Source organism: Rhinolophus sinicus, linkage group LG07, assembly GCF_036562045.2.
Source record: "Rhinolophus sinicus isolate RSC01 linkage group LG07, ASM3656204v1, whole genome shotgun sequence".
NCBI lineage: Eukaryota > Metazoa > Chordata > Mammalia > Chiroptera > Rhinolophidae > Rhinolophus > Rhinolophus sinicus.
Window position 1 is genome coordinate 127,569,486 of NC_133757.1, and position 288,358 is coordinate 127,857,843.

General features: G+C 46.8%; 1 protein-coding gene, 1 long non-coding RNA gene and 1 pseudogene across 2 annotated transcripts; 1 reads left to right on the forward strand and 2 right to left on the reverse strand.

Moving 5' to 3' along the window:
* Positions 1 to 5,651: 5,651 nt before the first annotated feature.
* LOC141572866 (2-hydroxyacylsphingosine 1-beta-galactosyltransferase pseudogene) lies at positions 5,652 to 43,321 on the reverse strand (annotated as a pseudogene).
* A 17,145-nt stretch (positions 43,322 to 60,466) lies between these two features.
* LOC141572771 (uncharacterized) lies at positions 60,467 to 206,708 on the reverse strand. The gene is made up of 5 exons (XR_012498270.1): positions 206,580 to 206,708; positions 154,006 to 154,209; positions 112,328 to 112,519; positions 77,104 to 77,319; positions 60,467 to 62,570 (listed from the first exon to the last, which is right to left on the reverse strand). It is a non-coding gene; the product is annotated as an uncharacterized LOC141572771 (long non-coding RNA).
* Positions 206,709 to 206,760: 52 nt separating this feature from the next.
* Positions 206,761 to 236,784, forward strand: ARSJ (arylsulfatase family member J). Its single transcript, XM_019757032.2, has 2 exons — positions 206,761 to 207,284; positions 233,801 to 236,784. The coding sequence occupies exons 1-2, from the start codon at positions 206,902 to 206,904 to the stop codon at positions 235,197 to 235,199; spliced, it is 1,782 nt and encodes a 593-aa protein (XP_019612591.2). The 5' UTR covers positions 206,761 to 206,901; the 3' UTR covers positions 235,200 to 236,784.
* The last annotated feature ends 51,574 nt before the right edge of the window (positions 236,785 to 288,358 follow it).

Genomic DNA, 288,358 nt, shown 5'->3' on the forward strand with positions numbered 1-288,358 from the left:
CATGGCCCCAACCAAACTATGCATCTGCCCTCCAACACCTGGTCATCCCTCCGTATTTCCCATGAAGGAAATGCCAGGGTGGGGACACAGAGGGAGACAGGGTGACAGGGCGGAGGGCACAGAGAGAGACGGGTGGAGGTTGGTTCGCTCTGGTTGCTTTGTGGGGCAAAGAGAGCATAGGACAGTGGGATGCATGCTGCTGGGACAGAAGGAGGTGGCTGCTGGGAGAAGGTGGGGGGGGGGCTCCCTGAGGGACCTTGGGATCTTTCTAGAACAGATGCTCTGTTCATGGTCGACAGTGTTTACAGCGATACATCAGAATTCTCAAACCTCCTACCAGAAGAGGTTCTCCCAGCAGCACGTGCTACTTCCCGAGGATGTGCCTGGACAGACGACAAAGGCTATGGTGGTGGGTCCCCTCAGGGCCCAGCTGGTGCACCGTGGGTGGTCCTGACGCTGCAAAGGTCTCTGGGCTCCTGGAGCAGCCCCCATGCACAGGCAGCAGGCCCGTGGCCGGCACTGCCTGGTCATTCTGGTGCCCGTCCGTGCCCCTCTCTGGGCTGGGGCCTGGGGAACTTTTCTGTGTCTCTCTGATTTCAGATGGAATTAGGACTCATTCTGGATTAATGTCTTCCTCCAATGTCTGCTTCTCTGGCTGTGTGTTCTGTTTTCCCGCCACAGAAACCCTGTCATAAAGCAGCTCTCTGCCCCAGGTGACATGGGGCAGACCAGGGACCAGGCCTGTGCGTCCAGGGTTTGCAAATATACGAGGGAGATGCCTTCAGCACAGAAAGACGCAGTGGTTCTCACAGCACAAAAAGATTTCCTGAGTTAGCCAGTCAATGTAAGAATGGGACACTGAAAATAAACCCTTTCTCATTCTTTTGTACGTATCGTATGTCGCCAGGCAGTGAGCGTTTCCAGACAGCTGTGCAGTCTAGGTCACTGCACTTGCGACTAGATTGTGGTATCAGACTGTATGTGAGAACAAATAATCTCACCATGTAACTTGGAACTTCAGAAAGGAGGCATTGATGTAATAAGACTTTAAAATCACAGCCTGCTTTGATCCAATGCTGTTTAACAACCAGAGATAAAACATTTTTAGAATGTTGTGGAAAACAAAAAACAAAAATAACGTGGAGGCGGAGGAGAGCTGGGGAGAGCAGTGGAGGGTCCTGGCCCACAGCCCTGGCCTGCCGAGCGAGGCCGCACGTGGACGCTCCTCTCAGCGCCGGGCCTGAGGGTGTCGCCTCCATGCAGAGCAGGACTGTCAGGGGCTGGCTCTCCAGCTGTGCAGCGGGGCCCAGCTCTTCTCACTCTAGAAATCCACATCCCCACACACACTAACGCTGGTGCAACGTACACTGCGGATAATGAGTCTCACCCGAAACACATCACAGGACATCAGCAATTACGGATCACACAGTGTCTGAGGTTGGTCCCGGGAACTTGTCACAGACCAGTGGCCGTCCCAGGACCACAACCTGCCCTCTAGTCCCTGCTTCAGGGAGCACGTCCTGGGGCTCTGGTGGCAAGGACTCCCGGGACGGTGTAGGATTCGCGAAGGGCAGGACTGGGCTGTGACAAAGACGCAGGCTTGGGCAGGGCCAACACTCGGGCTGACCGCCCGACCTGCCCTCCAAGCCCAAAGAGGAGGAAAGCCTAACGTCCTCTGAGAGCTCCGGGTTACCGAGCCTAACGATCCAGGGCAGCAGGCCTGAGTGTGGACGAGTCTGGCTGGACGAGCCTGACACTTGTTAGCCTGGAGTGTCCCCACAGGCCCCTCAGGGAGGGGAAGCAGGGAGCGATAAGGGACAGGGTGGAGGCCTGAGAACCCACGGGTGTCGCCAGCTGCAGGGGAGCATCCCAGGTACCGGGCGCTAAGCCCCCTCAGTGCCAACCCCTCAAGCTTCTGCTCGGCTCCTGAGACACACAGGCGGCCCAACGCCCACACAGCTCACGGGCTCATCACTGTCCTCCACTTTGCGAGAAAGAGAAATAAACGTCCCCGAGGCGGCCGTGGGAGCGCCAAGCGCCCGTCCCTAAGATGCGGGCGGCAAAGCCACACACACTTCTGCATCCCGCCTACGCCTCCAACTGTCTGCTCACTGGGGAGCAGCCAGTGACCTGCTTCAGCAAATGCAGCTCATCGCCAATGACAAGCGTTACTAGTCATGAGAATAAGGCCTGGCCCCAAGCATCCTGCCCAACCCTCTGAGGGGACGTGGGCCCCCATGCTGAGTCCCAGAGCCTGAGGCTCAAGGCCAGCACCACTGGCAGGGACAGCCATGTCCCCTTCTGGTGACACAATGAGTGAGTGTGGTGGACGCGACCCTCAGTCGCCCCCAACACCACAGCACGGGGTCTCCCGGTCCCCACAGCCGCCCACAGACGGGAAGCAGCAAGCACAGAGAAGAGTTCTGAGACGTGACGTGCGAGTCATGGGGTCCCCAAAAAGGAAGCCCTGGGAGGGGTACATGTTTTGACCAAATGAGACCCATTTAAAAGCGGGTGTTTTAATCAACATGGTTCAAGGGTTATAGCCCCACGTCTAGCCTTGCACTTCCTGAGATGACGTGCCTTCTGTGTAGCGTGTTATTAAAACGACCTTGGTTTTCCACATCTGGGTGAGTGTTATGTTCCCCCAGACCTCAGCCCAGACCTGCGGTCCCTCTGCGTGACTGGGAGGACCGGTGTCTGGGGGTCAGTGAGACCTGACGGGAAGCCGATAGGCACTGCCGGGTTTTGTCCTCACGACCTCATCTGCTCGCACAGGTCAGTGAACCTGCTGCTCCGTGGCTTGCGTCCCAAGGCCTCTGTGGGGCAGGTCGGGAGATGCACAGAATGACAGGCCTGCCCAACACGTTTCTGGCCTCCTCTCTGACCTGTATCGCCTCTCCCCGTGACTAAAGTGGCCTGAATAAAAAATGTCCCTACAACTGGTGAGATGAAGACACACCTGACCCTCTGGACCTCCCAAGGCACCTATCACCTCGTAGGACAGCAGCAGCTTCTGTCCCCGCTCAGACAAACCCGTGGGATACAGGGGCACCTGTTAGCTCCACTGGGAAACAGACGGTCACCTCCTTTTCTCCACATAAGCGACACTAGGTAGTTCACTGAAACAACAGCCTGGATGCCAGGTTGCTTAATGGCTGGAATGGAATGCGACATAAACCGGGAATAAACAGGTACGGCTGTAATATTAACAGCACGGCTATACTGGCCCAATCACCTGTTTCTGGGCAGCTGTTTGTGTTTGATGCAGTTGATTTAATACTGAATATCTGAGGTGAGGACCTGCCATCCCCAGGGCCTTGGGGTGTGGATGACAGCCATGCTGTGAGGTGACGCACCCACCCACATTCTGCTGGGCAGGGCGGGGGGGGGGGGGTGCAGACTGAAACACCCCAGATCAGGGCTGCAGGGCGCAAACATGACCAAGGTCATGGCCTGGCAGGGCCAGACTGCGTCAGCTGACAGGCAACCACATAAAAGCCATCACTGAAACATGTCAATTCTAGTAACTGACAGGTACCCAGCACACGTGAGGGACACTTGGGGGCCTTACTGTCCTCACCCTCAGAAAAGCTGCCATCGAGTCCTACTAGATGTCATCACCACATCCACAGTAAAGGACCGAGTTCAACAGGGGCCTGCCTTTACGCCTCCCTGGCCCAAGCGAACCTGCTTTTAAGGTGTCTCCATGTCCCCAACTGTCCTGCTCTGACAGGACACAAGCCACTGCATGGAGGTGGCCTGGTCCTGTGTCTGCCCTTCAGCTACACCTGCACGGACGCCCAGGCAGGCAGCCCTGTGGCAGGCACGCTGCTGACGTGCGTACAAAACGACTCACTCTACACCAGCTTACATTTGGTCACCAAAAGCAGGGGTTCAAGCTGATTTCTATGACCCCAGCTCTAACGCATACGTAAGGGTCCACCTCGCTGAATGTGACTGTCGTGTTAAGCCCTCACGATCTCTGAGACCTCAAGCAACGATCAGAGGAAGTGCACGCTACCAAAAGGCAAACTGTCCACCTGGCTCTGCCCCAACGACATGTGGGCCCTGGAGGAGCCTGCTCAGACTCTGGAACCTCCGACATGACAAGTGGACCATTCTGTCTATTTTGAGGGAAAAACAGATAAAAGGAACAGAGCCGAACTGGAGATTCTTCAGAGTTTCTTCAGGCTCAGACAGTAGAAAGTTTTGAAAACGAGTCTTTTAGGAAGTTTCCGGACCCTTTCATCCCAGGCTGTGAAATCCAATCCAGTGTCATGACCAGACCTGGAAAACCCACCCACACTTGCAAGGTGCCGAGGCAACTGACACGGAGCTGCTCTTGGAGAAGCATGAGTTCCACGGCCACTTGCCAGGCCCTAGGATGTCAGTGTCACAACGAGACCACAAACAACCCAGGTGTTTGAGAAACTCCCAGGGCCCTCACATGGGACAGATGTGCTAGAGAAACCCCACCAGGAATGCGTGTGTCCCTAAGCGTACAAACCTCACTGGAATGAGACATACTGAGTGAGATGGGCATTCTTCAGAACAGCCCCTGTTGGAGGATGTAAACGGCACATGGAGGTGAAAGTGGCCCTTCACACACACGGGACACGAGCAGGCTGGCCAGTCCACATGGCACATCTGTGAGCATTGCTGTGTCCACCTGGGGACAACTGGCACGGCCAACAGTCAGCAAATGAAAGGCACATGTTCCAATGAGTCGCTATGAAAAGCCCAGCGGGAAGAAAGCAGGGAAGCCCACAGAGGGGGTGAAGCTGGAAAGGACATCGGAACAGAAACACTGCACTACCCTCCACGAGGCTCCGAAAGCCACCAGAAGGCGCGTTAAAGGACCACTGGGTGAAAGTGGTGGGGAAGCAGCCTGGATCTCAGGGAGAGGCCGGCCCCACGTGTCCGCACCACACAGACGCACTCAGGCACATTTCTGAAATGCCGTTCCGTGGCCGTGTCAGAAAAGTCCGAGCAACGAGCGAACCACACTAAACTCTGCCCAGAGCCTGTGTTGACCTGAGGCCTAGGGGAGAGAATGTGGCACCAGACAGTGAAAGCCGGAAATGACAAGTGAAGGGACACACCGCATGCTGAGGGGACAGTAGAGGCCCGGCCTGTGCCCCCGTGAGTGCCGTCAGAGGCCAACCCCAGACCCAGAGAGCTACCTGCTGGCGGACAGCTGAGCACAAACGGGGACTCGCCTGCAGCCCCACTGGCAGGAAGGGTGAGCTGTGCCCCAGCGGGGAGACCAGTTTCACCCGGGCCTACAAATGAAGCTGCCATGGGGCGGGCATCCCCAAAGCGTCACTTCAAGTCAGATGACCCCTAGTTTGGGAGTCACCACCCCACTTCACTGGTGGGCATCAACATTCCAGAGTTACGGTGCTAAGGGAACCCATTCAGGTGGGCTCTGTCTGCTGAGTTCACCTCAGCAGAGCTGGGCAGAGGCCTGTGACTGCACTTTCGGGTGGGATGGTGGGGCTGGGGTTCACTGAGGCACCATCCCTCACACTCGCCGAGGTGACCCTCGAGCTACATCTGTTCACCTGCCACAGCTACGACTTAATCACAAACCGACTTCCCGGCCATCCCCGGACCCCACGCAGTAGCCCCCGGCACTACGGACATGCTCAGAGTCCGGTCCTGGGAGTGGCCCTCCCACCAGCACAGGGACAGTGGCAGCTCTGCGCTCCCACCGCCGGCCTTTCCGGGTAGTTATCAAACAACCCAGCCAGGTCCGCTGCCAACCGCAGGCGCGGGCCCCACCCGGACAGGTCCCGCCCCTGGGTCCTTACCGGAGGCAGCGGGTGCGCGGGCCTGGTCAGGATGCCGCCCACGTACACCACGTTGGGCAGGCTGGGCCGCGGGAACTCCAGCGCCACGTCGGTGCAGAGCATCCAGAGGCTGGGGCCGCGCACCAGCTCGTGCATGGACGTGGCGGGCCGCAGGCCGTGCTTGCGCAGCAGCCGGTCGTACTTGGGCAGCACGAGCAGGCTGACGCCCAGCCGCGACACCAGGTACACGCCCGCGTTCTTCATGCGCTGCAGCAGCCCCATGCGATCCGTGAGCAGCGAGTTGAACTCGGGCACGTAGGCCAGCGGCGCGGGCGCGCCCACCTCGGCGGGGTACCACAGGCCGGTGGAGAACACGGCGTACTGCACGCGCAGCAGGTGCGCCAGCACGAAGCCGCACATGTCGTTGGGGTCCACGAGCAGCAGGTCGAAGCGCTGCCTGCGCAGGGCGCGCACCAGGCCGCGGTTGCCCAGCACCAGGTCGCAGTTGCGCACGTAGTGGTCCAGGATGTCGAACAGCTCGATGGCCGTCAGCGTCCCCGAGAAGATGCTGCGCATCTTGGCCTGCAGGAAGGCGTCTGCCGCCGAGCCGTTGAAGACGCCGGGGTAGCGCTGCAGCCCGTAGTGCGGCGACGGCGCCAGCTCGCGGCCCTCCGACAGCAGCAGCACCGGCCGGTGGCCCCTCTCGTGCAGGGCGGCCGCCAGCGTCTGGAAGATGTACATGTGGCTCTCAAACATGATGGGCGGTACGATGACGATGTGGGCGGCCCTGGCCACGCCCAGGGCGCTGCACAGCAGCACGAGGTACGGCGCGCAGGACGTCATAGCTGCAGCGACAGACGACACCTTTACAGCACCCCACGCTGCTCCTACCCCTCCACCCCCGGAAGGCCTCAGCGGGGCGGCCGGGCTGGCACAGGCTGAACGTATGTACAGTGTGTCAGCTTTGCAGCACAGCGGCATCTAACCTGCAGTGTCGCTGCACTCAAGGACCTAGGACAGCTCCCCTCTGAAGGACAGCTGTGATATCTATGACTCATCTGCCCATCTTTTCTCTGCACCTGAAAGTTAGTCCCAGGAAGCAGAGCGAGTTGCTCGGTTTCCAGGCACACAGCATGTGTGTCTCTCATTTAAATCTTTTTATCTCAGCTGCAGCATTCCCAGTTAGGACCAAAGAAAGACCGTTTTAGAGAATAATCCTGCTGTAGGACTTGTACAGCAGAGACATTTTCCACAGGAAAACCCATCTTTAATGTGTATTTGCCCTTTATCCAAGTGCCACTAAGTCCCCTGGTGGCCTCTTGTAATTTATACCAATCTGCTGGCTCATTTCAAGGCATTATCTAAGAGAGACTTTTAACTGACACCTTCAGAAGGGTAACTGATCTCAGCCAATGCTTGTGGAAGAAGCGACTGATGAGTACGTCCCAGACCCACCTCCCGGTTTTACCCACAGCTCAGGTGCAGGGGGCAAGTCCGGGGACAGCTGCACACCTGACGGGTAACTCTCTCCAAACCCCCATGTTAACAGGTGATGTACCCCAACCTGTGGGGGCCGCACAGGCGCAAACTGCCCCCACCTAAGATCATGTAAGCTAATTTCACATAACAGAGAGGAGACCTAAATAACAACTGCCCTTGCGACTGGACACCTTCACCTCAAGGAGCAACTCAGAACAGGTGTATAAGCACATCACCCAGTCGACAGCTGCTTTTACTCACTGTCCCACATTCACCATCCTATTCGTACAAATTCCCACCGTGTAAAAATGCAGTTTTAATGACTGTACCTTCTCAACATTCAAACACTGCAAGCAACCTAAAAGAAAAAAGAAAAACAAGGAATCAACAGCAGGTAAATGAGACATGAAACTAAAAAGCACATTATATTTCCAGGTGCTTCTTCCCTCTCTCACTCCAAGGAAATTTTCAAACTATTTCTAGATGAGTTGACACTGTACCATTACGAGCAAACAGAAGTAACGCACATTATAAACATATTTTTAAAAAGCTTGTGTTAAATGTCGCTTGAATTAATATGAGGGCTTTAAAAACTAAACTTGGAGAAAACCCTGTTCCTACAGCAATGAAGTGAGTTTCTGCTTGGAGTCCAAGGCCAGGGGCAGGCGGCAGCAGGCCAGTCTCAGAGGGGACTTTACAGGCTGTCACCCCACACGGCACAGCTGCCCCCACAGCTCTGAGATCGCCTTTGTCAGATGCCAAGGGAGAAAAATTGGGGATTTTAAATAGACAGGTACGGATTCCAGGAGTGAGGTTCATGCAGAAACAGTTCTTCCAGCAGTCCTGTCCCCTGTGTGACCGACACTGTCTGCATGTCCCAGAAGACACACTGGCTAAGCGCCGAGGTCGTCAGTGGCCGTCTTCACTGGGTGTGCGAGGAGCTGAGCAGACGGGGGCGTTGAGTTCATTCAGCTACAGCTAAACGGTTACTCTATGTCACAAGCAACTAAGAACCAAAACCGAAAGCAATAGCAGGGAAGCAAATCCTTTCTGTGATTCTTATTTTATTGTTCCTTTTTTTATTTCATGTTGTATTTCATTGATTACTACAAGATAAAAAGAAATCACTCAAAATGTTTCGTGTTTTGTTTTTAATGAAGCCCCTTCCATTCTGGAAGAGCACCATCCAACAGAACTTTCTGTGACGACGAAGTGGCCGCACCCTGGGTATCCAGCAAGGGAGCCTCCCCTACGTATGGCTCCTGAGCAGCTAACACACCTGATGTAACTGAGGAAGTGACATGGACATCTTACTTATCAGCCACGTACTGTGGTGGCTACTGTATTAGAATAAGGTACAAAAGGGGGGGCACAGATTCTGTGCATAGATTCTGACAGTAACTATGTACAAACACCAATATTCAGGTGGCAAAATTTCCTCTAAAAATGTCTACCAGATCTTCATTTGTGCTCAGGAAAAAGTACTGACCACCCACAAGCACCATGTGCGATCCGGTCCCCACAGGAAACCAGTCCTGAAAGATGACGACGTCACGGTGCCAGATCGGAGAGCAGCAACACGGCCCACAACCCCAATGCCCAGGTGCGGCCGGTCCAGGCCTGGGCGCGTGTGTCTCCTGATAGCTGCACTTCACTACTTCACTAAACTAAAACCTGCTCTGAGAAAGCTCAGGTCAAGAGAATGAGACGGGGGCCGGCACGGTGACTCAGGCAGTTAGAGCTCCGTGCTCCTAACTCCGAAGGTTGCTGGTTCGATTCCCACATGGGCCAGTGGGCTCTCAACCACAAGGTTGCCAGTTCAACTCCTCGAGTCCCGCAAGGGATGGTGGGCTGCGCCCCCTGCAACTAGCAACGGCAACTGGACCTGGAGCTGAACTGCGCCCTCCACAACTAAGACTGAAAGGACAACTTGACTTGGGAAAAAAAAAAGTCCTGGAAGTACATACTGTTCCCCAATAAAGCCCTGCTCCCCTTCCCCAATAAAATCTTTAAAAAAAAAAAAAAAAAAGAATGAGACAGCACCCCACAGACGGGGAGAAAATATTTACAAAAGACACATCTGATCAAGGCCTATTTTCTATGATGTATAACAAACTCTTAAAACTCAACAACAAAAAAACAGCCTGATTTTAAAATGAGCCAAAGAACTGACCTGACACCTCACCAAAGAAGACACACAGATGGCAAATAAGCACGTGAAAGAACACCCCACACCAGGTCACCAGGGAAACGCAAATTAAACCAACCATGAGACACCACCGCACACTCGTCAGAGGTCAGAGCCTCCCAAGTCCAGAGCACAAGACACCACGTGCTGGGAGGACGTGGGGCAGCGGGAACCTCGGTCACTGGGGGGCTGGGGGGGGGCGCAGATGGTGCACCCACTGTGGAAGGCACCAGCGGTTCCTACAAAACTGACATGCTCTCCCCAGATGGCCCAGCGATCACACTCCCTGGCACTCACCCAAAGGAGTGGAGAACTTATGTCCACACAAAACCTGCACACGGACGTTGCAGCAGCTTTGTTCGTAAGTGCCAAACGTGAAAGCCCCCAAGATGTCCCTCAGGAGGTGATGGATAAAACAGCGGTCCATCCAGATGGTGGAATATTATCCTGTCCTAAAAAGAGTGAGCTGCCAGCCATGAAAAGATGTGGAGAGGCCTTACGTGCTTGTCACTAAGTGAAGGAGCCCATCCGAAAAGGCCGCATGTGTGTGATCCCAACTGTGTGCCATTCTGGAAAACTATGGGACAGCGACGGTCCATGGGTGCCATGGTTTAGGGGGACGGAGGGGTGAACGGGGGAGCACAGAGGGTCCTAGGGCAGTGAAAACACTCCGTGTGACCCCAGGATGGTGGACATGTCATCAGACATTTGTCCAAACCCACAGAATGCACAGCACCAAGGGGGAGCCTGATGTCAACTGTGGACTCTGGGTGACGACGACGTGTCATGTAGGTTCATCAGTTGTAACGAAGGTCCCATCTGTGGGGACGTTGGCAGTGGGGGTGGCCGTGCGTGTGGGGGGTGAAGGGTGTATGGAAACTGTCTATTTTCTTCTCAATTTTGTTGGAAAAATCAAGTGTTTTTCAAAATTTAATAAAAATACTTTTCTCTACCCTTCACTCTCATTTTTCTATGAATTTACTTCTATGGTTAACCTCCCATTTTATGAATCAGGAAATAGCTCAGTATCCTTAGAGTTTTAATGCCATTGTAACCAGTCACGAAATGTATTTGAATCCATCTGTGCCTAACATGCAGTGAAGACTATGGACACCAAACTTTTTTTTTTCTTTTCTTTTCTAACTACCATCATGAAAAAAATTCTGGATCTAATATTTTAGATAATGACATAACTTTCTCACCATTTGCATGAGCTTTTGTTGTCAGAATAGGACTCATGGGAGACTTGAAGTGTGAGTGTGGAATTGGGGCCTATTGGGACAGTCACCGGAGCAAAACCTACCAGAATCAGATCCAAGTGCTGCTTTGTTGATAGAAACAGATACGAAGTGAGGTAGCGTGGTGACGGTCACACCTCTGACACGGAAGGAGTGACGATACTGTATTTCAGGTGACACTTATCTGTGAAGGCAGCAGTGCCACCAACAGTGAGGCACCTGTGGCTCCTTTACAACAACTGACTAGCAGTTGGCAAAGATTAATTACAAATTATTGACGCGAACTTCATCCTTAGCCTTTCTAGAAGCTACTGATTTTAAGTATTAAATTTGGATTTTGCCTGTCAGGTTTATGAACACAGAGACATTCAAAAGTTTAGCAGAATTTCTCCACAGAAATGACTCTAAGATTGACAACAACAATTAAAGTGACACAAAAGTCAGGGTGTCACGCTCAGGGTGAGACTATCCCGTCCTCCTGGTGATACTTTCTAGGACGGGTCCTTGAGTTAAACAAAATCCAGGACCCAGTCACGTAGGACCCGAGCACACAGTATCCACATTTTTGAACTTAATACTATTTATTTGGATGGCAGCTTGTGTTTCCTGGATCCAACAGCTATAAACTCATCCCACCTGAAGAATATTACACAAGTGGGACCCGCAGGGGTATCTGTCTTCTGGGAAAATTCCCGAGGAACTTTCTTACACCTCTTCACAGGTAAACTGCCGACCTATGGCCTCGTCACCATGAGACATGAACACCAGGCAAGCGCTTGAGCTCCGAGCACCGTCATGGCCACCACGGCTCAGCGCCCGCCGGAGGTCCCCTCTCCTCCCCACCAGCCGTCAGAAAGGCCCAGGGTCAGGCCTGGGACACAGGCCCTTCCGGGGAGGGCACGGCACTGAGAAGGCCTGACCCAAACCAGCATTTGCTGACATAACTGGTGGGTGGACGATGGTGGATGAAGTCTGACTAAGAGGGTGCAGGGGCCACGGACAGCGTCCGATGTCTGCACGCGGGCTGGGACCTCCGAGGGCTGTGAGACCTACAGGTTGCAGGGAGGTCCTGCAGAGCTTCAGGAACTGCGTCCCCAGCACCGACGGGGACCGGGCACATAGTAGGCCTGCTCCCACACTGCCCAATGAGCAAAGGAATGAGGGAGCCTGGCCCGTCTGATGGAGAAGCTTTGATGCCCGCACGGGGCACAAAAAAGGCTGCTGCAGTCGGCAGCAAACTGTGTCACCCTGGGCACTTCCTTGTACGACACCCAGGCCCACGGTGGATGGAGCTGCTGGCGAGGGCTGCGCACTTCTTCCTGGTCACGCAGACAACGAGCTACGGGCACTTAAGTGTTTTTGTGTCAGCGCAACAGTGAGGCACTCGGTGGCCGAGTTGTTCTGAAGGTCTCCTCTTGTCAGGCCATTGCACGGTCACTCTGCACCAGTTCAGCATGCCTGCCTGGGAAGCGCATCTGCTGATTCAGTGCTCCACGGGCCTGACAACGACAGCCCGCGCTGTGGGACACACAGGCAGACTGGACTGACCTGCAGGGGTGGCCTTGGCGGTGCCGGCACGTTCCGTCTCCTCTTCCAGCTTCCCCGAGGCCTCTTCCACTGGCTTCTCGGCTCTCGGCCGTCCTCCAGACAAGTGCGGCTGCCAGAGAAGGCTGTTTGTTGTTGGAATGAGTGGGACAAATGTCACCACAACCCAGATCCCATTAAATGCGGTCCTAAAACACAGCTCATCTTAGATTGATTGCGTGGTAGAAATTGAAACTTCAATTGAATGCTCAGTGATCTAACTGCATGCGCGGCTCTTACAGGATGTAAACGTTCCGTGCACAGCCTCGTTTCTGGACGCGGCACCTGTCAGTCTACTTACCCTCCGACCAGAGGGGCTGAGACTTAGGAGATTGCGCCTCAGCACCACGACGGTCCCGCTCAGAGGCCATCCGCTGCTGTGTGACCACGCAGACACAGCCTGGACCTTCAAAGTGACAATGTGACAGGGCGATGGGACCCTGTGTGTCTGGAGCCGTGCCCTTGCCACACCAGCTGTGCCACTATGGACTCCCGGCCTTGCGTCTTGCTGCCCCAGGCCTCCAATTTCAGGGTCAAATGGTCACCACTCCTGGAAACGCCATCGTGCTCACACTGTCAGCCACACGTGGGCACCTACGGGCTCCCAAGTCTGCAGCTCAGCCCGTTCAGGGCACCGGGAGCTTCTGCACAGGTGCAGCCTGGGGCACAGGCCCGGGGTCCAGCAAGGCAGTGTGTGTGGGTCCAGCTGGGGTGTGGGAGGGGGCGGGGCGGGAGGACAGCAGGCGAATGGAAAGGTCGCGTGCGAACTGGCCAGTCCTGACTGCAGCCGGCCAGGTGTCAGAGGGCACACGCATCCTGTGAGAGGCTGGGCTGGGAAGGGCTGGGACGTGGTCCCCAACGGTCCAGGCATTCTGTCAGAGATGGTCTGCCTCACCTACTGGCACACATGCTCATTAACGAAACCTCTAATGTGAAGAGATTAGTTATTTATGTTCCGCAGACAAACATGGCATTGTGTGCCCTGCACTGGGCAGGCTTTGTGCTGTGTGACCTGCTAATTAGCAATTCCCAGCTCGATGAAATGCAGACGCACAGCTGTGACAGCCTTCAGCTGGCAGGAGCCGGCAGTGCCTGATACCGGCTCTTTAAAGAGAAAAACAAAAGGCCCTAAAGCTGCATAGAAAACTCCTGAGGCCCCGCTCAGCTGAAAGCAGCAAAGCTAGCAATGTACACAGGACGGTACCCACGCAGGTCAGCTAGCAGCTACGGTGCATCCGTCCCCGCTGGGATGGAGAGAGAGCAGCCCCATCTTGGTCAGTTTAGCTGAACTCACATGACACAACGTTTTACATACAATTCCCATCAAATCATCAAAATTTATAAAAACTTTATTACTGAGTCCAGAGAGGTCAACTAAACTATCCATATTAGACACAACTCAGGAAGCCTGTGTACTTTTTGAAAAATGGAACTTTTCTGCATCCAGGTTGCACATATAACCTAGCACACCAATCACCCCCTGCTGTCCTTCCCTAACTTTCTCCCTGGTAACACCAAACAGGTAACACCAACGGCTGAAGTCAATGGGAGTTTTCTAGCTTCACAATAGAAAAGTGAAAAGTGGCCACATTCCGCCATCAGAATAAATGTCTACCCTTTAAATCATAAAGTCAGTAAATGAGTCTCATACAAAGTTTTATTTATGAAGCAAGTTACTTAAGACTTAACTGAAATAACTGTAAGTTGCAAAAAAAGAAATAAAAAGGAAATCAAGTATGTTGTTTGGTGGGCACGGTGGGTGGAGGACAGGTGAGTGAGAGGGTCCCGAGGACTGACTACCCTCTTAGGGGTTTATTTCTTTCTGTAACTGAGCCAAGCATTCGTGAGTCTAAGCTTCGCAGCAGCGTGGGGACATTTCCTACTTTTTCGTTACTCTATAAAGTTTTCAACTAAGCATGAACTTTACCTAAACGAAATCAAATTTGCAAAGGCTTTTAAGCATTTTCCTATAATTTCAATTTTTGCCTTTTGGAAGAATTACATTTTACAAAATCTATTCAAAAATTCTCTACCACCAAATGCTGAAAGATACAATTTTTAAATTGAGAAGAAAGCAAATTCTGCATGTGGCTTGGTGTGTTTTAAGATTGTTTTAAGATTACAGTTCAAGGAAAAAAGTCCTTCAATAAAATGGCAATTCAATAACATTCTCTGAAAAAAGATGCATTTTCTGTATTGCGCAAAATACAACCAAATGACGGTTTGAATTTTTAACTATGTTTTTTATAAATCAAACACTATTTCAACAGTATTTCTAATTATTATTGATGACTTACTAGAAAGTTGAGCTCCCTACCTATAAACTGTAAATCGATCCTTCCCCACACCCACCCGTTCCTGCCCTCCCCAAGCTCCTGGCTTTATGAAAACATCGTGCAAACGCACCCACAGACACACCTGCCTGAGCTGGTTCTGTGGCCACAACCAGACCAGAATCACTGTTTGCACAGAAGAACATGAGTCTGTATTTTAATGTATGTGTGGCGCTCAGAATGCTCTAGTTCACACCATCACTGAAGTGGGAGAAACCTTAAAAACCAGTCCAATCCCACCCACTGAACCCACAATTTAGGGACAAGGAAAACGAGACTTGCCCCCCGCCCCAATCCGCTGCACCCGTGACTGACACAGCCCATGGGAAAGACTGTCAAAGGGGCAGTGTGAATTGTCTTGTTGCAACAATTACAATCATCCAGTGACACAGGGCCCCATGTATGTGTCCCCAGCTAACAGTCCAGAGATCAGCCGCGATGACAGCTGCACTGTCCCCTCTTCACCTCCATTCTTGGACTGCATCCCTAGCTGTCCCCTCCTCTTAGGTGCTCACTTCTCAGCTCTTGGGCCCCCCGTTCTGCCTGCAAGAGGGTGCTGTAGGCTCTGAGCCAAGCTCTCCCCTACTCCCAGCTTTAGCTCAGTCCCTGGGCAGCCGACCCCTCGTCTGAACACCCGGCCCCTTTCCTGTCAACTCCACGCTCACACACTCACAGGTCAACGTGACATCGGTACGCATGAACCCACAGGTTTCTCAAATCTAACATGGCCCCAACCAAACTATGCATCTGCCCTCCAACACCTGGTCATCCCTCCGTATTTCCCATGAAGGAAATGCCAGGGTGGGGACACAGAGGGAGACAGGGTGACAGGGCGGAGGGCACAGAGAGAGACGGGTGGAGGTTGGTTCGCTCTGGTTGCTTTGTGGGGCAAAGAGAGCATAGGACAGTGGGATGCATGCTGCTGGGACAGAAGGAGGTGGCTGCTGGGAGAAGGTGGGGGAGGGGCTCCCTGAGGGACCTTGGGATCTTTCTAGAACAGATGCTCTGTTCACGGTCGACAGTGTTTACAGCGATACATCAGAATTCTCAAACCTCCTACCAGAAGAGGTTCTCCCAGCAGCACGTGCTACTTCCCGAGGATGTGCCTGGACAGACGACAAAGGCTATGGTGGTGGGTCCCCTCAGGGCCCAGCTGGTGCACCGTGGGTGGTCCTGACGCTGCAAAGGTCTCTGGGCTCCTGGAGCAGCCCCCATGCACAGGCAGCAGGCCCGTGGCCGGCACTGCCTGGTCATTCTGGTGCCCGGTCCGTGCCCCTCTCTGGGCTGGGGCCTGGGGGAACTTTTCTGTGTCTCTCTGATTTCAGATGGAATTAGGACTCATTCTGGATTAATGTCTTCCTCCAATGTCTGCTTCTCTGGCTGTGTGTTCTGTTTTCCCGCCACAGAAACCCTGTCATAAAGCAGCTCTCTGCCCCAGGTGACATGGGGCAGACCAGGGACCAGGCCTGTGCGTCCAGGGTTTGCAAATATACGAGGGAGATGCCTTCAGCACAGAAAGACGCAGTGGTTCTCACAGCACAAAAAGATTTCCTGAGTTAGCCAGTCAATGTAAGAATGGGACACTGAAAATAAACCCTTTCTCATTCTTTTGTACGTATCGTATGTCGCCAGGCAGTGAGCGTTTCCAGACAGCTGTGCAGTCTAGGTCACTGCACTTGCGACTAGATTGTGGTATCAGACTGTATGTGAGAACAAATAATCTCACCATGTAACTTGGAACTTCAGAAAGGAGGCATTGATGTAATAAGACTTTAAAATCACAGCCTGCTTTGATCCAATGCTGTTTAACAACCAGAGATAAAACATTTTTAGAATGTTGTGGAAAACAAAAAACAAAAATAACGTGGAGGCGGAGGAGAGCTGGGGAGAGCAGTGGAGGGTCCTGGCCCACAGCCCTGGCCTGCCGAGCGAGGCCGCACGTGGACGCTCCTCTCAGGGCCGGGCCTGAGGGTGTCGCCTCCATGCACAGCAGGACTGTCAGGGGCTGGCTCTCCAGCTGTGCAGCGGGGCCCAGCTCTTCTCACTCTAGAAATCCACATCCCCACACACACTAACGCTGGTGCAACGTACACTGCGGATAATGAGTCTCACCCGAAACACATCACAGGACATCAACAATTACGGATCACACAGTGTCTGAGGTTGGTCCCGGGAACTTGTCACAGACCAGTGGCCGTCCCAGGACCACAACCTGCCCTCTAGTCCCTGCTTCAGGGAGCACGTCCTGGGGCTCTGGTGGCAAGGACTCCCGGGACGGTGTAGGATTCGCGAAGGGCAGGACTGGGCTGTGACAAAGACGCAGGCTTGGGCAGGGCCAACACTGGGGCTGACCGCCCGACCTGCCCTCCAAGCCCAAAGAGGAGGAAAGCCTAACGTCCTCTGAGAGCTCCGGGTTACCGAGCCTAACGATCCAGGGCAGCAGGCCTGAGTGTGGACGAGTCTGGCTGGACGAGCCCGACACTTGTTTGCCTGGAGTGTCCCCACAGGCCCCTCAGGGAGGGGAAGCAGGGAGCGATAAGGGACAAGGGTGGAGGCCTGAGAACCCACGGGTGTCGCCAGCTGCAGGGGAGCATCCCAGGTACCGGGCGCTAAGCCCCCTCAGTGCCAACCCCTCAAGCTTCTGCTCGGCTCCTGAGACACACAGGCGGCCCAACGCCCACACAGCTCACGGGCTCATCACTGTCCTCCACTTTGCGAGAAAGAGAAATAAACGTCCCCGAGGCGGCCGTGGGAGCGGCAAAGCCACACACACTTCTGCATCCCGCCTACGCCTCCAACTGTCTGCTCACTGGGGAGCAGCCAGTGACCTGCTTCAGCAAATGCAGCTCATCGCCAATGACAAGCGTTACTAGTCATGAGAATAAGGCCTGGCCCCAAGCATCCTGCCCAACCCTCTGAGGGGACGTGGGCCCCCATGCTGAGTCCCAGAGCCTGAGGCTCAAGGCCAGCACCACTGGCAGGGACAGCCATGTCCCCTTCTGGTGACACAATGAGTGAGTGTGGTGGACGCGACCCTCAGTCGCCCCCAACACCACAGCACGGGGTCTCCCGGTCCCCACAGCCGCCCACAGACGGGAAGCAGCAAGCACAGAGAAGAGTTCTGAGACGTGACGTGCGAGTCATGGGGTCCCCAAAAAGGAAGCCCTGGGAGGGGTACATGTTTTGACCAAATGAGACCCATTTAAAAGCGGGTGTTTTAATCAACATGGTTCAAGGGTTATAGCCCCACGTCTAGCCTTGCACTTCCTGAGATGACGTGCCTTCTGTGTAGCGTGTTATTAAAACGACCTTGGTTTTCCACATCTGGGTGAGTGTTATGTTCCCCCAGACCTCAGCCCAGACCTGCGGTCCCTCTGCGTGACTGGGAGGACCGGTGTCTGGGGGTCAGTGAGACCTGCCGGGAAGCCGATAGGCACTGCCGGGTTTTGTCCTCACGACCTCATCTGCTCGCACAGGTCAGTGAACCTGCTGCTCCGTGGCTTGCGTCCCAAGGCCTCTGTGGGGCAGGTCGGGAGATGCACAGAATGACAGGCCTCCCCAACACGTTTCTGGCCTCCTCTCTGACCTGTATCGCCTCTCCCCATGACTAAAGTGGCCTGAATAAAAAATGTCCCTACAACTGGTGAGATGAAGACACACCTGACCCTCTGGACCTCCCAAGGCACCTATCACCTCGTAGGACAGCAGCAGCTTCTGTCCCCGCTCAGACAAACCCGTGGGATACAGGGGCACCTGTTAGCTCCACTGGGAAACAGACGGTCACCTCCTTTTCTCCACATAAGCGACACTAGGTAGTTCACTGAAACAACAGCCTGGATGCCAGGTTGCTTAATGGCTGGAATGGAATGCGACATAAACTGGGAATAAACAGGTACGGCTGTAATATTAACAGCACGGCTATACTGGCCCAATCACCTGTTTCTGGGCAGCTGTTTGTGTTTGATGCAGTTGATTTAATACTGAATATCTGAGGGCCTGCCATCCCCAGGGCCTTGGGGTGTGGATGACAGCCATGCTGAGGTGACGCACCCACCCACATTCTGCTGGGCAGGGCGGGGGGGGGGGGGTGCAGACTGAAACACCCCAGATCAGAGCTGCAGGGTGCAAACATGACCAAGGTCATGGCCTGGCAGGGCCAGACTGCGTCAGCTGACAGGCAACCACATAAAAGCCGTCACTGAAACATGTCAATTCTAGTAACTGACAGGTACCCAGAACACGTGAGGGACACTTGGGGGCCTTACTGTCCTCACCCTCAGAAAAGCTGCCATTGCGTCCTACTAGATGTCATCACTGCATCCACAGCAAAGGACCGGGTTCAACAGGGGCCTGCCTATACGCCTCCCTGGCCCAAGCGAACCTGCTTCTAAGGTGTCTCCATGTCCCCAACTGTCCTGCTCTGACAGGACACAAGCCACTGCATGGAGGTGGCCTGGTCCTGTGTCTGCCCTTCAGCTACACCTGCACGGACGCCCAGGCAGGCAGCCCTGTGGCAGGCACGCTGCTGACGTGCGTACAAAACGACTCACTCTACACCAGCTTACATTTGGTCACCAAAAGCAGGGGTTCAAGCTGATTTCTATGACCCCAGCTCTAACGCATACGTAAGGGTCCACCTCGCTGAATGTGACTGTCGTGTTAAGCCCTCACGATCTCTGAGACCTCAAGCAACGATCAGAGGAAGTGCACGCTACCAAAAGGCAAACTGTCCACCTGGCTCTGCCCCAATGACATGTGGGCCCTGGAGGAGCCTGCTCAGACTCTGGAACCTCCGACATGACAAGTGGACCATTCTGTCTATTTTGAGGGAAAAACAGATAAAAGGAACAGAGCCGAACTGAAGATTCTTCAGAGTTTCTTCAGGCTCAGACAGTAGAAAGTTTTGAAAACGAGTCTTTTAGGAAGTTTCCGGACCCTTTCATCCCAGGCTGTGAAATCCAATCCAGTGTCATGACCAGACCTGGAAAACCCACCCACACTTGCAAGGTGCCGAGGCAACTGACATGGGGCTGCTCTTGGAGAAGCATGAGTTCCACGGCCACTTGCCAGGCCCTAGGATGTCAGTGTCACAACGAGACCACAAACAACCCAGGTGTTTGAGAAACTCCCAGGGCCCTCACATGGGACAGATGTGCTAGAGAAACCCCACCAGGAATGCGTGTGTCCCTAAGCGTACAAACCTCACTGGAATGAGACATACTGAGTGAGATGGGCATTCTTCAGAACAGCCCCTGTTGGAGGATGTAAACGGCACATGGAGGTGAAAGTGGCCCTTCACACACACGGGACACGAGCAGGCTGGCCAGTCCACATGGCACATCTGTGAGCATTGCTGTGTCCACCTGGGGACAACTGGCACGGCCAACAGTCAGCAAATGAAAGGCACATGTTCCAATGAGTCGCTATGAAAAGCCCAGCGGGAAGAAAGCAGGGAAGCCCACAGAGGGGGTGAAGCTGGAAAGGACATCGGAACAGAAACACTGCACTACCCTCCACGAGGCTCCGAAAGCCACCAGAAGGCGCGTTAAAGGACCACTGGGTGAAAGTGGTGGGGAAGCAGCCTGGATCTCAGGGAGAGGCCGGCCCCACGTGTCCGCACCACACAGACGCACTCAGGCACATTTCTGAAATGCCGTTCCCGTTCCGTGGCCGTGTCAGAAAAGTCCGAGCAACGAGCGAACCACACTAAACTCTGCCCAGAGCCTGTGTTGACCTGAGGCCTAGGGGAGAGAATGTGGCACCAGACAGTGAAAGCCGGAAATGACAAGTGAAGGGACACACCGCATGCTGAGGGGACAGTAGAGGCCCGGCCTGTGCCCCCGTGAGTGCCGTCAGAGGCCAACCCCAGACCCAGAGAGCTACCTGCTGGCGGACAGCTGAGCACAAACGGGGACTCGCCTGCAGCCCCACTGGCAGGAAGGGTGAGCTGTGCCCCAGCGGGGAGACCAGTTTCACCCGGGCCTACAAATGAAGCTGCCATGGGGCGGGCATCCCCAAACCGTCACTTCAAGTCAGATGACCCCTAGTTTGGGAGTCACCACCCCACTTCACTGGTGGGCATCAACATTCCAGAGTTACGGTGCTAAGGGAACCCATTCAGGTGGGCTCTGTCTGCTGAGTTCACCTCAGCAGAGCTGGGCAGAGGCCTGTGACTGCACTTCCGGGTGGGATGGAGGGGCTGGGGTTCACTGAGGCACCATCCCTCACACTCGCCGAGGTGACCCTCGAGCTACATCTGTTCACCTGCCACAGCTACGACTTAACCACAAACCGACTTCCCGGCCATCCCCGGACCCCACGCAGTAGCCCCCGGCACTACGGACATGCTCAGAGTCCGGTCCTGGGAGTGGCCCTCCCACCAGCACAGGGACAGTGGCAGCTCTGCGCTCCCACTGCCGGCCTTTCCTGGTAGTTATCAAACAACCCAGCCAGGTCCGCTGCCAACCGCAGGCGCGGGCCCCACCCGGACAGGTCCCGCCCCTGGGTCCTTACCGGAGGCAGCGGGTGCGCGGGCCTGGTCAGGATGCCGCCCACGTACACCACGTTGGGCAGGCTGGGCCGCGGGAACTCCAGCGCCACGTCGGTGCAGAGCATCCAGAGGCTGGGGCCGCGCACCAGCTCGTGCATGGACGTGGCGGGCCGCAGGCCGTGCTTGCGCAGCAGCCGGTCGTACTTGGGCAGCACGAGGAGGCTGACGCCCAACCGCGACACCAGGTACACGCCCGCGTTCTTCATGCGCTGCAGCAGCCCCATGCGATCTGTGAGCAGCGAGTTGAACTCGGGCACGTAGGCCAGCGGCGCGGGCGCGCCCACCTCGGCGGGGTACCACAGGCCGGTGGAGAACACGGCGTACTGCACGCGCAGCAGGTGCGCCAGCACGAAGCCGCACATGTCGTTGGGGTCCACGAGCAGCAGGTCGAAGCGCTGCCTGCGCAGGGCGCGCACCAGGCCGCGGTTGCCCAGCACCAGGTCGCAGTTGCGCACGTAGTGGTCCAGGATGTCGAACAGCTCGATGGCCGTCAGCGTCCCCGAGAAGATGCTGCGCATCTTGGCCTGCAGGAAGGCGTCCGCCGCCGAGCCGTTGAAGACGCCGGGGTAGCGCTGCAGCCCGTAGTGCGGCGACGGCGCCAGCTCGCGGCCCTCCGACAGCAGCAGCACCGGCCGGTGGCCCCTCTCGTGCAGGGCGGCCGCCAGCGTCTGGAAGATGTACATGTGGCTCTCAAACATGATGGGCGGCACGATGACGATGTGGGCGGCCCTGGCCACGCCCAGGGCGCTGCACAGCAGCACGAGGTACGGCGCGCAGGAAGTCATAGCTGCAGCGACAGACGACACCTTTACAGCACCCCACGCTGCTCCTACCCCTCCACCCCCGGAAGGCCTCAGCGGGGCGGCCGGGCTGGCACAGGCTGAACATATGTACAGTGTGTCAGCTTTGCAGCACAGCGGCATCTAACCTGCAGTGTCGCTGCACTCAAGGACCTAGGACAGCTCCCCTCTGAAGGACAGCTGTGATATCTATGACTCATCTGCCCATCTTTTCTCTGCACCTGAAAGTTAGTCCCAGGAAGCAGAGCGAGTTGCTCGGTTTCCAGGCACACAGCATGTGTGTCTCTCATTTAAATCTTTTTATCTCAGCTGCAGCATTCCCAGTTAGGACCAAAGAAAGACCGTTTTAGAGAATAATCCTGCTGTAGGACTTGTACAGCAGAGACATTTTCCACAGGAAAACCCATCTTTAATGTGTATTTGCCCTTTATCCAAGTGCCACTAAGTCCCCTGGTGGCCTCTTGTAATTTATACCAATCTGCTGGCTCATTTCAAGGCATTATCTAAGAGAGACTTTTAACTGACACCTTCAGAAGGGTAACTGATCTCAGCCAATGCTTGTGGAAGAAGCGACTGATGAGTACGTCCCAGACCCACCTCCCGGTTTTACCCACAGCTCAGGTGCAGGGGGCAAGTCCGGGGACAGCTGCACACCTGACGGGTAACTCTCTCCAAACCCCCATGTTAACAGGTGATGTACCCCAACCTGTGGGGGCCGCACAGGCGCAAACTGCCCCCACCCTACCTAAGATCATGTAAGCTAATTTCACATAACAGAGAGGAGACCTAAATAACAACTGCCCTTGCGACTGGACACCTTCACCTCAAGGAGCAACTCAGAACAGGTGTATAAGCACATCACCCAGTCGACAGCTGCTTTTACTCACTGTCCCACATTCACCATCCTATTCGTACAAATTCCCACCGTGTAAAAATGCAGTTTTAATGACTGTACCTTCTCAACATTCAAACACTGCAAGCAACCTAAAAGAAAAAAGAAAAACAAGGAATCAACAGCAGGTAAATGAGACATGAAACTAAAAAGCACATTATATTTCCAGGTGCTTCTTCCCTCTCTCACTCCAAGGAAATTTTCAAACTATTTCTAGATGAGTTGACACTGTACCATTACGAGCAAACAGAAGTAACGCACATTATAAACATATTTTTTAAAAGCTTGTGTTAAATGTCGCTTGAATTAATATGAGGGCTTTAAAAACTAAACTTGGAGAAAACCCTGTTCCTACAGCAATGAAGTGAGTTTCTGCTTGGAGTCCAAGGCCAGGGGCAGGCGGCAGCAGGCCAGTCTCAGAGGGGACTTTACAGGCTGTCACCCCACACGGCACAGCTGCCCCCACAGCTCTGAGATCGCCTTTGTCAGATGCCAAGGGAGAAAAATTGGGGATTTTAAATAGACAGGTACGGATTCCAGGAGTGAGGTTCATGCAGAAACAGTTCTTCCAGCAGTCCTGTCCCCTGTGTGACCGACACTGTCTGCATGTCCCAGAAGACACACTGGCTAAGCGCCGAGGTCGTCAGTGGCCGTCTTCACTGGGTGTGCGAGGAGGTGAGCAGACGGGGGCATTCAGTTCATTCAGCTACAGCTAAACGGTTACTCTATGTCACAAGCAACTAAGAACCAAAACCGAAAGCAATAGCAGGGAAGCAAATCCTTTCTGTGATTCTTATTTTATTGTTCCTTTTTTTATTTCATGTTGTATTTCATTGATTACTACAAGATAAAAAGAAATCACTCAAAATGTTTCGTGTTTTGTTTTTAATGAAGCCCCTTCCATTCTGGAAGAGCACCATCCAACAGAACTTTCTGTGACGACGAAGTGGCCGCACCCTGGGTATCCAGCAAGGGAGCCTCCCCTACGTATGGCTCCTGAGCAGCTAACACACCTGATGTAACTGAGGAAGTGACATGGACATCTTACTTATCAGCCACATACTGTGGTGGCTACTGTATTAGAATAAGGTACAAAAGGAGGGGCATAGATTCTGTGCATAGATTCTGACAGTAACTATGTACAAACACCAATATTCAGGTGGCAAAATTTCCTCTAAAAATGTCTACCAGATCTTCATTTGTGCTCAGGAAAAAGTACTGACCACCCACAAGCACCATGTACGATCCGGTCCCCACAGGAAACCAGTCCTGAAAGATGACGACGTCACGGTGCCAGATCGGAGAGCAGCAACACGGCCCACAACCCCAATGCCCAGGTGCGGCCGGTCCAGGCCTGGGCGCGTGTGTCTCCTGATAGCTGCACTTCACTACTTCACTAAACTAAAACCTGCTCTGAGAAAGCTCAGGTCAAGAGAATGAGACGGGGGCCAGCCAGGTGGCTCAGGCGGTTAGAGCTCCATGCTCCTAACTCCGAAGGTTGCTGGTTCGATTCCCACATGGGCCAGTGGGCTCTCAACCACAAGGTTGCCAGTTCAACTCCTCGAGTCCCGCAAGGGATGGTGGGCTGCGCCCCCTGAAACTAGCAACGGCAACTGGACCTGGAGCTGAACTGCGCCCTCCACAACTAAGACTGAAAGGACAACTTGACTTAGGAAAAAAAAAAGTCCTGGAAGTACATACTGTTCCCCAATAAAGCCCTGCTCCCCTTCCCCAATAAAATCTTTAAAAAAAAAAAAAAAAAAAAGAATGAGACAGCACCCCACAGACGGGGAGAAAATATTTACAAAAGACACATCTGATCAAGGCCTATTTTCTATGATGTATAACAAACTCTTAAAACTCAACAACAAAAAAACAGCCTGATTTTAAAATGAGCCAAAGAACTGACCTGACACCTCACCAAAGAAGACACACAGATGGCAAATAAGCACGAGAAAGAACACCCCACACCAGGTCACCAGGGAAACGCAAATTAAACCAACCATGAGACACCACCGCACACTCGTCAGAGGTCAGAGCCTCCCAAGTCCAGAGCACGAGACACCACGTGCTGGGAGGACGTGGGGCAGCAGGAACCTCGGTCACTGGGGGGCTGGGGGGGGGCGCAGATGGTGCACCCACTGTAGAAGGCACCGGCGGTTCCTACAACACTGACATGCTCTCCCCAGATGGCCCAGCGATCACACTCCCTGGCACTCACCCAAAGGAGTGGAGAACTTATGTCCACACAAAACCTGCACACGGACGTTGCAGCAGCTTTGTTCGTAAGTGCCAAACGTGGAAGCCCCCAAGATGTCCCTCAGGAGGTGATGGATAAAACAGCGGTCCATCCAGATGGTGGAATATTATCCTGTCCTAAAAAGAGTGAGCTGCCAGCCATGAAAAGACGTGGAGAGGCCTTACGTGCTTGTCACTAAGTGAAGGAGCCCATCCGAAAAGGCCGCATGTGTGTGATCCCAACTGTGTGCCATTCTGGAAAACTATGGGACAGCGACGGTCCATGGGTGCCATGGTTTAGGGGGACGGAGGGGTGAACGGGGGAGCACAGAGGGTCCTAGGGCAGTGAAAACACTCCGTGTGACCCCAGGATGGTGGACACATCATCAGACATTTGTCCAAACCCACAGAATGCACAGCACCAAGGGGGAGCCTGATGTCAACTGTGGACTCTGGGTGATGACGACGTGTCATGTAGGTTCATCAGTTGTAACGAAGGTCCCATCTGTGGGGACGTTGGCAGTGGGGGTGGCCGTGCGTGGGGGGGTGAGGGGTGTATGGGAAATTTCTGTACCTGTCTCTCAATTTTGTGACCCTAAAACTGTTCTAAAAAATAAAATTTATTAATTTAAGAAAAAAAACTGTAAGCGACCTGAAAATAGATGCATGAATGGAATAAACTAGACTGTAAAGAAGAATGTGGATACATGGACTGCACTATAAACAGAAGGAAACGAAAAACGATATCCTGGATAAACAACATGCAAAACGACACTTAACTCCCACAAGCAGTTTCTTGAAGTCACTGTTAGGACAGCAGCTGGTTGTCCCCAACTGCAGAACTTGGGACTCCGTCAGGTCCCACATTTGTCAAACAGACTCATCCATCCTTGTAACGCAGGCACTGAAATCATCTCATGAGAGAAGACCTGGTGGCTTGGAAAGACAGTAAGTATTTCCGAGTAACTGGCCTGGGGCTGCCGGCTGTTTGACCCGCATGCGTCACCTGCACACACAGAACTACCATGTCCCAAGAGAGCAGTGGTTCCTCCTGGGCCGTGTGGTCACAGGACGCTCATCTAACTGCTTTTCACGGTGGACACGTGTTACTCTTCTCACAATGAAAATGATAAACCATTCTGAAACACTATGTGATGAAAAAGCTCTCACTCACAGTAACAGGGAAGTACATAAAACACCTCTGAAATGAACTCGAGGTATATTTGTTGATAATCTAAGTGTAGCAAGCCTGTCCCTGACGACACACGCCTGTGAACAGCACTAAATGTACAGAAACACAGCAGTATTCTAATGGGAGCCAGTGTCCCCAGTGGCCATCCTTCCCGAGTTACGGGCACACTGGACAGTCCAGTCCCGCTTGCTCAGATTGCTCTGGAAGCTTAGTTCTGCTTTGTTTGGAATGTGGCCCATGTCCGTGTGACCGAATGCAGGAAGAAGAAGTAGCATATTTCTGAAAAAGCAGCAGTAATGACTCAGGACAGTAAGGAAATAGTAGAACGTATTTTAAAAGTAATTAAAACACCAAGGAACTGGTCCAAGAATCCAAGTTAAAACGAACGGATCCGACTCGGTGGCCTGCAGGAAGCCCTCGCACAAGCACGGATAGCATATGGGATGGGGAAGGGACAGCTTCTTCCGGTGTTAAAAGCTGGCTCTGTATTTACAAAACAAAAATCATGAAATTTTTTACCTCAGACTTTCCCCAAATAAATCAGATTTTATAAAAACGTAAAGCCATTAACAGTGACATGCTTTAAATGATCTCGGAAGAGAACTCTCAACAAAGCAAAGATCACTATTACGAATATTATTAGATTTGACCAATAATTGTGAAATATTACTGGGAGTGCAATGTCCGGAGTGGGTTCTGGGCAGGATGGCCCACCCAGCACCAGTGTCCCCCTCCTTTGTTCCCAACGCTCCTTCAGGGTTACAGCGAGAGCAGAGAAGGGAAGAAACACGGGAAGATGGGCACGAGGAGCGCAGCGGGGCAGTGCTCTGGTCACCACAGAAGGCATTTCTGAGATGTTTCTAGAAAACAAGTGCAGAGAAGGGCTTTTTGAGGGGACCGTGAAGGCAGCAGTCATGGACTGGACACAGGCGCCCACAGCCGAGGGGTTACGGGGCACTGGGCTGGGACAGAGCAGAGCACTCTGGGGGCTCGCCATCCCCCCTTTACCCAGTGGGGCGGCTGCGTTTACCCTGGAAGTGACAACACAGGTCAGTTCTCCCGAGGGGATGACCCGCCTGCGGAGCGACCAGAGCTGATGACCGGAGCAGAGCCACCGACGTGGGTATGGGGGCAGCACAGTGGCTGCTGGAGAATATCTGGTTGTTGCACAGGCCACACCCACAAACCTCCCCGTCAGTCCCAAGTAAGAGGTAAGGAAGGATGTAAGAAGAGTTTAGCAAGTTCAAATCCGTGTCCTTGGGAAGATTTTGTATCCATGAAACTAAAAAAACAAAAGTCAACAAAAAACTCTTCTGAAAAAGCAAAACTAAGTAATTGAAAAATCTAAATGATTGCAAAAAAGGGGGGAGGAAATCTCTACAAAAAGAAAATATGAGAGAAAAGTTAGCAGACATGAGTGATCAGTGCACCAATGTTCCACAGGAAAAGAGAAAATAAAATGGAGAAAACAAATTATTTTTAGAAACCAGCTACCAGTAAGTTTTTGCAGGGCTGACGAAGACACGTCTGAAGGACCGGACGTGGGGAGGGCACTGAAACGAGGAGGGAAGGGGCGGCTTCCAGTAGCCACGGCTGCACCACAGCAAGAGGACGCGCGACATTTGCAGGCGGGTGCGGCACCTCCTCTCCCCCCGGGATCTGCGCCTCACACGCAAACCACCACCAGGAACGCGGGCGTCACCACAGGCCTCGCTCTGGAGTCTGGACGGCTTGGGCAACGTCGACAGCTGAGGTCCCCTCGCTGAAAACCCCACCACGCTCCCCGCGTCGGGCTCACTGCACTCGCGTCCTGCGCGCTCCCTGTGTGTCGCCCAGGGCCTGGCTCCCGCGCTCTCCCCGTTGCCCGCCGCGCGTGCCCTTGTCCCCGCTGCCCACACAGCTGCTGCCAGGCAGGACGCTGTGGCGCTCACAGCTCCTCTGTGGCCTGCAACGTGCTTTAGGTCTCTGCTTCCCTCTGTGGTTCACAACTGGCTCTGTGTCCCCAGGTGCCACGTGGGCAGATTCATTTCCACCCCTTCACATCACCGAGCCTGAGGGACCAGCGTGTCCCTCCACCAGGACAGAGCCTGACAAGGCACAGCGAATGGTCGAACAAGGAGACAAACAAGGCACAAACGGGACTAGCAGGCGGGCGCCTTCACGGTAACCCTCAAGCCCAGGTGCGGCACGGGCTTCGCAGGCGGCGAAGTGCGGACCGGTGCAGGCGTTCTGGAAATTTCTGAAAGAGCATAACTCGGCAGTGCCCACAGGTCCGCACAAAGGTGGGCGCAGGAGACACCAGCCGGCAGCAGCGGGCTGAGGAACCCACAGTCTCCCACAGACGCTGCAGGGCCACGGAAACCGCGCCGTGAGGACAAGCTGCGAAAACAAGAGGCAAACTGTGTGCACAACGCACGGGCATCGGTGACCAGGGGACACAGGCCACGGTCGGCGGTACAGCTGTGCACCGTCAACGCGAGTGATTTGTTTTCTTCGCCTTTCTTCGTACGCTTTCCAGATGTTGGACATTTTCTTGCAGAAGCTGTGACATCACTCACTCCGGGCCCACAGCCCTGAAGCCCTCACAATGTGACTGTCTGTTTGCCCGGCCTCACTCACTCCCCAGGGGACAGCAGCGTGTCCCTGAGGCCACCACAGCTGCCCCAACAGTCACCGGCAGGGCCTAAGTGCCCGCACACGCCCTCTTCCCCGAACTCGTGTGACCGGGCCTCTAACAGCGGACACCGCTGACCACCGCCCCCCTTCCATGCCCCCCAAGGGCCCCTGCGTCCTGGCGCCACCCCTCGGCCAGGGAGCGTCACAAACCCAAGCGTCACGGACCAGCCCACCCGTCCTCTCCCTTACAGGTGACGCCTGTGCCTGCGCTGGGGTCAGCCCCGTGGTGCCGGCCGTGGGTCGGCGTCACACCTGCACGGGCACGCGGCAGGACCTGGGACTCGCCGGATGGCACACGCGGGCACGGCATGTACTCCTTCCGGGCGACGGCACCGTCACTGAGCTCGTTCACAGCCAAAGCGACCAGCCTCCGTCCCCCAGCCTCCGGCCACACACGTGCGCCCCGCACGGGACCGGATGGGCGGCGCCGAGGCCGCGTGCGCACGCGCGTCTGCGCCGAGGCCCCGCCCCTCAGCCTCCTTCCCGGGGCAGCGCCCGGACGTGCAGGTGATGCCGTCACCCGACGTGGCTCGAGCCCGAAAGGCGCAGCACACGCCCGCCCGCACCCCGGCCCTGCGCCCCGGCCCCGCGGCCGTCTGCGTCTCGCCCACCGTTGGGCTTGCCCAGAACTCAGGGCGGCGGGACGGGGACGTCAGCGGGAAAGTGGGGGAGCCTGGGCACCGCGGGTGAGCTGGTCCTCCCGTGGCTCCGACCGGTGTGCTGACACTGGCCCCTGCGGGCACACGCCACACGTCCCTGCACACGAGTCACACAAAGGACAGACAGCTGCTCCCACCTGTGGAAGGGACACAGGGCTGGGGTGGGGGTGGCTGAGGACACGGCAGCTTCAGCCCACCCTCGGTCCAGCTGCGTGCACCAGGTGACACGTGCGGCCTGGGCAGACTGAGGGAGCTCGGCCTGACTGCTAGACACGGTGCACAGCCCGGTTCTACGCGTTTCGAGTGCAGGCACCAGCTCCGTGTCTGCAGCGAATCACCAGTCTATCTGCAAGGCAAGTACTGAAAGCCAGGGGAACCTTGATTTCACACTGAACTGGGAACCCCAGCTTGGAGACAGAACATTAGGAGAGTAAGGCCACCTAGCAGTCAGTGCTCCCTCCACCTGGAAAAAGTGTGGGTCTGGCAGTAGTCTGGCCCCTTCAACCAATTAGGGGCACGGGCCTGCTGAAAACCCTTCCCGGGCTGCTGGCAGTGAGAAAACAAAGACAGTAACTCCGGTTTTCCAAGTCTGTCACCTCAGCACGCGGACAGTTTCGAATCAGTTAAGAAGCGCAAGAGGCTGGTGAGCACGTGCCCAGCTCCCTGCAGAAACAACTGTAATGTGCTGGGCACCAGGAAGGACGCCAGTTACTGCACAAATCTCAGAATAAATTACGCAAAGCCACCTGTCCGCTGTTACTCAAAACGTCTAACAGTCACTTTTGCTTTTTCAATATTGTGGGTTTTCTGTCGAATAACAAAATGGTTTGAAAGGGCCGATGGAAAATGTTAGTAGTATTACACTGCTTACAGTGACATGCCACCATCAGGGACACCAGGGTGACAGGAGCTTCTAAAAGCTCTGCACAAACAGAACTGTGCTTACACAGTACCCTGACAGGAGTAAGCCATCAGCAGTGTCACTGCAAACTGCACTCAGCACGGGGACGCTAACGGCACCAGGGTCACAGACCCTCCCCCCCCCCAGGACAGGAGAGCGGCACCCAGCATGTCCCCACACGACTGGTGTCTGTGCAGGGGTCCAGGTGCAGGTGATGAGGCCATGTGAGAGGTCAACACTTGTCACCAAGAGCTGGCCCAGGAAGCCATCAGGTGGGGGACGGGACAGAAACAGGAAAAGGGGTACGGGGATCCCAGCAGATGCCGCATGCAGTACCATGTGCATGACACACGCCCAAGTGATGCTCGATGACGGTGACTAACGCCAATGCCATAAAACACAGATGGTGGAGCCTGAAACCCCCGTGCTGCGTCCAGGCAGCCTCCAGAGTCTCTACAGAGACCCCAATGTGCCAGGTCACAAGCAGCTGGACTTCTGATGCAATTTCACCCAGGCTGAGGGGCCGGGTCTGCACCGAACCCTTCCAAGTGTGGGTCTGAAGCTCAGGGGTCCTGGGGACTCAGAGGAGCGGGGTACCTGTGCCCGCCGGGGACAGGGCACCCACAGTGAACAGCCCCAAAGGCTGCATGAAGGCCCTGCTACAAGAACCCTGCACGCCTCAGGGACACGTGTGGTGTGCAAGGACATGGCAGCATCTTCCCGTTTCTGTCCAGGTTAATGTTACACACCCAACGCTCCCATCGTCACTTAACTTAATTACATAAATTATACACCAATTTGGAAATGAGTGTATTTGTAATGTATGATCAGCATCACTTTAGAGAGATAATTAAAGTAAGTGTCAATGTATTTAAAATTGTGGAGTTTGGATATGTGTCATATTTGGGTAACCCGACACTGTTCAGGTAGCTCCCATTTCAAGCTGTTTAAATTATGAAAACAGTACCATCTTAAGTGGCCCTAGAATGAAGTCCCTGTAATGAAAGGAAAAATAAAAATGTGTGTGGCTTGCAGCCCCTGTGGGTCCCCAAATCAGTAGCCTCCCCAATCTGGGCGACGTCAATTAATTCCTCTGACCTAATCTCCTTTCACCAGCCAGGGGAGGACATTAAATTAGGGGGTCTTGAAGATCCCTTCCATTTCTACAACTCACTGAAACTGGGTGTAAGAGTAACTTCAAGGTAGTTAAGACTCAAAATATGGATGCTAAAAAAAACAAACTTAAGAAAAAGAAATTCACCTCAATTTTAAACTGTACATTGTAGACTCTTTCCTGTGAAGACAAAATTCATAGGGACACTGTGGAAATGCAAATTCCGACTCAGTGTGCCTGGGGTGGGGCCCCAGTTATTCCCTCTGGCGATGTGGTGTGGTAAGGAGGATTCAGAAGGAAACCATGAAATCCAGAGGTGGGGTGGGGAGGCATAAAATGATCTGTAACCTGACAACCAGCCAACAGAACCCATAACCGACCGCAAAACCAAGTGTTTTTAACCACACACAGGACAATTTGCTTCAAATAAGGATAGGACTTCACATAGGATTTGTAGGGCCCGAAATCTGGCAGGTGTACCCATCCTCCAGCACAGGCTCCAACCCCAGCTCTGGGTGCCAGCTGCACATGCCAATCACCGGGAGCCTGTCACCATCAGAGGGGCCCAAACACCTGCCACCAACGGGACGAGACTCATGAAGTTGGGACGACCAGAGGTGAGGCCCACGTCCTCGCCAGGTGGCGATAACATGGCACACTCACAGCAATCCAACTTTTTGTTTTTGGTTTCTGTACATTGAGGACCTTGGGCGTGTGTGTGTTTTTAACTAAGCTGAGAATGCCTGAAGTCTCCTAAACAACCAGTTAGCAAATAAAATGCACTATTGTAAGTTTAGGTTATAAAAACTAACCAGGAGAGTGTTAACCAGGAAAGCATTTTGAAATCTAAACTGAGTCTTCTTTGGTCCCTAAGACGATGGACACTTGTTCATCACATGGGAGAACTGAACTGTCTGGATTGAGTGTGACAGGTCAGTGGCTCTCAAACCCTAGCGTCAGAACCACCTGCAGAGCTCATTAAAATTAAAGCACACACGGTTGGGCCTGACCGAGCTCCTGTCTGGACCTGGATGGGCCTGCGAATCTGCATTTCTAACAAATCCCACGTCGCACCAATGCAGCTGGTCGGGGGCCATTCGGAGCCTCACTGGTAGGGATGAGAGCGCGCAGTTTTCAGACTCGCCGTTTTCCTTGTTGACAAAGAAAACTGGCATTAAACACTTTCAACCTTTACTACATACGTAGCTTTAGAATATATATGCATTTCAGATCTAGACAGATATTAGACCGATGGAGACAGAATGGATGAGAAGCATGTGGGGCCACCTTTGTTGCCCCCCACCCCCCGGGCCACCTGGGTACCACTTGTGTCCAGGCAGCCACATCCTGCAACTGGCACGCAGCAAACAAGAAGGAAACTCTTTGTTTGGACTCCAACCTCCTCCTTAAACAAATGAGAAGTGTCATAAATCACACAGCTGGGGCTGCATGAGGCTTTAAGTTCTGATAGCTGTATGCTTTCTTTAAATCAACACCACCACAAAAACCAACGCTTCACCAATGTTTTAAAATGACTTATTAGGACTTCTCCTAACTCTCTGTTATTGGGGTTCTAACTGCAGACTGAGTCCTCCCTCCTCCCACAGCGAGACGAGTTCAGGGACGCACCACGACGCAGGACCCGGGGCTTCAGAACCATGCCAGGTCACAGGGGACCAGGACCGTGATGCGTCGTCACCAGTAATATCCTTTCCTTACTCTCCATTTAAGTGAATTTCCAATATCATCTACATTAATGTTATTGAGTCACAAAATAAATTTCCTGTGATGTCTCCAACACGTGTTCAGACCAAAACTGTCCAGCCAAATGTAACCAAGAAACAGAATCAAACTTGTGGCTACTTCCATATTCAATGCTCCCGAGTGAACGGACTTCCCGCTGCTGTCTCACGGTCACCCAGGGATGAAGGAGGTCACATTACCCCAGAGGAAGGCCATCCTTCAGGGACACTGCACCTGTCCCAGCTCCCTGGCTGGCAGGCACCACAGTGCCGTGTGGCGACGTCCGGGCACCAGGCTCGCACACCGTGGGGCAAGTCCCGAGTAATGTCGGGTGGCACTGCCATCTCCTTATCTTGCAAACATTGTAAATGTACTTCAGCATTGCTAGGTCATATACTTGTTACAAAATGATCCCTGATATATTTTGTTAATGTGTATTTCCATTTGGATGATAAATCAGAGCCCCAACTTAAAACCTCAAGGTACTGAGCTCAAACCCGCTGGTTTGCAGCAAGGGACCGGTCTCTAGGGCGGCTGCCTGGTGTCACACAGCTACTCCGAGTCACTCAGGGGTCCTCTCTGGTAGGACATCCTGCTGGGACCACAAGAAGCCCTCCACCCCGCCCCCGCAGAGCTGTCCCTGCAGAAGGGACACATGGGCTTTTGAACCCAGGACTCAGGAGCCACAACAGCCATCTTAGAAACGCCTGAGTGACGCTCTCAGACCTCTGTGCAGGTTTCAGGCTGTGAGCTGGGCTCTCGGGCAGAGTCCGACCACGTCAGGGCTGCTTGCTGACTGCCTGGCTGGCGTGATTCTTACACGTTGCAGACGCCGCCGTGCAGACCTCCAGGACACCCACATACTGCTCCCCAACGTCCCTTCCTGCGACCCTTCTGGACAGAGCAGTTCCTGCAGCGTCCAGAGCCCACGCTCCCGGTGGCCAGTTTGGAGTCACCAGGAGGCGTCTTCTGAGGTCCCTCCCTATTTATCTCCAGAAGGCAGACCAGGAAAGGCAGGCTAGGCTGCAGAGGGGGACGCAAGGCGGGCAGAGCACCTTGTTTCTGGGTATTGTGCGTATAAAACACAGAGCCCATTTGAAGCTTAGGCTCAGATACAGTCTCGCTAATGAAAATAACACAGCTAGCTCTCAGTGCCCTCAAGAATTATTTAAAACTGGCAAAAAACAGTCAGACGTCGCTTCTTAACAGTCTCACCTAATCTGTTTCCTTCCTTTTCGTTTCTGAAGTGATTTCTTAAAATGTGTTTAACCCTACACCCACTGCCGAGAGGTAGAGGAGATGTGTGAGCCCCACACGTGGTCAGCGCCCACGGGAGGGGAAGGGGCCCCGCGCGGGCTGGGGCTGCCAGTGCACCTGCAGAAGGTCTGGGCGACGCCCAGGCCAGGGCCTCAAACGCATGCAGGCACCCTCTTCTCCAACCAGTGTCTCCTGGCAGTGGGCACTGTGGAGTCAAGTACACACACAGAAGAAAGGCTGAACACACTTAGTTCTGTCACCATCTCCTTCCGTCAGCCTTACCCAGAATCGCCTGGACTCTGTCTGTTAGGAGCCCAGGAACAGTTCAGAAGAAAGCTTACTCAGTCTTTGTAATTTTGTAGTAAGAGCTCAGAGCACTTACAATATGACCTTTGTCGGATTAAACTTGTTCTCTGTGTGGCTAAGTGACGCAGCAGTCTCTGCTAGACGTCCTGCTCCAACAAGGGACGTTTCCTTTAAAACAAAATGAGGAAACCTTTCCAGTTTGAATGATCCGTTCTGGAACAAACGTAGGGCCGAATCACCACGCACATACAGAACATTCCGGAGCCTAGCTGCCTGCTGCCTCGGGGGACTGGGCGCATCATGCCTGTTGGGCGCTGTGAGGACACAAGCCTGAGACCCAGCTGACACTCTCTCCAGCCTTAATGTTCAACAAACATTAAAGCTTCAGCAATAAGCACAGAAGTGAAAGTCAGAGAAAAATGAGGCACTGGGAGCAGCAGTCTGCGGTGGGAGTGGAGTGACGAAAGCACGAAGGGCGAGGACGTGAGGGACAGCAGGCCAGCGGCACTGGGGGTCCTCGCAGCCCTGTAAGGGACGGGCGGAGCTGCGGCGGCAGCGGGACACGGGCAGCCCCGAACGCAGGCTGAGCATCCTGGATTCCCCAGGTGGAGGCGAGGCAGCCGGCAGGGCAGGAAGGACAGCAGAGGGACCAAAGGACAGGGGTGTGAGGAAGGGCACTGGTGTGGCTGTGAAGTGACAGGGCCGCCCACACACAGCAGTGAGAGGACAGCACGTTCCAGCGTGTGAGCGGTGCTCAGGACGACCGCAATGGGCCCAGGACCAGACTCCATCTAAGAGGTCCGGGGCAGGCTGGACTCCCAACAGCAAAGTCGTCCGGAGGCGGGTGCCAATGAGGGGTCAGACCCCATCTGGAGGGTCTCGAGGCAGCACTGAGGCCTCGGCCAGAGTCATCCATTTATAAATAAAATTTAGCCCACAAGCATGAGTCAGGAGACTAAGAACAAAGGCAGGAGAGCAGAGGTTTGGGGACAAGAACGCCAGGAAAGCTGCCGCCAGGGCCCACAGCAGCGGAAGGAGAGCGTGGTGGGGCCAGAGCAACTGTCAACACGGCCACGGTCAGGCTTCCAGCGGCGGACAGCGGCTGGTCCCCGCACAGCGCTCGGTGGGAACCTGGCTCTGTGGAGAACCCCCAGACTGTCCTGGGGACCTGTGGAGGGGACCGAAGGGCTCTGAACCCCCAGGCATGTGGGGATGCGTGAGCACACAGACGACACTCAGGGCAGGACGAGGACCAAAGGGCAGACTGTCTGAGCAAGAGCCCTGCAAACTGCTGAAGCTGGGTGTGCTGCTTCCTGTTCTTTTGGGGAAACTGAGTATTTAAAGTTAGGAACCACCGCATTTTCCCACCGCCATTCCCAGGGAGGCTCAGCCCTGCTGGAGAGTGGCCTGCAGTTTGGAGGGTGAAGTCCACAGGAGTCTGTGTTTTAATTAAGCGCATTTTCAGCCAACACAATGGTTTCCTGCTGGAGTGCGCTCAGCTCCCGGGAAGCCCACTGGGCCCCGGAACGGAACGCGGTCCTTCATCTTGTTTTTTCTCCCCACTGTGGTTTCCGGTCCTTCTCTTCACTTTCCCATCCCCATTTCTTACTTCTCCAGTCAGTTTCCTTCACTCTCACTCTAACCCATTAACATATATTCTCACAAGTGCCAGGAGAAAAACAGAGTCCATGATTAGCATCAGTATTCCCTAAAATAGTTCCACCCTTGACCTTATCCACAAGTTCCTTTTAAAGGGACAGGCAAACCCGTCTGACTAGTTCTCCAAGCCATGCGCCTCCTGGCTGTGTGCACAGCTGGGCCCAGCAGGGACACGATGCAAACCTATGGAAAGCACCAGCTCCCCAGGCAGGGCCCAGGAAGGGCTGGGGCTAGAGGGTAGGCAGCCCGCAGCCACAGAGCCGCTCACCACACTGGAGTGGCGCCCTGCCCAGGCCTTGTCTGCTCAACAAGGGACAAGAGGAGGGGATGGCATCAGACATCAGAGGAAGCCTTCATGGCAAAGGCGGAGGTTGGGCAAATTCTGGTGGGTGCCACTGCATTCCAAACGAGCCCAAGTCTGGAGGTGGTGAGCTGTGTGTCTGTTAAACAGACTAGGAAAATTTGAATTTGCAAACCAGATTCATCAAAACAGGATTCTTTTCACAGCAAGATCTCCTGTGACACTGCTTTAAGTAGCTAACTCTGTGGGTACATTTAAAATATGATATGCTATACAATAATTATCCACCTTTTTTAACCATAAAATATATCAAATACACACAAAAGTATAAATATTAATATAATAGGCATCTGTATCACCACGATCTATATTTATAAAGTGTTAACATTTTGCCCTTTTTCTCTTTTGAAAATTTAAATATGATTCTAAAACATGATTCGATTTACAAAAACTGAATTTTTATACAATTTTTCAGGAACATATTATAGTACACTTAATTCAAGTTTCTTTTTTTTTTACTTTTTAAATTTAAACTAAAACCTGGAGGAAGACCAGCCCCAAGGTTCTTAAAGCAAGTCACAGCCAATGTAACACCTGAAAAATTGGGACTTGGTGTCTTTAAAATATTTCAAGTATTAAATGTCTTCTGAATGAAATTGAAAAGTACAAAATAATTCATTTTACACATATTTTGTATAATACTTCCAAATCAAGCAAAACTTTATCAGATCAGTGATAATGTAACTTTATTCAGTGACCAGGACGCCTGCAGGCACATTGCTGTAGCTAAGTCAGGGCCAGGAAAGCTGATTTTACCTCCAAGTAAACCAACACAGGGATTACTTCAGGTAGCAATGCAGTTAAACAGCAGAAAGCTACGGGCGAAACACTCTGAAGCCTGCGGCCCACGCGTGCTTTCTGCCTGGTCTGTATGTCGAACTCCTGACACGTTTGTGGCCACAGGCAGGCGCTGGCCCAGCCATACTGGGTGCCCTCAGCACAGAAGCCCCCAGGGCCCGTTTGGGTTGGGGTCTGCACTCCTGAACATTCACCTAAGGAAGGCACTCACATCTAGTAGAGTCTGCTTGGCATCTGTCACCTCTGTAGGGGGTGACAAGCAGGGCAGCATGCAGTCTGAAATTGTGGTAGTGGACATAGAGCCCAGGCCCATGGGAAGTTACTCTGAAATGTCCCGCACAGCCCAGAGCTCTGGGGGAAAGGCCAGGGCCCACCCTCCGGAGGGAGTCGGCACAGGGGGCAAAAGCGCAAGACAACTCCCCCCCAGAGAAGTCCAGACTTCAGGAGCCAGGTTACAGAACTGCCCGTGAAGAACACCATCGAAGGTTGAAAACTACATACATAATGTCTTCAGTTTACATTAAAAATACAGGACATCTCATCCCATTTTACTCAGAAAATATTACTGGGTGTCCTAAAAACGATGCAGTACTCTAAATGCTACGCAAACAATGGTCAGTATGACTGAAACAGACAAACCAATTTGCACTAAAGGAATCCCAGCTGCTATCATCACCCATTCGTCACCAACGTTCCTCACAACCACTCAGTAAGCAGCACGCAGTGTGCAGTTGCTGACTGCCTTCCAAACTGTGTATACGTAAACATTTTCTCAAATGCCCACTAATGAGACAAAAATCATATGCATATTAAAATGGACAGCTAATTTTAGATGTTTATCTCTAACCCAAAGCACGGCTTCATTCAGATAGAAAAAATCCTAAGGAAGAAAGGAGTGTTTTTAAATGTTACTATGGTAGGTTCAGCAGAGAGAAAAAATGTACCAATCACTCTTCCCTTTTACAGGATAATAACTGCTTTCCATGGTGTTGATTTCTGAGGCCCCATAAGACAAGGAAGTACCTCCTCAATCACCAAATGGTAAATTCTATTTTGTTCAGTTTTAATATCATCTGTCTTGTTTTGCTTTTTTCAGATTCTTTTAAAGTGAATAATCTTTGTCCTCATTAGACTATCCGAGAAACTACTCGGAGAACTCACGACACCAAGAATATTTTCAGCAAGATGTTGAAAATGTCTATGATTTGATTACCAGATGCTGTAAATAAACGATGTAGGTGCGAATAGCCCTTGGGGCTGGCGGAAGGCGGCCTGTCCTGAGGAACGGACAGCTCCCCCGAGCCCCCAGGTGCCGCCCACCCTCTCCTCCAGGAGTGTGTTCCTGAAGCTGCCTGTGCCCCCTGCAAAACCTGCCGCTGCCCTATTCTACTGGCTTCTTCCCCAGAGGCCACGGGTAAGATCATCTTTTCACCTTAAATGCATCTTTTAATCACTGTCCCCAGACCCTGAGATCGAGCCCTGCTAAAGCGATCTTCTCTTCCAATGTCCCAATGCCAAGTCCAAGCGCCGATTGTCACGAAGCAGCTGGCACATACTGGCCACAGACTAGTGGCCTTCCAGCACGGAGCCGGACAGTATGTGGTCCTCCCAGCAGCCCCTAGATGAGGAAAGGGAACCAAGTGCCGAGTTCCAGGTCACAGACTCATCAGCGGCAGAACCCGGGCAGCCTGCTGTGCTCCCCTGCGTGCTCAGCTGTCACTCCCTATGAAGCTCCCTTCCAAGGGCTGGACAGCTGCTCTCCCGACTCCCCTCCTGCCCTTGGCCGGGCCCTTCTCCTCCTTTCCTGGCCTCAGGCTCACTGTCTGGGGTCCCCAGGCCGCTGGCCCTCTCACCCTTCGTGCCTGCCCTGGAAGACCTACCGACTGCCTTCCTTTACAACCACCTATATGCTGAAAACTGCTAACTTCTGTCCACCTGTCCATCTGTCCACCTGCCTAGCCCGACCTCTCTGCTCAGAACCTCTGTGCAGTGATCCATCGGGCACTCGTCTCCCGATGACTTACTGTAACACTTCATACTCCCAAGTCCAGAACTGAAGTGTCATCGTGTAGTCCCTGTCCCATGCTCCTGTGCCACCCACCACACATGGTCATTTGGTCCTAGTCTGTGACCAAACCCGTGGCCACTCCCTGCCAGCACCCTTGGGGGGGGTCTCACCCTGTCTGGACCAGCCTGCCTTCCAGACTGCTGGGCCCGTGTCACCCGCCTCAGATCCAGCCTGGACCTAGGCTGCCAGGAGGGGCGTCCGCCCACTGCATCGCACCTTAAAACGACCTGAACAGAAGACGAGGCACAGGCCCTGGGATGGCAAAGCACTGGTACAGAACCGTCTTCCGCGTCACCCTCTCCAGGAAGCCTGCGGGTCTGCGCAGCTCCGTCAGCACTCAGCTGGTCTGCCCAGAGCCCTTCCGGGTCTGTGTCTGCACACCCCCAGCACAGCACAGCAGCCCAGCACCCGACACACAGTGTGCTTTCAATCAGTATTCAGTGAAGGAAAGAATGAATGTTTGTCAAATGCTTCAGATTAGGAAGATAAGGCTGCCAGTGCCCAAGACTAAATTAAACTGCTTTATTCAAACTGCTGTGGTTGTGCAGCTCCTCCGTAGGCAGAATGCAAAGCAGCACTGACAGGAGTGACCTCACCTCCAGTAAGGTCAGCAGGACTATCAAATCACACTGAGTCCTAGCTTGCAGAGTGGGAAACGCCACCGGCTTTACAAACGGCTAATGGCTGCCAGGGGCCGAGAGGGCTGTAAAATACCACAGTACACACATTCCCAGAGTCCCGGCCTGCCAAGGGAAAAGGAACACTTTTCAGGATTGCTTCAATTTCTCAGAAGAACAAAGATTTTCCAGAAGACTGAACTGCCTGAAAATAAAACATCCTTCTAGAGAGCTCTCACACAAAGTTTTCTATTAAAAACAAAAACAAACAACCAAAACAAAACAGCTTAAAACCATTTATATAGAGACCACTCTTCTGGAACCTCGGCCCTTCGGCTCACTATCCAGCCCAGAAAGAAAGCATGAGAACAGCAGCATCTCTCACACAATCCCCAGTTCTTTCTGCAGGCAATAGCGCACAGCATTTCATAGAAAAAAGTCAACAGATAATATAGCAGCAGAGCCGCTCGCAACCTGACAGCAGCAGAAAGCGATAGCTGATCACAGAAAGAGGGCCCAGAAAAACCATAAAAAGGAGAATAGTACTTCTGTCTCCATTCTAGTGTTTCACTCAGCGGGCTCGGACCATTTACTACAGACAAAGCAGCTCTATACACCTCAGCGAATAGCACGATTCAATTATCTATGAATTCATGTTCGTAAGGACGACCCAACAAAAAACTCACTTATTATCCGGGTTACAAGTAAGAGTGTGAGATTTAGAAACGCCTTATCTGTTTTAACAGCTAATTTGTTTTAAGTTTCAGTAATTACTGGTGTGAGGAGTCAGCTACTTGGAAAACATGCTTATGTGAATAAGCGACAACCCAGATGGTGTCAAATAAAACAGATATTTTGCATATTGAAAACCAATCAAAAGCCCATACTCTCCTGGTGTACTCTGGAAATCTCATGTGAATTAAACAATGACAAATCAGTATTATTTGATTAATGGGCACATAAAAACTTTGAAAAGGAGTTTCGGGTTTGAGAGCAGTTCTTTCTTCCTTTATCAGCAACGTTTAAGTGGTAATAAAGCTGATGGCTATTGACAAGGTACCAAGAAATGTTGTAAGTAATTGAAATTCAGTGTGAACTGTCAAACACAAAACAATAGGTTTTTACCAAAAAAAAGCTTGTTATAAAATATGTTTCCTCTCATTAGTTTACTTATTCTGACATGTGCATTAACACAACAAGCATGGAGCTCTGGAAACTTGAGATTTAAACCCAGAAAAAGTCAGAAGTACGGTTTCTACTCAGGCGCGCCTGAGCTACTCACACACAAGCCAGCTTTTCCTGACCGTCAGGGACCCGAGTTGCACTACAAGATGAAGTCACACAACAGTGCATGTCAACCCCCTTCTGGGTGGCAGGCAACTCGAACAATACTCGAGTACTTCCCCCTGGAATTATCTGGAACAGTTGCTGCACAGAGACACAGCCTGAAAAGCAAAGTGCAGCCTGCACGAGGCGGTTTCCCGGGAGGGGAGCGAGCCCCAGTGCCCGCAGGCGGACAACGGCTGAGGACGGTTCCCTTGGTTAACACCGTCCTGGGCCGGGTCAGGGGCCTGACTCGCCAGTTAACTGCAATCCCCCGGGACAAAGTGTGACGCTGCGGAGGTACCGGGGAAGAAGCACTTTCTCGGTGTCCTTCCAGGGGCAGGGAAGCCGCCGGGCCCTCGTGCAGACTGCCAGACACGACACGACAAACAGAAAGCAGCACGCGCGACGCGGGGCGCGGCGCACCTGGGCGGCAGAACCGGGGAAGGCACCGCGGGCGGCGCGTTTTCACCGTGTGCGGGTGGAACCCTGGCGCGCAAGGCTGTTACACTGAGCACGAGGGAGGCGACGCTCGCTCACCACTGGGGAACGTCTTCCGCCGCGGTCCCCTCACGGTCCCATCCTCGCCACATCGCTGGGGGCCCTGAGGTGCGGGCCGGCGGCGGCACGGCCCCCGCACTAAGTTCACCGCGCCCCTCACGCCAGTACCCGCGTGCCCGGCCCGCACACGCACGGTCTCCGCACGCCCAGGGTATCTGGCCGGGTCCGCGGTGCCGTCCCCGCAGGCTGCGGGCGGGGTCCCGCTCCCCGCGCCGCACACTCGCGGCCCGTGCGGGGTACGGGGAAGGGGCACGGCCTGGGTGCGTGCACGGCCCCGCCCGGACAGGCCCCGTAGCCCCCCTGCCCCGCTAGACCTCCCGCCGGCTCACCTGGCCCTCGCTCGCCCGCTGTCCGGTCCGATCCGCGGAGCAGGTGTCGCCGCCCGCGGCCGGGCGGGGCGAGGAGGCCGCACGGTCAGCGTGTCGGCGCCGGACGAATCCGGGCTCGCGGTCGACGGCGTGGCCCCACGGTGCCCCGGCCGCGCGCCCCGCGAGCCCGAGCGACTGTGCTCCGCGCCGCAGGGATCAGCGGGCACGGATCAGCGGGCACGACGCACCGGCCCGGAGCGCACGTGGCCCCGCCCCGTCCCCGCCGTCCCCCCGGGAAAGCTGATCTCGGGCCGGTGGGGGAGGGGTGCGGGTGCGGGGCGGGGGAGGCGGCGGCAGGCGAGTGGGGGTCCGGGAAGTAACTGGGGAGCGGTCCGGCCGCAGCCCCGCGGCCCGCGCAGAGGCGCCCGCGCTGCCCGACTCACCTGAGCGCGCGGCAGACCCTCCCTGCGAGCCGCCGGCATGGCCCTCGGCACCCGGCGCTGGGACGGCGCTGGCCCCTGCGCCGCCACCTCCGGAGAAGCGCGTCGGGCGGCACGCGCTCCGCGGCGGACAGGCCCCACTGCGCCCACGTCACGCGTCTGACCCTGCGGTCAGCACCTCCGGGCCCGCCCTGCTGCCCGGCTCCTGCCGGCTCAGGAATAGGGTGGGACTTTGTGCCCTTAGATGAGAAAATGGAAAGTATGTTTTACTGTGCGTGTTCATACGTGATGCTAAGTGGGAAACGCCAATGTACACCTTTTGTCCTCATTTTACTATGTGGCCATTTTAAGTGCAGGGCTCATGAAGGGGGATGCTTTAGATAAGAATGTGCCCTCTGTAGATTAGGAATTTGAAATGTTATTAAAAAAAAAAAAGTGGAATATTCCCAGCCTTTGTACCTGACCTAAGCAGGGTACTGTCGCCCATATTTATCTCATTTAATTGCATTAGAAAACCCTAAAGATCATAAACATTACACATATCAATAACAGTCCTACATGAGAACTCACTCACTTTAGAAGCTGCTGCCCAGTTCTCAGGCTTCAAGCCATTGCTCAAGCTACTGTTTTGACGATGGGTATGTAAATTCTTTAAAAAATCTCTAGAAATTAAGCAAAACCTTAACTCTTATTTTACGAAAATATCTTAAACTGTCACATCCTTTTGCTTAATAAAAGTAACGTACGCTTTTAACAGCTTTGATTACATGACGGTAGACCGCATCAGCTTATTCTGTGTCCTTGTGAAGCCATATTTACCTTCAGGATTAGAAACGTCATCAATGAAACTGTGCTCCCTAACCTCGTACCCAATAAGTTGTCTTTTAAAATAATGTCCAAAGCGTGCTGATGGACCTGCTCAGAGGTAAGTGCAGAAAACCTGGGCACAGCCCACCTGACTCAGGGTCTTTGGCCTTTCCCAGATGAAGTCTGCTGCAGTAGGTTCTCATAGCTGTGTTGACTCTCCTCAGTGACACCAGCCCAGCCGAGGTGTTAAAGGAGAGTCAGGGGGAATTCAAAGCAAGGGACCTGTCTGTCCCCAGCAGCAGCTTCCTCCCCTCCATTTGCAGGTGTCATGTATCACAGCCCCCCGTCCCCCAGCTATATCTGGCCTGCTGTGCTCCTGGGAAGCACACAGAGCTTCATCATGTGTTACAATTATGGCTCCGTAACTTACCTGAATACACTGCAAGCTCCAGGCAAGACCAACCTAGTTGCAATGGGCTAGCAAAACGAGGTCCCTCTCACCACGTTCGTGTTATACTTCTAATGACACTCACCTTCACCCATATCCTTATATTACTCACCCTGCTCCAACAGCTCGGGGTCCTCTGCACATTCTCTAAAATAGCAGACTTCCTGATGTGTATTACATCCGGGGTGCCATGGGCTCTGTGCTCCTCAAAGTAACCATTAACTTACCTGTGTTTATCAGGAAGGCTAAAGAAGATCCTGGACCCACGGTTCTTGTTTAGGATGATACCCTCTGTCTTTCAACACAACCAACTCAAACCATGCCCTGGCAGATTGTCATGAGCAGTATTTGGTGACCGTAATTTCATGCGGTCATCTAAAATCTGGTCCTTAAGTAGTCACTGTGTCAGGTCAGGCTCTGGCTCCCAGATGAAACTGTTAAACACACGTTTGTTCATAATTGTCAGCCTGATGCCCAACCCTTCCTGGTCTGCGAAGAAAGTCGATTTCTGTGCAAATGAAACACAATAAGCACCAAGGACTTTACCCCCTGTCAGACTTAGCATTGTGTTCCCTGTGCGTGTTTTCCTTGTGGCTGCAATCCTGTTGTGTCTCTACTGTCGCCTTGTTTTTCATTCATCGCCTCCGGTACTTTTAATAAAGAGCTATGGTACAGTACCATGTTTCCCCAAAAATAAGACCTAGCCGGACCATCCGCTCTAATGCATCTTTGGAGCAAAAATTAATATAAGACCCGGTCTTACATTATATTATATTATATTATATTATATTATATTATATTATATTATATTATATTATATTATATGAGGTCCTATAATAAAATAAGACTGGGTCTTATATTAATTTTTGCTCCAAAAGACACATGAGAGCTAATGGTCTGGCTAGGTCTTATTTTCAGGGAAACATGGTATATAAACTGTCTGAAAGAATCCTATGGAAAGGGTATACCAGGTAGAAACACAGCAAGGTAGCAACAGCATATTTCTTTAATGTGGTGACATCAAGATTGTGTGGGTCTTTCTGGGGCAGAATTAGAAGGTGAGGCCCTTACCTAAAGCAGATAGACTACTTTTAAAATTGTGTCTAAAATTACAACGGCTAATGAAAAGATGCCCCTAGTTACACTCACCATTCCCGTCCTTTCTTACCAAAGCTAACCCTCTCTGCCAGACCATCTCAGCTAAACACACCCAGGGATTCAGGAGCCTGTGCTAGCCGTGATCAAGTAGAAATTCTTGAAAAACACAGGTGGAGTAAATGGTGTCATGAGGCTATCCTTTTACATCACCTCTGTTTTGAACAAAAATGAATGATAAAATATAAAAGGGGAAAAAGCACACCAATCAGATGGAAAGGAATCAGGAAACAAGACAAGCATCTTCCTGAACTAGAAAAGGAACAGAAGTGCCGAGCAGGGAGCCAGGCTGGAGCCAAGGGCTGTGACTTCAGGACACAGCAGTCTTGGGACAAACGGCTCTCATAGCAGACACTAGGTAACCCATGACTGTCACCTCCTGGCATTGTGGCTCTGTGATGCCCGCCCTTTGTGTGCAGGCACTGGCTGCTTCAGCCTCTAGAATACAGCAGCAGTAAGGGGATTTCCTATGTTGTTAGCGCCCTAGGTCTGCTGACCTTGTCCATCACAGGGACAGTACCCTGGATGGGTCTGGCTCCCAGGTCTCAGCAGGAAGCCCTGAGAAGAGGCTGTCTGTGCAGGCCTGCTGAAACAGGCACCAGGTCGGGTATGCCCTCAGAACTGGGGCCTGAGGGGGTCCCCCACCACAGCCGTGGGAAGGTGGGATCCTCAGTCACACAGCTGCAGGAAGACGGTTCTGCCAATAACTGAATGAGCTCAGAGCACACTCTTCCTCAGTCAGAAGGCTGCCTGGCCGACACCTTGCTGGCAGCCTGGAGAAAAGCCTGGTGACAGGACGCAGGCAGCCCAGGTTCAGACTCTGGCCCCACCAACCGTGAGAATGTAAATGTGGGTTACTCCAGTCTGCTGAGTTTGTGACACAGAGTCACACAGCATCAGATAACTAAGTCAGCCCTGCACACAGGACAAGGGAAGGCCAGGCTCGCTGCCTGCCACAGGGGCCCGGCCAGGACTCCCACACGTGGGATGGAGTCTGAAAAGGCTGGAGACACGGTGGCTTCAGGGAGATGTGAGGACCTACCACTGGGAATCAGAACAGGTGCTGGCTGACCAGGGGCTGGGCCTTGGCTAGCCCACACCTCCCAGAGCTGGAGCCTCAAGATGCCATGATCAAACTTGGTTCTGGATTGGTGCCAGGGAAGGCAACTACAGGCACCTAAATACAATGAGACAGGAAAGAGGAGACCAGAAGCATCCTCCCCCAGCCCAAATAAAATGTGCACTGATGTCAAAGACACATGGGGAACACAACGGTAGGAAGGCAGAGCCGCAGAAGCACAGCGTTCCACGCAAGCGCTCTCTGTCCATGAAGCGGATTTCATGGGGCCACCTGACTACAAAACACCCTTAATGAAGGAACAGCATCCATTAGAAGTCAGAATAACAAATTCCCTTTGAATCTGTAAAGTAAAAACATATCCCAAGAAAAGTTTGAACATGAAAAAGGAAATCTAAATCTTAAAAATTTATTGTATGGAATAAATTCATCATGTTTGTGAAGAGAACTTATTAAATCTGAATATTGTTCTGAGAAATTCAGGATGGAGGAGAAAGTAAAAGAGAGAGAGAGAGAGAGAGAAGCAATTCAATGATTCATGTAACTGGAGTTTCAGAAGTAAAGAAAGGAGGGAACATCTTAACAAGTAAGAAATAAAAGCTAAGGACATCCCAGAATCAGAGCTTAGACCCTCTGATCTGAACCCTTAGCCGTGTCTGGTTGTTCCCAGACAGAAGAGATGGTGTAATCAACAATCAAACCCTGGGGAGATTTTGAAAAATTTAAATCCTGAGGCCCCACCCCAGATTTGCCACATTAGAAATAGACGCAGAAATGTGTATTTCAGGAAAAGTCCACTCTTCCTCCCCAAAAGTCACAACCCCAGTCTAATCGGGGAAAAAGCATCAGCTAACCTCCCGTAGAGACATTTTATAACTCCCGGCCAGTGTTGCTCAAAACTGTGAAGGTCATCAAAAATAAGCACAGTGTAAGAAAAACTATGACCGCAGAGGGAGGCCTGAGGAAACCCGACACTGAATGTGTCCTGGACAGAAGACGTTCGATAAAAAATAAGACAATGTGAATAAGGTAAGGACGTTAGTTAATAGTCACATGTCAGTGCTGCTTCATTAATTGTCACAAATGTACCATGCTAATTTGAGATGTTGATAAGGGGAAATGGATGTTGGACGTATGGGACCTCTCTACTATTTTAGCAAGTTTTCTGTAAGTCTAAAACTATACCAACATTTTAAGATTAGTAAATATGAAAGCTCCCAATTTCGTATTTAATCATCAGCCAGAGTTCATAATTACTTTACTCCCTCGTGTTACAGATGAGAGAACTGAAGCACTTTGATTGTAAGCACTTGTCTAGTTCTAATAATTTTTAGTGATAAAAGAAGTTATTAAATTATGATTGCAGAGGCTACCTGGAAATATGTTCTCCATGGAATGAAAATAGCTTCTGGAAAACTATTTTTACATTGTTTTGTTTGTCTGCTCCTGGTAAATAAATTTAATCCTCTAAACATTAACAAAAACTAGCAATTTAAACCATTATGGTGTCCAAGACATGGAAACAACCAAAGTGTCCTTCGATAGATGATTGGATAAAGAAGTTGTGAGACATATATATATATATATATATATATATATATATATATATTACTCTTCCATAAGTAAAGTTGAAATACTGCCATTGCTGATGACTTAGATCTTCAGATCATTATACTAAGTGAAATAAATCAGACAGAAAAAGTCAAGAACTATTTGACTTCACTCATGTGGGATGAAAAACTGAAGACAACGAAGGAACAAGACAAAGCAAATAAACAAAAACTCAAAGACATGGTGAGCACATAATACATCTACACGCAATGTATAGATGTATTACAGAAACGTACACTTGAAACCTATGTAGTTATGTTGACCATTGTCACTGCAATAAATTTTAATAAAAAATAAATTCTCTATAATAAAGGAACATAAGTTTTTAAGAAGTTATAAACCCTTTGTTATATAAACCAGACATTTTTAGGAAGAAATCATGTATGTATTTTATGTTTGTATGAATTATCAGATTTAAAATCAAAAAATGAATATAAGGAATGCAAGGATAAACATCTATATGTAATAGTTGATTATAATGATGTAACACACTTTTTGTTTCCCAATGCTGAATTCAGTAAAAATAAAGCTAATGTCATAGAGATTTTTTTTAAAAATTATGATTGCAGTAAGTTGTGATTACAAGTTTCTTTGAAATATTTTAGAATTAACCCTGATTAGGATTCTGTAGCTATATCTGGACAACAGCAATATAATGATTGTAATTACAACAGATGCTGGTTTTGAAAACCCTTAAAACCGTGTTGAGAAATGGGGTGGATTGCAAAGCAGCCCCACTCCCATTAAATCATTAGTTTGCTGACATGCTTTTGTGCACACCAGCCCCATGCGTGCGTGTAAAGCTGAAGGGAACACTCTTGAAAGCACAGGAAGGGCTTCCTGCCCCTCTCCCCCCCTTTAGGGATGAGAGCGTTTTCTCCTTCCTCACACCTGCTTTCTGGCAGTTTCACAGAAGACAGTCACCTGCAGTCACGGTCCCACGCAGCCCTGTCAGCGTCGTGCTGTCAGAACTGACTCGCTATTTGCTCATCCTCTGAGATGCCTCCGTCGTGTCCCCGTCCTCACGGAGGCTGCTATGTCTTGATTTTGACCCGGGCGCGCCTCGTAGGTGTGTGAAAACCGACATACACCTCAGCTCAGCAAAGGCGCGTTCCCCAACGTGCAGAATGGCAGCATGCTGCTACAGGACGGCGTTGTTGCAAGATTCCATGTGGCAACACAGAAGGAATTTCAGAGTCTCCAGCATTTGATAAATAGAAGTCACCAAACGCCACTTCCAGGACATCTTTGAAGTAAGATGCTCAGTTATTAAAACTAGTTAGACTAAGTGTTTAGGACCTGAGGAGCGCCTGATAAGTGGCGTTGGGTGCCCTAGTGGTTCCGTCCATCGCAGCAACAGACTGAAGCGCGCTTGCTGGGAAATGATAACTTGTAAGCTATGTTTATCAAATGGTACATGTATTTGGGAACTCAGCTTATTTCAAAGGAGTCGCCCACCTGTGTGTATAATAGAACTCAAATTTTCCACTCAACCTGCTGTTGTCACATTCAGAGACATATGGTGGCCTGATGACAAATATCACATGTATTTTATAAGGAAGTAATCGTCGAGGCCAATTAGCTCAGAGAGTAAGAGCTCATGAAAGGCAGATCCGCAGTTCAGCTGAGGGATCCAGGTTTCCCGGCCAAGGATGTTACACAATAAATAACACCGTGTGTGAGAACAAGTACAAACACTTATCCTTCACAATTAAGTCACTGCAATTGTGAAAGGACACTGGGGATGTGTACAGTCCTTTCACATGGAAGCGACAGCTCTGCCGAGGTACCTGATCTGTAGCGCAGAGATGTGCGTCAAGACCCAAGGGCCCAGGGGGAAAAAAGCGAGGCTCCCGCCTTGGAGCACATCCCATGACCCATAACGGCTGTGTGTAGGAGCACAGAGCTGTTCACGCGTGTCACAGGACCCTGCACAGACGTCTCACACACACGCACGCGCACTGGTGCACACACGCACCCACATGCATGCACACACGTGTGCACACACACACACAAGCTGGACTACTGTGAACTGGATTCATAACACAGTCTGCTTCCTTTCCCACTCTGCTGTCTCTGCTCCCACAGGGCGGGTGTTCAGCTGACACCCCAGACCTGGACGTATGACAGATGCTCATGTCCCAGACGTAGGCAAAGCCGTCACAGTGTAGAGCTACAAACGTCCTTTTCCACAGTGTGCATTGGACTTGACTGTCCTCACTGCCTTCAGTTCCTCGTCCGTTCAGATGGCAGGACTGCACATGCTCAGTGCACTCCTGAAGATCTTTATAGGGACAGTCCTTGGATGCTAGCTTTCCCATCGTCACCGAAACTTCTGTATGTAAACTACTTAGCATTCTGTAAGGTGCCTGGAGTGCCTGTGGGCTCTGCAAACAGGCCTGGCTGACCTTCTCAGGTTTACAGTTTCGCTTCCTGGGAAAACCCCCCTGAGGCCTCGCCAGGTTGGCCAACTCCCCTCCCCCCCACCTGTCTGGCCTTTTGATGACTTCACTGTAATTATTCAGTGGGCTCTGCCTCCTGCTGAGCTGTAGGCTCCACGGTGGCTGGCACATGGGACACAAGGGGAAACTGATGCCTTAATGAGGGACAACAGCTCTGCTTTCAGAGTCCTGTTGCTTGAAATGTGCATATTAACTTCCAGGTTCATTACTGTAACTCCAAAGCCCCTCTAGGGCACGGAGACGCATAGTCGAAAACTACTAAGCGGCAACACAGCCTGAAGTTTTTACATAAAGAAAGCCCGGTGCCAGCTTGCAGTAGAATGCAGCTGCGAATCCTAACAGCTGCCATCTGGCACACTATCGGTGCCTGTATGCCAAACGGTCCCCCCACCACTCAGTTTACTTCTCACAACACCTTCAAGACGTGAGCATGTCCCCAAGCTAGGGCAAACCCAGTCACCAAGCATCAGTCACTGAGATCACACAGCTACTAAGGGACACGGCAGGAACCAAGCTGGGGAGGCCCACCAGACCCCTCTTACCAGCCCGCAGCACGGAGCTTCTGTGCCAGTCGCTAGCTCGCCTGTCTGCCCAAACCGCTGTCTGCCCAGTGCTTTGTGGTCAGAGGCTGCGGAGCTACATTTTGGCGTCGGCCACGAGGTGGGAGGCAGAGACTTGCCCTCTTGCGGCTGCTGCCTGGGGCTCCCGGCTTCTGGTCCCTGCGCGTCCCATGACATCAGCCCTGCCGTCCCTCCTCGAGCTGCAGGAGAGGCCAATGTGCCTGGCGACACTGGGACACCCAGCTTCACTGAGACCCTCTCCTGGGAGTCAGGACCCCATATCCACGGCCTAAGGGTCAACAACTCCATCTGTCGCCCCAGCAGCGGACACGTGTGAGAGGATGGAGACATCTAGCCTTCTGCCTCAGTTACCTAAATCTGTTCACACCGAGGTAAGATGTGGGCCTCCAGGGCGCCTTCTCCTTACTGCACCTCAACTCACACGAGGCCGGACAAACAACCACTGAGGGGCAGGCAGGACACGGTGTGGCCCAGTCCTGTGGCCACTGCTGGTGTCTGTGGGGAAATGCTCTTCTCACCATGCCAGCCAACAGGAATTGTCATTAACGTGTCAACATTTCCTAAAGCATAATAAAACAACAGCCAAGGAATTAATGGACAAAAGCAAATTAAGTTTAAAGCTTAGAAATTGTCAAATTTATATCTACTATTGGGCATGTGATCACATGGAACTCTAAATAATTTTGTCACTTTTAATATAACCATGAAACCTTGCACAGGGCTATATACGGTCATCTATGTAGATACAGGTGATTATTTAGCTGCAAAAGCTACGTCTCTATATGTATCATCTATCTATCTGTCTACCTGTCTGTCATCTATCTATCATCTACCTATCTATCCGTCCATGTATCTATCATCTATCATCTATCATCTGTCTATCTTATCTCTCTCTCTCATCCATCCATCCACCCATCGCATCCTAGACATACAGACACAGACACAGACACGCACACAGCTACGTATCATCGCTAGAATTAATCAGGTACAGGCAACATGAATAGAAAACCCCACCAGTCCAGCTCCTAATTCCAATCTGGGCTTTGAGGGGTTGCATGAGAGGGTGCAGAATTGTCACTTTTCACATGGAAAGTGCATAATTAGGAAGTGTGTACTTCTTCCCGTGCAGACTCAGGGCCATAAGGACACCTGAGTCTGCAGGACCATAAGCGCTGCTGCTGCTGCCGTTGTTGCCACAGCGGTGAGCAGTAAATCTAGGCGGAAATGTTTTCATGGCTTCACATCGGGAGGATTTCAACAAGTGCTCTCTATGGGCTGCTCCGCTCCTGGCAGGCTGGTCCAGGGCCAACGGTCTGTCACACAAACACCACGGAACAGACGGCTCCTGCGTGGCCCGGTCCACAGGGCAGCCAGACGCTCAACCAACAGGGATTTCACAAAGAGCATTTAATTGTAGGTCACTGCTTTCTGAGTTTCGGGGGTCTTTGTGAAAATAAGAAACCACCTCTTAGTAAACAACTGGACGATAGTGATCAAATCTTCTGTTATTTTAGAGAATGAATGCATTCTCTCCCTCAGGTCTGTGAGCTACAGACTGAGGAGCTGTGGAGCAATGGTGTGTTGACAGCCCTGCCTCCCCCCGTTCTAGGCCATGTCCCAAACTCCTAAGTCTACACAGAGTCCACCATAGTTGTGGGTAACAGGAGTGATTCAGTGACAAGGTCAGTGTCACATCCACACACGGGACAGGACGTCCAGCGCTTTCTCAGTGTTAGCACACAGGGGCTTGGCCCACTCTGGGAGGGGAGGGGGGCCGGCGCTGCCAGCTGCCTCCAGGCTCCCACCCTTCACTGTCTGCCTCCTGGCCTGCCAGGTTGTCAAGCTGCGGTTTCCAACTTCTGCTGTTCCCAGGAGTCACCCAGGAGGTTGGTTAGAAATGCAAATTTCTCAGCTCCACCCTCTGAATTCCCACTGCAGGTTGGGGCTGAGGCTCAAAGATCTACAAGTGCTGGTGGTTTTTTATCAGCAGCAGTTACTGGTTGGACGCTCTAATGAGGCAGAATCACTGCTTTGAAGACCGGCCAATGCTCCAGAGTGGCCGTGACCTGGGACACTGGAGGAGTGGGGTTGGGCTCCAAAGCAGAGGGATGCAACTTGTAACCTGTATAAACTGTGCAGTGATCAGCACAGGGAGTCCAGCTGTCATCTGTCACCACACATAGTCACAGAAGTTCTTGAATGAGAGCTTCTGAGGTCTACTCTGTTAGCAGCTTTCAAATACACACACAGCGTGATTAGCTGTGATCAGCGTGCTGTACCTCTCGCCCCCAGGACTCGTTTATTTTATGGCTGGAAGTTTGGACCATCTGACCCCGTCAGCCACTTCTCCCTCAGCAGGCTGACCCCCCGCCCACAACCACCAGTGTCCTCTGGGTCTCTGAGTACAGGTTCATCACTGGTTCTGTAGATCCCACACAAAAGTGACGTCATATGGTATGTGTCTTTCTTCTGTCCAACTTATTTCACAGGCGTGAGTATTTTTAAATCTCCCCTGTGATTTCAATGGTCAACCAAGGTTTGAGTGACTGCGAGATGGACCCCAGAAGCCAGGGGTGTGACCAGGAGCCAGCATGTCTGGCAAGGGCTCCATCCAGACGACTCTTGGAGCGTAGAAAAGGAAGAAGCATCCACATGTGACTAACATATACACAACAAAAGCTGGGTCAGTCTCTCTTATTTGGGGTTGATCATTCAGACTTTTAGCTCAAACGGCCTACTTTTAGTGGTGACAGACAACTGCAGTAAATAAATTATGTGTGCACATATGTGCACACACACCATAGCGTCTTTGTCCTTATATTGTGAAATAATGACCACAAGCACCAAGAACAGGTAGTTGTCCTAACAAGATTTACTGCCAGTTGACGATGTGATGAAATACTGCTTCCCTGAAAGGTGACTCCGGAGTGGGGGGTTAAAATTGCCTTTCCTGCCTTAAACTTACTATTCACCTCCATCTAGTCCTTTCAAAATCAAATACTTGCAAACTCCCCACTTCGGAGGCCATTCCCAAGCCCTCCCCAGCCTCTGGGGCCCTTTCTTATTGCTAACACTGCCTACTCCCTGACACACCTCTGCCGCCTTCCCTCCCCTCCCCTCCCTTCCCTGTTCCCTCCCCCTCCCTCTCCCTAATCTACCTGAGAAAACCAGCAAACCCATGTTTAGCTCTGAAACCTCTTCAGGAAGCTTTGGATAAAACCTCTGTCCTCCACCTTTTCCTCCTCTGTTCCTCTGTAAGCCTTGTGTGCTGTTGGAGGTGTAACTGGGGGCGAGAGCCAGGAGCAGATGGCTGGAGAGGGTGTGCTCACACGGACGTGTGAGTCGGAGGGTGAAGGGCAGAGGGAGCCCAGGGGTGCGACGTGAGGAAGCACACCGCCTATTAGTTAAACTGCCTTTTTGAGCACTGTTGGTTTAAGGAAACAAACACAGCACGTCCAGGGGTCACAGCCCAGTGAAATGCAAGGTCAGTGCTGAGAAGCAGCCACTGCACACAGAGGTGGGAATTTCAGGCGGGAGGAAACTGTGTGTCGAGGGTAGAGTGACGCGATTAATTTAGTATTTGGTCACAGCACCAGGACAGATCCCAGCTACCAGTGTGTCACACCCCAAAACACCCAGGCTCCGAGGGACCCACGACACTGCCTAGTCATTCCTCAACAAGCACGGGAGAGAGTGGACACTGAGCTGGACTGCAGGAACCTGCTGAGCCGCTGCCGCTTGGTGGCTGTCTGATCATATCGGCCTTTATGAAAAAACTGTGTTTCCCTAGTCACAAGCCTTCCTGCGTGATCACTTCTGTCTGGGGACAGGCTGGAGTCAGCCTGGGGACAGACCCCGAGAACGTGTCAGTGGGACCCGGTTTAGCAAGAGCCCTGCCTGCTGCATCAGCGAAAGGCAGCTTTAATTACTGTTTATCTTCCGATGGCTCACAAATCTGTCTCGAACCAACCTTTCTCTTGTTAGCTTGAGATACACAGCTGACCCCTGACTAACACAGGGCTGAGGGGCGCCCAACCCACGCAGTCGACAATCACACAGGACTCAGTCGGCCCTTTGCATCCACAGATCAAAGACCCACAGATGGACGTCCTCCTGCACACCCTTAGAGACGCCACGGGCGTTTTAGACAATATGCTCAGAGCCTTCCCCACGAACAAAGGCCAACACGGCTCTTCTTCAGACACTCAGCAGACACGTGGCCGTGCTGGTAACGCCGCTCCCTCCGTATCTCGCCAGTGCCCATCTTGTGGGTTCTCTTCCCAGCCCTCTCGAGTTCTCCCCCAGTGGGTAGGATCCTAGTTTGCTCAGGTCACACTCACGTTGCAGTCAAAGCAATCTTTCTAGAATGCAAACTCCTTTGTCGGTGGCCTCCTACCCAGCACGAAGGTATGAGCCCCTTCATATGATCAAGGAGGCCCCATTTAATGTGTCTCCTGCTGCCTCTCCAGCATCTTTTCTGCTGTCCCCTCCCTCACCTCTCAGCCATCTGCTGACTCAATGGATGCTGAGTGTCTACCGTGTACCAAGAAGTGGGAGGATAGGCTTTTTCAACATCATAGAAACACAGAAGTACCTGTGTTATGTGTCCTGTGAGGAACCTCAGGGCCGTGAAGGAGTTAGACATCGATGCCGTTCACTGGTTCTCCAGGCCCCAGTCCTGCCACTCAGTGCAGCATAGCTTTCCTGAGAAGAGCTGTTCTCACCTCTTCGGGACTCTTGTCCCAGGTGACAGACACCTGCTCACCTGCATCTCGGCCTGTATGGAGCTCCGCCTGGGACGCCAACCCTGACCTGAACCCCGGGTTTCATACCTCGCTGTCCCACACAGCTCCGTCATGTGTCACAGATGTCCTTTACTTTCTGTAGCTCAGTGACGCTGGAACTCTTTTGTCATGCTGGACTCTTTTAACTCCCAGCACAGTGGCTCTTACACAGTGGGTCTCAATAATCTTTACTTGGATCAGTAAATGGAAGAATCTTGCTGCCACTGACAGGATCTAAGAACATTCCAGGGAACTGATATTCACGAAAAGTCAGCCCTTTACGATTAAATCTTAAGATTTCCCTGCCGATGTCGGCCCAAACATCGACGCTATTCATATTAATTACTGGACACTGAAGGTGCCTGGCCACTGCAGGAGGGAGAGAGGTTGCCAGCTGTGTCGCTGGACAGATGTGAGGGAGTTACTGCTCAGGACCGAGGACCCGCTACTCTATATAAAGACAACCCTGCTCGGCGTCCAGCTTCTTACCTGCTGCAGGCACGTCAGCCCCTCCCCACCTAAGCGGGCTCAGCAGTTTAGTCCTCATTGTCTGCTTTCACAGCAATCAGCCTAAAATGTTGCAATTAAAACCCTGCAAACTTGACATGTTAGAGAAGAGGTGACTCTGAAACATTATTTGTGCACAGATGAGGAGGTGTCATGGAGACAGGTGGTGAGATGTGGGAAGGTTACTTCACAAACGGACTGATGGGTGAGGCCGATTTTTCGAAAAGAAAATAGATGATGTTCATAACTTAGGACTTCATTTCTGAATCCAGGTGTGTCCTAACTAGGTCATCTGACGTAACTCATGCTCCCTATTGAGAACAAATTAAACACACTCCTCCAAATCGGCGAGTTTCCTTTCCTCGTAATCACTCTGGGTTTACTCGGCCTGGTGGGTGCCTGGTGAGCCGCAGCCTGGGAGTCTCCTGAGCCTTGCGAAGTCTGTTCTGACGGCCCTCACCCTGTCAGCCTTTCCTGCTGCACTTGACTGCTTTAGCAGGAGACCCAGCACGGCCAGATGGTGAGGTGTGGACGAGTGACCGCCCATTGCATGTCTCCCGACTGTTCGAGCATGAGCAAGACCCGTGAGTGGTTCAGAGTGCTCACTGACATACATATGACAGAAATGTGACAAGGCCAAGTTTAAGATGGACAACGACCTGCTGAATTTTAAAACGTCAAGGTGTTTAATGAGATTTTAACAACATGCTATTATTACCTAAACAACTATGCCTACGCTTTCATTCATGCTACTTTATTTCCTAGATTGCCTTTTTGTGCTCCTTTAACATCACTGTATGTTATGTGTCTAAATCCTACCTGCCTACCTCAGCTCAGATGCCAAGTGGGCCATGAAGCCTCAGACCGGCCCAGCAGGAGGGGAGCGCTCCCGCCTGCGCGCCACCTTCCCTTCCGGCAGTAAGTGCACACACCGGAGCTTTCCCACCACTAACCACGGCGGCTTTGTGCTTGGTACACGCCGGCCCTTGGGTTGTAGTTTGCCAGCTCCTACGTAGACCATTGAAAGGCTGTGATTAGCAAACTTGAATGAGATAAGGAGTGAGTACACAGCTACTTCGGTGCCGAGCATTCTAGGCAGCAAGAACAGTCAGTGCCAGTGCGGAGCACGCCCAGCCTGCTTGAGGAGCAAACAGGAAACCAGTATGACTGGAGCTGGTGGAGGCGGGAGCCAAGGGAGTGGCACTGACGGTGAGATGGGGCAGCAGCGCCTTCACTCTGATGCAGAGGGGGGGTCACCGGAGACTGTGGGCAGAGGAGCAACACGATTTATGCACAGTGACAGGCGACCACTCTGCTGCTTCCACCCAGAAGAAAGAAACCTAAAAAGCCTGTCTCTAGTCCCAGCCTGTGGGGAGGCTCCAAGCCAGAGAGCCAACTGTGATGGGTGCTCGGGGCCCGTCCTGGCCGGACAGGCCCCAGGACCGAGTAGCCCAGCCTGGCAGTGAGCAGGCCCTCGCCGCCCTGCCTGCGCAGGCCTCACCGAGTCTCCCCCGCGGCTGCGCCTCCCGCACACGCCGGCCTTCCCACGGGCCACGTGACTGCTGCAACGTCGTGGTGGAGCCAAGGGCAGGACCCCGTCGATGCCCAGGAGCGGACATCACTGCGCCTGGGCCTGCGCTGTGTTTCCGCACCTACTGTTCCACGCTGGCTTTCCTGGCAAAGCTGAAGGGACGCTAAGATGAGGAGCTGTGGGGTGACGGTCACCAGTGCACAGCGTTCCCACGCCTGCCTTTATCTCACACGAGCCTCAGGGTGGCCCTACGAGCCCATAATGGTCCCTCAAAACCGGGACTTCAGCAAGGAAGGGGAGGCCCCCAGACTCCTTAACTCACTGGCATGTGAGCCTGTGACTTCCGTCTACAGCTCCGTCTGTACCACGGAGCTTAGAATCACTGCCAACGCGACTGCACAGCTGGTCCCAGCCGGCTCCCAGCGCGCTTGGAGCGAAGCAGAGCAGCAGCAAAGGGCCCAGCACCGGTGACGAGCTTCCGGCCGCCACGCCTCCCGCGCGTGGGCGCGGGGAGTGGGGGGGCCGCCGTGATGGCTCAGGACACTCGTATTCTCTGCAATGAGAAAAGCTGCACAATTAGGCAGTGTTGGGCTGAAACGCCCGTTTGTCCTGACTGATTCCGGCCCGTCAATACCTCTTTGTGAGCGGCCCCCCTGAAGTTGGCCTTTGTCTGGCGTGGACCCGAGCAGAGGCGGCCGCACGGCCCCTCCGCGAGCAGCCCACGCGAACAGCGGGGCTTCAGAAAGGCCGGAGAGCAAAGGCGGACGCTCGTGGGTCACGTGCCTCTCCCCACCTGCCTGACGACACCTGACCAGCGGCCGGGAAGCGTGGCTTTCAGTGGGCTCAGGGAGGGACGCAGGGCAGGCCAAGCCTGGGGGGCCTCGTTTGCATCCTCACTACCAGTGCAAAGGGCAATAGACGCGGCTTTTGGTGTATGTTTTTGAAGGATTTCAGCTCAAAACTATGGACGGATTGAAGAGCCCACACTTCCCTAGAAATGCTTCCATTTCATGTTTTGATAAGACGTGTTCACGTTTCCCTGTTTGCACTGCAGTTACAACGAGCTGGGACCCGTTTTCATTGCTTTCTTGTTCCTGTACAAGTTCATCTCCTCTCATTAGTATTGAGTATTTAGGACGAGCCAGGAAAACGCTGGGTCTGGGTTCAATGTGACCTCAGTCACCTGGACTCACATTTGCCACGTGGCTGGAAGAACCCTGCTTTTATGAAGAATGCACACAGTTGGGGAGTGGCAGACGTGATAAAGCTTGAGGATTTACGTCACCTAGTCGATCATGGCCCTTTTCCAACGTGCCCCGCAAGCGCTAACGAAAGACATTTCACCAGAGGTGGCATTTCAGTGAGTAAAGACGTTGAGGACAAGACAGTGAGGCTCGGACAGGAGGGGACAGCAGGACAGCAGGAAGGACCCACAACTCTGCTCACCTCACTTCCACAGTTGCCGCTCCGCAGAGTGATTTCTGTGTCCTAAGAAGCTCCAGCATCCACGCCTACCATTTGCTCTGTGACCCTGACGTTGAACCCATCACGCATTTGATTAGGCTAACGTTGCGTCTGCTAGGAGAGCGTGGGGACGTCATCCCTTCTCTCTCTCGTTAATGCCGGTCAGCTCTCTACCACCATTCTAACGCCAGTGCTTTTCGAGACCTCCTGGCGAGGATCCGTGCAGAAGGGCAGGATGTGCCTTAGGAAGAGAAACGAGCAAGACCACGGAAGCAGGAGTGTATCTCATACCAGCACTGGCTAGAAGATACGTGGGGACTTGGAGACAAGGTGTCAACCCCTTGGGGGCTTTCACTGGCCAGCTATAAAATAAAGGGGTGGGTATCTTGAGCTTTACAGCTCTGCTTCAATGAGACGCTTACCAGCTAAATTTTTATAATGACTGAGAGACTAAAATGAAAGGTGCCACCAGACTGTTCGAAGGTTCTTGGGGGGATACTTGGGTAAAGAACAGAGACAGGCCAGGAGCAACACCTAAACAGAGGACCTGGAATATGAGGTCACAGGGTGAGGGCTAGGGTCTGCCAATGTCACCCATTTCCCAACTCTGCTTGAAGTGGGTACGAGAGAGAAAGGAAATTGAATGCCAGGCATACAGGCAGATGGCCCTGACAGCAGCTAGAATCCTGAAAGTTTTCTGGGCTCATACATCTGACCCACCTGGGACAATACAGAAATGAAAAACATGGAATGCACGTGGAGTTCAGATTTTATAAGTAAATCCACCAGCTCCCCGAGGTCGCAGTTACAGAAATCTGTGCCAAACAGTCGATTTTACATAAAATATAATGTTATTCTACGAATGTTCTCACTGGCTGAGAACTCCTTTAACCCTCCCCACATCCTATGAGGGACTCACTCGTTACTTTTACCTGCATTTCCAAGGGGGAAACTGACACACAGGCAGGTGAAACCATTCGCTGAAAGTAAGTGGTAAAGTGCTTCTGAGGCCAGACCGTCTGACCCCAAGTCCAAATTGAACTTTTACCCATTCAGCTCTAAAGTACCTAAACAGATACAGAAAGTTCTTTAAAGACTCAACAGTGGTTTTAAAAGTGGTGACCTAAGAACGATGTGAAGCCTGTGAAAATTCATTGCATCGCCGAGGCACCTGCCAGCTCCTTCCTGCAGCAGCCAATGGTGGCCCCTGGTCACCACGCCCAAGGGGGGGCAGGGTTTGCTCTGGGACAGCCCACCCCTCATCCCGTTCCCATCCTGTAGGCCGCTGTTCTGACCTGCTGGAGCTCCAAGCCCTCCCTGCCTGCCCTGAGGAGAGCAAGCCAGGCCCGGCCCATGGGATGCTGTGTCCACGTGTCTCCACGCTCCCCAAACTCCTGGCTCAGCGCCACACTGCACAGATCGAGCTCTGGGCCCTCGGCAGGTGACCCAGCCCCGAATGGCTAAAGACTCAGCTGGCCTCAAATATCCATTCACCTCTTTTCTTAGCTTTGTGGCAACACATTTGGTTTCCTTTTGTCAAAGGCAAGGAAATTCCAACATCAGGAGAAACACCTAATCATTACTAGAAACTGGCTGAGAATAAAACTCACAAATAAAACACATATTTAAGTTTACTCATTCACATATCACAACAAAGTACTCATTTATAAAATTCTAGGATTTCATGCGGGTACATTTTTGGGGTGCATCCCTGTATGTCATATTCACAAAATTGCAGAGTCCCAGAGCCAAAACCCCTGACACACAGGCCCCATGCAGGGACTCAGAGCCCATGGGACCTGCTCTCCACTTTGACAAAATGCCTGATAAGCCTCCTTTTCTCGGCCAAGCCAGGGCTTCCCGAGCTCTTTTGTACAGTCAGCTGTTTCTGAGTTCCTCTGTGTAAACCCTCCCATTTCCCCCACAAGCAGGCACCCGCCGCCACCCCCACGTGCCAGATGGTGGGTATGCATCTGAGACCCAGCACCTGCCTCGTTAGGCGGCCACTGCCTGTGTCGGCATGACCCGACACCACCCCCCACAAACGTACCAGGTGAGCTCTCAGCCACAGGACCCTCTGCACAGAGCTTCAGGAAGAGGTTTCAGAGATGAGTGGAGTCCCCAAGTCCCTGCAGCTTACACTACCTACTTCAGTGACGACACAGGGGTGACAGGAGGTGCCGCCACATCCCAGGGCGTCGGGCAGCTCTGCAGCAGAGCCCACTCTTGGCTGGATGGAGCCAGAGTCTGTGTACGTGGCTGGGCTTACGGGCCAAGGAGCTGCTTGTCCTTCTGCTTAAAATCCCATTTCTAAGCGTCATGATTCCAGGCTTGGCCATAGGTCCGTGTTCTCACCGCCACTTTAGAACGCGTAGCAGCAAATGGTGCGGCCGTTACCATTAGCCATCTCGTTTGCTACTCAAATTGCCTCTGACAGGTGACCTTTGATGAGGCAGCTGAGGGAGAACCCTGGGAGTTAATGCGATGGAAGAAGGAATGAAGACAGGTGGGGATGGAAAAGGCCGCAGGTGCTTCTCACCCTGCAGCTCTGCTGAGCAGCAGCTGCTTCCCATGGAAGCTGGATGGCGGCTCTCAGCAGGAGGGCCTGAGCTTCAGAAGCCAGGCCACACCATGACCTCCCTCTGGTCCCTTCCCCAGGGAGCAGTCCAAATGTCTGTGTGCCCCCTGAAGGCCAGCTGACACTCTGTGGGTCCTCACGGGCTTTATGCAGCGGACGAACGTGGCCACAGTGCAGACAGAGGAGCGGACTGTGATGTCGGGCAGGAAAGGCGGGTTCTGCCTGGTGGCCTGCGAACACAGTGGGTACGTGTGGCTCCCAGGAAGGTGGACGGCACAGCTGGGCACAGCCACCCTGGAGGCACAACAGGAGGAGACAGGGCCGGGCCCAGGGCTGCATGGGGGCCACACCTCAGATGCCAGGGGCAGGTGCAGGTCCCTTCCTGGCGCCTGACAGCGTAGGACTCACAAGGACGACACTGCAAACCATCCTCTGGAAAGGGCGTTCACCACCTCCCATTTTTAATCACCGTTGAGCTTCCAAACTGCAAAGATAAGAAGAGTTTCCTAGGATTTTGTAATGAGGTAACAACCTGTTTTGTCAATGAAGTGGTATGAGCAGAGTACAGGGTCATGAAAACATACAGTGTGTGTGTTTGGTTTTTGCACGCCTTCCAGCTAAACATACAGGCAGGGAATTGCTGCCAGAGGCCCGACACACCCTGGATAACCTCTGAGTTGCGACAGGACTCAGGCAGCTCTGCTAGGACAGTCCCTGCCACCCTTCCCTCTCAATTCAGTTTTGTTCCAAGTTGAAAAGCGTTCAGCTAACTAGAATGGTGTCTGAATCCCCAAGAAATAGTCTCATTCATGCCGGGGGTCGGGGCGTCCCTCCTTGATCCTACTGACACCCTCACACACCTACCCCTTCTCCAATCAAATTTGAATTCAAATGGAATTTTCCAGTCAATATACTTTCCTTATTTCATCTTCTTTGTTTAGTGCATCTTTTTATGGAAGACAAGCATCTTCTGTGGTTTACGTTTGAATTACAAATTCAATAAAAGGTGTTTTCACAGATGTAATATTTTAAATGTCTAAACTAAATTACCTCTGAGGAACAGGGAAGCACAAAGCAGTGAGCTGGGAGAAACAGGAAACCCGAAATGGTCTGTGCACCCAGAGTATTTGCCTAGAAGCGACCAGCACACCTGGGTGGGCCACACTCGTGATGGGAGCAGTGAGGGGGCGGCGAGGCTGGGCAGCTTACTCATGGGCTCTGCCCAGAGCTGGGAGGCCATCTTGACACTAAAGGAAAACATGAATTATTTCTCAACAAATACTGTTAGTTCCCTTCCTCAGAAGTCACATTCACCAAAGGACACTATTACAGCTAAAAAAAAAAAAAAAAGATCAATAAATTAACAATAGCCTAGTACTGAATTCACTTTTTGTTTCAAAAGTATTGTGGGGACAGAGTCCCAGAGAGCAGTTTCCAGCCTCTCAGCCTCACATGGAAAGGTGATGGCTCGGGTAGTAGATGGCCGTCAGCTGTGACTGGTTGGCTGTCAGCTGTTACCAGTGAGCCATTAGCCACTGATATAACTGCCGTGGCTGAGCTAGCAAGGGGCGGATTGTGGGCTGCGGATTGCAGAGAGGCGGATTGCAGTTAACACATGAGGTTGGTTGACAGAGAAGTGGACAGCAGGTTGAGGATCGTGTGGCTCCTGCTTCCTGTGTCTCCAACCCAGCCACCAGCGAGACTATAGTGTTATGACTCCCCTACCTATGGGTCCGTGGGCGTTCCTTTTTGGCCTCACCATATCCTGCGTTCTTATGTGGGGAGCGGGAGCAGAGACCCCACATGACACCCTGCATGACACGTATAAAAGTCAAATCGGTCTGCTTTGTCACATTCAGATACATGACAGAATGATGCCCGATGTCAATGTTCAATGTTCGCAGGAGTGTCAGAGGCCTGGAACCAGTTCTGTTCCTCGGCCACAGGAGCAAAGAACTAAAATCATAGCTGGTTACCCAGCCACAGCTACTCTTCCTCACCTGCTCCCGCAGCCAAAGCAAGCACGTGACCGTGACCTGGCCCTCACTGATGGCCTGCGACCAGGAGGGACCTGTGCCAGCTCCTCGCTGGGCCTTGTCACATGACCGGAGTGCTCCTCCCCCTGGATGTGAGTGTGCAGAGGACACGCCCGGACACAGTGGGGCAGCCCCACTCACCAGGGTCTCGGGTGATGCCATGGGGTCAAGTCCAACTGCCCGCCCTGGACTTCCGTGTGTGACACAGAAACGAGCTCCTCTGTCTGTCTGAGCCATTGCCTTCCTGGGCCTCTTTGCTGCAGTCTTCACCATAAGCTAACACAGACGGAGGCCTGAGACAAATTTATTGGAGGAGTTTGTGTCCCAGAGTAGGACATTTTATGTTACAAGAACTGGATATAACTCAGTCGATTAAATTGAGGGAGCCCTAGTCATTATTTGTTTAATACGCTGAATAGTACAAATAAGGCTCATGAGACAAACACAGAGAAATGAGAATGTCAATTTTATTAACATACAATGATAAATATAAATGCTAAGAGAATTAGACACTGCAGTCATGTACCTGTAAACAAGTTCCAGGAAAGGCAACACACAAACAGAATTTCTGCATTTTGCAAGCAAAATCACAACAGGGAAAACTGGTTACTTAGAATGGATTCTTAAAAGTTTCAGGCTGATGCATCTTTGTCCACAGGAGACATATCTGCCAGCAGACTGGATAACTCACGTCCTAACTTCATGGAACTGTCTGCACATTAATATACGAGAAGCACGCATGGCCCAGAATCTCCTAACTACTGACTTTACCTTAAAAGTGAAAGGTTGGGGAAAGATGTCGCAGTGTGTACACTGTTCGTGAACCTGGTGGCGTGGACTTACTAACATCAGAAAAGCAGGCTGCAGGCCAGGTGACAGCAGAGAGGGAGTAGGACATTCCATCACAACAGAAAGGCCAGTTGTTTAGAAAGACGCCAGAACCCTCACACCAGACCCCTCACCCACGAAACCAACACTGACAGAAAAAAAGGCAGAGCTAGGCAGTCCCATAAACTTAGGCAGAGATGTCACTATCCTTCTCTCAGCAACTGATGGAATGAATGGACAGATCACGAGTAAGGGTATAGAAGACATGACCCATATTAGCAGTTGATGAGATTGATTTAACATGTATGGAGGCGCACACTATAGATGCAGAGCACACATGCTTTGGGCTTCTACATGGAACGTCCACTAAGCTGCACAATAGGCTGAGCATTAAATTTCAAAGGATCAAAACCTTAGAGAGCATGTTTCCAAACTCCCAAAGGAATTAAATGAAAAATCAGTAACAAGAAGAGGTATATGCTCAAAGGGAAATGTGTAGCTCTGAATGAGAGAGAAATTCTTAACAACCAGTGAAAACAGTGACATCAGCCAAAATGGCAGAGAAGGTGGTTCCATGTGCCTGTCCCTCCACTGAACACACTGAAAAAGTGAACAGAAACGGCCAGAATCAACTGGAAGCACTGGGAACCAGACAAAGGTTTTAAAGCAACAAAGGAAATGCTGATCAAGAAAAGGCAATTATAAAATGACAGGAAAGCTCTGTGGCAGTTTCCCGTGACCTTGCCCCATTCCGTCCCCAGCTCAGTGACAGTCTTGAAGATAATAACCCATGCTCCCTGTTGGGGGCCCTGCCCCTGGCTCCAGCATGATCAGAGCAGACCTTATTCTCAAAGGACAGTCTTCATTTCTACCTGCCTTGGTGCTACCTGCGGGCTGACATGAGACACTCAGGATTCTCAAGGCAGAAAAGTGTCTTCAGAGAAGGCATTCCTGGAATGCACGTTGAGGCAAATGGACACTCACTGCCACCACTGCAGGGTCAAAAGCTTACACTTGAGGCAAACAGCAGACATGCGTGGGAGGAAAAGCTGGGAAGAGAATTTCTCTGGGAAACCAGGACACTGAAAAGCACTTGCATACATGAGGAACTTAGACAGCCACACACAAGGGTACGATTCCCAGGAAAAGACCTAAGAGGACCCACATTTGACCTCTAGCTAACTGTCATCCTCAGCACACGCAAGAACTGAAGGCTAAGGCAGAGCAGTAACGGCCTGGCTGGGTGCTGGGGGACTTGAGAGTGCCTCCAGGTACGGCCTCCAGGTACGGCCTCCAGGTACGGCCTCCAGGCACGGCCTCCAGGTACGGCCTCCAGGTACGGCCTCCAGGTACGGCCTCCAGGTACGGCCTCCAGGCACGGCCTCCAGGTACGGCCTCCAGGCACGGCCTCCAGGTACGGCCTCCAGGTGTGGCCTCCAGGTACGGCCTCCAGGTACGGCCTCCAGGCGTGGCCTCCAGGCACAGCCTCCAGGTACGGCCTCCAGGTACGGCCTCCAGGTACAGCCACCAGGTATGGCCTCCAGGTGGCCTCTGTGTACAGCCACCCTGCTGAGACTACAGCTCTTGTAATTCCTTTCCTTTTCTTTATTTTATTTTAATCCTTCTTTCCTTCTTTCTTTCTTTCCTTCCCTCCTTCCCTCCTTCCCTCCTTCCCTCCTTCCTTCCTTCCTTCCTTCCTTCCTTCCTTCCTTCCTTCCTTCCTTCCTTCTTTTTTTCCTTCCTTTCTGTGGATGTGGAAATCCAGGAATTCAAGGACATTTCTGTCAAGACACTAGCTGACCACAAGCTTAAGGAGTATAGACTTCAGAGACCACAGGTGACAAAAAAAAAATTTACAAAAAAAACTATTTTACAAAAATAGTTTAGAAAAGTCACTAAACAAACAACTACAACCCACAGCAAACAATGAAAACAAACCATGAGAAGGGTGAAGAACATGAATTCCAGATTTACCACATTATAATATTCAAATGTCTAGTTTTCAGCAAAAAACTTGTGAAGCATGCAAAGAAACGAGGAACCATAGCCCATCCATAAGAGAAATTCACAGAAGCTATCACTGAGGAAGCACAGAATTAGAATTACTAGATAATACTTTAAACTAACTATCGTAAATATGCACAAACAGCTGAAAGAAACTGTGGCAAAGAGATAAATGAAACTGAAAAATGAAGCAACAAAAAAGAAAATATCAATAAAGAGAGATGATAAAAATGAACCAAACAGAATTCTGGAGCTTAAAAATACAATAACTGAAATGACAAATTTACCATTATATTAATAGCAGATTGAATAGGCGGGGGGGGGGGAACTTGAAGGTAAGGCAACTGAAGTTATACAGTTTGAATAATAGAAAGAAAGAAAAAAAAGAATAGAGAAAAGCACAGAGCCTAAGAGCATTGTGGGACATCAAGCTTACAACATCAAGCACGTGAATATCCAGAGCAGCACTGTTCACAATAGTTGGAAGGTGGAGACAACCCCAACGTCCGTTAGCTGGTGAATGGATACGTACAATGTGGTGACACATGCAATGGAGCGTTATTCAGCCTTAAAAGGGACAAAACACTAATGTGTGCTAAGATGTGCATGAAACTCAAACTAGTGTGCCGACTGAAAGAAGCCAGACACCAAAACGACACACATGTCGCAGGTTTTCTGCACGTGAAAGGCCCACAACACGTACATCTAGAGGCAGAAAGCAGGGTGGTGGTAGCCAGGCCTTGGGGCGGAGTGTGACTGCGCTGTAGGGCCAGGAGCTCCTAGTGGAGAGAACACGGTTTTAACTGCATAGATGTGTTCACACACATGGGTAACGTGCTCAATGCCACTGACTACACTTCAAAATGGCTCATTTTATGGTCCCGACATTTTACCTCAGTAAAAAAGTTTAAAAATAATGAAATACATTTTTATCTAACAAAGTTATAGAACTAGAAAACCAACCATAAGCAGAGTAAATTAAAGCCACAAATAGTTTCTTGAAATGATTAATAACACCAACAATCTCCTATGAGGACTGATAAAGAAATAAAAACATTAGCAAACGGCCCACACAGGGATGAGGGACTTATTACGGAGACCACAGACAGGAGGAATGTACGGGAGCATAAGGAAGAACTTTTTGCCAATAAATTTAATGATTTTGTGGAGTAAAGAAGTCACTTGACGCACACAATTTTAAAAACCTGACAAAAGAAGAAACAGACACTTTGAATAGCTCTGTACCTTTGTAAGAAAATGGAATCCATTACCAAAACCTGCCCAGGAAGAGAACACTGGCCTACATGCTTTCATTGCTGAAATCTATGGATCATTTAAGCAATAATGTCTGATGCAACCCTTTTCAGGAAGCAGACGTGAAGATAACATAGCCCAACTCGATTTATGTAGATGGCACAACCCTAATACAAACACAGCAGCTGTTACAGGACCAAGTACTGACCAACTTACTGCTGTGTAAAGTACGGGGCAGCAGCGCCCCGCCTGAGGACATGTGCAGATGTTGAGGACGAACGTGACAGACCCCCCCTGTGATCTGAAGCATCTCCCACCACACATCGCAGGACTCAGCAGTGCCTGGAAGGGGACACACCGAGGAGAAAGGCAAGCTTGTCTGTCGGCCACACTGACCCACCGCTGTTACCGAGAAGGAAGAATTGCAGGGGCAGAGCGCAGGCAGGGAATGCCATGATTTCCATACAGATTGTAACTTAACTTAATCATAGGATCCCAGGACCATCTGTGTCGCAACCCTGAGCAGGCAACCCTGAGCAGGCGCCCCTGGCCTGGGCAAGGCTCCACAGCCAGGTGTGGCCGCAGGCGCGAGGCTGGGGGCGCCACGAGGTGTCACCAGCAGGGTTGTGACTGGGAAAGAACTACACTCGCTCAGCACAGGAGCGGTAGCGTCTCCTGCTGACCTCTCCTTGACGAAGGCTTTTAAGAGCCACGAACAGAATTCCGTGAAGACACACCTACTGCCAGTAATTCTCCCCTTGTGCAGCTGTAAACAGTGATGTTTTCTTAATGATATCTTATTAATTTTTATTACACGGCTGAGTACATTTGATGAGTAAAGAGAGAATGGAATTATTGTGTATGCCTCTTACGGAGAGGGCTACTTCTTTTTCTTTGAATCAGCGCTTAGTTTAATCCCTTAGTTATTAAACAACTCTTTTCAGGGTACACCCTCCTGGTGTCTATTACTTTTACTTATGAAGACGTTTGTACAAATCTTTCCAGTGTGTCTCCACTTTCTTCATCCTCCACATGCTGTCACAGAGGATGCAGGTGAGCTGCACACGTAAGAAACTATCTCACTCCCTCGCAGTTTGTCCTCCTGTGTGGCCAGAGCAAGGCCTCTCTGCGGGGTGTCCTTAGCATGTTGCTCCTGGATGGGAAAAGGAATAACTGTCTCTCTGTGCCGACCAGACAGCGGGTCTTACAGTCACCGGCCAGGGTGAAAAGGCGGTCAGAGAGCGGCCATTCCAGCAAGTCTGTTAAAACTCCAGGCTCTATGAAAACACAGCCCAGCATATCGCCCAGACGGGGATGCCAGCTGCCAGCTCCTTCGCAGCCAGCAGACGAAGCCATGTCTGCTCTAGTGTTAATCGCTTAAATAATATTATTTTTCCTGCCTACTGTTGCCACATGCAGAAATCACCCAATATGCCAGCCGGCTCTTGCCACTCTGCTTCTTGCCACATAACTTCTGTGTTAAGCACGTCAAATGGAGCACCATGAAGCTGCTGGTTTACAGGCTCACTTACAATGTTTTCACTCTTACATCCGATGCCCGTGTCCCTGCCCTTTCCTGGCACACAGCGGCCTGTCTGCTTTCCCACACTTACGCACTCACGCGTGATGTCTACACGACTGTGAACACCTGCAAATACACGTGCACCAGGCACAACACCAGTCCCGTCTATTGTCATCTCTACATTTTTTCTAGTTTTACCTGTTTCAGTTCAAGCCAGACATTTCACTTAGATATTCTGGTCAAAAGCCAGGCAACTGTAGTCTCTGGGTTATTCTTTTCCTCTGTGTCATCCCTCCCCTCGACTACATGCTTATTGGACCTCTTTGGGGTTGGGGGGTCCTCACCCCTCCAACAAGCAGTTCTCAGAACACCAGCTGGGTGGCCAAGAAGTCAACTCACTTCTGACACTACCCACCCACAGACAGCACCAGACCCCACGGGTTAAGGGTCCGGTCTGACCAGACCGCTCCTCACCCCCAAACACACACTTTGGACTCCAGCCACCAGCCCAGGCTCTTACCTGTGCTTCTGACCACCTGGGTACACATGGGAGGTTCCAACGACCCCTCCCACTCAGATGCTAATCCCAAGTCCAGAGTGTCACCTGCACTCTTGTCCCACTGACTGTCAATCAGGGTCCCCACGTCCCCCTCCTTGGGCTCCCTTCACTTCCTAGAGCAGCTCATGGAACTCAGAGAAAACATCACCTACGGTCACCGGCTTATTGTGAAAGGATGTAACTCAGGACAGCCAGATGGAAGAGACCGGTACATTGGACCAGGTGTGTGGGAAGGGGCACGTGGCCTCAGTGCCCTCTCCAGACACCACTCTCCCATCTCCACACGGTCACCAACCTGGAACCCCCCGGAACCCGTCCTTTTGGGTTTCTCTGGCGGCTTCATCACACAGGCAGCCCTGATGAACTTAGATGGTGACTCATTCAGCCTCCAGCCCCCCCCCCCCGCCGCCGGAGCTCAGGGTTGGGAGGGAAAATCCCAACCCTTTAATCACGTGGTGGGTTCCCCTGGCATCCAGCCCCCATCCTTACCTGTGTCCAAAAGTCACCTCATTCACAGGACCAAAGGCAGTTTTACCACTCTCTCTTTGGGGAAACTGCCAGAAATGGGACAAAGACCAAGTATATATTCTTATTACAAATCATAGTATCAGAGCACCCTTCCAAAAACATCACTGCATCACGCTGTCTTCTGCAATTTTTCTAGATGCTTTTTCATTGTCACTTTAATTCTGCGCCTCAGGACTGCCCTTTCCCCTTTGCATCCCAGCCCCAAGAAAGCCCACAGGAATTTTGTCCAGGGGGGCTAGTTCAGGGTCATTAAACCAGGGCCCGGGTCTCCAGTCCCTTCTGTAGACTGCTTTTGTACAGCCCATGAGCCAGAAAAGATATTCACATTTTTAAATGACTGGAAAGAATAACAGAAAAATAACAGTTCATGACATGTGAAAATTATATGAAATTCTAATTTCAATGTCCCCAAATGCAGGCCCACCCACGTGTTTGTCAGACAGACATCAGCAGAGTTGAGATGCTGTGACAGGGACCCGATGGTCTTCAAAGCCTGGAACGTTAGTGACCACTTACAGGAAAAGGTTCCCTGCCAATCAGACCCCCGAGTGTTACAAAGATATAAGTGTTGTTCACAGAGGCTAAAGAACCCTCCCAAGGTCACGGGGACTGATTGGTGAGCAGAAGTAGCCTGTGGTCCTTCATTGACTAACCGGCCCCTCCCACTCTGTCACAGGCCACCGCCACCGTCTCCCTGGCAAGTACGCAGTTAACCCCAAAGCTGCAAAGCTCGCAGATGCAGCCTCTCCTGAGCTCGCCTACGTTTCCAACGCGAGTCAGTCACAAGGACACTCGCAGGAGATGACATTTAGATGAGCACAGAAACAAGGATGGTCACACAGCAAACAGCGCTGGTGACAACTCTTACCACGAGCAAAGGTACATTCCTCAGGGGAGAGGTAAGAGTCCCGTGAGCCTGAGGGTCCCCACTGCCTTCAGCGATAAATAACCCTCGTGGCAAAGGGAGCCTGGGGAGCCTGTCCTGAACCCCTTCCCTGCAATCTGGCTCCACACCCCAGAACTATCCTCCTGCATCAGACACTCAGAGAACACATTTTCCTGTCACTTAAAATCATCTTTAACTTTGATAATTTATTGAAGGGAGATATATTTAAGTTAAATTTAATGATTGGATACTACATACTATTTTAATTTCAGTAAAGTGAGAACAAGAATGTTAAGGTAAAAGTTCATAGTGATTTTAGTAAGCAGAAGCTGTTCATTCATTCACTCATTCATTCATTCATTCGTAGATTTACTTATTTCCTATTTCCTAGTAGACAGACACTAGGGCAGGCACAGGAGCTTTAACAAATGGCGAGAATGATACAATGACTTTTCTGGTAACTCTCAGCCAAGGAAACACCGACCACAGACCTGTAGCTGGTCCCACATGGGGGCCTAGCCACGCCCACGCAGCTGTGGGGGAAGAGCCCCCCCCCCCATGTGGAGTCTTCATCCCGTTACGGCGTGGCCACCTGCTCCTGCAGGCACCCGACGCTCTGAAAACACCACAACTGCCTGCAAGAGCTGCATTACTGCCCCAGTTTTAAGGATAAGGTGTTAGGGACGCCAGAGGCAGCTCAACCAGCCTGGCCTCATCCAGAACCCAGATCTTCCTGGCTGGATCTCCCGAGGACAGAGTCCAGACTTCAGGCAGGAGGCATCAGTAAGTTACTCAAGGAGCTGAAGCTGGAGGATGAGAAAATAAAAGCAAAATTGAGGAGCAGCGATGTGAGCAGCACAGAGCAGAAGCAGAGGGTAAAGGGGTGGCTGAGAGCCGACATGGAGGGGCCTCAGCTTGGATGGTGACAGCCCCCAAAGCGTCACCTTAACCATGCAATTACTGTGCACCATGACCTGTGTTGGCCACTCTACATGGATGCTCTCACTTGGTCCTCAGGACACACGTATGAGGTCTGTGGAGTTCTCTGTCGAGAGGACCCAGCCCAGGTCACACTGCCCATCAACAGACAAGTTAAAGTTCAAACCCACACTTTCCTGACACCACAAGCCCTGAAATCGTATCAGTGCTGCCATGGTGAGATGAGAGCAGAAAGGGCACATGTAAGCAGTATTGTGAAGCGTCACATGGTGATAAAAGAGGTGAAGAGAATGTGCGTAAGAGATTAGGCCAGGACCTGCCCGTATGTACAGGGACCCGCCTGAGACCAGGAGCTGGGACCTAACACAGGACACCCGCCTCCCGCGGGCACTTCACGCCACGGCCACGGCCACCGGCCAGCACTTCCTGCCTGCTCGCCCCATGCTGCTTTCAGTCAACTGCTGCTTGGCCCCGTCTGTCAGCACTGCCCTCCCTCTGACACCCCTCTCCTGAGTGCTGTGGACCCCCTGGCCATGACAGCATAACTGTCTGGGGACAGTGTGGTGAGTTTGTGTCTCTCTCCCAGAGTGATGCTGCCGTTCCAGAAACTACAAATGTTAGCAGTTTCTTGACAAGGCCACTGCAGACTGATGCCTGCAGCCCTATTTCACCCTCTCTCCCACCTCCCTGTCCAAACGCTCTGAATCAGTTCCGTGATCAGCAGTGCCCGTACATCGCCGGTCTCCCCTCGAAGCTCCTGCAGCAACTCTGCCCTGATTGAGCTGTGCCTTCCTTCCGAGGACGGCCTCCCTGGCCGCCTCCTCCAGCACAGACTCCTCTCACTGTTCCACCCGCCCAACCCCTCACTGCAGACCTCATTCCCCGGCCAGCAGCCTTGCTTTCTACAGCTCCACTCCGCTCCACGGTTTCATTGAGTTCAAAATCCAGGTGGAACACACATGTCCGACATGCTGGTCGTGCATTGTGTGACCTCCTATTTTAAATGACCTTGACCGCCATCTCCATCTTAGCAAATCAGCACCATTGTTAAACGCCAGATGCTCCTTCTCTAGAAACTACAGAATCTCATGGCAACCATTTCCTTTGCCATGACCCTCTTTCACTTCTCCATCTCATTTGAAATGTGCAATCATCACAGGAAGTCTTCGGCTTTGCTGAGGACCAGCGGCTCTCCAAGGTGGTTTACTGGTTACCAAAGCGGTGCCCCAAGTTCATTTTCCTCCTGGCCCAGACTGGATCAGATGGCCCGTCACTACAGTCACGCATTACAAAAACCGCTTTGCAAATACACCCCATTTCTCCCCACTCCCTTCCCCCCTCTGGCGACTGTCTGACAAAGTCAAACTGTTAAGAAACATTCACCTTCTAACGTGAAGGCAGAGAACTGTGGCCAGACAGAATCCCACAGGTGTGCTGAGTGGTCCTGACTTACAGGGATCACGGGCATTAAGTGGACGTGCTACGTGGGCGCCATGTTGCACTGAGGAAATGCAAACCAGCAGAGAGGGACTTTCTCATTCCCTCCCAAACAAATCTACCAAATGGCCTTATCTGCGATCGTCTGTAACTTTTCTGCAGAGCATTTTCTGTACTAATCCAGCAGAGATGTTCTTGAATTTTTCTACAGTGCTTCAAAAACTGTGAAATCATGCCAAACACTAGGAGGCAGGCCTACACGTTCTGAAACCTCACACCAGTATGTGGTTCCAGACATGCCCGATGCCTGGAATGAGAGGCCCCTGCAGCTGTGTGCGGCCATGTGACTAACCGTGTTCCGTGAAATGTAAATGCGGGGTAGCATTTCCCGCAAGTCCCCACTTTGTTTTTCTTCTTTTCAGTCTTAGTTTTTGGCTGCCCTACATGTGACACCAGGAGCTTTGGGGCATGTTGTGGACCGTGAAGGGACCTTGGAAAGACACATGCACTGAGCACGGGAGACGAGAGAGAAGCGTGGGCCCCGATGACCCTGTGGCATGCTGCTGCTGCCTGGACCCAGACTGGCCGCACGGAGACGAAAATGAGCTTCCACTGGTTCAAGCCTCTGCTTTATTTTGTTGGTTGGTTGTTTGGGTTTTACTTTTTCCGTTACGTGAAGCAGAACAAAATTTATAAATGATGCTGTTTGGCTGGTAAAATCAAGGACATGCAACACAAGGTTGATACTTATCTGGTAACATGAGATAATCACATAATATAATATGACTTGTTATGCAAATAAACCATTAGTTTCCTTTGCAATTCCCTGATCAAAAATAAGAAAATAAACCCCCAAACTGGCAATTCTCCTGCTTCTTGCCTTTCTTTCCTGTCCCACGCTGCCCGCCTGGACCCCTCTCCTCTACTTTGGCTTCTGGTGCAGCTGCTACTTTCCCTGCCGGTGGGAGCTGGTGGCTCTCGGCCTGGCCGACAGCGCTGTTCAGCACGTGGCCATTTCATGTGGGTGTAGCTTCCACAGGACTCCCAGGTCTCCCAGTGGACTCTTTTTCAGGACTGTGATGAACCTGGGGCGTGGTGCCAGGACAGCTTTTGGGGTCTCTGGGCTTTTCACGATTCTGCTCAGGTCTGTACTGGGCATCTTCTGACCGGAAGGTTGTGGTGACTCTTGAGGGAGGCAGCTTTATGCCAAGTCCAAACAGATCACCTAACTTGCGGAAAGTGCTGCGGGTCTGATACAGAAACGCCCCCGTGCCCACCAGGAGCAAGTTCCAAAAGGTCCGTTTTGCTCATGCAAAGCAGTGACCCCAGGGCTGCTTCCAAAGCTTTGGTGATGTGGTGCCCTCAGTAACAGGTGACGCAAGGTCCCGCTGGGTACGAGGGCAGTTCTTGCAGCTCTCACCACCAAGAGGTTACACCTTTCGGATGTCATTCCAGGCTAAACAGCCTCTTCGGGCTTCTTATAGCCTTAAACTTTATCTTCAGCCACCAAAGGAAGCTCAGGAACTTCCGCGACCCGATGACCTTTAGACGTGCCCAGGAAGCCGAGGCAGGGCAAGTAGTGTATTCCCTCTGCCGTGCCGACGCGCCAGGCTGTGGTTGGTGCAGACTGTGGCCCCACGACACACACGTCCAGGAGCACCCCGGCCAGAACGCTGTGTGCCGCCACCTGGAACCCTGGGACCCCCAGCCACGGCCCTGCCAGGACCCAGGCTCAGCGCCCGACCTGCCCACTTGCTGACAGCATATGTCACGTGGACAAAGTGCCGTATCTGTCGGATGGGAGCCTGGGACACAGCAGCCGAGGGGCATTTCTGCCAGGGTTCCCCTTCCTGAGGACGCCGACATCAGTGACAGGCACGGTCACGCGGGAGAGGAGCAGGCCACACTCCTCTCTCCCCTGTGGCCCCTCCCACCCAGGAAAAGGAAAAGCCACACCTCACATCAACATGATGGCACCTCATTTTGAGGTTTGCTTCTTCTCGGAATTTAAAATCCAGTGAAAGCAAGCCTTTTCTTTTCTTTTGTAATAAATCTTGTATAGGAAAATGGAAAAAAGGCGTCAATGAACATACAATATTTCAGTCCGAACAATTTATCATTTGGGGAAGCAGGTGAGGAAGCTCTGGGATACAGGAAGCACACTGACACCCACTTTGTCACTCGTCTGAGTGTTTCTAATCACGCAGAATGAGCAAAACAATAAACACACAAAATGAACAACAGCGATTGGAAAGGTGACCTGCAACTGGTTTCAATGTGTGTTGGTAAGTATCCCTTTTCCGGGAGGAATGATGCTCCATCCTTGAGATATTTACATCATTTACTGAACTGGAATCTTTCTTGAGGAAATTGTTCATTTCTGTAACCTCGAAAAGAATTCCATTGCAAAGAAAAAAGCCCAATGTTGCAGATTTTTAAAAGCACCTGTGTGCTTTTCTCTACCTGTTTAGTAGCCTTTGTTGTGATTTAGCAGCATTGATGCAAAGTAGCTGAAACAGACAGCGAGTCCCATGGAAGCAACATCGGGTAAGCCATTCGAGCTTGTTATGAATTGTTAATGGTCTTCTGATCCTTAAACCAGATGCCTAAACTGAATAGACCACTATCAGCAGACATGCAAATTACATGAGCGCCGTGGTGCCCAACCACATGTGGGCCGCTGACCACTTCGCTGCTTTCCTCAGTGTCCCTGAGAACCCGCAGTTTTCCGCATACTCTAAAAGAGGTAGTGTCAAAATATGTGTCCTATGACAAGTAATCAGAACTTATTATCTCAAAATGAACACAATTTTCCTGAGGCTTTGTCTCAGGAAATTAGCCAGAGATGGCATTTCATGTATTCTCTTTACATAGATGAGCACGGGGAAAAACACATCATTCTATTTTATGTCTGATGACAAGACATCAAGCATCTTCCATTCCAGTGCTTTCCATGATGTGCGCATTTCATATCTAAGAGCAATGGGACAATGCACCCCTTCCTCTAAGCACCCAGCACTCTACCTTGTGTATGTGCCACGTCCTCACTGCGTGCTGTCCCAATGTCCACGTGCCTGACGAAGCCTGCCCCTCCGCCACAGCCGTCCTCTCCTGGGAGGCCCGCCCTGATCTGCAGACAGAAACGACGCTCCCTTGTATGACTGAATGATGCTTTTGGCACTGCTCCCACACGTCCCATTCTGTCTGTGACGTAAGCAGCATCCCAGAGCTCACGGTCACCTGAGTAAACGAAAGAACAACTCAAAATGAAACCCAGCAGGTGAAATGCAAGGTACTTCAATTAGAACAAGAAGCACAAGAAGCACTTATAATCATTCACTTGTAATAATTATGAGACAGACAATATGATGGGAAGTAGCCAGGCTGTCACGCCTGGTTGTGACTTTATCTTATAATCGAAGAAGACGATTAAGAAATGGCCATTCTGGGAAGGTGGCCCAAGGTACAAAGTCCCAGTTATAAAATCCTTAGTCCTGGGGACAGAATGAAAGCATGGCAGCTGCAGTCAACCGTTCTGCACTGTATACTTCAAAGTCACTGAGAGAGGAGGTCTCAAAGCTCTCGTCACAAGAAAACAGAAATTTGTGACTATGTGTGGAGGTGGATGGTAACTAGACTACCCTGGTGATCCTTTCTGAATATGTGTAAATATCAAACCATTATGGTCGTCAGCTGAAGTGTAATGTTACATGTCAACTATATTGCAATTAAAACCAAACACCCATGATGGGAGCTGGAACCTTTGAGGACAAAGGGAGCGTAAAAGGACTCTCCTGTCCTAAGATGTGAGCGGTCTTGTGCATCCAATGACGATGCCTCCACTGAATGTAGAGGAATGAAGCATTTCCCTGAGAATGGAGCTTTGAAACACGGTGACCATTTGTTAGTGGTGGAAACCCTGGTGTCTTCTTACACAGAAATGTGTAGTACGTACAGAACCCTGTTTCTCGGAAGCCTTTAGATGATTTCTGCCTGAGGGGAGGGGAGAAGAAGGACCCTGGACGGTGAACTTCGCAGGTGCAGTCATGTCAACTCGTGGGTTCTACTGACCCTTCCCACGCCTCCGACCAGCATCACCGAACCTGACAAGGACAGTCACACCTTCTATAACTGAAAGCCAGGAAAAGACAGTGTCACCGTAGTTGTTTGGGTAACTGAGGGTAAAGCAGAGTCTTCGTTCTGGAGGCGGCTCTCTTCATCATTGACACTTTTTATAAAACCTACCGGCGGAATTTGTCTCACCGAGTATGGCACTGGAGAGAGTTTCCTTGTCACTGCAGCCTCCGGGGCTGGCGGTGCGTCGGGCTGCTTAATTCTAGTTTGGAGTCCTGCATTTGGTTCTCCCTACCCGGAGAGGTTGGAGGCTGCGTGACCATCTCATGGGGCTTCCCTCCCATTACCTCTCCTTCCATCGCTGCCTGCCACACACTCTTCGACAGAAATCCGTAAAGCGAGAGGTGCTGCAGGAGGCCAGGGGGTGTCCTCCAGTCGGAGGTGCCGTCTGCAAATGGGGTCCTGTTGACCCGCCTCAGTGGCGAGTGTGAGCAGGCGCGAACCTGCTGACAGGCACAGCCTCTCACTCAGTGAGGGGACACTGAGCCAACAGAGGCGAATTCAAAGCGCTGCCTGACTGCCTGCACGCTGGGCCCTTCAGGGTCACCTCTGTCCTCCTGGGCTTAGGCAACTATTTTAGGACAGTGAGCCTCTTAGCCATGAAACTAGAAGTGGCCAATCTGCAGAGGAAAACCCGGATTGAACCTAAAACAGTGCATCACATTTGAAAACTTCTGTATCTGTTTCACTTTTATTTCTTGGCATACTTGTGTAAATTAAACCTTGGCTGGAATGTGATCATTTTATTGCAATATTATTATTATTATTATTTTATTTTTTTTTAATTTTATTTTACTGTAGGTGATTTCAGTCGGTAGTGGGCCTCTTCGTCTTGCCTGTCTGCTGTGCAGGGAGTCCTTTGTGGAGTTTTTGTTGTTCGATTCTTTGTAAATTCCAGGGGAGCTTTACAGAGGCTCATCTCACGCCGCCATTTTTCCGGAAATTCTGCAAAATATTATTTTGATCACGACATCTGACTCCTCTTGTTAGTCTCGTTCTCTCACAAACATCACAAAGGTTTTGCAAATTGCTCTCATCTCCCCATTTGCAACTCACAACCTGAAATGCGGTAGGAAAATAGAACTCTGAGGAACTGGCAGCCAATTCAGCGTGCAGTCGTCATCCATCGTTCAAGGGCAGCTGCCAAAGGTGGGCGTGAGAGCATCTGAGGAAGTGGCCGCCATCGTTGACCTTGCCTGGGCCAAAGGTGTCAGCCTTCACGGACACACATAGTTCCCATGTCTGAAAATTGTCCTGGAACGAGTCAATTTCAAAATTGTGGGGTTAGACTCTACTCCAGCTTTGATTTTACCTATGAGAAAACGCGGGGAATGACTTTGTAAGAGAGTGGTGAGTAATTAGCAAGGTGAGATTTTAGGGCATCTTAGAAAGCTGGGAAGTCCCCTCACATGATCACAACACCTTCCCCGTGACAGATTTTAGGAGTCCACAGGAATAACACACCTTTTCTGGGGTGGTCTACTCACTCATGCTAACGCGACCCAAGCACCTGCCATTATGTAGCCACCATGCCCGCCAGGAAAACCACAATTTTGACAAAACACGATTCCTGCATGACAAGGGATGTGGACAAACAGGAGACAGAAACCGGACCGTCAGAGCTCCCTGAGGTGGAGTGACCACACAGACAGGGTGCCGAGAAGCCTTCCAGACACAGCCAAGGCCCCAGAGGAAACGGGGACTGTGGGTACACAGTCCGTTCTTGGGAGACAAGAAGTGAATGATCTGTGATGGGCGGAAGCGACTGTATGTAAATGATGCTTTCAAGAAATTTGCTTAAGCAAACCAAAACCAAAACCAAGAGAAAAGAAAAAAGAATTTGTGCTATGCTGATGCATGTCAAGGAGGGAGTCCCGCCCCTGATGCGGGTTTACAGGCTCTGTGAAAGAGCCCAACAGAGAAGGAGGGAATGCACAGCACGGAGTGCTTTGGGGATGGGGCGCGTTCCTTCCATCCAGGTTACTGGCTTCTCTTTGTGTAGAGGAGACAATAACGTAATGCCGGTAAGCAGCACACACCTGACCCCCAGGTTCAAAGCAGGAAGCCGGGCCAGGAAGAGGTAAGAGCAGGGGGTGGAGGGCTGCACTGGGACTTGTGGGAGTCGGAAGAGGGAGACAAGAAATGGGAGAAGCAGCTGAGCAAGGATGCTGACTCTTTACTTGTGTCAAAGCACCAGCTGAGATTCGAGAGCGTGCTTTTAGTGCCAGCCGTCGTGGGGCTGTGCCCTTCCTGCTCCACAGCAGTGTGGGGCTCATGGGTGAAGGACATCAGCAGGTGTGTGGAGAAGAAACAGTGGGGTGAAGGTCTTGGGAGGGCTGAGGAAGACGTGTGGGAAGTGACGGCATCACATGTCCAAAGCATAGAGAAAAAAGCCAGTACACGGGGAGACGGGGCCGAAGGTCTCAATGCAGTCAAAGACCGAGGATTCCTGGGAGCAGGAGACTGCGGAAGCCAGAGGGAAGGGGCAGATGAGGGAAGGGCTTGCTGGGTATCAAAATTCCTGGGCTGGGAACTGTCCCATGCACACCCAGCGTGCTGCCTTGGGAGAGTACATGGAACCACAGCAGCAGTGACAATGACCGCATGTAACAGTCACATCCATATATGTGACCAGGGGTCAGTTAGGCCCTCCACTTGCCTATAGAGACTTCCAGAAGAATGGAGGCAAATGACAGGGGAAGAAGAGTGCAAGCTGGGGGCCAAACCCTCAGTGAATATGGAAGACGATTCACCAGAAACATCTGATGCTGGCGGCTTTGGGCACCGGAAACAAGAGGCTGGAGGGGTTTTCTTGCCTGAAGAGAGAAGAACGGGGTCTGTGACGTGAGAAGGGGAGACTGCTGCTGGGGTCAGAGACCCGGAGAGGCCAGGCGTGTGGCAGCCAGCCCGGTGCCGCTGCAGCTTGGACGAGAAACGGACAGAGAACGTACCATGTGCTCCGCCTGGGCCTCACATATGTGCTCAGAGTCCGGCAGGAAACCAGCAGACACTGCCGGCGCCCTTTCAAGGGTCCTCCTGTGGACAGGAAGTGGGCACGCCTCTGCCTCATATCTCTCAGCTGGAGCCCGCTGGCATCTGTGCTCCCCAGACCCCTTGGGAGAAGCGGCTGGGCCTATGCACTGTGTCTCAGCAGCTCGGACACAGCTGAGGAAACAACAGGCTGTTAATAAATGCCGGTGCCCGCCTGGCACCGCAGGGGCCCACACAAGCCTGTGGGACGGCCGACAGTGCAGGACCGAGCAAATGCCTGTTCAAGTTGGCTTCTTGTTTGTTTCCTCTGAAGCATCCAGGAGCAAAACAAAGGAGTCCGAAGTGTGGCTCTTTCCCCAGCTCGTGTGTCCAGAAAACTGGTTGGAGACCTGCTCTTCAAACAAATTTCCATGAAGCAAGACACTTTTCCCCACTTGACACAGGTAGCCATTGTCCTACCTTACGAGGACGTTCCATTTCTTCTTATATTATGACGTAATTCATGGATTTGTACTTTGGTGACAATAAATACAGTCAGAAAATTGTCATTGCTTTTTCAAGCCTTGTTTCAGTAGGTGCCTGACTCCCGCGGTGTCACAGTGGACGCCTGTATTTTTCTCTTATGCTGATAGCCACTGGGTGCTGACAGGGGACACAATTCAAAGGTGAGCAGAACCGTGCTGTGAAACTCCCCGAGACAGCCTTACAATCCACACGTCACCATCACTGTCTGTGACAACCCTAACAAACCACACCGTCGTACCTGAGGCATTCTGCAGCTGGTAGTTTCACGTGTGCAGAATAATAGTGAAAAACTGAGCTACTGGACACTCCCCCCACGACTAGGCTGTGAAACGTTCCTCACTTTGCTCTAACTCATGTATACACTTAGCTTCGCAAAGCGTATCAATGGTATCATTTATGTTATTCCAATTTCTTACGTAAATATTAGCCCTACTAATACAGTGCCTGCTTCCTTAGACTCTTTCTGAGTTCAGGTGTTAATTTGCAGACATTCAACAAATATTTATAGAGTGCCTATAATGCCCAACACAGTGAGCTGGATTCGTGCTAGGACACTGGGTTTAAATTGACTTCAGATACAGAAAGTTCAGTTCCTATATGAGACATGCCATTTATTTATAAAACTGCAGAGGCACATGACAGAATGCTTCCATGAGGCAGATAGATGATTGATTGATTGATAGATAGATAGATAGATAGATAGATAGATAGATAGATAGATAGACAATTTTTTAAATCACCACAAACAATTCTGAGAACTATATATAGAAATATTGTTTCCTTTGAGTACTGACCAAGTTTGTTTTTGACAAGGTTCGTTCTTTTGGATTTCTTCAATTCTCTTACTTCACTAAGTTGCGTTCTATGATGCTGTTGTATTCACTTGAACTTGGCAGGAGGCATGATGCCGATTATGCCTGCTTCTTATGTATCAGGAAGTGAGATCTCTGAGCTGCTCACTGAAGTTAAACCCCAGCCTAGCAAGAGAGCACACTCAGCTCACTGCAGGACGCAAGGCCCAGGCGCGTTTCGTATGCTTTCGTACAGCGTTCCCATTGTCACTGTGACAGAATGAAAATGGTGGATGCTACCATGATGAAACACTGGAAGCTTGAATCTGCGTTTTCCAACAGAAAGCTTCTTAGACAAACCCACTGACCTCATGGAGACTGACCATGAGGAGCGGCATCTATTGCCACCAACAGTCACGATGCCTAAGGACAGTGTTAGGAAGCCAAGGAGTTGACTCATACGTCTCCAGGCCACACCCCGAAGGCAAAAAATTCTACACCATGTCGTGTGATTGATGGAAGGCGTGTAGGCTGCAGATTGGGGCTGATGTGAGCCCAGTGGGTTCAATGGCTTGCAGGTGACAACAGGACTTTCTGCAGACTGCACTGGCTCTCCTGGAAAGTGCATAGATATAGTGGTATCTACTTACAGCTTTATGCTACTTTCCTTTCTGTTTCCGGTGTTTTGAATGTCCATTAATTCAAAATGAATTTGGTAAGATGATATTTGTGGTGGGCAGGATGACACCCACCAGAGAGACAAAGTCCTAAACCCTGGAACCTGTGACTATGTGGTGTTACATGGCAGACAGCAAAGGGCTGCTAATCGGCAACCTGTGAAATGGGGGGATTATTCTGGGGTCTCCAGGGAGACCTCATGTAACCAGCAGGGTCCTCTAAGTGCAAGCAGGAGGCAGAAGACAAGCATCAAAGACACATATGGAAGCAAGATCAGAATGACGGGACGTGAGCAGGAAATGACCGCGTGACTCTGAGGTTGGGAGGGGTCAATGAGCCAGGGAGCGGGGTGACCCTGGCAGCTCCGAATGCGAGGACAGAGATTGTCCCCGCAGAAGGGCCGCAGCCCAGCCGGCACCCTCACTTCCCCCAGTGTGAACTGTGTAGATGTCTGTCCTGCAGAGCTCTGAGACAGCCGTTCTGTGTTGTTTCAGTGTGACTTTGGTAAGTTGTTACAGCGCAATAAGAAACTAGGAGAAGGCTGTCATTTTGAGACTGGTTTTGAAACTAAGAAAGCCAGCACTGTGGGTGAAGACTTCAGCTTTGCTTCACCCCTGAAGCATCCACTTGGGGTGTTTTGGGAAATGGGTAAACAGCTAGAACTTCATAGACTGGACACTGAGTGTGAAACTTACTTTTGAAGATTGTTGCAAATTATGTTTGAAACCATCAGCTATCAAAAATGACTTTACTGCGTGAAAAAGCAAGACATGGTTGATGGTATCGCACACATCTGCAGTGTGAGCTGCGGCATTAGTCCTCAGGTAATAACCGGGTCAGAACCCCTTCATGCGTGGATCCACTGAGCTCACCTCTCAGACTGTCCTGAAAAGCACAGGCAACGCAGAGGAACAAATGCAGCCTCCACTGGCGTCTGGAGTGAGTTAAGTGCGCCCAGGACAAACAGAAGCCAGAGGTTTGTGGCTGGCTCTCCACCAGCTACTCTATGATCTCCAGCTTGTCCCCATATGCAGATGCCCCTCCGGGTGCCTGCTGCACCAGAGACAATGTCTCAGCAGCAGTTCTGAATCTGTCACCTGAGCTGCTTTGTGCACGGCTTCCTGTCCCAGGAGGCGAGCCTGGGCCTCACTTTACAAGTTTCTTTAAAACCACACTCAATTTTGGGGGGATTGTTATCATTGAAATCTTTAAGGAATATTCTCATCTATTTAATTGCTATAGTTTCTAATTGATACTGGCTGCTTCATTTTCATGTCTTATATTTTAATGGTTGTGTTCTCACTCATAGTGGCTTGTTGTTTGTTAAAATTTGTTAATTTAAATCAATTTATTTTTTGTATGTTTTCAGTGTGGTACAAACATGTTTATAGTACACATTTAAACAAACAATGGCTGAGATGACCAAGTTACATAGATGTGGGAGAAGAGAAATGATACCTCAGTTACTGGACAAAGTCCTAATGTAATTTAGTTCACTTAGTGTAAGATGGCCTTAAGCTAAAAAGTACTCCTAGAAAACAAAGAGGTGGGAGCAGGCGGGCTACCCAGGGGAATATTCCACCGCGTCCAATCAGTGGAATGTTTCTTCAGATACCTGAGGATATGTATGTGTCACAGTCACTGTAATGAAACATTTCTGGGATTAGCTTTACAAAACTGTTCTCCTGCTAGTTTAGGGTCATATCAAGAATAACTTAAATGGAATGAAAATGTGATTGTCTGGCATCTAACAGAACATTCCTCAGACGCCCACAGGGATAGCATTCATAGCACAGCCTACACAGACAGCCAAGAGTCATTGAACAGTGAATAGATCAGAAATAAACTGTACACTTCCCCAAATCTACTTTCTAGCACACACTGATTTTTACCACACTCTAGGAAGGTTTCATTGAAACAAACAAAAACCAACACACTTGTGAAGCTCAAAGTTTAAAAGGAAAAAGTACTCATTTTTATACATTTTCCTCGGTGGAAATGAAAAGGGCACTCACCCTACACTAGATTCCAGCCAAGAACAAAATCTGTAGTTTCACAGATATTCCATTATTTTTAAACAACTGTGTGTCACATTAGAAGAAATTCTTTCTCGATCAAAATTGTTCAGAAACAGAGAAGCCATTTTTAAAGCTATGGCTTTTCATATTTGTATAGTTTTCTTAATGCTCTGCTTGCCCTGATTATAATATTTGAATGGGATTATTTACATTGAAAATGTCCTTAATCCCCAAAGAGGAAAGAATGAAATCAGGGTTAAGTCTGGCTTCACCCATTTGCTGTTTGTATGTTGGAAGTTTTGTGTAGTCTCAGTGTCCCCTGCCCCCTCCATCCCTAAGCTGGGCCGCTCTCAGGACACTGACCCCCAGGCAGGGAGGCCACCGGGCAGGGAGGCCACCGGGCAGGGAGGCCACGGGGCAGGGAGGCCACCGGGCAGGGAGGCCACCGGGCAGGGAGGCCACGGGGCAGGGAGGCCACCGGGCAGGGAGGCCACCGGGCAGGGAGGCCACGGGGCAGGGAGGCCACGGGGCAGGGAGGCCACCGGGCAGGGAGGCCACCGGGCAGGGAGGCCACGGGGCAGGGAGGCCACCGGGCAGGGAGGCCACGGGGCAGGGAGGCCACCGGGCAGGGAGGCCACCGGGCAGGGAGGCCACCGGGCAGGGAGGCCCTCTGAGGCTCTCCTCAGGCTGCCTGAGCCGAGGTGGCTGAACTGCCGCCTGCCGCCCAGGGCGAGGCTCCTGCTCACGCGGCCCAGGGCTCACGCGGCCCAGCTCAGAGGCTCAGGTAAGCGCCTGCCTCCTGTGCCCAGTGTCCTCAGCTCGCAGACGGACGCTCACTGTCTGCTGGGGGAACCTCACACAAGCTCCGTGCTGAAACCTCGGGCTTTCTTCGCTGTTGTCTCCACACTCACAGTCCCCAAAATTGTCCTAGAAGCTTCTCTTCCCTGTACAACTGCGACAACGGCACACTGCCCACAGAACTTGCGCCTGGCAAGTCACACAGACAGAGCGCCTGCTCTCACACAGGTCACGGGTGGATGGAATGTTGGCGTTGCCCCAGCACACGCGGAGCCCTGACTCCCCCCGCGACGGCATGAGGAGGCGCCCGGGTCTGCACGGAAACGCGCGCTCGCTCAGATGCTTCACTTAGTCACCAGACCCTGGATTCCAAACACCTGCATCACAGACGTTCTTATCTATAAACGTCACATGGTCGAGATTTTTCTTATGCAGCCCATTTAATTAGATGACATATTGTAATGTAGACTCCAGATTTACTCTGTATTCCCACCCCCCACCCCTGCAGTGACTAATGCTGCTCCACGCATGCTTGTCTGCGACGGAGACCTCAGGCCACCTTCAAGTGTGTCTTCCTCACATGTGGGTTTCTTGTCATACAAGCAGATTTAAGAAATGCGTGAGGGGATTTTAACATATTGTTTAACAATTACTCAGAAATCGTTTAATTGCATTAGTGTATCTCTCCTAAACTCTGAGAAAAGTAACTCTCCTTCTGTGGAATACAAATTTCATACTAAATTGGAAAGGCTAATGATTCTTTGGCCCTTCCATTTTTATCAAATATCTCTGATTGTCCTCCCCACATTCAGGTCCCCCCACCCACGCTCAGCGTCCCCCAACGCTCACCGTCCCCCCCACGCTCACCGTCCCCCCCACGCTCACCATCCTCCCCACATTCGTTCTTTAAATATTTCACTCTTTAGACTCATGATACTGCTTAGAGATGGGAAAGGATAGAAAATAGGACTGACGGTGGTAGTAATAAAATCTGAGCTGGAGAATGGGCGAGTACAGATTGTACTCCTACAGACTATGTTCAAATATGTACCCTCCCAGCTATTTTGAGCAACTGGATGGCTATTGTTCTTAATTAAAAATTGGTTTGTCATCTTTCAGTATGGGAGAGAATAAAAAATAGTTACTATGTAATTTAAATTCACAGGAGTATTAATCTATAAATTACAAAAAAATACAGAACATATGAGACCCAAAAGGAAATTGTTTACATAATAGAAGTACCTATAATTTTTAAAAATCTTCTATATTCCAGATATTTTACATATCCTTTCCTTATTTCGTACAACCGAGTCAGGTAATTACACTTGTGTGTCCCTTTTTCTTTCAAAGAAACTGCAAATGGAGAGTATCCACTTTCCCAGGATACACAGGCCCTGACGGGAGCCACATGGGGACGTGAGTGGCCGGTCCATGGCCCTACACTGTCTTTACCCCGGACATCTCACTTCTAAGGTTAACTTTACAGACATAATTGTTCCACTTCATTCACGTAACTCATGTCAATCTAACACATGTCCTGAGTGCTTACTGGATGTTAGGGGGGAAAAGAATCTCTACAGATTAATTCAATTTTTAAAAATATTCAAATATTTTGTGTATTTCTTAGATATTTTGTCACTATTTTATAGACTTCTCAAAATTAGTCTAGGGCTTCTTTCCCAGATAAATAGGCAAATAAAAAAACAAACAGGGAACATTTTTTAGGAGTTAAAGCAATGCCTTAGGTAAATAACAATAAGGACCGACCTGTCTGCTTGGCCACCTGACCTGCCCAGGATGAGATGACCCCGATGGAAAGCTCTGGGCAGTCTGTGAAATACCGCTAGTTCATGCTGCGTGTCAGAAAGAGTACAGGTCAGGCAATGCTTCCAGGGGCGACTATGTCTAAAGGGTGGTGCTGAGAGGACCCTGGGAGAAGAAAGCACGCAGCTCAAGCACACGGCACAGTCACGTCCACTTGTCGACTTTCCATCGCAGCTCATACTTTCCAAGTTGAAACATCCGAGGAATCACGGTAGTAGGTAAAAGTGTTATACTCTATGTTCAGTAAATCTATTACGAGTTAGGGAGGGGCTATTCATTTTACAAGAGGATGGTTTTAAATGGGTGGTCTTGTTCTTAGCAGTTCAATTTATAAAAACTGGTGGTTTAGGTCAAACCCTACAGACATCTTTTGAGGAGCAGTGGAAAGGTGATTGGGGATAAAGCTCCCTGGAGACTGATTAATGCTGGCTCTGCCATTCTCTAATTAGACTGTTTCACAGCCTCTGTTTTCTCAGCTAAAAAACTAAGTCACTTGTATCACTAGATGATGCAAAAAAGTGATAAAGGTAATTTGCATGCTGGGACCCACAACGCAGAGACCGCCCCAGCAGCCTGGCCCACGACACAAACCCACACCTAGGCCGACCAGCACGACAGGAAAGCCCTGGCAAGGAGACCTGACGTCCACCAGTCACAGTTCCCACCCAGCCAGCTCACCTTACAAACCCACATTGGTTCAGGAGTAGAAACCCAACTGTCACTCCCGTGAACACTGCCTCTGCGTAGTGTTTTTACGTTAAAATCGGTGAAATATTTCAAATCTGATCTTCCTCAGAATGGAGCCCTGTGAACTGGCTCAGGTTTTCATGGCTGATCAGGTTTCCGACCTTCTGGAATGAGCTTGAAACTATCTTTAAAGGCGTCTACAGACGAGCACAGACCTCCCTGGGCCCTGCAGCCTGTGTTCTCGGTGCCACCCGTGGGTCCCTGACCGCGGCCACAGCACTGGGACACCCCAGTGTGTTCACAGACATTCCCGAGGACAATGTGGCGCTAGGAAGCAGCACGGTCAGATCTCAGGGTAACTATGGAAAATGCTGGAAATACTTTCAGATGCCCACTTAGATACCAGCTGATTTGTTTTCAAATGACAGAAAACATGGAGTCAGCTTTATGGTGTAACTTTAAGAAAATGAACTCCATTTGGTTTCGAACAACTATTAACACTTAAGTTTCCGTTATGCGTGTAAGGAATAGATAAGCATTATTCACAAGTACAGAAAACAAAAGGAAAAACCAATAAAACGAAAGGAATGATGTGTGGTTGGGGATACGGCAGGGAGATAAAGCTAAGAGAGTAGAAAGTAACTAAGAAGAAATATGCCATGATCCCCAAAGTGTGAAGCACCTCAGAAATGAATATAGTCATTACAGCCTTTTTTTCTCCTAATGGTAGGGGCATCGAAATGCCACATTACCTTAGAACTTGACAGCAGGACAGGAAAAGGAATGAAGCTTGTGACTTGTTCTTGATAATGGAGTTTTATTTGTGTAAGAAAATGCAAGAGGATGACTGTACATTATGCACAGTAATTAGTGGCGGTGACTTCAAAGATTCCCCAAGAGTCCAGGGAGACCAGGTAAGAATGGTGCTTGCAATCTATGTGTTTCCAAACACACATACTGCAATGAATACCTTTTATCCTAAGAAAGGTCTTTGATTCTAGACTGGCTCACCCTGAGCCAGTTACATAACGACAACACAATATTTTTTTAAAAAATTAAATGTTCAAGACTTCTGATCTGTTATAGATAAACTGTAGGAGAGTGGAAAGGAAATTAAATCCCCTTGGGCACATGCTGGCCAGTTCTGTGACAGGTCAGCTCTTGTATCTGAGAGGATGGCAACGGCTGTCCCAGCAGCAGTCACGGGGGCCCAGGGACCCAGAGACAGAAGAAATCCATCAGCATTACATTGCCATCATGTGGTTTTCAGAGAGGAGACATTTTAAATACAGACCTCTGGTGTAGAAAAGTCCATGGATCTGTTGAAAGACGATGTTAACTTACATATAGGACCTTTGTGTTTTGGTTAGCGACACCACTTCTCTGAAAATGTAATCAATCTGTTTTTTCCAAACCTGTCTCTCTGTTCTGTGGTTTATAGTATGAGAAGAGCCCTTTAGTTTTTGTTCCTTTGTCAGGAGAAAAAAAAAGCTACAATAAATTATGATGCATGAAAATTAAATGAGAAACATTAGTAAAGCAAAACAGAAGAGGAAGATATAAGTCGCCTTAAATGCGGAAAATCCAAATCTCTATCAGAGGCGGGTGTCCCCTGACGTTCCTGCAGCCTCCGCCTAGGGACGCTCAGCCCCCACCCTTCATGCTATACTGGCCACTTTAAATTCTTTTCTTTAAAGATGGCCTCCTACCTGTATCAAGCTTCAGGCCCCGAATCTGGTCGGTGCCTTTCCTGTGTCACTGGTATCCTGTTTAGATGATAAATTCAACACACACAGGGCTGCTGCAGATGCTGGGATGGGCCATAAACATGAGCCTGCCCCCGGAAGCCCAGTCCCATAGCCCCCAGGGCTGCAACGTCGGTAATTGATCCCTAAAAGTATTATCCTTCGACAGTCAGAATTCAGGTGGCAATCACAGACGTTTCACAGATTATAAAAGAGTAGGAAACGTGGTCCTTTCTAAACGTTTCTGTAACTGCTATAAACCTTCCAAAGTTGGTAGAAGCGATACGAAATGATGGCCTGTGTCACAGACAGGCTAACTTCCTTGGCCGGGCCAGAAAAAGAAATACATGTATGTGGAGATAATTTTGTTCAGTTGAGCATTTTAAAAGTCCAGAAATTTCAAAATCATCCAATAGCTAAAAGACAAATATGCTGCCTTTTAGAATGACGGCTTTCCTTAGAAGCCCACAGAACGTCGGGCCAGGCCCGTAAGTGTCTCTCACGTGACAGCCAGTCTGAGCCCCTGTCCTTTCAGAGCTGTGGACATTTTTGCAGTTAGGTCCTGCTTCCCGCGGGAAATGTAGTGCTGGGCTAAATACCTGAAGATATGTGGGTGCAGGCCACAAATAATCAATAATTCATTAACGATTACTTCCTTGGATGATTTTGCCAGTAGTTGCCAGAAAAATAGTAGGGAATAAAATTAATTTGCTGCCTCCATTTCCCAGCTTCAATTTATTAATTATAATTTTAATTATGAGTATATTGTTAGCAATTGTCAATATATTAATGGTTAATATTAACTGTGAAATTTTAACTAAATTATGGATATTAAGTAATATTGTATTATGCATGTTATTCATAAAGATAAAGGAAAAAGTAAGACAGCTATCATGAAAACGTAAATTTTTAACACTCTGTAACTGTTTTGGTTTCTCCTCTCATTCCTTGTTATTTTTCTCTTTCTTCTTCTCAGTATCGGTATGAATTTTTATAGGAACTGGAATGTTAGATAATCACAGAAATAAGGTGAAAGAATCATAGCAAGCTCTTTGGTTTGACGTTACAGGAGGAACTCTGAGGGAGAAATGGGTTATGTCAACTGGTTTTGACCTGTAAAGCTATTAGGTTGGTGCAAAAGTGATTGTGGTTTTTGCAATTATTTTTAACCTTCTAAATCGCAATTAGTTTTTCACCAACCTAATATAAACTGGTAGGGGGCTGTGTCTGGATGTTCCCTAACCGTTAAAAAGGAAATTATGAATTTAACCCCAGATTCCATTGAAATACAGGTTATATCATTTCTTTTCAGTGGATGGAGTTGTAATAGAAATTAATTCAATTTTGTTCAGTTTCATAATGGAGGATTTTATCACATACTGTGAGCCTTGAAAAACAGATCTGACTACCCAAGAACAGCATTCTTTATATGAAAGTGTGTGTGTGTGTGTGAGAGAGAGAGAGAGAGAGAGAGAGAGAGAGAGAGAGAGAGATGGGTTAAGTGTGTGATAATACATGGCCCTGTTTTTCTGCCTCTTCTAACTTCAGAAATTGTGGTTCATAATAAAAGGCAAGAAATACAAAAACTGAAGATAGATGATGATGGCAGATTAGAGATGAAAGAGAGAGAGAGTTAGTCAGGGGTTCTGGAATGCTAAAACTATATGTGACATGCAGCCTTAAGTTTAATGTATGACACAAAGTGATACATTTCTGCAGGTACAAATATTATTAAATCTCTATTTGGAACAAACAAACAAAGCCCTATGAAAACATTCCCCCATTTTTCACGCCCACTAAGCAGTAGGTCATCCATCCCTGGAGGTGTCTTCAGCGTCTCCCTCATGTCACTGCCCCACAGCGGAGGTGCCCTGCCTCATCTTCAGAGTGACCAGGATGTCCCACTGCTACTCTGCCTTGCCTTCGAAACCCACCACCTGAATTGAACAAAATGAGTTTAACACCTCAGACACTCCAGGGGGCGGAAATCACCGCCTTCTGGGTACGCTGTGCCCTGTCACCCTGCAGAAACCTTACTGAGAGCAGAAATGTCAATGGACATACATTCTCAAACCAGAGCGCCTGCGATGCTGACTGCTCTGTGAATTGTGTCCGACCCTTGGCTGTGACCTGTTGGGCATGGCCGCTGTGGACAAACGCCTTCTCTCAGGAAACTGTTCTAAGCAGTGCACTTTATTCCTATTTCACCTTCAATTTGTAATCCATTCTCAGATGGCCACCACCCGACTGAGCCAGGTCATAACTGACCACCTGGAATAAATGCTGTGTCTTCATCTAATGGTTCTCTCTGATTTCTTTACAAGTTCAAAAATTTCTACGCAATTCCTAAGGGCCCCATGATCAAATAAAGTTTGGAAAATGATCTGCTAGTTCTGTCTTTAATACAAGTCTGTAAATAGTACAAGAAGTAGAGAAAACTATTTATTTAATGATGTCGTTCCAAACTTATTTAACCAAACGATCCCCCTTACACTACACACCCCAGATTCAACATATTAACCTCATGTGCTACAGATGTTTTAAACCACATTTTGGGAAATGATTTCTGGCTGCTGTGCCAGTTTGGATTACACATACACTTTAAAGCTCTGAAACTGGTTTGAGGAACTGTGTCTGGCTACCTGCTTTGATCAGGAGCTATGTATGGTAGAGGAGCCATGAAGTTACAGACACAGCCACACGATGGCGCTGCCCGTCGTGCCCTTCCTAGGCCTCCGGAGAACACGGGGAAAGGTCTCTGGGCCAGGACGTGGGTACAACCCTTCCGAGTTGGGCTACATGACAGCCTTGTAACGACAACGCTGACATCAAAAGCAGAAAGTGATGGAACACCACCATCGATTTATTCTTTGCTATAACGGCTCGGTTCTCTTTCTAGCATTCTCCTCTCTGTACGCAGACAGACTGGTGTACAGCATGCAAGACGACGAGTCGTTATGGTTTAATTTGTAACGTCATATTAAGGAAACAAGTTCAAGACTAGCCCTTCAGGCTGCCGGTGGGAATGCAAACTGGGGAACATTCAGACTAGTACCTGCAGCACAGCACACCCCGTTACCAGTAATGAGGTCATGAGTTTCTGGAGGGAATGACAACGTCAAGTTGTGTAGTCTGACATTTCGGGACTTGTACGTTCATATCAGGGAGGCACGCGTGGTGGGTGCCGTTCGGGTGGCCCCAGGCCCTTGGCTCCTGCTGGTCAGGCTGTGGGGTAACCCTCGCCTGGCGTGTAGCTGCCCCATTTCTAATGAGCGGAAAACACAACATCAGTGGCAGAAGGGCACTTCTGAGATTCAGTCGCCAAGACTGTGACCTCCATTTTGCTCTGCCCCCCTCACTCTCTCTCCTCTCTCTTGGATCTGTTGCTCTGAGAAAAGCAAGATGCCATGTTATGAGCTGCCCACGGGGTAAGGGACTGGCGTGTCTGGGCAAAGGCCAGAGCGGGTCTGCCGCCTGACAACAGCCATTTCCAATAGCAAATGGTAATTTAAAGATATTAAAGAATCAAAAGTAAATAGAAAAATGTGATTTCTCCAGTTTCCATACCCCCAAATCTAAATACTTCATCTCTGCCCATAATTAAAATAATTAGACTTTCCAAATTAAAAATGGCTCGTTATGCTTTGAAATAAGGAGGTATTTAATTATAAACACCGCCTTGATAGAAATTCTAGTGTTAATTAAATGAATGCTTTTGAGACTGAGAATATAACCTTGAAGCTTCATGTCACCTTTACCACTTGATGGCGCTATAACACCAGACAACACTTCAGAAACTGCACTGGTACTTGGAGTAACCTTTCTGAGAAATGGAGCCGGGACGCATAAGCCTGACAATCAGTGAGAGGTGTTTATTCCAGTAACTACTCCCCACCCTCACCAAGCAATTTCTGTAGCGTTTCAGAGAAAACTGCGCAATCCTGGGTTTATGTGTGAAACGGGGAATTTGAAGAGGACGCCCCTTGGAACACTCAGAGTCGCACTCGGTGAAATCTGACCTGATGAAACTAAAGACGGACGCGCGTCAGGCCCCCCAGGGGCTCTTCGTCCCGGCACCGGGACGCGAGGAGGACGGTGACGCTCCCGGGACCAGGCCCCGCGGACGCCAGGCAGCGGCTCAGGAAGGAGGAGAGGACACGGTTCCCAGTCCAAGCCCAAGGCCGCGCCTCCATTTCAAGCTGTTGTCTTTGGTAAACGGGGGTCCCCAGTCCCGTGCCTTTGTGGCCACTACACTTGAGAATTCAAACGTTCTCAGACTTTAAAATGGCAAACTTCCTGCAACAGCCCACCTTCGTCCTCAGCACAGGACGTCCTTTCGTCTCCCGGGACACGTGTCCCAGTAGTAACGAGCAGCCCGCGTTCACCTGATGAAAACCGGGGCGAGGGCGGCGTTTAGGGGGCCCCTGAGGCCAAGCGCCCCGGGAGGGGGGACCCACGGGCCAGCCCGCAGGACGCATCACGCAAGTGCACCGACGTGGGGGCTCCTTCGCGGTCCCGCGTGGGCGGTCTCCAGGAGCAGTGGGTGGTCCTCCCGTGGGGGTGGGCTTCGGCCCACACAGCTCAGTGCAGAAGGAGTCTCCTCTCGCGTCTCCTGTGGGCGCAGCCCCTCGGCCTCCTGTCGCTGCCTGTCCTGCAGACCTTTGACCCTGAGTATCACTGTTTGTTGCCAACCGCGATGTCGGATGCACTCAATGTCCCATTTTTTGCTCCAAGCTTCAAAGGATCTTCAAGCGTTTTCTTCACCAGCTTCTGCTTTGTGGCGGAATCCTTGAAGCTTCTGAGAGCTCCTGCTTGGATGTGATGACACGGGGGCTTGAGGACCGCGTGCTGGTCCCGGAGCTGTCCTGCAGCCCCGTGTCCCCCAGGTGGGGAGGTGGGCTGCTCCCCATGCCTCGCCCGGTCTCGTTCCTCCTCGGAGCTCTCAGGACTTTCTGCATCGCGTGGTTTCCCCTCTAGTTCTTCCTCCTCTTCTTTTTCATCCTGTTCCCCTGAGAGTCAGTTTCTATCCATTTCTCACTAGTTTTTGAAACAAGCGATTCAAAAGCCTGAATTCTTCAGACCTTGTAGGAAGTCAGGTTCGCAAACAACTTCAAATGGATCGCTGGTGGGACTGTCGTGTCGGGCGTGTCCCTTGTAGATTTGAGCTGCTCTTCCTCTTTCTCAATTAATTTCGGAGCCAGCCCTTCCTGAACTCGTGGCAATTTATTTAATTGAACTCTGTGCACATTTCTTCTCTTGTCAAATCATATGTTTCCTGTATGCTTCATAAGCAAATGCTTTGCCATCACTTTCACTTTGTGAAAATCTTATCCATGAAAAGTCCGTGCACAGAGGTCTGCTGACATGCTGATCCATTGAGATGTGTGCACCTGCATTTTCAGGGTGTCTCTTGGTGACAAATTCGTAATCATCATCAACTGTGCTTTCCGGGATTCTCCTCCAATCCCTGTGTACGCTGTGTAAGAAGGGACAGCGTGTGGGAGCAGGACCCGGCCAGGGCTCCAGTGTATTATCACAGGATGTGACTCAGGGACAGCCAGACGGAGCCATCCACAGGCATGGCATGGGCAGCGTGCCGCCTGCCATGTCCTCTCCTAGCATGTCCCTCCCAGAATCGCCGTGTGCCACCAACCCAGAGGCTCCAAGGATAATGTGTGTTTGTGAACAACATATGGAGCACAAGTGTCACAGGTGTCACAGGCCAAAGTATACTTCTGGGGACAAGGAATAAGCACATTTTTAATTGGAGTCACCGCTGACAACCTGGGGCATATGACTTCAGAGACATCTTCAGAAAGTGGTAGACAAATGCTTTTCTCATGTTCATTACCACCCCAGGCTTTCAGAAACAATTAGAAAAATGGGATCAAGCAGTGCTTAAGAATTTCAGGACATCATGACCAAAAAAATAAATAATAAAGTATTTTTTAAAAGAAGCAAATTTATCAACATTGTCAAAATGAAATCATAGCGCTGAAAATGATGTGACCTTTTAAACATGCATACCATAGGCTCGGTGCCTTCCTATTTACTAGTTTTTGAAGCTGCATCCCTATTCTGTGGGCTATATATAGAAAAAATTTCATCTAGCTACTTTAGCTGAAGTACGAACGGAAACCAAACATCTCCTAGAGTCTCCAGGAGAGCTGGGGGAGAACCAGACCTGGAAGCTGCACTGACATGAACATACAGAGAGGAAAAACTCCCAAATAGGCCTTCGGCATGAAAATTATTCCCTCCGTTTACTTAATTCCGACTAATCGAGTAGTGTTGGGGAAGAAGACCCCCTAGTCTGCAACCGCACCTGTCATCCTAGGATTGAGTGACTGACTGACTAAACTGGTGAGAAAGCAAGACAAAACTTTACTGCAGACTTCTCGGTGGCGTTCTTGGACGTGACTTCACAACTGCAGATGTTGGATTGTAAACAAGCTTTCTCAAGTTACTTCAAGAGCAAAGCAGACGTGACCATGTTGGGGAGATCATGAAGTGTGCACACAGGACCATACAAAAAAGAAGTGTATGAATGTTCCCTCAGGATAAACTTCCTAGTGACAACACCAGTCTCAGACTCAAAGTGTGTTTTAGCTCAAAAAACACAGACCAACCAAATGATATTCTCTCGACAAAGGCGTGAGAGGGTTCAACAGCGACTCTGAGGATGATGGGACTACATCAGGCACACCAGGAGAACTGGAATAAAATGCTTCCAAGAAATGTGCAGAAGCGTACTGCGATGTTAATGAGATAATTATATAACAAGATATGATTTTGCATATCTTGTAAGTAATAAATTACATGTCAAAAGTTGATTTTACAATTTTATATCTATAATTAAACGTTAATATGGTACAGCTATTTAAAAAAAAAAGACCTTCTTTTGGATCTTCTTGAGAAAATGGGAATGGGAGATGGTTGTGTGTTTGGGGCGAACATACTGTGTTTCCCCGAAAATTAGACCTAGCCAGACCATCATCTCTAATGTGTCTTTTGGAGCAAAAATTAATATAAGACCCAGTATTATATTATATTATATTATATTATATTATATTATATTATATTATATTATATTATATTATATTATAGACCCGGTCTTATATTATAGTAAGACCGGGTCTTATATTAATTTTTGCTCCAAAAGACGTATTAGAGCTGATGGTCCAGCTGGGTCTTATTTTCGGGGAAACACAGTAGCAGGAGTGCATGTACCTAACGCCATTCGGAACCATTTCCCTTTCACATTTACTAGCTGCTATCAATCGATCTCTCCCCACTTCTGTCCCAAGATCAGCCCACTTATTTACTAATGGTTAAGTCTAGAAGGTCATTTATAAGAGAACATGCCATGTCTTCACTCCAGAAGCCTAAAGATCTGATGGAAAGGTCTTACTCAGTCATTCTAATGTGTGATTATTTTTGTTTGATTAATGAAGAAGCAGTGAGAATTCAGGGTAAGCTGTCACCTCAGGCTCAGATCAACGCTTTGGTAACTTGGAAATGGCTGAGCCCAATCAGACAAGTGACGATTCGATTCCGGTCAGAAGTCACATGTAACGTATGCCTTTTTCGCTACTAACTATAGCACAGAAAGGTAACCCTTAACAGGAAAAGTCACAAGTTACAATCTGAATTATAATGAACAGACTTTATGACTGTTTATTTTATTAATTTCGTTTATGGTGTTTTCCTGATTTGTTCAAGATCAGTTCAGAAGTCTGAGGTTGCTGTAAAGCTCTTATTTTTTGTGTGGTCACTTTAAGCACCAATATAGTCATACAAGTTTGTCAGAGCCTGGGTGCTCCGAAAGGAAGGGTCTGTGCCTGGGACCCACACAGTTAGTAAACACCAGCGAGAGACAGAGACAGAGAGAGAGAGAGAGAGAGAGAGAGAGAGAGAGAGAGAGAGAGAGAGAGAGAGACTTCGGAAGAATATGCAGTCTGTCCTGTCAATCATTTCCCTATTTTTATAACATGCACATTTAGGTATCTTACTGGTCTAAATTATCTTTTTCTGTTAAAGGCACACATAATGTTCTTCTTAAGCAAATTGCTGTAGTAAATATTGAAATGTCTCAAGTGGGTTGCAGAACATTAGAAGTATGTTTTAAGACCAAAGGTTCCTCTCTGGGAGCTTTCCAGTCTCACTGAAGTAGAGCCCGGGCACTACTGATCAGCTAGAATAAACTGGAGGACCACATGCAGACAGCAACCCAAGGACCAGCTCTCTACTGAGAATGAGGAAACAGTCAGAGTTGGAAACTCATCAGCCCCGACTTGGGGAGTCTCTGAGTACATACCCTTCTGAACCAACTGAAACATGGAGTGTTGTTTGTTTCTGCAGCTATGCTGTCTAATATGGTAGCCGCCAGCTACACGTGGACATTTGGATACAAATTTAAATTAAATTGCAGTTCAATGAAATTGAAATTTTGTCCCTCAGTCACCCTAACCACATTTCAAGTGCTCCACGGCCCCATCTGGCCACCGGCCACCACACGGGACAGTTTGGACATGCAGACAGAGAACACTTATCATCCCAGCCAGTTCTCCTGACCAGCTGGTGTCTAGGACGGCTTTCCCGACTTCGTTTCTTTCGTTTTCTTCCACGTTGCCAGGTACACACGAACACATGGCCCACCGCTGCAGCCTTGGAGGATGGCATGTTCCAGGATTCTGACGAGGAGAGTGGCGGACCTTCAGTGGAACGAGCAACTTCTTCTCTCCCCACCCTTTTCTGAACTCAAGGTAGAATGAGGTTCAAGTGCTTTAGAGTTAATTCCTCTACTGAACTCACGCTAGCTATGGCCGTGTCCCTACGAATAGGACCCACTCACTGCTTCTTCTCCCCATATGCCGGGACCTTATTTCTTGGATTCACAGAGTCTTGAGGAATGATAATATACAATTTAGGAAAAAAAATGGAAAGTGCATTCCATCCCCCGCCAGGGAGCAGGGTCGTGTGGCCATCTGCTCTGGAAGCACCGACAACTCTGAGTTGGCGGCCCTGCCCTGAGTTCTGGCCTCTCCCAGTGGCGGTTACCCTCCAAGGCTCCCAGCTCCTCACTGTGAGGCCATCAGGACAAACACAGGTCCTCGCTTGCATTCCTTCCTTTCTGTCCCCACGTCATCAACTGTTGGAAACATGCTCAGGATCAGGGACAACCTTCACTGCAGCAGAGACGTGATTACTTCACACAACCGAGAAGAAATGTTCTGTATCTAAAGATGAGAACTCTGTGACGTGGCCTGAGGCGTTCTCATGACCGGGAGGGACAGTGGCCTCAGGGGTTCTGGCTAGAGCCCCAGCCGACTCCACCCCAGGGCTGTTGCGACGTCCAGCGTGCCAGGGTCAGCAAAGTCCTCCGAGCCTACGAGATGCTGGAAGCTGCTAGAAAGAGAAGCACCGAGGCTGAGCTGTGGGTCCGCTGAGCCCCAGCACTCAGCATTCGGAAACAACGCCATCTGAGAGTCACTCATTAGATCCGCAGCCTCAGGGACAGTGACCAAGCTACGGACCAGTCTAGCGACCACGTGCCCTTGAGCTAGTGCTCGGCCTCCATCGGTGCCTCCTTTACTCAGATTATGTTCCCTTAACTGTTGTCAGATACCTGTTTGGTCCAAATACCACAACTTTGATGTCTCAGGTAAAGACCACAGGACCACTTGCAATTAAGATGGGACGTGTGGCTAACGTGGTTTGTGCCCGAGTTCCATGCATGTGGTCAGGACACACAGGAAGCCGTCCCTACAAATCACAATGGCTGCTCCTGCAGATGAGGGACTGCATGGCTCCATGAAGCAACCTCAGTAAACGTGGCAGAAACCCCCTCTCAGGGTCCCTCTCTCAGGCTGCCTAGCAGGCATGTGACCTCAGGACAGTGCGTGAGGTGTTACCCAGGAGAACTTCACGGGCAGAGACCTTCCCTTTTCTCTAATAGGCATCTTCTCAGAGGGTAAAGTGACCGGCCCAGTGAGCCTGTGAGAATGGACTCCAGTCCACTGCACTTGTACAAAGACCTGGCAGAACCGTGGCCGCCGTGGGGTTGTTGAACATGAAGGGCGGAAATCTGCCCGTTCACTAAGTGGCAGCAGGAGAACTTGGTTTCTTCTGTCACCCAGAAGTGGGGGTCGCTGAAAAGGGCGTACTAGGAGGTGCTGCAGGGTTGTTCTGGCTCATACCTGTGATTGAGCAAGTCCGAGACCCTGCCGTAGGTAGGGCGTCAGGGAAGACTGTCGTGGCCCCACACTGCCCACGTGCGTTAATGGCGGCCCCACACTGCCCATGTTAATCGCTTGGCCTTAAAAAGAGAGACCTAATACTGGGGAAAAGCCCTTATACACCATAGGTCATACAGTTACGGGCCTGCCATATACCACATTTTAAATACGTGAAAGTTACAAATTGGAATGACAAATTAAGTCGAACATTGCCCTCTAGACAATCTATACATAGCTTAATAGTTTAAAATTTAAAATATGCATGAAATCATTGTTTTTATACTATTGCAAGGTGGCATGCAAAAGTCAGGGACGACTAAACCTCTCATTGTCCATCTTTGGATGGGCCGTGATGCACTCAGTTAAAGCAAAGGTCGGGAAGCGGCACAGAGTGTGACGGGCTTGCACACAGGCCTCCAGTAGCAAAACAAAGCCACGCGGTGATTCCAGGAGACCACACAGCGTCCCTACTCCTGAACGGGTGCATGCAGCTCTGCTGGCTGAGCTCCTGACACAGATGACACAGAGAGGGCTGGACTACAAGCATTTCTTTCAGAACTGTAACTTTTGGGGATTTTTCCAAGAGCATTTTCTTGGTAGGTCTCAAAGAATTTGTGACATATATTTATCCACTCGATATACAAATATATGTCTATTCTTGGTCAATAACACAGCACTGACAGTCTTTAAGATGCATTTCACTGGACTTTCAAAGTAACATTAGGTTTGTGTCCATCTGACTTCACAGGTACCCATGCGTTCATTCCAGCAGCAGCAGTGAAAATGATGGAAAGTGAACCCTAAATGAGATTATGTACAACACACTGCGATGCAGGGTGCCACATACTCTGTCCCTGAGTGTCGATGCATTCCTGTGGGTGCTTACCTTTCTAAGTCCTTTTCAGAAGGTGAATTACAGGCAGCTCTCAGATGACCCAACTACGCAGACATGAATGAGACACACTAAGAGACAATTTCGTCCGTGTCTGCAGCTAAACAGGTATTGGCAACTGTATTGGACCACTCAGAGGAAAATACATCAGGAAATGGAGATAGCTCCTCTCTCTCTCTCTCTCTCTCTCTCTCTCTCTCTCTCTCTCTCTCTCTCTTTCAGCTGTTGCTATAGGAACAGGACTTGCTCATAACTTTAACAGGCAATTCAAGTCATTTATTCTATGTGTTAAAGGTTTGCATTTTTTAACCTCCATTCTTAATCCATTTAGAGTTCTTTTCTTACCGCATCCCCAAAAAGAACCCTTCATTTTAAAAAGATCATGTTTCACGTTCTTGGCCCTTTTTGACGTGCTGGATTATGGGCAGGAGGCCAGAAACTCAATGCTTCCTTCTTAAATTTCTCTTCCTTCTCAGTAGCAAAGAAATCTCAGATATATTCGCATAATTATTTTACCATGTTTCTTTTAAGGAAAATATTCGTATCCCTTTTCTACAAATATTGCTCAATAGAACTCTGGACAGGCTTTCGTGGTGGTTCTGACACCAGGTTCCTTCAAGTTTAAAAGAAAAATATTTTCCTTTAATTGCCCTCAGTGGGATTTTGTAGAGCTGACTATCTGACTTTCTGGAACATTTCAGGTACATGTTCCAAAACCAGGAGCAATTTCTGACATGGTGATTTAATTTGGCTTATGCACTATCAACTTACAAAGCATTGTATTCATTAATGTAAGATTCTGTTTTTAAATAAGCAGTTAGAGAAGTCTGTGAGCTGATGATTTCAAGGCGAAGCATAGGATTTTCCATTTTTTATTTTCTTAAAATAGAGATTCTCATCCTCCATAATTTTTGGTGGGTTAATTTTTACATTTGTGATACAGGTTTCACTTACAAGTCATGGAGCTCTTTTCATAGAGAACCTTTAAAGTTAATTTTTGTTTAAGTATTTTGAAGATGTCTTGAATTAAGGGACTATTTGAATACTTGCATATTTAATTTTATTACCTATTTTAATTGCACTGCAATACTGTAGGTTTCTTTTCTTTCGTCTTCTGGCCCCGTGTGAGAATGGCCTCCGGGCTAGGACCAGAGGACTCCTGCTCCATCCCTCCCTGCTGCTCAGCAGCTCCTCCTGGATGCCTGATATGCATCTCAAACCCGTTAAGCTCCAATCTGAACTCGGTGATGCCCAAGTCTATCCCTGCAGCCGTACCCTTCTTTTCTATTTTCGTGACTGGCTACTTCTTTCTTCCAGGTTCAGGGCAGAAAATCTCAGTCTCATCCTTGACGTTCTGTCTCACTGCCCACATTTAACCCATCGGCTACCCTTCAGAACCCACTGAGAAACCCGTCACCACTCGCAGCCCCACTGCAAAGTCCATGACGTGGGACCCCTTCTGATCGCACTGCCTCCTGGTGACGGGCAGCTGGACGGCTCTGGACAGGTGTTCACTGAAGGGCTGGGAGAAAAGACAGCACAGCACTCTGCACAGGTGCACACCGCCTGGGTGTGACAGCTGTCACGTGACAAGCACAGCCGCAGCTGAGGGTGTCCCCAGGATAACCTCTTTTTCACAGAGTATTTGAACGAAGCTCTGGTACATGCAGAACTGTCAGATTCTTAATGACCCAGTTCTTATGTCAATTTATACAGCAAAAGCCTGTATTCATCATTATTCTGCAAAAAGCCGCCTTTTTGTTCCCTCTCAGCATCACAACTAACACCGCCCACCTACTGTGTTTCAATTTAATTCATCAGCTTCATTGCTCCAGTAGCTGTACTTCCTCTCTGGACAAGAAGTGAAAACTGGAAGATTAAAAGATAAAGAAAACGCATACCAAAATATAGGAAACGATCAAAAGTATTACCAAATACTGAGATTTGATTGGTGCAGAGCAGACTCTGAAATATTTCCGGGGAGCTATTCCACCCACCAGCGGCTACTCCTTCTGCCTAATGGTTCCCCATCTGAACAATTTCCTTTGCCTCCGACCCGTTCCCAGGTGGTAGGGCTGTGGGTAAGAAAGCGGTTGCACACGGCAGACCCTCTGCTCTCCACCTGACAGCGATCTTCCCCTGGCTTCTGCCGGGCGTATGTTCCAGCTCCTACTCACCTCACACTTTGCCCTCTGATCCCTGGGTCTCCTGGCCACTCAAATATTTCATCTCACGGTAATAATGTAAAATTCAGAGATTTACAGGAAGGCTCAGTAAAGAAGTTTTTTTGTTTTTGTTTGTTTGTTTTTGTTTCATTCCCCAGTTGCCAGGTTGTCCAAATAGGGCAAAGTGGTTCCTGCAGTAAACATTGCCCACAAGTGCCCAGTTTCCACTTGAGCTGAAACAGCTATGCTTAAAAGAGGGGTCCGCCGTGAAAACACTACAGGCAAAGTGACAGCCTAAGCATCTGTCAGCCAATAGCTCGGTGAGTGATTTACAGCACAGCCACCAAGAGGCCCATTTGATGTGTCCTTTGTATTTTGCCTCAAAACGTCCTCTACACGATCTATATTATGTTAAATGTCTGCAATGATGGAATGAGCTGCTTATGTTACTACACAAATTTTGGGCATCTATAAACTTTAGGTTTCTGTAAAATTCCATTCTTAAAAAGAGCGTACCTGAGAGAATATGCCATCACAAGCAAAATATCCTATTTCCTGGAGTAAGACTTCCTTACTTGGGTATAAAATACAAAACGCCCACTTTTTGGAGTAAGGATTCTAAACATACCAGCACAGCATTAATTCCCAAACTCGTTTCATTCACTACACCTGTCACTTGTGTGACTTGAAAATAACATTGGAATCTGGTAAGGAACAGGCACCCTTCCTTAGGCACAATTATTTTTTACCCAGAACAGTCTAATTGGGCCTATAGTTACTCATTCACATGAATAAATGGATTTTGGTCCATCCATCTACAAAATGACTTCTCAACATCTGTCAATATTTGATGCCACGCTTTGCACTTATTGGTATTTACGATCTGTTCCAAAGCTAGAAGCAAATGTATTTTTGATGCATTTGAGAGCCTAAAGTTGCTTGAAGCAGTGATAGGAACATGTTTAAAATGACAGAGTGCTTTCCAATATCTCAGGCTAGAAACGTTTTTCTAGCTGTTTATGCTCCCCTCAGATCAGTCAGTGTTAACAGCTTTCATCCCTCTGGTCCAGCTATGTGCCAGCTCACCAGGGGATCAACAATACGTTTTAAAAATGGACCGTTGAGATCAGTCTAGGCAGGAGAGAAGTATTTTGCAAGCGCCCCTGCCTTTGCCACTGGAGAAGCTGTACCAGGGGTCAGGACGTTTGCCTGGCACCAGCCTGCTGCCTGGGATGAAGTTTTTAAGTTAGGACCTTGGCCCACAGGTCCGTTCCATCACTTTACACATTCTGTAGACGAAGGACCCTGTGTTCTAGAACATTCGGTGTTCTGAGACCGAGTGAGACTGGAATTATTACTAGAAGTGCTGTGGCCATGATACTGAGACTTGGCTACAGGGGCCTGAGGATGAAGTGAATGAAGGTGAACCAAGTGGACTTCAGTTTCTGTGAAACGCTGTGTGATATGGTGAAAAACCCCGGGCTCTGGAGACAGACAAGGAATGAAGCGTGTAACCAGCAATATCTGGCAGCTCAGCTCCTTGTTATCTGGGACGAGCCATGCATCACAAGTCCGTGGCTATTATCACTGCTCCTACTAGACCCGATACACTTCAGATAAGCTGCCCAACCACAGACATAACTTCGCCTCTCCAAGGGGAGACAGTGAGGAAAGCTGCTTTCTCCAGAGACATGAGGAGCTCGAGGTGACAAAGCTTTGCCGAGACTCCTGAAAGCAGCAGGCCTGCCTCCGAATGCCCAGATCACTAGGCATTCCCACTGCCGCAGGCCGCAGGCCACTGCCACACTGGTACCTGGTAAGTTAATCACATGACTTATTTTCCTCAAATGCACAAATGCAACTTCTAATTTTGAATGATTTTTTTTCTAATTTCTAAGAAGGATTTAGGATATTGTTCAAATATACAGTGCTATAACCCACATTAGAAGCCCAGAAAAAATATATAGCAAAGGAAAAACAGGGATCAATGAGAAAGGGAGTTTTCCTTTCACATTAATTTGCCTCTATTAGCAATGAGGCAAATACACAAAATAAATGCTATGAAGTGAAGACCTAGCTCACGGTAACAATGGGTAGCTGCGAAAACTCCCAGAGAAAACTGCACTCACCTGCAGCCTCAGAATCCAAAAGGTAAATGCTGGTTATCCAGAGGGAGCAGGACACTGGCTGCTCTCCCTTCAGAAAGCACTTCCCTGCACTGATATGAAGGGGACGCTGGACAAAGGACTACGTGGACCTCAGACCGCCTTACAGCACAGCCAGAACCCTCCCTAGGGGCCAAGCACGTCACAGCAGGTGGAAATGACCAGGAGACCAAGTGTCAGGTGCAGCTTCCACGCGTTAAGTTAACAGCATCTGTGAAAGGGCCTCGAGGAGGAGGAGGCCTGAGCCCTGACCGGGAATCCCTGCACGACAGTTCAAGGTCGCGGGTCGCTGACATTGTGTGCAACACTATTTGCATGTGTGCACCATTCTTGGGGGTTCAAATGGTTTTCCTCAGAAAATGGAACAGAGCAAAACACCCCAGCAAGAATGCCATAACAATTCTTGTTCCCTCACGCTGGATGCAGAGTCCACGAGAAGCCCCCCAGGGGTCTCCTTTGCTCACCCTAATGTAGGTTTGCGTAGCACTTACTTTGCGATAAGGACTCTGGAAAAATACTCGACAACAACTCTTTATGTTGCAAATTAAAAGCAGACCTTTATGGTACAAAGGATGTGTGGGTCCTGGAAGTCACCCCACCCCAGCTCGAAGCTAAAGGCAACTAGAAATATCTTCCAGAATCTGAATGAATTCTCAGCACAGAATTTGGCGTTATCTCTGAAACCTGGACTTATGCATGCTAATTTGACCATTATCTGTCCTCACTAATTTGAGGGCACAGATCACAGGTTTAGGGCCAAAACCATTGCCAAAAGCAGGTGCCCCACAAACCAAATAGTGCAGAAAAGGATAAAATAACCAAATAGTGCAGAAAAGGATAAAAAGACTTCAACAATTCTATTGAAAAAAACTCAGAGTTTTGTCTTGTAAAAAACTACTTTTTCATATGCCTTAAAATTTTGAAAGTTTTTCAATAGCAAAGGTTCAAAATGTGTATGTTTACATAAAAATATCATTCTGTTTATGTCTTTTATTATTTAAGCCCAAAATTCACTTACAGACACCAGTTGCATGAATCAAACTTTTTTGTCTACATTATAGTGAACATGTCGTATTTGATTTTAAAAAACGGCATTTAGCAAGGCATTTTTAGCCTCTTAATCTTATAATGCTATTCTTTTCTAAATAATGTGGAATAATTAAAGACATTTTTAAGCTAATAGCTTCGGAAATGAATTTAGCTCCACAAACGCCAGAACTGTTCTAAACTTTTGTAAATTCAAGGTGCTTCCCTTGATTATCGTTCTTTTTGCTTTATCAGATGTAAAATATCACTTAAACTCACTTTAGTTTTAAGGGGTAATCAGCTATGCTGATCGTCTCTGAGGAAAAACACATTTAAACTACAATCTGCAGACATTTTAAATCTTGGAAAAAAGTAATAAAATCATACATTTCATCAATTGTAGACATATAACTCACTAGGACTGCTACTGTAAAGATGAGGAATTAACATTTGATGAAATCAATACACGGGCTAAATTATTACCAACTGCAGAGCTGGTGAAATACACGCTCCGCTCTACCCAGCAGTCACCACAAGTTCAGCAGCGTCTCTGTGACTCCTCAGTGCCACAGCCCTGCAATTATGTAAGAGGCGAGGTTGCCCTTTTGTTATTTAATCACCCAGGTCAGCAGGGATGAGAAAGCACTGGGTTAGCCTCAGACCTGAAACCTATCCGTCCTCCGACAATCACTGGTCACGTTACTTGCAGGGTGTTACTCCATCTCCCTGAGTCTGTTTGCTTGTCACACTTAAGTCTTGCGACAGAAGCAGATGAGATGGTGTGGATGCCAGTACTTCCTAGGTGATGAGTTCCACTGCGTCCAGGCACATGCGCAGTTTACCTGCCTACATAGCCCTAAGGGAGCTCCAGCAGGGCACATGCTCAGATGGGGACTCAGAAAGCGCACTGGGGTTTGTACGTCATCCTGGCAGGTGCCACCCAGGATGATTCAGGAGGAAACCCTCCAAAGAGACAAGAAAGAGATAACGAATCTTTATCTTACTTCAGGATTTAGCCAACAGTGGAATTAACTTAGCCTTCTGTCTCCCCAGAATCTGGAAAGCCTGGACCCTACTTGTCCCAGGAGCCCTTCCAGCGAGCACGAATTTAGCTTCTGCCGTTGTGGACACTACAGTACCTGGGAGGAGAGGAAATCTGAGCCGGTCTGCTCTGGGTGCCACAGCCAGCTCGTGGACACCATGTGTTCGCAGGGCTTTGGGGTTCTGTGAACCTCACGTCAGCGCTGCAGGCAGCTCCCAGGTGTGCAGAAGGGCCCTGAAATCCTAAGCATTTCCTTCACCATTGCCTGCAGCTTCCACATTTCCTGAAAGTCAGTGATGGCTTTCCTGATCATTGTTTTTCCAGCTATTCTAATGCTTTCATATGCACATAATTTATTGTATTAACTATGTTTCTGTTTTATTTACAAAACCCTGACTGATACCTCTCTTTGCTTACTTATGAGAGTTCTTTATTAGTTACCCAACTGCTGCATAACACACCACCCCAAAACTTAGTGGCTTAAAGCAACAACAATGGAATTCAACTAGAAATCGTTTAAAGAAAGATATATAGGAACTCTTCAAACATTTGAAAGAAATAACACATTTTTAAATAACCCACTGGTTGTAAAAGAAATTGAAATGGAAACTAGAAAGTGTTTTCATCTCAATGAAGTAAGAACACAACATTGTAAGATACAGATAAAGCATTGTTTAACGACAAATTTATAGGACTAAATGCCAGTATTAGGGAAGAAGAAATATTTGAAATAAATGACTTCAGTTTCCATCTTGAAATGTGAGGAAAAAAAGAGCAAATTAGATCCACGGGAAGCAGGAGAGTAAATAAAAAGTTAAGAACAAAAATCAATAAAATAGAACACAAAAAAACAGTACAGAAAAATCAATGAAACAAAAAGCTGATTCTTCAAGAAAATCAACAAAATTGATAAATGTGTAGCCAGACTGAACGGAGAAAAAAAGACACAAATTACCAACATCAGGAATGTTAGAAGTGTAACTACAGGTCTTATAGATATTTAAATAATAATTAAAAACATTATGAACAACTTAATGACGATAAACTTAACGACCTAGATGTAATTCACTGACATAAACAACCAAAGCTCATCAGGAAGAAATGGTTAAAGAGAATGGCCCTATCTTTACTAAAGATACTGGATTTCTAGTTAAAATTTTCCCAAAAGGAAATTTGGGGTCTGAATGGTTTCACTGATGAATTTTAACAGATACTTAAAGAAGAAATTATACCAATTTTACATAAATTCTTCCAGAAAACTTAGGAAGAGAGACTACTCAGAACTCATCCCACAAATTCAGCGTTTCTCTGCAATCCAAGACAATGAAAGAAATGAAACTGGACACCCACATACCTCACAGAACAGACACAAATTTCTTAACATTTCAGCAAGTCTATTCCAAAGCTTTAGCTGAAGAACAAAACATGACAATCAGCGGAGGATTATCAAAGAAATACAAGTCTTGTTTAATATTTTAAAAATTAGACACTGTATTTCACTATAGTCACAGAGTAAAATATATATGACCACCTCATTAGATGCAGAAAACCCATTCCACAAATCATCAAATAAGAAACAGAAGGAACTTCCATGACCTTAGTGAGGCAAAGACCAAATATTTTCCCCAAAAATATCAGGAACAAGGCAAAAATGTCCACTCTTATGATTTCTGGTCAACATTGTACTAGAGATTCTATTCAGTGCAATAAGGCGACAAAACTATATATATGCATCCAGATTGGAAATGAAAAGTAAAACGGTATTTACAGACAATCTGATTGTTTCTGTACCAAGAGTAAGGAATCTATGAATGTACTAGTGAGCTTAGGAAGGCTGCATAATACAAGGCCAATATATAAAAATCAGTCGTTTTTCTATATACTAAAAGCAAGCAATCTGAAATTTAAATTTAAAATACCATTTAAAATAGCATCAAATCATGAAATTCTTGGGGGTAAGTTTGTCAAAACATATGCAAGATCTGAAAACCACAAAACAAATGGAGAGATGCACCACCGTGCTCAGGGATGGAAATCTCAGTATTATTTAGGTATCGATTCTCCTCCATTGGCTCTAAAAATAACTGTAATCTCCACCCACCCTCCTTCCCTGTCCCCCCCCCAAAAAAAATCTAAACATCTTTTGGTAGAAATTTACATGCTAATTATAAAATTCATATAAATGAATCTGATCTTTAAAATCCATAATTATTTTGAAAAAGAACAAATTTGGAGACTTAAAACCTAATTTCAAAATTTATTATAAGACAGCAGTAATTGAGACACTGTGCTATTGGCACGGAGATAGAGAACTAGGAGGTCTGACAATTAAGTTCGCGAACTCACCCTAGAAAAAGTGCTAATTACCTCATGGCTGAATATCACTACGGTCACTTCCCAAGTACTCCCCCCACGGGAAGCTATGCACCAATGCCAGCACCTAGTCCACCCTTCAAAGCAATTTTGGAACTCTTTTTTCTGGAATGGCCATCAGAGCTGTCATATTACCCTTGATGTCCTGAATGTCATCAAAATGTCTTCCTTCCAATATTTCCTTTATCTTTGGTAAAGAAAGAAATCATTGGGGGCCAGATCAGGTGAGTAGGGAAGATGTTCCAATACGGTTATTTGCTTGCTGGCTAAAAACTCCCTCACAGACAGTGCCGTGTGAGCTGGTGCATTGTTGTGATGCAAGAGCCATGAATTGTTGGTGAAAAGTTCAGGTTGTCTTTTTCACGCAGCCTTTTCAGCATTTCCAAATAATAAACTTGGTTAAACTGTCTAGTTGGTACAAATTCATAATGAATAATCCCTCTGATATCAAAAAAAGGTTAGCAATATTGTTGCAACAAATTTGTGAACTTAACTGACCTCGTATATCAATGGAACAGAAAAAAAATGTCAGGAAATAGACCCACACATATATGGTCAATTGACGTATGTGTGTGAACTGATCTTGACCAAAAGTGACAGGATGATTCAGTGGGGAAAGAACCCTTCCCTAAATGGTGCTGGACAACTGGTTAGACATATGCAAAGGGATAAACTTTGACCCATACCTTGTAACTATTTAATAATATATTCACTAAGCTGAATCATGGACCCAAATATAAATTATTTTTCAATTTCTAGAAGAATACAGAAAAAATATTTGTGACCTTGGACTAGACATTTATTTTTTTTTTAGCTCCAACAGTAAAAGCATAATTCCTAAATTAGTATGTAATATTCGGATGGTGAGTGGCTGAAAATTGGCCCAGGCGCCACTGGAGGTGGTGATGAGAAAAGAAATTAAGCCAAATCTTTATAACAATCTGCTTTTGATTCCCCCACTGTTGTCTTTGGCTAACTGCTGCCTGCACTTTATTACTGGAAATTGGCAGCAACTTCCCCAGCGCTGACGCTGATTCTGATGGTGTAAGAAGCAGGCAGGAAGGCCCCAGGAGGTGCTGGGACCCTGTGACGTTCTCTGGGTATCTGCCCCTTCCCCACCTCCCCTTTGGACCCAGAGCTGTGATTTATTTCTCCCTCGGGGTTTACAGTGAGCCGTGATCAGGAAATTTGCCTGATATTGAGCAAAATTAAAATACAGTAACTGAGACTTCCAGGTTGGACTCAGAAACAGCACCCACTGATACGTTCTTCACAAGCCCTTGAGCTGAGCATGGTTTTTACGTTTTTAAAGGGTTGTAAACAAACAAACAAACAAGACAAAACAAAGAATACGTGACAGAGACTGTGTGGTCTGCAGTCTGAAATATTTACTCTCTGGCCTTTTGCTGAACGAGGTTGCCAATCCTTGGTCTAAATAATACAATTAATGAACATCTCAGTCAATATAGAAAAAAAGTTTTGATATTTATGATGAAACTTCTTGGCAACACAGGAAGAGAAGGGAAATTTTTAACTTGGTAAAGATTATAATGTTAGAAATGATAGACAAAATAACGGTGTGTTCCTTTTTTGAGTTCAGGAGCTAGAGAAGAAGCCTGTTATCACTGATATAATTTGACACAATAATGGTATTATAGGTCTAAGCCATAATGAAAGAAAAAAAGAGGTGTAAGCTTTAGAAGGGAAGAGATAATTTCTTATTTACGGATTATGTAATTATATACCAGGAAAAAAATAGAATTAATAGATTACTTGAACACATACTAGTTCAACAAATTTGTTGATATAAATCAGTTACTTAGTATTTTTCTGCACACCAGCAATAACCATTAAACATAATAAAAATAAAATACTATATGTAAAAATAAGATAAAATAGTAAGAAAAACTAAGAAGTATGGAAAACATTATCTAAATCAAACATACATAAGACATGTATAGAGAAAAACTTTAATATGGAGAAGAAAATTTTACTTTCATGTTCTTGGATGAGGTAATATTATAAAATATCAATTTCTATCAATAAATTAATTCATATATTTAATGTTCTTAAGTGTAAAATCTCAGTATTTTTCCTTTTTCTTTTGAGCAGAACAATAAATGTTCTCGTATTTGTTTTCCCAAGGAAATTCTCACCTTGCACCACAGGTGACACATCGGGGACGCCCTTCGCAGCTCTGTTTGTGGAGGGGGAAAGCTGGAGGCACTCCGGTTCCATAGCGAGGAGAGAAGGCAAGCCGGGAGGGAGGGATGCTACTGTGCTGGGCCCCACGCAGGAGGCAGAGGCACCGGAGGACATTCCATCACAGAGTCACTTTAGGATACGTGCTGAGGGGGAAATAAGCAGCAAAGACGAGAAAAGACAAAATGAAGTGTGTAAGACAACAGCACGTGCATACCTTCAAATGCAAACACACAGAACAATAATACAAATTTTGCGGCAACACAAGAAACAGAAGTAATCGCGTCCTTTCTCATGCCTGTCTGCACTGGCGAGGAACCGACCTGTGACCCCCGTCAGCCTACCCGCCCCCCACTTCTGCCTCCTGTCTGTGCTGGCAGTGGTGGCTGCCACACTCTCTCTCTCTCACGTTCCATACGTGCTTATTTTCTGATCCATTCGACTGTTTCACTGGTAGTCTATATTTTAATATTTAAGTCCCTTATATAATGGCATGTGTATAACTGTTTCCTCTATCATTTTGGCCTCTAGTAATATTACCTGTGAGAAACCATGTCTTTTAATACATTCTTTTCATTGTTAAAAATGTAATGGTAATGTTACAGCAGTATCTTCCATAACAATGAAAACACCTTGATTATTTAAAGTAATCTCTACGGATAATGCTTTTTGTGTATTTAAGGAGAATGGGTTAAAGATATAAAAAGCATTGTATCAATAAATAACATGATTTATCCAGGATAACTAGATCACATTCTACATTCTACACTAAAACCTAATAGAAATGGCTTAACATCTCCATGGATCTGTTGTTTTCACTATAAATCATGATGAATTTTAGAATTCTTAAAAAATTGTTCTTAGTTGTATGTCTGCAATTCTGGCAGCTCAGCCTAGCTTTCTAATTGCAGCAGCAAGTAACTGAGATGTAGCATTCTACTACGGTCCTAAGAAAGGAATAGTGAGTATCCAAATTTAAACTTTTTCAATTATTCATGAATAGAATGAGGAGATAAAATTATTCCCAAGTCAGGAAAATATCTGAGGTTCAGGAAGGCAGAATTTCACACACAGCCATCTATATTTCAGTACTATAAGTGTAGAACTAGAAATAGAATTTGAACAACACTCCAGAGTGCCTCTATGTAAACCAAGGGATATATTCTAAGGATTTCCAGTTAATAGTTCCTTTCTTGGACCTCCAGTAAACAAGCAAGTAGTAGATGCAATCTCTTCCCTTAAGCAACTTCAAACTTAATAGTTTTATTGAGTATTTAGTGCTCCTATCAGGGAAAAAACACTATATAATCAAGTAAAAGATTACACCCAACATAAAAATAAGAAATTATTTTCGACAAAGAACAGACTTTCTAGGAAGCGAGGGGCTCATTTTTCTAACAAGAATGATTGATCTGTCTGTAGCTGCCGAATCTGGACACTGAGCCCAGCAGCTCACCACAAATCAGATAACCGTTCTACCTACTACTCATGTAGAGAGGTTACCTATAGTCGGAAGGAAATTTTTACCATATTGAAATGATTGCATAATACTAAGCAGAGTTTTCTCCAAATCCTATTACTGGACAACTGTCTGGAAGCCTTGATATTATTTTTGTAAATAATAGCAAAGAATCTTTCATTCACATGAATTGTTTTTTCAGATTGAAGGACTAAAATGCCTGATGGATGTCTAAAAAAAATTTCAGTGGAAGAACAATATATTCTGGTGTACTAAACAGATCTGAGTGACTTGAATGTGACCTTGGTTAAAAGCTGTTAAAGCAAAGGGATTGTGGTGGAGGAGATCTTAAAACTTAGTCTTAAGTAACAAAGAACACCCATTATTCAGCTCAACCAAGTGCAGGAAAATACCATTTTATTTTTATTTAGTATTCTTGAATTTCTAGCTGATGATTTAAAAAACTGAAATAAATGTATTTAGAACACTTTCCAAATATTGGTCTGATGAATGGAATTTTGACAACAACAAAAACCAATCCTTAAGCTCCATAAACCCTTGATTCATGAGCTTGTCTTGAGCTAACACGAAGAGCAGAAGGTATTGCAATCATACTGTGTGAGATGAAGCTGATTCCACTGCTGAAGTCTCCTGGTTTTCCATATGGAGATGGAAAAGTTAGAGACTGAGAAAATAAACTACAAGAAAAAGCTCTACTCAGCTGTTGGAATGTCAGTATGTCCCACTGCTGAGCTCACAGTTCAGTAATGAGATGCGGCATGTTACATTCTGCAGACCTCTGTTATAGCCATTACTTTCCTAAGACGTCGGTCTTCCTGCTCATGAACACTGCCTGGTTGAAGGAGCATAAAATGATAATTGTAGGGTAGGTGTACAGACCTGGACAAATTCTGTGTTCTGAAGGAAAGAGCTGTTGAAAAGTTGGCGACGTAAAAATCATGGTAGCTCTTTCCCTACCCTGCAGCACCCACTGATTTTCCCATTCCCGGCGTGGGAGAAGGTCAACAACGTCCCCTTTCCTCACCCACCAGGTGTTGAGAAGCCAGCCCACGATCCCACTGGGATGCCATCCAAAGCGTGTCAAGGTTCTCCTGTCCTCATTCTCCTAACTCCACACCCTGAAGTCAACCACTGTGGATGTTCCTTGGGAAAGAGATGGGCGGGTTCATTTTGGCCTCAGAAATGTGTGTGGACAGACATGAGTTGGGTTGTCTCCCAAGTTTCCGCTTATCCTGGGTCTGTCACCAGCCTGGTCATAGCACTCAGCCACACTCACTAGGGGAGGTTTTCCAGTTCAGGCCACCAGGTGGCTTGGAGCAAACACAACACAGTCAGGTGAAAAGGCCACAAGGTAGAGCCCTCTCTTCCTTATTAAGATTTTACAGGCAAAAGAAATGTAAAGTTAAATCCTCTTTCAGATTGTAATAAAAAGAAATAAAACCTAAGATATGAAAGTGTCCTCCCTTTGATTTTCTCACTCCCAGCAAAGAGATTCCAACCAGGGACTCACTCGGTTTGCACTTTGTTTCGCAGCACCCACGTCTAGAGTCACCCACCAACGTCTGGAACACCCAAGGTTGGTTTAACCCAATCTCAGCTCTCGTGCTGTCCTAGTTCACAATATTGGAAATGGTTAACAAACCATGAGACTATTGCAAAACTAGTCCTCCAGCCAAAATCTCAAAAATGCAAGTTCTCATGGGAAACTTTCAAACAAAATGATGGCACCAGCCAGAAATTCCACTTGACTGGCTTATATCAAAAGATGCATTGTCCCAATAGCAGAGCAACCTCTTATGCTCTGAGTCTGGGGCCCAACCTGTGACAAGTAGCCTCTCACCCCTTCCGTCCCCTGGGCTCCATGTAGGCTCACTCACAGGCAGGCTTCCAACATGGTGGGGCTCAAGTTCCCAACAGCCTTCAAGGGAGCATTTCCAACAGAAAGAGTTCTGTTCTTCCAAAAAGGAAAAATAAACCTTTACAATTCAGCCTCATTGTACTGGCATGTCACATGGTCATCAAAGATCAGAGCAGAAAGTGGGGGTTGGGGGTTGAGAAAAGAGAAAACTCGTCTTGCTTTCACCTTCTCGGGGGTGTCAGGCTGTGCACACGAGCTGCCCAGAATTCTAACACAAACGCAGCTGGGGCGAAGTTCTGTTCAACAATTGAACTTACTACCATGTGTGTCCACCTTGCCCTGTAGAATCTGTGCTTTCGCCGTGGAACATCACCATCTCGGCTCCTGGTGGCCCAGTAAGAATTAACATGGCCTCTGCCCTGGGCTCTGCTCCCAGATCTCGTGGTAGCCAAAGCCCTTTGCTCAGCTGTCAGCGTTTCTCAAATTCCCACAATGTGAGAAGCCAAATCTGAAGCAAGGACTTCTGTCCAAAGCTAGTCCCCCAGCATGGCCTTTCCTCTTCTCGTTGAGGACCCTCCAGAGGCACCACAGATTCCTTGCTCTCTGCTATTTCTGGCTATAGGAAGACTTGACTTTCAACAAAGAGTCAAATTGTTTTCTTAGCCTCAAGAAATGGGAGGGAGAAGGAAAGACAAGAAAAACAAAAAGAAACCCAGCTATAAACATTGAAATAAAAGAAAAAGCTATAAACTCTGAGACTTCCAATCCCATGCCACATACCAATTCCAGGAATTAACAATCCATATGCCAAAAATCTTTTCACACTTAATCTCAGTTAGAGATTTCTCTGTCCTGACAACCCTGCTTAGGAAAGCTCGTTTTTAAAAGTGTTTTGAGGTGAGTTTAACCACCAGTCACTAGCAAGAGCCTTCTCTCCTGTCTCAGGCCCATGGAGAAGATAAGTATTTATCTCTTAATCTGTGATGTTGCCTCACTTCAAGGTCGCACATACGCCGACACTTCCTGCAAACCAGACTCCGCTGTCACGTGTCTCTAAGTCTCTGCTCTCCTGATGCGTACGTTACTCCCAAATGCTGGGCCCCATGTTGCTTGTGCTTCACATTGAGAACGTAGGCACTGGGATTGGCTCAGACGTTATTCCGATGGTACTGGAATGTTCCAATCACAGTGTTTCGTGCAGGTGACAAGTGCTTCTGTGAGTGTAACTCAGAGGGTGACCAGTGTGAGATGTGGATGGAGTCTGAAAAGAGTGTGTCAGTAATAGAAGCGCCTGCTTTCAGAGGCAGCTTTCGGTGTTTAATACCCAGGCCAACTAGAGATGGGACATTACTGTCATTGGGGCCACCTTGGGACCTTATGAAAGCCTTTCTGTACCTCTGGCAATATTTTTAGATAAGTCTTAAAAATATGACTTAACTCCAGGAGTTCACTGCTAAGAAGTGTCACCAAGTTTTGCTGATTTTCAAGCAATTGCACTGCAACTTAAGCACTGGGCCAACAACAGATCCAGGTCCTCCTGAACCGACCCACATCCACAGGCCCATCAGATGACCCCACAGGGCGGCACCGGGCCAGGAGCCGAGCACCTTTGCTGGCAAAGACTGGAACTCTGTCCCATTAAACAGTGTCCCAGGCCACCTGATGGCTGGGAATCAACACATTTGTTTCTCAGTGCTGGAGGCTGGAAGCCGAGAACCGGTCCCAGCAAGGTGGGCAAGGGCCTCTTCTGTCTCAGACTCCTGGCTGTGCCCCCACGTGGCAAAGAGGAGGGGCTGTCCGTGCCATCTGTGAGGTGCTAGCCCCATCAGGAGGGCTCTGCCTCGTGGCCTCAGCACCCCTAAAGGCTCAGGGTTCAGATTCCACATATGGGAGACCAACGTTCGGACCAGCGCAGCGCCGGACTTTCCTGGAGGGAGACGGGGGAAGCACAGGGGCCGGGTGGAAGCGAGTCGTGCCCTGAGGCCACTGGGCTGAGGGAGTGTCTGGCCGGCACCCTGACTCACGTCCTTTCCCATCACTCCCGTCCTGCCACTTGAACAAATTGCCTGCAGCTGCGCAAAGGCCACATGGCCCTGACTTCAAGGCGGCAGGACCAGTTCTGGCTGGTCAGTCACCACTGCCATGCTCCCCTGGTCCTTCTGCTCCTGGTCACGGCGCTCATGAGGTGACAGCCTTGGTAGCACCCTGGCACCTGGCGGGCAGTTCCCAGTGAGGGGACAGCTTCCCACAGTGGCTGGTAAGCACATGTTCCAGCATCGCTGAAGGGCGGGCTGCGATGGCCTTTTAGCTCCCATCCAACCACGGCCGGACTGGACCCTGCGCTCGGGATACATGAAGGGACCGCCGCTCAGGTCTCCTTCCAGGTCCGCATCCCAGAACAGGCCTGGCACCGGGAAGAGGAGCGTCGCGTGCTGAGCGGGTCGTCAAGTGCATCTGTTCTGCTGGGTTTCACCCTGGAGTTATGCTAACTTTACCTCATTATTGGGAATATTTTGTCAAGTAACTAGAACTTGCAATTTAGAAAAACGTTATGGGAAACATAAAGAACAGAGGTCACAGTGGAGAGTGAACCCAGCCATCACCATGGTAACAAGTATTTCAGTGCTTCCGTGTGAACAGCAGCAGGTGGACGCTTAGATTTGAAGATGCCGACTTCTAACGCTGTCCATGCTGCGACGCCACCAGAACAAGCGCACAATAGTCAGCAGCTGTTTTCTCTTTTCCGCCTTTGGAGTCACGTCCATCTCGTGTTATTTAAAACGATCAGATGGGTGACGACAAGGACACGCTGAGGGAACAAAGCAAGTGGCTCACTCGATGGCCAACTGCACATTCCCCTAACGCGAGGGCAGGACGTGAGGAAACCTTGACAGAAGCCACCAGCTTTTTAAGTAAAATCACTCCGAGAACTAAGAGCAAACATTGTCGAGAAGCTGAAGCACCAGGCGATGCCTTCCACACGTGACGACAGTCTGTTTCCTACCAGCCCAGGGGGCGGGGGGAGTTCTGGTATCACACCTGACGTTCTACACATGGGGAAACTGAGGCTCGCAGACATGAAGCGCCAGATAATAAATGTGCATCCTGCAGAGGAGAGTGAAGAAGGAAGGGGAAACAGAGCGGCCAGAACAGGCCATGGAGGCAGCGGTCGCAAGGAGGGAGCAGGGGGCCAGGGTGAACCCTGTGAAGTCAGGGACCTCCCACATGTAGGCTGCGGAGCAAGCCACAGGAACTGTAATGACCAAGTGTGCCGCTCGGCCTCCCAGCTGTAGAAACACACTTCAAATGGAACACATGTCATCATGGCGTTTCTTTGACACACAAATTGTTCAGGCTCCAACACAATCCCAGAATCTCCTTCCCGTATGATTGGGCAACTCACAGAAAAGGTCTGGTTATCAGTTTATTTGTTGGGAAACTGAGCTGGTCAGGACGCTCGCTGCACTCTCTCACCGCCCATGACGTGGGGCTGGCTGCTCCCACAGCCACTCCCGGTCACTTTCCTAGGAAGACGCCTGTTTGCAGCCTGTTTATTCCATCAGCCTCTGGCTTTGCACCAGTCGCGAAGGAGTGTTCCTTTATTCACATTTAAACACCTGAGAGGAATGTGCAACCCTTATGAAACACAGACTCATAAAAAGTATTTACATTTTTTCTGCTTTAGAAAGTAAATATGCCAGTCTGCATTTTTTCTTTCTGCATCATTTCTCTCCTAAGCAGCTGTGAAAACCTAGAAAAACATGTCATCTCTCCAGTGTTCTTTCCCAAGAAGCTGGCGGTCAGTTTGAACAAACAAGTGACATTCTGTGCCAGCTGCAAGTACTCTGAGTCATTAAAGCCACAGTGACCTTGAGCACTTCAAACTTACAAGGACTGGGAAACACAAGAGCAAAATCCACAGCACCTAGAGTCACCACAGATATTTAGAAGTGCTTCAACAAATAATGACTGAAGAAACCGAAACGCACTGCTACTCCCGGTCCTCACTCCTGGCCATGGGAATTCTGTCAACAGGCAGTCGGGTTTCATTGTCACAGACATTTTCATATGCATTCCACGTCTGTGTTTACCATCAAACCACCGTCACTGAGTTTAGTCGTGATGGGCTTTCATCAGATGTTTAGTAAAAGCTCTAGAGCAAAGCCTTACTAGGTCCTAAAAAGCCAGACAGGGAGTGGAGCAGCCTTTTGGTGGTGTTTTTCTCTTGCTCTACAAGCAGCTCGGAAACCATTCCATTGTACCTGGGGAGCTAATGAAGGCAGAAGTGCCGTTCTCGTCTGCCCAACACCTCACACCCCTGGCCACAATTAAGCAAAGATTTACAGACAACCTAGAATGACTAAAAATATTTCAAATACTTAATTTGTGGTCATTCCGTCTTTTGATTAGAATAGCACTGTCCAAAAATGCTTAGGAGGAAAATGTATTTCCTTCCTACATTTTCAGGTGTTATCAGCGCAGATTTACTAAGGTCCAAACAGGTGAATTAAATTGTTTTTAGATATATTGGTGAAAATTTATTGCATATTACCTTACACTGTTTTGGTAGATACATTTTCCCTGAAACAAGCAAAGTGTTGCTTTATAGTCATTATAATGTTATCTATAGCTACTCCTGTTTTCCAGAGAAAGTTATTAGCACACTATAGAACTAACGTTCTCAGGATCATACTTTGGAAATTACTGGCCAAGTTACAGTGATGAGATGGCAGATCTCATCCATGGTATAAGAGGCCCACCAAGGATGTGTTTCCGGCTCTGTCCGTGGCCCCACAGCGCCCTAACTGGTAACGGCCCTGAGACAAGCCTCTCTGTACTTTACAGACACGAGAGCTCCTGCTCTGTTTGTCTGGTATAACACATGTGTCAGTCTGCTGGGGCTGCCGTAGCAAACTACCCAGCCTGGTGGCCTAAACAGAAGTCGGTTACTTCTCACAGTTCCAGAGGTTAGAAGCCGAGATCAAGGTGCGGCAGGTGGCTTTCTCCCGGGGCGTCTCTCCTGGGCTTCTGCCTGCATCCTTGCCTGGAGCTGTGCGGCGACATCCCTGAAGGCCCATCAGGAGCAGAGCTGACTGACCCGATTCCCAGGGCGGGCCCCCATTACACAATGCCGTCCCCCCAGATCACACCCAATGCTTGGCTAGATGTCGGAGTGGTGTGTGGAAAAGCTGCACACTCAATAACCAAGATAAACAACATTTTAATGCAACGTTTTTAAAACTCAAAATTATTTTTAAAAACACGATGAACAAAATAACAAAAGTTGAAATAAATACAAGGTCTGACTCTGCACACACGGGACCCTGTCTCACTCAACTCATGACTCCCAGGTCTGGTTCTAATAAAACTTTATTTGAAAATGAGGTGGGTGCCCCATAAGGTCATAGCTTGTCCATTTCATTTTTTTTTTTATAAAAATGTTATTTATCTTGATAATTGTGCTTTTTTGGTGCCCCCTTCAATAATGTGTCTGTGATGAGTGCCTCACTCCAGTCCCAGCCCTGCTGTAGACACATCAAAACCTAGTAACTGTGCACTGTAAATATCTGCGACTGATTTTGCATCAGTTACATTTCTATGAAGCTGTTAAAAATGAAAACGTCCAGATACAAAGCTGCTTTCGCTACCATCACTCACTGATCTACTCACGGGGCACAGATTTTCCTGGCTTGTATTAGAGGACAACAGGCCATCTCGATTTCCATGTTGTGTCTGTAAAGGTGTAGGTTGTGGCACAAGAGAGGGATTCGTGGTTATTTTCTGACAAAGTGGCTGCGTACTAGCTGGAGTAAGGCTTCCCTCTGTGAGTGACAGGAGAGTAGGGGAAGCTTAAGCAAGGGGAAGTTTCTTTCCCTTTCCCTCCTCTCTCTGGGCCTCAGCTTTCATTCTTTGGTGCGAGTGAGTGCCCTCTGAGCTCCTGCAACAAAATAAGGTAAAGCAAAGGAAAGGGTGATGGGAACATCCAGCCCTCCGTCCCTCTGTGCAGCGTGGGGATTCCCTGCCGCTGGCACTGCCACAATCCCTGCCATTGGCACTGCCACAATCCCTGCCACTGGCACTGCCACAATCCCTGCCACTGGCACTCCACCCACAGACTCCAGTCGCAGGCACCCGGAGCGGGGTTGCACGGCACTGGGGAGTTCTGGGCCAAGTCAGGTGGAAACATTTTATCATCACAGAGTCCGACTCATCCTCCTCCTCTCTGACCTGAGGGCACTTAATATCAGGCATTTTAGTTCAATCAGAGACAAAAGTGGGTATAATTTGGGGTCGGTGGGAAGGAGAGGGGGCACAATCATAAAACCACAGCTGACTGAAGTGGGCATTTCAAAGAGAAGCAGTTGCACTGGACGGCCAGACGCCTGTGCTAAGGTGCACGTCCATATATTCCAACCGTCTGCTACTTTGCATGTTCATCGGCTAAAGCCATGGGTTTAGAGCAAGCGCTAGCGTCCCCACATAATCATAGTTCCTATGAAATCAAGTGAAATCTTTTACAACAATGGCAGCATGATTTATCTGCTGCCTAAATTCTAATAAGAGCAAGTAGATTTATGCTGTGATTCAAAGAGAATAATTTATAGGAAGATCAAGTAAGTTAGAAACCAGGATCATGAAAATGAGGTCAATGACCAGGGCAATTCACATTACAGATTTTCGTTTCTGCTGCTCCTTCTATCATGATATATGTTTACATGAAAGGAATGATTAAGGAACAGAAAATAAATGTCACAAAGCTCAGCCTGCTGTTCTCCCGACCTCTTCCCATGGTGACATTCTACATCCCCTCCGCGGGCTGTGAGCCCTCTGACAGCCCGTCACACAGCACAGACCGGGAGAGCGTAGATAACCGTGGCCACTTTCCCAGCACGGCCAGGCAGGCGGAGGCCAGTACAGGTGTTCTGATGGGGCAGGCACGCGAGGGGCAGCATGAGTGGGAGCTTGCAGCATGCAGGGGTCCCAGCACTCGGCTGGGTTATTAACTCGGACTTGTAACCAACCTAGAACACGATTCAATGAGGAAAATAAAGGCTTCACTGGCCAGGAGGAGGGATGCTTTTACCTCCATGTGTGGAGGAATTCAATAGTTTTCAGTTACAGCTAATTTACTGGCCAGCTATTCGTTGCCTGAGGACAGAACAGAACAAGAGAACCTGGCTGAATATATGCATTTATTAGTCTTTGTGGTAAGTGGAATGTCTCCCCAAAGATGTCCATGGTCTGTCCCCCCAAACCTGTGAATATGTCACCTCACGTGGCAAAAGGGACTTCACAGATGTGATGAAGGGTAAAGACCCTGCGATGGGGAGATGATTTTGGACTGGGTCAGAGAAGTGTGACATCAGAGGGCTGGACCCTGTGCTGCTAACTTGGAGGGTGGGGAGGGGCCAGGAGACGCAGGTGGCTCTAGAAGCTGGAAAAGGCCAGGAAACGGGGCTCCTGGGTGGATACCTGGTCCTTAGCCCAGTGACACCCATGTTGGACTCCAAAGCTACAGAACTGCCAATAATATATTTGTGTTGTATGAAGCCACTAAGTTTGTGGTAATTCATTAAAGTAGTGATAGGTACATAAATAATACAAATATAAGCTACATATTATATAATCTATAGACAAAGCCATGATAAATATAAGCAACAGAAATGGAAACAATATTGACTACGTATCTTGTACAACGCCGTGGTCGATCCCAAATAAATACAGAATATGACCTTGAGACAGTAGGTAGCTCACCTTGCTAAGGGGATTGAGGCTTCCCAGGATGAAATAATTAAAGACGGTACAAATTATTACGTAACTAGGTGCTCACTTGTGTGGTTCAGAGAAAACACAGTAAGACCAGAGTGCGATGTGCTTGAATGTCAGGGTCAGCCTGTGGGCTGGGTAAGGCTTCCCCTCCAGAGGTACGTGAGTGCTCTGTGGGGCATGTGACAAAGTCTTCCATGATAGCATGACCATGAAGAGCTGGTACTAAAAGGAAATTCTGGTTTCTCATGTCTTTGCCATTCTTTCAGGTTACAGACGAAGAGCATTTTTATCTCAAAACAGACACCTTGTTTTGATTGAAGGTGGGAGTAGAGTCCGTGACCTTGTTTGGACTTAGCAGGAAGTGGCACCACGGTTAGTCAGAGATGTGTGCTAGGGTCGCAGGAAAGGGGACAGCTTTCCATGCTGAGTTCAGCCATTACTGGGGCTTATATCCAGCCAGTAGGTACCAGTGGGTAGGCTACGGAGCAGCACTGACCTGTATCAGCTATGTGGGTAAACAAAACGTGGCTCCCTAAAGCCCCAGCAGTGGCTTCTACCCGGGGCCCTGACCCGTGCCTCATCCAGCAGCTGTAGGACTGACGTGTGGTGGAGTGATCGCAGCGCGTGTTAGGGATTTGGAATATTATTCTGCATAGTCAATGCAAATAGAGTGATATACTAGATGAGTTTTCAAAGTCTGTTTGAATCGTATGTATACTCAGTACCTAGAACAAATATATTCTCACACACACACACACACACACACACACACACTTGGTTCAAAGACTATACTGATCTATGTTTCTAGATGTAATTTCTTTGGAATCCAATGGAGAAGTAGCTGTATTAAATTTACTTCTCAGGAAAAGCCAATTAATCACCAGCGTGACAAGTGCCTGGTATGAGCAATCTATAAATGCTTAGTGATGACCTCATAACAGTGGCAGGAGTCAACAGATGCAGGCCATTGAGCTCTCTTGGGCCAAAGAGCAGTTTCTTGGCATACTTTGAAAAAATTCTAAACATGGCATTTTCCATGGAGAAAGCAATGAGAATGGAATGTCTTTTCTGTTACCACCATCTGTGGAAAGAATCCAGGATTTCTTACAAACACATGTTTGTTGTGGTTGCCAGACCAACACCAACATGTGGGGGATAGAAAGCAGACAGTTTGAAATGTCCCACACAACAGAAGATTTAGAAACCATTTCCATCAGCCGTGGAGCTGGGAGAGGTGTGACTCTATGTCAGCCCCGACCACACAAAGCACTCAGCACAGGAAACTACACCACACCAGCTCCAGCTGCTGCTCTCGTCCATGCTTTTGTTCATGCCTTTGTGAGTCATGGCTGATGGGCTGGAGTAGCCAAAACTTGCCATTTTCTATGGAAAGTGGACAGGTTGCCAGAGGCCTACTTCACTTTCCAAGAATGATTTGCTCTCTGTCTCCCAAGCCTATGCAGAATTTACCTTGCGAGGTAACATGTTCACTTTTGGAGGTGATGGATATGTTTATGACATAGCTTCTGATGGTAGCTTCACAGGTATTCTCTGGAGCTTATCTCTGAACTTATCATGTTGTACATATTAAATGTGTACAGCTTTTTGTGTTAATCATGCCTCGATAAAGTGGTTTTAAAAAAGGAAGACATAGAAAATGGAAGAATAGACCACGAAAAAATTCATCAAGTTATCTTGTACAATTCAAGAAACCGATTCTAAAGTTGATATGAAAAGGCAAAAGACCCAGAATAACCAGCACGACATTGAAAGATGAACAAAGTTGGAGGACTGACCCTATTTGACGTCAAGACTTATTATAAAGCTACAGTAACCAAGACACAGTGTAGTGCTGACAAAAGAAAACACAAATAGGTCATGGAAATTGGACAGACGGCCCAGAAATAGACCCACATAAATAGAGTGAACTGATCTTTGACAAAAGAGCAAAGGCAACACAATGGAGCAAAGATAGTCTTTTCAATAAATGCTGCTGGAACAACTGGGCATCCACGTGCAGAAAATGAATCTAGAGTCAGACCTCACACCCTTCACAACAATGAACTCAAAATGGAGCATAGACCTACACATAAAATGCAAAACTATAAAATTCCCAAGACAACATAGGAGAAAATCTAGGTGACACCTAAAGCACAATTGGTGAAAGAAAGAATTGGTAAGTTCTTTAAAATTCATGAAAATTAAAAACTTCTGCTATATGAAACACTGTTTATTCACAAATTAAAAAGACAAGCCAGAAACTGGGAGAAAATATTTGCAAATGACATATCTGATAAATGACAGGTATCCTAAATATACAAAGAACTCTTAAAATTCAACAATAAGAAAATGACAACTGATTACAAAATGGGCAAAAAATACCACTCTAAAATATAAAGTGTTTTTTTTAAGTGTTTCAAGCAAAAAAAAAAACAAGACTGTCAGAATCTTGAATTCATTTAAAGAAAGAAAGAGTAACAGAGAAGGAATAAAAGTAAAATAAATTCATTTTTTTTACTCAATTGATCTAAAAGGTAACTGTCTACAGCAGTAACAGTAGCAATGTATTAGGTAATTATAGCATATGGGTAAGTGACAATGACAGCATTGTCACAGGGATGAGAGGGAGGAAATGGAAATATTCTATTATAAGTCACATATAGTAAAAGTGAAGTAATACCATGTTATTTAAAAGTGGATTTAGATTACATAAAAATGTGTAATTTAAACTCTAAGGTGACTGCTAACACTTTTTTAAAAAGAAGTATAATTGATACATTCAGAGGGGAGACAAGTGGAATCATGTAAAAATGTTCAATTAAAACTACAGAAGGCAGGAAAACAAGTGGAGAAACAAGAAAGAATACATTCCATAAATACAACACAGTTACAAACATGGTGGACAGTAATTCAATTGTATAACAATACCCACTTTAAATGTGAATGCTCTATACCTAATAATTAGAAAAGACTGTCAGAGTGAATTTAAAAAAAATCACACCCAACTATGTGTTGTCTACATGAATCTCAGTAAATAAAAAGATTCATACAGGATAAAATAAAAGCTACGAGGGCAATGTGCCACACTAACACTAATGGAAAGAAAGCCCAAGTAGCTCTACTAGCCTCCGACAAAGCAGACTTCAGAATAGGAACACCGTCAGGTATAAAGAGTGGTGTCACACAGCGATAACGGGCCGATTCTCCGGGAGGACCTAACAACACAACCGTGTACTCATCTAACAAAACAGCATCAAAATAAATGACATAAAAACAGATGAACTTAAAGGAAAAGCAAAGCCACTATTACAGGTAGAGACTGCAACATCCCTCTCTGTTATTAATAGGTAAAGGAGGGGGCAAATCACGGATGGTGAATACATGACACTCTGTATTTGTCCAAACTCATAGTATTTCACAGCAGAATGAGTAAACCTTAATGTATACAGATGTTAAAAATCATTTACAGGTCAGAGGACCCCAGAATACAATGTTATGACAAAATAAAAATCTAACTGTATTACAAATAGATGAAACAACCTCATTGAAGAGAATGGGGGAGAGTTGTTGACCTAAGTAACGTGTAAATGAATGGAATCTGTAGGCCTAACTAAAGGCCCAAGGAGCTGCACATAAGCCTGTCCTCTAGCTGATAAAGTCGTTTCCTACAGGGATACGGGTTAGCAAATCTGACCCCACCATGCCTGAGCACTGGAACTGAGAAACGTTGTGAATGGATGGCAGATGGTGGGAGCCAGGTTTCTCACTGTTGGAATCGGAGGTTTCAGACATGCAAGTGGAGAAGGCTTGAATGGTCAGAGTGGTGATGGATGACAGTCGGAGATACCAGCAGGCACTCACGTTTTAACTTAATGTAGCTGCAGATGGGCACATCAGTATAAACATTTACAGGTATGTGCACGGCACCACACATGCACATACACGGCACCACACATGCACATACACGGCACCACACATGCACATACACGGCACCACACATGCACATACACGGCACCATCCATGCACAGATTTCTTTGCAGCTGGAAGGGCCCAGAAGGAACGATATCCTCGTAGCAACGGGCACACCTAGTCCCCAGATGTGGGCTCCTGGTACCATTCTCTAATGAAAGGAACCAGGGCTCCTTGCAGAAGTGGTCGATTCTAGGGCTGGGCCAGAAAATATATAAGATAAACTTGGAGCATCTTATCGTGCCAGAAAGTAAGGGAGTACTCCAAGGAAAAAAATCCCCAAATGATGAGCGGATGTCAAACGGACACAGCAGCCAACTGAAAGAATCCGCAGGGACCAAAGCTGGAACAATTTAAGCACTAAATCAGTAAAAGTGTATTGTAAACTAAACCATAAAGCAAATATCCCCAAGTCCATGCTGATTCACATAATTGATGAAATACATAACAATGAGCGAGAACAGACGGGCCTCCCGTGCATTAGAACTGGAAGTAAGGGCTGAGCTAGTCCACCTTCGGAGAGCAGAGCACAGGAAGGCAGAAACAGCAAGCTCACAGCACAGAGACCTAGTAACAATGCCTCACGGGGTCATCCAGGTGACGACAACTGAAAGGTCATGTGGATGGTGTGGATGGACCCGTGGTATCACGCGGTGAGAATGGCCCTTCCCTCCGTCGTCTCCTTTCCCAACCTAGAACCACAGCCTCATCACAAGAGGAGCATCAGACAAACCTCAAGAGAAAAAGTCTACAAAATACCCGACCAGGACTCCTCAAAGCTGCCAATGTCATCATAACCAAGGAAAGTTTGGGCAACTGTCACAGCCAAGAGGAACCTAAGGAGACATGATGACGAAATAAAATTTGGATTTCTGGATGTATCCAAAATACAAAATACCACCAGTTAAAGTTAAGGAAATCTAACCAAAGCACGGGCTTTAGGTAATTACGTATCAATCAGTTATTAATTGTGACAAATGTACCATACAAACGTAAGAGGATACTAACAGGGTAGTAGTGTATACTCTCTTCACTTTTCTGTAAATCTCAATCTCTTCTAAACCAAAACGTTTATTAAAAAATTTAAATCTCTGCATAAAATAACTAGAATATATGTTTAGTTCTATAAGGGACCTTATGCACCGATGACTTTAAGAGCCTCATGTCACAACATGGGAAACTGACTCCCTGAGGCAGCGATTGTCACACAAGCCTAGAACCCTCGGCTACACTGCCGAGCTTTACCACTATCCCTGCTGTCACTGAGGCATTTCTTTCTTTGTTTCCTTCTTCCTTTCTTTCTTTCTTTTTCATTATTGGTACATTTACACAATGGAGTATATTCGGCTATAAAGAAGGAAAGCTTACCATTTGCAACAATGTGGATGGGCCTAGATAGAGAACATTATGCTCAGTGAAATAAGTCAGGCAGAGAAAGACATATACCATATGATCTCACTTGCATGTGAAAACAAAAGATAAATTTCTTAATTTTCTAAATTTCTTCAAAATTCAAAGTGTGAAACACATTAAGATTAATAATTATGTAAGAAGTTCCTACCATGTTTAATAAGTCCTTTCAATACAACATGTTAATTCAAATTTTTCCTAACATATGTTTTGTCAGATGCGTTGGGCTCCAGGAAAGCCATCAGTGCTTACAAATCATGAGCTCAGTGTTACTCCCGGGACAGACTATTTATTCAGAGTAACTGTAAGTCATGCTGCCCCGAGTCTGTCTGCTCCAGGAATAACTTTGCAAGGCAAGCCAAACTTTGAGAAGAGACTTCTGACTAAAGAAAAGATAGCCTGTGCTTTTTATTTTCCTGCCTAAAAGAGAAAGAGTTCTCCTAGGAAACTGGAAGCCAGAAGGGGTTCCATGAACTCCTTGCAGTAGTTCACTGTCAGCGGCATGATGCCTTGTTAGTTCCTTTAGTTTACAGATCGAAGTCTTGTGTGCCCTAATCATACTGAGCTCACGGAACGTGATTTGATGACACCACAAAGTCGAGCGCATTAGAACCCCCGGAGTGAAAAACAGCTTTACTGAGAGCCTCGCAGGAGAGCAGGGGCCTTGCCTTCGCTTCTTTCGATACTTTTTTTGTCAATGCCTATGTTCACTTCTTCTTTTTACTATTTGAAAACTTTAGCTCCAGAAACAAAGTGATAGAATGACTGCTACGCCTTCAGCCCTATAGCAATATTAACTCGCTTTTGCTCAGTTCGCCTGTAATAAATGATTCAGTACCGCTTGATCGTTTTCACCCATCTGTTCCATGTGGTGCAGTGACCTTTCCAGCCACCCCTCTCTCCAGGAAAGAAACCATGAAGAGAAAAACTCAGCAAGTCCCACAAGGGTAAATAATAAAGGAAGCAAATTATTATTTAGCCTCATGAACATTGTGTTTAACAACGTTTCTGTGTTTTGAATCTAAATGACAGAGTGCTGTGGGGGCAAATAGTGACAAAACAAAACAAAAATGTTATCTGTAAAACCCTTAAAAGAGAAAATTTATAAAGGGGCTTCAGCTTCTGTGTTTCTCACCAACACACTGACTGAAAATTGCCAGCCTGCTAGGTGACAGAAGTAAAGGAGTGCAGCCATGGGGACACACACCAGAAAGTCTTCTCTTTTCTCCCAAAACAAAGTAAATCAACAGCTGAAGATACAAAACAGCCTTCTTTTTCCCATCACTCCCTAAAGTAAAGTTTCCCAGACTAGAACCTGGTTGACTAGCTTGTTATTTAAGCCCAAATCATTCAATCATATGTTCTGCGATGTGTGTGTGTGTGTGTGTGTGTGTGTGTGTGTGTGTGTGTGTGTTGGCAATTTGGGGAAAAGTTTTAATTTAACCCTGAAAATTCACTAGAATTCAAACATGTGAAAATGGTAACAGAAATACATTTCTGGCCACTTAATAGGGCATGGAGGAATCGGTGCAAAATTAACATATATGAAAAATATTAAGGAATTCAAATTTGCCAAGAGGGTAGAAATTAAATAGAGTGATGGAAAGCAGATCTGGGAAAGCAATTCTGGGTCAGATCATTTAGGATTTTCCGTTTCTAACCAATGAGATTAAGCACTGTTCTGTGGGCCCTGAGCAGCTGAGATGCTCGCAGAACGAAGGCGTGAGCTGACCCAGCCAGCATAGGACGACAGCTCTGCCGCAGAGGGCAGTGCAGGGGAGACCGCACTGAGTACACGGTGCGGTGTGTTTCCAGTTGGCACTGAAAGGAAAATAATAATGGGCAGACACTTGACTGGAACACCAGGGGAAGATGCTGTCAACTCATATTTGGGGTGGAAGACATGAGGTCACTACGGCCCCAAGTGGATGTAAATTGGAAAGCATCACCATCCGATGCAGAGGAGAGGACACCATCACGAGAGACAGCACGAGTCCTCCCTCTCACAGGAGTCACAGCAGGCAGGTCCTGTGTGAGGGGACGCATGAGGACACTCACCATCGTGCAGTGCCTCTGATCCCCACCCCACCCCCCGCCCTGCTCTTGGGAATCTCTGGGATGCAGGGGACTGAGACTGACCCAGCACCACCTTAATGGTCTGCTAAATGTGGACCCAATCCCCATATCCTGTCCAGAATTCTGAGTGCCAGCAGCCCAGGAGAAATTTCTCATGTGACAACCATGTGTCACCAACAGATAGTGTCTTGGTCAGAGACTGTCCGATGTCACACCCAGACTATACTGAGTCCCGAGGCTGATGTGTCACTGGAGAATATGTCAGCTGGGCTTCCTCCACCACAGAGGTCAGACTGCACGTCTTAGGAGTTCAAAATGAATATTCCAAACAACTGAACTTTCCTTTACTTCCCATTTTTCCTGCATAACCTCCCCAAAACTTACTTCTTTTGAGGAACGTGGAAATCCAGTATACTATTTGATTCCAATCATTATTGCTATCTGCTGATTTTCAGCAAACTCTTCCTCTCCCTTAATGATTTTAGTGCTTAGTACAGTGGGTATAAATTTATATTCAGGAAATCATAGATGCAAAAACATAATGTTTTATTTTCCTAACTGAATTTCGTTTCCATTTTTTAATCCTCTTTCCACCTGAAACCACAAAATGTATCCATGTCACCATAATAATGACGAAACACTCAGGCGGGGCGGCCAGAGCAGTGACCACAGTGAGAGGTGGACACCTGCCTCTCCACGGAGCTACAGTCACATCCACCAGGGAGGAGAGGGAACAGCAGAAATGTCAATTTTTTGAATGAGTTGGAACTTAATTTAATCTGGAAATGACTACTGTCAACTAGTTTTTTCTCCTAAAATATCTCCTCCAATGGTCATTTTACAGCTAAACCTAAAAGATGGGATTCAGGCAACACTGGATGTCGTTCTGTCTTCCCACCACAGGAATCTACAATTTATTACTGCTGTCTTTCAAATTCTTTCCCTGGGTCCATGGTATTTGGGGAAATACATGCTCTCCAGGTATCTTATTTAACCACTCGTGACACCACTGACATTCAAGACCAAGCCCATCAGGTCAACTATCTTTCTATTTGTCTCTCACTCGATTTTAGTCCCTGTGTCAATCACAAAAGAATGAAGGACTTCGCCTTACCCCACTGCCCGGTCTGCCTTATAAATTAAATCCTACTCTCTCTCTTCACTGCCCTTCCTCCATTACTTGCATCCCAATTGAAATCACATTATCTTTAACACAGAACATGAGGTGCTAGGAGGCGGGCACTTTTTCTGGTTTGCTCACTGTTCACAGCGTAGAAAATGCCTAATATCTGGTAAGTGCTCCGTAATGAGGGTGTGTTGTCCCCTCTGGACTGTAAGATCCCCAGGGCATACGTGGAGGGCGACTACGCTCCATGGTGAGACGCCACGGTGGGACAGTGCCCCTTCCATCCTCCCAGCCACTGCTGCACACACAGTAGAGACCCCAGCCTGTTGCACCGCCCCAACCCCTCTGACACGCCATGTTCTTTCTGTACTGCATTCTTTCTCCACTAATCTCCAACTAAACCCAGTCAGTCCTTTACAGTCTTGCTCAAAGTGGGCTCAAAGCTGTTTCATCAGACACAAATCCATCAAATGTTTAATTCTCCTAACAAAGTAGTTAAAAATTCATTTTAAAATAATAGATAACATTTTCTATGCAACAGGTGAATTTCACCCCTTGAGATTTTTGCACATGTATTTGTATCTTGCATGCTTTTGAATATTTCAAAATTTCTTACTCAATTTACCTAAAGAATCTCAGCTTTGATTCTATATTAGCTGTTATTCAGTTTAATGGGTCACAATAACCCATTAAATTGTGTTTTATTTTTACTTATTTAAACATCTTTTTTGAATATTTTTTAACATTTTCACAATTTTTTAACCAAGATTCAAATTAATATTGTGTATTTAGTAAGTATTAATAAAAGTTATACTTCAGACCAGACTCATCAAATTATCCCTTTTGTGCGTCCCTAAGTAATCTAAATGACTCTTGTGCAATCATAATTTCATCTACATTTAATGAATGATAGTAACAAAAAGTTATATTAGATAATTCAGGATATTTCAGAAATACTTTGTTACATTGAACATATATTTATATCTGACTATATAAAGATATAAATATAGATATATGGATACGCTTACTACAGTATAAACTATAAATCCTATAATATTTATGTATTTCAGTATATTTTTATATAATCTGTAGCATATATATTAAAGAAAATTTAGAAAATAAAAGTGAAATGAAAAATAATAAATATAGATACACCAACCATGGAATCACTCATAACTTTTAGTTATTTTCTTCGAGTTGTTTTTCTACGCAAGGGTGTTTTTCTCAACATAATTTAAATCAGTCTATACACATATACATAGCTGTATATCATGCTTTTTCACTTATAGCATTTTTATGATTTGCACATTTTTATGACTTCCTTAAATATGAGTTGTAGTGGCAGTGTCATAATTTAATACTTATAAAAACTCATATTAAGAGATGCTCAGTAAGTGAGGCTGAAAGGCTGGCAGAGTTCCCATCTTTTTCAAGGCCCATTCTTTGTTTTCATTAGATTTCCTTCTGACCTTTAGGGGTATCTAGCCCCCCAGATGTATCAGTCATGAGTATGGAACATGATATTCACCATGAAATGACTGGAAGGCACACGGATAACAACAGAGCAGTTTGGCGTCACATGTGGCTTAAGTTGAGGCATTGCTGACATCAGACACTTGAGTGCAAGTTATAATTATACACAGTTCCAGAGTAAGTTAAAATGCATGACTAAGTAAACCATGTCACGTGACAGTTTGGGGAGAAAGGGGGTTATTCAGAAAGCTCTCGAGATCCCTCTTGAATCCACTGAAAGGAAAGGAATGATGCAAAGGCTGAGAAGACACCCTCCTTTCAGTATATGGACTTGTCTGGACACAGTCTGATTTGTGGGCCTTCAGTTTCACATGTTCTTTATGGACTCACGTCTTGAGTCATGCTTAGTTTGTCCAAGAAACCCTTCTGACCTTATTTAGAAATAGGGCAATATTAGCTAGCACTCAAAGTTACGAGCTCTCAGAGAACAAAGGATGCCAAACATAATACATTCTTCTACCAATTCACACCTGAATCAAATATTTAGTTCCAACGTTTGCTTATAAATGTTTTATTTACATTAGATACTTACACTGCTTTTCTTCTATGGTTTTCAAAGAGACATCGCCAAGAGGTTAAGAAGGTAAATAACACGCAATTGTTTAAATAAAACAATCTTTGCCAGACCACATTCCTTGGTAAGACTACAAACTTAAAATTTTGCCAGAGAATAGAGGTTCTTGTTATTCAATATTTAAGCTGGGAGGTCCGTGTTAGTCAATAGTTAAGCCACAGCAATGTTTTGAAAACCAATTAAATCTTCACAACCCACTTTTTATTCCAGCTCCATATCCAAGGAAATATCTATGTTAGAAGATAAAAACTACCAAACCAAGAAGAGCTCCTGAGGCGCCGGGGACCCCTCCCACTACAAAGACCTGCTCTGGCCTTCATTGCAAGCGAGGTCTAAACGCCTCCTCCCCAGGAGCAGGAGGCCTGCACAGCATTGCCCCACGACAGACACGCGAGTTTCATTCAGACGTCAGTTTTGTAGCTGTCAGTGGAGCACGTTTTCATAAGGAGAAAATGTAGTTCCTAAACTTTCGCCATTTATGGAGGCGTGTGCAAAAGGACACAGAAGCAAACAGCACAGCAGGGGAAACACAGTGCAGCTGAGTTTGTTTTTTCTCTATTTGATTTATGTCTATAAAGACATAGACAAACAGATGGATGGAGGTAAAACACCACAAGTTAAATGGACAGATAGAAGACAGACATAGCTATGCTCAAATGCAGACTGTGAATGAAACTCCGCCTGGAGCAGACCAGCTCCTTCTAGACCAAGAGCGCCCAGGAAAGGTCCACACATATATATGGATAGAGTTTGTGTGACAAAAATGACACCACAGGGGAAGGGAGAAATAGTCAATAATCTGTTCTGAGAGAACAGTTAACCATAAGGAACAAGAAATTAAACCTCAACCTTACAACAAATATAAAAATTAATTCGAGATAGATTAAATCCTAAAACATAAAAGGCAAAACTGTAAACTTTTTAGAAACATTTTTAAAAATCCTTTTGAAAAAGAATCCACATAAAGGATTATTTTTCTCCAAGAGAACACAAAAAAAAGCTACCTATTACATTTTTAATAAATTTGCTTAAATCAAAATTAAGAACTTCTATTTAATAAAAGGTATCCTTCTCTTCTCCCTCAAAAAATTTACAAGCTACAAACTGTATTTGTAATACATATAACTGGCTAATGTTTCATAAACCAGTATAAAGAAAATGCTCAAATGAGTTTCTTAAAAAGACCAAAATATCGAATAAAAGAATGAGTAAAAGACATGAATGGGCATTTCACAGAAAAAAAAGGAAAAAAAAAAAAAAAAAGCCCAAATGATTGATTAATAAATATATGAAAATATATTCAACTGCAAAGTTGTAAAAATGGAAATGTAAATTCATACCAAAATTATTTATGTTACTAGACCAGAACAAAATTACTCTGAGAATCCTGTGCCTGGGAGAGTTTGTAGATGAACAGAAACTCCCAAACCCTGAGGTGGGGGGAATAAAATGACACAGCCATTCTGGGAAACAGTTGGACATTATCTTGTAATAGGTTTCACATACCCTGTAACCCACCCATTCGACTCCTCAGGAAAGTCTGGCCAATGTGTATCAAAGAACAAACACAGACACAGAAGCCGTGGTGTCACTGCCCGTTACAGAAAAATACCGAAAGCAACACTGGAGTCTAAGGATAGGAGAATGGATGATAAGTCGTGATATTCACAGAGCTGCGTATCACAGAGCAACGGAAAGAATCAACGAGAGCCCCGTGCAATAAAATGGGTGACCTCAGAAACATACTTTTGAATAGAAAAAACCAAGTCAGAAAAGGTAGTGCATAGTACGATACCATTTCTACGAAGCTAAAACACAAATAAAACTAAACAATATATTGGTAGGAGATGGATACACATGTGATGAGACAATGTTAATAGTCAGAAAGCAATAAACTCAAACATCGGAACTCTGGTAATTACTCAGTGGGGGTGGGAGGGGATAGAGGAAGACGCAACAGTGGAGACGCCATGTATGTGTATGGTAACGTTCAGTCTTCATTCGTCCAAAATTGTCTAATGGTGCAAAATTGGACCAACCAACTGTCATAGTCTAATCAGGAATGGCCATCATGGAAGTGCTTACACGGGGGTCCACCAGCGTTTGCGGTGGGGAGGGTCTTAGGAGATGTGAGTCCTCGTTTTCCACAGATGGCAATCAATTCTGGCAATCCATGTGGGTTTCCTGGACCATGGGCAAGGAAGGCACAGGACTCACCACTGCTGCGGAACCTGAATGCTTCCAGAACCCGAGTGCTTGGCAGAGCTTCACTGACTCAGCATATCCAATCTGAGGTTGCCCTGTGTAATTTTACAGGATGATAGCCTAATTTTGCCAATGATTTTCTCATTGAATTTATGATGGTGAGTTTGGTTATAAACTGGTATTTCTATTTAGATGTACTACATTCAAAGGTTTTATATATAGCTGGCTCTATTTATTATATCAATCGTTATATTTTTTCAATTATTTGAAGCATAGTAAGAATTATAATTTTATTTTCTGATTAGAAATCTCAGGCCAAATTAATTTGAAACTTGAAATTGATTAAATAGGACAAGTCAGCACTTCCTGTCTTTTTTGTTCATTCTTCATCTGGGAGCTCATGCACCTGGTTGCATAATATCACGTTTTCAGCACAATTTAAGTCTCTCTTATATTTTTTTCTTTCTGAGCACACTCAGCCAAGGATGCATGACTTTTATTCTTGGAGTTTCCCTTGGGGTCCATTAAAAATCCCTGAGTACGCTTCCCATTCCCAGTTCTCCCTTTTGCTTTCTCAGTCAGGCTGGTCTGCACGTCCCCACTCATCTCAGGCTGTGGTCCTCAGCGATGAGTTCTTCTTCCTTGCAAACTGCCTGCTGGTCGTCTTCTGCACAGACCTGCTCAGGGGCCCCGGGGGCACGGAGCCAGGAACCGCAGTAGCAGAGGCTTAAGGAACACGCCTGCACACTTCAGGGCAAGACAGAGCACAGGCCCTGAATACTCAGCTCAGCCCCTTCAGAGCACCAGCACTCCTGGGCCGACCTGAGGTCAGCCCCCCAGCTGAAGACACAGGAGGGGCAGACGCTGGGCCACGCATGGCATGGTGGGCGGGTGTGGAAGCCGAGCAGAGAGCTGGATGGAATGCAGACGCTGCCCAGACCGGTTCTGACGCACTCGCCCCAGAAGGGTCGCTCACTAACAGGCGTGGGCGGCTGGGTGAACCCGCATCTTTGGGATTCATGCCATTGGTCCCAAAGGTGACAGCAATGAGGGCCGTCCGCCACGAGCAAAACAGTTCATTACCTCTAGTCATGGCCAGAGGCCACAGAAAACAGCAGAAACAGTAAGAACAGTAGCAAGTTAGCAGAATTAGTGCATCCACCATAGTAAGTGGCTGGTGAGAAGTCGCGAGGACCAGACTTCTGAGAACCTCAATCTTTCAGTTCTTTGGTTGATTTCTGCTGCCTTTTCCCCACTCACAGAGTATAAAAAACGTAAGCCCCAAATGCTCTTTACCCAAGATACCTATCAGCTATTTAAAACCATTTGGCCTATGAATTAATTTGATTTCCATTTAAATGGCCTTTCTCTGAGCTCCCACTGGACTGACAGCCCCCTCAGCTGAATTCTTCCCGATCGCAACGCCAGTGTCTGCTTGGCGTGTCTTCATGGGAACCTAATGTCTGTGGACAGAGTAACGCATCTCTGCTGCCTACCGCAGTCTCTCTCCAGTTAATGAAGTTCCTGGGACACAGTATTTGCTTAGGAAATATTTTTGAAGGATGAATAAGTGAAAGCATTCTAAAGATACTTGTACTTAAACATAAGCATGGTGACATCAATCACAATTTGTGTCTACATCGTAGGCCATACAGATTCTTGAAGCTATCTCCATCAAGCACACATAATACCATATACTCAATTTATCCAAATATTCGCTATCTCCACACTCGTCACTCTGGGATCCCTCACACATCAAAGTCTACAGAAGACGCCCTTGGATTTATGGGTCCCCAGCTGGAGTGTCCCAAAAGGCAGCCCTGATAAATGCAGACCCACAGCCCCACCTCAGACCATAATGAAAGACCTACAGTAAAAGAAACACAGTACTAACAACTCTGAATCATACTACGTGTGATCAAAGAATATGGTAAATGTTTCAATTTTAAAAATGTATTACAGTCAAAGACACATTGCCATTAATCCCCCTCAAAATACTCCCCCTCACTTCAAACACACTCATCCCCTCATTCTTCCCACTTTCTGAAGCAGCTCTGGAAGTCCTCTTTCGTGAGTGTCTTTACATCATCCTCCATCATGACAACGCTCCGTATCACATATTGTTTCTGGTATATGGCAATTTCTGTCAAATAAAAACATTACCGTGTGTCCTCATCTACCTTTTTCACCGGATCTGACGTCGCGCGACTTCTGGCTCTTCCCCAAAGTCAAAATGACCACGAAAGGAAAATGTTTTGAATCGATTCAGGACATCAAAGCAGCCATGACAGCACAACTAAAGACACTCACGAAAGAGGACTCCAGAACTGCTTCAGAAAGTGGCAAGAACAATGGGAGGAGTGTGTTCAAAATGAGGCGGAGTATTTTGAGGGGGATTAATGGCAATGTGTCTTTTACTGTAATAAATTCTTTAAATTGAAATATGCACATTTTGTGATTACATCTCGTATACTATACCAACTTTGAAAAAATAGTAATCTTTTAAAAAGAGTAACTTTCCTTAGAGGCGGTTTTGTTCCTTTTCTAATGATTTTTGAAACAAACCTTCATATAAGATGTGACTAGTTAAGATCCATCAAAACCACGCACTTTTTAAGTGTTTTCCTCTATTCATTTGAATTATTCCAACCGTTGTAGAGGACACTCAGCTTGTCGCTCAGCTTTTATCTTAGCTCCAGCTACAGACATGGCTTCTTCTTCTGAAATCACTTCAACACATGTTGTTTATGTAACTCATTGGAAAGGCATCATGACACATGAAGTGAGCTATCCTGTTACACACACATGTTCTCATTCCTGAACTTGAGGATAACGTACAACCCTGCATCTTCCTAAACACCCAGCTCTGGGATCTACGCAGAGGTGCACTGACCACTTGTGCTGAGTCTGTATGAGGCAGTACTGCTCTCGCTGCAAATGACAAAGCTGACATAAATTAGCTTGTGCAGAAAGTATTCACCCACATAAGAGGAGAGGAAGAGAGGACCTCACCTCAGGCATGGCTGGATCCAGGTGTTCCGTCATTATTCCAGAAACTTTTACTATTCCTCTGTCCAACTCATGTCTCTGCTTTTCTTCGCTTGTCTTTATTCTCAGTGCTTCCAGTATGGTGGCCAACATGATTTTTCGATAAGCCCTTATTTCCACCCTCCCTTTAAAGTGAGTACATAATATTCACATCCACACTTCAACTACTGTTAACTTCTGTTGTGTTAATGCAAAATTTCATGTGCTTATGACCACAGTGCAGTAAAGAATCCCTTGTAAGTACTTTGTTCTGAGGTGGAACAGCATTAAAATAGATTCAAATAGAACTAAACTCCTAGAAATGTCCTAATCACACAGCATCTTCTGTGTTCTGCAGAATAATTCTTCTTCTGAAGCAGTACAGTGAGTAACGCCTGTGTCATCACATTCAAGCTACGTGATGCTGGAGAATGACTCACTCACTTTCCCGCCTGAAATCAATATACACCTTTCTTTTGCTGCCTGGAAACATTTACATGAGGCTTGTTTAAAATGGAAAGTTTCTATGTGTTGCATCTCTCTGGAAACACAGATTGCCAAGGTCACTCGGAAGGAACGTAATATGCTTTCCGCTGGAACGTTCTTAGATCTCCCTGCTGGGCCCAGCATGCTCTGAGAGACACAGCGACACCTCCTATGCCAGAGCCTGGTGTGCTCTTTCAGCTTTCAAGTCTTCCCCACTAAGAAATGTAGACCATTTTCACGCTGTTCTGTCCACCCCAACACTGGGCTTATGCACTGGGACGTCCTCCCTAATTTACTAGTTCCCTAAGTTCTCAGAGTTCCACCTCTGCCTGGAAAACACACAAACAAAGCACCTTTGACACAGGGTTGAAAGCCCATATTAGCTGCATGGTTCCCTTCAATTTCTTCCAAGGAGTCTTAGGGCTGCTTGTGAAGATGGAATCTGATATGGTCCCTTACACTAGAATCCTTAGAGAGGAACACCCAATATATCTATTTTTCTGTATATATCACCCATTGTGATTCACATGTTAAGTACACGTTCAGTAAATCTGAATAGAAAAGAAAAAAGGGAGGGAGTGAGGGGGGAGGGAAGGAAGAGGGAGGGAGGAGGGTGTGGAAGGCTGGCCCAGTGCACACTTAGCACCCTATAAATGTTTAAGTAAGTATAAATGGTTCAGTACAAAGTTCATCCATTTGAAAATGTAAATTATCTTGAGATTAAACCACTTGAAAAGGATGAGATGAGTATATGAGCAGAAATTATTAAATTCCAAGTTTCGTGTTTGAGATGAATAGTTTAAAAATTAATCAAGGTAAGACAATGAAATCCAAGAAAGTGTATGAAGAAGTAAAAACGTAAATTGTGTCCTAAAGGACAGATGAGTGGTGATTTTTAATCACTCTTTATATGGCAGGGATGAGAGGTGGGGCCGGGGGAAGAAACGTTAGAACGTTTCTGTGAACAAAGGCGGGAGGAGAAGTATGCAGAGCACACCCTCCATGACGTCCCAGGGCCGCCGCCAGCTCCCTCTCCGGCTCCAATACAGAGCTCACCCATCTGGTGGACATGCGCCATTCCCCTGTTCCCTAAGCTGTGAAGTCACAGGCTTAGAAATTACATAGCCTTTTACCTGCCCCAAACCTGCCAACAGTGTCATCAATTACTGTCACCCAGCGATGACACAGTGGCTGTTCTTCAGTTCAGCTGAGAGTGATAACATACCTCCCATATTTGGAGATGAAGACATGAGAGCAATGATTTATGGAGGGAGGTTCCTGGGCATTTGTTCGAGCATCCACAGTGATGCACTGTGCATCAGTCTTCCGCTGGAACTGGGGGAAGATGTGCGGGGCCAGGCATCCGACTGAGCAGAGCAACAAGCTTTTGCTAAACGTGGACCCGTGGTCCAATTTCTGTGATAACAAGTGGCTCTCTCGCAACAATCCTCATGCGGAAAGCAAGGTGAACAGAAGGCAATTAAGTACAATAGAATCCGCCAGGAAGACTGTTCATATGCACAAGTGTGTAGAGAATAATGATGAGAGCATCTAAGTCACCTTCGTTGGATTAAAACGACAACACAGAAATCAGGAGACTAGATTTGAACAAAGGTACGAACTTGGACATACAGTTAATTAGAAACCTGTAAAATCAACACTCCAAACTCTACTGTCAGAGAAAAAATGAGGGAAAGACATACACTGCTTTAGCACAATCTCTCTGTCTATCATCTATCATCTTTTCTCTTTAATTCTGACTTACTCCTTTCTGATGTTGCTTCTCCAAGATGCCAGCCTTTATAAATCTTTGAGGAAAATTACTAATTGTAATGTTAAAAATTACCTTATTGGTTCTATTTATTTTATATTCACTCTACATCTTAGTTAAAAGAAACAAATATACAGCTTATTTGATTGAACTTTAGGCCAATATAGCTATACTTTTCCACATTTTATTGAAGTATAATATATGTACGTACAGAAAAGTGCATTTTTGTAAAGTACTCGTAGCCCTACAATTAACCTGGACAGAAATCACGAAATGGCCCAAAGTATTCTTCAATGAGTATGTCTTAATTATTCAAAAGATCAAAACGCCCAACCTTCTATCATCTATGATAGTAAACACATAGGCTCACAAAGCTGCTGAACTTGCATGGAGCCTTCACCACATTTTATCTCAGAATCGTTCCCACTAAATATATTTTTCTTTCCAGTTGCTGCAGCAAAATCAGTGAAATCTGTCCTTGTTGAAGCAGAAGAACATCACAGAACCAAACCCCCAACTGTGTCGGTTACATGCATCTGCGTACCAATGTCCCCGTGACTCTGCAGCTGGCGCTGCAGGCTCTGTTACCAGAGTATCTGTGGGCCGCCAACCCAGGTGGGGTGCAGCCAGGTCCTCTACAAGACCGCAAAGTGTCAGGCAGGGCTCACCTGGGGAGGGTCCGCTGCCAAGCTCAGGAAGCTACTGGCAGCCTTCAGCGTCTTACAGGCACCAGACTGAGTGCCTCGGTTTCTTGCTGGCTGTCAGCCTACAGCTGTTCTCAGCTCCTCGCTGTGGGTCCTGGCCACATGGCACCTGAAAACATGGCACCCTGTTCCCTCAGAGCCAGCAGAGAATGAAAGCTCCTAGCAAGACGTGCATTACAATCTGACATAACATACCCATACACATCCTGTCACCTTTGACAGATTCTCTGGTTAGAAACAAGTCCCAGTGTTTCTAATTGAGAGAAATTAAAAACTTGAACAAAAGGGCCCATGATTGAATCCTCCAAGCACGCCTATGGACATGGCTGGGAAAGACTAAACCAACTGTGGGAACTACCAGTTTCCCAAAGCTCAGTGGCTTCAAAAAAAAGCTTAGGTTTTACTTCTACCAAATGTTCATAGTGGGGTAATTAGGAATGTAATCAGAGTTAAAATTTGCTTGACAGCCACACAGTACAGAATAATACATCTGTCCAAATTCAGGAAATACAGATGTGAAAAATCATCTTTCAAGTAAGGTAATTTGTGAATAATTTAATTAAAAATAGACATCATATAAATATTAAACCTCACCTTACATTTTTCAAGTGAGTCAATTTACAAATGATTTTGAGGAATCTGCTTATTGCATAAAATTAGTCAAATACATCATGAACAGTAGCCTATTGGTAACCAACATTGAGTCATGAAAATCTCCTGAAGGTCTTTTAAGAAAGATGGATGTGAAATAAATAATTGACTTAAAAAGAGAAAGACCTGGTAAAAGAACAGAATTCTTAAGGTGATTACATTCTGTCCTGCCGTATGCAACAGGGGGGTGCTGGATGGCCACCAGATTTCATTCAATGTGAAAAGTGTGATCATGTAATTTTTAAAAAATAATGCAATTAGAATGCACTTCTAGAAATAAATATTGCTTCTCTTACACAAAAAGATGAGGCACATTTCTGTCTGACGTAAAAGAATTATGCTGTCAAACAGTCATTTGTTTGAGTAACTACATCATCATTTTGTTAAGTGACTGCCTGTCTTGGGGCAGATTACCCATACAATTTCCAAGCAGTGGATAAAATTATTTATAATAATAAATAATTATAAACTTGACAGAACGCCTCCCTAATATAAGTCTGTTCAGGCAATGTCTAAAAATAGTACTTAATACAATTTATCTAGACAGAGTAATCATATTAAAAAGTTTAAAATAGAAATGATTCTATACATTTTAAAGAAAGAATGCCAAAATTATCAAAGCTATGGAGTTATAATTTACAGGAAATACCTACATAAAATTTAATGTTTCTGAAAATATTTTAGGTTCTAACTTTATCTTTTAAAGACCTACTTGAAAGTAGTATATAGTCTGTGATTAATAGCCAGGTGGTGGTGTTCCTGGTTTATTAATTATCGCGGAGCCATTTTGTCTTGGCCAAAGTGACAAGTTTACACTCAATCTTTAGTAAAATACCATGTGATGACTAAGGTTTAATAAACGGGCAACTTTATACAAAATGTGTACCCTAGATTTTTTTTAAAAGGGTAAAACCATAGGACTTGATGGGATCTGAAGACAGAAGGGAGAGACTGAACCATAAAATTAGAGGTCATTTGAAGGAGGCTAATCTGGCAAAGAACATGATGAAAAGTATCCATAAAAAGTTGCATATTCACATGTAAAAGAATGAAACTGGGCGCTTACCTTATGCCACTCACAAACACTAGCTCAAAATGGACTAAAGACTTAAATATAAGACCTGAAACCATGGAACTCCTAGAAGAAAACACGTGGGTCTTGGTAATGATTTTTTTAGAAATGACAACTAAAGCACAAGCAACAAAATCAAAAATAAACAAGTGGGGCTACATCAGACTGAAAAGCTTCTGCTCAGCAAAGGAAACCATCAACAAAGTGAAAAGACAACCTATGGAATGGAAAAAATATTTGCAAACCATCTTCTGATGGGGGTCAATATCCAAAATACATACAGAACTTAATAGCAAAAAAACAAATAACCCCATTAAAAAGTAGGTGAAAGACCCGAACAGACATGTTTCCAAATAAGATATCTGAAAGTACAAGTACATGAAAAAATGCTCAACATCACTAACCATCAGGGAAATGGAAATCAAAACCACAATGAGGTATCACCTCCCACCTGTTAGAATGGTCATCACCAAACAGACAGGAGACAGCAAATGTTGGCATGGATAGGGAGAAAAGGGAAACTCGTGCACTGCTGATGAGAATGAAAATCAGTACAGCCACTGTGGAAAACAATATGGAGGTTCCTCAAAAATTAAAAATAGAACCACCTTATGATCCAGCAGTCCCTTTCTGGGAATATATCCAAAGGAAATGAAAACACAGACTTGAAAAGATCTGTGCACCCAATGTTGAGTGCAGCATTGTTCACAAGAGCCAAGACGTGGAAACAATCTAGGTGTCCGTGGATGGGTGAATGGATACGGAAGTTGTGGGCCATACATACGAGGGAATATTTTTCAGCCATTAAAAATGAGGAAATCCTGCTATTTGTGGCAACACGGATGGACCTAGAAGGTATTGTGCTGAGTGAAATAAGTCAAAGACAATACTATATGATCTCATTTATATGTGGAATCTAAAGCACACACACACACACACACACACAAGAACAAAAACCCCAACTCACAGAAAAAAGATCAGATTTGTGGTTAAAGGTACAAAGTTGCAGTTACGAGGTCAATAGTGCTACAGGTGTGACGCACAGCGTGACGACTACACCGACTACACTGAGGCTGCTGTATGACACGCCGGCGTTAGGCGAGTAAATCCTGCCTTCTCATCACAAGGGATCTTTCTGGTTTTGCTTTCTCTTTTTATTGTCTGTCTGAGATGATGGACGCCCACTAAACTGTCCTGCAGACACACCACGCACTCGGCGATTCTGTGCTGACAGAGGCGGACACAGCAGACAAGCACAGAGAAAATAAATCATGAAACAATCACCATGACCCCGGCTCTGTCACCCCTTTAGTGGAAGCAGGCCAAAACTGGTTGGGGTGAATACTTGGTCTTTAGAAAAAAAATCAGTTGACTTTTTTCAATAAACAAAAGCCCTTTTTATTGTTGGGAGTGGACCCCATATTATCGCACCTGTTATGAAAATGAGATGGTGAAGGAGCAAGGGAAAAAAAAAGGAGGAAGTGGAGGAGGGTGAAAAGAAGAAAAAAAAGAACGAAAAAGAAGGTGATGGCAGTTACGGGACTTTTGCAGTGAATGTGCTTTCGTATGAACCAAAGCCAATAAAAATAGTGATTAGGTGTTACTCTTTTTTTAATATATTTTAAAAATAGAAATGAATTGTTTTATACAAGTATATGTAACACTCTAAACATGCAAAAATAAATGTATTGTTAATAAATTTTACCTATAGTATATCGAATGATCAATAAGTATGTTAGAAATGGTAGGAAATTTTGAATTACATTAATATTAACTCAAATATTTCATGGCCGCAATTGTATATTTATTTTTCTAAAAATGTAGCTGAGGTCAAACACGACGCGTGAGCACATGACACTGATTAAGCTGCCTTCTCTTTCCCAAAACTCCTGTAACAAGATTACATAACCGGCCAGTTCTTCCAGAACAGTTAAGAACATGAAGTCTTCATTCCTAGGAGCATATTTTGCCGGGAAGTTCTGAAAGATGATTACAGGAGGAACTGATGAAAGAAAGAAGGTGCAGAAACGAAAAAATAGGTGTTCCCTACCTCTTACTTTAAACAGAAATGGGGGCCGGAGCTCCTAAGGGGCTGTGCATCCCTGGGCAGGCCCTGGGGCAGCGTGTAAGAGGGTGTGACCCTAAACTAAGCAGGTGACTTACGGGGAGGAGAGAGAGCTGGGCCCGGACCCACGGTTTGCCCGGAAACATCCTCAGAGGACCAGGGCTACAACTCGCGCCATCATTTGTCTTTCATGAATCTTCGCGGTCCTTTGAACACAGAGCACTTACACATCTGTTTTTGTAAAATCCTACACTGCTTTGTGACATCTCACAAGCTAGTTATCACTTAGTGTTTGTGTGAATTCGGGGTGCTATGACACCTACTGCATAAGCTTCTCCACAGCAGGACTCAGCTTGGATCCGGACACATGCCTGGGACACTGGGTACAACGACAGCGCCTCTCACCATGCCGGTCAAGGCTGCCCCACTCAGATGTTTACTGATGGAGCTGCACACGCTCGGGTCCTCACACCTGTTGGTCCACCCTGACTGCTAATTAAACAAAAGCTGGCTTTTAGCAAGCCACGCCTGCCTCCCCTCCCTTCCCTTTCCCATTCTCTTTCTTTTCGAACACTAGGGTATTTCTTGCAGGGAAAACCATTTATTCATGTAACAGGCTTATAAAGCATTTGTCATCTTTATCTTGCTACTACACTGAGCTCCAAATTTCCAGTCTCGTGACATCTAACTGCAATGATGAACAAGTAGACAGGAAAAGCTGTCGTCTTGTTTTCTACAGCTGTACGGATTCTCATTGTGAATCGTTTCTCGGGGCCATGAATACGTTAAAAAGTCTAGAAAGCATTTTCCATACTCTTCCTTTGGTAAGTTGTTTTAGACATGCAAATCTCTCTTCCTGTTCTACATTTTAATTCACAGGTACTGCATACGTTTAAAGTTTTAGGTCCTCATTTTCTTTTCTCTTACATGTTCTTATCCCAAACTCACATCCACACGGCACTTCTGAACATACTGATCAGCAAGAAGCTTTGTGACACAGGAAGGGGAAGGGCCTGGGAACCGTGGCAGCAATAAACGTGACAGAATAATTTGTGTCCTCACAAAACCAGACGCCATGTCAGGTGTTGAGTGGAAATGACGACTGGAGGGCATCCTTTCAGGAAAGCGCGTGACAGCTGCCACGGAGGGCAGGCTTTGATTTGATTAACTTCACGTTAAGTGCGTGCTCTTCCTACCCAAGTTGGCATCTTATTATGCTGTTGGTGAAGAATTCAGCTTCTTCCATCCTGTTCTAGAAGCACGTTTTCTCCACTTGAGCTCCTGTGTGGAGCAGGTGACACCGCCCGAGCCCCGCCAGGACCCAGGACCTCTGGTGATACAGAAGAGTGCCACCCTGCCCTCGGGAGCCCACAGTCCCGGAGGGAGACAGGTGACACGCAAAATGAAGAAGTGAAACATGCTGTATGTTAGCCAAAGTGCCACAGAGAGGAAGATGGAAGGGATACGAAGGGTTGAGGCTGAAATTTTAGGACAGGAGTTCAGGGAGGACTCCACTGAGAAAGGCATTTTAATAAAAAAGCGGGAAGGGGAGTACTGGGGAAAGGGATCTTTAGGTCACGTAACTGCAGGTGCAGAAGGAGACGTGTGACGTGGCCTCATAGATGGGTGACAGGTTACATTTACGAGCAGTCCCGTCCGAAGGACATGGATTGTACCAGTGAGAACACAGAAGCATGTGTTGTGCTAACTCCAAGTACAGATAACTTAGGCAAGTTTTCTTGTTGCAAGTAGCTTAAATGTTTAAACAAGCTTAAGTTTGGAAGGGAGGGAGGGAGGGAGGGAGGGAGGGAGGGAGGGAGGGAGGGAAAGAAAAAGTATCGGGAGGCCACTAGAGTATTTCGAGAAACGGGACCACAGCAAATGCCATAGGGAAGCAGAACGAACAACCAAACAGGGATATGACTGTTCACCACTGAAGGCAGGTCATTGTTTAGACACTCTGTCACCCAAAGCAGCCTCTGTTCTACCTAAGAGTGTCCTGGGCAACCTCACTCACGGCTCCCTTCTCCACAGCTGTCAGGACAGGCAGCCTCCCTCCCGGGCTCTGTGTAGTGGACAGGCCTGCATTTCGAATCGGACGCCTGGACCCGAGTGATACCCCCGCTCCCAGCTCTCTAGGGCACCAGCCAGGTGCCTCGTCTCAGTCCTGTTTATTCAATAAAATCCTGTGTCCTAATATAATGTTTTAGTGAATGGATGGGGGCTAATGTATACAGCATATAAAATATACTATAACCAAGGTTGTTAATGGACTGAAGCTTGTTTACTAGTTGTTTATAAACAAGGTTGTTTTGGGATTGAGGTTTGCAAAATAAGTTGTTTACTAGTAGGGACAGGACTATGGCCGCACATGTGTGAGACTGATTAGAGTAAAGTGAAAGTAAACATGTTTATGTTTATGTGAAACAGCATAACAAAATTGAGTGATAAACACGTTCACCTAACAGGTAAACAACTCCTGGCAAACCACTTCTGGTTGTCACCTAAGAAGTAAACAAGTCCAAGGAAAAGAGCATAAAAGCAGAACTCCAGAGCAATGCTGTGAGTGGTCCGAGTGGGCGCTCGGCTAAGACCCTCCGCGAGGCTCTGAGCGAGACACTCCATGACAATCCTCCGGGATGTCGGTCTGGGCGCTACGACAGTCCTCTGCGAGGTGCAAGCCGCGATACTCGGGGACTCTCCCAAGTTCTTCCTTGTAAGACCAGCTGGCCTCAGTCCCGTCGTGGGCCCAGTCACCTCTCCCGGACCAGGGACCTTCTCCACGTCGACTGACTCTGGGACTTGGTTATTAAATTCTATTCTACTCTGTTCAACCTTCTGTGCTGACCAGCGCACTGGCCTCTGGGGGGACATTGGCTCCCAAATAAAGCTGTGTTACTCACTCTATCTGAACCTGTGTGACGGGACTTTATTCCCCATTTGTGTCCCGAGTACCACGCAGGGACATAGGGCCCTGCCGAGGGGTTAACGTCCCCTTGGCTTTCAGGAAGAGACAGAAACACGGCCTCCCAGGTGCTCGTGATAGCTCATGACTGTATCCTGCTTGGAATTCACCCTTAACACTGAGAGCTCTCCTGACGGAAGCCAAGAGAGCACGAGAGGAGCACGGAGGGCGCCACCGTAGTGAAAACCTGTGTCAGCGGGAGGAGCGGGGCTGGGAGGGAGGAGACCCAGAAGAGGAAACGTCCTCACGGAAAGTAGCTGAAGATACTCTCACAAAAGGAGACGACATCACTTGTCCTCTAAATAGACACAGAAGTGACCATGCAAGCTGATGACAGCATTCTCTGATGACCAGTTAGGAGAACCAGGTTTGGCGTGAGAGGGAAAGGGAGGCCACTGCCAACGCTGGGAGGTGAATGGGTGACAACGCGGAAAGGGACACCCACCACTTTCTCAAAACGCGGTTTACTTCTTTATAGCCATTGTGCCACGGACCATAATCCTTCTGACAAACTCCATTGCTCTCGAACATGACTCCACTCTCATGGCAGGAAATGTACGTAGTTCATGGACAGACGCACAGCTAATCAATCCTGACACCAACGCCGCGTTACCTACGACCCCGGAGATCTCCTCTCATGAAATTCTGACTCAGAAAAACTCCTAATAAGAAGCAGATGCTCCCTCACTGGAACTTTCTGTACCTTTGAAAAGCAACCGAGGAGATTAAACAGAATCTTCCCGCTGCTCACCCTCGGTGGTCACTGCCCGACATGCTCAGGGTGCAGGTTCCCTGTCATTACCCCCAGGATGTCCTTATTTTTAAATATGAGGGACTGAAAGATGATAAGCTCCTTATTTCCCCTGAAACTTCACGGCTGCACATGATCAGAGGCTTCAGAGTCTTCAGTTATTTATTTGAAAGAGAAACGACTTTAATAACTGGATATCTGAGCTCTAACTCAAGTGCATGCATTCACTGTTTTTTCCAAACTAAACACACTTAATGGTTCATTCAAGCACAAAATGATTCCAGGGTTCATTTTTTTCCTTCTGAAATGGATGATAATTCATAACCCCATCAAGGCCCCTCTGTTTGGATCTTGGTCAGGCTAGATTTATTATTTTTCCCATTTATATATAAAGATGTAGATTTAAACTTCCTAAAAAAAAAAAAAGAAAGAAAGAAAGCTCCATAGGTTTTATGTATTTTAAATGCTAGATTTAGAAATAAATTTTTATCCAAATATCCTTGTTTAAATAAAAAGTACAGAGTCTAATCTTTTCTTGTCCTGACCTTTCTGCTCTCTGTCATCCTGGAGCTGGATGGAGTCATAATATTTTTAGAACCACAGGAGAGTTCACCGTCTGGTTGAACATTCTTATAATATTTTATGAAACCTTTTGAGAATTAGATAACATTACGAATACTGATCCCAGAAAACTACATATGTACTTTTTAGAAGCTTCTATAGTTTCGTGATTAGTTTTCAGGAATAGTCCCAAATAAGTGTTAGCAGTTAGTACATGATAAAGGTGGTTTTAATTGCCAGTCAGGGAGAAAAGATTGTTTTCAGAAATAATTCCAGACCAGATAGAACAAACATTTAAACAAACAAACAAAAACCTGTACAAGTACTTTAAAACAGGAAAATTTTAATCCAATCTAACTTTAAGAAATTCCTTTTTCAAGTAAGACACAACAAACAAACCCATAAAGAAAAGTATCAATAATTTGAACTAAAAAAGTTTTGTATGGTTACAATATAGTAAACTAAGTGCACAGTCAAAAGCAAAATGCAAAAATATATACTTATAACACATTAGTGAATGCATTAATTTACATTTCATAAAAGTTTTATTATGGTATAATTCACACACCATACTACTGACCATTTCTGAAAGTACACAATTCAATGGTTTTTGGTATATTCACAAAGTTGTGCAGCCATCACCACAATACATTTTAGAGTATTTTCATCACCACAAAAGAAACCCTGTGTCCACTGGCAGTGACCCCTCACCCATCCATAACCCAGCTCCCTCGGCCCTAGACAGACTCCTCTCTGCCCCTCCAGATTTGCCTCTTCTGAGCATTCCGTAAGAATGGTGTGTCATGTTCGCTCTTTCACGATGCGTAATGTAGCAGCGCGTGTACCAAAACGTTATTTTGTTTTCTTGATGACAATGTTCCGTTACATCATTCACCACAATTAATCCTTCCATCAGGTGATGGACCTTTGCGTCATTCCCACATTTGGGATTAAGCATGCTGCTGTTAAGGACATTTCTGTACGAATTTTTGCAAAGACGTCTGTTTTCATTTATCTTGGGTACCTGTCTAGCAATGGAATTGCTGGGTCATATGGTGATTTTATTTTTAAACATCTGAGGAATTGCCAGCCTGTTTTCCAAAGTGGCCACACCATTTTACATTCTGATCTCGCCATGTCCTTGAAAACAATTGCTGTTATCTGTGTGAAGTGTTACAGGGTTTTGATTTGCATTTCTCTAACGGCTAATGACTCCGAGACTCTTTCCATGTGCTCATTGGCCATTTGTATCTCTTCTTTGAAGACACATCTCTTCGAACTGTTTGCCCATTTTTCAATTGGATTGAGTTGTAAGAATTCTTGTATCTTCCTGATAACAGAAACGTGGTCTGCAAGTACTTTCTCCCATTCCGTGACTGTCTTCTCCCTTTCTTGATGGTGTCCTCTGAGTCTGGTCCCCCACACTTCACTTCTCCAGTCTGGAAGCCCCTTAGTGACAGGCTGGCTGAGGGCCATCACAGCCTCAGCGTCCCCAGCCTGCCATGCCTGGGGCAGACCCTCCACTCTGTGCCTGGGGAGCGAACGAGGAAAGGCGCCCCAAGCTCTTGGCACATTTTCCTCAGAATGTTTCTCTTCTCCCTGAAGTTGGAGGACTGTGAAACGCTGGAAGCCTGCCCTCCAGGTGAGACCCTGCCCCTGAGGAACCTGGAGCCCCCTCCATTCGGCCACAGTCACTCGGAAGGGGTGGGCAAGGAAGGAGTGTCTCCTGACTCAGGAGTCACAGACACTCTCCTTGTCAAGAATTGGTAGGCTTTTCTTTCACTTCTTCAAATAGATGTTTATTTGCTGTATGTGCTTAGGACAATTTCCAGAGATTTTAATTTCGTTTTTTTATAATTTTTACCAATTATGGTTGTTCCCCTGGGCATGGATCCACAGGGTCCCTAATGCCACCATTCAGGAAGTGGCCCTGTACTAATAAACTTTTAAAAGGGATTTCAGAAATTTAAAAAATGAGGTAGCAACCACTGTCTCTAATTTGGCCATTCCACCTGTTGCACCTGGACCTGACTTTAAAGACGAGGCAGCCCCTCCCCTGTGGAGGGAAAGCTGGCTCGGGGTCACACTGCCACTCAGGGCCCCAGCCTGTGAGGGTCCCGGACCACCTGATGCCCATTTTTAGTGTCACTCTGGGGGGGTAGTCTTATAACCAGCACTCTCATCTGCAGCCTGTGCATTCTTTGCACAAAGTGCCATGCGCCAGGAAGACAGGAAGCCAGTGGCACCCAGGGTGAGGCGAGGTGGGTGAGAGGGCTTGTGGACCATGCATCATACAGGCAGCACACCTGACACTGTTTGAATGGTCACTTGGACAGAGAGGAGCCACCCCTTTCTATCAAGGACATGAAGGCCATTGTCTGAGCCACACATTGGTCACGCGACACACTCTCCCACCAGCTTTTCTCCAATCCAAATTTACTCAGTGGCTTCAACGTGACCTTCAACTGAAGGTCTTTTCTGATCCACCAAAGAAATCTTAGGTTTGACCGGCAGCGCACGGGAGGTTACGGAAGCACAAGCGGGAGCAACATGCTGGGGATTGAAATGTACCTACAACTGAACATTACTTGTTAAAGGAAGTCACGTCTCTTACACAATTTCTGGCTGCAGATAAAAACGGGTGTTCACAAAACCTCCTGGAATTTCCAACCATTTCACTAGCCCACTGCCCGTGGTCTGACACTCCCTCCCACGGGCACGTCTGGGCTTCGCCTGCAGATGAGGAAGCCACAGACCCTCCCTCGTCAGACCTCTGCCTCCCTCAGCCAGCAAAACGCCACCCACCTGACTTGGCGGTCAGGCTGCACGGCCTATTGACACAAAAGAGCTCCCGAGGCTTGCAGTGGTCATAGGACACTGCTCAGCTCTGAATGGCTGCCGAGTTTTGTTTTATTTGATGCTCGATGCAACTTTTGAAAAGACATAATAAAAAGCCACTAAACATAATATAAAAGAGGTAGAATGGGATAAGAATAAATAATGGCAAAGTACATTTAAAGGAAATGCATTATTTGAAAGAAATAACAGAAGAGAAAATTGGAAATAAAAAAGATGAAAATATAACAGCGGAGAAAATGACTGAGAGCAAAATGGACAACAGGAGGGAAAGCTGGGAAGAACAGGAAACGAGTGAAACGATGGGAAAGATGGAGCGCTGCTCACGATGCAGCTTACCACTTGACTTCTCACAACTCTGTGCTAATATTTCTACTGTTATCACCAGTGCTGGGCTTCTTCTGTCTGTTCCTTTTCGGCTGGAACATAAAGCATGTCTTTGGGGAACTTTGTGCTACCCAAACCTCAGAATAACATGCATCACACACTCAGTATCAGTCACGCAAAACTTCTGTAGGTAAATAAGCAACATAACAAAGTCAGTATCAGCCTAGATGATAAACACATTGAGGAAAATTTCTGGGAAAAATGTCCAGGTTGGAGTAACTGCCTCTTTCCCCTGCACCAATTCCAATGACATCAAGGCATCGATTTGTTATTGAACCAAAGGAACATCTTTGGAAAGTCAAGTGTAAACATGACTAGAAGCACGAGACACTCACCTGTAAACACACAGGAAGTTTGGGGCACAGTCCTTCTGCGATTTCTTTTCGCATCTCAGGGAATTTTCCTGCAGAGTTGTGAGCATAACAATGTCATCGCCACACCTTCCAGATAGGAGGTGTCAGGATGTGTGAAGAGCCATCAAGCCACTCCTAGGGGTCTCCTGAAGACAGGTCAGCAGAGCTGGGGGGTCTGCACACCGCCTATGACAGATTAGGAGACTCAGATTAGAAAGCAGGGGTGACAGGGCAAAACAGACACACCTGCTCAGATATAAGCTAAGAAGAAGAGAGAAGATTCTCAGAAACTGAAAATGGGCTGAAAATCAAAAAAACAAAAAAATGTACAGAACTCCAGGAGCAGTGAAACATGGTTAAAACTTTACAGATGAGATGATGGAGACGATGGATGGATGATTGATAGATAGATAGATAGATAGATAGATAGATAGATAGATAGATAGATAGATAGATAGATAGAAGGGAAGGGAAGGGAAGGGAAGGGAAGGGAAGGGAAGGGAAGGGAAGGGAAGGGGATAGGAAGCAGGGAGAGGGGAGGGAAGAAGTGACACCTGGAGACAGCTCTGTCCCCAGTACAATAAGGAAATGCGTGTTCATACAGCTCCTGCTTGGAGTTGAGGGCTTCTCAACTACAGCGCTTTGCTGAGGCAACTCCTGCACCACTACCCCTAGCTTTGGTACCTTCCAACCCTAAACTGGAAGGTTGGGTTGGTTAGTCCTAAGGTACACTGGTGACTCTCAGGTTGCATTCTCACTGTTAAATCACTGGGGACTTAACCCTGCTTGGCCTTAGAGAACGGCCTGGCCTGGGTTCAGGGTTTCAGACAGTCTGCCTCGTTCTGTAGTCTCCCTGTGCTGGACCCCTCTGTGGTCACAACCCTCTGCTGCCACTAACACACCCCCTGGATTGCACACTACTGCTCCCTGCCCGGCCAGTGGCGCGGCTCCTCTGCCTGTCGTCCGACCGAGGTGCTCGGGGCTCACCACTGCCCCTTGCCCAGTGGCCCAGAGCTCGCTGTACTGCCAGTGTCTGGCTGCCCCATCCTGCCACCACCCAGCCTGGACTGCACCACACTGGGACACTGGGACGGGCGCAGACCTGTTCATTTCCGCAGTGTCGGAAGGTAAGGATGACAGAGCATGGATGTGAGCTGCCCGGAGTGACTAGTAAGGAGCAAGTGGAGCTGCAGCGAGGATGCTTCCAAATGTCCGGGAAGCTGCTCATGCAGAAAACCTCCTTTTGAAACAACACGAAGTACAAGTGTGTGCCGTACTGGCCCATTACTCCATTTGGCATGAAAACATCTCCGATTTCAGCCCTCAGGGCGCCACCTCCAGTAATCACAGCGCTGGGTGGGAGGCACTGAAGCCTGTCTCCCGTCAGGGGTCTGCCGGGGCGGGGGCGGGGGCTTGATTCTGCTCCCAGGAATGGGGACAGTGTCCCTTGCTCTCACCTCACAGCCACAGTCAGGCTCTGCCCCACTAAGCTCTGTCTCTCTTGAGTGCGATGCAAGGACAGTCCTTCCAGGAGAAGCCTGGCAACACTCAGGCCGTCCTGCTACTCATGGTCCTACCCTTGGGCTGTGCCCGGTTTAGGGGTCTGGCAACACCCCCGCTCACTGGACCCCGTGACTGCCCACACGGCCTGTGCCTGGCACCCGCCGACTGGGTCAAGGACGCGTGTTTCTGAGCCGTTAGCTTGTCCAGAAAGCTGCGGACACAGCCAGCGTCCCTGCCCCGTTAGCATTTCTCATTCGCGTGCAAAATGACACCTTCCATCCCTGAAGAGAACTCACGTGTCTTATGATGACACCTTCTCCTGACAGGATACTGATTACAAAACCACCAGGAGGCCGATATCAGGAAATGTCCCCCATATTTGGAAGGGCGTGTAGCAAAGGAAAGTTTTGTTGTTGTTGTTGTTTATCTTCATGGTATTGCTCTACTCACCTCGGTGGGGGGTGAGCATTAAACCTCTACTTTGTTCAGCGCCGCGGCCAGAGCAATACAGGCAGCAGTTGAGGCCTGTATCACACCACCAAGGCCACCCGCTTACGAGACGGTGAACGCGGGGCACAAACACCAAGGCGGCCTCCGCGCCCGGCCTTACCCGCCCACGCGCGCTGACCTGCTCGGGTCACGCTACACGCAGCGGCGCGGGCAGGTGCGGTCTGCGGTGTGCACCCCGCGTTCCTCCTTCGCAAACACGCGTCCTCCAGCTGCGTCTGCAGGGGCTCTTCCTCGTGCCCCCCTGTTACCTGCTGCCTGACGCCCCGCGGCACGTGAGACGCTCAGACAGCAGCTGGCAGAGCGTGACGCCCCGCGGAACTGCAGGGACAGCTGCCGAGACGTCCAGTGGCCTGGTGGCCCGGCAACTGCCTGCCTGTCTGGCTGCCCGATGGAGCTGGTGTGGCCTGATGCGGGCTCGGGCGCCGACCCCGGGGCACGTGCGGGGCAGGGCTGCCACCAGCGCCACGAGAAGGGGCGCCCTGCACAGCCCGCCAGCGGCATTTCCAGCCCTGCGCTGAGCCGTCTCCAGAGGACAAGCCGCCCTGCAGCAGGGCCGCTCGAGCCCGCTGAGCCTATGGACTGGCCGAGCACGAGCAGGACCCAAGACACTGTGCAGAGGACCAGCGCCCTGTGGCAGAGGCCGTGAGGTTTTCCTGGGTTTGCGTGACGGACGCCAGTACTCAGTGTCAGCCCTATAATTGGCCAAGTGCTGAATTAGCTGTCTTCCTACATTTCACATACAATGTTTTCCTTGTAATTCAGTCCTAAAAATTTAGAATTTTCCTACTGAGGTCTTTAATTAGACAGTTACCCACTGTCTTTTAAAAACTGTTTCTAGTCACAGAATGTTTTTATAGGTAGCCATTTGTTACTAATTTTTCGTCTTACTGCATCCTGGTGAGGGAACTAGCCTGCATGATTAATCTTTTGAGAATTACTGGCGCACTTGAGGTGGGGCTAGCATGTTGCAGTGTTTGTAAATATTCTGTGTGCCTGAATTCTGTATTTGTTGGATATAAAGATACATTTGTAAGGCACATATACATATATAATCAAGCTTATTGATCTTGCTGTTGAATTTTTCTATACCTTGACATATATTTTATTTGCATATGTCAGTTTCCGAGCAAATCCTCTGAAAATGCCCGGCTTTCACTCAGAACATACATCCTCCAAAATGGGCACAAACAGCGCCTTCCAGAACCTAGAAGCTCAACTTACAGTCAATGCTATGTTTTTCTTGTTCATATAATTTTTCCTTAATATTCTTAAATAGTGTTTATGAGATTGAGATAAACATACACACACCTGAGGATCTATTTAATTGTGCTTTTGGGGACATGGAAATTCAGCTCTTCTATTACTATTGCCACTTCTTAATAAAATAATTTTTAAATGTAGCACTTAATTAAGAAATACTCTCTGGGAAGACCCAATTACTGTGAAATAACATAACACTTTTAGATTAAAAACATTATGTGTTTTAACCGGAAAGTTGAAAGAGGAAAAATAATTGAATGATTCATTAAAATGTCTTCCAATTAATTTTTTCTTTGCATTTTCTGACCAATTTCCTATAAATTATGGTTACTTTATGGTAAAGAAATCTTCATTTCAAGTGCAAGTGCAAAAGGTCAGGATTTGGCTGACATAAGTAAACACAAATAAAAGATACTCAGTAGGAAACATGGATTCCACTTAAGGTGATGCCTGTGGAAGGCAGACGTGCTCGGCCAGCACCGTGGCTACAAGTCACAGCATTTCAGAAAAACGCATCGAGAGACCGTGGGGACCGGTTTCCATGGGTGATCAGGCCCCAAACAGCACCCACCGTGTGGGCTACAAAGGCAGAGGGAACAGAACGGGCATCAGCAGCACCACCAACAAACAGACACGTCAGGGGAGGCGCACGTGCACAGCATTGGGTAAAAGCGGTGTCGACTCTGCTTCTAAGCCAGATGGTGTGACCAGGTGTGGCTCCGCTGGCCTCTGTGTGCCCTTTGCATACACAAGAGATACGTAACAGATACGTTAACACATAAGAACTGTAAGTACGGACGGGTGCTCTGCAGCACAGATTTTGTAATATTCTAGAGGAACCTTCTCCATAACAGAAGTTGGGAGGGGGACCTGGGCAAAAGAGGCTGCACAGTGCAAGAGTCTTCCAAACGGAAAATGTCATCCTCATCAGTAGTGTTTCCCCCCAGGTGAGGAAGTCTGGGGACAGGCAAAGACAAAAATGAGGTTGTTTTCATAAGTACGATGGAAGATACAAGTGGAAATAGTCCGAGAGGTTAAGACTCAATGAAAGAGGTGTTTCTCCACCCAGTATACCTAAACAGCACCTAATTTACGGCTGAATAACTCTCAGTTCCTCTCTATGTTGGAAAATGATCAAACCACAGAAATAATTAGATAATTCGGCCTTTCACCACTTGAAAATATCACATCTGGGACTATATTTCCACCTGAGATTTCCTGCTCACCCTCTTTATAGGTCCTCTCTCAGATGCAGGTATATTTGAACAGCACTTTACATAAAAGGCAGATTCCACAGCTGGCCTCGCCTAAGGCCAGGTACGTGCTTTAGGTAACATATTTGATTCAGGACTTTGTCATCTGTATGTATCAGATCCCACATGACCAGGTAGGGTTTACTCCAGGAATGCAAGGACGGGTTAATATTAGGATGGGTTAACATGCAGTAAATAAACACTTATCATATAAATAAAAAGATGCAATAACATAGAGCATTTATTATACAAATGCCATCATTGATTATCTCAATAGAAAGAAAAAACAAGTAGAAATTTGATGCAGGCAATTTGATAAAATTTAGCTGGAATTCATGATCAAAAGTTCTAGTAACCTTGAGTTTACTTAAGGGGAGAAACACCTCAATAAATGTAAGTTACTGTCAGTCTTGTAGATCACCAGTTTGGTAGTAGGTTCATAAATGTTAACTATATTATTATAACTATAAAAATGAAATTGTAAATGTTGTCACACATGGCTCAGTGATGACAGTGTGACACTGAAAGTTGGGGTAATTAGACTATATTTACATAATTACTATACTTATCAGAATCAGAAGTTAAAAAAAAGAAAATTCAGGAGAAACACCACACAGCTGGCTGACATAACTTAGCATTATCAACTGCTATTCTGGAACAGAAGACATTTCCAGTAAGTGCCATTGCCAGTATTCTGGCACTTTCTCTTCTGTCTCCTGAGAGACTGTCCTGGTTCTCACACCTGTAGAATACACTTTAAAAGCATCCATGCAGTAGTATGGCTGGTTTATATCAGTCATAATATTGCATATGAATGGAGAATAAAGTGAAATGTAGCTGTTGTAAAAAGTCTAAGGGAAATTAGACTTGCAACTGTGAACTCAACTTTCAGTCACACTTTCTACTATTCCCAAGATCGTAGAAGCAAATCTTCAGTTAGGAATGCCAGTCCCGAATCTAAGGCCTGCTGTATGCCATTGATTCCATCCTAAATCATCGAGGCAGCCTGGGGCCTGAAGCTGGGCCAGCCCATCACACTGTCCCGCAGCCCGCCCCAGACAGCGGTGTGTCTGGCCTCTGCACAGAGTCCAAGAACCGCAGGGCCTTTGATCATAGACAACTCACTGTATTGTCTTTCTGGCATATTCCATTTCCTTCCAGGGGATCTATCACATTTGTTTACTACTCATTGATTTAATTGTATGCACTATATTATTTATCCCATTCTTTAGTTTTATGCAGATCTCAACTCTGCTATTAAAGTTTACATTATTCTGCTAAAAATGACATTATGTTTATCTTCCCATCTTCCTTTCTTATTTCCATGTTTTATATTAAATGAATAGTTCCTGCTCTGTTCATAAAGTCTGATTCCTTGAATTTCTTTACTAGCTCAATGCAGAAAGTTCTAAAAATGTATTTCAATTTCCCTGTAGCAAATCCTTTGCAAGTGTATATTTTTTCCATATCTATATTACTTTTAATGTTAAGACTGTTTCCATAGACCTCAGTTTGTTGAGGTATCTTTTCCCTGTTGACTCATCCTAGAATAGAGGGGTTTATCTGGCCCAGATGTTGACCACACACAGGACGGGGGGCTCTGCGCCCTTCCCCGACCACCCCGTTCTTCAGGTATGAAGCTGCAGCTGGAGGCTGTCGGTGGCACTGCTCCCCATCCCGCGAGCCCGGAGCCTCGGGAGGAATCTGAAGGGCAGCTGGGTCTCTCGACAGGCGCACTTCTCTTGTTGGTGAAGCTGCAGCGTGATTTCTCCTCTGCAGCCACTTCCCTGTCAAACGCGAGGCCAACTGGCTGGTCACCTGCCCTTGTCTCTAGTGGTGAGACCAGCCCAGCAGGGCAGCTGCGGCCCCTAGACTGCCTCTCACTTCACCACAGTGGCCAAAACACTTGTGCACCCTCCGCCTTTCACCTTCCCTGCCCTTCCATTCTAGGGGAATTGGTCTCTCTTCCACCAAGAGAAACAAATAACATTGCCATTAAAAAGTTTAGATAGTGTTATAAAATTTTAAAGAAGATGAAATTTATTTTTTCTCTGCATATTTTGTAAAATCTATTATTTACCCCCTTTAAAATTGTAAGTAACCTAGAGGGGACAATTAGTGTTCCTAGACAGTTTATTACCCTGTTCTGAATGTTCAAGTCCCAATGAAGAGTTGACATACGAAGGACACATGGAACATCTGCCTCTGGCACATAAGTTACCACCCTGGCCTTTCCTGGATCTGTTGGCACCAAGGTCCTTTCCTTGGGGCTTTCCTTACTGCTCTTTGTCCCCTGGGGGGAGTGGCTGCTGTGGTGGGAGGACCGCGTTCTGTCCCCTGCCGGTCAGGCTCCCACGTCTCTTGGCCTCTGGCCCATCTGTCTCAGGGACATACTGATGAGCCATTAGAAGGTGGGGAACGGGCCCAGGCGGCACTCCCATTTTCACTTTCCGTCCAACTCCCAACCCCAGCCAATGGTTTCATCGTGACTGCATCGTATCACAGGTGGTCCTATGCTCCACATTTTGGTGAACTTTCTCTACTTTTTATCCCTCCAGCCAGGGACGGTGGCTTCCTGCAGTTGTTAAATTCCAACTTGCCTCACTGTGGGGACAGAGTCCCAGAGAGCAGTTTCCAGGCTCTTGGCCTCACGTGGCAAGGTGCTGGCTCGGGTAGTAGATGGCCATCAGCTGTGGCTAGTTGGCCATCAGCTGTAACCAGTGAGCCAACTGGCCACTGATATAACTGCCGCGACTGCGCTGGTTGGTGAGTTGGTTGGGTGGCAGGCAGAGAAGCGGACGGCAGGTTGTGGGTCGTGTGGATCCCGCCTCCAGTGAGACTATAGTGGTATGACTCCCCTACCTATGGCTCTGTGGGTGTTCCTTTTTGGCCTCACCATATCCTGCGTTCTTATGTGGGGAGCGGGACCAGAGACCCCGCAGGCTGCCCTGCACGACAAATGGCGCAGTGAGCAGGGTCTCCCGCACAACACTCACCAACCTGATGGCTTAATTCTTTCATCACCTGTGTATCCAATTATGTACATTAAATTCCTTCTCTTTCAGATACTTAGTGTTTTCCAGTCAATACTCCGACTGATATCCCAGCAATTACATTAATGTGTACAGGGTCCCAAACTTACATCCATCGTAACTTGGTCCACTTCTGTGCTATGCTTTCCTTGGGCCTTTACTCCCATTAATGGTAATGATTATAATATGAAAAGAGATGCATATTTTAACTCCCTTTCTCAGACTCCTCCTCAAAGCAAGGAAAAAAAAAAAGCTTTACCTACATAGGAGTTTAAATTTCTAAGAGCTATATAACAGCAGTACAAGGCTAAAATAAATAATACTTCTGTAACTTTTGCTCTCTGTGGAGTTTTCATGTAAAGGACAGCTTTCTTTTTATTTCCTTGCATTTAACTGTGTATCAAAACACTAAGCAACTAAGCGTGCAGACCTGATTTAGGTACAGAATCTTAGGTGCTAATTATATGCCAATTAATAAACCGCTGAATTCTAATATTTGAAATAATTTAAAAATATTAAATGGTACAGTGTTACTTATTTTCTGAGCGACAATATAATTTCATATGATGTAATCTGCAAAAATTCCATTTTTTCCATAAAATTGAAATATTCTGCATTGAAAACGTGCCCAGTGGTACCTCCACACTAAGCAAGCCCATCAGCTCCCATGTTGCGGCTGGTAACAGCCATAAACCTAACGCTGCATTTCACACAAAGCATGTGCTCTGGCTGAGCACAGATAGCAGTTCATAGTCAGTAAACCCGGTAAGAACTTGCCCTCAGAGTCACTTAAACACGGCACCGAAGCCAATCGGTCCTGCCTGTAGCTACAGAACAGCCCATCCACACAGCTTCTGCTAACACAGGAAGACTCTCCAGGAGCCAAGTCTTCTGAGTTTTCACCAGCAGACTTGGAAATTTTCTGTAATTCCTACATCTGGGTATTTTCCTGGAATGATGTATGTGAAAAGGATTAGAAAAGTTTAGGGGAAAACTGATATGAAACTTGTTATGGCTTTGTTACGTTTTATCATTGTATTACAGTTTATGAGTTCAGCTGCTAATAGCCGTAGTTATTTTCTTTGCACAGGCCTTGAAATCGTTCCAGGCCAGGCCTTCTGCTCCTGCACACCACAGCCCCCAGGAAAACCATGTGCTCTGCACCCGCTGTCCTTCTCGCTGTGGACAGCACAGGTGGATACTCCAGCACAGTGAGCGAATGGCAGGCACGCCTTGCACCACCCCCGTGTTACTCTCACAGAAGCGCAGCTTTGTGCAGGTAATACCAGGGGGGCTCCATCACTGTTTGCTCGCTGCACAGCGGCATTACTCAGCCCACACCTGTGTGACAGCCAGCGAACTCTTCAGAAAGCAGTCAACCCTAAGCCAGCCCTATTTCACTCCCACACTGGGGGTTAAGACTGGCTTTCCACTAGAGTAAAACAGGTCTTTAGGAAACATTTTAACAGAAAAAAGCACGAAGAACTAACTAGAAGTAACAAGGAAAGCAGGGGATGGGAGTGTTCTGTGGGTATGGATGGAAATGAGAGCAGTCAGTGTTAGGACTCTAGAAGTTGGAAAAAGTGAATTAGGGGCAGTGAGGGGCGGGGGTCCTGTGTGAATGACAAAGGGGTAATGAGTGGTGGTCCCGTGTGAATGACAAAGGGGCAGCGAGCAGTCCCGTGTGAATGACAAAGGGGTGATGAGTGGCGGGATCCTGTGCCAGCGACTGCACTGTTGCCTTTCCATTCCAAGCCCACCTTCCCGTCTCTGAGCTCTGACATGGCGCCTGAGGCTGCCGCCACATTCCTGCTGTGCCAGCTGGATGGGCCCCTGGTGGGCAGTGCCAGTAGGGGCACCAGAGCAACCTGGGTCCCTGGGGAGGAGGAGGGATGGCACCATCCTGATGGCTTCCTTCCGGCATCCTGGCTTACTCTGGCTTCTGCATCATCCCAGAAATTCCTCTGCACCCCAACATGGGCAGTTCCTTCCCATAGAAAATACTGAATCAGGGCGTCCGTGCTTTGAAAACCAGCAGGGCCAAGTCCATCATGCAATGCTCCTCAGTAGCAGCTGGCCCGTCTGCCAAGGTCTGCTTCCCAGCCCCTGGGACCCTCCGCTGGGTTTCTAAGTTTTAATGACCGGATCTCTTCCCTACGGGTGGTGGCTGCTTCCTTACAGTTCTCTTTTTACCCTTTCAGTGACTCAGCTAACAACCTTATGCCTCATTAATCATCCATAAGAAATTCTCCCTTCAAACAGGTAATGTCGTTTCTGGTTTCCCACTGGACGATGGCTGACACTGCTCTCAAAGGCACAACCAGATTCTGAATTGTCTTTAGACAGTTGCAAAACCCACCCTACCGAGACAGAAAGGTGAAAAGGACTCAGGGTGGTGGCACTGCAAAAGCATGGAAGGGAATAGTTGCCATAAAAAGCTTGAGCAATATTCTTTCTGAAAAATACACTGTAATTACAGAGCACATCAATGAAGGTCAGTCACAGAACTGAAATGACCATGACGTTGCAGGGTGGTGATGACTTGGAGAGCATCAGAGCGCAGCCCACCTCCTGTCTATGCAAACACCATGCATGTAGGGACTCCATGATGCACTCAGCATGAATAGTGGAGCGCAGTAAAACTAATGTCCCTTTATTAAGTTTCTTTCTATAACTCAGCTAATATTCTTCTTATGGAGGGTAAGACTGCCTTTCCATTCATATGTTACTATTTCTGGAAATTCTGGGAGTATAAACCCTAGGAAGTTAGCCTTTACCAAATTAGCCATCATGAGATATAATTAAAAGGTGTGGCTTATTCAGAATCTAAAGGATATAGAGTTATATGCTTTGGTCCATTTATAATTTCCAGCAGAATAAAAATCTTAATCAAGAAATCAAAGAACTGAAAGAAAACGTAGGCGACCATGTACGAGTATATTAGTAAGAATGGAAAGTGACCTTTGAGACAAAATAATAAGGTCAACGACCATTAAAGGGGCATTTTATAGATTTAACAACATTAAAATTTGAGACATCAGTACCTCAAAAATGACAACAAATAAAAAGACAAACCGAAAATATTAATGATACAAGCCTTACTATTTTTCATAAATAAGCAGTTATAAATCAATACAAATTGATGAATACACTAATAGAAAAAAAGGAATGGTTGTTAATATGTAATTCATAAAAAAAACTAGTCAATAAAAATATCTACTACTAGTAACAATGCATTATATGAGATAGTATTTTTCAGGTACCAAACGAACAAGGTGTTTAAGGAAATGGGCACCTCACACTACGGTGGGTTGTGGGAAAGGATACCATTTAAACATTGTCATCAAACAGCTTGTCAAGACACACTTTTTTTACTTAAATGTATTGATATCTTTTAACCTAGTAATTAATTTCCTACAAATTAATCCAACATAAATGATCAGAAAAGTGGGCAATAATTTATATAATCTATAAAATATTCATCTCTGCATTGTTTACAATTCCAAAACAACTCTAATATCTGCATTAGATGATTAATTATACTGTTATAATATTACGAAAAATTAGAATATTAAACTATATTTGATGACACTGGAAAAAGTATTTTATTTGCTCAAAAACAAATATATGTACATTATGATGCTATTATTAGACTGTCTGCACTCTGTCAATATGCATATAGCCATGCATCGCTTAGCAACGGATACAGTCTGAGAAATAAGTGTTAGGCGATTTCCTCATTCTGCAAACATCACAGACAGCCTTACACAAATATAGTCATGTGCCACATGACGTTTTGGTCAACAACTAACCACATATACAAACGTGCCCCCATAAGATTATAATGGAGTTGAAATTTTCTATCACCTAGCAACGTCGCACATATCCTAACGTCATAGCTGTCATTATGTCGTAGCTCAGTGCATTACGTGTTTGTGGTGATGCTGGTGTAAAGACACTTACTGTGCTGCCAATCCCAGAAAAGTGCAGCACAAACAATTATGTACACGCAGAATACTTGACTATGACGATAAACGCAATGTTTCTGGTGACGTATTTACTATACTACACTTTTATGATTATGTTAGTGTGCTCTTACTGACAAACATAAAGGTCTGCTGTAAAGCTGGGCGCCCTGCTTTGCGGGCAGCAGCCTCACGCATCCCCTGTTTACCGTCTCTCGATTGCATCATTTCTCTTGTGCCTGATTTAACCTCGTGTTGCTTTGTACAGTAACAGGCTGTACAGGCTTGTAGCCAGGAGCATACAGCCTATCCCCACACAAGCCGAGGAGTACAGTCGGCTGTACTTGTACATCTCAGTGTGTGTATAGCTGACTCTGTGATGTTCCCACAAAGACAGAATTGCCTAAGGACGCATTTCCCAGAATGTGTCCCCGTCTTTAAGTGGCACATGACTACGCCAAAACGATGATGGTTATTTCTGGGTGGTGGAAAAATAAGTGATTTAGGAAAATTGCGCTTTTCTATTTTTTCCAAGAATATGATTTTGGCTGATTTTTTTCCATTCTCTTTGCCTTTCCAAATTTGTTCAAATGTACTAAAATTAGTGTTCCACAGTTATCTCAGTTCCTTCTCAGATTACAGTAGTTTTATAGTTGTTAATCATTTGGTTTTTAGGTTTTTGAAAAGTTAGGGAGGAGACGTGAACAAAGAAGGCTATAAGTTAAAATATTTCACAAAACTAATATTAATACATTCGTAAGTTTCATTTTTATTACGTAGCATTTGGGGAGTATCTACAAATTACCTCACCACTGATAATTTTCCATTTCCTCTCTCTGAATTAAACCTTGATTCATTCTGAACTCTAGTTCTTTCTTCTGATTAAAATTAAGGAAATACTGTGCATTATTTGAAGGATTTCCTCCTCTTTATATAAACTTACATATATTAAGTTTCCCAAATATACAAGTAGTTACTTTGAAAATAGAATTATTCCTTTACTATTTTATGATCGAATTTTAAAAGCATTGGAATTAAAATATTCAAGCTTTTTCTGAAACCAGATGAAGAAAATTCTTAAATATTTCTCTCTAATCTCAGCAGTCTACTTTAAAGGAAAAGAGAGTAAATAATTCAAAGCCCTACATAATAGTCAACTTGAATTATGTACACAGTAGTCAATAATACAAGGAAAGCATTTTCCCTAAACTTCCTGAGAGCATTAAAAACAGAGTCTGATTAAACAGATGTGTACAGTTGCTCAGAGGAACCCACAATATCAGGACATGATTTAACAAGATTGAAAAAATACTTCTCTTATTCCACCCTGTTGAAACAGAGTCACCAGTGTTTAAAATGGGGGGAAAAAATATTGAAGATGAATGGAAAGCCTTATCAAGTTAATGTCATGCTATTTCACCATAAATTCCTTTCAGTCCTCTGAGTTTTATGCCATGATATGCCCATAAAGTACGTGCTAGAAAATGGTTACACCACTGAACAGTTACTAAGGACAACATTAGACTTAACAAATGGTAACTGAAAGATGTGGCAGGTAAACGCCACTGTCTAAATAGTAAGGGACGTATGGTTTCGCTGGTTACATTTGAGGTGGTTTTAATCTAACAGATGAATTAATACAAAAAAATAACTAGTAAGTTTGAAAGGGTCACAATAAAAAATGTATATACAAAGCTTTCTTTTATTTGATGGTGCAATTGGAAAAGAATAATTGAAGAATGTCAATACAACAACTAGAAACACAAATACGGACGATTACTTTTCATTGTATATTAGCAATGAAACGCATACTCAAAAATAAAGTGTCTTTGAGTATGCACATTCTTAATTACAAATTCACCTAATATATTTTCCTCAGTAAAAAAAAAAGGTACTTGTGGAGAAAAATTGGAGCTAACAATTTTAAAACAAAAGCTCTTTGTATTGATAAATTCAATTTCACACTTTCTCTACAAAACCAAATATTCAAATTAGTTAAACTGCAATTGCTATCTAGTGCCGTCATTTTTTTACTATCATACAGTCTAGGTATATGCCATATTTATATGGTATCTGTGAAGGTATCATATGGATTTTATCTGGTCTATCAAGTAAACTCAGGTTTTTCCAGAATGAAAAACAATTTTTCTTCCAATTGCCATGCTTTTCTTTACATGGGAATAATTAACAACCTTTTACAAGTGAAGAAATGACAGCCCTTACGTGCTGTAAACTTGAAATTCTCCACGGGGATGACGACGTACAATGGAGCTTCGAGCTATAAAGAAGCGCCCACTGCCGATCTCAGTCCACGGCAAACCAACCATTTTCTTTACCATTTTCTAAAATTACTCTAAAACCAGTTCTTTCTCTACAGGGCAAGAAATACTAAACTCGAACTTTGAAACTTTGTTGCAATTTCTTTTGCTCTGAGTTTCCAGTAAGACCTTGGAGAATAATCTTTCTAGAATATTCTCAGTGTGACAGGAGGATGGACAAACTGAGCTTTCAAAGCCTGAAGACAATGACTGTTCAGTTTAAAGCCAGACCCAACCTGCAGCTAGGTCCGCGTATAAGGGGAGCTCATGCTCCTTCACAAACATCTGTTTGGGTAGTTTCTCTTGAATGTGAAATAACTGGTCTCAGAAACGTCTTCATTGTCTTTGTTGATGAAATGAGGTGGAAAATAAAAACCTCTTTAAGAAAAAAGCCTCATTAAGACCATTCTTTAAGGCATGCAATTAACCTAGTTTTTCCTCACTCTTGGCTGAAGTGCTGCCCTGGTGGGAGGTGAGGGGGGGGTCCTCTCAGTTTCCTCCCCAGGTAAAAGCAAAGGCTTAAACACTGGCTGACCTACACTCTATGTTACTGAGTGGTACCTCAGTTTTCAAACGTCTCCGTTGACGAACATTTTGGTTTATGAACACTGTAAACCTGGAAGTAAATGCTTCAGTTTTCGAACACACCTTGGAAGTCGAACATGTCCTGAGGCCTAGGTGTCGGCTGTTTTCGAATATTTCAGAACTTGAAGGGTCTTCCAGAACAGATTACATTAAAAAACTGAGGTACTGCTCTATATATAATGTACTACCTGGTGTTATGTATGAACGAACGAGAAAGAACACACAAAATACAATTCTGCTTTCAGGACATAGCCTCCCCTCATTTAGGACCCAGGGCATTTTTAAGCGCTGACTCTTCTGGACCAATCTGGTTCTTTCTCTGCGTGTCTCACAATGCTCCTGTCGTGCGGGGACCCTGCTCGCTGTGCCATTTTTCAGGCAGGGCAGCCTGCGGGGTCTCTGCTCCCGCTCCCCACATAAGAACACAGGATATGGTGAGGCCAAAAAGGAACACCCACGAGCCATAGGTAGGGGAGTCATACCACTATGGTCTCACTGGAGGCTGGGCCCACCGGACGCGCGACCTGCCGTACCGACCGACCGACTCTCCTCCACTCTCTCAACTCTGTTCCTCTCTCTCGGCTCTCCTCTTCCGCTCTCCTCGGCCCTCCTCTTCCGCTCTCCTCGGCTCTGCTCGGCTCCTCGGCAATCCTCGGCAATCCTTCGTAGCCGCAGCAGTTATACCAGTGGCAATCGGCTAACCGGCCACAGCCGACGGCCAATCAGCCACAGCTGACGGCCATCCACCACCCGAGCCAGCACCTTTCCACGTGAGGCCGAGAGCCTGTAAACTACTTTCTGGGGCTCTGTCCCCACAGCTCCCACCCGTCAGCTGAAACCGACAGCATGTTTCTTGTTCCAGGTTCCTTAATCCCACAGTTTAATCTGAGTCCTCTTTCCATGGTCTGACTGGGCTTGATATTTCACACTCGTTCACCATTCAAAAACCAAAGGTCTTGGGAAATGGGTGTTAAAATAGTTCTTGTGCAAGAGAAGCCATGCCCAGTAGACATGGAAGCTAAAAGGAGATGAAACAGTAGATGGAAACTGAGCACAACTGTATTTCTTTTGCTATAGTACGCACTGCATAGTCCTCACTTGGCATCTGGGACAGCACAGCGAAGCTTACAGACATCAATTCCTTCATGTCCAACACCATGCGGTTTACGTTCTTTCTGGACCCACTACAAATGACAGCTAAGCACCTCTGGAACTAGAAAATGCGACCACTTGTTACATTTGTCTCTACTGTACTCTTCAGGAGTAGGGCCCATAACAACCACCACCAGAGCTTCTGTTTACTGGCCTTTCACATAAAGACAGTTCTAGGTGATGGGTGTAAAAGTCTTGGACAGGTACAGATAAAACTCTGAATTATAATGTTAGAGTGGTCCAGAGGTCCAGAAAAGGAACTTTAGAGGATGTCTGGGGACCATGTTGAAAAATAGAAAAGAGTCAGTGACCATTAGCTGAGAAGAACCTTAGGGGAGAATAACCGAATAGGGAATTTATTTGTGGCATTATTTAAATAATAGTTATTATTACTGCTGCTGTTGCTGTTGCTGTTGTTATTGTTATTATTATTTGCCTACTTGATCTGAAAAAGACTCAGGTTAAAAATCTACTTTATTTCTTATAACTTCTCTTCTTCTTTTACTTTTTTTGTACTTTTAATAGTTTTTGCTTTACGTATTTTAGAACTGTGTTATTTGGAACATGAATGTCTGTGATCTTTATATTTTAATTATAGATTGGACATTTTCAAATATATATAATTCTCCTTGACGTTTTTAATGCTTTTGCCCTGAATTCTTCTATCATCTAATTCCAACACTGCTGCCCTTGATTTCTTTGTGCTCTAACTGACTGAGTCATTACAGTTTACAATATTTATTTTAAACTCTTAGTTTAATATTTTATTTTCTATCTCATAAACAACATATCATTGAATTATTTTATAATTTATTTTAATAAGATTTTGACCTCAATCATATTTATTGTAAAAATTTATAGGTTTGCTTATTTGTGATTTTATATTTCATTGTCATTTTTACGATTCTTTAATTTTGCTTTTATCTGTGTATTGAATATAGTTTCTTAGTTTTTTTTCAAATGATTCAGATGCTTCAGTTAAAAACATCTTGTTTTTAACTCTATTAATATTATTTTCATAACTTTTTAAACATGAACATGTATTTCTCTAACATTACCAATAAAGAAGCAGTAACTACCCACTCCCTTATTTTAACATAAAATCTATTCCATCCCCCATTGCCTCCTCCATACTTGTTTTTGTTGTTGTTTAGTTGGAATAATCCAAGAACTTAGCTCCAAATTTTATTATTATACTATTTACCTTTGTATTTGTATTATTACACTATGGACCTTATATAAACTATTTGACAGCTGCATTATTTTGTAATATTAAAATCCTTTATATAGGAACATTTGTGACAACACGGATGGATCTTGAGAGTGTAATGCTGAGCGAAATAAGTCAGACAGAAAAAGCAGAGAACCATGTGATTTCACTGATATGTGGTATATAAACCAAAAACAACCAAAGAACAAGACAAACAAATGAGAAACAGAAACTCATAGACACAGACAATAGTTTAGTGGTTACCAGAGGGTAAGGGGGGTGGGGGGTGGGAGATGAGGGTAAAGGGGGTCAAATATATAGTGATGGAAGGAGAACTGACTCTGGGTGGCGAACACACAATGGGATTTATAGATGATGTAATACAGAATTGTACACCTGAAATCTATGCAATTTTACTAACAATTGTCACCCCAATAAATTTAAAAAATAAATTTAAAAAAAAAACAACCTTTATACAGCAAGTTTAAGTTTCACTGGTCTCATTGTCCACTTCTTTTTATTATGTTGCACTTTTCCCAATCTTGGGTTCTTTACAATTTTTCAAGGCTTGCCTTCTGTTTTCCTTCACTCCAGGGAGACTGTGGGTGTGGTGCTCTTTGTCATTGCACACATTCCTGAGAATGCCTGTCGCCCCCACACGTGAATGATAGCTGATCTTCACAGAGTATCTTTCCCTCAAAGCTTGAGAGATTTTCTCCTAAGGAATTTCACGAAAGCCTGACACGAACTCATTTTTCTTTGTGTCGGCAATCATTCTATTGTCTGAGCGATGTGGGATTTTCTCTGCACTCTGCACTAGCTGTTTCTCCAGGCTGCCTGTACAGGTGTTCCGCACAGCTCCGCCCTGGTGGCCCTCTGGTGCCATGTTACTACCCACACCAGAATGGATTCCCCCATCTAATCACAGCTAGTTTATGAACCACTTCCTCCAATAAGCCTTCTCCTGTCACTTTACCCTGTGTCCGAGCTGACCTGAGTCTGAATCCCAGCTCTGCTAATTAGGGGTGCGACTTGGCTCCCTGCTGAACCTCTCTGTGCTGCATTTCCCTCATATGCAAAATGGGTATAACATATACATTTGGGGGTTGTTTTGAAAGATTAAATGACGTCATGGAAACGAGGTGCCTTATTCAATAATATTAAGTAAACACGGCGACTGTTTTCTTGTAAGGGGCAGTTATGTGATAATTGTTATTGTTAATGCTATCTATTATAATAATGTCTGCCTATGAAATGGATAGAGAATTAAGGAGCTGTAGCAAAGCCTGTTTAATAGAATTTAACCTATTAACATTACCTAGGTAATGTTAACGGAGGAGTTTGGCAGGCTTGAAGCAATAGTTAACAAACATACTTAGTGCTGTGTGGTATAAGGGTGCTTTGTGTTTGGTTTATTTTGAATAGGAGTCGAACCATTGTGCCTAATAATATACAATGACAACACATTTGAACCAGTGTGGACGTGAGTGCAGTGATGTAAACAGAAAGCTATTTCAGCTTAAGAGGGAGGTGATGGTTGCAAGGCCGCCTCATCTTCCCGGCCATGAGTCATTAGCAGAGCAGGACGTTTCATGTTTCCACAATAGAGCATAACATGTCCACATTACTTCTTTCCTGGCAAAAGGCCACCAGACAAATCTGTTTGCTATTCCAAAATGATATGGATAACTTCCCAGAATGGATTTCAGAGACGGGAATTAAGCATATTCTCAGGTTTTAAAGAATAATTTTCTCCAGTTTGTCACGACCAGATTTTAAGGATACTGTTATAAAAGTCTGCAGGGAAAAAAAATTCTTCTCTGAGAAATCTCAGTTTAAAATTACTTCATCTAAAAGATATCCCACTGCCATATGTTTGCTTGGCCTAGATTTCATTCAATAAAGCTTTCTTCTCATAGATTCTTCAGAGAAACGAAATCAAGAGAAGTGTAGTTGGCAGCTGGTAAGTACCTATGTCCTGTGTCACCTCTTAATCAGATCCTGTCCGTAACATGTAACGGACTCTTGCTTTATAACTTTAAATTTGTAGAGAGAGCAAAGTGATTAGAATTTATAAGTGCAAGGGATTCTTAGTGCCTACTTCTCTTTCTGTGAAAACACTGCCTTTTTCCTTCCTTGCAGAAATTCGAAGTTCCTTTCATATTCATAATCCAAGTTTGATCATCTAAAATGCACGTGGTATTTTCTTCTTTGTTTTAATGTTACTGTTGATGATTTGTTACTTCCTATACCCTTGTGAAGATTAAGAATTGTTGTGAAGAAATGAAGATACTTAATAAAACGTGTGACACCACCGTTCTTGACTCATAGTGTATATTCAGTGTTGAATGAACTTGTGTGAGAGAGGGCAGGGGAAGGGCACATAAAACTAAAGAGTCAGGTGAGTGAACTGATGCAAAATTATCACTTCTGCTTGAAACTAGATGGTGACGGAGAAATTGTAAAGATGAAGATTTAATAGCAGGGCTGTCACAAATTAATTTTAATACAACTGTTTAAAACATAATTATTGTAGATTAAGTTTTTAAAAGAACTCTGAAATTTATATTTATAAAAGCCTATTACTGTTACTGCTGGGCTTAAGTTTACAAGTAAAGCATCTTAAGTGTTTGGGTAGATGTCTTAGAATGACAGGGTATATAGCTTCTCGTGCCCATAATGATTATGTAGTAAAATTAAATCCCATCATTTATCCAAAGCCAAATTGTCACTGGCAGAATCAGAACAGAACTCAGGTCTTTATCTCCTGATCAGTGCCCTTCTCCATGACTCATATATCCTGCCAACAAGAGGTCCCATTAGTGTCTCCAGGGGAGCTTAAGATCCCTGCATGAGTCTATGTCACATTCCACCATGACCCCTCATTGCTGAAGTTCAAGTGTGTGAGGCATCAAGTCAATAAATACATTGACTAATTGTTCCAAATCAACACTGGAAGTTGTTCAAGAAGAAATGAATTGAAATTGCAGTAACGAATCATATTTTAGATCTATACATTTCAATGTAATCATCAAAGCTAAAAGTTATTCAGTGCTTTCTATGTACCAGACTGCTGTAAATGTTTTGCATCAATGCATTCCCTTGCTGCTCACAACAAACTGTAAAGTAGATAGTCTAATGTCCCCATTTTACAGATATGAAAACTGGAACAAAGATGACATGATTAAGTTATCCAAGGTCGCACAGGTAGACAGGAGCAGAGTTAGGGTTTGAACACAAGCAGGTCTTCACCAGAATACACACTCTTAACCACCCTTGAAAATTTCTAATACTTGGCCCATGTGGTGAAAAAGTGTGTCACACTGAGGGTAGAGTTGGGCACCACCATGTCATATAATCCCCAACTCCTTCTTCCTCTCTGGAGCGCACTTATGCTATCTGGTACCTGGGAACAGCCCGGACTTCTGTCAGACTCTCCCCTTCTCCTTACACAACTCAGGCCATACACATGGAGAACTTTTCACAACAGAACTGTCAACTAGAAAATTTTGCAGACAAAGATTATCTACCATCTTGACATAACATCTGATCAGCTGCTAGGAGTCAGGATCCTGCAGTTTTACGTTTCCCTTTGATTACAGGAAGGCCATCGGCAGCTTCCCTGGCATGCTCCTTTACCTGCTCACAAAGACCTCCGTGACTTTTACATTTCCTGCTTTACTTCTCACCAGGAAAATCTGCCCTAATAAAATTGACATGTCAGTAGTTAGAAGCTGCCATACCTGATACATTGTGAAGTCGCCAAATGACTCTGATGCATAGTTTGTGGAGCACTTTAAGGAAGCCTCCTGAATATTTCCATAAATCTTTCCCGCATTCTTTGGTGTACACAGGACTTAATAGTCGTGTTCCATGTACACAACCAATGCTGAAGTTTGAATACGGAGTGAACTAATCTGGTATTTTGTTAACACGTTGCGTACGGATCACGAGAATCTTCATGAGGGATTTAAACCCCACCGTACTCAACGTGTTAACTAAAAGAACCTGAAACATAATGTGTTTTTACTTTTAAAGAACCCAGGGATCAAAAGCATGCCTTTCAGCTGGGCTAATTAGTATGGCTAAACCCACCTAACAGCAAATGCAAGGGCACGATTTATTTAATGGCCCATCCATATACTATACCAAAGTGAAATACCAATAATTTGCCTAGGGACTTTCTCTTTGGCTTCTGTTCTAAATATTCTGAGTTCAAAAGCATTTTCTTGTGGTCTTTAATAAGAACTGAACAGAAAGAAGCCACTTATTGCCTGCTTTCTCACAGGAATTCTTTCTAATTACATTTTGAAATTAACGACTAATGAAACGTGAAAATGTATGCAGAGCACCAGAAACAAAGGAAAAATAAAAACTGGGAGGATTCACCTAAAGGAATAGAGAAAATATGAAATGAAGTGCACTTTGGAGGATTATAAGAATAAAATAGTACATAGAACAGTATCAAACAAGTGGTTGATGACAAAACAGTAATACTCAATGGAATTTGAACCACTGCAAAAATGGAAATGTATTTTTCTAGAAAGGATTTTTTTTCCTTATCCTTTCATTGTTCCTTTATTTATAAAGTGACAAAAAGAAGCCATCTCAAGCCCTCCTTCATGACTGAAGACAACCTGGGAGCCAGTGAGCTCACTGTGGGCTCTGGGATAATAGAGAATCACGAGGGAAGAGCCACGAGAGGTTGCGAGAAAGAGAGCAAGGAGGACGCCTGAAAGCCATGAAAAGACTGGCCCCAAACTACAACTCTCTGAAGTCAGGAACTGAAAAATTAGATGATTTCTGAGGTATGTACGTTGCAGAAGATTTCTCCAAAATCGTAGATTTAAAGAAATCACTTAAGAAAGAAGTTACCAGAATCTCCATTTGGTCTACTGAGCTTTTTTATGATTGCAACTCTAAAATGCTAGTTTACATTCAAAAACGCCCTCTTCTATTATTTCATTGATGATGCCTCCTGTTTGGTATGTGGGACAACAAAATCCTGACAAATTATCATCTGGGGGAGGGTGAATTGAGCAATAACATATTAGTGAAAAAAAACACAGCTAATTTAAAATAACTCTTATAGACAGATTTGCTTTTTGCCAATATTTCTGAAAAAGTAAGGTAACATACATCATCATAAGCAAAGACTGGATTTTGAGAACAATTTTTTTTTAATTCCATAATACCCTCCCCCAAATAAAAGCAAAACTTATTCAGTATAAAAAATAGAGCTTGTCTTTCGGGTCTTGTGACACCGGATAACTTGTTCAACCCAATTTCTTACTTGTAAACTACAGGTGATCAGTTTACCTGTCTTCATGAGGACGGAGTGGAGGGTGGGGCCCGAGGACAGCGCCCACGCGAAGGCTCAGTACGGTTGTCCCCACGCCTTGCCTGTGTGTCCTGGGGGACGCCTGTCGCACGCCTCCCACACGCTCTGCGTAGATCGCAGAGGCTATGTGAGAGCTTCTAAATTAGCGAGTATAAAAAATGGAAAACCTCCGTAAGCCCTATAGTTCGAATGTGGTATAAAAGAACGTGGTTTCCATGTGGCATTCGCGGCCGCAAACAAGATGGCGGCGGGAGGCGCATCCGTCCGCACCGGAAGAGCAACAATGAAGGGCTTCCCTCAACAACACAAACCTGCGAGACCTCGGTCCGCGGCGGAACAGGAACCTAGGAGTCCTCGTGGCCTCATCGCCTGTCCCCAAGCAGCATGCCCCTGGCAGTAGGGGGAGCGCCCTGGGCAGAGGCTGCTCCCAGAAAGGAGGGCCTCTGAGCACTCCTGAACACAAAGGCTCGCAGCATGTCCCCCACCCGGACCAGCCAAGCTGTGACACAGGTGCTAGGAACGAGGGGGAGCGGGACTACCTGCAGCAGCCTCTGCTGGGATGCAGGTTCAGGGTCACCTGCTACACACAGCGCAGGTGTCCCCACTGAGGGGACCACGGCTCACAGCGCCACGGAGCCCTGCAGGTTCCACCAGCCTTTGCCCAGATCACGAACAGGCCACCGGAGCCTCTCCAGGGGGCCAGGAACCCCCAGCCTCTGCACTGCACAGGTGCAGATGCCAGTCCAGACCCTGCTGACCCCACGGCCTGCAGTCTGACCCAGCACTGAAGCTTTGAACCTGCTGCCTCCAGCCCCACCCCTTCACTGCAGCCACTGCCCCACACCTGGCAAGACTCAGCAGCCACGGAGTACACACTGCTGCAACAGAACACTGACTTGACCAATGGGACAACTCCCACGAGGTCACATTACCCTCCGTCATTGCTGTGCAACTTGCCGAGACCCTGGGAACTCGGATACCCCTCCCAACATGACACAGGAGAGGGTGGACACTTGATTGTCCCCAACAAGTCTATACACGCTGGAGTCCCCCGTTTCTGAAGCTCCTCAGCTGCTGGACCAGGTGCATGTTGCCTCTGAAACCCCTCGTGGTCAGATGGCCCTCCGATCACCTTTGTCCTTAAGTAGCTGAGGTCAGGGATAGGGATGAGGACTCAGGTGTCTTCGCACAGGTAAGTAAGGTGTATTTGTATTCAGTTTCCAGCTGCGGTGGCTCACAGATCCATCAAACTTCCAGTGTGTCCATTCCACCCCAAACCATGTGTCAGGCACCAGGTCATCATTACTGACACCAACTATTTCAGGTGGGGGGCCCCCTGACTTTGCCTTCTGGCTGGCAAGGCTGGCTGGTGCCTTTGGCTGACCTGGGCTTGACTCAACCAACAGCAACACATGTCAGGGAGCCCACCTTAAAGCAGGACTTTGGGGGCCATTTTGTCATGCTAACATCTCTCCAGTTCTCAACTGGTTGAACATAAGGCAACAGGGAAGTCAGCAGGGCAGCAGGTCTGGCCACAGAATTGATCTAGATTCTTTTGGACCAGGTACTCATTTGTCAGTGGCTCACTTTCATCAGCTTTCTAAGCCCAATTCAAGGCAGTAGGAGCGCAAATACTACTCAGCGCCTCCTTTATGATTTCCCATGACAGTTCACACCTACCTCAAAGAAACCTTACTGAGAACACTAATGTTCCCTTATAACAGCCACAATCTACTGCCAAAAAATTCTGACAACTTCTACTAGTCTCTGAATGGACCTAAATTTGGCATGATACACTGTGTCTTAACACAGCCCAGCCTTTGCTTCTCCCTTGGCTGCCCTTGTCTCCCAGGTAAATCACCCAGTTATGATGATTTGCCAGGCTTCTGTCAATAGACGTCACAAATTTCCCTCATCTTGGATTCAGTGTAAGTATATATCTGCTAACTTGTCTCAAAGGGACTGTATTTGTCAGATTTCTCCAGAGAAATAGAATCCATAAGTACATACATATATTAATGCTGCCTCCCCCCCCATATATACAGAGGGTGCCAAAACAATGCCCCAAAATGTATACACATTTTGAGATAACATCTCTTAAAATGTGTATACAGTTTTTTGGCACCCATGGTGTATATATATGGAGAGATTTATCTTAAGGAATTGGCTCACACGATTGTGGGGGTGGCAAGTGTGGTCTGCAGGCCAGATCGGCAGGCTAGATAGAGACCTAGGGAAGAGATTAGATTGCAGTCTGGAATCCAAAGGCATCTGTAGGCAGAATTCCTTCTTCCCTGGGGGACCTTCTTTCCTCTCAAAGTCTTCAACTGACTGAATGAGTCCCACCCACATGACAGAGGGGGATCTGCTTTATTTGAAATCAACTGATTTAAATGTTAACCACATCTTAAAAAATACCTTACAGCAACATCTGAACTGGTTATTGACAAAAAGTGGGTACCAGGGCCTAGCTAAGTTGACACATAATTAATTACCCATCACAGGGGCAGAGCCTTCTGTCTACCCATGAAGAATCTCTGAACTAGTTACAGTAGGGCAGAACTGAGACTGTCCACCAGGTTGATGCAGAAGTCTTCCCACCAGAACAATGAACAACCACCAAGATACCATTTGGTCTGCAGTCAGCTGCCCCAATGTCTCCTTACTAACAGCCAATAAAGTAGAAGGTCGCCTATTGCCCAGTTGACCATACAACTTGACCAAGACATCTGCTATTGATGCCTATAGATTTCTCTAAAATCTCCTCAATCAGACCACATGACCCTCACAATTCTTCCAGAACACCATATTTCTATCAGTATCCAACCTTCATCACCAAACCGTCAAAAAGTCCGTTTTTATCCTACTTGAGATTTTATCCAACTTGCAAGCCAACAAGTTAGGTGACACAGTTTGAGAAACAAGGGGCTCTGTTACTCATGTCTTACTGAGTCCACTCAGGCAACATAACAAAAATACCATGGACTGGGAGGCTTATACACAACAGAAATTTACTTCGTGCAGTTCTGGGAGTTGGGAAGTTCAAGATCAAGGCAGATTCAGTGTCTAGCGAGGACTTGCTTCCTGTTACACAGGTGGCCTCTTCTCCGTGTCCTCACATGGTGGAAGGAATGAGAGAGCTCCGGGGGTCTTTCTGCTAAGAGCACTCATTCCACCATCAGGGCCCCACCCTCATGACCCAACTGGCCCCCCAAACCCCCCTTCTACTACCCTGACACTGGGATTAGGCTTCCACATGTGAACTTTGGAGGGACACACACATTCAGACCATAGCACACAAGTAGGCAGCATATCGGCATGTTTGGGCAGCTTCCTTGCGCCCCAATTCCCCCAGGATGGTGAGAGTAGGACCAAGTGACACCTGCATATGCAGTGGCTTGCATTATAGGAGCGAAACCTTTAGCTCAGGGAACGTGAATCTTGTACAAGTACAGTAATACCTTGGTTTTCGAACGTCTCTGTTGACGAATATTTCAGTTTACAAACGCCGTAAACCCAGAAGTAAATGCTTCGGTGTTCGAACACGCCTCAGAAGTTGAACACGCCACGCGGCTTCCACTGAATGCAAGAGCCTGAGGCCTAGCTGTCGGCTGTTTTCGAATGTTTCAGACCTCGAATTGTCTTCCGGAACGGATTACGTTCGAAAACTGAGGAACCACTGTAAACACACCTGCCTTTCACTCAAGAGGGAGACAGTATCTCTCTTTTCCAAGACTCTCAAGATGCAAAACACACAGGAGGCCCATGGAGAGCTGTCTTCCAAACCCAACAACACACCTGCACTTTACTTCTTCCCACAGGTGGACTGTTCTACCTGTGCTAAATGCCTTCATAACTCTTCCTGGGAAAGAGCACCTGTCATGGGCAAAATGACAGATGTTCTTCCACTGTGCCTACATATGTTAAGGTGTGTTCACAGTATAGTGGGCCAACTTGGAAATTGATTTGTTTTTATTGGATGCTATGAATCAAGAACAGTGAGTGAATCTCAAGCACATCAGAGGAAAAGGATGCATGAGACAGATTAGCAAGCAAATGACAGATATTATAAATTCATGAGGGAGGAAAGATCTGGACCCAAGTGTGGCAGAAATTATAGAATTTAAGTTATGACACGTAGGGTGGGCAAAGAACTCTAGCAAATACATGAGGAAAAATAGCATGCATTTAACATTAGTCATTTGAAAGAGATCAACTGTTTCTCTTTTTTAAAATGAAGCTTGTTTTCTATAGCTAAATGACACTTGACCTCTGAATTTGGCTATAATAAGACAGTTTATTAGATACTTCAGCTCAATCCTGGCTTGAGTTTCATCAAATTGAATACAGCTGCTGAAACAATAAATAAAAAATGAGATACCAAATATCCTTTCTTGTTCCACTGAAGTTTCTTTTTTAAACACACACACTCTAATATACACATCCTTAAATATAATTTACAATACTGAGGAAGAATATGAATTCAAGTTAATTTGTATTTCACTAATGTGAAACACTAATGAAATATAAATGAATATTAATGACACATTGGAAAGTTCTACCTCTCTTTTTGCCTTTGACTCTTCCTTCCACCTTATAAAGCAGAGTAAATACTATTTTTCTGAGATGATGAAACAGACCTGCCACCCAGGTCCAATTTCCCCAACAGTTAATTCAATGTTTTAACCAGTGTATTAAGAGCCTAGAACAACAGTTTATAAGTTCCTAAGTGTCAGTCACCAAACAGTAATGTCTACATCAAATCACCTTATATGGACATATGACCATCGCATTAGCCTCATGACAGCTGTGCCAAATGTACAAGAACTGTTGAAAATCTGTTCTATATTAGTGCTTTATGGGCCATGAAAATACAAACACAAATATGTTTTCAGGGATGAATACCTCATAGCAATTTCACCAGCCCACATATGAAACCTTTTTCTTTTGGGTAGTTAAATGTTTACTTCTGTATTACATGAACTAGTAAACATCTTTGCCATAAATTATGAAGTAGCATTTTCTCAAGAATTTTTAAATGAATATTTTCTATATATTTTTAAGATTTTATAAAACACACAAACATTAAATCTAAGCCTATGATCTCATTTTTTTAATTCCATGCTCAAAATATTTGCTTCTTTTTTAACTTGAGGTGTAATTGGCATATAATATTATATTAGCGTCAGACATACAATGTAATGAATTGGCACTGTGTACACTGAAATGATCGCCATACTCAATTGTTATTTCACTACCCATGTTTCACAAGTCTGTTTTTTGTCAACTCTGCTTTGTGGGTAAAAATCTAAAGAAATAATTACAAATGTCAACCTGAATTGACCTTGATTTTTAAAATTCAGCACCCCATTACTTTAGAGAGATCATATGTCTGCTAAATTCATTAGTGAGACTGATGCCACCTTCATTTATTTAATACTTCTGGACTGGTTACTACTCTGCTCTTAAACTCTGGATGGTTCACATTCATCTGCGCACACACACATGTGTGCGCACACACGCACACACACACACACATACACGCACATGCACACACACGTGCGCGCACACACGCACACTCACACACACGCACACATACAACCACACCCAGCCACCTAAGTCAGGTAATGAGCCTTTGGTGTCCAGGAAGCACCACTGATTTTCAATGAGAACAGAAACAATTTTCTCCTAAACCTGCACATGCTGTTTTCTTCTCTTGTAATACATCCCATCACCTTCCCCTTCAAACCCAAGTTTGTATCACCTCCCTCAAAACTGCTCTTTTAATGGTTGGAAATGGCCTGTGTGTTTCAGATTCCAGGAGTCGCCTCTCACTCCTGACCTTAGGGACTCATCAGAAACTCTAACCCATTGATCTCTCCTTGCTCCTGAACACCTTCTCTTGTCTTCTGAGCGAGCCGGCTCTCCTGCTCGCTTCCCATCACTGACTGCTTTCTCCCAGTCTCCTGTTCACCCCAGTCTCCCACTCTCCCCATCTCCCGGTCTCCCCAGCCTCTAAGAGTGGGAGCATCCCAGGGCTGTCCTCACCCTTGGTGACCTCACCCAGCCTCATAGCTTTATAACCACATACAAGGTGTGATCCAAAAGCACGGTGAATATTTAAATTAAAAAAAATATGTTACAGTAAAAGATACATTGCCATTAATCCCTCTCAAATACTCCCCCTTGCTTCCAACACACTCATCCCATTGTTCCTGCCACTTTCTGAAGCAGTTCTGGAAGTCCTCTTTCGTGAGTGTCTTTAGTTGTGCTGTCATGGCTGCCTCCATGTCCTGAATCATTTTGACTTTGGGGAAGAGCCAGAACTCTCAGGGTGCCAGATCCGGTGAATAAGGTGGATGAGGACACATCGTAATGTTTTTATTTGACAGAAATTACCATACCAGAAGCGATGTGTGACACAGAGCGTTGTCTTGATGATGATTTATGACACACTTTAAAACACACCTTCTCTCAACCATCGTTCATACCTGACTGACTGCACCGAACAAGTTGAAACTTGTCACACACTGTTATTAAGGTTCCACGTGCTCCTTCCCATATCGAAGGTCCCTGCCTTTCTGTTGGATGGCAGCAGCATTCACTGTATTTTGTGATCACGCCTCGTACACACCGACAGCCTCCACATTGGCATCCCAAGTCTAGGTTTATTCCCTCAGTGCCACCAGTTTACAGGAAACTGCCTCCTTGGCCCTTCTATTCGTTATCTATCACCTTCTGAACATCAGATAAGCTTCTTAAACTTAACATCTCCCAAGTCGGACCCTCGATCTTCCCATTCAAAACTGATCCCCCAAGTTTTTCTCAACTTAGTCAAATTCCCTCTTTCCAGTTTCTCAGGCCATAATCCTTAAGGTCATTCTTGACTCCTCTCTTTCTCTCACAAACTACGTCTAATCCACTGGCAAATCCCACCCACATTCCTTTATTAATGTCCAAGTCCAAGGTTCCACGCTCTGTCTCTCTCTCCTGAGTGGTAAATACTGGTCTTCCTGTTCACTCTTTCCACAGCAGCTCCTCATCTGTAACTTTCAGTTATTTTCCAAGACAGATTTAGTTTTTATGTAATGTATGTTTAAATAAATAAAATTTTTTTGTATTATATTCTATTTTGAAAGTTATAGCACAAATAGCAGCAGACAGGACCTAATTATTCCACTTTAAATAATCATACCCAGAAAATAAAACTTGCAACTGAGAACTACAGTAGACTTTTAGAGTTTCCTTAAATACTTTACAATGTAAGCTTCTTGAAGGTAAGTGATTAACATCAACTTTTTTGTTTTTCTCATTTTGTAGTTTATTTTGGTATAACACCTGGCTCATTCACATGGTCCATTAAGAATTACTTCAGCAAAGATGGATGATAACGTTGCAGGTGAAAGGACTGTTGCTCTCCATAACTTAGAACTCATGAGGGTCTTTGGCCTCCATAAAGAGTTTTGCTTGTAGCCTTTTAACTAAGAAAGCGCTGCTCTCACACGCTGATATCAGTTTCCTTCCAAGTGGGACAACACTTCACGACATTTGTCACTGATCTCCCCCAGTCATTATTAGTAAAGGGAAGAAGGAATAAAGAAAGTAGAAAGTGGACCTGGCAGATGAAAAGAAGGTCTGCTATATTGTCAAAGTAGCTTCCAGACTGTGGACCAAGGCAAGATAGAAATGTCTTCTTACACTCGCCAAGCAGGCAGAAGACCCAAGGAAGGAAATCCCCTTTAACTTTTGGCCAAGGACGCCTCCTTGTCTTGTTAGCCACTGACAAATGCCTCATCATGCCTGGACATCTGGGCATGTGTCCAGGAGTGAGCACTGCCCTCCAACAGAAGAGACTGTGCCCGCTGCCCACTGCCCTCGGATCCCCTCTCATCAGGGTGGGGTGGGGCTGGGGCTAATCAGACAGTCGAGGACATAATGGAGCAGGTGGAAGAGCTGCCTGCTCCGTAAGGAGCTCTGGTGGGCGACACGATGTGGTCGCAAGGACACCGAGGAAGGCGGGTATGATACGGCCCAAGTGCCATCAGGAGGTGCTGAAGTAGAGCGGGTATGTCTGTCTCCATCGTGACTGCGATGGGTCATGTCAACCCCAGGGTGTCGGCCAGCTCTGGTGACATGACAGACAAAAGTTACACCGTCTGATTACGAGAAAACAACCAGGTCCTAGTGAATCTAACAACTACCCATACAAATTATTCCAACAAAAAAGTGTCTAGTTTTGGCCTTCATGTAGCTTTGTTGTTTGTTTCTTTTATGATGTTACCACCTAGCCAATTTTGGTCAAAGGTACTTTTTTAAACAATATACTACCAAATAGTAGACATGATTGTTCAAAGATTTTTCTTAAAGTTAATATATAGTAGATGTTTGTAGTGGCTCTGAGTTTACCATTCATTTTAATATTTTGCAATTATTTATAACCTTTTAAATCGCAATTAACTTTTGCACCAACGTAATAACAGAAGAAACTCCTGGAAATCTAGTTTTAAACTGTAAAATATGTGCCCTGCTCAGAATGTACAATATATTTTAAATTTTCAAGTGTTTATATCACTAGAGTAAATCATTCTACTGAATTTATAATATTATGGGTATTTTAATACTTAAAGTAATAATTATCATTTTCTCCAAATACAGTTTCAATAGAAACAGTACATTTTACTTATTAGACAAAGAAGGTCCAGAGCTGACTCTGCCACTCTGTGAAGCCCTTTTCACCTCTGATTTCACTGAATTCCCATATATGTTAAAGCGAATTTCAAATGTTTATACGTTTTGTTTTGAAATCATACTTATTTTCTAGACAATGTGTTTAGAATATTTACAATATTTTAGCATATATTACATACATATTGGTTTATGCACATTTACACAAATGTGCATAGAAAAAAGTTAGACAGATGACACAGATAATAATGATACACTTTCCAAGTCTACTAGTTGCTCTCCAAGAATATAACACATTTAGAAAAGTGTTTGTGTAAAATTACAAGAGTTTTGTTCTGTATATTTGAAGAGCTCAGTTTTTAAGCAATCAAGTATTTTTAAGTGATATGTAGTCTAATATTATGGTGTTTCAGTGTACCAACTATCAATGAATGGCATCAAATTCATGTACAAAATTGGTGAATGTAGATGACTGAGGAATATTTGTGGCCTATAGAAAAAAGACAAAGGTAGGGGGAGACATGGAAGTGGCATAAAATGTGTTTTTTTTAAGTAGTACTTTGAGTCCCTTTATTTTTAATGCAACAGTGCATCACGTAGTTCCTTGGGCACCTGAAAAGAGTTAAGTCAGAGTGAAATCAAACTGTCAAAGCCTATACTACATAGTTTTTGCAAATACTCAGATATGTTTATCTCCACTCACTCAGTCCCTTGTCCAAGAAAACCCCGAGGATGGGTTTCCCACAGCTGGACCCGCCCTTCCTGTTGGTGCAGTACACCTGGGTGAAGCGCGTCCTGCACTGGAAACAGGGAAGTAAAGGAAACAGAAACAGTGTCACTGTCTTCTGTCCTCAACACCAGTGCTGATGGGAAATGCTTCAGGAGCCAAAAGAAGTCATTTTTACACTTCAATTCAGCTTGGTACGAGGTTAAGAAAAGTGGGCAAATCCGATCAAAGGAACACAAAGCCACATTCTGAACAAGTGACAGTGAGGAGCTTGTCAGTTCCCCTGAGGCAGGAACAGATGGCCAAGTGGGAACTCACAGAAGAGCAGGTGCTGACGGGGCCCTAGAAGGAGCGTCTTGACTGTGAGGCTGTGGAACAGCAGACGGAGAAACAGAGGATGCCCTGGGGCTGTCACCCCATCAAGACCATCCAAACAGCCTGGGAACTGTGTGCTGTCCCCCGTGTGCACCACACGTGCACGTCCTCTGTCCCCAGGCCACCGTGCCCTGCGGCCTCTCCGTCAGATGCCACCAGCCTGGCCTGTCCAGCTGCTCCACGGTCCAGTGGTCCACGTCCCAACCCGCTGCTGCCCGTGTCCAGTGGTGCCTAATGCCGCCGAGCCCTCCACTGAGGCCCCTGCTCTCCAGTGAAGGTGGGCTAAGCAGCACCATGCCAGGGACCTAGGGGTGGTTACTGACTGCTGCCCATGGTCCCTGAGTGGCTCAACTTTGGAAAGATAAACAGACAGATTTCTTTCTTTTGGTAAGTGTTCAGGTCTCACTGTAGATACTCTGAATCTCATTAAAATCCTGTGGTCTGATTTAAATTATTGCTGAACTACAAAAGCCTCCATTCTGAATGACACGTCACCTGTAGGCGGGTCTGTTTCTAAACCAACAAACTGTACTAGTAGCGAGATGTTTTCTGCCAAGTGACTAAATGGCAGCCGAGCCACGTTCTCTAGGTGTTCCAGGGACTCTTAGGTAAGTGAGCCAAGGTATTAGTCAAGGAAGCGCCTAAATCTAATTCACAGCCGGTGATCACACGGAAAGCAACATGTACCTTGGTACCAACAACCCAGAGAGGTGTGACCTCATTGCAAGAATTCTCATTTTAATTAATTTTCTAAGGATTAATCATTACCCAGTCTGCACCTATGTCCTAAGTTAAAATGTACTCAATATGTACTCTAACATGTACTCAATAGTATACGCATATGTGAATGTATAATACATACACACAGAAATCTTACCCAACAGAAATTTCAATGGCATTCTTAGACGATCATACTACTACTACTCGTTTATTCAGTGGTCTCCCAATTTTTGACTTAGACTAAATTTGCATTTTGAATTGGGATTCAGACATTCAGACTTCCTCCTGCCTGCCCTGTTGAGAAAAAATAAACACATTCATATTCACCAGAATGGAGAAATTTACATTAAAATGCGAGGAAGTGAAACTGACTATTCTTATACTTAAGGAGAGAGTAAGGGCTGGGTGAGCTGCCAAGTTGGGCCAGTACAGGATGTCTTGCAAAAATGCAGCAAACAAATAAATACTCTGGAGTGGATTCTCATTTGCATTCACTTCACACTCAAAATTTGAGAGAAAGAAAGAAAATCTGAGGAAAGGGAAAATCTGAACCACCATTGTGTATTGTAATTTTCACAGGAAGAATGGTGAATATCATTTTAATAAAACACGCAGACGTTATTTGCCCATTAAGTGCAGTCCAGTCAGGATGACCAGCAGACCACAGGTAACCTGGGAAGGACGCTGTCAGTTACTGTCCAAGATGGTTCTGCTCCGTCCCTGCAGTACTGACAGGCAAACAAGCGCCTCCGTCCAGCTGGCCACAGGGCCAGGCAGATCAAGGCACCGGTGGAGAAGAGCTGCCTTCGGCGTCCTCATCCTCCTCTCAGTTAGCTCACAGCTCTACCATGAAGCGGCACCAATTATAGAAACTGCAGGCTCTGAATCTGAGAGTCACTGCCTGAGTCTGCTCGGGCGGCGGTAACAGAACACCATGGAACGGGCTTGAACAACAGCCACGTGCCGTCTCCCAGTCCTGGGAGCGGAAAGGCCCAGAGGCAGCTGTGCGGTTTGGTCTCTTCTGGGGCCACTCTCCTTGGCTGGCAGCGGGCTAGGCCACCTTCCCTCACATCTGCCCATGGTCTCCCTCTTCCTCTTGCTTTGGTGCCCGAACCTTCTCTTCTCACAAGGACACCCGTCAGATAGAGCAGGGTCTGCCCCATTGGCCTCATTTAAACTTAATCGCCTCTTTCCGGGCCCATCTCCAAATCCAGTGACATTCGCAGAGCTGGAGAGCAGGAACTCAAAGTAGGAATTCTGAGGAGGACACAGTTCAGCCTGTACCAGTTACTGCCCCTGTTGTATCACGAGTATCATATTCATCTGTTTAAAAACACTTGACTTACTCTTCCGAGCTGTACTGGGAGGTAGGTATTTTCATCTCCATGTAACAAAAGGTTTTAAGACCTTGACTAAGGTTTCTTAAACAAGAAAGTGGAGACACTAGAAAGCCTCCTCTGAAGTTAAGTTTCTTCTGGGAAGCAAGCACCAAGAAGAGCCCAGTGTGGACTCACGCGCCCATCACTCTTCCCGACCTGCTGCTAGAACATTCCAGCTGGCAGCAAGGTGGGCTGCTCCCTTAGCCAGCACAGCACCCACGCAAGAGTAAACAAACACACACCGTTGGTGTAGCAGAACGCTTTCATTCTTCGTTCCAGATCTTTCCCCTCTGCTCAGAAGAATTCAGGGCTTTGACCCTGGGTAGTTGATGAGCACTGTTCCCCATCCCTGGATTTCTCACTTCAGCACTTGCCGGTACCGTTTGGGCAAGAAGAGCCGCCATCTTGAAAATGGAAAAAGAGTATCACTAAGGGCATGAGCCTGAAACACTCACACTGGTTAGAAGTGGACTGTGGTTCCATGGCAGCAGCCTTGGGGAAGGAGAGCAGCAGCTGCAGAGTTTTTAACTGTGCTTTTTTTTTTTTTTTTTTTTTAACATGAACCAGATATTCAAGTATATCATAAGGTGTTTGATTAAGCTCCACAAATATACTTTGGACCCTACCCTGTGGCCTCCGTATTGGGAATGCCTTTATTGCACTTAGACTCAGCTCTTCTCAGGAGTTCCAGCACTTTCCCAGCCCATAGAGGTCTCGCTGCAGGCTTTTCCATCACACTGTTCCCTCAGACCATGCAGATGTCTTTTTCTCGCTGCTCTGTGAACTCTCTCATTCCTTTCTCTTTTCTCTAAAGAATGAAAAGTTCTTCCTTGCATAGACTCAGGCAAAACCGAATGAGTTATTTTGTTCCAATCTGGAGGCATTTAGATGTAACCAGGCTTGCTAAGGAAATTTGTGGATAGCGTGAGTAAACGGTATATTTCATCCTCAATAACTATCGTTTGTGTTTCCCTGTTAGAAACGAGGACACATTGTAAGAGTGTCTAATGACCTAAGCTGGCTAGATATGTTTGCTTCTTTTATCACTTTCAGTTTTTACAAATTCAAACACTGCCAAAAGATTTATTGTTCTCTGATCCTAAATGCCCTGCAACAGAAAAAGATTCTGAATCAATCCCTCTTACTGGTAGTTATAGATGTTATCTGTGCCGTATGTTCTGTATTTTCCAAATGGGTGATATTTCAGCAGGTAATATCATTTCCTTTTAAAGTAAAATAAAATAAAATAAAAATTAATCACAGAAAAACACATCTGATTTTAGTCCACTACATGTAATAATGTAGGCGTGTATGCCCATTTGATCCATTACAGTCTTCCACCATCCCTTGAACTTTTTATTGGAGTATAAGAAGAGGGTGGTGCGGTCGCCTCAGGTGAGCTCGGTCCCTCCCTGCACGCGCCCTGGGTGGTCCCGTGGCCTTTCCTTCCTCTGAGTTCACTTTCACACTTCCACCCAGCTACCCAGAGGCGTGCTTAGCTACACTCCAGGTGGCACAACACCTTTCAACACTCATTTTAAACAACATATATATGAGGTTTTACAATGTTTATAAGATACCTTGTCTTTAAACTAGAAAATAACAAAGGAACTAATTACTTTGTAACAGAATTTTATTAGCAACTCTGTGAAATGGCAGGTGTTCTTTTTCTTCTTATATACCCAGGGTGCCAAAAAAACACATACACATGACTTGTATTCATCTTTTGTTATCAGTATATATTGAGTATTACAATTTTAATAGTTTTTTTCCTTTCTTAAAATGTGTGTACGTTTTTTGGCACCCTCTGTATATATTGAGTTCAATGTTGACATAGAGCTCAATAATACATGCAAAGATGTAAACTTTGAGAAGATTATTTTTAATACAAAAACCCATATGCTGACCTTTAAAAAAAAATTTGTTGGTTAGAACTTAGGAAGTCAGCAGTAAATTCTTAAGTATTGCACAGTTTATCTATTGATAACATGATTTCTGCAAGCTGGCATGAGTGGAGGAACTTCACTGTCAATGGTAAGCGGAAGTTTGGTGAACTTATTTTTAAAAATTAAAAAGGTGGTTAGCTTTAAGGAAACAATTAAGCTATAAAGTCTCACTAGGCAGAAGTCACGGGACTGAATCCTGAGGCTAGAATGAGGCCTAAAAAGGAAGGCTGTGCCTTTGAGAAGTTTACAAAATCCTAAACGAAAGAAGCCACAAAAGTGTAAAATGTTCCAACCCCCAAACTTGTCACTAAATCCTAGTATGAGAAGCAGCAGCACATTTGATGGGCCAACACACATTCTCACATACTCTTGTACGATGAGTCTGAAGACACGTGTGTTTTTTTTCTCAGAGGTTATCCTACATATAGGAAATAAACCGCACTCTTAGGCCAATTGTTTTTCCATAAATCTTTAAAAGCACTGCTTCTGGGCTTGCCAGATTTTCAAGACTCTAAAAAAGATTACTGACTCAAAAATATGAAAATTATATATTGACATTACTGTTAACTAATTACTAAATATACACAAAATAGTACATTATATCAACTATTCAACTGCATTGGAACTCAACTTAGTTAATTATGTATAATCAATGTTTCATGGACCTTAAAATACTTGATGCAACAGCAAGTCAGACCTCTAAAATGTCCTCGATTCTATGCAGACTTTTCAATGGCCATGCCCGAGCCTAAGTATTCAAATGGCGCTGCTACACGTTTTGAGTAAACAGCACTCAAACAAGAAATGAATCCTAAGTTCGGTCTAGTACTTACACAAGTAAATAGCACGATTAAACCCATATGAATAATTTCACGCACGTCAAAGGAATAGACTATCGGTACCAAACTAAAATATAAGAAGGAATACGTTTGGTTTGGTTTTAAACCCGTACTGACCCTGTGACTGGAGAGGTAGTAGAATTTCAGCGAGGTGAGCCCACAGCCGCACCGCGGGATGTGCCCACCGCCCGGGTCCCAGGCCCGACCTCCACCTGCTGCCCGCGGCTGCACAGGGTGACCAGTTTTCTCTCAATAGGACGCCCTCATTCTTACCTTCACGTCTCTGTTCAGGTTTTCCTCTCAGGGAAAGTCTTCGCCCTTCTCCCCCAGGTGCAAAGACACCCATTCTTTCTGCCCCTTGCATGGAGAGAAAACCTTCTACTCTAATTAATAAAACCGCGGTGCCATATTATGGTCACGAAAGGCACACCTGCTAATGCACGTTCTTCTCAAAGCTGAGAACAATTTCAGCGGCCTTGGCCTTCTGATCAGCGTCTTCACGCCCACAGACGGGGGCTGACACGGGGCCTGTGCCATCGCCCCCGACTGTGTGGCCCACATGCCTGCACCCACCTTGCCCCCGAGCCCTGTCCCCAGATCCACGGCCCGACCAGAAGTGGTGCCGGGCGACATGCACGCTCTGGCCAGCGGTGGCCCCTCCTGGTTCTGAGCGGCTGCCCAGGTGCTGTGCACCCACCTTGACCTGCGGTCCAGGGACCCCTCCCTGAGGGCTGACTTGGTTTCCTCCCCGGTCGGATCCCTCAACACTGTCTGACACCCATGGTTCTGACCGTCCTATTCACACCCGCCTGCCTCGGGCCTCCCTCTTCACTCTGAATCACTCATCCACGTCCTCAAGCACCATTCCCGCTTTTTGTTACACTATTGCTTAACCCTCAGCTTCTTAACGCTCAGCCGACAGACTCTTCTCTAGTCCTACTTGAGAAACCTCCTGGTTGAAAGCCTTCCTCTGCATTACCACAGGTATTACCGGTTCTAACAACAGCAGGCGTCCGCTCAGGGACGATTTGGGGCCGGTGTGTTACACACGGCTTCTCCCCCTATCACAGCGCTCAGCAGAGCAGGTCTCAGTTCCCTTCTGGAATGATGACAAACGCGAGGCCCCCCCAAAGAGACACTTCCAGTCAACTCTCTGGCCATGACAATGACGGCTGCCTAGCAGAGAGATTTTTAAAAACAGATTTCTCAGGACACAGCTTAGAGCTGTGGACTCTTGTGGCACAGAGACCACGAGGGCCCAGTGAGGAGCCAGGTTTGGAGCCCACCTTCTGCACATCGTCTTGCTGACCAACGGCCACCCCTGCTGTGGGCACCTCATCCTTGGAAGGAAGTGGGCTCATGTGTAAACTGACTGTAAGACTGTTCTTACAGATACGCGATGCATAGTTTTGCTCAGGGGAGTTCTAAGTACACGTCAGCGATGGGCAGAATATGTTACACACCCCGGATTCTGTGCGAGCCCCATTCTCCCTCCTTCTCTGCCTTTTCACACAGGCCTCAAATTGGAGTAGCCAGTAGTCCTGGCATGAGAATTTTTCTCGGCAGCCCTCGAAGACCTACACAGGGACAAAATCCTGACCATGAGGTCATAATCAGAAGGACGTGTCCATTAAGTGTTGGGAAGAAATAATAATAATAATAAGCTGCCATCGTGCTTGTGTCCAGTCATGAGCACAAAACAAGTATATGCAGTTGCACTGGATATGCAAACAGACCAAAGTTTAATCACATATTCTAAAATAGATCTTTCTACCAGAAAACAGCCATGGGTATTTTCCATAACTGGAGAATGCACTTTATTGTGTCACTATATTCCAACTAAAAACAAGAGACAAAAAATCATTAATTCTTTCCTCTGAGACCCTCTGGTGCTCTGCAGCTTCAAGCATTCATTTTTAAAAATGCAAATTGACGTACATACGACAGTTGCCATTACTTCTCACACTTGTCCTCTACATCAAATGTATCGTTAACTCCAGGAGTTTTAGAGGCGTAGTGAGTAAATCTTCACACTAGTGGGTTAAAAAACTAAGCACAGAACATGTAGACAGCTATTTTCCCAAACATGGTAGTGACCACATTGTTTCCCACATTTATACAAGGGTTGGAAGTGAGGGCTGAGCAATGGGAGGAGACTCCCTGTCATCCTCTGCGTTCATTCCAGATGTGCTGGAGTCTCAGGGAGAAAGCCTGGGCCTGGGGCAGAAGACCGCTCCCTGGACCTGAGCGTCTCACGACCTTGCACTGAGGTCGCCACAGGGCTTTCCCCATTACAGAACCCGCACAGGGGGCACTAGCATGTGTATTTCTCTTACGAGTCAATAAAATGATGTAAAAATGGACGTTTAAGTCCAAAGTAAAGAAGCACAAAGGAGTATGTTATTTTATCTGTGGCAGAGCTAAAAAGACGCGGCTCTGGGCTCCACTTGGTTAAGTCTTCACCTAAAAGGTCTGGGTTGAATATAGTTGATTTTGGGGTAGGTCCAAAGAAGGAAGAGAGGTCTGCTTCTGAGATGACAGCCCAAGAAGGCACTACTCCAGGAAAGAGTGTAGAAAGCCAGGAAATGAATCAGAATGGTTGTGAATGGAGGGAGTCACACATCACTTAACCAGGAGAACCGGGCAGACGGGAAACCAGAAAAATGCCCCCGCTCTGGAAAATGCCCATCTCCAAGCCACCGAGGCCGAATGAGCGTATGTCTCACTGGGCTGTTCAGCCGCCCACCGCTCTCTGTGCGTAACCTGCCGGGCGCCAGGGCAGTTTCCAGAGAGCAGGACGTGTCTACTCTCCCTATGCTGTGCTCCTTTACTAGAGAAACCAGCTTTGCAAATTCTGACCTGCTGTCTGAGGTGGTACCTTTGTGAACTCCAAAAACACAGGCAAAAGTAAGACCTCACAACATTAACAGAAATGGCATTTTCTTCCAAGGATGTGAGTCTAGCATTTAAGCTAGTGTTGAATGTCTGACAATTGTTCATTCACGTACACAACTAATGCATTCTCACTGCAGACAAAGCAGGATGGTGTTAAGTGCTAGCAACTCTGGGTGTCTTATTAAAGGGTCTGGAGCCTGGAGATTCGGCAAGGTCAGCCTGCAAGGACCAAGGAGGTCTCCAGTTCTGCACTCAGAAGCCATGAGAAAAAATCTCAGAATGCAAAGAAACCCGACTCATCTAATTAGTCTTGGGGGGCTCGGCAAAGGAGAATGTTTCTAATTCCATTTTGTTTCAGGAATCCATGGGCTGCACCCCTTGTCCAAAGACGGCCCACTTTGCGTCCTGACGTGGTGGATGGTGTTACAAGCCTTGCGTTTATAATGTGAAATGTGGACGAGGTATTTCAGGATTCTTGGCGAGTATTTCCGAGATCATACAAGCAGAGTTCAGTGACCTGCTCACAGTCTGTCTGCACGGCAGTAGTTAGAATCATATCCTCACTTCACTTCAACAACACTATTTTCCTACACCACAAAAATTTCCCACTTACAGAAAGTGCACTGACCATTTATCTGCTGTTTTCTCTACTGCAGGCTACTGGTGTTGACCCTTTAACCGGTGCTGGGGCAGTGGGGACAGAGGTTGTCCACAGCTCTGCCTCCTAAAGCCTTACACAAGGGGGTCTGCAGGTGGGGAAACGTTCCACTGAGGCACCTGGGAAACTCAGCCCTGGCAATGATACGTTTTCCTACCTTTACTATCAATGACTATTCCTTTCTCCAGTCATTGATAAAGGATGGCTCTAACATGGGCCTCTGAGAGCCCAACGGGTGCTCTCAAAGATGTCGGAGGACCTGGGGTTGCGTTTATTTCTGTGTTTGGGGGTGTGTTTAATTTCCTACTTCTTTAGTTTTTTCTTTATAGTTTTTTGTTTGTTTGTTTTTTAAGGAGGGCGCAGCTCATAATGGCCCATGCGGGGAGTGAACCAGCAACCTGTTCTATTAGCACCGCACTCCTACCAACTGAGCTAACTGGCCACCCTTGCTGCTTAGTATAATGCTGTTATAGAAAGTGCTTGGAATGGGAGTATATACCTATATACACACACTCTCTAGTGTCAAAGGTCCGTAACTAGCCAAAGTACAAGCAATGACTGATGTGGTGGTCAGCATGGACTTACTGTGCACACGCCACGCAGGCAGTCTGCAAGCCGCGCACTCACACCTAAGCCTGGGTGGGCTCCGGCTGTGTTGTCAGCACGCAGCTCACACAGTGAGCGAGCCGTGACGTTTAACTCCCAGTGACCAGTTATATCCAGATTGTCTTAAATGCCAGGGAATTGGTCAGTGGTTCCCTCATATCAACCTTGGGAAACAGTTCAAGTTTTGCCTACGTTTCCAGAGGCACAAGCAAGATATGATCCAGGTCAAGTTCATCTTGCAAAATAAGCTACATTAAGCTCTGTGTGCATGACTAATCTGGTTTTGTCTGCTCGCGGAATTTTCAAGGCTGGTCTCCATTTGTTTTCAATTTTAACAAAATCCTCACAATAACCCTATGAGATAATGAAGTATTCCCCTTATTTTGTGGATTAAGAAACTAAAAGCCCCAAAATGCAAATAACTTGCCATGAACATTCCTGTCTTACGTTTCAACGATGTCACTGATTGTAACTGCTCAAATATCATGAGTAACCTATTTCTGGGAGGGTTTTCATGTAATATGAAATAACAGCAAGGGGAAAGTCTCTCCCCAATTATTGTTTTTTTAAGTTAAAATATAATTCCTGATTTAATATATTCTACTTCTGTGAAGACGAACAATCAGATACAATGTGCATGAGTGTAACATGAAACCATGGTATTTTCATTAGAAATCAACAGATTCAAATATAAGACATTATTTGACAATTTTTCACCTACCACATATAAATAGCAAAGGTTTTTGTATTACATGAAAAAGGTATGGACATATTTCTTTTTCTGTCCTCTTTTCTCTCCAGACATTGATTTTTCTATTTTCCAAATACAAGTATTTTTCTAATTATATTTATTGAATTTACTTCTGTATAGAATCCAAAAGTATTGAATTGGTGCCTGTGAATACTTGTGTAACCGCCATCTTTACACTAATATTTACGTGATTGCCCTTAATCTCTCTTACACAATCAGAAAGGCTGGCCTAGGCAAGGCTTTCATTTGTCAGTTTTAAAATGACATAGTCCTACTCCAGCTGTGAGTAAGAACACACACCTCCCTCCAGCTGTGAGATGTGCAGTGTGCTCATTTCCTGAGTGGGCTTAAAGCCCATTCTTTCCAGGTGCTTCAGTAGGGTTTTGTTCTGTTTTTTGGCAGTCTGTTCTATTTGCTTCTCCACAGGAAACAGCAGAATTTCAAGCAACTCACTTGTAACTTCCAAAGTAGGTCTTCTCATTGTTTGCAAAAATACTGTGATTTTAAAAGCTACTGCCAAAGTTTGAGAATATTTACTCAAAGCCCCGGGTGATTCACAGGGAATCATTTTGAGGCCAAAGGCTGACTCTACTAATCTCACTAGGTCAGCAGGTCATGGAAATACTTTTCCCTTATTTTAAGCTAATCTTTTTCAGGGTGGGGGGGACATGCTATAACCAGATATCAACAGGATCAGTTCTTCAATCGTTTTTAAGGGCTAACTAGAGAAAAGTGACAAGTCTGTGAATTACATTTTAGAGCTTAAAAAGAAGCCACTGAAATGTTCTGATGTCTCTTTTTCTATTAGGTTAATAAAACTGTTCATAGAAGAAACTTCATTTTATGTGCACCTGTCTGCAATGCTGAAAAATAAACTTTATATTCTGTGTGGGACACAGGCAAAGTCAGTCCATTTTCATGTGCTTTCGATGTTTTATTATAGACCCTTTCCATGCATGTTTTAACTGGAGCAGGGTCTGAGTGGGTGGCAGGCACGTGTCCCCGTTAAAACTTGCTCTAATCATTTGCTCTGTAAAGGTTCAGATATGATAACCACGGGACTAGACTCAACTGTGACTCTGAACCAAAGCATTAGGTCAACAACATGGATCCTTAAAAGAAATCACAACAAAAAATACACCTTCTCATAATAGAGTCCTCCAGTTGTTTCCAGAAAATAACACTGACTCAAGCAACTCAGCTAATAGACATAAAATAGAAATGCTAAAATTAGAATAGCATAAGGGAAGTGATGCCTTTTTATTGAAAGTGATTTAAATAATCACTTATTTCAAAATGTATGAGCCAACGCTCCCATTTTTACCTTTCCATCTTTATATAACATATATTTGTATGTATATTGCGCTAAAACTTCCATTATTCTTCCATTATCCACTACAGTCTTTTCCTATCTAACCTCAAATTATTCAAAACACCATTATTTGCTGACCACTCCCCAGTCAGTTTAAAATCCAGAAGGTTTCTGACATTATAAAGAACGTACTGCCTTGCCTTGCATTTTGACCATTTCTACTTCACAGGTATAAACTAGAAATTCTCTCCTGACAAACATTATCAAGTTTACAGCAGGGTGGGGAAGAGAGCTTAAGCAAAATCAGAATTACTTTCCACCTATGAATTTATGAATTTGAAAAGCTACCATCACACTAGCTGTAGACATATTATTATTACTGGTTATTTCATGTTGAATTGAAATACATGGAAATTAATTGGATAGTTCCTATACGATTAGATGTATATTTACATGTAAATTTTTTGCTAAAACTATTAACATACCATTGTAAAGGAATTAGTTTCTTTAAGTTAATTCAAACCAAAAGAAATTTATGAATGTCGTAAAACTACATACCAGGCAGCATTAAGCGGAAAGAAAGAAAATACATACACCAGTTTATTTCCACAGGTTTCTGAGGTGGATAATTTTTACAAACTAGAGTCAGACTTTATGACTCAGCATTCTCAATATGCTAATAGAAACACCTGCAGAAACTCTGTTGTCTTTTTTTTTCACGGCCAGTAAACACGAAAGAACCATGAGGGGAAATGTCCCACAAAATCTTTTTAGGATCCAGATCTTTGCTATGAAAAGGCAGTCATACTGACTGCAGTCATGTTTGAATCAATGAATGCCTTTCTTGTGGGTTAACATGAAAACCTGACAAACAACATTGTTTAATATGAAATGCTGTTTTAAAAGTCTCATCAGCAACATTAGTCTCCCTGTTTCCCACAAGATTTACTGCAGGACCTCCGCTTTTGTTTTAGTTGACAAAAGCCGGTTTTGCTTCAGCGGCTTAAAATCAAACACTTCCTCCAGAGAAATCTAAAACGCTAATCTGAAAAAACATATGCACCCCTGTGTTTATTGCAGCACTATACACAATAGCCAAGACATGGAAACAACCGAAATGCCCATCAGTAGACGACTGTATTAAGAAACTGTGGTACATTTATACAATGGAGTATTATGCAGCCATAAAAAAGAAAGAAATCTTACCATTTGCAACATGGATGGACCTAGACATTATGTTAAGTGTAATAAGTCAGAGAAAGACAAATATCATATGATCTCACTTTTATGTGGAATCTAAAGAACAATAAGTGAGCAAACTAAACAGAAAAAAAAAATCAAACGCTCCCTAAAGAGGTTTTGGGCTGAGCGGGAAGAGAAGCAGGGGTGCCCCAAACCTTACATCATGATGTGAGCATGTGCTCCCTGACAATTGGACTTGTTTTCCGAAAACCAAATTCCTTCTGAGTAACTGAGTATAAGAACTGACCTCGTTAATGACGTACTTATAGAGAGCTATGCTCTTAAATTTTTTTCTAAATTAAAATCTACTGGCATTGAATTTATAAATAAGAAGAGACACATACTTTTCAAAATAATTTAAAAAGGCATGATGCAATGAAAAAAGAAAGCATGACAGCGGAGGCAAGAAGCCACTTCAGTCACTGAGTTGTTATGTGACCTTGGAAGTCAGGTGACAGCTCACAGCCTCCCTTCCTGTATCTGTGAAGCAGAAACAGGGACAGTCACCAGCCACTTCCAGGGCAGCTGAGTCTGGGAGCCACCATCCCGCGTGACATGAGTACACTCCTGCCAGGCCTGTCTGCTGCCAAAGGAACAGGCTGTGTCACGGCACCACACAGGACAGCACCAGGCGCTCCCTCTGGGAAGGTGTGAGACCAGCAGCAGCCAGGGCAGGAATGAGGTGGGGACAAACAGAGAGAAGACAGGACACAGATTTAGCACCTGATGTCAAATGCAGACAGCAACGGCATCATAGCTTCAGGGAGAAATTATGAGAATTAAAGGACTTGAGTTTTTTTGGAATGACCTTCTTAAAATTCCTAAAATAAGAAAGGGCTAAAAATTCCTGGTGTTAGAGAAGTGGCTTGGGAGTGAGACTACGTGGGTGCTCCAATCCATCAGCGGTGTAGCTAAGCACGTAGTTCCCCCTCCGTTCCCTTAATTATCAAACAGAGATGAAGACACTACCCACTGCCCGGCTGGGGCCAGGATCACGTGTTCACATGCGCACAGCACGGAAAGGGGCCTGACTGACCCCGAGAGCCGCCATCAGTGTCAGAGAAAGGACACGAGAAGGAAACGAGACACGGGATTTGGGGGTTGGAATTCATCTCTTTGTCTTTACGTGGGGTCACTGACGCTCAGAAAAGTGAAGTGAGCTGCCCCCACATCACAGAGCTCGGCCGTGAGCCCCCAAATCAGAGCTCGGCCGTGAGCCCCCACATCAGAGCTCGGCCGTGAGCCCCCACGTCACAGAGCTCGGCCGTGAGCCCCCACGTCACAGAGCTCGGCCGCGAGCCCCCACGTCACAGAGCTCGGCCGCGAGCCCCCACGTCACAGAGCTCGGCCGCGAGCCCCCACATCAGAGCTCGGCCGCGAGCCCCCACATCAGAGCTCGGCCGCGAGCCCCCACGTCACAGAGCTCGGCCGCGAGCCCCCACGTCACAGAGCTCGGCCGCGAGCCCCCACGTCACAGAGCTCGGCCGCGAGCCCCCACGTCACAGAGCTCGGCCGCGAGCCCCCACGTCACAGAGCTCGGCCGTGAGCCCCCATGTCACAGAGCTCGGCCGCGAGCCCCCACGTCACAGAGCTCGGCCGCGAGCCCCCACGTCACAGAGCTCGGCCGCGAGCCCCCACATCAGAGCTCGGCCGCGAGCCCACCTCTGATGCAGAACTCTGAGCTGCACCCCCTCCACGCCAGGTCAATGGTTTTCACTCCTCCAGCACATTTTATTCTTTCTCTTTAAATTTCTCATCAGCCTCTACTCTTCACGACACAGTCTGCGCCCAACTATACGTGAGGCACACATCCATGCATCTACCGCAGGTAACATATAGTCTACATACAGGGCACTTCTGGTGTACAAAGTGCTCCACACTTATTTCACTATGCACTACATTCCCAGCATATTCTGTTTTTTGTAACAGTCATGGTTATCACTGCTAATGGCCGCAGCATTGCATCACGTTGATGGCCCACCGTTTATTTAACCCATCTTCTTTAATATTCAGGCTACTTCCATGACTTTTATTATAGACAGTGGTTGATTTAATTCTTCCCCCATTTCTTCCCCGCTTCCTGCATCAGTAGCTTGTTATGGCCTCATCCTGGAAATCGCGTGCCCCCACCTTACCCCCGCTCCCAGCCCCAGGACTCTGTGTCGGTCATGAGATTTGCACTGGCCAGTGGGATGCAGGCGGATGAGCTGAGTGTTGAAAACAGGCTTGTTTGGATGGGCCGGCTCTCCCGGGCTTCAGCCATAAGAGACGTAGAACGTGCTAATTAATACGCCCAACGCAAACTGTGTGCTGTTTCATCCCTGTTTCACAGATGAGAGTCACAGAGAGGGTAAGTGACCCATTGGCTAGCGAGTGGGTGGAACGATGCAGAATGCATGCTTTCCGCCATCTTTACAATGCCTAGTCCTTGCTTTGAAAAAGTTTATTCTAAACCATTTATTCAAATATTCTCATGCCCCAATACATGTATTTTTTTCTTATAACGACTCTATGCATCTCGCCTAACTTAGTCTAACATTTACATTAGTTGATGATTGTCAGATTTTTAAATAGATTTTGGGTAAAAACCTTTTCCTTCCAAAGCAGCTGTGTTCATCCACGTCTCAGCGTGGGGCTCTATCAGTGGGTCAGCGCAGGTAAGAAACAGCTTCTGTACCGTTTGCAGGGACCTGTTGCGATGACCTAACATCTCCTGCATCCTGACTCCCTATCGTCTCCCTCTGACCACGACCTCACCCACTTCCTGGTGTGCTGCTCTCCGGCCGTGGCCATTTGTGTTCTCTTGCGACGTCCTTCTCTGGCTTCCCCACCCCCCTTTTGTACAACCACCGGCCTGACTCAACCTGCTTTCCCTCCCATGTGAAATGCTAACAGCAGCACCTACCTACAGGTGGCCGGAAGGAGCACCAAGACAGCACATGAGAAGCCCCAGGGCACAGTGCTGCCACCATGCCTACTGGTGGCACCATCTTTCCAGGTCCAGCTCTCCTGCTACTTCTACCCCGTGGCCCCGTGTCACCCTCCCTCCCCTGAAATCCTTCTGGCCTAGACCCCGTTCTCACTCCTCGTACCCACCTTTCCCTGGCAACTCCTACCCACTCACCATCTAGAGGTGGGTGAAGTTATCTGTCCTGCCGGTTCCCTGAGGTCCAGACCATTCGTCCAGCACCCATTGCACGCCTACACCAGGGTGCCTCACGGACCTGCAGTTCAGTGCCACCTGGGCCGCATTTCCTATCAACTCCCCAAACCTGCGGGGCTTCCATGACTCATGCCATGGTCAATGCCACCACCATTCAGGCAGTTTCCCCACACCAGAACTGGGTATAATTTCTCCTTATTCCTACTCTCCAGTCACCAGCTTCAACTGATTTCACCACTGAACCTCTTATACATGGTCACCATTTTTATCCTTATGATAAACGCAGACAGCCCATGACTGGGGCGTGTTCCTTCCCAGAGGCCAGATGAGGCACCTGCTCTTACTGACAGGCCTTGACCCTGGGTTTCACACCTGTCCAGCCGAGCTGGGACCACACTCCACACTTCAGTGTCAGGTCAGCTGAAAGCTTCTTCAGCCCGTGCCCCAGGGAGAAGACCAGGAGGTGGCCCAACAACGGGAGGAGGAGAAGCTTCCCTCCCACCCCTCCTCAGTGTCTGAGCCAGCAGGGCCTGCGGGCTGCTGCCCCAGCACGCACTCTGAGGCTGAAAGCCTGCCCCTCCCCGCCTACCTCCTTCTGCCACTTACTGCCCTCAGGTGTTCTGACTCTAGACCTAGCCACCTTTTCTCAGCTGTATTTCCAAATTGTGTGTGGTAGATGGCACGCCCATCCATTAAGCAATCCCATTAAAACTTTTTGATGCTTTAGGTTCTAAATCAGTGGTTTTCAAAACTCAATACACACCAAAATCACCTGGGGTGCTTTTTCTAAAATACCTATTCCCAGACTTTGGATATGTTGATTTAGGTCTTGGGTGGAGCTGGAAATGTCCTTTAAAAAAATCCCTAAGGGGTTCTAATTGGCAAGCAGGTTTAGGAATGGATATTCTAAGCAGCACACTTCTATGTAAATAATACAGAACTTTATCTATAGTATAAGCAATAAGGACAGATTTTTAAATTGTAGGAACTGCTAAGGTTTCCCATTAAGAAAATGTTGTTTAAAAGCCTTCTTTCACATAAAGGTATTTGTTGAGTTGGAGAAAGATCTCCTCTGTGACAGCTTATGTCTCCTGAGTTTCCAGCGTCCACAACCTCGTCACAAAGTATTTGGACAGCGACATTTATACACACTTGATACTTGAGTGTCTCTCACATTAGTCACCTTTTCATTATAAATTATTACAGCTTGTTTCAACAGCAACATCCCAAGAAAGGCAGTGATCTTTACTTAACAACTCATTACGAAATCGGTGAGTCAGTCATCCTACCTGGTCTATTCAAAGAGCTCTTGGGACAGTTTGATGGCTCCCAGTAGCCCTAGTCCCCTGCTCTGATAAAGGGTTAGTAATGATTAATAAGGAGTGTGTTATGGGAGCCATGTGAAGGTGACTACATTGGCACAAATGGCTGTTTTCAGACACAAGCAGAAATTGGGTTTTAAATCTTCTTACCAGTCTATAAATCCCTGGAATGACCATTTCCACATTTTTTACAGGGGAGTAGTGTGGCAGGCACGCTGTCTTACAGCAACAGACCAGTGTAGGTGAGTGAACCCTGTAAGGCAGCAGGATTCTGTCCAGGCCTCCTGGGGGGCTGCAGGGAGTGTTACCCTCAGGACAACGATTAACACGGATATTTCAAAGGAATATTGAGCAACTACCCGTTTTCCTGCATCTGTGGTGTTCTCAGCTTCTCCAGTTACTGACAGCCCCCCCAAGCCCACCCTTCATTGCAGCCTCCACCCCTGGCCGTTCACACCCCTGGTCTGTCCCCCAAGGAGCCCCAGGCCACGCTGTGGTGCCTCCGTCCTGCCAATTCACTACACCCTTTCGTTTCTTTTTCCATTATAAAATCAAAGAAGGTCCTATCTTGTCCCTTATTTTCCTCTTAGTTGATTGCTTCTCTCCAAACTTTCAAGAAATGTCTCTCTCCCATCAGATGACATAGCCACAGCCTCGTTCTTTAACCTGAGGAGTATATTGCTGTAAAAATCTTACACATTGGGACAGTTGTGTTGTCATTCTACGTAGTCTTTACTCCCTCAAATCTCTCCCTGAAAATGACCAGGGATGTCTTTTCCTGTATTTTTCATCATGTCTTGCGCTCACCAAAAACCTTCAATAGACTCAGTATTCTCGGTAAAATTACAACTCTTCCAACTTTGATGGACTGAAGCAAGTGATTTGTAGCCTCTGTCTCTATAAATACACCCTAGAAGTGGCCTTACTACGATTATGTTGGTGCAAAAGTCATTGCGGTTTAAAAGGTTAAAAATGACTGCAAAAGCCGCAATGACTTTTGCACCAACCTAATACTAAGTATTTTATCACGTGTGTCCTGCTCAAAGGGACGCCCCCAAATCAGTGCCGGCCCTGTGTGCCAAAGCCCCTGTGTCTGGGGTCACCTTCCCAACATGACGTCCCACACACACCTCAGCCAGCGGCTCTCCTCTTCCTCTTCCGTGAGATGTCGGTCCCTGAACCACCGCTTCTCCTTCCCCAATTCCGACCACCTTTGAGGCTTAGCTCCGCCCACCCCTGGCCACGCCTCCCGAGTCATCAGTCCACACTCAGTTCACCTCTAAGCAAATCTACTGGCTCATTTTTAACTGAACCAAGTAACACATTGAATATTTATACAATCGCGCCATCAGTAGTGTGTGTTTGTAATGTGACCACATCAAAGCCACAACAAAGAAGTGATTCTTTAAGGGAAACTGAGGTCTGCACACCGAATGCTGCTCTACAGCCAGGAATGCACCTCTCGCATTAGAGGGTCTCTAACCCGGAGTTTCACGGGGGAGCTAATCTTCTCAACACGCGTGACACCCAGTCCCACGAGGAGAAACACCAGCCTCATGTGTTTATGTCGGTACAGGTGCAGTAAGGCGGGGACAGTCACAGCCGGTCCCTTCACTCTCAGGACCGGGGAATGGCCCTTACCCACCTCCCTGCGTGGGCAGGCACCCCGCTGACTCGCTCTGCGTGCGCGAGCACTCATTTCTTGGCTCTTACTACTAGTTGTAAGCAGTTCTTAGTCTCCCTCGGGTTGGTCCTATTTACTCCAGAAATGGCTTTGTCGGCCAGCGCTGTCCCTTGGCTCACGAGTGTGGGGAGCGTGCGCATGCGCCTGTGTGCGGGTTGGGCACTAACTCCCGCAGCTGTGTTCTCTAGGGAGACCTTAAAGCCCACTCGAGGGAAAAAATATCTTTTAACAGAAAAAAGGGGTTTTGAACTCAAACACTTTTCTAAGTCTAAATTTTCTGCAAAATCAAAACAAAAAAGTTATAACAAAATATCACCTCCCTCAGTTTAAAGGTCACTTCCCTATAACACCTCACCCACTAACCACACCGTTTCTTCGATTTAAAACGTCTTTGAATTTTCTTCCTTCTCTTCAGAATGCTGTCTGCATGCTGCTCAGAGAGGGGGTGACTGGACTTCCGGGGTGATGGGTGATCAGTATGTTTCTTCCCCAGCAGCGCAGAGGCGGCTGAACTTAGCCCACGGCCACCTTCCCAGCCTCCACTCCTCCAGCACGGGTGGAAGAATACCTCGTGAGGGGTGGAACAGGAGGGAGGGACGTGTGCAAAGCACTATAAGCCGCCCTGAAGCGTGTGTGTGTTACTAGAATCAGGCTGCACGTGCTAAGTATCCGGTAAATGTTAACATTGTATCTTTTCCCCTCTTGCTTGGAACCGGAACTGAGAACGGCCCTCTTTCCTGCACAGCAGCACGGCCACTTGGGCCACTTCATGTGATGTCACTGACCAGCCCCAACTGAAGGCAGCTGCATGGATGTGAAGGTCCATTTGCATCTTTTCCAAACAAGCACCCTGTTAGGTCCACGAGGCAGGAGCAGGCCTCACGGGGCTGCTCATGCACTTGTGACACAGTTGGTGAGTTAACTCCCATTTCCAAGCAGGTCTGCACAGACTGCCCGGGAGGGGGGCCTGGGGAGGAGGATGGACTAGCAGTTAGTTAGCTGCTCGGGGCACACTCAAGTATCAGACGTGTGAACTTTCCATTTCACCACCGTTTCGCCTGGAAACGAACGGGAACATTGGCAACAGGAAGGAACTGAGAACAACCATCTAAGGGAAGCCAAGCCTTAAGCTCAGGCATTGGACCTGCAGGCCCATAGTAGGTGCTCACTCAGGCAGTGCCGAGTGCCAACGGGAGAGAAAAGGCTGCTGGGTGGCTCTTGGCAGCGAGCGCCTCCTGCACAGAGGCCAGACGTCCCCTTCTGGGTGACCAGGGCTAAAGCCATCTTCTGGGACTGCGAAGGGATGATCCCCAGTCAGGACAAGCGTCTGCCCTGTTCCCACCACCGGTTCCGTGGTGCGAACAGGGTTGTGGGGTGGGGCTGGGATTCCTGTCCCCGCGGTGTCAGCTGGAGACCCCATGGGTCAGGGTGCGGGAGGGGAGGAGAGGCACCTAGGGAGATGCTAACCAGGAAATCGGGCTGCGAGGCGGCCCTGCGGAAGGGAATCCAACCCGAAACTGGAGTCGCGCCTGGTAAAAAGGGGCGGGGACTCGGGGTGCAGGAGAAATGGGGGCGAGGCGGGTAGTGAAGGAAACCGGAGGGGAAGAAAAAACGTTCTCCTTTCTCAGGCTCTCTCTCTCCGTCCACCCAGGAGCTGGAAGGTTCGAGGGCGCCGCGTCCAGACGACAGGGGCCCTTCGTTCACAGACCCCGGGGCAGCGCCCGCCTTGCCCGCCATCCAGTCACGGGGGCGGGGGGGCGCGGACAGGGATCCTGGACCGTGAGCTCTGGTCCTGGAGACGAAGGGGCAGGAGCAGCCAGGGGCGGCCACCTCCCCCGGGAATGGAGCCGCGGCGCCGTCGGTGATTCACTGGCGGGGGAGGGGAGGCGGGGGGAGAGCGAGCGCGGAGCCAGCGGACCAGGCGTAGCCGCAGGGCCAGGCGCACAGGCTCGGAGCGGACCAGGGCACAGGGGCTGGGGCAGGACGTCCGGAAACGGCTTCTTCTCACTGCAACGCGGGGCGAAGCCCGACACAGGCCAGCGCCTACGAAGGAATCCCCCTGGAGAAGGAGCCCGGACACCCAAGGAGTGACGGGCCGGGCCGCCCAGCCGCCAGGGCCTCACCTGCCCGGGGAGAGCGAGGCGCCGTGCTGTCCAGGTGGGGGACCGTCACCCCGCATGTCCGCGCCCCGAGAGCCTCGTCCCAACGTCCAGGGCGTTCGGGCCACGAAGAGCGCGCCGGGGGCAATGCTGGGCGCTGCTGGCGAAGGACAGAGGGGGAGACCTCACGGACCAGGCGGCTTCCCCGCCTCCCGGGCCGCTCAGCCAGCACTGCTAGGAGATTAAGGCCGCTGGACGCCGACACGGCGGGGCGGGCCTTCCTCCCTGCCTCCCGCGTGCATGAGCGCCCGGCGGCGCGGGGCGCGGGGCGCGGGGACCCGAGCGCATGGCCCCCGGGGACTGCGTGGGGCCTCCGCCGGCCAGGGTCCGACTGGGAAGGGCGCCGGCCATGCGCGCGCTGGCGGGCCTGTGGGTCCTCGGCCTCCTCACCTGCTGCTATCTGTCCTGGGGCCACGGCTGGGAGGACGAGCAGGAAGGGGCCCAGCAAGCGCAAGCGGGGGACACACCGCAGCCTGGCACCACCGCCACCTCCCAGCCGCATCTCATCTTCATCCTCGCTGATGATCAGGGATTTCGGGACGTGGGCTACCACGGGTCGGAGATACGGACACCCACTCTGGACAGGCTCGCTGCTGAAGGGGTGAAACTGGAGAACTACTACGTCCAGCCTATTTGCACACCGTCCAGGAGTCAGTTTATTACCGGAAAGTAAGTGTTACTGTTTCATGTGTTTATTCCTTGGGGAAACCTTAACGTTTAATAAAAATCCAGGAGGAACAGAAAATGTGGGGAATGAATGAATGAATGAATGACATATGGTACTGAGTTATGGTATTGACATCGGAATGCCCCACTAGCCTGCTCTTGTCTGGTCTCAGGGCAGCCTGCTGTCAGGACCTGTAAACCCTCACCCACCCACCAGGCAGCCCAAGAAGTGGCCTCCTTTCCCAAATCGAGTTTGGCTTTAGGGCATGACCAGATGTTGTTTCGGGTGTCGCCCTAGAATGCAGTCGGCACAGATAAGACAGACAGAAGAAAATGCTTCTGCAGCTCTTGGTTGTTCTTAATGTGGAATTAAATAGTCAAAGCCACAGGAAGAAGGGCCAATGGATGACAGGCAGTGTCAGGCCTGCGCAGCAGTCCATAGGGTCTGTCCTAGGAAATCTCTCTTCCAGGGTCACTAACAAAGGCCATTTGTAATTATCAAGGCAGTTCTCAAAACATCAGGAAATTATGGTAAGTGCTCAGCAGGAGTCAAATTCCATCTGAAGTTTTCAATGACGACTCAAGTGCCTGGGAATTTTCTGACTAGCTCCAAGGAAAGTCAGATTATTTGGACACTTAAGTTTTAACTATTATCATAACTGATTTGGACGTCCCAATCCAGTGTGTGGAACAGAAATAAACCAGGACAGCCAGGTTGAGCTACCAGCGGACACAGGCATGAGAAGCTTCAGCCGCGTCAGCCAGCGTGCGTCTTGTGATTTCTGGGTCAGGGAGCCCTTGCTTCAGTGCAGTTGTTCTTGGACTTGGATCCTGGAAGGGTAGCCAGTATCCACTGGAAAATTAAAGACTATTTGGTAGGAATCTCTGTCTTGCAGACACTTGTGCCTACAGCGTGATCTCCACTGCTTAGCAAACTGTCAGAATTTAGCATTACTGCCAGAAAAGAAAAAAAAGAAAAGATCCCATACTTTCCTCTCTTGAGAGAAAGAAGTCTCACTGTACACGGAGTCATTTTAAAGGTTAATTGGGGTAGAAAGCTGAGGGCATTTGATATTTATAAAGGGGGCAGAGTTTGTTGGCTAGAAAACCGCAAGTCCATCTTCGGGCCTGGAGGTCAGGTCTCAAGTCTAATCCCAAACTCTCTGCTGTCTGGCTTAGGAAAGAAATGTGTCATAAAGGCTCACTGAACCTCTTCAACTAATTACAGGATGTACGTTTACTCAGAGAGCCCGCAGTAGTTGACAACTATGTAACTGAATTATATGGACTTATCTTTCACAGTAAAGCGTATGTTTAAGGCTCTTCACCAAACAACCCTGAGTTCCTACCCACTGTCTGTGCTGACAAAAGATCTAGGTTTTCCTTTTAATCTTTGTTTACTTAATGACATGAAACAGAAAGGAAGCTGGAAATAATTCCTAATTTTCTCTGCTGTCAGAGGTTGACTCTCTGGTTCTTTCAATGCAGTCAAGCATCTCATAAGATTTATTCTATTAAAATGATGCATCAGTGCAAGTTATGCAACTGCTCTATAGACAAAAAGTTCAAATGGCTACCGTGACTTGATTTAAATTTCTAGTTGAATTAGGCAGTTAAAGACTTTTGCGCTCGCAGTTCTCCTTCTAGACAAGTGTCTGGGAGCCTGGTGGTCCCGGAAGCCCACTTCGGGGCTGAGAACAGTCGCTTGTCTGCTCTATGCGCACACGTCTGTGTTTCCTGGATCCTCTCAAGTACAAACAATAAATAAATAAGCAGTAAAAACCTAAATGGACCGAATTAGTTTAAAGGAAAAACTAGGTTATATGAACTATGTGAGGATTCACACATCGTCACATTTATAAGGAAGGCGCTTCAATGCTCGGTGCTGAGGCAACTTCTGATACTACTGAGTGTGCCCTCCCCGCACGTGTTGCTGGAGTCGAGCTGTACGAGTCTCTGCCATGTAGTGCACAGACCCAGCAGAAGTTCCAGGTCCTGTAAGAGATGACATCGCACTCGTCTGGCAGTGCTGACAGCAGCCAGCCCAGAGCATTTGTTGTATGCGGTTCCCGGACAGGAACTGTGAGGAACAAACACGGGGGCCCTAGGCTCTGCACAGCGGTTCTCCAACCTGAGCGTGCCGAAAGAAGCACCGAAACACTGGTTAGAATGCATGTTCCAGGCCCAGCCTGCGATTCCGCTTCCTGCTCTGGCGCTGCGCTCAGACAGCAACAGTAATGTCAGGTTGCTCTGATAATACCACTCATGTAAATTAAGAGTGTAGGTGTTAGATACCAGCGTCTATGAGCTGTTACTATGTCCCCGGATGATGCATTTTTATCTCATTTCATCTTTACAATGACTCCATGAGGTGTTACTATTGACACCCCCATTTCATATGGATATGGTAACAGGTTCCCAGAGAGGTAAGGATGCAGGGTTCTGTACACTGGACTTTGAGAAACAGCACTGTAGGTGTCCAGAGTTGGCCTGGTAAAGTTGATTGAGAAAGCAGCTGCCGATGTTTGGTTTATTTCAAAATGATTTTCTCACCTTTTTTTTTGCAGTTTTTCAAATGAAGACATGGAATTTTCCAAGTCTTCATTTGAAAAATTGTAAAAAATCGTGAAGTCTTCCGAAAAAGAATTATAAGTTTTGCAAAATTTAGACAGGCGTTTTACATAGACTTTCTAGTAGGAAAGACTGGCAATCTGAACTGAATTTACTCATATATCTTGGGCAACGATTTTGTGTTTTTACTACTGTGTTCTTTTTCCCACTTGAAATACCATGATGATCATTTTAACAAAAGCAAAACTCAAATAATGTGTTTCTGTGACAGGATAACTGGATAAATTCATGTCGTGTTAAACAACCCTGCCTCTCCCAAGGGTAATCACTCTCCTAGCTTATTCCACCTTGAATTTATTTCACCGGTTTTCCAGGTCGTGCCCTGTAGATACAATTCATTTCTCCTCATTACTGAAGAGCTCCTTGGCATTGATACGCTACACTGTATCATGCAGCCTCCCGCTCAGCTCAGACACCCGGTTGTTTCCAGTGTTTTGCCATTCATTCCCAGCAGCTGCCCTGAACATACATGCTTTTTGGTGACCATGTGCACACCTTTGTCTTGAACATCTGTCAGGAAGCGGGGTCGCTGGGTTCCAGGGGTGTGTACGCTCACTTTTCCTAGACACTGCCCAGTGGTCACCTGGAGTGGGTCCTCCAGTGCACGCTGCCCTTAGCACCAACGGCTCAGTTTGCTCCCCATCTTCCCAGCGCCTGCCACTGTCTCTTCCATTTTGGTCATTCTGGTTGATAAGCATTCTGGTGGCCCGTATGGTTTAGGTATGCATTTGCCTGGCGACTTCTCATGTTCTCACGGACGTACGGAGATCCCCTTTGCTAGGGATCTAGTCAAGTTTTCTGCCTAGTTTCCCATTAGGTGATTGATTTCTGGTGGTTATGTATATATTCGATTCCTTTGTCAGATATTTGTATTGCATATGCAAACCACTCTGTGGCTGGCTTTTTAACTCTCTTAATAGTGTTCTCTGATAAATGGAAGGTTTTGGTTTTGTTGTACTCTTATTTATAAACTTTTTCTTTTTTATGTTCTATTTAAGAAGTCTTTGACTAAATCAAGATCACGACAATGGTCTTCCTTTTCTAAAAGTTGTATTGTTTCATTTTTGTATTTAAAGCTACACCTCATCTGGAATCAAATCCTATTATGATATAAGAGTTCAAGCCTATTTTTTCCGTGTGTATGTCCATTTGACCTGCACTATTTGTTAAAAAGACCGTACTTTCTCCACTTCCCTGCCGTGTCACCTTCTCCTTGTGTCAGGAAAACGTACACGTCTGGGTCTAGTTCTGGACTCCACCCTGTCCCATTAGTCTGTCTACTCTTGTACAAATACTGCAGTGTCTTAATTGCTGTAGCGTCACAATAAGTGCTGCTATCTGAAAATTAAGTCCTACCTCCTCTTGTTCAAAATAGCCTTAACTGTTCTTTACCAGTTTATTCATTGTAATATGAAAGACCGGGACAGATGGGTGTACAGACGCACATAGGTTTAAAGACGTGGCCTTGGGGGAATACGAGGGAGTTCCCTTCCGAATCATCCTACTTTCTAAGTGAAATGCGAAATGAGATCACTGCTGGAAAGTGAGGGCCTAGAGGTTAAAAGACAGAGATAGAAAACACGCCTGTAGGACAGCGAGAAGTGAGCTGGGAAGGGGAATGCTGCAAAACCACGGGGCGTGTGGTCATACGTTACAGCGACCAGTCATCCTGTTTCTCCCGCTCCATAATCAGTGCCCATGTGTGGAAGAAGCACCGTTACGAAGTGGATTTCACTTCTTGGGGCTTTGCCAGATGAAGGGAGTGTGACCATGGACTCTAAACTTGGAAGGAAAGGGGGATGAGGGGTCTGTGTTCTCTGGAAAGCGGCCGGGCTCAGTGGATGGGGTTGAAGTGAGCAACCTGGGAAGCTGGAAAGGTAGGGAGTGGTAGTTGAAGAAGAACACGCTTGGGATCACAATTCTGTAAGGAGTGCGATTTTGGGAAATGGTAGGGGAGTGGCTGCTAAGATGACAGGGAGGAAACCATCGCTGGGAGTGAAGAGGGCAGGGTCCTGGGGGTGGAACGTGACCTTCTGTGGAACGTGAAACCATAGGACAATGAGAGTAGCCATGCAGTGAGGATGGTGAGCCAGCTGCTGGACCATTGGTGCCAGGTGGGGGCAGGGCCTTGAGTGGGGAAGGGACTCTCACAGAAGAGACAGTGAGATGACAGCCTGCTGACACACTGAGCTGGTAAAAGGAGACAGGAGCCCACCTTGTCTAGAAGTGCCAGTGAAGCCCATCCCTGCTGCAGGCTCCGTGATAACGGGATGCAGACCAGCCCCAAGTGGACAGATGCAGGCTGGCCCATAATCAGCTAGAGCATGAGGGCAGAGGACACATCCAGGACACACATGGGCTCAGAAGGGCTTTCGCTAGTGGCAGACTTTCACAGCAGAAGGCTCCTTGGAAAGACTTAGGGAGTTGGGGTGGGTGGAGAGGATGAATCAGAGTGGAAGAGGGACAGAGAATGACAGAGATCAGCATCGCAGTGACAGCAGATCTGGGAACACAGGAAACATGGTGGAGACTCCGATAGACAGGGCTGAAGGGTACGGCAAGACTTTGTTCCTGCCAATCTCCTAGGAGACGATAATTAGAGCCTCTTTCTGGAGACTGGCCTGGGCCCCCTGACTACTCCTCACCAATACTGCAGCCACACTGTGTGCGGTCAGGCACACAGTCAGGAGCTCTGGGGCCTGGTTTGGGCCAGGAAGGGAGGACCACATGGGCCTCCTCTGTGGACAGGCGGGGGCTGCAGATGCAGGCGGATGCATGTGTCTCCCCAAAATTTACAAAGTTTTGCTTTTAGATATGAAATTGTCCGTGAACAATTATCCTGGTGTTGAAAACCCTGAGAAAGGAATTGAATTGTTCAGCCACTCTCGCAGGAAGCCCAGGGGAATGGGGCTGACTGTTCCATTCCTTAGGCGTGTGGGTGTACACACACCCCCACACACGTGCGCACACTGCACACTTTCCCTCTGCTCACGCTACAAGCGGCAAGTCGTGCAGGCTTCCTCTTCCATCCAAGGTGTAGTTTTAAGCAGTTAGTGTTCCCCGCCCTCAGCCTGCTCGGTAAACACCAGTTACTAAGAGTTCGCTTATTACATTCATAAATATTTAGTTAATACATAAACATTTGGGAAAATGTAAATGTTATGGTTAGAAGTTTAGAAGAAACAGCAGGTTTTCTCCAAGCCTCACACTGACTTTAGACAAATGGCTGTAACAAGTGGAGACGTGGCTGTAAGACCTCATGTGTCCCTTCAAAAAGGCCGGCTCAACAGACGAGATCATGCAGCCAACAGCTGCCTCCAACCAGCCGCCCGCGTGGAATCACGACCAGGAAGCTGCAGGATCAAAGTCCCTCATCTCAAACGAGTCTCCTGAAAAGGACACTCTTTGAAGTGACTGTCTAGTCAGGTAATTCTGTTGAGTTCCCTGAATAGCTGCTCTGAAAGGGAGGTATACCAGGTGCCGACAGTGGAGAACATCTGGTTTCATCCAGATGGTCCCTCCCAGAGATCAAAGATGGGGGACCCAAGCCTGGAGCGCCCTCTGCCATAGGAGCTCAGGATGAAAGCTGCTTTATCTGAAAGCTTGATGCTCTGCTCCTTTGTCCTACGGCGACGTTCCAGATTTCAGTATTGCCTTTTCCTGTGTTCTACTTTGTTGCCACATTCTCTCACCGTTCTACACACTGAATATTCCCAGGAGTGTCACCTCACTGAGACCTTCATTTCCCACGTTTTGCCTCTAACCTCTTAGTCCCTCTCCCTCCTAATCACCCAACACCCTGGCTTTACTCAAACATGACTCTCATTCCATCACCACCCTCAGCAAACACCCTCCTGGGTCCCCACTGGTGACCACAGAGGGGAGAGAAATGGATTTTTACTGTTCTCATTGCTTTTCAAACATCCTGTCATGTGACATTCACATGCACCTGAAGGTCAAGTATGTTTATTATTTTGAAAAGTATTTATGAAATCATCTAACAAATGTCCTCGTTTCATGGCTGGTGTACGAGAGCTCCAGGAAAGGCACATGAGTCGGTCACAGCCTGTATTTGAATGGGAACTTCTGTGGCTCCGACCAATGGGCGGCTGCGCTCACCGCCCTCTGCCCGCTGTGGAAACTGCAAGCAGCCTGGTCCAGTTGTCAAAGAGCTAGCCTTTCCTTCCTCATGCTTCAGTCCACGCCAGAGAAGGGATGGTCTGACACGTGGCCTCCCTTCTTGGCATGTGCTGCTTCACTCCTCGCCTCACTGCCCAAATGCCAACCACTCATTAAGACTCCGCTGAAACGCCACCTCCCCTCTTTCAGGCTTTCTTCGCCTGAGATGTGTGCCCAGTGATGACCTTACAGAATCCCTCCTTCCACTGTCGTAGTCGGCGTGACGTTCCGCCTTGTGCACAGCTGTTTCTCAGCCTCTCACCTCTCGTGCTGGTTCTGAGCAGCCAGACTAACCTGTTGTCTCCCTAGTGGACTCGGGCTCTCCCAGTCCAGTGCTCTGTACGAATAGGCACAAGTGTGTCTGAAGAGTAAATGGGTGAAGGGACGAAGAAACTCCGTCGTTTCCCTGTAGCACGCAGTGTGACAGAGGAGAAGCAGCACACGGGATTTATGGGGAGGGAATCAGTGACGGCGCCGACTCGACCAACTCCTGACTGACTCTGAATAAGCAGCTGAATCTCCACAGGTGAGATGCCACATTCTCACCTGCAGAATAGGAATAACGACACTATTTATCTCACCCATCTCAATATTCCAGCGATCGACGGAGGTAATGTGAAAACAGTCTGAAAACTGTTAAGCATTATGTAGTTTTTATGTAAAAATTCTTTTAGATTTAGAGCTACATCTCTACAATTATTTTTTAAGAATAATGTATTTTTAAAGAAATACGTTAATTATATAGAAACTTTAAAAGAACTATTCTTTTAAAAAGCTTTCTATGAGTATTAGTCGTATCTTTTTTCCAATTTCAATCAGTAAATACAAAGAGTTAAAATTAAACCCTATATGTTTTCATCTTAGTGTGTTTTATCCGCCCAGTTTTTTCATGATATTTTAGATGTGAGATGTCAGGAAGGTCAGTTGGGGTAGATTTTGTCGTCTCCGCACTTGGAGATCCTGTGCTGTTGTCGTGCTTGGCAGACTCTGACAGAACCCTGCCAAGCCTGTGACAAGTGAAAACAGATGCGTATTTAAACAGTGACATTAGGAGACAACAGGAAATGAGAAGAACTGAAAGTAGGGTAACGGACGGCCAGTGAGCACATCCGTCCAATTCCTTTAATCGGTCATTTTTCAACATCTCACTGAATGCTGTGAAGGCATGTTCTTCGCCCTGGAAGGCCCGCTCGCCCAGGCTGCCACTCAGCGGGCACGCGGTAAACAGCCTGAGTTCAGACAAGGCGCCTAGCTTCGTGGGGACTGAGGTTTCATGTGCTGTACTCACCACCTCCGTGACCCACACATGACTCTACTGCCCACAGCACCGTAAGCCACGCTCCACACCAGGGCCCAAGTGAAATCTGTACACACAGTCCCCGCTGAAACCCTCGGAAGCCCCTGTCCCCTGCAGACCGAAGCCCCATCCCCGAGCACCCCACCTGGGGCCTGCACCGCCGGCCTCGGGTGTCCTGCAGCAGCCTGCCAGCTTCCCACTCACACCTTCTCTGGACGGTCACTGCCAGGGTCCTCGTACCTTCCCACAGGGTGGTGCCCCTATCCCCATTTCCTTCTAAGCAGGATTCTCTGTTCTAGAATGTTCTTCGTGGTCCTCTGGGAAAACGCCTGTATGTCCTTCCAGGTACTCTACCCCCCATCTGCAGTCCAGTCTGTCTCAGACCATTTAGAAACTGTGCACACAGGGTTCACACACATTTTCTCAGCCTAATGAGTTGTGACAGCCAACAGAGCACTCACTGTAGAACAGTGAATGGGACTCTGCTTTCCACCGACCAAACACAATCAGTAGTAACGTGTCTCAGTCATAGCACCAACACCAGTCGGCCGACCACCTGGGGGGACAGCCAGAGAGTCACCAGTAAGTCACTGTCCTCTGCTGAAGACACACACTGCTGTGCTTTTCTCAACACTCGCTTGTTCTCAGGCGTGGCAGAACATAAGGGTGCCTACGTGACAAAGGGGCCGGGGCACTGCCCCGAGGCAGGGTCCCGATGATTTGGCCACGTGCAGTGTCCAAGGAGGTGCTAGCAGCAGGAGGGCAGAGAAACGGGCAGTACTTTGGAGCTGCTCACCTGCCCCGGCCGCCAGTGCCCTCTCACCAGCTCAGGACCCTACTGCATGATTCCAGAGAGAAAAGGGCGGGAACAAAGAGTCGGCTCTTTCAAACGGCCGCTACCACAGGCCCAGAGCTCCTCAGCCACGTCTGCGGCCTCCCCGCCGGCCAGGAGACATGAAGCGCACGCGTCTGCCAGACGCACGCGTGCCCAGGCCTCCCGGCAACTCTGTCCTCTCCCCTTCATTGTGAACTTTTCTGTCTTTACGAATCATTCCCAGCAGTATGTAAATGAATGCACGTTCCTTCCACCTCAACCCAAACAAAACCAAAGCAAAACACGTACCCAGCCCAATTTCTCTGCTCTCCTACCTGGTGAAAATACAGGAGTTATCTGTACTTGTTAACTCCATTCCAGTTCTTAATTTATGCTACATTAAGCTACACTATAGTTATCAATCTATGCTATAATTAGTATCATCTTATACTGTACTATTAATTGTATTGATATACACCATAATAATATATACTACAATATTAATGTATGCTATACATCATCTATAATTTAAAATTTATAATTTATTAGAAATTTATAAAAAAGATTGTGCAATAATCTTGAACCTGAAGAACTCAAGACTTTACAGGTTGTGTTATCAGACTTTAAATATTACCTTTGGGATCGAAGCTCAGGAGATAAAAGACAGAGAGCAAGGCTGCTGCACAGGTGAGGCTGTGACAAATGTGTGTGACCTGAGTGGACTCATCTAATTAAAGCTTAATTCAGGTCAGATCATTTTTAACACACTTGAAACTATAAGCTCAAATACAGGAAATCAGTGTTTTACTTTGATCCTACTTTGGCTGTTTTCATAATGTTGGAAAATGTAGTTGGGCCACACATTTTTCTAGCTAAAGGATTTAGCGGAAGATAAACTCTTGGGAGTAGAGATGGAACATTTGTTTGGCACTTTACAAGCTTAAGAGATATACTTTCCTAAGTATCAGTCTGCAACCTGTGTGTCTCTCTGGATACGAGCACATCTGCCTCTTTCCACGTATGCGTTCTCTAAGCCTCATAACGCGGGATGACACTTGCCCGCACTTTACATGTGAGGACATAAACTCACAGAAGTAACGTGTGGCATCCAGGAGCCCACAGCAGGTGACGAGGGCGGACTCCCCAGCCGATGCGATGGCTGTGCCATTGCATCACGCAGCGGCTGACAAGAGGCGTTTGGCATAGCTGCTCAGCTTATCCTTAGAGTAGAAATAAGTGAATATCTGCTAAAGGGAAGCAACAGCAGGCTGCATAAAACCAGTAATTCCAAAGGCCAGACACTCATGTCACACTGGCTGACCCACAGCTGGGGAGCATACGTTCCTGTCCTGCGCTTGTTTCATATGTAAATTAAGGCTGAGGTTGATCGTTTACCTTGCAGTTGTTGAATATTTAAATTATTATTCACCTGGAGAGTTTGTTAAAACATTAGTTCCTCTGGGCCCCTCCCCAGAACTTCTGTTCCAGAAGGTGCAGGGTGGGCTGAGGTGCGGTGGAGGCTACAGTTGGGAGCCTCACAAGTGACATTGCAGTGCAGCTCCTATGTTTGGTGCTCATGGCTGCTTTTCACTGTCTTTACCTGTCTTTCCTCACCATTTATTTAACATCCCTGCACAGAAACAGTTCTGTCAACACACACACGTCATATTAATCACAAAGGTAACTGATCTCCATCACACTGACAGTGCCACTGCTGCACATTGGGGACTTAATGCCCAAATGGACGGAGCTTGAAACAAAGAGGAGACGCTGGGAGACGTTCAGCAAAGTTTGTCTGGGTCACTTCTAGGTCACAGGGACGCTGACCGAACACAGGCTGCAGATACTCTGACTCTGAACTGTACTACGTGGTCTCAATGGGTTTCATCCCAGTTTTCAGAAACCAAGAATCGTATGGCTGATAATACGCAGCCATATGACACATTCTGAGGACACAGTGAATCCCACGTTGATAGTACCTGTCAGAGGGTCTTTTAAACTCATGCTGAATAAACCAAAGTAAAACGTAGCAACTGTCCATAACATTTTTACTCAAATTCTACACGTGATTATCATACCTACCTGAATACAAATGACAGCAAACTGAGGTTCTGCTCATAAATGCTGAAATTCAGAAAAGGTAGGACCAGGAAACAATGAAGTTTTGCTCCGCCCCTGCCCGGCCTCGTCAGAGCTCCAACTGTCTCCTCGAGACTGGGGACGCTCGCAGGCTCACAGGTCCCTGACCTGTAGGTAGACAGCTCACGGAACTGTTGCTGGACTCATGTTTGGCCAGAACGGTGCAGTGTCAGGGGACGGACTCACTAGGTCAGAATGGTCTGTGCACCTGCAACATCCTGCAGAAGGTTCCCGGTGGGGAGTGGCCAGCCTGCTGGGCCGTGCGCTGCAGCTGGAGGACACTGACTGAGGAGGCGCAGAGTGTCCCCACACTGTGCTGCCGGCTTAGCAGCGTTACGCTCTGTGAGCCATGCAGACACACCTGCAGCTACCGCAGGCAGATGACGTCATATTTGCCTGAAAAGAAATGTTCTTTTCAGACAGTTCTTGCTATGCTTAGAATTTTTATACTGCTTTTACGTATTGTTTTAAGAATGAAAACATCATTTGCGTCCATTCTGGGGCTTTCATTCTGGAAAGGTACCTGAAAGGGCCTGTGGTGGAGAAATGGAGGGAGTAGAGCCTGTGTGATGGGTTTGGCCTTGAAACAAAGCAAAGGCAAGAGAGAGAGACTGTGGTAATGTGAAAAACAGCAGCTTCATAGAGGGTGATTTCAAGATAGAAAGACCTGTGCTTGGAGCTGTGGGTGAAGGCAGAGCTGACAACACAGGGGAATTAGTGGGATGTGAATGAGGAAACCTGGGGAGGTAGATTCGCAGCGACTGCCCTCTGCTCGATCTGCTGGAACCGTACCCGTCCTGAGGTGCAGACCCACAACTCGTCCTCCGCCAGCCCTCTGTGCCACAGACGTCTGCACGCAGCACCACAGACAGAATGTCCAGATTAACATCCACAGAGAACGGTCCCCAGTCTGTGACACCCGGGCCTGATACGTGTCAAAGCTAATGGGTTGAAGACCTTCTTTAACATCAAGTGCAGCGCTCCAGTTCGGGAACATATACAGACAGAAAACAATCGCTGCACTTCTTACTTTCTCTGCACAAAGGAAAACCTCAGGCACACGCTGCCTTCAGTCCCTACACTGGTAACAGTGGTCATGCTATGCTTGTGCTTGTCTTGTTTCATCCAACATCAGTTTCGCATCGAGGACTCTCTCCCTAAGTGGACTCATTCCACAGCGCAGTGCTCTGTGCACGGGAACGTTCAACCAGGTGGCTGCTTTCCATGTCCCTCTTAGCAGGCTGCCTGCTCAGGCCCGGCTCCGTGCATTCTGGAAGGAGAGGCAGAGGAAATGCAGGCCCGAGCATGGGCAACAGCTGGACGGCACCTCGTTAGACTGCAGGCGGACGGGTCGCACTGACAACTTTCTGCGTGCGTGCTAGTCTACTGTTGCTCTAGAAAAGGTTCCCCCACTTCGTGCACACTCACAGGGATTCGCTGCACTTGTCCCTGTCTCACTATGAAGCTGTTTTCCTGGCGCACCTTCCCAATGAACAGAGGTCTTCGCTGAGTCCTAAGAGACAGTGTCACAGGAGGTCTGTGGGCTTCACCGATTATTCATTTGTACGTGTTCAGGCTGCCAGGACATCTGTAGTTTAAAGACGTACTTAAGCCTCGCAGATGAAATTACAGCTCTGTCGTTTTTCTCACACATGGATTTTGGTGAGAATTGGGCAGAGGGGAGGTAAGTGTGCTATGTCTGCCGTAACTACCCTGGGACTTTCTCAGACTAGATGTGTGGTTCCACAGACCCAGCACAGGTCCGGGAAGTCCAGTGTGTTCCTGCTGGGGGGTGTTTTCCAGTCCCTGCTCTGCCCCCACATCTCCTGTGCTGAAGTGCCTTGAGCTCCCTTTCCTCAGATTTCTTCAATAATTAATGTCAACCATCTGGCACACACTCACATATGCTAAAGAAAATTCAAGAAATTGAGAGGGGTGATGAAAAAGAAGATGGCCCTGTGCGGAGGGGAGCACAGGGGACCAGAATGTCACAGGACCAGTCCGTGCACACAGTGGAGCAAAGGGAAGCGCTGGAACAAGCTGGACTCATCTCGGAGGCCCAGCATCCGGCCCTGGGGTCTCAGTGTGGGGCCCTCGTGGACATTTCAGAAACAGGGCAAATGTACACGGCGGGTGGCTGCCTGCATCTGCCTGGCTGCTCTGGCATCAATCCCAAGCGATTGGCAAGGCCTGTACATCAAAGATGCCCGTGAAACAGCAGGAATCTTTGTCCTTGGGACGGTGAGTGTGGTGAGCCTTAGAGGAGACGGATGGAGGCCTCTGAAGTAAAGTTTATGTTTCACTTCAGATAAAATGAAGGAAGACATTTTAGGGTTTTTTGAAACAGAGCTTCCTAGGTATTTCACTTGAGGCAGAATTTGAAATAAACATTTCAATTATTTTCTTTTACAAGTATTTGAATTCTGTATCCTCATAAAGGATGCATACATAAGCAAATAATATGAACTACGGGGGGAAGTTTCCATAAACCTCAAATTCTGTCCTATTTCATACTCCTTGCAAATTATATTTTTTAAGATCAGAAAATGCCACTGTGGAAACATTGTATATTAATGTCAAGGAAAAGTCCGTATTCATTGCGAGGAAGATTTTCTATATGCTGGGAAGGAGGGCACCCGCGTGACTAGGTATGTGACGGGTACAGGCGGACAGCTAATGAGACGCCAGCCTCTTGGAAACCAGGCGAGTCCCTGCTGACAGCCTGAAACGGATTTGGTGGTGATGTGTTACTGTAGGTACAGCTCTGCTGAGAGAGCCATCAAAACCCAGAACAGCAAGGCTATGAAGGACCAAACTCATCGACCCAGTCCCGTGGCTTGTTCTGGAATGCTTCCGATATACGTAGAAATACTCCTCTTGAATCTCACATCTCTTGAAGCAGTTTTGTTCAAACGTCCGTCAGGCAGCGACATCCCTGACCTTGTCATTCTGCCACCTTCTGAATCTTTTTTCCAAAACACTCTGTCTTCATTTCCATCTAAGTTATAAACATTCAGCATTTTTTAAATACTTTTTTGATGCCACCGCTGATCATATCTTTGGTTTTACAGATACTAAAACTAACAGTATGTCTTTACTCCTTTAAATATTTCCCTCCTTAGTTAATTAGTATGCGTTCTCGCTATGTCAATCTGGTGCCATGTTTCTGTAGCAAATATTTGGGCCCAAAAGTGCAAGTATTTGAAATTCAAATCATTACTAAGAATTTCCATTGCACTGTTTGTATTAAATCCGTAGAACTAAGAAAAAGGCGGTGCATTTGCCTCAAGACTTTTAAAAAAATAGAAAGTATTAGTAGAAAGTATTTTGTTTACATCCTCCCTAAAAAGCAGAATGAACTCTGAACTGTGAAGGGCTGATGAAATACCTTGGCAAACAGAGCCCGTTAATGAGCCGGGAGACCAGGCAGGGCTCTGCAGCCCAGGGTCACAGCAGTGCCCTCTTCCCAGCGTCCCAGTGACTATATCGGGGCACCAGGGCTTTCGGCATAGAGACCTCTCTGTCTACACCCAAGGTCTGCACTTACAGCTCTTCCACCCGTTTCCTTTTCATGAAACAGGGATGCTATTACTTTGCAGAGGTTGATCCAAGCTGAGAGACAGTATTAGTTCACTGCTAGATACATAGTAGCCACTCGATAAACTGCAGCTGTTATGGCCGAGTCGCTGCTATTTGGATCTTAGCTTTGAATGCAGGCCTCAGCATGACACCTGCACGTCGGGTACCAAGGCTGTTTCCCACGGCGGTCAAACTTCCCGGGCTTCACAGCCCATTTCTCAACCCTCTGTTGCCCTCTAGCGGCCGCCGTCAGCACTGCCTCATGCCGCTCACCCTAGGGAAGCACCGGGGTTACCTGGGCTCAGAGGTGGCCAGGGCAGTGAGCGGAACTGAGAACCCACAGGTGATATTTGGAACATGAACACGTGTGTGAAAAACTGAAAGGCAGCCACTGAAGATGACCAAAAAGCAAAGCTGTCAGAATATTGAAGACGTGTATTTTCTCAACGTCAAAGAGAGAAGAGTCTGGATTATAGAAGCAAGACCAGTTAATTGATAACGGTGCCCTGATAAAAAATTCTACTGGGCAAGGCAATCGATTGCTATTGAGTGAGTTAGTGAAGGAATCAGTGATCGTTATAACCTCCCTGAGCTTTATGCCCCAAAGACCCATTTGATTTTGGGGCACACATCAACATCAGGGAAAGTTACAGGCATACTGTATCTCAGTTTCAACAAGGCTTACACAACAGGCAATTGTGTGAAATAAAAAAATTAGACCTATTGGCAAGTAAAAAGTTGAATGAGCCACTCAGTGTGAACTGAGTGATGACTCAGTTCCCCCGAGGGCAGGTCTCCAGGGACACGTCACCGAGGCTTTGCTCTGAGTCCCTGCTGTCCCTGCAAAACCTCACCACGTGAGTCAGGTGAAGACATGCATTTACCAACATTAATAGGAGGAGTCATAACATACTCGATGATGAAAGTAAGTATCGTGCAGGCACCAAATCGCAGGAGAAAGAGAGAAAACATTGAGAAATGGAAAGTCGCCTTGGGAGACTCACAAATCAAACTGTTCCTGCATGAGATGCAGAGACCTGCTGAAGAGAGAGCACCTGGGAAAGCCGCTTGCAGGCTCGCGACAGCGTGACGGCGCCAGATACCCGGACGGAGTCCTGATCCGGTGCAGACGGCCAGCCAGGCCAGGCCCCTGGGACTGAGTGCAGTGCAGGCCACATCCGGGTCGTGTTCCATCCAAGGCCAGGTTTCAAGAGGGACAGCAGCCAGCTGGAGTGTGTGCCGAGGAGGAGGCCCGGCCACCTCAGAGTCTGTGCATCAGCCAGAAGAGCTCAGCCGACTCAGAAACACGGCAACACTCTTCACACATTGAAGAACTGCAACGCACGATTCAGTCTCCCTATGAAGCTCAGACAAGCAGAGCCCGGTCAGCCAAAATGCACCTACAGTTAGCACATGTAGAAATGAAATGAAGTGTGCTGCCTGGTGAGACACGCAGCCACCACACACGCGTTCCAAAAGCAGCTGCAGGACTGAGCGGGGCTCCCTGCGCTGCGTGCCTAATGCCCGTCCTGTCAACCTCAACTTGTATAACTCTGGTTCTTTTCCCTCTTTTACAACATAGAAACCTTCACTTATTTTCTTTCACTCCTCCCAAAGCTGCATCAAGTTGTACAGCAGAATCGCAGGCTCTCATGGCTGGCCAGGCCCACGTGCCACTGCTGCAGCTGTCCACAGATTTCTTTACGCCTGGAAGCAGTTAGAGCTGACTCCAGAGAAAACCACCATTCCTGTGCCCAGCACTCGTCCACCTCAAAGGCGAGGCCTCTTGATGCACAGGCCTTTGCAACAGTGACTCCAGAAAGAAGGAAAACATGACGCATCTCACGCCTGCGAGCCCAAGTACAGTATTCTGATACTCGTATTACAGAACCCAATCGAATTTTTTACCTCCCAAATTTTCAGTCCTTTTGAAACAAAATCAATATATTTATCCCCCTTCCACCCCCACCCCCCAATCTGTCAGGACTGATGTCACAGCCTTGCCTAATGTCACTCAGCAGAAAGAATCAGTGTCTCACGCCTGTTTCCTCATGACCAAACCTAACTGAGTGTCGGCCGGTGCTCATCTGGCTGGTGCTTCCTCCATCTGCCAGGCAGGGAATAGCTTCCCCTCCCCCAGCTGCCAGTAAAGCCGCCATGGGCAGATTTGGGGAGCATGAACAGGGTGGCTGGCCCCGCAACCTCCTTCCTTCTCTGTGATGGATTTCCTGAGGGTAGTGGGAGGCTCTGGGCAGATGAAATCGCTTCAGAGGGAGGGACATGGAGACACTGCCCTTCAGAAGCAGGTTCCCCATTTCCCACAGCCCAGCAGGGCTAGGCCTGTGCGAGCAGCTTCCAGCGCACTTTGTTAGAACTTCTGTTCATGTCATGAGAAACCATGGTGTTTGCATAGGAGGTGCTTCTGTGGACCCTCGAGTCTCGGCATTGACAGTATCTGACTCCATTTCCAGAAAAAAAACTTGGGAAAACCTCCAGGAAACACTACCCCATGCATCTTTATTTCCTCCAGAGACCTTTGGCTGTGGGGTGCAGAGGCTGCGAGCGCAGGGACCCACTCTGCAGGGCGGCGGGCTGTGCATGGAGCAGAGGACGGCGGGACAGGTTCCAGCCCTCGTGCCCCATTTCCTGTTCTTACTGAGGCTGGCATGTCCTCCAGGGGTAACAGTGAGGAGTAAATAGGGAGCTGGAGGTAAAGCGCTCGGCATGGGGCAGGGGGCACGGCGAACCCCCAGACTGGGCTGTTCCTCCATCCTGTCTGCTCTGACCTTGAACCTGAGCGGCCACCGTGAGTCCCGGGCCTTGGACAGGTCACAGTGCAGGGCGTGTGCTCCCTGAAAGTCCTCACACATGGCGCGTCCTCAGCTGTCGCTCAGGTGCCTTTCCCCTTGATGAAAGCCAAGCATGAGCGAAAGACAGGGTCTCTGGCAGTCACTGCATCTTTCCCTCTAGCCAGAAAAAGGTACCACAGATGAGGCCAGCCACGCGTTTGGTTCATAAAGCCAGACCTGAAGAAACTCCTTGAGCATCTGTTGCAATGAAGAGAGAAAATTCCGAGTAAACCAACCACTGTCCCCAAAACCTGGAGGAGGCTGTGACACGCGACACCCAGCTCACCACGTGACTTGCAGCCACGTTCCCAGCGATGAGGAAACTGTGACCTGTGCAGAGGCTGTGATGTCAGAACTGCTGAGACACTGGACGCGCAGGGAACTGGAGTGACGGTGATGAGCAGCAAACACCGTCGGAGGCAGGAAGTTTAAGCACCCGGGAAGCTATCCTTGTGCCTTTTTAGTGAGAGGGACATCTTCTCTGGCTCTTGGGGACAATTACAGAAGTAGCAGCTCACTGCACCTCCTTTCCTCTTGCCTGACGCAGGGTCCTGGGCAGAAGTGCCACCAGGAAGGAGGCTCCTTGATGGGGCTGAAGGACTGTTTTCATTCACTTGCCATTCAGATGTCTGCTTTCATTTTAAGTTAATTAGTTGCCTTGGTAAAATTAGTCGCATATTAGGAATTAGTCCGAGTAGAATAAGCTGAATTTTTTGAGACTCACTCTCCTAAATTTTATTTATATGTAAATGTGTACAACGGAAAATGAAAGCTTCCTCTTCTCCCGTTGTTGTTCTCTCCCTGGAAATAATCCCAGTTTACAGTTTGGTGAGACCTTCCCTTCCCCTCTCTCCTTCTCTTTCTCTTGTGAACATACACCCCTCATTCATTCAGCAAATATTTATGGATGTTCTCTTCTGAGCCAGGTATCATCCCAGGTGACACAGACCAGCAGGGACACGGTTTTTATTATAAAATGTACACACGATAGGCACTCTGCAGAGGCCACGTGTTCGCCCGCTCACCCATCGTAAGCGCCTGCCCACTCACACATCTGGGAGGAGTCTGTGTTCACTGTCTTTGCGTTTCCACTGTCCATTCATGTCTCAGCTCTAAAACCTCGGCTTCTCCCCACGGCTCCACTGAAATCCGCTTGATTGGGTCCCACATGCTCACTGCCACGTCAGTCCCACCTCCCTGATGTCTCTGCAGCACGTGACACAGGGCTCCCCGACCCCTCCGTGTCCCAACGTGCTCAGTCCCACCTGCCCGGGATCTCTGTGGGACGTGACGCAGCAGCTCCCTGACCCCTCCACGTCTCTCGCCCGCACAGTGGCAGCTTCAGCTCAAGCTGCTCCTCGCTTTCCTTCTCGGTGATGGTGTTTCCTGGGCTCGGTCTTTGCCCTCCGTGTCGTCCCGCCCTTAGGTGGTATCATGTGCCTCCATGACCTCACCTGCCACCTTCACCTAGCAAGTCACGTCTCATCCTGCACATCTGCAGACGGGCCTCGTACAGGTGCCTCCAACTGCACGCTTCTTCCTGGGTCCTGTAACCCTCTCACAGGGCCACCAGCCCGGACGCTCTGGACCCATGTCAGCGTTCCCCTGTCCCACGCCCACACACACGGCCCATGCCCCTGTCAACCGTCCCTATTTCTAATCCCTTCCGTCTCCTCCCACCCTCACTGGCGCCCATCTCGGGCTGCCTCTCATCGTCCCTCTCGGATGAGGGCAAACCCCTGCCTGTGCCTCATTCCACCCCAGTCCATACCTCACGCTACACCAGCTACTTTTCTAATGCGAAATGCGTCCTGTTACCCTCTTTTCAGAAGTATTTCCATGGCGTCCTATGGGCTTCATACCAAGAACACAAACCTATTGCAGCCCGGACCCTAGTGCCTCCGGGTCATCTGTCACCTACTTGTCCCTGGTCTCATCTGCCGTGAAGACGCGTCTGCATTTGCTTCCGTTCTGAGCTGTCGACCCACAGAGCCCGCAGCTCACTGGCCCTCCTGCGCGGCTCAGGGAAATACTCTGCCTTCCCTCCAGCTGTCACCCGCCTGGCTCCTCCCCCGCCTGGCTCCTCCCCGCCTGGCTCCTCCCCCGCCTGGCCCCTCCCCCGCCTGGCTCCTCCCTCGCCTGGCTCCTCCCCCGCCTGGCTCCTCCCCGCCTGGCTCCTCCCCCGCCTGGCCCCTCCCCCGCCTGGCTCCTCCCCCGCCTGGCCACTCCCCCGCCTGGCTCCTCCCTCGCCTGGCTCCTCCCCCGCCTGGCTCCTCCTCCCTCAAGCGTGGCCTCCTGTTCACGTTCCCGTGACTGCATGCTGCTGTCAGTGTCTGCCTTTCCCACCTTCACCCACACACTCCTAGGGCTGCATTGGACCCCCCACCCCCGGTCCCCGCCCTCAGGGAGCCCTGGGGGTCTGTGCTTCAGCATTTCCTGCCATCATAACTGGCGACTGTCTGTCTCTCGCTGCGGAGTTCCCCGACAGCAGCGACCACCTCACTCATGGTGCAGCCCCAAAGCCAGCAGAGTCTGGCTCCCGCAGCTGAACGCGCGTTAAATGAGTAACAGCCTAAATGCTAGTTCCTCATCTCATCACGCAGACTTGTTACACAGCCCTCCTCCACTTCCAGCTCCATCGCAAGCCAGAATTAACTGAAATGTGAAATTAAGGCCTATAAGTAGAATTAGTCTTTGAGACAAGATTCCTTTGGAAGGAAGTGATAAAGGAACACCTTTCAGCACAGGTAAAATTAAGTCATATTGTTCTGACTTACAACTATCTAGGTGACGTGTGACTCTTAAACGACAGAATCTTGCACCTGTTTCCTTCTCTTCAAAACATCTGTTCCTACTGCAGTCCGTCCGATTCTGTGCAGTGGACGCACTTGGACTTCACGTCTGCATGGAACCATAAAGGCTCGTGTTTTGTCCTGTACGTACTGCATACTTGCAGGGGTGCGTTAAGTATGTAATCGGATTCAAACAATAAAACTGTGTTGGACAGTCTGCAACAAAGGGAATTCAACAACTGCTGCTACTACCAGCACCCAGTGACATGAATTAGTCTTTAATAAGATCGCACGACTCTTCACAGATTCTAATGCCAAGCCGGAAGGGGCCACTTAGGGTTTTTCTTTTAAGCTGGCAGGAAAGTGAGAATGATGGCTATTGAGTTTAACAGATTTGGCAACTCTCGGCTTACTATTGCTCACGTGGGGTTTTCTTCACATGGTAGCCAGATGGTGACCAAAAAAGTCCACCAAATTTAACAATTATTTTTTCAGCTAACGTGATTACAGCATTCAGAACATATTAGGTGAGAAACCTATGTTTCAAGCTAACTTGAAATTATTCAAAGAAAGAAGTTAAATATTATTGATGCATTTGGGAACTTGTTTATCAAATACCCGTACATAATATTATAGACCCGGTTTTGCAAAGCTGCTCTCAGGGTGGAAACGGGAAGCTGTAGTCTGGGGCCCAAGGCTCGTTGGATTTAGAAGGATGCTCAGAGGTCAGCCAGTTCTTTTCCAGTTCAGGTATGTCTCTGCCAGGATCCCAGGAAGATGAACATCCAGACTGTTTGTTTGCTTGTCTTTCTTTGTTAGAATTTTCTGTTTGGGCATTGAGTTGAAACCTGCCTCTTTGTGATGCCATCCATGAGTCCGAATTGTGTACTTTGCACTAAAGCAGAGATCAGCTGGTCCTCCCACCACTCACCATGTCACGAAAGCCACAAGTCTAAGTAATTCTTGATTGTTGTCTTTTTCCTCCCCCTGTATCTTCCCTCACTGATTCAGTCCTGTCAGTTCTAAATCCAAAGTACGCATTGGATCTACCCACTTAACTCCATTTCCATGGCCACGAGGTGGTAGCCCAGGCCACTGTCACGCTGACCCAGGCTGCAGGTTCCGCTCTGCGACCTGCCTTCTGCACCAGCACTCTCCAGGCTGAGGGCGTGTCCCTGGCTGCAGGTGAGGCCTCAGACACAGAGAAGGACCCAAGTTCTGTCCTTATTAACCTCACCCTGTAACATCGGTGTGTGTGTGACAAGGTCCATAAATCAGCAGAGTACTTACTGCACGTGTGTACTTTATTAATAATAACGGCACATATCCTGAGGGCATGTGCTTAGACACAAGCTATATTCCAGATGGGCACAGAGGAGGGTTATTCCATCTCAGAACTTGCACGCTGCCTTTGTATAACATAAGGTCTCATTTTCCTCTTTGGTTCTTTCTCAAGTTCGTAGTCTGACATATCCAACTTCCCAGGTTCATTCACAGACTTAAACAACTAGCATGTAAATGATTGTTAACTTGTAATGCCTTCCATTTATCCCAATTAGACTTTCTTACACATTTAAAACATTTTGAAACAATCCCATAAGAAAAGTTCAGGTGCAACGCAAATAACATTTTCCTGAACCAACTGGAAGTTCATTGCAAAGCTCACGCCACTCATTTTCAATTCTCTAGTGTGTGTTTCCTACAAACAAACACATTCGCCTACACCAGCCAGTGAACAGCTACCAGAACCAGGAAACGAGCAGTTGCTCCTGTTGCACCTCAGACTCCGTGCAGGCTTTGCCAGCTCTCCACGCGTGCCCGTCCTTGTAGCCGGCACAGCTCAGAGCCACGTCTGTGCTTGTCATATCTCTTTGGTCCCTTTCAACCTGGAAGAGCGCCCATTCCCCCTTTGACTTACATGACCTTGCCACTTTTGAAGATTTCAGGCCATTGTTTTGTAGACTGTCCCTCACGTGGGTTTGCCTGATGTCTCCTGGGGAACCGATTCAGGGTGTGGAACCACAGAAACAACACTGTGTTTATGGCATCTGGTGGCACATGATGCCGATCTGTCCTCATTACTGATGAGCTGACTGGTCACTTGGTGTCTCCCAGGCGCATCACTGCGTACTCTGTCCCCACAGAATCAGTGAGTGTTTGGGGTGGCACTCTGAGACTGCAGCACCCCTCCCACGTCAAACTTCTGCTATTTGCTTACTTACCTGTATTAGTACCGACGCGGGTTTCCTGTTTTGCTCCGTGCGCGTAATCTGTTACTGTCACTGTTTACTCTGATGCTCACGCTGTCCCACACGTGGCCAGTGAGTCTCCCTCTGTCTGGGCTCATGCATCTTTCTGACATGTTCCCTTCCTTCTATCTTCGAGCCCTTCCTTCACTTTCTATATTTCACCGTCTTCATTTCAGCAAAGGACCTTTATTTCAGGACCTTTATTTAGATTACTTTGAATCTAAAGGAACTATGCCGCTTATAATAGTAGCTGTTCCTCCGAGATAACAAGCATTTCGTCTATGTCTTTATTTAAGTCATGGATAATAAGAAGCAATGAGCTGAGGCCCAAACAGGACCCGTGGTGCTGCCACAGACACTGCCCAGTCGCCCATCAGTGTCAGCTGACACACTGCTCCGGGAGCGTTTGGAACACTTCTGACTGGCCTTCAAGCTCGTCGCTGCTGACAAGTCAGTCACTATCCAGCCAAAGACTCTGCCCACCGAGCTCGTCCCGGATCCTCGCCGTCTGCTGCCTGGAAGAAAACAATCTGGGAGCACTGAGTCCTGGTCTCCAGACCGATGGCACATCTCTGTCCCCACCCAATATGGATCAGAGAACGCTGGCCTCCTGGGCACCCCTTTGCTAGAGGATCTTCACATGCAGCCCACATAGTGATGTCACTGCTTAGGGGGGAGGGAGGGAGGAGGCAGGGAGGGAAGGAGGAGAGAGGGAGGGATGGGGAGGGAAGGATGGGGGGAGGGAGGGAGGAGGGGAGACAAAACAACACAACTGAGTCCCTGGCACAGGGGATATGCTCAGCAACAGTGATGAATCGAGAAAGGAATCAACACTGAAGGTGAACGCAGGTAAGTTGACCTGAACTTTCTACAGGCCTAGCTGTCCAAGGAGCTGTCAGTGCAGCACATAAAAGTCTGCAAACCCCCAAATCTGGGCCCCAGCACAGACCTCACGACTTAACAGCTGTAACGCTGGGGAACCACAGTCATTCTGAGTTTCCGTCTGTTGTTGTTGTTGTTGTTGTTGTTACACAGAACTAATAAATGGAAGCTGCCTGCCCCTCAGAACCAGAGGGGATCGTGTAAATGGAAACTTCCTGTATGTTAACGGGCAGTAAAGTGTAATATCACTGTTCTGGTCACAGATACACAGTGCTATCACACAGCTGACTTTCCATCTTTCCATAAGAACAGAATCATGGGCAGATTTTTCAAATGACCATCATTTTCCTAAGCTATTTGCCTTCTATGAATCCTTTTTAAAAAATTAAATGAAGCTAACTTGGCAGGACTTTTCTTTTCAGCCTGATTTGTTTTTGGAAATGCCCGCAAATCATCTACTTAGAAAAACTGTTGTTTTCCAGGATGAGCACAAGCCTCACCATGTGGTTTCACACATTCTCCCTCTTTGGTTAGAAAAGCCGGCATCGCTCCCCTCTCAGGACTGAGGGGTCTTCCCGCTGCTCCTGGATTTCTCAGCAAGAATGGATTTTAACTCTTAAAGACACGAGAACATGTCAGGCTCAGCCTGTTGTTCAGGAATCATTTTCCCAGCCGGTGAGGCAGATGGGGACTTGGGACGTCTACACCTCTGTTCTCTTGTCTATGAAACGAACACAAGGAACCCTACTTCTCACGGTTGTTATGAGGATGAGATCAATAACACATGTGAAAGAAGACATGTAATAAAACCCTTTAAACAAATACATCAGCAACATGGTTCAGAATTCCGGGGTAGTAACAGTAAAAGTTGTCATTTACTGATCATATGCTCCTTACCAGACTCTGTGATCTGTTCAGAGCTACAGCCACCCAATATGCATTGTTGACTCTACAGATGAGGAGACTGAGGGTCAGAGGGGTTAAGTACTGCACAAAATCACACAGCTAATAAGCACTGGAACAAATTCAAACCCACGTCTGTCCAACCCCAAAACTATACCCTTAACCCAGGCCCCAAATTCTGCCCCAAACTCCATCCCATTTGGCTCAAGAGGCTTGAACTCATTTAAGCAGGGGCTGCCCTAAAAATCTCTCTTCTGTTATGGGTCGCTGCTAACCTTTCCGACATGGAAACCATCCTACTTTCTGGAGAAGACAGAAAAACAGACATGATTAATAGTTCTGAACTCTCTGTTTCTCGGCTGACCCTTTACCATCTTCTGAAAGCAACAGACCTCTCCTTTTCTATTCTTTGTTGTGTGAATGTTTTCTGTATTTCACACTTCCACCAACGCTCCATTCCTTTAGTACGAGGGGAAAACTGCCCAGTGTAACCAGAAAGACGTGTTGGCCAGTCAATGATTGAATAGACACTGGCCAAATACATATTCTGCATTCGGTTATTTAGCTAACCACCTATGTCCATGGATCTGTCCCCAAACTCTTACCCACAAAGATTTCTCCATCTTCAATTTCCACCCAATGTCCATGTTGATTGACAGGTGTCGCCCATCTGTCACATACTTGACATCTGTCATGTCAAAACCAGTGGTTCTGCAAGGCAATGTTTTGGATTCTGAACTGCATCAGGAATTATCAGTAACAACTATAACAACACCATCTGAATGTGGGGCAAAGTCTACGAAATGCTGGTTTCTTTGGGAGTTTCTGACACTGTAAATGCCCACAGCTGTGGTAGCTGGGACGCTGCCGGCTGACTGAGTGGCAGAGCCCACAGGCCACCTGAAAGCTGCTCTGCATCGGTGACCAGACATGTCTCCCAGACCCCACGGACCCATCGGAACCACTGCAGCTGACACTGGGAAAGAACTCACAGTTGCATTATGCCACCATCTGAACATTTGCCAGTAAATCGAACTCTTTACCCAAACCATCCATAACATGGTGGCCTTTCAGATTCAATCAATTTTGAAAAGAAAATTTGTTTCTGATCTCAATATTACTCTGTATAATTTGATTCCAAAAGTACTTTCTCATTTACATTAACACTCTCTGTAACCACCATTTTCTCAGAATTTCTATATTTTCTACTTAAAAAGTCTTTTCAAACTTACATAATAACTAGAATCAATAGCATTTAATGTCATGAACTAATAGGCGCCTCTTCACCCAGAGTGAAAACCCAGCTCTTATGTGATGACAACTGGTCCTTGGGAGAAAGCCCGCGGCAAAACACCTGGGGGCGAGGGCAACGCAAGAAACTCACGTCTCTCCCTTTGAGAGGACAGAGAGCCCCCCGTGTTTTCTCAGACGATTTTGTGAGTGTCATTTCTAAAAAGGAGACATTGTGGGGAACCTGAAGGGACCCATTTTCTGCCGTTTCCTAGAAAATATAACCCTTCCTTGGCACTAGCTAATCATTTCCTCTAAAATGGGTTTTCAACACTGTGCTATACACCCGACACTAACATAATAGTGAATGTCAACTGTAATTGAAAAATAATTTTTTAATTAAAAAAATAAAATGGTTTTTCAACAATAATGTACTGTGAATCGAAAACCTCTTTCTCTTTGCAGAGATCTAACAGGTTGGGGACTAAATTATAATTTTTTTGACAAACAAGAGATTTTTATATAATTTTTGCAGGTGATTTTAGTACTTCAGAATTAACCTGAAATAAATTATCTCAGGCAATGATTTGGGAGCTAATATGAGGTGCCTAGATGAATAATAAGAAGAAGAATACTCTGAAATTTTTATCCTTCCCTTTATCATGTTAGTTTTCTGCCATATAATTAAAAGATTAAAGTTTATTCAAATAAATTATGTTACAAGAAGTTTGAAAACACTTTGAGATGAGTGGTGAAATCTCAGTTTCAAAGGTGCTGACTCAGAGTTAAACACATTTCAAATGTTAAATAGGAAGCTATTTAGGGTGAGACAAGCGTCCACAGCAGAGAGGCAGAATTGGTCTTCTTTTATTTGGGGTAGTTTGTCTCCCTAGAAACACTGTTTAATTTAAGGACCATTGTTGTAGGCAGAGCACCTCTTGTCTGCACTGACCAACTCTTTCCTCTTCTGCCAAGGTATCAGATACACACCGGACTCCAACACTCCATCATAAGACCCACGCAGCCCAATTGCCTCCCTCTGGACAATGCCACCCTCCCTCAGAAGCTCAAGGAGGCTGGCTATGCCACACACATGGTCGGCAAGTGGCACTTGGGCTTCTACCGGTCAGAGTGCATGCCCACCAGGAGAGGGTTTGACACCTTTTTCGGGTCGCTCCTGGGAAGTGGTGACTACTACACGCACTACAAGTGTGACAGTCCCGGCATGTGCGGCTACGACCTGTATGAAAACGACCATGCTGCCTGGGACCACGACAGTGGCATGTACTCCACACAGATGTACACGCAGAGAGTGCAGAAAATCTTAGCCTCCCATGACCCCGGGAAGCCGCTGTTTTTATACATCGCCTACCAAGCCGTGCACTCGCCCCTGCAAGCCCCTGGCAGGTACCTGGAGCACTACAGGTCCATCACCAACATAAACAGACGCAGGTACGCAGCCATGCTCTCCTGCCTGGACGAAGCTGTCAGCAACGTGACCCTGGCTCTGAAGACGCACGGTTTCTATAACAACAGCATCATCATCTACTCTTCGGATAACGGGGGCCAGCCCACCGCAGGCGGGAGTAACTGGCCCCTCAGAGGGAGCAAGGGAACGTACTGGGAAGGGGGCATCCGGGCCGTGGGCTTCGTGCACAGCCCCCTGCTGAAAAACAGGGGCACGGTGTGTAGGGAGCTGGTGCACATCACCGACTGGTACCCCACGCTCGTCTCCCTGGCGGAAGGGCGGATTGATGAGGACGTCCAGCTGGACGGCTACGACGTGTGGGAGACCATCAGCGAAGGCCTGCGCTCACCACGAGTGGACATTCTGTACAACATCGACCCCATTTACCCCCGGGCGAGGAACGGCTCCTGGGCGGCAGGCTACGGGATCTGGAACACGGCCGTCCAGTCAGCCGTCCGGGTGCAGCACTGGAAGCTACTCACGGGCAACCCTGGCTACAGTGACTGGGTCCCGCCTCAGGCCTTCAGCAACCTGGGCCCGAGCCGGTGGCACAGCGAACGGGTCAGCTTGTCCACTGGCAAGAGCGTGTGGCTTTTCAACATCACCGCTGACCCCTACGAGAGGGTGGATCTCTCGGGCAGGTACCCTGGTGTCGTGCGGCAGCTGCTACGCAGGCTGTCACAGTTCAACAGAACCGCAGTGCCCGTCAGGTACCCCCCCAGGGACCCCAGGAGCAACCCTCGGCTCAATGGTGGAGTCTGGGGGCCCTGGTATAAAGAGGACAGCAAGAAAAAGAAGCCACGCAAAAGCAAGGCTGGGAGGAAGCAGAAGGAAAGTAAGAGGAAGAAGAAACCACAGGATGCAGGCTCGGTCCCCAGGTGCCACTTGGGTGCTCGTCATGGCTGAGCCTGAGCCTCCCGCCTGCTGGCATGTAGGTCACGTCTCAGTCCCTCCCCAGTGTTGGAGGCAAACCAGCAAGGGCGGCCCAGCACTCACTGCACAAGCATCACACTTGTCACGTCGGGCCACCTGGCCGCAAAGTGGCACACTTGTGCTCGGTGCCAAAGGGGCTGGCATGGGCGCCGCGCTTAGAGGACGTGGACTCGTCTGCTGCTCTCCTTTATAAAGGCGCCGTGGTCGGAATGAGCTCAGCTGCTGTGCTTCTAGCGCTATAATTCTGAGCAGGGACAGTAGCAAGTGCTCGGTGGCCACGCTAACTGCACAGAAGCACTGGAAGTGCCTGGGACAAGTGGAGTCAAAGCCGATGCACCTCAAGGCTCCAGAAATATATCTGCTTAGGGAGTTTCTGTGTCTCCATCGTGTGGCGCTTGGATCTTAGACTGATTCTACTTCCCATGGTATTTCCTTTCCTGTGGAAATCAACTGTTTTTCTCACACGAGCAGCTCATACCTCATTTTACCACACGTGAGGGGACGGCAAGTGACAACGTCTGAGCACACCGCCAAAACATAAATGTAACTGTTTTCTAAACACTTTAATAGAGGACGTTTCAGCATAAACTACGTAACTTATTTTTATAGAAAGAAATTATTTTGTTTTCATAAAAAATTATGCAAATGACTTTTATTTTCGACATACTATTAGAAGAATCTTATCTCATATCTTCAAGATTACCAAGCATTGTAATACTACAAATTACTATAATACTGTGTGACTACACAGAATATGAAAAGAAAATTATGCAGAAAAAATGATAACCATCACGTTCAACCATTATTTTGAACATAGTAAGATGTATATACTCCTTACAAAAGCTACTTGGAAAGTCAATGTTTGTACAGAATTGACACACAACTTTATTGTTTCTATCACAAACATTTTATTTATGCATCTTAATTATTAAAATGATTTATTTTATGGCACTAGCAAATTCGGCATGGCTTTTCGGATCTAACTTCTAGATAATATATTATCCATCTTAACAAACAAAATTCTTTACAAATAGGCAACTGAAGGTATAATTTGCTAACAACCGTCGTAAATAATACGGATTTTGCAAACAAGAGATGTTTCCATTTGCTTATTACATGGAGAAAAATGTTCTCTGTTAATAAATAACACTCATGCTGACCCTGCTGTTACACAGTGGACACGGTGGGGAGACAGACAAACATGAAGCCATGGGTCCCACGAGGGGTGGTTCCAACTCAAGCTGTGGGGCACTCACCTGCAAACACCGTGCGGGCTGAGGGGCTCCTGCGGGCCCTGGAGCTTCCCCTCAGGGCCCCTCCTAACACAGAGGCCTCTGGGCCTCCAGCTGTGGGAGATCAGAGGGCAGGGCTGGGATGCGTGAAGCTGCAACTGTGATAACAGCAAGTGTGGGGTCTGGAAGCCAACGATTAAATACTTCCAATCAGAACTCAAAGGACTGCCCTTCACAGTCTATGGAAATCAATAAAAGCGTCTACAGTCTATTACTGAAATTATTAACTAAACCAGACAAAATGATTAAAAATTTTAAATATTTTACTTCTGACTATGTGTTTCCATTTCATTAAGGAGGATGAAACACTATTTCCTGGGTTTGTGTTTTGTCAACTGTAGGTTTAAATGGGTCATAAAAGCCCAAGGTACATTGTCAGTGGTTTCTTTCCCTTTCTTAGTGGCACATAAAACAATGATGTGACTTATAACAGATGGTCTTTTATAATTCAAAATATAGAGTTATCATCCCATTAAAAGTTCTGATGCAAAATAAGTTCAGGAAATGCTGAGTTAAAGGGTGACTTAAATGCAGAGTTTGTTAGGGTGTTAAAATCCTAGTTTTCCTTTTAAATCTCAAACAGAAAGAAGGTTTTATACAATATTTTCTAATTTATTTCACTATAAAATCCTGTCTATAACACATTGCATGGGACTAGGCAAAGTAAGGAACAGACTTTGAAAGTTGCTAAACATAGAACTTTCTAGAAGTTCCTAGCAAGACAAAAAAGGAGCAAAGAGGAAAGCTGGGATTATGATCATTAACATGTGAACCCGGGAGGTATTACATGATAGGGTGTGATTTCCAGTCCCCTGTAAATGACCGTAACGTCCTCAATGAGAATACGGCCGCCTGCAGTTCCTACCTGGAAGTGACTTCATGGGTGCTGTTCACTGACTGTAAGAGCACCTGCCACCTGCGCATGGCACTGGGCAGCCCGCGACTTAAGACTGTGTCTTGCCCTTAAGAAGCGAAACTCTAATATAACCGTCATGTATGAATTATGACCATTTCGAAAATGCTGCCAGAGTCACTGGGTATCAGGAAATGTCCAGGACGGACACGCTGTGCCCTTGACTTTGATGCCCTAATCAGTACACGATGTGACGCTGGGCATTCACTCTCCAGTACCAGTCTCCTGAGGGGTTCCCAGGGTGCATGCCCAGAGCTCCCTGGGGCGCTCTCCTACCCTGTGACCCTCCAGTGGTAACAGAGGGAACCAACCCCTCAGTTAAAAAAAGGGTTGCAGCACCTTTGTGAGAAAACAATCTGTGGGCATAGTTCTGTGCCTTGGATGAGAAAAGACGGAAAACATTTTCTCCAAATACCAAACCAACAAACAAATCTCAGTGCCCTTCAGTGTGCCAGGTCCCTGCACAGGACCAGTTCCAGCTGTCCTTACGTACTCTTTCCTCACTTTCGCAAAACTGAGTGACTGCTACAGTTTTCTTGGCCCAGCCCCTTTTACAATCGCCAGACTAGAGGAGAAACAGTGACCGAGCACACAGCTGACACACGTCCACCTCTGCTGCCCGGGGCTCATGACGCTGGCATTGGGATCACTACCTTCGGCACTTTATTCACAGGATTCTCAGGCACGCACCTCGTGAGTTCGCCGGCAGCACTTAGAATGCGTGTGCTTGGCAGGATCAAGCTAGCTTGCCAAAGGCAGCAAACAAAACTCTTACGTCACAAGCTAATGACTGCACTACTCCCCCTTAGTGAACTGCTTATTAAAACTCATTCATTCAACAAATATTTCTTAAATCCTCCTATCTATCAGGTAGTGTTCTAGATGCTTGAAATACATCAGGGAACAAAACGGAGGGAAATTCTTACTCTTGGGCAGGTTACGTTCTAGCTGAGTTACACAGCCATTAAGTAATAAGCAAAGAGCTCCTGGAAAGGGAGGACTCACTCTACACTAAGTGTACCCATCCATTCACTCGACATTTAATGTGCCACACGTAATGATGCACACTGGTTGGTGACAGCAGCATGGGACAGGGTCCCCACCTCCAGGGGTGCATTCTCCTGGGACATAGCACAAATCACAGTACCAATCACTCGCCTCCCCACCCTCTGCTCTGCTCGGTCTTTCTCCACAGTACCTATTACCCTGTAATACATTTCGTGTTTACTTATATATTTCCTTTTTTCTGTCTCCTCCCACTAAAGTATAAAGCCTCTTAAGAAATGTGATGTATGTCTGCTCTATTGACAGTACAGAAAACAATGCCTGCTCATAGTCAGCTTTCAATATTTAGTTTTTGAGTGAATAAATACAATAATCACAGTCACATATGTCACATATGAACATATGTTCAGCTACATTTGCTTGAGTTTCCACTTTCCATGTCCTGTATAGTGATTTCACTGTTGAAAATGAAATGAATCGGGACTGGCCCGGTGCCTCAGGCGGTTGGAGCTCCATGCTCCTAATGCGAAAGTCTGCTGGTTCAATTCCCACATGGGGCAGTGCCAGATGGCTCAGTTGGTTGGAGCACGAGCTCTCAACCACAAGGTTGCTGGTTTGACTCCTCGACTCCCGCAAGGGATGGTGGGCTGCGCCCCCTGCAACTAAGATTGAACATGGCACCTTGAGCTGAGCTGCCACTGAGCTCCTGGATGGCTCAGTTGGTTGGAGCACGTCCTCTCCACCACAAAGTTGCCGGTTTGACTCCCGCAAGGGATGGTGGGCTGTGTCCCCTGCAACTAGCAATGGCAACTGGACCTGGAGCTGAGCTGCGCCCTCCACAACTAAGACTGAAAGGACAACAACTTGACTTGGGAAAAAATAGTCCTGGAAGTACACACTGCTCCCCAATAAAGTCCTGTTCTCCTTCCCCAATAAAAATCTTTTTTAAAAAAGAAAGAAACGAATCATCTTTAATACCTTTCCTCAAAATAATAGCAATTATGTGAAATGCAGAAATTTCTAGCACATAAAAAACCAACTCTAATAATGCATATTTATAGGAACAGTGTTACAGCAAAGCCAAGCAAAAATTATGCAAAACTGAGAACAAATTTTATCTCTATAATCGGGTAAGAAACTACTTTGAATATTACAGAATACATTAAATGAGTGTTTTCAGAAAGCAGAGAAAGGCTTAAATTGTGAATAATTTTTCAGTACCATGTTTCCTCGAAAATAAGACTAAGTCTTATATTAAGGTTTGTTCCAAAAGACGCATTAGGGCTTATGTTCAGGGGATGTCATTCTGAAAAATCAAGCTAGGGCTTATTTTCCGGTTAGATCTTATTTTCAGGAAAACACAGTAGCAAGCTGTGAAAAAGAACATAAACAGCAAATACACCTCTGTGTCATCATAGAATTATGTAAGCCAAAGGACTATACCTCACATCCTTGGGTATTTATTACAAAGCTCTCTGATTTGCCAGAGCAGGAATTCCACTTCTTTAAATATATGCTTGTCCTAAGCGATTCAATGCATGTAGCAGCTCTGGGAAGCCGCTGCCTCACTGGTGAGATAAGCCAGTAAATACAACACCAAAGTGCCTTTGGGAGTTCGGTGGGCTTGACCCTATTCCATTTCAGAGCTATGACTGCAGGTCTCTGCCTCTCAAATCTGCTACAATCCTATAATATCCTGTCCATTGACTTACGCAATCTTGTATAAAATCAATCCCAACAAATGAAAGGGAACAAGAAAATAACAAGCTCATTAGAATGTCTCTATGTGTTCACTCTGCAGAAATTCCTTAGCTGAGAATTACAAGTGGGGAGCATTTATCTCATGAATCAAATAAATGTAAAACCTGTCTTTCAGGAAAAAAAATCCAAAACCAATTTTCAGTATGACTTACATTATCTCTCTAGAAACAACACCTCAAGAATTAGTTCCTTGAGCCTTGAGAGTGGCAAATGCCTGGGGAATACTTTCAGCTATGTTCTGCATTTAAACAACTATGAGAAAGAATTGTTTTATAATCAAAGTTAAAAATGAAACCTTGATTTTGTTCCATAGTGGAGACCATGTTTTCATGGCGCCATCAGCAAAAGTTCTAGATGCTCCTTTTCAGCACAAGGTGCAGCGTGGAGCCCCCTCTGTCTCCAGCACCTGCCCGCACACGTTTCTCTGTTTTGGGGTTCCTGGTTGGAGTGACCCAGCCCTGCAGTGCCGAGGAGGTGGGGAATTACTATAATAGCATCCGCAACCATGTTACCTTTACTTTACATCAGACTTCACTGCAAAAAACGTAGGGGTTCAGCGTACGTCACCCCAAATACACCGCCTTGGCCTCCTGGTTACTTTGAGTGAGGTAAAGGCACTTTGACAGTGAAGACACACAAGAGTGTTCAACAGAAAAGCCAGGCCCTCCTTCCTGGTCAGCACCGTGGTACATGCTGGCGCTGCCCAACATCCTCCTTGCGGACACTCAGAAATACCGAGATGATGAAATCACATCAAGTGTACTATTTTGTTCTTTAAAATACAATAAATATCCTAAGTATCTGTGAAGAAAGATTCTGGCATGTCCATGGCTTGTAAATTGTCTCATGAGCATAAAAATCCCTTTTGTTGTTGCCTTTAATTATGGATCACTAACACACAGTTAATTACGCTATCATTCCTTTAGCTTTCGAAAATTATGACAGGAAATTCTACACTGATTCAGCACTGAGCGATGACGGGTACGTGAGAGAATGTCTCGCTCGGGTGCACAGTTGTAAATTCATCAGGTATGGTATCGTGTGGGATACACGGGGCCTGGGAGAGGAAGGGAGGTAAGTGGAGGATTTTCTAACGTAATAGTGGAAGGAAGGAAGGAAGGAAGGAAGGAAGGAAGGAAGGAAGGAAGGAAGGAAGGAAGGAAGGAAGGAAGGAAGGAGAAAAGGAAAAGACCTCCTAGACACAGACAACAGTATAGTGGTTACCAGAGGGAAAGGGGGTGGGGGAGGTAGAAAAGGGTAAAGGGGGTCAGATATATGGTGATGGAAAGAGACATGACTCTAGGTGGTGAGCACACAGTGCAATATACAAATGATGTGTTATAGAATTATATACTTGAAACCTATACAATTTTATTAACCAATGTTAACTCAATAAATTTAATAAAATTTTTTTTTTTTAAAAAGAACATACTGTCATTTTTCATCTTTGAAAAAAAAAAGAAAAACTAATGTTGACCATTAAACGAAATAGCTTTTCCCTAGGCTTCAGTGGTATAAAAAAGATCATTTCCGAAATGATACCAGCCTTCTTTCATAGAAACAAAAGGTCATAAAAAATCAGACATCATTTTTGAACAGCAGCTCTGTGGCTGTATTTGTATTTTGAATCAGACCTTCCATCACAACGAACCATAAATAAAATATGAATCGAAACTTTGCTTCACACATTAGTAGCCAAATGCATAAACAATGCACGCTTAAATTCTTTTTCACTTTGCACAGTGAATGCAAACCAGATACGAAAAAGGCACCTCATTTAAAAGTCTACAGCCTCATTTAATCTTGGCAATTGTGACAGGGGACAAGTAGTTGCTAAAAGATGGCAAAGTCACCGAACCAGTGAAATTGTCAAACCTCTCAGAGCACAAAACCAGAGGTCCATTGGCTGACTCCGCCCTGTGCGGCCACGTGCACACTGAGGGAGCCTGGCAGCTTCAGTGTGACCTTCGGAGACGGAGACGAGGCGGCTCTGAAAAGAAACTTGAGCCATGCTGTGTTCTGTAAGGCCAAGACTGAAGCCGTTTCCAAGCACCCGCAATTCTACATTTGTCTCACGATTGTCTCAAAGCTTCCAGTCTCCAGCTTTGTCTCCATCACTCAGGAAATGCCGACAGTGTCTTCACCAGTGATCACGCTATCACTGAACGTACTATCACACATCGCTGTTTCCGTGGTACGACTGTTGCTAGCACCGTGTGTGTGTGCGTGTGTGTGATGCAAAAGAGTTTGCAATATATATAGAGGTAGAGGTGCTAGCAACTGTCATACATGTGCTTACACACTTTATACACTTAAATACGTAAATGCTTATATATTTCTGTGTGTGTGTATAATCACAGGAGGAGTTCACAGGCATATAATGCTCAGTCCAGGCTCCATTTTGGACACTTTCTGTCTGTTCACTAATTCTCCCAACAACCCCGTGTATTAGATCCTATTATTATCCCATTGCATCAAAGTGAAAAGCTAGGGACAGAGAGATGAAGTGATTGGCCCCAAGTTCCAGCGCTGTAGGTGTGGATGTGGGGCGGCAGTGAAACCCAGGCAGTTCAATCCCAGCACTGTGCACCACTGCTGGAGAACACTGTGCACCACCACTGGAGAACACTGTGCACCATTCCTGGAGAACACTGTGCACCACCACTGGAGAACACTGTGCACCACCACTGGAGAACACTGTGCACCATTACTGGAGAACACTGTGCACCATTGCTGGAGAACACTGTGCACCATTACTGGAGAACACTGTACACCATTGCTGGAGAACACTGTGCACCACTGCTGGAGAACACTGTGCACCACCACTGGAGAACACTGTGCACCATTCCTGGAGAACACTGTGCACCACCACTGGAGAACACTGTGCACCACCACTGGAGAACACTGTGCACCATTGCTGGAGAACACTGTGCACCATTGCTGGAGAACACTGTGCACCATTGCTGGAGAACACTGTACACCATTGCTGGAGAACACTGTGCACCACTGCTGGAGAACACTGTGCACCACCACTGGAGAACACTGTGCACCATTCCTGGAGAACACTGTGCACCACCACTGGAGAACACTGTGCACCACCACTGGAGAACACTGTGCACCACCACTGGAGAACACTGTGCACCATTACTGGAGAACACTGTGCACCATTGCTGGAGAACACTGTGCACCATTACTGGAGAACACTGTACACCATTGCTGGAGAACACTGTGCACCACCACTGGAGAACACTGTGCACCATTCCTGGAGAACACTGTGCACCACCACTGGAGAACACTGTGCACCACCACTGGAGAACACTGTGCACCATTACTGGAGAACACTGTGCACCATTGCTGGAGAACACTGTGCACCATTACTGGAGAACACTGTACACCATTACTGGAGAACACTGTACACCATTGCTGGAGAACACTGTACACCACTGCTGGAGAACACTGTACACCATTGCTGGAGAACACTGTACACCATTGCTGGAGAACACTGTGCACCACCGCTGGAGAACACTGTACACCACAGCTGGAGAACACTGTACACCACTGCTGGAGAACACTGTACACCATTGCTGGAGAACACTGTACACCATTGCTGGAGAACACTGTACACCATTGCTGGAGAACACTGTGCACCACCACTGGAGAACACTGTGCACCACCACTGGAGAACACTGTGCACCACCGCTGGAGAACACTGTGCACCACAGCTGGAGAACACTGTACACCACAGCTGGAGAACACTGTGCACCACAGCTGGAGAACACTGTACACCACTGCTGGAGAACACTGTACACCATTACTGGAGAACACTGTGCGCTGCTGCTGGAGAACACTGTGCGCTGCCGCTGGAGAACACTCTGTGCCACTGCTGGAGAACACTGTGGGAGATGACAGTTTATCTGGGGAAGGAGCGGACGTCAGTGAGGAGGCAGCTACCAGCCAACACACCCAAGTGCTGAGCTGGGGCCCGTTCACCCCTGAACATCCGCCCAGGGAATGACATGCGTGTGTGAGTGTGCGTGTGTGTGTGTCCTTCTCTTAGTAGCAGTGACACTTCCTGAAAGCGTGCCAGGCAGAACTCTGGACAGATGAACTGTTGTCTAAGAAAGCACGTCCTGTCTTTCCAGCTGGTCGAGGTCCTGCAAACATATCTTCACTCCTACCGTGAATTTAGACGTGAGGTGTCTTTAGAAATCCTCCCCTCAGATGCCTTCCTGTCCAGAGGCAGGGTCCTCCCCCATTGTCCTACCAAACGGTCCCCTGCCTTTAGAGTCTAATGAATGCCCTTCCCGTGCTCTCCTGTGGAATGTACCGCGTGCACCGCCCATCTGACAGGTGAGCATTTCCTGCCATGTAGCTCCCACTTCTGCCTCGTTTGACGTCTCTTACCATCGTTTGAAAACTCTTTTGCGACGGTGTGTGCCTTCTTTGTACAACCTGCAGAATGCTGTAAAATGGTCTGCACACGCGCACACACCTGTTAGATGACCGCAGCACCGCCAGCCTCCAGCTCGGCGCATCCCCGCAGTGTCTGCAGGCACTGAGGGCCTTTGTACCTGGCTCCGCACACGTGCTTCACTCTTTGAGATGGTTGCGAAGGGACAGGCTTTGTTAAAGACGTTTGCTTAAATCTGTAGACCTTCTGCACGGAATTCTTGCTATACAAAGAGCAGCAACCTTAGAGGACAGACCTAGCTGCTAATATGAAAGCAGAGAACCATGTGATTTCACTGATATGTGGTATATAAACCAAAAACAACAAAAGAACAAGACAAACAAATGAGAAACAGAAACTCATAGACACAGACAATAGTTTAGTGGTTGCCAGAGGGTAAGGGAGGCGGGGGTGGGGGGTGGGAGATGAGGGTAAGGGGGATCAAATATATGGTGATGGAAGGAGAACTGACTCTGGGTGATGAACACACAATGGGATTTATAGATGATGTAATACAGAATTGTACACCTGAAATCTATGTAATTTTACTAACAATTGTCACCCCAATAAATTTAATAAAATTAAAATTAAAATAAAAAAAAGAAAGTTTAAGGCTATAAAAAAAAAAATATGCACTTTAGCCATTAGTAGAGTTGTATCCTGATAATCAGTCTAAAATTGGTTGTGTACTTTTGTAAAGAACTAAATGCCATTTAATAACTATTTGACAGGTGAATGAATGAATAAGTAATGTTGAAGTTACGGCCTTGACACTGTTTAACTACGAATAACGCATTGCTGGGTGGATCACCGGTGAGTTGTCTAAGATCAAAGGCAGTTGCTTTATGTGACTTTGATGGCACAACTACTTCAACAGATTTCATCCTGACCAGAAGTGCTACACAACTTTCGGTTTATTTTATCAGCTCCAAACCATACAGGTAAATGTACCGAAACTACATTTCAAAACCACATTTAAGAATAATCCAAAAACTAAATCAAAAGGAATTCACTATAAAGATAAAAGCAAGTAGAAACTGCTCTTAGCATGTGAAGTCTAATGTGTCTGTTATCAGATTACTAACTAAATCGTTAAAGCTCAGGGCATTCAGTCTTGAAAACACTCTGAAATTTAGGTGATGTAGTACAAACAGAGGTCATGAAAAAAGTTTGTTATAACAGCTATTTGAAAGTGCAATTTTGTTCTTTTTTGTGTCATGTTATTTCTTCTCATTGTTTTGTACCCAACAGCCTGAGCTCGGTACCAAGTGACCCTCAGGCAAGAAAGAAGGTACCGCAAAACAATTTGTAAAGCCAATTTTTAGTGATGCACCAAGGAATTCACTGCTTCTTAACATTTCAAACTAACGCTTTCATGTCAACATTATTAAAAATAAATCCAATTAAGGCACAGAGCTTCTGTGAAGTTACGCCCTTGGACCTTGAGAGGCCATTTCTGCTTCTCCAGGGTAAATGACATTTCTCTAAAGTAAAACTAAATGCAATGAAGTGATAAACTTGTGGAAATTTCTGTTTAGATTGATGCGGATTGACACCAGGAGATTTCTGAGACGTTTACATCATTTTGAAGGTGAAAGATTACAGAATGAATTAAAAGCATGTCCTTGCCACTTCAAGGGCATAGACATAGAATTGAATAGTTTACAGAGCCAATAAAAGGTATCTTATCTTCTTTGAACAGTAGATATTCATGAAATAAAAAGAAATATTTCTGACTTATCAAATACACAGTAAGAAATGCATAGGAATAAACATTTCCTATGCAACTGGGAGAGGTTGCCCAGATTCAGCCAGCATCTCCTTTAGTACACATTTCACAGCAAGTATTTTTTGAGTACCTCATATGTGCTAGGAATTATCCTGGTAGTGAATATTCCAGGCTTCTAGAATGGAACCAAACAGACACATTCCCTTCCCTACAGAAGGTTATATTATAGTGGGAAAGAGACACATTTTAAAACTCACACAATTACTTCATTAGTTACAATAGGGGAAAAAATGGAAAGTAGTCTACCACGGGGCCCCAAATATATTAGTTTGAATTCAACCCCCAAATTGGCAATTAAGTGAAATTGAAAATAGGACTCAAGAACAACTTAAGTTCTTAACACCCATTTATATTTATTCATTTCCTTGAACAATAAATAAAATGGACAAGGTAAAATTTACAGATTTATGAAAATAACATTGCAAAAGAGTACTTGGATAGTTACTATGCAACAACAAAACACGTTGCGAATATGACGTGTGCCTCTGTGCCCGCCAAGCTTGACCCGACAGCTTGTCAGCCTCAGGCGAGCATGTCTACAACTGACATGTGTCCTCGAGGGTCCACTCTGAACCCCAGATCCCCAACCTGGAAACGCTGGTGAAAATGCGACCCCTCCTTCCTCTTTTCCTTTCGACTTCATTGGCATCTCCGGATTTCCAGTGGGCGATGTGCTCACTTCTAGCCCTCGAGCGGCCCTCTGAGTCTAGTCCCTGGCTATGTTTTTACAAGCATGTGAGGCTTTGGTTTTGTGCCTTTGACCTCCGTCGCGTGTGCTTCCCAGACCTGGGGAGAGCTGACAGTCCCCACTGGCTCTGCTGGGGTCCTTCAAACGTTATTCATCCATTCTTTACTTCCTGCTTAATTGTTTGTCTTCTCAATTCTCCAGAGCACCTGTTTCAATCCAGAATCCCTCCTTTCGAGTCAAACTCACTCCTGCCACCCTCCCTCCCAGACTTCTATCCATCTGACTTAGGATACTTGGTTCAGCTTTTTTCTAAATCATTAGCCATTCTACTCTCCTCTCCTTCTGCCTCAGAGAAACAATGGTCTACCTAGTATCTAGGCCCATTCCTTCTGATTTCTGAAGCCAACCCCTTCTTACCTCTTTTGTGACTTTTCTCATTTTTCATATTACACCTCTTTCATCTTTTTTTTTCGCCTTCTAATCTTCTTAGTCTATACACGTTCCACTCTAATGATTCTTATAAAACATTCATTTCCCCTGAGACTGTTTTTTATCTTTTTCCTTCCCTTAATGGGAGCAATTCTCAAAATAGTAGTCTATATTCATCCCTTTCTTTTTTTTAACACTCATCCATCAACTTCTTCTGGTCTGTCATCTTCTGAAACGTCCATTCACAAGATCAAGAAGACCAGATCACCCAATCCAGTCGCCTCTTCCTGGTCTTGACCCTGGGGCTTCCTCGTGGCCGCAGTTTCCTGGTTCTCAAGTTTTTAGCTGCCTTTTTTTTTACAGGCCACTATGCCACTCTTTGGCACCTCGGTAGAGGCATTCTCCAGCAGTCCAAGTCTTCACATCCTACCTTCACCTCCTTTAATCTCATGGCCTGGCCAATGGTCATCCCTGTGTGGGTGGCTCCCACGTTTATCTCCAATTCTACCCCATGTCCCACCCCTGGCAGAGAGCGCCATCTCTCCAGGTTTCCGTGGGTGCTTCAGACACGACTGGTCTGACCATCATCTCCAGTGGCGCCCCAGGCACTTGGATGTCCTGCAGCTGCCAGTGGCCATGGTCAGATCCCCTTCCCAAGGTGCTTTCCTTTTCTTTCCCGGTTCATGGAAACCATCCCCACACTTTTATCTTTGACCTCCACCCTGTCATATCTTCCTCACCACACCCCAATTCACACTCTTTGCTCCCTTTTCCCCTGCTCACTGAGCTTTCCCCCCCACACTGCCCCTCTGGCAGTCATTGTTGCTATTCCTGACGGGACCGGCTGGACAGCTGATGCCAGAGCTAACAAGCCATGTGTTGTGCTCAGGCTTTGTCTTGGACGAGGAGAGCTTCAGTTAGGAGGGCCTGGAAAGCCATGGTCAGTGGGCCAAACATGGTCAGTAGTCTACAGGGAGGAGTGATGCAGACCTAGCTGTCTGCTCACCTCTGTGCTCTCACCACCCAGCATGGCGTCTGCCATGTAGTGGCCACTTAGTAGGTCTTGGTGGAACGAATAAAACAGACTGAAGAGAAAAAGAGAGGGAGGGAGGGAGAGAGGGAGAGGATGGTAGGTTTGCCAAGAGCACGGGTCTGAGGTGACACAGATGTCCCTAACCAGCTGTCCCACTTCTAACTGGCTCTGTGTCCTCGGCTATGCTGCCTAACCCAGTACAGCCTCAGAGTTCTCATGTGCAGAATGAGAATGACCAAGTTCATACCAAGTTTGCTGTGAGTATGAAGAGAGATGGAGTCTGGAAGCTCCCAGGCCAGTGGTACCAAGCTAAGCGGTCAGCGAGCGCAGGGATGGTTGGCACTGTCAGCTCTGCGTGATACAGCATTAATGGAGAGTGTGCTCTTCCTGTGTTCACCAGAAGGCAGACTGAAGATATTGTCAAAATTGAGAAACATACTTAATAGCTCATCCTCACCATGACCCTTCGAATGTGAATCCCAGGGGGGTGGAGAAAGGTGAAAGAAGAGAGCAGAAAATAAGTAACAGTGCAGCAGTTGTACAGTCTGTAGCAGTCCCTGTGGTACTGTGTTTCGCTGAAAAGAAGTTGTCGTGCGGGGCGGCCTGCGGGGTCTCTGCTCCCGCTCCCCACATAAGAATGCAGGACACGGTGAGGCCAAAAAGGAACACCCACGGAGCCATAAGTAGGGGAGTCATACCACTATATTCTCTCTGGTGGCATCCGCCTCTCTGCAATCCACTCCTGCTCGCTCAGCCACCATCTTCTTGCTAGCCCCCATTTTCTGCTAGCGCAGCCCCAGCAGTTATATTAGTGGCCAATGGATCACTGGTTACAGCTGACGGCCAACTAGCCACAGCTGATGGCCATCCAATCACAGTTGATGGCCATTTACTACCTGAGCCAGCACCTTTCTATGTGAGGCCGAGAGCCTGGAAACTGCTTTCTGGGGCTCTGTCCCCACAGAAGTCCTAGCCGGACCATCAGCTCTAATGCATCTTTTGGAGCAAAAATTAATATAAGACCCGGTCTCATATTATTATATATTATATTAATTATATTAATTATATTACATTATATTACGTTATGTTATGTTATGTTATATTATATTAGCCCCGGTCTTATGTTATAGTAAAATAAGACTGGGTCTTGTATTGATTTTTGCTCCAAAAGACGCATTAGAGCTGATGGTCCAGCTAGATCTTCTTTTCGGGGAAACACGGTATCAATCAGTAGTTAGCCGTCGAGACCCCTCCCCCCATTGTCACAGGCCGTCTTGAGGACCCCAAACACAATTGTACAGTGTGACCGGAAGGTGGCGCCCTTAGCCGGGGCGGCCTGAGCCAGAACAGCGCAGAGGAGAACGCGGGCGCTCTGCTAAGGACTCTAGGATGGAACTTGAACAACGCTACATAGACGCAAAGCCAGCGCACGCTCTGGTGACACAGGAGACCTTCCTCCAAGGGCCCGTGGGCCCATGGAAGCCACTGCGCTACCGGGGACGTCAGCTCGGGGCAAAGAGCCTGGGCTGCGGGTCAGGAAACCAGAGGAGGGAGTTGGCAGGGAGCTGAGAGGGGTCCCCGTCAGTCTCTCAAGGGGGACAGACGTGTCACCCGCAGAACAGCCAAAGCTAACACTGGTTATCTGAAGCCGCTCCACACTGAGAAGGACTCTCATCAACAGTGAGCCCTCGCTTGCTGCCAAGTGGCCCCCCACCCCCCAAAAAAACCTCCTCAGGAACCGGTTTGCGCACGAATCGTCATGGTTTCTGGCAGACAGATTTCCAGGCCCCACACCAAGCATCCAGGAGTCCTCAGGGAACACCGTCTGCTTTGTGCGACCTACTTATCGCCCTACTTGAAAAACATGTTATTTTTCCCTAAAATTCTACTTCGGGGTGCTAGTTTACTGTCCCAGATCACAACTACACATAATATGTAAATTTGAGGGAAAATAAGTGTCTGTTCACACAGTGGCAGAGCCGGCGTGTTGGTTCTTTCTGTTGTGAAAGAGACAGCCACTCCACCCAACAGATACACCCATGACCCTTCGGAACTAGGTTGCCGCGGTACAGAGCAGGGCCACTGTTCCCAAGGGTCTCTCAGCTTGTGGGCCTGGTGAAGGGAGACACATCTGTAGGCTTGTGTGGGGTCTCTGTCCTGTCGCTTACCACAGGCTGTAATTACTGTCTGCACACTGCCCCTCCCCCACAATTGTGCATTTCTGGAGCCCAGCACCTCCACCCCGGTCACCCATCTTCTTGGATTGGCTGCTCCCACTGGGGCTCCACAGGCTCACTGAGCTGCTCCAGGCGCCTGCACATCACACTTCTGGGGCACAAGTCCAAGTGGCAAGAGTGGCTTGCTCTGTCGACTGAATTGGCTGGAGAATATTCTGCTCCTTTGGGCCTTCCTTAAATACAGAAACCTCATGTTTGCTCAGTAAGCAGGAAGGAACAACACCCAGGTAACACTATTTCACATCTGTAACCCCCAAAGCCCACCGAATGCGTGTGCTCCGCTCTTCATGGCCAAACTGCGTGCAGCCACTTTGGAGGTGACATCTCAAGGTACCCAGCTCTCGAGACCCCCAGGGACATCGGTGGGTTGTAGATCTCTGACCTTACACGGTGCGTCTCACCCTTAGTCACGGTGTCTTACAAGGCTGTTCCTTTCTGCCCACATTGTGATAGCCACTCCCACTTGCCAATACAATCTCTGTGTCAGCATGCACTGCCCCTGGGTGAGCAATGCTTTTCCTAGTCACATGGCAGCAGACCCCAGTCCCAAAGGCTTTCCTCCAGCAGTCCTGGGTTTTCTTGGACTTGTCCTGAGGGGCAAGTGCAAGGCTTTCTCGGAGGTCCAGTCCAGCAGCTCTGAGTCACTGCAGGAGCTCTTGGGATGTTTATTCAGTTTGGAAGGGCAAGGCATGTTTATTTTTACAGTGTAAGTCCCCTGCCATGAGGCTTTCATGGGCTTCGCATTTGGGAAAAACAAAGAAGTAAAAACCAAACCAAACAAACAACAAATCCAGGATGACTTGACTCTGTCTCTCAAAACTGTTAAGTCTACTTTGGTTTACTGCTGCAGCCCTGGTGACTAGAACAGGTGTGGCACACAGTAGGTGCTCAATAAATATTCACTGGATGTCTGAATGAGTGAACAATGAATCACAAGTTTCAAGTTTAGGTTTTTACCTGGTCCTTTTAGACACAGCTTCCCCAGCAGAAAAGCAATGGAATGAGCAGCCACAGACAGTAGAGCAAATAAGAATGAGCCCTCATAGTGGGAAGTAGCTTTACCAACAGAGCGGGGAGAGTGACATGCAGCTGGGGGACTGTGGGTGGGACAGGCTGGCGGAGGGAAACCATGTCTCTCTATCAACTCTAAAGTGTAAAAAGCAGCTGTAATTGCACCAAAGCTACTTTTTGGCTGTTTTAAATAATGCTGTGATGAACATTCGTGGGCAAGTCTTCGGGTGGAAATATATTTTCATTTTTCTTGGAATTACAGGGTTTTCTGATCAAGTTATGTTTAAGTTTCTAATAAACTATCAAACTGTTTTTCCAAAGTGATCATACCATTTTTCATTTCCACCAACAGAGGACCAGAGTTCCATTTCTCCATACCCTTGCCGACTTTTGTTATTTTCTGCCTTTTGGACTATAGTTAATATAATTTTATGAAGGAAAAAATCATGTGTTTATTTATGCTTTTTCACTAACGAAATGGTGATGGCTAAAGTATGATTGGAATCATTTAAAATTTTTGGAATGGAATTCATAAAAGTTGAAAAGAACCAAAAACTAACTCGCTGTCATATTAATCTTCTTAAAGCACTATTTTTTTTAATAGTTCCTCTTCTATTAAAATTTTTTCATGATTCCTCTCAGTGGTATGCTAGGGCTGTCTCGTACTGGCTTGTGAGAGCCAATTATTAAATTTTCAGGAATGTTGTGAGCCATTCGTTAAACACAGCCATCATTAAAAATTTTTTTAATAAACTTTAGTAAATTACTTGAAGACAAAAACAAAACTTATTTTGTGGCATTTTACTATTATCTACGCTTTTGAGGTTACGTATGCCAACGGTGTTTGCATGCTGGGCACAGGACGTAATGGCGGCTACTGCCTGTCTCTTCCCAACTCTTGTTCAGCAGCCTCACACTGATCGCTTGAAATCAGCCCTGGTCAGGATATTTATACCACAGAAATTGGCAAACCAGAGCTTTTTTTTTTCTCCTGGAGAACTGTTGTTAAACATTTACCATAAATTTATCCTGTTGGTGTTTTTTACTGTTTATTGAAGATGTAGACAATTTTGGAGAGAATGACTTGGAAATAATAGACAATTTTTTCACTTGTTCTTAGTTTTAATGAAATCTTAGATTTTTCTTCAGTTTTAATAGTAAATCAAAATTGTACTAGAAAATATACACTTCATGCAAATGTTCACGTTTTTAGGTGGATTTGTACATAACAGTCTCTTATACTCCTAAAATCTTAACACTAACAGTGTTTTTTCTGAAAGGGTCCTCTCTTCTTTTCCTGAAAGCCAATTCATTGGCCTTTTCAAAGAACTACCATTTTGATCTATCTACCAGTTTATAAATCACTATTTTTACACATTTTATGTTTATTCATTCCTTTTGCTTCTCAAAGACTTGGTTTGTTGCTCCCTTTCTACTTCTTAAGATGAAAGCACAGTTTACACTCCTCTGTTTTTGTTATAAAAGATGAACAAGGAATGGCTCTTCTTCTGAGTGTGGGCTTGCTCGCATCCCTTAAGTTTACAAATGTGTTGAAAATGACTTGTGAGTGCTACTGAAATTTCCAAGTGGGCCCATTTTAATTTTTTGTTAATGATTTAGAGCTTTTTTAAGCATTGTGGTCAAATAATTTTTTTTCCTTTGGAGGATGTGTCAAGTTTCTTTTGGGTCTTTATTATTAAATTTTATAAATGTTAGTAGTGAAATAAATTTATTCTGGATAAGAGTTGAAGGGTTTGCATTTTTAAATTAATAAGCCATTTTAAGACATATTTTAGTCTTCATTATTTTAGGGTTTCCTAAAACTGTTCCCTAGGTCTACAGTTTTTGGGTAAAAATATCATATATTCTATTGTAAATATATCCCACTCTCTACATCTTTCCCTACCTTGTTTAAATTAGATGTGTGGGAGGAAGGTACACAGATAATCAGAAACTCATACAGAATGGAGACAAACCACCGAGAATGGTATCTGCTAATGTCTGCATGACTGCACTTAGCTGCAGCCAGAATTAAGGGGAGAACCACATGAAAACGCATAGCGAAATTTCCTTTTAGTGTCTGAAAGTGCCAAATTGGCCCCCAGCAAGAGAAATACTGGGTCACCTGCCTCACAGCTTGGTCACCTCAGAAGAATAGGCATATAATGTCTGCACATAGTAGGTGTGCAACAAATTCAAACCTATTTAACTCAAACCTTGACTTCTTTACATTGCGCCATAAAGCCTTTCTGGCATGTGCTGGTGAGAAAAATGGCCAAATTAAATGAGGAATGCGATTGCAAAATGTGCTTTAACATGCACACACCTTCAACAATGTTTGCAATGATCTCTAAGGAGACACACTGATGTGTGTAGAACCATTACCCCAAGGTGATGACCAAGTCAACAGGATCTACGCTAGAAGGTTCATACCAGACTCTGCGCGACCCAGGCCCGTGGAACTGATCACAAAATCTGGTTCTGAGTTTCCTGTGACAAAAAGACTAAAATGATTAGATGAAGGCAAAAGTGCTCGTTAGTAAAGGAAAAAATGGTTATTTCTAATAAAAAGAAATAATTCCAATTGGCATGAAAACCAAAGTGTCTCCTGTTCTAATCATTGGAGAATTTACCATGTGGGACTGCGAGTAAAATAACAGTAAGCAGTATAATGAACATCTTCAATAGTAATTGTTATGAAATAATTATTTCAAAATTACAAACAATTTATAAACAATTTTTTTACAAATTATCATTAAATAAGAAAAACAAACAAAATCAGTTTGGTTTATAACATAGCACTTTCCTTTTTAAAAAATAATCTAAGCATTAGTGAGAGAATGTCACCAGTAGAATGACAGACTTCCCTTGCTATCCTTTGTTTTCAACAAAAAAATTACATTCATTTTGTGCACTGTTGTATAGTTTTTACTGTCTTTTACATTTTATTAAAATTGAATACTGACTGGACTCTCCATCTGCTGCTTAGCTGGGTATTTTCAGCCGAGCCATCTTTATCTGTAGAAAAGTGGGTTACCAGTGAGTTTCGGTATCTAAATATTTAACGTTATCTTATAAAACTCCGGGTAAAGGAAAAAAGAGCTGTGACATCACTGAGTCTCCTTCCCCTGATTAACCAGGATTAGATTCCCCAGACGGAGATGCCGGGAGCACTTGGTCCTAGTAAAAGGACTAGAAATACTTGGATATAGTTCATTTCAATCTTAGTTGAAAAAGACTGTGGATAGACACTTAGGAATAAGGGAAATCAGCATCATTATATTGCCTCTTCAAGTGCAGCCCAGCTTTGACATGGTAACGTGGATTCTGGCCTCCTCGTAATTCTCCTTGATGAAAACAAGGATTTCAGAGCTTAGACAGCAGCGGTTTATGAGGCTGCAAACAGACAGACGCACAAGAGAACTCTGTTCACGATCTTCAAAGTGACGCAGGATAGCCGGGCTGCTGGGCCACATGTAATATAGCCTGTAGCTCTTTAAAGAGGATTAGCTCAGCTCCCTGAGAGCATTCAGCTGGATTTCGAGCGAGTGGAATATGCTAATGAAGTGTAAATGTCTATTGCAAACATTGCGTAATATGGAAAACCCTCAGAACTCAGCTTTGTCTTTGGCACAGTGGGAAACCAAACTTTAGCATATCAGAAGAAAAAGTAGAAAAGACGCAGTCTTCTACTTATCTGCCTTATGTATCTGCTTCTCTAAAAAGTTAATTTAAATATATGTAATATATATTTATATTCAAACTAAATTAGATTTTATGTTAGTAGAAAAAGCAAAGTTCAGTCACTCAAAAATATCTTACTAGATCCACACCCAGAGGTTGACGGGAAATAATTAATCTTTGTAGAAAAGGATTTACATATAACATGGATTTTTTAAACACTACTTTAGGATTTCCAAGGGTGTGTGGAGTGGGTTTCCCCCCATTTCACTTTACAGTCTCTTATTTGCGGTTTTTACTTTTTGGCTGCACAATGCGCTTCTGTTCAATATTGGAAATTACTATATGTCATCATAATTTTCCATATCGTGTTTTTAATACCTCATAGGAAGCCAATATGAGATCTGAGCAGTTTCTTAAAACTGGACTCAGTTAATATTAATGTTATTTTCCCATATTTAGAATTTCAGAACATATTTGACATTGGAAGGTGAATTTGTTACAAGGTGTGTGATTTGCATCTTGGAATCCATACCTGGGGTTCCCAAACACTGAAATCCCGCTAAAGATTTCACTTCAGTTGCTAGCAAGTAAAGAGCCAGCAAACGCACGGACCCGGCCTGTGCCTCGGTTTCCAATGCGTGATCTTTCATTAGTTACTAGCATTTTACCACACTCCGCTTCTCTTGGTTTTTGTTGCCCGGTGGTGTGTGTGTCTTGTATCTGTTCTGAAGGGTTTGTCTCTACAGACACCAAGGGAAGGTAATACATATGCATGAACGAGCGATCTCTGTAGCCCTTGCAGCACTGACAAAGCCGGAGCTGTTTCACAGCCAGCCGGGAGGACCGTGAGTGGGGGCTGCAGGGCCAGATTACTGCAAACAGGGGCTCACTTCTCTGCTCGTTAGGCCGCGCCTTCCCCACAATTTCCCCAATTGTCACTTGTGACAAGGCTGTCATTAGGTGATGGCTTCTTTTGGCCATTTTCAGATAAAGATAATTTCCTTAACTTCCATTTTATTTGACAATAAGCAGCTTGGGAGAGAAAGGAAGTGCCTCAGTAGTTTATGGGTTAGGCGTTTGTCACATCAAAGGCATCTTTGATCTAAAAATATGTGCTGTACCAAATTCATTATGTCTTTCCTTAAAGAGCTTTTAAATTTATTGATCTTCTCCTCAATTATTCTCTTTTTACGTCCAATGATGATGTGTGAGATGGTAGTGTTGGGAAAAGCTACGGAGTGTGGGGAAAATGCGGCCAACTGGCCACTCCGAAGGCCATTACAAGAAGGAACAACAGGTGCTTTTGTTTGGGACGACGCTCTTCTAAGCCCCGTGCAGACAAAGCCCCTCTGCTGCTCATCGCTCAACATGGAGACACTCAACATGGAGAGACAAAATTATAAATGGTACTGCAGCCTAATAAAGATAAAATCGTCAGTTTGTAAAAACAATTGTGCCTGCAATTGTTTCCGTCCTTGCCATTGGGACCATGGTTACAAAACTACTGTGAGAAAGAGGGTGACTTGTTGTGGAGAAAAGGGGGCAACTTGCTTGTGGACCAGTAATTGGCTTCCCCTAGAAGTAATCGTACATTGTGCCGAGGCTCAGCTTGCCGAAGTTCCTGTAACTGGATCGTTAGAAAGTCACACAGAGCAGAAAACAAGAGGAAAAGAACCCTGTGTGGAAACTGACTTTAAAACACGGTTCTCCGGTTTAGAGATCCACTTGCCCTCTTGGCCTCCTTCTGCTGTTGATCAACTGTGATGTGGAGTTGTGTTTAAACAGCTAGGACGAAGGGGTAAAGAGTTTACATCTAAATTATCACAATTAACCACTGCCTTCTAAAACAATAATACCCTCAATGTATAAGAACCTCAATTTAGGACAGACGAACCTATTTCTAGGAAAGGGCTAGAAATGGCTCGATTCTTTTTTTGGTAGAAATATTTTATTACCTTCTTGCCAGACCATTTTATAATTTAGAGATATCCAGATGCTTCTGATAATTAGCAAGCTCATTATAGCAATTCCTAATTTCAAAATCTCACACATCATAGGAAACATGCTATTTTAAAGCACGACCTTAGATTCCTAAAAGCAATAAAAATAGTTTCTTTGGAAAAGTCAGTTTTCTGAATTTCCAACAACCAGTGGAACATAATGCTTTTCATTCTGAAAAACTAGTTTAGAGGTTTGGGACTCTGCCCTTGGGCCCTCAATACCCCTCTCCATTAAGTCAGGATAAAAACAGCCTTTGAAGGAATGTCAGAAGCATTTTTCACGTGTTGGGTTATTTGATCCTTGTTAAGAGGTAGGTATTACCATTAGCCTTATTTTACTGGTTAGGAAACTGAGGCACACAGAAGTTAAGGAAGTTGCCCATTGTCTCCTATTTAGTGCGTGAAAGCTCATACAGAATGGAGACATGGGTCCTTTGGGTCCAAAACCTCTGTTCTCAACAGCAGGGCTCAGAAGACGCAGGACCTGGGATATAGAAGTGGTCCTCTCCTACTTCCTCCTGACAAGCGACTATTCCTCTCGGCTCCCCAATCAGTCCTGGTCCCTTGCTCCACACAATCCAAGAAAATGTTTGGCTGAGAGCGTGCAGGAGAGGAGAGGGTGGATGAGGGTTGGGGGTCTTGTCCTGGCCTGGGTTTGTCCAGTTTTCCTCCTGCCTGCTTGTTAAACACGGGCCTGACAGCCGATCGGATAAGTTCAGACAGTGAGGTTCATGGTTCATTGTGCTCTCTCTTCATTAAAGATCTCTGATGTCATTTGCTTGACTGTTTTAACCAGGAAGCCTGGATTTTGACTTCCTTGTGAGATCAGTAAAGGCCCCTTTGGAGGAGGAAAGAAGTGAATTTTGAGCATTAATGTTTTGGGGAAAGATCTCTGTTTTGTTGTAGTGTTTGCCTTCTTTGTGACACGTGAGTGCACCAACTAAACTGGCAGACAGCAGCAGCTCCATCAGTCGCCTCAAAGAGACAAAAATAAACTCCACTCTCAGAGAGGGTGCACTGCAAACTGATATCAGCTGCCAGTGATGGCCGGCTCCTCTGGTCAAATGAGAAAAATCATATTATCCTCACTGGAGTCCAAGTAGCTTGTAAGCCACACTCTCCATTTGAATGACAACAACAGAGTGCCAGCCTGGCGGCTGCATGCAGCCGGATCCGGGCTCCAAACACAAACACTTGCGCCTGGGTTTTGGCCGGGGCTGCGGTGGCCTCCCAGCCCCCACCCTTTCTTCCCCTGTTAATTGGCTGAGACCACCAGAATTTGGAGGACACAGATGTCACTGATAGTTTTCCTAGGGAGCACATTCATGCCCATCTGTTGCGGCCGAGAAGGCTGTTCATATATCCACAAGGCCTTCATTTAATTCTTGTCAGAAAGTAATGTAAATCCAGTTTACCTCAGAGGTCGCAGCCGAGATTTACGCCAATGAGCCCCCTGCAGTTGACACGCACTGTAGTTGTTTGGGATGAAAGGAAAGCCTGCGTGTTGGTGCATAGTAACAAGACGCCAGTCTCCCTTCCTCGGGCTTTTGACGGGGCTTTCTCCTGATCCTAATACAGCCGATGCCAGTTGGCGTACCAGCTTTAGAAAAAGAAAGAAAAAATCTAATCTTTAAAGTTTCTTCTTTTAGAAGAGGTGAAAGAGGTAGAGAGGAATCCTAGCCAGTGGCACTGCCGTGTTGCTAATTACCTGTTACGAGACAAAAGTCCCCTCACTTGGAGAAAAAGTGTGACAAGGGAGCATGTTATGGCCGGAGTTATTGCCAGTGGAGGCCTAGGGAGAATTTGGTTGTGAGCAATTGTCTTTCCAATGTGAAAATAGTAGGACTGACTGGTTGAATCAGTCTCCAACTTTTCAGCTGTCTTATTCTAGTACATTTAGAGGAAACTAAGAAATTTGATTAAGTTTCTTTGGACCAGGCTGGATAAAAGTTGATTCCCTGTTAAAGAGTACATATGTGACATATACGTTCACACTGGTAGAATTATTTCACGGAAGTCTAAGAGTGCTTACAAGGATGTCCACAGCCCTATCAGCCTGTGCACTGATGTATTTTGAAATATTCAGGACAGTGTTAGTAAGCGCAAAGGCAAATGCTTTTAAACACACCCCTGGGATCAAAATCTTCTGCAAAGTGGGAATATGCCTCTCATTAAGTATGTGACCTTGGGCAAATCCCTTGACCTCCATAACCCTCAACTTTCTCTTCTCTACAGTGGGAATCTTACAGCTGCTCATGGAGTTTTGTGTCTGACCCACCCCGCGCAGCCCCTAACGTTTCAGAGGCTCCCTCTCCACCTGCCTTTGGTGGCAGCCACCATCGTAAACTGCGTGTTGAAATATCAGGTAACTTGGTTCCGAAGCCGTCAGAACCAGAATCATCGGGCCACCGTTTGTATTTCAAAAGTTTTAAAGAGAGATGAAGTTGCAGATTTTCTTTCCACAGTTACTTTTCCTTTCACGTCGCCTACCTTTTCACTGCAGAACCCGGCAGAATGGAGCGTGTTGCACACTTGGGGGAAAGCACGCCCGGGCTCTGTCCTCTTGGCGCCAACCCTGCGATTGCTGGGGGTGGGACAGGTCTACACACAGGCCTCGCCGCCCGCGCTGGGGGCCGGGAGAACCCGGTGGGACTCTTTCTGCGCCACACTTACTTTCTGTTTCCATTTTGCTTCCGACAGTGTTAAAACACGGTTGTGACTCCCACGCGGCTCCTAGCAGGAGATGCGGCAGCGTGGCCCCGAGGCTTAGGCGCATGCGGGTGGCGGCCGTGGTGGGGACGCCGCAGGGTGACCGCCCCGCTCCGCCCAGCGCGGTCAGCTCAGCTCCGGGGCTCCCCGCGAGTACGCGGCAGGGGCCGTCACCCCACGGGATCGCGCAAGGAGCCCACGCCAGCGGGTGGCACGGAGACCAGGGCGCGGAGGGTGGAAAAGAACGTCGCAAGGCCTCTGGCTGCTTCCCAGAGCTCAAGACCGTCCCGTTTTGCTTAGTCCTCAGGCAGGATCGTGAAACATTCACCGTGAACAATTTCGAATGTGCGCAGGAGCGGACACGGTGCAGTACCCCACGCACCTCTGCGCGGCGCACCGTCCGCCGTGGGGTCTCGGGCCGGGTTGCCTCGCCTCGTTCACACCCGCACCCCTCCCCCTCCGCGCCCCAATCTCAGACTCCGATTGCGCCTGGAAGGAAGTGTTTGGCTGTTTCCCCAAAAGACAGGAGCTGCTCTTAACCGTAACCGCAGTACTATGCTCTCACCTTGAATTCCTGAATATCACTTGTGCTGACAGTGTTATCAGTCAGAAAACAGGGGCCCCTTTTTAAAAGAGGAAGTTGATATTTGGTTCTCATGTTACAAACTAGGTATTTCGCTTTAGTGACACAAGAGGTTTCATGAATACTCTTCTGTAATGACTTTCATTGTAGATTTATGTGGTGGGTGGGTTCTGTGAGATGCGATGCCGCATTTCCCTGAAAATAAGACCTAGCCAGACCATCAGCTCTAAGCCGTCTTTTGGAGCAAAAATTAATATAAGACCCAGTATTATATTACATTATATTATATTATATTATATTGTATTGTATTGTATTGTATTGTATTGTATTGTATATTACATTACATTATAAGACCCGGTCTTATAGTAAAATAAGACCGGGTCTTATGTTAATTTTTGCTCCAAAAAACGCATGAGAGATGTTTGTCGGGCTAGGTCTTATTTTTAGGGAAACACAGTAGTATCCCCCTAGAATGAGAAGTAGTCATCTTATTGAAAAATAAAAGTGACATCATTGTTCCACTCCTTCGTTGAGTCATTTGGATAAGCGTTTTCCTAACCTGGCTTCAAATGAAATGACATGTGGAGGCCACTAGTAGCTGGGCGGAAATTTAATTACTCTGGGGCCATGCCCCCAGCCACTCACTTGACCCATGCTTTCCCCAGGTGGAGTCTTGCAGGTTTGTTATGTGAATGCTTTTTAATAAATGTATGCCATTTTCCTGTTTTGATTTCAGGGCAGGACAAACTGCTGTGTGAGCAGTGTAGAGGATAAAACAGGATTGCATACATAGCCAATATGAAAAAAGACAGTATAGTACTTACTTTTTAAGTTTACTTGCACGAAAAAGAATGTTTCACTTAAAGTAATTAAAATGCTCACTGTCAGGGGAATCGCCACTGTGCTCATAAAGAACCACCCCACTTCTCAGCTGGCCCTCCTGGGACTCCCAGGAGGAGATGCCTTTGCTACCTGTCAGGACTAATCTACCAGCACCTCTTACACCTGTCAGTTCTTTCCTCCCCTCATTGGTCCCTGGGGCGTTACACAGCTTGAATAAGATCAGTTAGGATACTTCTTCCTAAGAAAAAACACTACAGTTGTTATCTGAGTGGTTTAAAATTTTAGAATGAAGCCTATTTCTTTCTTTTTTTCTTTTATTGGAGAATATTGGGGAACAGTGTGCCTTTCCAGGACCCATCAGCTCCAAGTCAAGTCACTGTCCTCAATCTAGTTGTGGAGAGTACAGCTCAACAGCCCATGCGGGAATCGCAACCTGGGTCTTCTGAGCCCTGCGCTCTAACCAACTGAGCCAAACGGCCACTCCAGCCTATTTCTTTAAGCAGACCAGAATATACAGTTCTCTCAGATCAACAACCTACCAAATTAAAACATCTTGTTTTTCAGTGTGGCTATTTGTTTCTTCCCCAAATTGCCAGGATGACAAGTTGTCGCATGTAAAAACACAGTACAGTGGTTACCTCAGTTTTCGAGCGCAATCCGTTCCAGAAGACCGGTGGAGTTCTGAAACGTTCGAAAACTGAAGCAGTTTCCCCATAGAAAGTAATGCAAAATGGATTAATCCATTCCAGATCTTTAAAATCAACCCCTAAAACTGCAAATTTAGCATGAATTGTACTATCTAATGATACTATAGATCCATAAAATTTACAGCATTCGTAAACCGAAATGTTCATCAACGGAGACGTTCAAAAACCGAGGTACTACTGCAGACTGGATGTCTAAAAGCTTGTGTCTGACTCCCCCAGATAATCCCAGGGAGTTGCCATTTGAACTTGGACAAGTCGCTGACCTTCTATCTCATTTTTAATCTTCAAATGGGAACCATATCACTTAGTACCTTCCTCATTGCGACCTTATAAAATAAAAGTAAGACAATCAAGCCAATTCCTCCATTTCCTTTTGTCAGGCTCTATGGTGCCTTTTCTTCTGCATGAGTGGGGGGATTAGAACAAATGCCCAACTCGGCTACTTTAAGTAAACTCCTCCTGCGGGTGAGCACGCTGCTCTGGGATTTTTCGACTTTTGACTTTGTTTTACTTCCCCAATGAGGTTGTTTTTGGGGGCTGGAAACGTTCATTCTGTTTCTGGGTAACTTTCAAAGACGTGAAGTACAGTATGTAATGAATACTCATTCCCGCATTTGCAAACACATTACATATTATTTTATAGTTTAAAACTCTAAGTTATTTACTAAAGCCAAGCCTTAAGCAAAAAGTAGAAAACAATTATTATTATTATTTTTACCAGTAATAGATTTTGTAAAAAAGCTAATGTGCTTCACTTGCCTGTTTTGATTTACTCATTAAAAAACTTTTTTCTGTATCACTGTTAGTTCTATACTGGCAAATATTCCTTTATTAGCTAAAAGCAAACAATGGAATTAATACCTAGTCTCAGATCTCTATCCTTATTAGAAAAAGGAGAAAATGAGAGTTCTTCCAATTGAGGAATCACCAAAACAAAGTGAGTAGAGTGGCTCAAAAGCGACCAAGTTGTCCCCGAATCATGTGACTGACACAGGTGCTCCACAGCGTTTTACTCAGTAGCAGGACTCGTACGGAAAGGACAGAACCCTAAAATTCTGAAAGTACTCATCGTCCATGTCAGCCTGCTGCCATAGGGCCGGGGAGCTGTGTCCTGGGATAGCAGTGGTAGGCCTGGCCACAGGAGCCACGGAAGGACTCTGCATTTGTGTGGCCACGGGCGGCTGGACAGCCACGCCAAGAGGTGTGCCAACGAGCAATGAAAGTGCCAGCCTTTCTTACAGACACTGTCCCCCTGTAGACCACACGGGAGCAGTAAAGTCAGCCCCTTGCCCTGGGCTGTGCGTGGCTGGCACCATGTCGGAGCAGTTTCGCCTCTAAGTGGGAGGGTGTCTGAGTGGGGCTTCATCACAGTCACTGGCCACTCAAGGAAACACACGTGACACGCCCACGCACTGTGACTTGTATTGTCAGCCTGGGAGTGTGGTCTTCCAATCCCCGTTCTGAGGCCACCCAAGGCGCCTTTGACACTAAGCAGAAAGTAAATAAAGGGCTTTGTATGTGTCTCGGAGCAGAGACGATGATGAGGGGCTGGATGCTTCTGTCTGTGCTGTAATCCTGGACCCTTCTCCCTAGGCCTTTCAGGGTTCTCCTTCCTGACACCTCACACTGTGCTGGAGGCAAACAGCTGATTAAACCAAGTTGGCCAGGATTTAAGTTTGTTTTGTTTCTTCGATGCAAAAAAAACTCACATCTTTCTTCCTGAAAATGTCTCACTGATCATGATATTTCAGTTCTCTAACAATTTCTATTCATTAACTGAAGAATGATTTCTGGATAATTCCATCGTGACATGGCTTTCCAGTGGGAAAACTATCAAGAACCTGAACACTTTGCATAGCTGGGCAAGTTCCTTTCTCAAATCCACCAACGCTAATGAGACCGACAAGGAAATCAAACCCAAATAAGAAAACTAAGAAAACATTGAGTGACCCTTTAAAAAGTAAAATGTATGTTTTGAAAAAAATTTGATGACAATAGCTGCTACCAACAAAGCACTTACTGCAGAAAAGTCAGCGTCCTTTGTGTTTTGCAAAGGTCAATGATCCTTGTAAAACGTGGTGAGGTCAGCCCACTAACAGCCCTCTGTACCGCCGGGAACCTGGGACAGGACTCGTCACGGCTCAGCCAGCAAGGAGCACAGCCTGACTGCCTCCGCCATCCGGGACAGTGACGCTGCCTCTTTGTTTCAGTGTCACTTTTCCTCTATAAGCTCAGGGCCCCCTCATCCACTTCCTGCTCCTTCGTGGTCTCTAACCACACAATCTACCTGGCTCTTTGCGTCCAGAATTCGGCTGTCCATCTAGCAGAAGCCAGACGTGTTTTAAGGACCTACACTGTCAGCTCGGTCTCTGCCTGCAGCCTGTCCCACCTTGTCGCCGCCGCCTCACGCTCCCATCCTTGTCTCCTGTCCCCTATCCCTTTCCCAGTCTGGGCATAGAGTTTGCTCCCACAGGATGCTCTCTGTCGGAAGGCCATTCAGAGTTTGTGCAGTGTGTTTCCTGCTCTGTGGGGCTCCCCAGGAAGTCGTGGCCCTGTGCTTGGGGACACAGCGGGGTAGCACTAGGGACTCGGAGAAAACCCTCCTGGGGAGCCTTGGGCAGGAACAGATGGCAGGCTTGGCTCACCTTGACCTGAAATGTGGCCCTTCTAGCCACGGGGCCAGGATCCCAATTCATCAGATGTCACCATGCTGATGGAGTGGGTAACCCAAGCCGCGGGAGCAGCAGCCCCTCAGTGATGGGTTTTTCTTTCTCTTCTTCCTTCCTGAGGCGGCAGGTCATCCACTGGTGACCCGGAACACTCCCTCTGCACCTCTCTGCACAGCCAAGTTCGATAAACACTCGGGAACTGGCGAGGGACAGGGAGGAACAGGGACGCTTTGGCCGCGACTCTCCCATCACGCAGCAGACCTTGCTGTGAAAGGACTTCATTTTCACCTGCAGCACTTCCTAATCCTCAAAAACAAACTTATACCACAGCGCACGCCTTCCTTTTCTTTGCAAATGCAATGAAAAGATAAATAGAATTTCTTGGCAATCCCGTGTTTGTTAAACGGATGGTTCAAACTGCCCGTGGCCTCACTTAGCTCGCCAGCCGGTGCTCAGTAAACAGGAGGGTCTGCTGCCAAGTGTCCTCCAGCCACATTTCTCTTCCCCACTCGTCTCCCTGTGATTCCAAACCCCCAGGAATGCCCACAGAATCCCCGTGCAGCACCCCTCCCACTGCGGCCGCGAGGGCAGGGCCTGATATTTATAACCTACGTGAGACTCCTAGGCTTGGGTTTCCATTTTATTCTTTTCAGTCGTTTCATTAAATGTCGAATAGATATCAAAAAATTGTAAGATAAGTAGGTGTAATGTGCGCGGCACACGATGAATACAGATCAATTTCCGTGAAAGAACGACCAGTTCCTTGGACGCCTCCAGTGTACACACACACCCCTCCCACCTTCCTTGCTGCCCGCTCAATAAATCCACTGTTCTGAATTTTCAGTTTATCATTCCCTTACTTTTCTTCGTAATTTTACATCCTATATTTTTGCATCCTATATATTTGCATTCTATAATAATATATTTTTGATATGAATGCTTGTAAATTTTATGCATGTATTTGTGACTTGCTTTTTTTATTTCTAAGACTCGTCCCTATTGTTATATGTAACTGTAATTCAGTCGCTTATTCTATCCCAGTGGATGAATATACACTATTCAATTTTCCAATCCATCCTCCTGCTGATGAACATATGGATCATTTCCTCTGGTCTGTTTGCTATGTCGAACTGTGTCACTGCGAACATTCTAATCCATGCGCCCTGGACACAAGTCCGAGACGTCCCCCAACCAGAGTACATGCCTAAGAGTGCAGCTGGGGCCACAGGGCAGCTGTGATTTTGCTGCAGATGCCAACTGCAGGTCCCAACAGCGGTGGGCAGGAGTAACCCAGCACTGACTGTTCTTGTGACTGTTATCCAACTCAAAGCTTTTTTCAGTCAAGAAGATCTGTGGTTTGAATCTGTGCTTCCTGAGCACTAGGCAGTTGGACACTTCGCATGTTCATTGCCCTCACGATTCCTTGTGGGAAGTGTCTCTTGTTCATTTGTTTACTATCACGTGGTTGGTCCTCTTCGCATTGATTTACAGGAATTCTTCATATATTCTGGATTGTCAGTTACATATATGTCACAAACACTTTCTGCCAGTTTGTGACTTGTCTTTTCACTTTCCTTGTAGTGCCATTTTAATAATCAGAAATTCATCATTCTAATTAATTAAACATATCAATCTTTTCCTTTATGATTTGCTTTTTTTTTTTTTTTTAAAGATTTTATTGGGGAAGGGGAGCAGGACTTTATTGGGGAACAGTGTGTACTTCCAGGCCTTTTTTCCAAGTCAAGTTGTTGTCCTTTCAGTCTTAGTTGTGGAGGGCGCAGCTCAGCTCCAGGTCCAGTTGCCATTTTCTAGTTGCAGGGGGCCCAGCCCACCATCCCTTGCGGGACTCGAGGAGTTGAGCTGGCAACCTTGTGGTTGAGAGCCCACTGGCCCATGTGGGAATTGAACCAGCAGCCTTTGGAGTTAGGAGCATGGAGCTCTAACCGCCTGAGCCACCTGGCTGGCCCCTGATTTGCTTTTCTTAAGTGTTTAAGAAATTCTTCCCTAACCAAAGGTCACAAAGGTAGAAGTTACATAGTTTTGTCTTTCACATTTTAGTCTTCAACTAGTATTGATTTTTTAAAAAACAATTAGCTCAATGCCATATACCGGAGCTGTGTAATAAGTCAAGTTTACATATGTATGTGGGTCTCTTGCTGTACTTCCTATTTTATTTAGATGGCCAATTTAGTGCCAATAACTTTTGTATCGTTTAACATAATCTTATATTAATTAGTGACTGTGGTTTGACACCCCTCTCTCTCCTCCCTTGTTATTGTTCACGGTTATTTTTGGTGAACTGAATCATGTTGACTATTCTTGAACTTTGTTTATTTACGTAAAATTTTGAATCATTTTGTGAGTTACACACACACACACACACACACACACACAGACACACAGAGCTGTTGAGATTTTGCTTGGTATTGCATTAAAGATAGAGATTAATTTGGGGAAAATTGATATCTTAATAATATTGACTTTTCCAGGCCATTAACATGGGAAATCTCCTCATGTATTTAGATTTTCTTTAGTATCTTTCAATCAAGTTTTATAATTTCTCTCTAAAAGTCTTGTGTATTTATTATCAGAATAATTCTTAGGTGCTTGACACATATATATGTACACATATACTTTTATTATAATGTGTTTTATGCCATTGTAAATTATATATTTTTGTTATTTTTTTCTAGCCATTTCTTGCCGATTTAAAGGCTATTTTGTATAAGTTTGGATTTATTGACTTATCAACTATTTGGTAAAAATTTTGCTGGTAAACTATATGTTCTGATTTTTAGGGAGATTTTTCAAATGCTGATTGAATTTCTTTAAAATTATAGGACCATACAGGTTTTCTATTTTTTTTATGTAAATTTTATTTTTAGAGAACTTTTATTTTTATAGGAATATATTTTTATAGGAATTTTATCTAAGCTTTCAAATTTATTGGTATAAAATGTTTTCCATATTATCTTATTAGCTTTAAAAAAATCTCTGTAGCATCTGTAATGCCCTCTTCCAAGTTTTTATTCCTTTATTTTTCTGTATTTCTTAATCAAGTTTGCCAGTAGTTTGTCAATTTCATTGGTCTTTTGAAATAATTTTATCTTGTTGATCTTCCTACTGAATATTTATTTGTTATTTCATTAATTTCTGCTCTCATCTTTATTTCCTGTCTTCTACTTCCTTTTAGTTAATTTTTTCTATTCATTTACTTTTGATTACAAGAGCTTAACTCATTAATTTTCCATAATTCTTTTTTGTCTATTGTAAGGATTTAGTCTATAAATTACCTGCATTCCACTTCGACTGAATTCCACACATTTTGATATGTAGCATTTATCATCCCATTACAATATTTTTGAACTTCTATAGTGACTTCTTTGATCTGCAAGTTATTTTGGAAAGTATTTCTTAATTTTTTTGGATTAAAAAAATTTTTTTAAGTTTCTACCAGTTTCAAAGTTACATGTTTTATTTCAGTTTTTTAGGGATTATCTTAATATGTTTATCACAGTCTAAAGTTAATGTTTCCCTTCCTTCATATCAGTCTAAAGTCTCACAACCTTTAATGTCAATCACTTTCTTCTTCACATATACGCTGTTTGTGTTTTTGTATTTTTTTCTATTTTTTCAATCCCACAAGACATTGTTATAGCTTTACATAATCAATGTTTGTTTATATTTAGCCAATAACTTATCATTTTTGTTGCTTTGTATTTCTCCTTGAGTATTAGGCCCTTCCTCTATGATCACTTTCCTTCTATCTAAAGTATATACTTTAGGGCCGGCCTGGTGGCTCAGGTGGTTGGAGCTCCATGCTCCTAACTCCGAAGGCTGCCGGTTCGATTCCCACATGGGCCAGTGGGCTCTCAACCACAAGGTTGCCAGTTAAACTCCTTGAGTCCCTTGGGCACCGCCTCCTGCAACTAGCAACGGCAACTAGCAACGGCAACTGGATCCGGAGCTGAGCTGCACCCTCCATAACTAAGACTGAGAGGACAACAACTTAAACAAAAAATAAAGTATACACTTTAGTGATTTATATTGTAAGGAATAGTTGATGCTTATTTTCAGATACGTATTTCTATTTTACAGAGTTTGTCCCCCAACTTATTGGAGATATCCTTTCACTGCTCTCTAGTTTCCATCATTGTTTTTAAGTAGCCAGCTATAAATCCATTGTTGTTTCTTTGATGGTAATCTGTCCTTTCTCTCTGGCTATTTTAAAGATTTATTCTATGTCTCTGGTGTTCCCTATTTTTGCTATGATATTTCAAGGTATAGACTTTATTTATTTATTTATTCATTCATTCATTCACTCTGCTTGATGTTATTTTGATTATTTTCTTTCTTTTGTTCTAAAGGTTTTTAGCCACTATCTCTCCAAACATTTCTTCTGCTTCCTTCTCTTCTTCCCATCTAGAACTCTGATTAGATATATGTTCGACCTTTTTCATCAATCATTCCTGTTTAACTTTTTTTTGTATTTTCGATCCTTTTTCTGTTTAATTTTAGGTGATATGTTCTGATTTATCATCCAGTTCAAAAATTCACAAATTCTATCTTTAGCCAGAGCTAGTATTTTATCAAATATATCCAATTCTTTGAATTTACAATATTTAATTATTATATTATTATATTTATTTGTAGAAATTTTGTTTGACTCTTTTTCAATCTACTTATAACTTTTTTGGTTCTTTGCTCTTTATTCATACACTCAACATGCTCTTTCAGTTCTTTAAATATGTGCATTTTGTAGTCTATACCTGGTAATTCTATTGTCTGAATTATTTATGGGCCTGATTTTAGTAGGTGTTTCTGCTTTCATTCCTTGTTTTTTCTTACGTCATGCTTTTTGTGAGGTTGACCAGGAGCTCATATTTTTTGGCATTTTATAGCTGGGAATTATTTGAGGCTTGGATTGAAGTCAGATTCCTTTAGAGAAGACTATGCTTCGTTCCACCAGTTGCCTGAAAAAACTACCAACCTAGGATCATTTCTAAATAACTTATTTTAAAATAATTATCAGCTAGAGGTTTTTTGTGGATCTGATGGTTTCAAACTCTCATGAAGCAGTGTGTTTTGCCACAGGCATTTTTCCTTGGAGTTTGGGGGAGAAAAAGGGGCGTTATTTTTAGCTCAGCCTTGTGTAACAGTATAGGACCTCGGTTTACACTGGGGGGCAGTCTCCTCTTCTACGTCCCACCTGGGTAGGCCTTCCGTTTTATATCCTACCTTCCCACACTCCAGAATGGTGAAAACCGAGGTTTCAGCTCACAGTGTTGGGCAAACCCACGCAAGGCCACGACCAGCTGCTGGGCTGCTTCACTTCCTGGGCTCCAGCTCTTAGTTAGTCTTGTCTTCCTGTCCTGGCATCTCACTGATACTCTTTAGAGATTTTAAAATGCTTTTCCAGCATTAGCTGTTTTCCACAGGCGTGTGGTTCAGGACATACAGTCTTCCATACGCTGGAAACAGAAGTCCACTCTTCAGGTTTCTTGTAACTTAGAAACTGCCTCTCCTCCCTTTTTATGCAGTTTTTAAATGCTAACAAATGGCTGTGACCCAAACTATCTGTCCAGCCCCATAGTTGTATGCTTTCCAGTCAGATTTCTCTTTCACCTTTTGTTTCCCCACCTGCACCGCCAATCAGTACAAGAGGCAATGTAGTCAGGGTCTGTGTGGAGGTGGCTGAGAGGAGGGTGGAGGGGTGGCCAAGGCTGGGCTGTGACTGACTGGAGAAATGTATTCTTAATGTTCTACAGTGGAGACCAGAATACATTTTCTCATAAAAACAACACAGTAAATGATTTTGAATGTAGATGAAAAGTATTTTTACTATAATTATCATGTATTAGTATGGTGAAAAAGTAATTGTGGTTTCTGCAGTTATTTTTAACCTTTTAAAGTGCAATTACTTTTGCACCAACCTAATACATATGAATTAAATGAGCTCTGCAAACTTGCATATGATTTAACCAAGAATTAATTGAATTCCAACAAAGATAATTTAAATGGAGCTTTCGGAATGTAATTGAGTGTAATAGCCTCATAGAGTTCATTTTTACATATTTATGTCTTATTCCCCTAATTATATTGTAAACTTCTGGACAGTACAGACCATCTCTTATACTTCTTGATAGCTTAGGGATTCTGAGCGATTGGCTGGTGGATTATTACAGAGGTGGCAGCCAGGAGACTGTGGAATACCTTTGGAATTCTCTTATTTTCCCTGATTCATCCGCTAATACTGGTACTATTTGTCCAACAGAAAAGATTCACACACAAACACCAAAAGAAATGGAGCTTTGAAAAATCCACTGATTTGCGAATTTTAAGTGATGGCTGATTTGTCAATTATCCTATAACTCGGCCACTCAGCTTAATTCTAGGTCATGAATGAAGACTAATGCATGCATGTGTCAAAATCAAACACAGAATGTACGAAATGTGACCGTTGGCTATGGGTGTACACATTGTGCCTTACCGTGAATGATTCTTTCTTGGGTATCAGTGTTATTATAGAGTTATCTGTTGTATGTTTGATTGTTTTTTCTGGCCTCATTCTATTTGACTTTTAAGAAAAAAATATATGGGGGGGCATGAAAATAGAAAAAATAATCCAGAGATTACAAAAAATATTGGGAAACTTTCATCATTCAATTCTGAAATAATTCAGTTCAGAGTGCCACAGTTCCGGAGGACAAAAACTGATACATGTTGAAATAAAAAATTATTCTTTTATAAATAAAGCTAACCAAAATTTCCAGCAGGACTGCTGCCTGAAGGGAAAATGTCCTGGGTTCCAGCCTCTGTCAGGTCTAACAAGTCTGCACAGATGGGTGGATTCCGGACTGTTTCTCATGTTACAGTATTTTCTTCCTATTTTCTCTCCTGACTTCTACAGGGAAAGGGAAGTGCTATAACTCAAAAAGTATAAAGAATATATTGGGTACATTTTGGGAAGTCAAAAGTACTAAACATTATGTTGGAAATGTCTTCTTTCTTAGAAATGCTTTCTTGGTTAAAATCTGATCGCTTAGTTTGGACAGTCTGACTTATCTTCCTTACTATCTTTATGGGTAGAAATACCAAACAGAAGATGCACTTATGTTTTTTCCTGGAAGCTCTCTTCTGTGTCCCCCGTCTCAAGTATGGTGACATCACCCATTCCGTTCTGCGCTCTGATGGGCGGCACTTTGCGCCTTATCCTTAGGACCATTCACACCCACCAACAGCAGCACCCAGCTGCTTCCTGAGTACCTCTCACATCTCTCCAGTTGTCTCCATCGCCAACACCACCACCCTGCTCCACGGTCCTGATAGATCTCACCCACGTTACTGCAATAAGTACCTACCTGACCTCTTCCTCCCCATCCCCAATACACACAACAGAATGACCTTCTTCTCCAGATGCAGGTTTCGTCATGGCCCAAATGCTACTAGTAGTTCCCGCTCAGTCTTGGGGTCGACACAAGGCTACTTAGCCGCACGCCAGGCCCTGCATGGCCCCTGCTCGCATCTCTGGCCTCGCCCCAACTACCCTTCTCCTTGTCCCTCTACTCCGCCAACCTGGCCTCTTCCAGTCCCTCTGTGTCTCCTTCCATGCGAGGGCTGTTCCCCACCATTTTAACTTCATTAAGCATTGTGCCTCCTTTTGGAGCTGAATTCAGACATCACGCCCTCGGGGAGGCCCCCCTGGACCTGCCCAAATGATTAGGTCCAGTCCTGTTGTTTGCCCTCATAGGACCACATATCTTATCTCTCGTGTACAGCACTTACACAAAAGGAGGAGATTTCTGATCTGTGTACCAGGAATTGGGGTTTCAAGTGAGGAAACAAAAGCAACAACATGTATTTATCTAGTAATCAGCCTCTAAGACTCAAGCCGACATTTCTAAAGCACAGAGAAAAGTATACATAAAAATATTATACTTAGGGGTTACCAAAAGAGCCAGAAATTCTTCAATAAATAAATATCAGACATTGTTCACCAATAGACAAACTGGTTTATCTAAATTGCCACTGGTTATGTAATTTAAGATCTGGAAGGATCTTAACAATTAATCCAACCAACACCCTCAAAATACAGATTAGAAAAGTGAACCTCAAGAGTGAATCTCAGAGGTGTCATAGTTAATGACACAGAAGGAATTAGTCAACAAATGTCTATGGAGCACTATTATGTGTTTTGTATTATTATTTCTAGGTTCTCTTTTAATTACTACATGCTGTGTCTGCTTAAAACATTTACAGAAACAGAGCAATTAAAATTTATTTGAATTTGCCAATATAATAGAAGACTACTTCCTACCTTAAGCAGATGACCGTGCACCAATAAAACACAAGTATAAGACTTTAGATGATGGGGTGATGTGCTATTAAAATTATATTATAGTACAGTTCTATTTCTTTGTGCATGAATTCTTCATATTTCCTTTTTATACCTCTCTTTCTATATGAAGCCCTAAAAACAGTCCTAAGAAAGAGAACCCCACTTTCCTAGGACCCTTCCTTGCTGTGATTTAGGACTTGGAGAATAGTGAGTGTCCTATTTGCCCATAGCACAGACCAAGCAAACTTGGAGGTTGTTCTTAACCTTCTTGACCTCCTGCTTTATTTCTCGGTCTCCATGCTAATCTCCTGTTATAGCCACCGGCTTCCCTTTTTTCAGGGACTGGTGGGGATGGAATGTCATGGCTAATGGCCTTTTGCTCACTCCGGTCCACTAATTAGCTCTCTGACCAGCCCTAACCACTCTGTTCTTTTCATCAAAAGTCAAGCTAATGGCCAGCTTGTACCACAAAACACTGACTTATAAACACTTGGGCTTAAAGGGCCACTGAAAACCATTTAGTCCAATAGCCCAATGCACGCACGAACACTTTCTGAGACATCCTAAACAGAAGCGATTCAATTTATACTCATGCTTAAATGCTTCCATTGCCTAATGCCTCACGCCCTCGCTGATGGGAATGCTCTTTCAAATGTCAGGATATTGTATTCAGGGTCTCTGCTTGTGTCCTTCCCCAAGAAACACACGATTCGTTTAATGAAACAAGTGTGTGTGCGTGGTGCATATGACGCACACCACCCAGGTTAGAATGGAAAAAGCAAAACTTAGATTGCATTTAGTTCATCCTTCACTTTCTGCTCCTGTTAAGTCACAGAACAGAAAAAAAAGAAAAATGCTTGCTTTCTATTTCAAATTTAAATCCAGCTTTTTAAAGTGAGGTCACTGGCTAGTAGAGCACATTTCATCCCAAACCAACGCAGTAATTTCGTGCTTTACATTTTCAGTGGTTCCCTCACTGCCTGGATGAGCTGGGAGACCAGGCCCAGCATCCACACAGCTCTCACTCTTCCCTTTCAGATGCTCCTGCTTCCTGATAAGACTCTGGTGCCCTGCAAGGTGTCTCAAGCAGAGAGCAGCTCCACTCTCTAGCCTGGCAAACTCAGAAAGGGAATAACTTCTTTGGTTTTGGTTATAATGCACATTCTTTAATAAAGGGAAGACAGACAAAAAGATTAATTAATCAAACTTTTTGGTATTTATTTGTCAGGCATTATTGTACTGTCAGTAAGTTTTTTGTTCTTGAAATTACCTTGATTGCAATAGCTCATTACACTATAGTCATAGTTACGTAAGAAATCACTCAATTCTGTATGTTAAATTGCAGTAGAAGCAGACCCATCCCTCCATATGGTAGAGCCAGGAAATTGGGTTTTCTGAGATATCATTTCCCCCACTTCATTTGGCAGTGTGCCTGGCTATGAAGAGTTTTAAATTTGGCATCTGTCATCGCCTGTCTTGGTCCCAATTATATAATGCTAAGTGCTGGGAAGACCACCGCACGTGGAAATCGGCCTTGGTTGCCTGACTGCTAACCTTTGTCCCTGCGCGCTTGTGTCTGATTATTAGGGCTGTTTGACGATCAGACAGGTAGAGAGTTTGGTGCCACCTGCATCCAGGGGCGCTGATGGCACGTAGCGGAAGACACAAATGGTGTGGCTCAGGTCGCTGGGCTCCTTGGGATTCCAGGGGCTTCTTGGCCGGTGCTGCCCTAGCCTTCGAGGAGCCGCCTGCTGGTGGAGACCAGGCCCCTAACGCTGAGCTGGGCCGTCCTGTCTTGTCGAGTGACGGCCCTGTTCTCCTTCCCTGCTTGAGTCGTACAGAGAATTGATCATGCTTCAGTCAATCATCCGCCCCCTCTTTTGTTCACCAGGTACCTTGGCCTTGGGGGGCCTCTTTGATCGAGAACTGATGTCTTCTGCTGGGTAATCGATCACCGGAGAGCCGGACACGCGGGGCTGCTCGCGGAGAAGGGTCCCGTCATGGCTAATCAGGGCGCCGCGGCCGCACTGCTGCGTGAGTGCCAGCGAGCGCTGGGCCAGCTCCAGGGGGACAGGCCGCAGGAGCCCCGCGGGTGCGCAGGCAGGACCCGCCGGCTGCAGGTGAGGTCCGGGAGGAGACTCCGGGGAACCGTGGGCTGTCCTGTCCCCCGCCTGAACCACACGTTCTCCTGTCTGCCCTGTTTTCTTCTCCTGGCAGATGACCACCGAGAGACGAGTGGTTTCTGGGGCATGAATGGGACAGGGGCTGCGGGAGGACGGGCAGGCACGACCCACTTTGTCGCAGTGAATTGCTGTCAGTTCTAATTTTAGGCTTCGGCGAACATGAGGCTCCAAGAAACAGTTCAGTTCAAGAAGAACAAAGGGTCCGAGTGGGCTGGTGCATGTAAATTTCAATTATTAAAAAATGGAAGCATCTTCTGAATGGTGGCACATACTTTTTTCAGACTGGGCTTTTGTGCCTCATCAGTTTCCATAGATGTCTCTGGTTTCCATAAATATGTCCCCATCAGCGCCATCGCAGTTTTCCCCATCAGACCTCAGCACACTTCTCACGCTGTGTTCACATGCCACTTGTAACACAAATGCTGTCACACCCACGCACACTTACTGCATCATTCTTGCGGTTTAAGAATTCGGCATTTTGCTCATTTCATAGTTTGTGCCATTCCTGGTTTTAGATGCCTCGTTGTTTGGGAAGTTCCCTCGCCAAGTCCAGAAAGTTAGAGCTCGTTTCTTTAGCCAGTTTTACAGAAGTGATCTTCCTTCCTCAGAGTTTCTTCTAGCTATCGGAATAACCCCTCCATTTCCACAAGTGGTTCCTTTCTGTGCTTTGAATGTTTTTCTTTGTGATTTGAGTGGTTTCTGCTCCACCTAACTGCACACTCCCCATCTCTTGCTGCTGCTGCTGACGTAACAGGAGAAGTTGTGGGCGCACGTTGTCCCCACGTGCCCCTGCGGAGGCACACACGTTCTCACAGGGGCACTTTTAGGGGCCTGCAGAAGTCTGACATCTCGTTACCTGTCGTGTGTGCTCCTTTCCAGATAAAACACCGTGTGTCCAGTTGTTTCACACCTAGGCTTAGGCATTTCTGCACCGGCCAGACACGCCCAGGCTGACTGTGGGCTAGCCGCACGTGCTGGCCGGCCTGAGGCTCACTGGCCATTTGCACACCTGGCCAGGGCAGGCAGGCCTCGGCACCTCCAGACTGCACTCCAGGGTGGGGTGCTCTGCTCCCCAGGCAGGCGTCCAGTCCCTGCACTGCAGCTTTGTGTCTTCTGCCCAAATACCTTTAGCTTTTGGGGGCTGAGCCCCTAGTGGGGGAGCACTTTCTTCTTCCTCTTGCCAAGTCCCACAGGACAGGAGCATCAGGTCAGCTCCAGGGGAGGCATGTCACTCACTGAGCCACAGCCTGCCAGCCAGCTGCTTGGGGACCAGGTATGACAGCAGAGGAGACCGTGCTGAGCTGGTGAGTCTCAGCACCAACCAACTCTATGGTGATGTGTACTCAAGTCGGACCCACCGCCCGTCCCTGACAGGTCATTTCTGAGCAGCTCTGAGGGGCAGGTTATGCTGCCACCACAGGGTCACCTGCAGCTGCTCCAGGGCAAGGCATTAGGAGAGGCTTTGTGGTGACAGGCGAGCCGGTAGACTCGACACTGTGGCTCTTACTTCTCCTTCCTCCTCTCCATCCCACCCTTTCCCTCAGAAGGTGTCCTTGTCAGCATGGGTGATGCCAGCCACTTCCCCAAGATGGGCAGGGAGCTGGAACCCATGCAGAGATGTATTTAAAAACGTATTTTATTTCAGTGTGCCCCACTGGACTGTCCTCGTCTGGACGGCATAACTTGTAGGGAAAAGGTGGTGTGGAGGAGTCAGAAGTGAATTGTAAAGAATTGATTTTCTCCTTATCATGAGGAAATTTGGAAATATTTGAACTGTCCAGTACAGAGTACGGTGAAATTCTTTGAATCCAGAAGTCACATTTCTGGTGTCATTGGCCTAGTCACCTTGCTCCCGAGCTTTCTGCTCACGGCCAGGATGTGCACAGTTTGTCAGGCTAACGTGCCAAGGAGCAGCGTCAGGAAGGCACTCGGGCCACAGGCCTGCCCTGAGCCAACAGGGCAGAGTGGCCGCCTGATTCCTGAGGGTGCAGACACATCACTCAGAAAGCTTGCTCCACATACACAGTGGGGATATTCGGAGGCTGAAGTCACGTCAGCGGTGGTGAGAGGGCCAGGCTTCCCAGCAGACGGCGACCATTCTGCGAAGGAGTGCCCCCACACACAGGTGCTTGGTTGCTCTCAGCGCTGACTGGGGGGACTTCAGTATGACACGTGTGAGTCACCGTCAGGCATCAATGCAGAGCGCTCATGGGCATGGCCCATGCCATGTCTCCTCCATGCTGGTTGGTGCAGGACGCAAAAGGCACCGTGCCCAAGGCAAGTTAGGCCCCCTTCCTTCTACCTTTTTGTTTTTCACTCTCTCTGTCATAGCTCCTTTCTCCTAGTTAGCATGTCTCCTGTAGACAGAAGATTAATCCTTCTTTTAACCTCAGGGTGTGATTTACCAAAGTGACAAGAGGTGACGCCTGCCTTCAGGAAGCTGGCAGTCCAGTGAGAGGACAGCTGTGGCACAGAGCAGTGACATGAATACTGAAGGGGATATGTGCCTGTGGGTTTGGGAGCCCTGAGTGGGGGGTGGGGGACATCTCAGGGCCGCTGGGCCGGTCTGGCAGGCCCAATGCTGGTCAGGGAACCTGAGCTTGACCACACAGGGGTTGGAAGAGGCAGTCCAAGCCCGACAGCAGAAGTTAAGGCAGCCAGTGGCCTGGTCTGCCTTGTTTGCGGACTGACAAACAGGATGGACAATATGAAGACGGGGCGAGATGGGAGGAGGGATGCAGGCGAGAATCATGCATGAAGAGGATGGGAGGGATCTGGGGATCCACAGAATCTGATAAACAGTTTGAGTCAGAGAGGAAGGGAGAGCCTGGCATCTGGGTGTCAGGCCAGGGTGGCCCAGGGACTGCTGGGAACATTCGTGACAACAAAGAGGAAAGGGGGAAACACAGATCTAGAGAAAGGTGAGGGCTCAGTGTGAGATGTGCTGAGTCTGGAGGTGTATGGCTGGCAGTTGTGTGTCACCATCCTCTCCCCTTTGACCAGAGCCCTGGGAGTCAGGTGTGCCTCAGAACTTTTCAAATGTTAGGAAGGTGGCAGGGTCCATGGACCATCTGTTACCTTCATACCCCAGTGGCAGCTGGAGCGGCATCTCTAGGCAAACATCAAAAGTTTTGCAGCAAAACTTCTGACCAAGCTCACTAAGTAGGATAAACACAGCTACAAACAACCTCTAGTCATTTCAAGTCGATTTCCGGCGTCAAACTTCAGAAAAAGCTTTCCAGTTTCCGGAGGCTTTTGGGTGTGTCAGGTTTGGGCTTGGTGTGCAGCAGGTTTGGTGCCATTAAGAAGCTAAACATACCTAGTGCTGTGAAACAAGGCCACTTCACAGTAAACGGAAACATTTCAATGTCATTTGGGGTTTTCATATTCATGTTTTATATTCCAATGAGCCCACAGTGAAAGGGTGAGGTGAGGTGAGGTCTCGGAGAAGAAACGCAGGGGCACACACTGACACTGCATGTCCGTCCCCAGCTGTCATAAGCCCCAGACACCATCCGGAGGTGTCAGTTGCCTTCTCATCTTACAGGGAAAATAATATTTCCTTCTTGCTTTTGTCTGGCTCTGCGCACAGACGTGCCGCAGGAACACTTCACTTCCTGCTGGAACCCCTCTGACCGCCCGACTGCCCCAGCTTACCTGCAGGGCACAGGGGCGGCCACCCTGACGGACAGCTCCTGGTTGCTGTCCTGCGAGCCACAGCGGCAGCTCAGCCCAGAAAGCAAGAGGCAGGAGGGGGCTTTGTGGGCACCAAGGCGCTTCATCATGACACTGGGAACTCAACAGCCTTTTCTTTGCCTGCAATTTTCTTAACTGAACTCTGACCTTTTCAGCTCCACTCCCCAGCGAGTTAAGGACCCTCATCCAGGAGGCAAAGGAAATGAAGTGGCCCTTCGTGCCTGAGAAGTGGCAATACAAACAAGCTGTAGGCCCCGAGGACAAAACCAACCTGCAGGACGTGATTGGTGCCGCTCTGCAGCAGCTACTGGTAGGAAGAGCCACCCCACCTGTGCCCTGACACCCCAAGTGAGGCGCTCAGCCTCTGAGTGGTCTCAGATCGAGTTTCTCTGAAGCACAGGACAGCCCCCACCCTTGTGGTCGCCTCTGCCAGGCTGACTAATGTGGGGGAGGTTGCTTTCAGAAAAGTGTGCGCGCTCGCCTGCCCGTGGGACCTGTGCTGAAGGCCAGACCAAGCGGGGGTGTGCGTGAGTCTCATGACCTGGAACGGTTACACGTCGCGGGGGGGCCACAAGCAGTCGTTAAGATTCCACCGTGCCTCACAGTACTGCTGTTTTGAAATGTTACTTCCTAAAAGTTAGGTAGCTTCAAAAAACAAATTCACCACTATTGCATCAGTGTGACTTGCAACCTGAGCTATGGACGGCTGGCAGTTCCCTTCCCAGACCCGGGATCCCGGTTCAGGCTGGGCAGGACCATTCCGCCGCCTCCCGTCAAGGACATCCACACACTTCCTCCCCGACTCACTGTGGGAGTTAAGCCACCTGGAGCCTGCGCCCTGGAATGTCAGGCCTTGGCCAGCTTCTGGCTCAGGGTCTGACGAGCAACAGGAGGGCAGCATTCCTTCTGGGAAGCCCTCCGTCACTCACATTCCCTTAGATGCGTGCCGGAGAAGATAGCCTACTAGCGTACATGCATTTTTTTCTCATATAAAATTATGCTCATCTGGACCAGGAGTTACAAGTGATGACAATATCCTAGAATTGTTATTTTATAAGTTTACCTGGGAATGTGTTTTCGGGTCATCTCCACATAAAGGTGCAGACTTTGCCCTCAGAGCAAAAGTCCAGAAAAGAGCCCCAATCTGTGTACACAGAACAGTATCTTTGGAGATTTAACAGGAGCAGTAAAACCCCCATCTTTCCCACCCTCCAAAAACCAAACACAGACTGGGTTAAGCAGGCAAAGGAAAGTGGACAGATGGAAGGTGCCGTGGTGGGCCAGGGGCTTTAAATGAGTGTGGCTGGTGTTCGTGGAGAAGAGGGATGGGAGAAGGACGATATTTATGTGTCACTGTGGTGCTTACAAAGGGCTTGCCCTGCGTCTTCCCACTGGCTTCTCGACATAACCCTGCAGTGACTATTACCATCCTCCTCCTACTTGCAGATGAGGAAACTGGGAAGCAGGGGCCCAGGGAGCAGCCAGCAGTGTGGAGCTGTGACTCACAGCCCTTCCCCGTCCCAGCAGCTGTCCCTCAGAGGGCCGTGCAGAGCCCAAGAGCGCAGGCTGACACTGCAGCGAGGGACCTGCCTGCATGTCTGCCGCCCCGCGTGCCAGGCCCTCGAAACACGGAGAGTACAGCCGCAGGACTAACGTTTTTAGTTTTATGTAACCTTTTGTCAGTTCCTACATAAATAGCCCCATGTGCCTAAGGCAACCATTGCACTAGACAGTGCAGCCTGGAGGCCTTCCAACAGCGACGAGCACCCCCTGCAATGTGGTGGGAATTCACTGCTGGGCCCCCATGCCCACCCCCCAGTCTGAGTGCATCCAAGGCCCCACCAGTCAGCCTCAGACGAGCCCCCCAGGGACTGCGATGCCAGGGTCCTACAGGGAAGGGTGGGGGTGAATGTCTGGACAGGGAGGGACGTGAGCGGAGAGGGGCACTGAGGGAAGGCAGCCTCGTGTAGAGGTGACAGGAGACCAGTCAGAAGGGAAATCTCTTTCCCCTCAATTTAGGAACTATCACTCTGGAAGAGCGGGAAAGCTGTGTGATTGGCAGGTGGCGGCACACAGGAACCTCAAGTCTTCCCAGGAAGTGCTAGCAGCCAGTCTCCATGGGGGGAGCCCTGCTTTAACCTTGGGCCCAGGAAGAGCCTCTGAATTTAACAGACTGAGACCTGACAGGCTGCATGAGGCAGCACCAGCGTTTTCTCCTGCCCCACCATGCCATTGCCAGACCCCTCAGTGCATTCAAAGCTGGACGTGAAATTAGCAAAAAACTGGAGAAGCTGTTTTAAAAACTTCAAGTCACCTGCTTTTAGGGTTCCTGTCAACAGGAAGACACGCTGCTCAGCATAGTTATGTGCTGTTTTAAGAGTCCGTTCATCACCCCTCCTGCGTCCCTTCCTTTTGTCGCACCGATGTCACAACTGGGGAGACCGAGGCACACAGAATTTAAGATGCCTGTGCCCAGCTCACAGGCTCCCTCCGCGGCAGCTGTAGGAAGCTGTCCACTGGGCTGCTCCAGCCTCTCCTCTCTGACAGGGCAGCCTGAACTCGGAGCCTCTCTTCCTCAGCTTACCCTACAAGCTGCAAATTAAGCAGCCACACCTGCTAAGACCCTCAGGGCATTCGCCTACTGTGTGAGAGCCCAGGCGCAGTGGCCAACTCTGTTTTGTAAACACAGAGAACTCTAGCACCCTGTGAACTCAGCTACTTTGATACCCCAGCTTGTTACAGTAACTGGAGTGCATTCCATGCTCTGTGTGTCTCCCTGAGCCATAGGTTTCAATAGCAGACTTTACCGAAGCTGGATGGCCAGTCTTAATAATCAGTTCCTTGTGGGATTCTGTTCTCACACAAAAAATAGTGAAAGGCTGCTGAGTTTGTCTTTCCAGTTATCTTTTCTTAGTTTTTTTGGTAAATCTAAGCTTTCCACGATTTTTCCCCTAGAATGAATCCTTCCCATAAAACATTTTCCCTCCATGTTTAAAAGTAGCATTACACTTAGAATGGAAACACTGTTTCTTTAAGTTAATTCCACAAACGATAGACTAAAGTTAAGCATAGAATGCTTAAGAAGAAAGCAAGTCATAAACTATTTTCCATAGGTCTGAGTTGGTGAAATCTAGGCTCACTTACAATGCTACTGTCTTAGGCGGAACTCAGTCAAGAAAAAGTACATGTTTTGGGCTTTGCTCTCTGTCCTGCACGGCCCACCCCCACCCCCAGCCTCAGCCTTTGGTGTGTGGTCACAGACAGAAATTTATGGCCGGGGCCAGACTCCCTCACACGCCACACAAAGCTGGCTGACTTGAGAGAGTCTGTCCGCTCTCCCAGAGAAAGCACCTGTGGAACGCGCCCCGAGAAGCCAGGGTGATCGGAGATTAATGGGACCGTAATAGGCGGGCAGACTCTCGGTACCGTGCCCTCTCCCCATGTAAGTGGGTCCTTTCCGAGATGGTACCCGTTCTTTATTGCCGAAACATCTGTTGATAACTGCAGCTGCCCTCGTGACACAAAGCATATCACGGGGTCACAGGCAGTAGGGACTGAAAATCCCACCTCATGCTAGTTTCAGACTATTCAGCAACGCCCCGAAGCCCATGGGTCACCGACATCCTCAGTGTCTCATCGTGCCACAGAAATGCCCGATGGGCTTTGAAGTGTTATTTCATCTTGTGGGTGATTTACACTCCAGTGCCATTGTGCTGTGGGAAAAAGGGGGACCTTTTTTGTTTTCTATTTAATTGTATATCGCCTGACACTTTGACCTGTATTATTAGTATTAGTCAGAACAAGGATTTTCTCCCTCTCTTATTTAAAAATAAAATTTCAAGGGAAAGTAAGCTCTCCTTCAGCTCTTTTCACTCAAAACAATGTTTACACTCTGAGAAGGAAAGATGAAAAGCACGAGCAGTTTTTTTCAAGTGTGGGAGAAGCGCGTTTCAGTTTTGAAAGAGAACAGTGAGGCTCTTATAAATATCATTCAGCAGAACCTTTGATGGATTTCTGAGTATTGAAGGCATTTAGCTTCTGTTCAGCCGGGTTTCAGGCCGCCCTGCAGCAGGCCCAACGGGGGACACCCTGCAGCTCCAGGGCTGCAGGCGGCAGGCCCAACGTGCATGTCTCCGATTGTTTCAGGCACTTTCACTTCTCCAGAAAGAACAATTTCTACACAATTCAAAGAAAATATGAAAATGAAGCTTTTAGAAGGGAGAGAAAGGGCAGGTTTGGACTTGCATGTCTGTGGCAGTTGGGAGCAGACTGAACTGCGAGGCCAAGAATTGTTTGCTGGACCCTGTTGTGAGCTCTCCCTGCAGCCCCGGGTCCTGGGGCTGGGGACCTGGGACGCCCCCGGCCACCTCTGTAGAGGCTTCGTCCTCCAGGACACAAAGGGCTACTTTTGCAGGTTGGCCAAAGTGCATTCCAAGGAGATGAAGCTCAAATGGGGGTCCTTTTCCCATTTTCTTTTCAACTTTACAACCATGGACATGGGTAATCTGACAGCCGCTACACCACACACGTTTCTGGAAATGTCTGCACTGCCTTGCAGTTTATGGCAGACAGACAAAAAAAACAACAACAACAACAAAAAAAACAACAGAAAACTGTTTCGTTGTTTCCTGAAGCTATCAAGGGTGAAAAATCTTTGTGGACGAACAAAGTTAGACACATTTAGTTTCCAGAATAGCTTTTTTCTAATATCTCTTCAGGTAATATCGATGCCTTTAACATGTTGATGTTTTTATTTTTGAACCACTTAAAATATTTGAACTACCTAAAATAAGGACCAAGAATTAAAATAAATAAAAGTGAATGAATATAAGAGTCGGTCATTACAAGACTGCAGGAAAATGTTTTAAAAATGTGTACTGTGGTTTTAGCAAAAGATAACTGAAGTACAAATTTATTAGGAAGTGAAATGTCAAGCTGGAAAAAGATACATGGTGTGACGACCAGGTAAACGGTCAAATGCTCTCAGTGGAAACAATGGAATTCCCTCGATGAATAAGCCCTGGGTTAAAAGATGCTCTTAAAACTGAATAGGAAGCCATGTGTTCCAGGCTCCAGTTTTCATACTAATAATAGAGAATTCAAAAGTGGTGGTTGGTGTCATTTGGATTATGAATTCTTTCAGCCACTGAGTTTCTCAAATGAGGTTTTCATCTTCAGCTGCGTCCTCTGGGGTTTTAAAGGCTTAGGTGTTTTTCATCAGGGGGCTAAAAGAGAAGGGCATGTAGACTGCATATTCACTCCTTCATTCAGCGAAACTTCACTGAGCGTTAGCATGTGCTGGACGTTGGACAGAGCTCTGAGAGAAATGCGAAAGGAACAGAAGGCTCAGACTTGCGAAGGCCTGCTTGTGGGGCCGCCTCCATTTCCCGACCACCTAACTTGTGGCAGATGCTCCAGACGTATGCCAAGTCCTCCCAGCCTTGGTCATGTGACCTGCTTAAGCAATGAAATTTGATTAGAAGTGACACATGCCAGTCCCATGCAGTTACAAGTCGTTGTGTTGTTCAGCATGGGGACTTTTCCTCTGCCTCACGGACAAGTAGTGCCACTCCCTCAGCTGGGTGTGGACAGAGCAAGATCCATGGAGCCCAATGCAGCCAGTGGGAAACATGGACGCTCATTATTTAGGAATATTACAGTGAAGAATGACGACTGTTGTGACATGAAAACCACTTCTTAAGTTTGCACTTCGTAGTTTATTTGTCTGGGACTTTTTTTAGCAGGTTTCATTAAAGCAAGGTTAACCCTTATTGATTAAACATTTATTTCTGCTGTGTTTATGAGTGTGATTCTCGTGCATTGGAAAACTGTAAAGTGACAAATCAGTTCCATTGGTTTCCCTAAGTATGCATAGCTATTAAAATGGCCACAGGTACAATTAAGCTCTTACTCCTTTCAGTGATTATTAAATTACTTTAAGAATAAGTGAAAAAGCCATAGGGACAATGATATCCAAACAGTTCTCTTAGAACGATGTATCTGCCACTAAACTGGCATGTGGTTTTGGTGACAGAGACCATCACGATAAAGTTCAGACAGCAGAGGCCAAGGTTAGGGAAGCTGCCTTGGGAGCTGCCCTGCCAGGGTCTGAGTCTCACGGCTGTGCCTTATCAGCTCTGTCATCTGGGACAACTTACCATTTTCCTGCCTCATCTGCTAATAAGGACAACACCTATTTCACAGATTACTTGGAGGATAGAGTGAGTGGGTGCTTAGAACAGGACCTGGCATGTAATAAACGGTAGCTGTCATTATCATATGAGCTAACTGACAAAAGGACGTGGCTAAGGGCCAGGTGCAATACAGTTGTATAGATAAAATATAATATAATTATAGTGATGGGGCAAGGCGAACAGAAACTAAGATCAAATAGTTATCAGGCCTCTATCTGAATTTTGCTATCAGGACATCAAAAAATGACTGGGATATATTTTCAGAATTACCCATGAACACATCTGGGCAATGTTTCAAACAATGCAAACAACTGAGTGAACCTGGCAGTTTGAACTGCCCCATAAGCGTCCCTGCTCCAACACCACCGGACGTGTTCCCTGCCACTATTTTAAAAAATGGGGAGGGAACAGGAGTCAATAATGTAGTAGTGGAGACACCGGCCAGCAAGACTCTGGCTCGTGTGGCCACTTCCCCTGCGACCATTGGCCGCTGCTGAGCTAGAAGCTGCGGGCAGTGGTGACCCAGGACTCTGGGACGCCTCTGGGGTGAAGCCTGAGATGTCTCTGCCTCAATTCCTGATGGAACCCACTGCTCATTAAGAGGAGTGACATCACATGGGACAGACTTAGCCCCTAGGAAACAAGGGGACACCCCACCATCAGTCACAAGGGCCTTCCAACCCCATGTTAGACAAGAAGGACTTTTGTCCTTGAGCTGACCTGGGTTCTTTGGGGAGGAGGGACACCTCCCCAGGAGCCCAGGTGGTTGGGATATGGGAGAAAAATGAGTCCTCTTCTTATCAGATAACTCTTCCTCTGGGGACCCGTCTTTTTGAACTTGCAGTCAATGCACTGACTTAGATTAGAATCCTAAACTTGTAGTCTAAATATTAAATTTTATTCCCAACTCTGACATTCACTGGTTCTACATTTTCTATGAGCCACCCAATCTATTTAGGTGAGAATTTGCTTCTTCAAAATGTTTGCAGAGCAGGATAACACTGTGTCTGTCTTTGTTATTATTGTATCTCCAGGGTCTATCAGATGCATCTAGAAAATGCTCAATAAATATTTTGTTGAATTAACACCTATTCTCCTCAAACTATTCCAAGAGGAGGGAAGGCTCCCAAGATCATTTTATGAGGCCATCTTTACCCTGAAACCAGACAAAAACATTATAAAAAAGAAAACAATAGGCCTATATCCCTAATGAACATAGATGCAAAAATCCTCAACAAAAATATTAGCAAACTGAATTCAGCAATAAATTAAAAAGATCATACACCACGATCAAGTGGGATTCATTCCTGGTATGCAAATCAATATCCGCAAATCAATTAATGGGATACACCACATTAACAAAATGAAAAATAAAAACCGTATGGTCATATCAATAGACGGAGAAAAAGCATTTGACAAAATCCAGAAGCCATTTATGATAAAAACTCTTAGCAATGTGGGAATAGATGGAACATATCTCAACATAATAAAGGCCATATATGACAAACCCACAGCTAACATCATACTCAATGGGGAAAAACTAAAACCATTCCCCTTAAGATCAGGAACAAGGCAAGGTTGCCCACTTTCTCCACTTCTATTCAACATAGTGCTGGAAGTTCTAGCCACAGCAATCAGACAAGAAAAAGAAATAAAAGGCATCCAAATTGGAAAGAAGGAAGTAAAACTGTCATTATTTGCAGATGACCTGATACTATACATGGAGAACCTCAAAGACTCCATCAAAAATTATTAGAACTGCTAAATAAATTTATTGAAGTGGCAGGATACAAACTTAATATTTACAAATCAGTTGTATTTTATATACCAATAACAAACTATCAGAAAGAAATATTAAGAAAACAATCCCACTTATAATTGCATCAAAAATAAAATACTTAGGAATAAGGTTAACAAAGGAAGTAGAAGACCTGTATTCAAAATTATAAGACATTGAAGAGAGAAATGAAAGAAGATACAAATAAATGGAAACATGTATCATACCCATGGATAGAAAGAATTAATATAGTTAAAATGTCCATACTACATAAGGCAATATATAGATTCAACACAATCCCTATCAAATTAACAATGACATTTTTCACAAAACTAGAACAAACAATCCTAAAGTTTACATGAAACCATAAAAGACCCCAAATAACCACAGCAATCCTGAAAAAGAAGAACACACTACCTAATATCATGTTACACTACAAGGCTATAGTCATCAAAACAGCATGGTATTGGCATTAAAACAGATGCATAGATCAATGGACTAGAATAGAGAACCCAGAAATAAATCCATGCCTATATGGTCATTTAATCTATGACAATGGAAGCAAGAATTTACACTGGGATAAAGACAGTTTATTCAATAAATGGTGCTGGGAAAACTGGACAGATACATGCAAAGAAAATAAAACTGGAGCACCTTCTTATGCCACATACAAGAATAAACGCAAAATGGATTAAAGACTTAAATGTAAGACCCAAAACCATAAACCTCCTAGAAGAAAATACAGGAAATAAACTCTCAGACATTACCCTTAGTAATACTTTTATTGATATATCCCCTTGGGCAAGGGAAACAAAAGAAACAATAAAAAATGGGACATCAAACTAAAAATTTTTTTTTCACAGCAAAGGAAACCATCAAAAAACAACAACAAAAAACATCCTGCTGAATGGGAGAAAATATTTGCCAATGATACATCTGATAAGGGCTTAATATCCAAAATTTATTTTAAAAACTCATACAACTCAACACCAATATAACAAACAACCCAATTAAATAATGGGCAGAGGACCTGAATAGACACTTCTCCAAAGAGGACATATAGATGGACAATAGACACATGAAAAGATGCTCAACATCACTAATTATCAGAGAAATGCAAATCAAAACCAGAATGAGATAC

Bases quoted from the DNA above. Each gene is read 5' to 3' on its own strand.
- ARSJ (XM_019757032.2), top strand. From the start codon at position 206,902: ATGGCCCCCGGGGACTGCGTGGGGCCTCCGCCGGCCAGGGTCCGACTG. The intron at 207,285-233,800 runs GTAAGTGTTACT...TCTTCTGCCAAG, and splicing joins AGTCAGTTTATTACCGGAAA to GTATCAGATACACACCGGAC.